The 288,358-nt window shown below is 42.4% G+C and overlaps 1 protein-coding gene across 1 annotated transcript; it reads left to right on the top strand.

The window, feature by feature from the left end:
• The first annotated feature begins 81,916 nt into the window (after positions 1–81,916).
• Positions 81,917–212,148, top strand: PARM1 (prostate androgen-regulated mucin-like protein 1). Its single transcript, XM_012180168.5, has 4 exons — positions 81,917–82,164; positions 165,357–166,052; positions 190,832–190,910; positions 208,261–212,148. Exons 1-4 carry the CDS (start codon positions 82,122–82,124, stop codon positions 208,343–208,345), a joined length of 903 nt encoding a protein of 300 aa, XP_012035558.2. The 5' UTR covers positions 81,917–82,121; the 3' UTR covers positions 208,346–212,148.
• The last annotated feature ends 76,210 nt before the right edge of the window (positions 212,149–288,358 follow it).

The raw sequence follows: 288,358 nt of genomic DNA on the forward strand, positions 1-288,358 counted from the left end.
CAGTCTTGTCATTGAAAAGGGGCTTGCATAATTCAATGAAGCTATGAGCCATGCCATGCAGGGCCACCCAAATTGGACAGGTCATAGTGGAGAGTTCTGACAAAACATAGCAGAAAGTGAAGAGAAACTAAAGAGCCTCTTGATGAAGGTGAAAGAGGAGAGTGAAAAAGCTGGCTTAAAACTCAAGAAACTAAGATCATGGCATCCGGTCCCATCACTTCATGGCAAATTGAAGGGTAAAAAGTGGAAACAGTGACAGATTTTATTTTCTTGGGCTCCAAAATCACTGCAGATGGTGACTGAAGCCATGAAATTAAAAGACACCAGCTTCTTGGAAGAAAAGTTATGACAAACCTAGACAGTATATTAAAAATCAGGGACATTACTTTGCCTATAAAGGTCCATATAATCAAAGCTATGGTTTCTCCAGTAGTCACGTACAGCTGTGAGAGCTGGACTATGAAAAGAAATCTAAGGGCCGAAGAATTGATGCCTTCAAACTATGGTGCTGGAGAAGGTTCTTCAGAGTCCTTTGGACAGCAAGAAGATCAAACCAGTCAATTCTAAAGGAAATCAATCTTGACTATTCATTGGAAGGACTGATGCTGAAGCTGAAGCTCCAATACTTTGGCCACCTGGTGCTAAGAGCCTACTCATTGGAAAAGATCCTGTTGCTGGGAAAGATTGAAGGCAGGAGGAGAAGGGGATGACAAAGGATAAGATGGTTGTATGGCATCCACCGACACAATGGATGTGAGTTTGAGCAAACTCTGGGAGATGGTGAAGGACGGCAAAGCCTGGTGTGCTGCAGTCCATGGGGTGACAAAGAGTCGGACATGAGTGAATGACTGAATGACTGAACAGCAACAACAAATTGTTTCATTCCATCACAGCAAACCCAGGACCTGCACCTTGCCCAAAGCATATATTCAATAAATATAGATTGAATGAATGAATGAGGTTTCTGATTAGCTGACTATCTGTAACTAAGAACTGATTTATTGTCAACCAGAGAAAGAATTTTCTTCATTTGAAGACTTTATAAATTGACATATCCACATTACTAAATATTACTTAGAATATTACCACATTACTAAATCAGACTCTGATTTTTCAAGGTAGGGATTTTAAATGATGAAACCATATAAGGAAACACTAAATATCATAGCTTTGGTCAAAATTACTTTTTCTTCTTCTATTTCATTTTTTGATATATAAGATTCAACCAAAAAGCAAAACTCTGTACACAGAGTATCTAATAATTCTATTAAGCAAGCCAATTAAATTATAATTAAAATCTGGACACTAAAGTTAAGATTGTTGCAAGGACATAACAACAGAGCAAAAAAAGAAAACACTTTGGACTTTCAATAATTAACTGGATACCAAGGAAACTGTTATGACTCTAGGAAATGTAGATGAGATAGAATGCATGGGTTATGTTCTGCCTTGTGAGACATTAATGCAAATATTATAAAAGTTCTATCACATTTTTATAACACACAGATATATGCCTTTGTACGCATACCTGCAAAAGCTCTCCCATTAAAGTTCACATGGTTGTTGCATGTATATACTGGGGACAAGACTTTTAGAGATCTTAATTAGTACAACTTGTATTCAAAAGCCTGTGAATGCCAGGTTACAAGGGCCTGGTGAAAGGAACTGCAGAGTTCCCCTGAGAATCCCTAAATTCCCACACCCTCTGAGTTATGGAGGTCACCATAGCAACATCTGTGTACATCACTGCTTCCATGTGGATGGGCCACAGCTGCTAAGGCCTACTGGGGATCCATCACACCCTGTCTGGCTGCATATTAAGTCACAGCCTCATTCCAAGATTTCTGAGCCTCTCTGAGTCCTTGAGCTCATCCCAGGAGAAATAATTAAAGTCACACTGACTTGAGTAACATATGGGATAACAGTATGTCATTAGCTATTTTACAGTTCTAGGGTGACAGTCGTTTCAGAAGACAGCTGACTGCACCTGAAAGGTGTGGCCCCTCTGAGTGGCTCAGAGAAAAATGCACTCAGAAATGGTGTCCCAGACTGAGTTATCTCAGTCAATGAGGCTGGACAAAGCTCTGTGGTACTGGATCCCCAAACACACTGTCTTGTAAGGGCTATAGGTCTTTTCTGATTGCTGTGACTTCAGTTAAGAATAGACTATTCCTCAGGTGCCTGGGTAAATATCTCTGGGATTGTCAAGTTCTGAAAATGTCTAAACACAGCTAGGAGATCTGCAGTATAAAGATATCCAGGTGGGGGAAAAGAACCTCAGATATGCTTTTCACAGGCTGCCAGATCTAATCCACCAATGATCTGCTGTCACTAAGGAGATAGATGGTATGTAAGTTTTTATTTCTCAAGTATGGCCCTCTAAGCATCAGGCCTAGTGTATGCAAAGGCTTACTTGTTAAGAGCCCTGGCTGAATGTGTTGAAAAACCAGCCACTCCTTCCAGTCTTCATGTTTAGTCTGTGTGCTACACAATTATGACTCATCCAAGGGGCCACGGTTCACATTATGTACACATATTTGAGAGCACATGGGTCAATGTAGAGATCCAGCCTATCAAGACCCCCATCCACATAAACCCACAATGGAACCCATGGTCGTGCATACACTTGGAAAAGCATGGGTTACCCAGTCCAAGATTGCACTACTCACTGAACAACACTGAGAGATGAGTTGTTGGGACAAGGAATATTGACTTCATTCAGAAAGCCAGCAGACCAAGAAGATGGTGGACTTATGTCCCAAAGAACCGTCTTGTCCAGGTTTGTATGCTGGTTTCTTTTATAGAACAAGGCGGAGGGGGAGGAGTGAGGAGGTAAAGTAGAAAAAGATATAAGTTGTTGCAAATGTTTCCTGGTGCTAACCAGACCCCAGAGGGGATGTGTTAATTTCTTCTTTCCTGCAGCTGTTCACAAGTGAACCTGGTCAGATGTTTCCTGTGAGCTAAACAAAGGCAATGGCACCCCACTCCAGTACTCTTGCCTGGAAAATCCCATGGATGGAGGAGCCTGGTAGGCTGCAGTCCATGGGGTTGCAAAGAGTCGAACACGACTGAGTGACTTCTTTCACTTTTCACTTTCCTGCACTGGAGAAGGAAATGGCAACCCACTCCAGTATTCTTGCCTGGAGAATCCCAGGGATGGCGGAGCCTGGTGGGCTGCCGTCTCTGGGGTTACACAGGGTCAGACACGACTGAAGTGACTTAGCAGCAGCAAACAAAGGTATTTTAGCTTAACACTCAGACATGGAAAGCAGGGCTCCCAGAAATGAGCCATTATGTATACTTTAAGCTATAGACAACATACCTTTAGTGATTAACCTGTAGCAAAAGCAAGAGAATACAAAGGTTAAAATAAAACAGATCAAATGTGGAATTATATTTGCTCTGCTCTATTACATTTGCATGTACACACCCATCATCACACATATATGTGCACAGCTGTGCCCTACCATGAGGATATTCCCTAAAGTCACATTTGGATATTCCCTGAGGTCACGTTTCTTGTCCGTCTTGCCCACTGCTCTCAGAGACTTTGTCCCCTACCACACACCATCCCGACCTGACCTAGCCATCTCACCTGTGGTGAAGAAGAAGCAAGCAACCTGCTGCTGCTGCTGAGTCGCTTCAGTCATGTCTGACTTTGGGTGACCCCACAGACGGCAGCCCACCAGGCTCCCTCGTCCCTGGGGTTCTCCAGGCAAGAACACTGGAGTGGGTTGCCATTTCCTTCTCCAATGCATGAAAGTGAAAGGGAAGTCACTCAGTTATGTCTGACTCTTCACAACCCCATGGACTGCAGCCCACCAGGCTCAGCCATCCATAGGATTTTCCAGGCAATAGTACTGGAGTGGGGTGCCATTGCTTTCTCCGAGCAAGCTGCTAGTGCCTACCAATGTCCAGGGAGGGACACATGAGCATTCCAGAGAGTGGGAATATGTGCATGCAGCCAGGACCGTAGGCTTCTGGGATTCTAGAGCGCACATATCAACGAGATCAAAAAAATGAAAGAACAGAGACCAGATATTCTAGAGTGCAGCATCAGAAAGGAAGCTTAACAATGCAGTTCTGAGGATTTGTTACAATAAATAATTACAAAGAATCCTTATGAAGAAAGAAAGGGAAAGCTTCGTAATAAACCCACATAACTGACAGCATGTCAGTGAGTCTTGATTTAAATAAAGGAGAGGTGTGATGGGTGGCCAGGATGGGGGAGAATATGGAACAATAGCAAGAGCTTGTACGAACAGCATCAGGAATGCAGATCAGGGCTGGTAAAGACCAGGAAAGGAAACAAGGAAATGACACTCCATAGAGAAGTATAACGGAGAAGGCGATGGCACCCCACTCCAGTACTCTTGCCTGGAGAATCCCAAGGACAGAGGAGCCTGGTGGGCTGCCTTCTATGGGGTCACACAGAGTCGGACACGACTGAAGTGACTTAGCAGCAGCAGCAGCAGAGAAGTATAAAGGTAAGTTAATTGCCTAAGACTGCATAGACCCAGGTAGTAAGCAGCAGAGCCAGGATTTGAAACCAAGTCCACCACACACTGTCACAGTACTGCTCTTCACATGCAGGGAGTCAGCAAGTTCTCCTCACGGTCTGATCTCTGCTTTTGCTCAGACTCTCATCCAGGTAATTTCTCCCAACCCATCTCTGCTCCTCATTTTGCCCAACTGAAATGTATCATCTAGGATTCACCTAGATTAAAGCCAGTCTCTTAAAATCTGACCGTGTTGTTCTTCTTCCCAAACCCTTCCAGGGGCTTCTTTTCACTCTGGAAATGGCGTCCATGGGGTTGCAGAGAGTGGGACATGACTGAGCAACTGAACTGACTGAATTGATTGGGTCTCCTTGATTTGACCCCCACAGTTTCTGGAGCCACATCTCATGACCAATCTCCATAACAGAAGGGAAACACAAGTACCAAACATGTAAAGAGTCTTCAAATTTTATCATGTTTTCTGCTCTTTGTTCACACTGTTCCCTCTGCCCACCACCTAGGACACTGTCCTTCAGAACAGAGCACAGGCTCCACCTCCCACCTCAGGATCCTTCTCAGACCTCCCAGTAAGCCCTGCTCAGAGTGGCCGGGATGCCTTGTCCTCTCACCACACTTATGTTGTGTTGAACCTTCCTCAGCCATTTATGAGCCTGTCTCCCTGGAGTTTGAGCTTCTTATAAGAGGGAACATGGCTGACCCATTTTTTTCTCCCCAATATCTATATATTGCCTGCTCCAGATATGTCTGCTGAACTCTAAATTGCATCAAGTATAAATTCTTCAGATGGACTATAGGGCTTTCCATTATTTGGTCATCAAATCTATGCAAAGTTTTCCTCTCCCCACACCTTCCTAGGGGATGCAGTCTTCACAGCAAGACTAACTAGTCTCCTCGCTGTCCCAAATGCACACCTTTTCAAATATATAGTCCCCTCTCCCTGAAACACCCTCTATTATTGGTTATGGAGATATTGGCTCTCCTTGGTAATTCAGTTCAAGGATAAACATTTGCATGAAGTCATTCCTCATGGCCCTGGTCCTCTTTGTTCCTGCCTATGCAGTAAAGCCACTAAGTGCACGCCAGGTAGAAACTCACGGTGCAGGCAGGGCTTCATGACCACTCACTTCACTCTAGATTTAGACAGTGGGCCAGCTTGTTTGTCAGAACCCTCCAGCAACACTATTTATAGGTCTCTTTCTTGGACAGTGGAGGTTCTTCCTGGTACTAATCCTTCACGCTTCATGTTGGGGATATACCTCTGACTGCAGCTTTTCAGGAGCAAGGCTGGATAAAGAATATTATGGGATTCACCCTTTACCATGTAGATATTCATTTAATTTCCAGTTTTCATTTCTGCTTTCTGTTGTGTCCAGCGTCTTTAGTCTCTTTCATGTATAGTTTCTCTAAGGAGTAAACCCATGCTTTCTTCTGGGAGTGAAGAAAGGGTGCAGGCATCCACCTGCTCCATATAGTCTTTCAGGCAGCGTCCAGTCTTTTCAACCTTCCTTTCCATAACCTTCTGAAGTAACTGGTCCCTCCAACTTGTGAGCCCCTCTGGGGTTCTGTAGAGTGAGCAGGCTTCCTAGTATTTATCCTCCTCAACCAGATGATACATTTCAAGATCTGTATTAAGTTGCAATATCTTTAAAAGATCACTTTAAAAATTTATTTTCCAGCTTTCATCAAAGTATAAGTTGATGAAAGCAGGAACTCTGCTGTGTTCACTTTAAAGAACAAAGCCTGGCAGCACTGTAGATCTCTACACACACACACACACACACACACACACACACACACACACATATATAGACTGCTGAAATGGTTTCTCTCCTTTTCTCTCTCTTTCTTTATGAATTTAAAATTGTTTTACTTATATACTGCAATTTTAGTTGAATTTTAGGAGAAATATGAGATAAATGCACATATTCAACCCACTGGGTTTAAAGAGAAGTCATATATATATATATATATACATATATATCTACATATATATGTACACACACACACACATATACATGTGTGCGTGCATGCTAAGTCGCTTCAGTCGTGTCCAACTCTTTGTGATCTTTTGGGCTGTAACTCTCCAGGCTCCTCTGTCCATGGGATTCCCCAGGCAAGAATACTGGAGTGGGATGCCATGCCCTCCTCCAGGGAATCTTCCCGACCCAGGGATTGAACCCATGGGTTCAATCATGCTTTCTTCACTCCCAGAAGAAAGCATGAGTTTACTCCTGTCTCCTGCACAGGTAGGTGGGTTCTTCACCACTAGTGCCACCTGGGGTGCAGGTGGCATTAGCAGTAAAGAGAATTTATATATATATATATATATATAAAATCCTTTTACAGTCTATTGTGATCTTGTTGAAATTTAAGACAAATTATATTTTTTTCTGTGCTCATATTCCTCCAGTGACTTCCCCATTCACTGTAAGTAAAATCTAAAATCCTTCTGTGCTTACACAGTCCTACAGCCTGGCTCCCTAGGACCTCCCTCTTTCCTCTCCCACTTCCCACCCCTATTCTCACTCTGTTCCAGCCACCCAGCCTCCTTGCTCTTCCCAGATCACACAAAGCACATTCACATCACAAGGCAAATATTTCCTCTGTTCCGCTCTGTCTGGAATGCCCTTTCCCCAGAAATTGCAATACTAACTTCCTTCACCCCTTAGGCTTTTCACAAATTATGTCCTCAACAAGTCCTGCACTGACAACTCTATTTAAAACAACAATTACCTCAACACCCCCATCTCTTGTTCCATTACCACCTTATTATTCTCCATAGAATTATGACAATCTGACATTCTGTGCATTCAATCTATTATTCCATTTAGTTTCCACTTTTGTTTCAAAACATAAGTCAATGAAGACAGAGACTTTCTTTTTTTCATTGATAAGAACAGCACTAAGCACAAAGTAGGGGCACAATAAATACCTATTGCCTGGATGAAAGAACACATGAGGGAAAGAACCCCGCTACCCGAGAATTCAAGTCAGGAAAAATCTGTCATGTGGCAAAGAGTGACCCTGACCAAGGCCTCCTGGTAGCTGGAGATCCAGCGAGATGTGTGGAGAGCTTGTCAGGATGGAGGGGCGAGTCCGACCTGGTGATCCAGCATCAACAAAAGACCCTAAGGCTTTGTGGCAGGGGCTGCCTCTAGCACGGCATGTGGCTGGTTCAGGATGCCTCTCCAAATCTAGCCTTCCTGGCATGGTGCTGTTAACCTAAAGAACACACTCACCAACTATGTGAGTGTGGGCAGAGCCCTCTAGACCAAGCGTGGGCAAGACCACAGGCTGACCATACTCTGAGTCAACAAGAGCTTGGCCACAGGATGGATGCCTATGCGTGCGCCCACCCAAAGCCTATGGTCAACAAGGTAGGCACCACAGGGTTTGAATGAAAACAAGCCTTGGCAGTTTCCTCTTTCTGCTTGACCTATTGTTACCGAGCCAAACTTGGGTCCACTTGCCCACACACAGTTAAGCCAATATACTGATATGAGGTTGTGATGAAGGAAAGTGCAGCATTTACTGCAGGGCATCAAGCAAGGAGTCCAGGGCAGCTAGTGGTTAAAAGACCCTGAACTCCCCATGGCTTTCAGGGAAAGGTTTTTAAAGACAGGGAAAGGGAGGGGAGTTGTGAGGTGTGTGATCAGCTTGTAGACAGTCTTCTGACTGGTTGTTGATGATCGGGAGTTAACATCCTCAGTCTTCTGGTCCCGAGGATCTTGGTGTCTGCGTGCTAGTGGGCCTCATACAGTTAACTTTTTCCACCTGGTGGAGGTTTCAGTATCTGCAAAATAGCTCAAAACATGTGGCTCAGAATATCATCTATAGCCCTCGAGGAGGAACTAAAGGTCCTTGGCTTTGTTTAGTGGTTAAATTATTACTATTTTCTCTTGCTTGACTGTTTTCCTTTCTTTATGCGTTTTCTCACTTCTTTGATTAAATGTACTCTTTGGAACTCAAGAAAGTCTTAGGAGGTTATAGTTTTCTCTACAGACAAGAGACAGGGGAGGACATGTTGGAGGGGGGTGGTCTCTTCCAGAAAGGCCCCATAGAGTCCTGCTTGGTTTCATTATTATGACTGGACTGGCCTTTTTCACTTAAATCAGCCCTCGGGATTCTGGAACAGTTGTAAGGAGGAGTGGGAATAGAGAACAGCGCCATGGGGACAGAGTATAAAAGGAGCAAAAGTGAGCTTCTTAATGCCTGGGTGCTACAGTGATTAATTTGGGAAATAGGAGACAATTTATTTATTATTTCTATGAAGCTGGTGAAATGACCATACTGGCTAAAGTACCTAGCATTTAATGGGACAGTGATAAGTATTACCTGTCCTTTAGACTTACTCTGATTATTCCTTATAAAGCACCCAGCCGCATCTAGCACAAGAAAGTGCTCAAAAAATGGGTACCAATGCCATTACTGGACAAGTAGGAGAGCACCCCAAAAATTTACTTCCATCTGAATGTCCATACTGCTAAAAAATTAGGTCAGTATAATTTTTTCAGTTACTCCTCATTGGCAAATTTAAAAGTTGGACATCTTCCCTCTAGGCACTGAAGCTGTCACTAGCATTCTACAGGGGAAAGGTTACATCAACTTTAAGGAAATTAATATTCGTCACTTAATTGCCTTGCCTTGCAAAATAATGTAGGCTTTTATTCCAGTGACTTTTTAACTGCATTTCTCCCATTTTGATTTCAATTCCCTCCCCTGTAAAAAGGAAGTAATGCCTACCTCACAAACATTTTATGAGGATCAAATGAGATCATGTTTGTCAGCAACATAGAAGCGTAAGGCTTTGTCATCACTGTCATTGTCACCCATGCCCTTCTGAGCACACACTCACTTTATGCTTTGAAAGGTACCCTTTACACAGTCCCTGAAGCAATGTGCTTGGAAGCTTCTGCGGGCATAGCTTAGGCCAAACGTCTGTGTTGACACCCTGGGCCCTCTGCCACATGCAGAATAGGAATGATTTATGTGAATGTTCCATGTGATGGCATTAGGACACTTTACTTATTTTACTTATTCTTGGAATTAAGGGTTTCCCAGGTGGCACAGTGGCAAAGAACCCTCTTCCAATGCAGGAGATGCAAGAGATGCGGGTTCAATCCCTGGGTCAGGAAGATCCCCTGGAGAAAGAAATGGCAATCAACCCCAGCATTCTTGCCTGGAAGATTTCATGGACAGAGGAACCTGATGGGCCACAGTCCATGGAGTCACAAAGAGCCAGACATGACTGAGTGACTGAGCATGCATTACTAAATCTGATGCCATTCTACAAAGCTGACAGTGCTGACAGTGCAACCACCATATTTCCATAGTATGTTACTCGGAAGTATAGCAACCAAAATTTGCTAGGTATGTAATTCCATTGGGTAAATGTGAAAGCCATGATAGATAATTCAGAAATCAAATAATCTTGGGCCCTCAGGGGTGGGATTTTTATGAGAGATTTGAATGGATTCTTTTGTTATTCTAGTGTGTTTGCTTTTTATTTATTTATTTGCAAATTCTTAAAGGGTTTCCCACTCTGGCCTTCAAGATAGAGCTGCCAGATATTACAAACAAAAAATTACAGGACAAACCCAGTTAAATTTGAATTGTAGACAAATAATAAGTAATCTGTAGCTTTTTTTGAAATGTTACAACTTATTTTTGTTTTAATCCAAAGCAAACAATTTTTTAAAGTCATTTAGGGGAAAAAGGAATGACATATTTTAAAGCAGCAAGAAACTTACATGTTCATCTTAGAATTTTTTCTTAATATAGCCTGCGACTAGAAGAAACTGAATGTTTTTAAACATGGGCATCAGAGAATCAGAACTTCACTTCAGGATGAGAGTTCTAGCATGTAATATATACGACAGATGGAGATCAGTAAAATCAGTCAAGATCTTGCTGTTCAGGGAGGGAGTGAGGTCTAAAGCTTAGAGGCGGAAATACAAATAGAAAATAAGGAAACTGTGTGGGAGATACCAGGGCAATGAGGAATTAACTAAACGAGGAGGAAAAGAGAAAATTAAATGTCAAATGTAATTCTTGAGGTCTAAGTGTAATAGAATAGGTCTCACTCAAGGAAAATAAGGAAATCAACAGCATAGGCTGATTTTGAGGACAAAGATTGTAAAATATCTTTAGAACTTGCATAACTGTAAATGTTCTATTAATTAGGCATGTCTAGAGCTGAGGAGCAGAGAAGGCAATGGCACCCCACTCCAGTACTCTTGCCTGGAAAATCCCATGGACAGAGGAGCCTGGTGGGCTGCAGTTCATGGGGTCGCAAGAGTCAGGCACAATTGAGTGACTTCATTTTCACTTTTCACTTTCATGCATTGGAGAAGGAAATGGCAACCCACTCCAGTATTCTTGCCTGGAGAATCCCAGGGATGGGGGAGCCTGGTGGGCTGCCGTCTATGGGGTCGCACAGAGTCAGACATGACTGAAGCGACTTAGCAGCAGCAGCAGCAGAGCTGAGGAGGGACTTCCTAGGTGGCTCAGTGGTAAAGAATCCACCTGCCAATGCAGGAGGCTCAGGAGACGTGGGTTCAATCCCTGGGTCAGAAGATCTCCTGGAGGAGGAAATGGCAACCCACTCCAGTATTCTTGCCTGGAGAACCCCATGGAGAGCGGAGCCTGGTGAGGTATAAGTCCATGGGGTTGCAAAGAGTCAGATGTGACTGAGCACACACTCATGCACACAGAGATAAAATGTTTAAGTCTATATAAAATGCACTAAAGAAACCTTCCAATAAAAGGAGAAAACAAACACATGCTCACACACACACACACACACACACATAAACATATGCCTTAAACATAACAAAAAATATATATAATCTTCCTGGTGTGACAAGTTCTGATTGTAATTTTATCCATTTGATTAATCTTCCTTCCAAGAAAAGAAAAGCAGTCACTACTATTATTATGTAATTTGCTTAATCTAACCACTAACAAGCGCTGACAGCTCCTGCATTGGTCCACCCATTGGGCAAACAGAGATGGAGCTGGACAAGGCTCCCACCTTCATGGAGAAGGGCAAGTACACAGGAAATGCATAATATAGTTTATCATTTCAAGGAGAGATGAGTGCTAAGAACGAAAGCAAAGCAAGATAAGTGTTAGAGTGTGACTGGATTTTTGGGTCTCTATCGCAGGGGAAAACAAGAAAACTCCCCCTGATGATGTAACCATTGAACAAGGACCTGGACAAAGTGAAGAAATGAAATCTGATGGAAAAGCAGCCTGGACAGAAATAACAACAGCAGTGCAAAGGCCCTGAGGCCAGCAGGTAGAGAGTATTGCATGTTACCTGTCTCTTTCCCACCCAGACCCACCATGGCCCCTGTGCAGTTCCTCCCCTTACCAACCTCAGGCTTAGGTGTGAGTGGTGCTTTGGGTCCAGCGATATGGGGTGAGGGGTGTCATAAAGTCACACCTGCCCTAAAGTTTTGAGTGTTTTCATGTGGTTTTGCTCGGTCACCAGTCTTCCTGACATCTGTCATCCTAAGCACATGCCTCAGTGGCCACAGCCTGCAGGATAAGAGACCAGTGGGGCACACCTCCACCTAACCCCAAGCTGAAGCAGAGGTGTCCCCATAGTGCCCATATAGCCATGAGCAAGAGAAAAGTTTTCATTTTAAGCCACTAAGATTGGGGGTGGATACTAAACAGCAGAATTGCAGCAGAAATATGATTGATGCAACAGAAAGGACCTTGAATATTGATGGAATAAGGAAACGCAAGAATAGCTGGAGTAGAATACAGGGCAGGGAGAATACTTGGACACAAGGTGAGAAAGGAAAGTGTTTTAAAAGGTGTCAAATTATAGAAGGCCATGGGGCCCTTCCAACCCCCAGGACTGCTCATTTATACTAATATTCCCTGTTTTCAAAAAAGAAAAAATTTTAACTTAGAAAACAGGCCACTCGAAAGGGTTCAAGTTTGAAATGTCCTCTAAGTATGATAGTTAGGACTTTAAGGCTTATGTTTTTAACAGATCTTTCTGGAAAGCTGTGAAGAATAGAATGAAAGGTGACAAAAGTGGAGAGTGCTGCTGAGAAGAGATGTTTCAAGTCATCTAGGCAAGAGACAGCGGTGGTTAGACCCTGAGTGAAAGTGAAAGTTGCTCAGTCATGTCCGACTCTTTGCCACCCCATGGACAGTCCATGGAATTCTCCAGGCCAGAATACTGGAATGGGTAGCCTTTCCCTTCTCCAGGGAATCTTCCCAACCCAGGGATCGAACCCAGGTCTCCCTCATCACAGGCAGATTATTTACCAGTTGAGCCACCGGGGAAGCCCTGAGTACAGCATTAAAAAAAAATAAGATCATGGCATCTGGTCTCATCACTTCATGGCAAATAGGTGAGGAAACAGTGAGATTTTATTTTCTTGGGCTTCAAAATCACTACTCACTGTCACTGCAGCCAGGATATCAAGATGCTTGCTCCTAGGAAGAAAAGCTATGACAAACCTAGACATATTCAAAAGCAGAGACATCACTTTGCTGACAAAGGTCCATCTAATCAAATCTATGATTTTTCCAGTAGCCATGTATGCATGTGAGAGTTGGACCATAAAGAAGGCTGAGTGCTGAAGAACTGAGGCTTTCGAATTGTGGTGTTGGAGATGACTCTTCAAAGTCCCTTGGACAGCAGGGAGCTCAAACCAGTCGATTCTAAAGGGAATCAACCCTGAATATTCATTGAAAGGACTGATGCTGAAGCTGAAGCTCTAAGACTTTGGCCATCTGGTGCAAAGAGCTGACTCACTGGAAAAGCCCCGGGGATGCTGGGAAAGATTGAAGGCAGGAGGAGGGGGCAACAGAGGATGAGATGGTTGAATGGCACCACCAACTCAACAGACATGAATCTGAGCAAACTCTGGGATATAGTGAAGGACAGAGAAGCTGTTGTGCTGCAGTTCATGGGGTCTCAAAGAGTCGGACACAACTTAGCAACTGAACATCAGAACGACAGTGCAGAGCAGAGACATTGACACATCTCTGAAGGGTGAGCTGGCAGAACTTGTTGTGTTTTGGAGGTGGGGTTGCTGGTCCAGAGACCTGGAGGGTAATTGATTCCCTAGAGTTTGGACATGAGTAACACCCTAAAATATTCCCAGTACTGCGGTGTGCTCCATAGGAAACAAGAAACATAAGACATACTTCCCATCTATTGAAACCTTATAAAATATTGTGTAATTTTTAACTTTAAGTAGCCTTTGCTTTAGGACAAAAGAAAATTAAAATCTTATAATACATATTGAAGATTTCCAGGAACAAGTTGCATCAGAAATAGCACTGTTTATATATACAGTACACACACAGATTGTATGCCTATATTCACACATCCACGTTCACACACACATGCAGGATTTTAATCATGATTTATAATGACCTTAAGGAGGACAGACACTCTGAGTTCTGTGTGAATTGCCAGTGACATTCTAATTTGAATTAGGTTGCGTAGTAGCAGAAACTAAAAGGAAAGGACCAGTGGGAAAGACTTACAGGGAATTTGCTGATATATTCAGATGAGCCGGAAGTTAAGCATGGCTTTAAAGTTTTAAGTAAGGTGGCTGGGAAAAGCTGCACTCTGAGGAAGAGAGAGAGAGAGGCCAGTTTGCGGAGGGAGGACATGTTGGGTTTTAGAAGTGTCATGTTCAAGGTGACAGCAGAGTGGAAATGAGTAGCAGTGCCTGGAGAGAAAAGACTGGAATAATAATAATCACCCACTAACACTGGGCACTTACTGGTTGCTGGGCACTGTCTAAGCACTTTGCATGTATTATCTTATTTGACCCAACCCTTAAAAACCAGATTCCAGTGAGGAAACTGGCTGAGAGAGTCACTCAGCTTTGTGGGGAGCAGAACCAGGCTGATGGAGCCAGCCAATCTGGTTCCACAGCAGATGCTGTGCTCTGGATGCCAGAAAGAGGGGACAGGTGTAGGGAGCTTAATGAATTAAATATATTCTCAGCATCTCTTTGAGTCATACTTAGACTGGTTCTCATCAGCATTGTGGCAAGATATCTGCTCCGGGTTTGTCTTCCCTCCCCATCCAGGCTTTTAAGCTCCTGGAGAAGCCCCATGGTTTTATTCTTGCCCTTCACTGATTAGCACAGTGTTGGACATCTTCATTCCTTCATTCATTCATTGATACTGCAAATTTTTGTTGGACATCAGTGATGGACCAGGCACTGTGCTGGGAGAGGGGACAGATTATGAGGACCACCAGGATCTCTACCCTTGAGGAGACACCCTCGCGTAGAAATGAGCAAGATGTGGATTTCCCTGGTGGTCCAGTGGTTAAGACGCCATGCTTCCACTGCAGAGGGCGTGGGTTCATCCCTGGTCAGGAAACTAAGATCCTGCGTGCTGCAAAGATCCCACGTGTTATAAAGATCCTGCTTATTGTGCGGCTGTCCCCTTGTCATCTAAGCAGAAGGACTTTCCCCACGGCAGCCCCTGTGCTTCCTACCTGGACAGGTACAGACACAGTCACGAGCCCACCTATGGCATCTACTAAGTGACCGGCTGTGTCATCCACTTCGGAGAGTGAACTGGGCCTTTCAGGCCACACTGGCAGGCTCCACAGGCAGGAACAATAGAAATACAGCACACTGCCGTGCCTGAGGCAGCCCCTCTGCCAATGCCACCCTCCCAGCAGCTCCAGGGCTTAGGAATGAAGAAGGCTGGGGGTGGCGGGAGATATAAAGAAAGATTTTTGCTGTTAAAAAAAAAACTGAAAAGGGATATGTGAGCTTATCACTACAGAGCAGTGTGATGACGGCTATAATCCAGGTGAAGTGCTACAGCCTCCCTCTTGTTAATTTCTTAATTGTGACCAAATCTTTGCGACCCCATGAACTGTATTCCACCACGCTCCGCCATCCATGGGATTTCCTAGGTAAGAATACTATAGTGGGTAGCTATTTCCTTCTCCAGGGGATCTTCCTGGCCCAGGGATTAAACTCAGGTCTCCTGCATTGCAGGCAGCTTCTTCTTTTTTTTTTCTTCAGCTAAGACAGCAAAAGAGATGATTTATTGTACATGTTACATTCAGCCACAAGTGAGAAGAGAACTAGTCCATAGTTATCACAGGTCCAGGGCAATGGACCAAAAGGGACGGCTTTGATATGAGCAAGATAGGTCTCTCAAAGGTGGTCAAGGCGATCAGAATGGCCATAGATGCTATAGATCCATTGAGAAGTTCTAGATAGTAGGCATGCAGTCCACACTTTGTACCTGCGTCCCTGGCCTCTGGTTTCCCTCTTTTCTGCTTCTGTGGCTTCCATAAGTGTACAAGTTTACTTGGACCTCTGCCTCATCTTTCTTCTTTTGCGCTTCAGCCTGTGCATTCGCTTCTTCCTCCACTTCGCTTTCATGGTGCAGAGGTTTCTCAAAAGATGGCGCTAAGGCCGAGAGCTGCAGGCGGCTTCTTTACTGTGAACCACCATGACCTCCCTTAGGTACTCAAAAAGCAAGAGTTGCTTTTGTTGTCTTTGACCAGATACTAGATGAGTCATTAACTTCTGAGGACTCTCATCATAAATTACCACCAACTGGGTGGCTTAAAAAAGCAGGAATTCTTTCCCTCTAGTTCAGGAGGCCAGAAGTCTGAAATCAAGGTGTAAGCAGGGCTGCCAAAGGCCCCACACATCCTTCCTTGCTTCCTCCAGCTTCTGGTAGCTTCTGAATTCCCTGGCTTGTGGCAGCAGGACTGCAGTCTCTGCCTCCATCTTCACACAGCCCTCTATGTGTGTCTGTCTGTGTCCTCCAAGGAGAAGACATCTTATAAATACAGCAGTCATTGGGTTTAGAGCCCACTCAAAATCCTGGATGATTTCTTCTCCAGATTCTTTTTTCTAAATGTAATTTTATTGGTTTATTGCCTGTTCTGGGTCTGGGTTGCCACACAGGCTTCTCCCTAGTTGCAGCAAGGGATGGGGCTACTCTAGTTGTGGTACACGGACTTCTCATTGCAGTGGCTTCTCTTGTGGCAGAGCACTGACTCTAGGGTATGTGGGCTCAGTAGTTGCAGTCCCCAGGCTCTAGGGCACAGACTCGATAGTTGTGGTGAATAGCTGTTCTGTGGCGTATGGGATCTTCCTGGACCAGGGATCAAACCTGCGTCTCCTGCATTCTGCAGATTCTTTACCACTGAGCCACCAGGGAAGCCCCTTCAGATTCTTAATGAATCACATTTGTAAAGGCCCTATTGACAAACAATGTCACATCCCAAAGTTCTATGGTTCATACTCAGAGAAAAATGAATCATCTTCCTAGCCAAAAACCTCTGGCTGCAACCCATTTCAGCTAATCTAAGAAAAGGGGGAAACAGGGCTCATGCAAGCAGAAAGGGCCAGAAGCAGTCTCGACACTACCAACTTGTTTCTCCCTCTTTGTTACACATTTATTCTGGTACCCCTAGGCCAGCTTCATTCTCTACACTTCTTTGTAAACCTGGAGACCTATGGACCAGTGACAGCACCAGCACTCATATCTTTCTATCTTCATGGTCAGAAAAGAAAAGCCAGTTACCCAGCTCCAGAACTGAAAATCCCAGGACACAACCAATTATGCTGGCTTTTCCAAGAAAAAAAGAGCTATGCTGTCTGAATCATGAATAAAAGAAAAAAATATGTTCTCAGGTGGCCAAAAAGGAATAGAAAAGGCTGAGATCATCACCAATCTAAGTAATCAAACAGAAATTGTATGACTTCAAATTTTGATAATCACGCACAAAAATGATTACTGGTCTTCTGATAAAGTAACAATTGAGAGCTTTTTGGAGTGCTAATTAAAAAGCTAAAGGAACAATTAATTTTACTCATGGGAAAATGTAAGATCATAATCCACCTTGAAAAGAAGGATGGAGTAAACCTTTCTTTGGTAATTAAAGATCACCACAAGGATTTCCATTTTAACTTTCTATGTAGGATGCGAATAATACAGGAGTTGGCAAACTTTAACTGTAATGGGCCAGATAGCAGGTATTCTAGGCTTTGCAAACAAGAGGTGAAATTGAGGAGATTATGTAGGCACTTATATAACCATTTAAAATATAATCTGAAGTTCTTAAAAAAAAAAAATCCTTCTCAACTCACATATCACACAAAAACAGGTGGCAATCTGAATTGGATCTTCAGCCATGCTAATCCCAGATATAAGCTGTCAGGCAGCAAAACTTTAAAGTCTACCAGTTCGATTTAATATTGGTTTTTAGTAAATTCATAATCAAATACCCTTAGGATGGTAGCAATTAGCTAGTGTGATTTTTCCATTTGTGCACAAGGAAATGGCCCGGAACTATGAAATAACCTGTTCACGCCTTCAGCTCTAGTCTGTAGCAGCACCGAAGCAAGAATTTGGTTCTTGAAATTCCTAACCTAGGACCTTCCCTCTAAACCAAGGTGCTCTTACAGATTCATTCTTCTTCAATAACCAAGAGCAACAGACTCAAGTTTAAATTTTCAAGCATTACTGCCTAAGCTAGGCCTGATCTCATATTTGGTGGCAATTCAGAGATTGATGGGAATGGCATGGCAAACTTAAACAAAGACAGGTTGGGGTAATTGTTGTCCCATTTGAGGTGTGCTTTGTTGGACTCCCAAGGCATCAAGTGCTACTATAGTCCAGGCCACCAACCTCTCAACACCTGCATAAATGGCAACAACAATACCATGAACAATGAGAGTTATTAACATTTTTGAACACTTATTCTAAACCAAGCACTTTTGTTACATTTTATAAGCATTCACTTATTGTTTTAAGATTCTATAAAAGGGAGATAAAATCACCTGTATAGGTTTCTTTGCACACCATCAGGAGACAGACACAGCCTGAACATGGTAATAAGACACATTACATGACCTGATTCATTTGTCATTATTGAGACTGGTGTTTTAAGCTTATAATTTATGGCTCTGACATGCCACTATAAATTAAAACAGGGTGGGTGTCCAATATAGCTCACAGAAATGACGTTCCACCCATGAAGCACATATTCTCCAAGGTGGAAAGCAGCCAGGGTGAGTGACATGTTACAACCTTATGTATGATAACTTCGTGTGTTCCTTGGCATGCCATAAGCTTATTTCCCAAGACAGACACCTCCCCTACCAGTGGGTAATTCACCGTCGTCTGTTACGAATTTTCACAGCATTTCATCAAGAACCCACACCTGGAGCCAGAGAGGCTGACAGTGAGACCACCATGGAAACAGAAAGAGCTGCAAAGTTCCAACTTTGAAAACTGGAATCTCTTTACTGCCAGAAGGCAGAAGAACAGAAATGTAGAAAAGACCAGTTTAAAGTATGTAAATAAACAAAGGAAAGTATTCTAGTGACCAAAAAAAAAAGCATCCGAAGTCCTAAAACTTCCTCACCAAGCTTACTCTTCAGTCAGTCCAAGCTATTTTCTATTTTCCTTAGGCCCCTTTGAGCCCCAGACTTTGCTTCTTTCTCCAAGCTGAGCACCTAGCACTCCTCTTTCCTATCTGTCCTTGCAATCAGTGCTTCTCAGTTTTTCCTATACAGATACACCTAGGGCCTCCACCCACTCCTGGTGGATGATGACGGCTCCCATTAACTATGTGAAGCAATGGAGACATGTCTCCAAAGAACCACTGGCCATTTGAAAACATTGCTCAGATTAAAGGAAGGGGTATGCCACCTCCCGACTGAGAATTGTTAGCCTATGTCATTGGTTCTCTTTGGCTGCTGCTGCTGCTGCTGCTAAGTCGCTTCAGTCATGTCCGACTCTGTGCAACCCCATAGACGGCAGCCCACCAGGCTCCCCCGTCCCTGGGATTCTCCAGGCAAGAACACTGGAGTGGGTTGCCATTTCCTTCTCCAATGCATGAAAGTGAAAAGTACAAGTGAAGTCGCTCAGTCGTCAGTAGTAAAACATTGCAGGCAGACGCTTTACCCTCTGAGCCACCAGGGAAACTGGTAATAAAACCTAGAAAGTCTTAAAAAAAAAATCTGATGCCCAGGCCTGAACCCAGATCAACTGAATCAGAATCTCTGGAGGCAGCACCCGGGCACTGCTAGGTTTTAAAAACTCTACAGGTGATTCTATCAGTCTTGAGGACCACTGGCCTAAACTCTAAAAGCTATCTAATCCCTCAAAATCTCAGTTTTCTTAAATCTCAAGTGAAACAGCAATAAATACTGCTCTATGATATCTTCCCTGAAACCCTGGGGTCAGAGGTGTTTCCCAATTCAGAGTTATTTTTGGATACCCAGTGGGTGTGTGTGTGTGGGTGTGTGTGTGTGTGTGTGTGTGCGTGCGCACACGCACGGCAATGTAGTAAAATATGAAATGCCCTCAGGAGTCTAGGGCAGCACCCCATAATCAAATACATTAACATTCTGCAGTGGAACAAATAAACATCCATAAATAGACTATAAATATATTTATGTTAGTTGAGGTCAGATTTTGTTCCCAAATGAGTTAAGAAACATTTTTCCATTTGTGGAGCTTTGAGATTTTGAAATCATGGGTAATACATTGTAGACCTGGGTTCATCAAGGAGCTTCATTTCCCAAAGGACACGCATGAATCACAAAGATGAGCCAGACTTGAATTCCTCTTTCAACAAGCTTGCAAGCTTGCCATCTAACTGGGGAATAGGGTAAGAGTCAGGCTAGCTTTTCTCAAAGCACACTTAGCACCATGGCTCTCAAGCCCGCCTATACAGAAGTGTCACCGAGGAACTTGTGATTAAGGTCATCGCCATCCATCAGAAATAATTAAATCAAAATTGGAGCAGATACTCATTTTAAGTGTGAAAAGTAAGTTTAAAAATCATCACAAAGAAGAAAATACGTTAGAAGAAAGTCACTTGGTATTCTGTTGCTGAATGTAAATAAACATGATTTTGAAACATGGTCTTGGGGTTTGGACAGTTGGGAAAAGAAAAAGGGTGTAGGGGGAGGTTGTGGAGGGATGGGGAGGAGTGATAAGGCTTCATTCAGGAAGAGTAATTTGATTTCAGTTTTAAAAAGCCGGGGGGAGGGGAATATTTGATGTGCTCTTCTTTCAAGCAGAGCTTCTTGGTTAGGCTGAGGAAGAGGGTGGGTGGATGAAGAGTTTGGAAGATGCTTCTCAGCTTATTCTCACCCTCTGTCTCCAGCCGCCATCCCAACACCAGGTAAAGATGGTTCTCTGAATCTTCTGCTCTCATGTGGCAATTCACTATATAGTATTCTGTGACAGCTCATCAATTTTTTGAGCTGTAATTTAAGTCTTTTGTTATGAATTAGGTTTTTACATATTTATGCCTATGTTCCTAAACAGATGATAAACTAGAAAATAGAGGTTATTTCTTACAGTTTCTTACATTTTCCCCCACAATACCAATTACTGTGCCATACATAATTCAGATTTTCAATCATTTTATTTTAATTTATTTTGCATCCAAACCACAGAACTCCATGGCGGCTGACAGAACTGGAAACAATATAAATCAAACTGAGAAATATATGAATGTTTTTTTGCTGGTCTAAAATTGTGAATGCTCACCCTTGACCTTAAAAGGTTCTATAAATCACTAAGCAAAAAGAGAATAACAGGTGGATGGATGACTTTTTTCATCCTTATTCTGAGTCTACATGACCTATGTTGCAAAAATAACTCCATCACTCAAGCAATGGAAGGGAAACTTTAAGTTATGAACAGAAACCCTTAATTAGATTAATTGCTAACAAGAAGGAGAATGATCACTGTAAGCTCACAAGTGAAACTGGGAGATAGAAATCTAGCTTGATAGCAATAAAAGGACACTTCAAGAGCAATGGCATAAGTGGTCTGAGCCTCCATTCTTCTTTCTAAATCACATGGAAACTGCTGGCACAGTGAGAAACATGCTGGGTGTGATCAGTGATGTCTCGGTACATATGCAGAAAAACTCTAGGTTATGGCGTTGCATTAGCAACAGTGGGTGTCTCTTCAGGGAAGCCTAGGATGGGTATGAAGGAATCAGTCAGGCCTCAGTAGGAGAAGCAGAGTACTAGAATGCGAAACAAAAGCAGATTGTGGGAAATGCAGTTCAGCCTAGTCAAGTCGATAGGTTAGAAAGTCATCAAAGTTCTTTAATTTATATTGTTTTTTAAAAAAATATTTTGGCAGGGGGAGGGGAGAGAGGGATGCTTCAGTTCAGTTCAGTTCAGTTCAGTTCAGTTCAGTCGCACAGTCGTGTCTTACTCTTTGCGACCCCATGATTTGCAGCACGCCAGGCCTCCCCGTCCATCACCAACTCCCGGAGTTCACTCAGACTCACGTCCATCAAGTCAGTGATGCCATCCAGCCATCTCATCCTCTGCCGTCCCCTTCTCCTCCTGCCCCCAATCCCTCCCAGCATCAAAGTCTTTTCCAATGAGTCAACTCTTCGCATGAGGTGGCCAAAGTACTGGAGTTTCAGCTTCAGCATCATTCCCTCCAAAGAAATCCCAGGGCTGATCTCCTTCAAGAGGGATGCTTAAGTTACTTAATTAAAGATTTTTTTTTATTTTTAGAAGAAATAAATCTAAATCAGTAAACTATGTCACACGAATGAGAAATAAGTCATTCTCTGCTTCTTGATATAATAAGCTAGTTTATATACAGCACTGTACAGGCTTAAGGTGTTCAACCTAATGATTTGACTTCAACTCATCATGAAGTGATTACCTCAAGCTCAGTGAATATCTACAGTTTCATAGTGATGCAAAATAAAGGAAAAAATTTTTTTTCCTTGTGATGAGAACTCTTAGGATTTACAGTCTTCACAGCTTTCATATCCAGCATATAGCCATGTTAATCCTGTCATGTGTATCAAGTTGTACATGGCATACATAGTAATTATTTATACTGTGACTGGAAGTCTATACCTTTTGACTACAGTTTAAGGCTGTCATGACACTGGTAACATTCAAAGCAATGATTTAGGTAAATAGGCAAAAAAAAAAAAAAAAAAAAAAACCAGCAATGATACGAAGGCTGGATATTTGAAAACCTCTGAAGGATCAGCTAAGGGGTTGACACACTCTTTATAACTTTCCACATCTTGCTTACTCAGAGGCGCGGTTCTGTGATCTTCCACCAATGCAGAATTTCTAAAGTTTCCCCTCTGACATGTCTTTTACCTATTCATCACCAAGACTTTTATCTCCATAAACTGCTCATCACATTTTTACATGATTCCTTTCCCACTAATTCTGCCTTTTTAAGTCATGAACTGCCTGAAATAAGTGAAAAGATCCTATATCCAAAACAAAGAGACTCTATGTCTCTACCAACTGTTTTTTAAAATAAAAAATCAGCCTTTTGTAGAACTTAAAATAATGACACTTCTGTAAAGCCTCCCTAAATTCTGCCCTTGATAGAACGTGTTGCTGTCATTATTGTTTTTATGCAGCCCAAGTAAGCCTGAAGACTGACTCAAGGTGGGGCAGTAAAAAATACAAGCCTAATAACGAGAGGCAATTGCATCCTCAGCGATCATAAGTATCTGATACATTTGTATGGCACTGACATATGGGTATAAAGAACTTTGAAAATCAGAGTTTCCAAGCCATGGGTCAACACAGTGTTGGCCTTTAACCAAAGTTGTAAATGTTGATCTAATCCTTTACATTTACTCCAGTCCATTCTATGGCCAATAGCCAATGAAATCAGGCTCCAGGTCCTTTATTTACATATCATTAACCTTATAACAGAAGCTTCCCCAGTGGCTCAGCCATAAAGAATCCACCTGCAATGCAGATGTCATAGGAAACACAGGTTTGATCCCTGGGTCTGGAGGATCCCCTGGAGGAGGGCATGGCAACCTACTCCAGTGTTCTTGCCTGGAGAATCCCTATGAATGGAGGAGCCTGGTAGGCTACAGTCCATAGTGTTGCTAAGAGTGGGACACAGCTGAAGTAATTTAGCACACAAGCATGCAACCAACCTCTTGACAGGAAGCCAAGTGCTAAGCACTTCATATACTGCTGGGGTCCAGCCACGGTGGATCCAGGGAATTTAAAGCAGGGATGGAGTTGGTGAGGAAAAACTTATTTATTTAGAAATATAAAGAGAGATTAGGAAAGAATAGTGTAGTAGGAGAATTAGTGGAGAAAAGAGGCTGAATAACTTGGTTTACGTGGAAAACCAATAAAGTTCCAAGACAAGGAACTTGCACCATCTACGTAGGCCACTGGCTCCTGCTTGAATAGCGGAGGGTGCCCCACCTTGGGCTCCCTCTCTCGTGGGTCTTAGAAGCCAGGGCAAATAAGTAGACATGGTGAGCCTCCATGCTCCAGATGGGAATTCAGCCAGAAAAGGGAGAAAAGAACGACATGGGGGAGCCAAGCATCGGTGCCAGACCCACAACTTTATTTTCAAAAGCAGCTTATATACCCCAAGTTGTACATAAAGAAATAATGGAATATGCAGAATTATGCAGGGGCAGCAGTCCTGAACCTTATTGAGACCAGGCTTTCTTTTTGCATACCTTCCCATATACAAAAGGTCTCAGGTGTTTTACATTATCTTCTGGCCAGGGGGCCTGTTAACATTTTTATGGCTCTTTTCCTAGATAAATGTCTATCAACCAGAAAACTCTTTTTCCCTTGAAGCGTTTTTTCTTTACTCTGCATCAAAGTACTAAATAAAGTTACATTCCTGTAGAACAAAGGTGCAGTGGGTTATAACAAAGAAAGTACTTAACTCAAAGATCTAATGTTGCTAATACCAGGGCTGCTACCTGTTTTTTCTACATGCCAACTATATCTACAAATAAAAGATATGAAAACTTGGCAGCAAGTATTGGCTCAACAAATGAAACCCTTAATCAGTCCTATTCTAATGATTTTGACTCCTTGGAAGCCCCTACATTCCTAGGATGTTTTAAGCTTCCTGTGCCTCTCACTGTCAGGAGGCCACAAACAGTCACATGTGCAGCTGTAACAGTCCAGACAAACCTGTCAGGAAGCCTAGAAAGCCATCAGAGGGGGTTTTGGATTGAAACACTCTTATTATGCCCAGGAGACTTATTATCTAAAAGCTCTAAATTAACTTTTTCCAGAAAAAGGTGATGGGGGGACAGCCCTCTGTTAATGTCAGAGGAGTTGGTGAAAGCATAATGCAGTAAGGTAGGCAGACTCTGGTTTTGGGGGTAGATGCTCGAGAACTTCCAGGGGGACCCCTGAGGCTAGATCCCGCCTTTGCGTATGCCGAGCCTCCTTCCTCATGACCTTTGCCACAGGCGGGGTTCCTCATGCTGGCTCCCGGCAATATACACTATTTAACTTTACCTCACACCAACCAGTGAGGTATTGATAGTTATTATCTCTGTTCCACTAATGAAGAGAGGGCTTGAATAACTTGCCAAAGACCTGTCTGATTCCAAAGCACAAATATAACTACATTCTATAGCATCCTATCCTTATTTAGCTCCATTCATGATCACAACCTAAGGCCTTCTTTGACCCAGTAATAACAGCCCATATTTACAAAGCACTGACCTGTAAGAGACGTGCATCTAAATGATTTAGGACATTATAATCATTTAATCTTTTCAGTCATCACATGAGCTATAAACTAGCAGCGTTATGTGCGGCCATACCATGAGATATAGATGAGCAGCATTATAAACAAAAGGAGAGTGAGGCCAAATGAAGTTCCTTTAGTGAGAAAAAAGAGAAAGGATTTGAGCCCTGTTTTATGACAAGAAGGAAGAATTCAGATTCTGAGGTTGGTTCAAATTCCAGTACTGCCACCTTCTACCTATTGAGTTCAAAGTAAAATAAGACACTCCAAGCCCACCCAGTTACCCAATGAGCTTCAAGAGGCTTTATTTCTTTAAACATTTATTTATTTATTTTGTTGTGTTGGGCCTTGGTTGTAGTAACACTGTATCTTTGTTGGGGCTTGTGCGCTCTCTAGTTGCAGTGAGCAGGCTTAGATGCCCTGCATCAGGTAGGATCTTATTTCTTGATCAGAGATAAAACCCACCCCCTGCATTGCAAATCAGATTTTAACCACTGGACCACCAAGGAAGTCCCAAGCTGCATTATTCCTTGCTCTCATTACATTGAATTACCTCACACTTTTGGTTTTCTCTAATTTGGCGGTCTGCTCTTGCCTTTGTTCTTATCAAATTTTCTTGGTTTTTCTTACTTGACCCATTACACACTCTAAGAACTTTGACTGGCAGTCAGTCTCCAGCTGTAAAGACATTCCTGATGACTATGGACAATATACTCCACTTTAGAACCCAAGGACCCCAAGCCTGGATCTGGTCCCTGCAGCTTCATAAGGGGGTTTAAGACATAAGCCGGGCCAAACTTCTCTTTCTAACTCTTCTCCAAGCACCCTCATGCTGCCCCCTAGGATCCCAGGACCCCACTGGGAAACGTCCCCAAGGCGAATTCCCTCTTATCAGAACTTACAAGTCAATTTCCTCTGACTCTCACTACAAATAGATTCATCCTGGTGTGTAGAGTCATGGTCTCTGAAAAGTTAAAGCTAGCTGAAATACTAATCTGGGTTGCTGAATTTCCAGGAGTTAAAGGACTAAAGTTAGAATCAGACATGGAACAATAGACTGATTCAAAATTGAGAAAGGAGTATGTCAAGGCTGTATATTGTCACTGTGCTTATTCAACTTATATGCAGGGTACATCGTGTGAAATGCCTGGCTGGATGAAGCACAAGCTGGAATCAAGATTGCAGGGAGAAATATCAATAACTTCAGAAATGCAGATGACACCACTCTTATGGCAGAAAGTGAAGAGGAACTAAAGAGCCTCTTGATGAAAGTGGAAGAAGAGAGTGAAAAAGCTGACTTAAAACTCAACATTCACAAAACTAAGATCATGACATTTGGTCCCATTACTTCATGACAGATGGGAAAACAATGGAAACAGTGACAGACTTTATTTTCCTGGACTCCAAAATCACTGCAGATAGTGACTGCGGCTAAGACACTTGCTCCTTGAAAGAAAAGCTATGACCAACCTAAACAGCATATGAAAAAGCAGAGACATTACTTTGCTAACAAAGGTCTTTATAGTCAAAGCTATGGATTTTCCAGTAGTCATGTATGAATGTGAGAGCTGGACCACAAAGAAAGCTAAGCACCGATGAACTGATGCTTTTGAACTGTGGTGTTGGAGAAGACTCTTGAGAGTCCCTTGGACTGCAAGGAGATCAAACCAGTCAATCTTAAAGGAAATCAGTCTTGAATATTCGTTGGCAGGCCTGATGCTGAAGCTGAAACTCCAATATTTCGGCCACCTGGTGCAAAGAGCTGACATTAGAAAAGCCCCTGATGCTGGGAAAGAATGAAGGCAGGAGAAGGGAATGACAGAGGATGAGATGGTTGGATGGCATCACCAACTTGATGAACATGAATTTGAGCAAGCTTCGGGAGTTGGTGATGGACGGGGAAGCCTGGTGTGCTGCAGTCCATGGGGTCACAGAGTCAGACACAACTGAGCAACTGAACAACAACAAAAGGGCTAAAGTAGTTTCTTAAATGTATTGAACTATAAGGCACTTTAAAACTTTTAATATGTAAACACCCAAAGGAGTTTGTAAGACATAATGTAAACTAAATTTTAAACGACTGGCAAACAATGGTCAAAAGAACTCATTATCTCCCTTGGGTAATAAGTAAAATTAGTTCATGTGCATTTCCTTACACTTTGTAACAGAACAAATGACACCCGTGAAATATATATAATAAGTGGTACTGATTCTCTTAGCAAAAAAAGACAGTATGTGAAGGTTGCTCAGTCATCTCCGACTCTTTGCTACTCCATGGGCTATACAGTCCATGGAATTCTCCAGGCCAGAATACTGGAGTGAGTAGCCTTTCCCTTCTCCAGGTGATCTTCTCAACCCAGGGACTGAACCCAGGTCTCCCGAGTTGCAGGCAGATTCTTTACCAGCTGAGCCACAAGGGAAGCCCAATATATATAGTAAGTGGTACTGATTCTCTTAACAAAAAAACACAGTATTGTGAAGTTAAAATATCATGAACTTTACATTTTGTCATATTTGTAACAGAAAATAGTATTTAGTGTCTGGTATTGCTTTGTATTAGGTTTGTTGCTGCCTTGTCAGAGTGTGTATCAGAGGTAGTCTTAAGTTTATTCCTTTGTTTCCATTATAAGATCCTATGAAAATCTTGTTTTGCATAGACATATGGTAGGAAAGCTAAGAACATAAAACTGAGACTTTCTCAGTATTCAAGTGGGCTCACATTTGGCCATTGAAAGTCTTTATTTCATCTTGAAAAATATGCTTCTTGATTGTTCAGGATGAGGAGGCTACGATGGTTCACTTTCTTTGCAAGAGTTGATTTGTGTATTTAAATCAGTTTAAATGCTCTTTAGTTAAAGCTTCTTTCTTCCAGACACAGACATATAAGAATACATAAAAATTTTGTGTAGTATGAGTGTTTAACAAAAAGTAAACAAAATCATACCAAAAATGTGTTGCTGTGAGTTTACCATATCAGACAACACAGACAGTAAGCAGTACATTGACAGCCTTATGGGTTACTCTGAAGATATTTGTAGGAAGTCTTTAGTGTGTATCAGTGTGCAGACCAGCCTCTTGGGTTCCTACATGTGGCTTCTTAAGGACTTTTGACTCATTTTATTCTTAAGCAGATTATCTCAAAACAATAAGTGCAGCTGTGAAAAATGAATTTTATTTCTCTCTTACATATATATTGCAAATACATTTTAGGAAAAAAGCATTTCCAGAACCTCTGCCCCCGTACACACACACAATAGAGTAATTCATAACAACTTAAGGAGTGCTAAGATTCTACTTCTGGCACAGTGCCTTAACCTGAATGCCTGATAGATTCTTAGCCAGAATACCAACAAGCAAAGCAGATGATGAACCACTCACCCAGCTTTTTGTGTTTCAACCAAAACAGTTTCCTTGCTTGGGGCTTGTCTATCATGATTCATCAGTTAGTGAAAGGGAAGGATTCTGAAGTTGAGTCAGAGAGTCCAGAGCTCAAATCCCTGCCTCCTTTCACAAGGTATGTTCCCCCTTTGCTCCTGACCATCTGTAGACTGTGCACAGGAAATAACATCCTTGAACATTTTTAGTAAATAATTTGAGTGCTTACTACATACCACAGTCTATTCTTGGCAATAAAGATACAGCTGAGAAAGAGACAGACCGCATCTCTTAGGGAGCTTACAACCTAGTGAAGAGAAGATAGATGACTAGCAAGGAAATAAAATATAAAAAGATAATTGCTCCCTGCATCATACAGCAAATTTCCACTGCTCTGTGATAACCTAGAGGGGTGGGATGGGCAGGGGAGTTGGGAGGGATGTTCAAGAAGCAGGGGACATACATATATACCTATGGCTGATTCATGCTGATGTATGGCAGAAACCAACACAGCATTGTAAAGCAATTATCCTCCAACTAAAAATAAATTTTTTTTTAAAAAAAGATGTACTATGAGGATGACAAAACTAGTTTTGGACTAGAGCTGTGCTATCAGATATAGTAATCACATGTGGTTATTCAAATTGAAATGGGTTAAAATGAAATAAAACTAAAAATTCTGTTTCTTGATCACAGCAACCACATTTCAAGTCCTCCAAAGTCATATAAAGTTAGCGGCTACCATACTGGACAGCTCAGATATAGAATTCCAACATCATAACAGAAAGTTCTATTTAAAAGCATTGTGAACTAGAGTGATAAGGAGAAGTTAGAGCAAGGGAGCTCTTTAGATGCCATTGTTATTTAGTCGCTCAGTTGTGTCCGATTCTTTGTGACCCCATGAACTGCAGCTCACCAGGCTTCCCTGTCCCTCAAAACCATCAGTTGAAGCTTGCTCAAACTCATGTCCATTGAATCGGTGATGCCATCCAACCATCTCATCCTCAGGGTCTTTTCCAAGGAGTCAGTTCTTCGCATCAGGTGGCCAAAGTATTGGAGTTTCAGCTTCAGCATCAGTCCTTCCAATGAATATTTAGGATTGATTTCCTCTAGGATTGACTGGTTTGATCTCCCTGCAGTCCAAGGAACTCTCAAAGGTCTTTTCCAACACCACAGTTCAAAAGCATCAATTCTTTAGTGCCCAGCCTTCTTTATGGTTCCAACTGTCACATCTATACATGACTACTGAATGCCATAAGTATATGTGAATGACCTTGAGATGAGAAAAACAAACTGTAGCACCGACTCCATAAATTAGAATTAATCTGTTGTTGTTGTTCAGTTGCTCAGTCATGTCCGACTCTTTGTGACCCCATGGACTGCTGCAACCCAGGCTTCTCTGATCTTCATTGTCTCCTGAAGTCTGCTCAAACTCATGTCCATTGAGTCAATGATGCCATCTAACCATATTACCTTATTTCATGGCTTTGTATCTATTTATTCCTCAACTTATAAAGTCTAGGAATCAACTTATTTAACTGTAGTTTGGGGACTTCCTTGGGGGTCCAGTGGTTGGGAATTGCCTGCCGAAGCAGGGGACACAAGTTCAATCCCTACGCCAGGAAGATCCCACATCCCCAGGGCAGCTGAGCCAGGCACACCACAACTGAAGCCTGCATGCCTTACAGCCTGTGCTCTACAACAAGAGAAGCCATCACAGCTGAGAAGCCTGTTCAGCACTAGGGAGTAGCCCCCATTCGTGGCAATGAGAGAAAGCCTAGGTGCAACAACAAAGACCCAGCACAGCCAAATAAATAAATAAAATTTTAAAAATCATAATAATAAATATAGTTTGCTCTTTACTTCTAATCATGGATTTCTAATAACCTGGAATTCTAAGCTAACTGTTCAGGCTCAGCAGCACACTGAAGTAAAGGATCATATTCTTCTTTTCTGCATAGCTTCCTTGATCAAAAAGAGAAAACAGTCAAGTGCATTAAGCAGAAAGAATAGTGGGGACAATTTCTTAAAGGTTGAAATTTTATTTGAAGTTAGAACACATGAGACTTTAGAAAAGTCTAACTTTGAAAAGCAAATTCTCTGTCCTTGGTTTCCTGTAATCTATCACTAAATCCTTCATCCACCACATCTTAAAGATCTTTAGGGCAATAGAACATGACCTTGTTTTATATACAAAAGGCTATGTATAAAGTTAACTATTTGTGCATTGAATCCTATCTCCTAGTGAATGTTGTTTTGAGAATGTTTTACTGAGATTAAAATAGCGCAAATACATAAATACAGCCAATGAGTATTTATTATATTCCATCTTAAAAAATGACCAACAGGAGAGGAAGAAAGCTCTCCTTAAATAGTTAATTTAAAAATTAATATTCACTTAACTATAGTCAGTGGTACATTTTCATATGTAACGGCAGGTAAGGTAATAGATGAATAAATCAATTAGTCGTTGCACATGTGTTTAAGAAGTACACACAGGTTAATATATGCCAGTCATATTTTATTTCTATTTCTTTGAAAATGACTAAGTAGCAACATTGTTTATGCCTCAGAGAGGAATTTAGCAAAATTAATGCAGTAAAAGGGCTTCCCTGATGGCTCAGACTGTAAAGCATCTTCCTTGCAATGTGGGAGACCCAGGTTTGATCCCTGGGTCAGGAATATCCCCTGGAGAAGGAAATGGCAACCCACTCTGGTACTCTTGCCTGTAAAATCCCATGGACAGAGGAGCCTGGTAGGTTACAGTCCATGGGATCACAAAAGAGTCAGACATGACTGAGCAACTTCACATGGTCACATGGTCAATGCAGTAAAAGATACATGTGTGTGTTAATCGTTCAGTCGTGTCAACTCTTTGCCACCCCAGCAACTGTAGCCTGCCAGGCTCCTCTGTCCATGGAATTCTCCAGGCAAGAACACTGGAGTGGATAACCATTTCCTTCTCTAGGGGATCTTCCTGACCCAGGGATTGAACCTGGGTCTCTCACATTGCAGGAAGATTCTTTACCATTTGAGCTACCAGGGAAGCCCAAAAGATCCGTAAGGGAATATATTTCCAACTAGAAGTGGAGGATTAGTTGAATTCCTGTTTGTCAATCTAACAGCCACGGTGTTAATATTTGTATTAGTGAAAATCATAAACTCCTGTAACAGCCATCAAAGTTTTGTTGACCAAACGGTTAAATGAAAGAAGAGGTTAGCTGTCTCCTTAGAACTGAAAAGTGTTGATTGAGCCAGCAAGAGCTCTGGAAATGATTTTCCTCTTCTTAGAGCTGCCACCTGGTGCCCTCAGAGTAGACAAAAGTGGCATGTTAGCCATGTATTTGGAAATTGCGTCCAAATTTATAAAGAAAACAACTATGATATGTAAAGCCTTCCCGGGTGGCACAGTGGTAAAGAATCCACCTGCCAATGCAGGAGACACAGGAGATACGGGTTCTATTCCTGGGTTCAGAAGATCCAGCTGGAGGAGGAAATGGCAACCCGCTTCAGTATTCTTGCCTGGAGAACCCCATTGACAAAGGAGCCTGGGAGGCTACAGTTCATAGGGTCGCATAGAGTCAGATAGGACTGAAGCAACTTAGCAGGCATGCACACAGGAGATCGCTTTAACCTTCTCTTCCTGGGAAAATCAACCAGTGAAACAAGCAAAGCAGTCTATTTATACCTGTTTGGTGTTCAAAGAAAAATCTCAAAACTATGTCTTTAAAAATGCTTTAAGAAATGGACTGTGTCCAATTATAAAATAAAGCCCTGGTTATGGTACATACTTCACAGTGATTTAAATTGCATCTTCTTCCACAGCCCCACTACCAACTCTTAGAAGCAAAATATAAGCCTTGGAACAAATTAATGAGTCTTTAGGGTCACGCAAGAAATAACTTGCTTTTTGTCTCAGCCACAAGACCCATTAGCAGACTTAGAGTGGCAGCTGCATGCTCAAGCTTCCTGATTATTACTGATCCTGAGAACAGTGGAGCAATTGTTCATGACCTTTTGCACCGATATTCTATAGGAATGTGTTTACTGAACAAAGTTTCAGAAGAGATATCTTAAAGGACTTGTTACTTTGAAAAAAGTCAAGTATACCCATATTTGCATATTTATGATGTTGGGATTTTATTTTTGCCTTCTACTTCCAAAAACATTAACACATTCAGGTCTTTGAAAGGAAGAAATATACAGAAAACCAAAAGCAGGATCATAGAGCTTTCCTTGTTATTTTAATTGGTTTTGCTCACTTTGTAATACATCATAAACATTTTCCCATGTCATTAGATATTCCTCTAAAGTATGAGCACACCATGTACTGGAACACTCTAATTTTAACAATCCTTATTTTTGAACATTTGGGTTGATTCCAAATTTGCTATTATAAATTACACTTTGACTTTGGAGAACATGCTTATACATAAATCTGTCTGCATGCCTTTCTTTGAGATATATTTTTTAAAGTGGTGGTCAAAATAAGCCTTTTTAAAGAGTTTGATCAGTGTCGTCAAATTCAGACAGTCCCTCTGATTTATGTACAAGAGAAAATGAGAATAAATAATCCTGTGGAGTTATTTCCTGGCAAGTCAGTTCAGTTGAGTCGCTCAGTTGTGTCCGACTCTTTGCGACCCCATGAATCGCAGCACACCAGCACACCAGGCCTCCCTGTCCCGGAGTTCACTCACACTCACGTCCATCCGGTTGGAGCAGACCACAAAATGGTCATGCCTTTGCTTGGACAGAATTCTTTACTGAAAGGGTGATTGGTTGATCCTTTATGACCACCAGATGTCAGTCTAAAACAGGGCAAACTGAATCTAGACTGACCGGGGAAAGGGGAATCCACTGTTGGCCTGAAGTACTTGACTACCTTGCTAGGGAGACTGGACTTAGTCAAATAAACAAGCAAAAATAATGAATATCATCCATTAGATCAAGCAAAAAGACACTGAAGGAGCAGATACCTTTCAATGGAATTCAGGTTTAGAGGCACTTATTTGGCTTGTTTTGTATTTCCCTAAAACTCTCTTCACACACTGGTCTCAAGCTGAATCTTTTCAGTGTTAGTTTATTATCAGGTGGTTCAGTGGTAAAGAATCAGCCTGCCAATGCAGGAGACACAGGAGACGTGGGTTCAATCCCTTGGTCAGGAAGCTCCTCTGGAGGAGGAAATGACAACCCACTCCAGTATGCTTGGCTGGGAAATCCCAGGGACCCAGGAGCCTGGCGGCTGGCAGTTCATGGGATCACAAAGGAGTGGGGCGCAACTCGGTAACCAAACAGCAGCAGCATCGTTTAGTATTAGTCTCAATATTAGTTTGGTATTAGTTTCCTTGGAAGCTGTCAAACATTTCATGCCAACCCATCAACTCGTTCACTAGTTCTCAATAAGACATGTCTCCTGGGGTAAAATGAAATGCTTTAATGAGATGTTTTTGAGTTTTTCTGTTTTGTCGCTAAACAGGGAGTGTCATCAAGCAAGGTAGAGTGGCCGCTATGAGATACCCCTCCACGTGGACTCTGGACATCCATTTCAAAGGATGCTTCTTTTTCCTGTCTCTGAGAAAAGGATGCACCACAGAGTAATGCATTAGCAGTTTCCAAAGATATGGGAAAGCTCTTCTCAAGATGCTCTGTTAGTGCAAAAAGCTGTGCTGCAGCTGACACACTGATGCCACCACCATCACCCGCCAAATGCAGTGGGAAGTTCTAGTGGCTGGGTGAGTGCAGCTGAGCAAAAGATGCATTAAAAAAGCAAAAACACAAGAGTGCCTCACAGAGTGCTCACACTATAATAATGAACCAAGGGGCTTCGTGGTGGCTCAGTGGTGAAGAATCCACTTGCTAATGCAGGAGACACCGGTACAGTTTGATTCATGGTCTGGGAGAATCCCACATACCATGGGGCAACTAAGCCCATTAACTTCTGAGCCTGTGCTCTAAAGCTTACTGAGCTCATGTGCTGCAAATACTGAAGCCTGTGTGCCTAGAACCTAAGCTCATAACAAAAGAAGCCACCGCAATACAAAGCTCCTGCACTGCAACTAGAGAACAGCCCTGCTCACCGCAACTAGAGAAAAGTTTGCACTGCAGTGAGACCCAGCACAGCCAAAAATATACAAACATTTAAAAAGTATATACAGAGGCTTTACTCTAAATTATGTGAAAAAAGTTAAAAGGATTTATTATCAATATGGTGCTTTAATCATAAAATCATTTAAAATATGCACAAAGAATAGTTGGCCCACTATTTGAAAATAAGAATGCTAATATCTGTTGAATAACAAACACTTCCTACAAGCAAAAGTGGTATTTAAAAAAAAAGCAGGGATAAAGGAAAAGTCCTGAATCTATATTCAAAAAAGTAAATTGTACAAAATGAGCTGTGTATTAAGCCTGAGTATTTTAGATGACAATTGGGTAGTGCAACCCACAGGAAAAAAATAAATGCACCATCTCTTGGCCTACATTCATAGAGATGCAGTGGCTGTGTTGTTAAAGGAAATGTCTGCCTCACTAACTGGAATACACATGGAGTGTTTGCTCAGATCAGAGGGGAGATAACAAACCAGATTCCATTTTCAGGGGAGATAACACAGTCAGTCTCAAACCCATGTCCTTTCAACGAAGAATGAAAGTTTCCTTGAAGAGAAGTCCAAGGTGACAATGTGATGGCTCTCTTCAAATATCGAATGACTGTCAAAAAAAGGACAATGGAATTTAGCTCATCCTCTCAAGTTCACAGAACTAGAATCAATGTGTGAAAGTCACAGGGAGATTGATTTGGAGACAAAACCAGGGCTCATAGCTCTGTATTGTATGTACTCTGTACAGATGTTGATTGAGAGAAAGAGGTGGGTGCCACCGTCTCACTCAGTTCACTTTAATCTTCACACAAAGATGCCAGCCCCGCCCCCACCATATGAACAGCTGAGAAAGGACTTCCTGATAACAGTGCCTCGGGTGGGTACCTCCAGCCTCTGTACTCTCCCCAGCTTCATTGCTTCTAGCCTGGACTATAGCAACAGCATCCTGTCTGTGATGGGGATATAGTGTGTCCATAAATTCTTCACATTTCTTCCTTCAAAAAATGGAACCCAATTCTACTGCTTTCCAGTGTAGACTGGACTCAGTGGCAGTCTCATTTCTGTCGAATAGAAAACAGTGGCAGTGAGTGTGTGACCAGGTCATTAAGTCATCCTTATTCTTTAGTAATGCTATCTCCTGGATGCCTGACTCGAGAGGAGGTGAATCACCATGCCATGGAAACCCTCAAGCTGATCCCATGGTTTATGAGACACGGAACCAAGGCCTCTGGTAAGTAGTTGGCAAGGACCTGAAAGCTCTTGAAAGAGACCCAGTGAGTCTTCTTGAAAATGGATCCTCCAGCTCCAGTCAAGTTTTCAGGACCAAGGTCCTCAGCGTTTTTGGCACCAGGGGCCAGTTTCGTGGGAGACAATTTTTCCAAGGACTGGGGTTGGGGGGTGGTTTCAGGATTGTGTATTTTGTTGCTGTTGTTCAGTCACCAAGTCATGTCTGACTCTTTGAGACCCCGTAGACTGCAGCACACCAGGCCTCTCTGTCCCTTTATGTGTGTACTTCATTTCTATTGTTGTGTATTTTGTTTCTATTATTATTCCATAAGTTCCACCTCAGAGCATCAGGCGTTAGGTCCCAGGGGTAGGGCACCTCTTTTAGGTGACTGTGGCCCCAGTCAACATTTTGACTGCAACCTCATGAGTGACTCTGAACTAGACCCATCTGACCAAGCAGCTCAGGAATTTCTGCCCCACAAAAACTATGAGATAAGAAATGTTTACCACTTTAAGTTACTAAGTTTGGGCGGCAATTGGCTATAAAGCAAAACATGGTCTATCTCCCTCGTACATCTCAAATTTATCCTTTTTTTCTAGGTCAAACCACAGTCTCCACCAAGATAGCAGTAAACCCAGCCCCCAGCTGGTCTCCTCATATATTTACCCAGCTCTATCCAATCCATTAAAGCCTAAATGATCATTTTAAAGCATGAATCTGGTCAAACTAGCTCCCTGTTGACTCTGAGAGTGGCTCCCCATTCCTCATAACTCACAGTTTAAAGTGCTGAACAAGGGCCCATATGCCCGGACTCTTAACTTCTTCTCCAGCTTCCTCAGCTCTCACTCTCCAACCACATGTGAGGCCAGGTGTGTCCTACTTCCTTGCTATATTAGCCTACTGGGGCTGCTATAACAAAGTGCCACAGACAGGATGATTCAAATAACAGAACTTACAGTTGTGGAGGCTAGAAGTCCAAGACCAAGGCGTCGGCAAGGTTGGTTTGTCCTGAGGCCTGTCTCCTAGGCTGACAGACGGCCATCTCCTCTGTGTGCTCACACAGCGTTCTCTGTGCATGTCACTGGTGTTTCTGTTTGTCCCGATTTTCTCCTCCTATAAAGACTCCAGGGACTAGATCAGGACTCACCCTAATGGCCTCACTTTAACTCAGTCCCTCTAAATGCCTTACCTCCAAATACAGTCACATTCTGAGGCACTGGAGGTTGCGGCTTCAACATATGGATTTGGGGGAAACATAGTTGAGCTCATAACAATGACTTTTGCTCTGTCCCCTCTATTGGAAATGGTTTTGTATTGGTTGGGGAGGAGTTTGAATCCAGATAAAGAGCACACACTGAAGGCAGAGGATGAGTGGAGGCAAATCAGAAGAGGAGAAAACATGGACAGTAGGAGAAACGGAGATAAGTAGACTTCAGGTAAATACTGCCTACCTCACTAATTTGCTAAAAAGAATTTATTCAAGCATGAATAGTTTCTACCATCAATTACAGAAAAGGGTTTGAAGAAATCAAAGCACAATCTCATGGGCAAATGAAATCATAGAACAGAAAGCATACAGGGAGCATAAAACATGCAAGGAAGCAACTTCTCCTACCAGGAGGAGATCACAGCACAAGGGTCAGACAGAATGTTAGGCCATTAGCCTGAGAAATGAAACATAAAATACCATACGAAATATATAAATACATCTGTTCATGGTCAGTGTCAAAGTCAAACTGACTTTGATGAAGTACATCTGCAGAAATGAGTTAAGACAGAAAGGAGAATTTTGCACACTTTCAGAGAAAATAAAAATGTAAGTGAACACTAACTATAATAAATAGGCAGACAAATAAATGTAATTTCATGTTTCAGGGATATTTCTCACCTCTTTGAATCAATTGATACTCTGAAAAGAAAACTAATTCAAATATGCCTGCCTGCTCAGGCATAAACAAAAACAAGTTCTTATATTTATTAAACTTGAATTACAAACACTACGCAACTAATGAAAATAAATGCATGCCATTATTCTCACTAGTAGCAAATGCCTATTTCTGTCCAAAAGTTACTCTTCGGTGCTCTTATTTTCATAAATGTTTGCTAGTATCTAAGCATTGATCACAACAATTATACTACCTGATGTTAGAATAAATCTTAATAGCCTACAAGGTGCTTTCACATACATTTTGTCTGTAAAAGCTCAAAATAAGTGGGGAAAACTCTGCAGTTTATGTGTACAGATTAGCACAAGATAAAGGCTCAAAAATATAAAGCTGAGGGTCAGAGGAACTTCCCTGGTGGTCCAGTGGCTAAGACTCTGCACTTCTAATACAGGAGGTACAGGTTCAATACCCAGTTGGGAAATGAAGATTCAGCGTGCTGTGTTATTCACTTTGCTGTATACCCAAAACTAATACAGCATTGTAAATCAACTATACTCCAATAAAAGTTTTTAAATAACGAAACCTTATTTTAAAAATGGAACAAAAATGGAGAGTCAGAAAATTTAAATAACTTGCCTAAAGTCACACAGATGATAATTAGCATAGTCCATACATGAGCCTCAGGTTTTAAATTTTAAACTCGGTGTGGTTTTCTACTCCACTAAACAGTTGTTCATTCATGCATTCCTACAACTGCATGCCAGGCTTCGTAGGTGCTGTGGACACACAGATGCACAAGGGTCATCTCTGCCCTCAATTTCATTAGCATCTAGAAGGGAAAGGTAGATATGTAAACAAGAAAGTGTAACCTAGTGTCAAGAAGTTTTGACATGAAGGACACAGGGAGCACCAAAGACAGTAGGTATTTCTCCCTGAAGAACCTGAAGAATGGTGAAGGGGTGAAGAAAGTTTTCATAAAAAGAAAGAGCTTCAGATGAATAGATAATCATCAAATGATTACATGGGTTATTTCTGGCCAAGGGGCTATATTACCAAAGGTATACATGTGTGAAACAGATTGAATATTCTTTTACTGAAGACTGTAAATAATCTGTAACACCTAGAGCACAGAGGCTGTATATTGTCACCCTGCTTATTTAACTTATATGTGGAGCACATCATGAGAAACGCTGGGCTGGAAGAAGCACCAGCTGGAGTCAAGATTGCTGGGAGAAATATCAATAACCTCAGATATACAGGTGACACCACCCTTATGGCATAAAGTGAAGAAGAACTAAAAAGCCTCTTGATGAAAGTGAAAGAGGAGAGTGAAAAAGTTGGCTTAAAGCTCAACATTCAGAAAATTAAGATCATGGCATCTCGTCCCATCACTTCATGGCAAGCAGATGGGGAAACAGTGGAAACAGTGGCTGACTTTATTTTTGGGGCTCCAAAATCACTCCAGATGGTGATTGTAGCCATGAAACTAAAAGATGCTTACTCCTTGGAAGGAAAGTTATGACCAACCTAGACAGCACATTAAAATGCAGAGACATTACTTTGCCAACAAAGATCCATCTAGTCAAGGCTATGGTTTTTCCAGTAGTCATGTGTGGATGTGAGAGTTGGACTGTAAAGAAAGCTGAGCACCGAAGAATTGATGCTTTTGAACTATGGTGTTGGAGAAGACTCTTGAGAGTCCCTTGGACTGCAAGGAGATCCAACCCGTCCATCCTAAAGGAGAACAGTCCTGGGTGTTCATTGGACAGGATCCCATGGACAGATGTTGAAGCTGAAACTTCAATACTTTGGCCACCTGACGCAAAGAGATGACTCATTGGAAAAGACCTTGATGCTGGGAAAGATTGAAGGCAGGAGAAGAAGGGGACGGCAGAGGATGAGACGGTTGGATGGCATCACCAACTCGATGGACATGAGTTTTGGTAGGCTCTGGGAGTTGGTGATGGACAGGGAGGCCTGGCACGTTGCAGTTCATGGGGTCGCAAAGAGTTGGACACAACTAAGCGACTGAACTGAACTGAACTGAGAGCATAGAGTATGTAGAGATAGGAGGGACAGCAAGAGGTATGACCTAAGAAGGAGCCTAGGACTTGACTACGTAGAGCCTTCACAGCAAAGAAAAAATTGCAGACTGCGTCCTGTTGATAGGCATTATTCCAAGCATCAGCATAGTTTGAATTGATAGGTACTATAACAGTGGGTACTATAACAGGGCTTCCCAGGTGGCTCAGAGGTTAAAGCGTCTGCCTGCAAGGCGGGAGACCTGGGTTTGATCCCTGGTCCGGGAAGATCCCCTGGAGAAGGAAATGGCAACCCACTCCAGTACTCTTGCCTGGAGAATCCCATGGACAGAGGAGCCTGGTGGGAAACAGTCCACGGGGTCACAAAGAGTCGGACACGACTGAGCAAGTGACTTAACTTATAACAGTGGGTAGGCTTCCCAGTTGGAGCTAGTGGTAGAGAACTGCCTGCCAGCGCAGCAGACATGAGAGATACAGGTTCAATCCCTGGGTTGGAAAGGTCCTCTGGAGGAGGGTATGACAACACACTCCAGTATTGTTGCCTATAGAATCCCATGGACAGAGGAGCCTGGTGGCCTATAGTCCATTGGGTCGCCAGAGTCGGCCATGACTGAAGTGACTTAGCATGCACATAAAAGCAGTCACTGGGCTGCGAGACAGGAGGAAACTATGTTAGTTAGGCCTGTTTCTCTAGAGGAGGCAAAAGATAATGACCTGAATAGTGGATAAAAGGAAGGAAATTCAGTTATAAGAACCCCTTAAAATGTGGCAAGCCTTCTGCATTGAGAAGAAAAAGAATAGTAGCTGGGATGACACAGGACCAATTTTCATTAAGGCAGAAACGTAAGGAGGAAAAGCAGGTGATAAATTTAATTTTGAACAAGCTGATATTTAAAATGCCTGTGAAATGCAATAATAGTAATCAACTTCCAGGGGGTGGTTTGACATAAAAACCAGAACTTAAAGGAGGGATGGGAAAAAAAAAAAAAAGGAGGGATGGGTAGAGATTTGAGTCATTTTGAAAATGTGGGAGTAGACAAGATTTCTCAGAGAGGCACTGTGGAACAGTGGTACCTTTTACCATAGCCAAGACATGGAAGCAACCTAAATATCCACTGAAGATGGATGGATAAAGAAGATGTGATACTTATATACAATGGATTATTACTCAGTCATAAAAAAGGATGAAACAGTGCCATTTGCAGCAACATGGATGGACCTAAAGATTATCATACTAAGTGAAGAAAATCAGACAGAGAAAGATAAATGTATTATATCGCTTATATGGGGACTCTAAAAGAAATGACTCAAATGAACTTACTTACAAAAGACAAACAGCTTCACAGACTTAGAGAATGAACTTATGGATACCACATGAAGAGTAGGGGGTGGAGGAATAGATTGAGAGTTTGGGATTGACGTGTACACACTGCTATACTTAAAACAGATAGACAACAAGGGCCTACTGTAAAAATAAATAAATAAATTTCAATGAGGTCAAAGAGAGAGTATGTGTTTGGAGGTTAGAGTAAAAATGGACTTTAGAATTCCAAAAGCGGAACAGTTGTATGAAATAAGATCATAAGTGTGCCCATGGATATATTGATAGATTTATCAGTCTAGATGGTAATTATTCAAGGTAAGGATACTAGGAACTGTGAAGCCAGGTTGGTGGGTTATTAATGACGCCAGGGATGCTAAAGTCATTCATTATGTGACTTGAAGAGATAACACAGAAAGACAGAGACCATGAAGAAAGACCAAGAGTTAAGCAGACTTGAATGAAACCAAGGAAGGTGATAAAATCTGATGCTAGGAAGGTCAAGAAGGGAATAGATTTTTCTGGGAAGATGAAAATTAATGGTTTAGAAAGAGTTATGATAGCCTGATAACTGGTAGAATTCCAGCATCATCTTCAGACTCCACTGCCAATGAAATATGTGAAATAGTATTCACCCAGCACAAGAAAGCTACAAATAAAACATGAGATTGAACTTGGATGATACATATACCTTAAAATGTTATCACCTGAATTACTCAAATAATTACTGCCAAATAAAATATAAGAGCTTAAACGATCTGAGTAATCGAGTTTCAGACTTGGAAGTGATTTTTATAGGTGTTTAGTTCAATCTCATAACAGTGTAAGGGTTCTCATCCTCACCTCAAGCTGGAGGTATATCCCTGGCCTCACAGTCGGCCTTGAGTATGTGCCTGACGGTAAAGAATTCACCTGTGATGCAGGAGACCTGGGTTCGATCCCTAGGTCAGCAGGATCCCCTGGAGGAGGGCATGGAAATCCACTCCAGGATTCTTGCCTGGCTATAGTCCATGGGGTCGCAAAGAGTCGGACACAACTGAGCGACTAAGCACATTCATGTGCCTGAATATGAGAGAATAGAAAGAATATTTGGTAACACATTGTTCTAAATATGTTGATTCAGCAGATTATTTTTAAATACACCCAATTTAAACTCTTTTCTCCTTTAGATTCCAGAACAAAGGGGCTTTTTCCCAAAGAAAAAGCACTTGTAACTATAAATATACACTGACAAATTGCATCCTGAAAGCCTCAGAAAATAGGTTAGAACATCAGAGCACTAGCATCCCACCGTCTGCAAAAGATACTAATAAATATGTTTGAAAGTGAAAGCATTAGTCAGTCGTGTCTGACTCTTTGCGACTCCATGGACTGTATGTAGCCCCCCAGGCTCCTCTGTGCATGGAATTCTCCAGGCAAGAATACTGGAGTGGGTTGCCATTTCTCTCTCCAGGGGATCTTCCCAACCCAGGGATAGAACTCAGGTCTCCTGCATTGCAGGTGGATTTTTTACCATCTGAGTCACAAGTGAAGCCCAATATGCTAAATAGGTTTACTACATAGTTACATAGATATGTTTAATACATGTCACTTCACTTTTTAGATTTTTGAAATACTAAAATTACACCTCCAAAGTGAGGTGTAATTCCTTGATGTGCTTCTTCCCTGACCTTTCGGAAATTTACCAGACCCAGAGCCATGAAGGGAATAATGTTCTCTTAGCATCAGAGAAAGCTATTGACTTATAACTAAATCAGTCTGAGCAAAGTACATTACTATCTTTTCTCCACTTTCCCTCTTCTATTAAAAACAAAGGGGGAAAAAAAGCAAAACGATCTGAAGAGTGCTTACTGCTGGGAGGAGAGGCCTCTCTAGATTTAGCAATTTGTCAGGCTGACATTTACCGCCTGATAAATATCAGCTCTGGAAACTTTGTGGAGAGCCAGACTGTGAGACAGACCTCTCTGGCTATTAGTTAGAGAGCTCATAAACACAGGTATGCGTTTGGATTGGATTTGTGAAGAATGAAGAATAAGTACTGATTAAGCACATGTAAATTATATGATGGAAAAGCATAGCATACCTGAGGCTGTAAATGTCTCAATTTTTAATAAGTGAGAAATGCTCACTGTAAAGGATTCCCAGAAATAACTAAGTTTAGAAGGCCCCCTGACTCCCCTTGAAGTACAGAAAGTTAAGGTGAGAAGGCAAACAGCTCTGTTCACAGACAGGAATTAGTTGCTACAAAAAATTCATTTTATATTCTCTGGGGTCAAAAAATTAAATTATTCCTAGAGACAATATTTTCAAAAACCTGTGGTTCTTAAATGAAATGAAGCTCCTAGGATATATTGATACAAGGCTATACATCTTTCTTTGCTTTTCCATACTTCCACTTGGCTTAACAGCCCCAATTTTTTATTGCAAATAGAAATACCTGATGGTACTATTTCAATTTAATTCTTAGGGCTCACAGCTTAGGCTCTTTGGGTTCATTTCTCTTCAATTCAAAGGGAGGGTTTACTCCCTCCCTTACTCCCAGTTTCATCTGGAGTTAGGGAAATTGATGTAGCATCTATCTACCCATCACTAGTTGGTGGATAGATGAGGTGCACTGAGTCTGTGCACTTACCTCTTTTCTATTAAACAGACACAAAAAATAACAGATTCTGACACTTGTTAAAATGTCAAGGAAGGTTTTATTCAAGACTGTTGAAGTAGAGACTTGCAAAAGAAAAAGAGAAAGGGGAGTGTGCAGAATGAGGGGGGTCAGTGGGTAGAAAATTATTCAGAGAAGATACCAAGGGGAGGCAAATGCTTCTCAAACTGACCTAATCAGAGTCTTGCTAAGGATGGGCCAAGGATTTACCCATAAAAGTGCAGGATGAGGAACTTGATCAGATGTCATAGATGGGACATGATTTAGTAGAACTCTTTGCTAAGACTGGGTTGGGCAGGTACAGGACAGAATCAAGGTTGAGGCCAACTTGAAAAGCAGAGGGGGGTTCAGGATGAGGAACACATGTACACTCATGGCGGATTCAAGTCAATGTAAGGCAAAACCAATACAATATTGTAAAGTAAAATAAATTAATTAATTAAAAAAAAATTAAGTACCAGTCAAACATGTGATCCTTCAAAAAAAAAAAAAACACACAGAAAAGTGGGCTCAAAGAAGCCAGAGTAATGTTTGGGTCATGGAGGGAGCTTTTGTAGTCCTTGTCAAAGTCCTGGGAAGCCCAAATCACTCTAGTTCTGGACTTCCATCCCTGTCCTCTTAGCATTTGCTGCGGAGGCCCTCATTCTCTGTCCACTCATCCATTATCTTTCCAATTTCACTGCCAATGTCTTTCCTGATCAGCCGGCTCTGTACCTTCTTAGTGGCTCAGGGACTCCACTCTGCATTCCCACATTATATTAGAGTGTCCAAGAAGAACCCTGTGGGAATGCCTTCAGTATCCTCCACCCAGACATCTGACAGAGTCATTGTTATTCTAGCATTGTCTTTGGCTATTTTTTGAAAGCTGTAGCTGTCCCTTGTATTCAGAAAAACTCCATAATTCACCAAGGGTTTCCGCTCATGGGGACTAATAATGAAGGAAATAATCATTCCGAATCTGCCAACCTTTAACTTCAGATCTGGAGAGAACCATGGAGAAAGCCCATATGAACAAGAACATGAGAAAACAACAAAAAGGAGGAAAACAGAGCAAATATTTTCTTCTCTTATGCGATTTTTTCCAACTGGCTATATTACCATCTAGGACTGGCAGACATTCCATATATATAGGATTCTGAATTCAATTCTGTGGATGTAGGTATGAGGTATATAACGTTACTCACAGTTTTCTGAACATATCATCTTTTCCATGTAATTTCAGTGTATCACCACCTGCTAAGGACATCTGAAGTGGAAAGAGTACTTGTCACGATGTCAGGAGGTCTGAAATAGTCTTCATTTTGTCACTAACAAACTGGATGATCTCAGCCCAATTGCTTTTCCTCTCTCAGCCTTGGCTGCTACATATGCCAAATGAGATGTGAATATGTAAACTTTTGTTTTTTGTTATGATACTTGAAGGCTGCATTACTGGAAGCTGGGCATCCCAGCTTGAGGCCAAAGAATGTGTGGACATGTCTGGGCATGTTCAGCAGACTTCTGTAGACACCAGCTTGCTAGCCATTGCAGGACTCAGATCCGGCTGTGAGAACTCATCCCTACAGAAGAAAATGCCAGTCTCCAGGAGCCTGACAGGAAACAAAGCTTTAGTTGGCAGAAAACTGGTTATTTTCAATGTGTAGCCATGTTTATTATTACTTGTCTCCTAGCTTCATGTCTAAATTCAGTGGAAAGTAAAGTAAAAAGTGAAAGTATTAGTTACTCAGTCAGGTCTGACTCTTTGTGATCCCATGGACTGTAGCCCTCCAGTCTCCTCTGTCCATGGGATTCTCCAGGTTCCTCTGCCCCTGGGATTCTCCAGGATCCTCTGTCCATGGGATTCTCCAGGCAAGAATACTGGAGTGGGTTGCCATTTCCTTCTCCAGGGGATCTTCCAGACCCCGGGATCGAACATGGGTCTCCTGCATAGCAGGCTGATACTTTACCATCTGAGCCACCAGGGAAGCCCAAGTGGAGAGCTAAATAATTAATTAATAATAAATTGGTAAAAACTGAAAGACTGGGTTCCCTTAAAAGTATGGCTTTGAAACACAGTGTTTTGTGACCCATCTAACAAACTGTCACAAAGGAAATGAGCATTTCTTCACAAAGTCAAAGCCAAGGTAGAATTCTGGCACCTAGAAGCCTCCACTGATGTTGCATTGTGGAGACCCAGCTGCACACAGAGAGGCTGGGATGCCCACAGGGCAATGGTATAACCTCCCAGCATTACCCAGAACTTGGCAGTTCCTGGCATGAATAGCCAGTGGTTCATAAGTTGTTATGAGTTATCTCCAAGGATTTCCATTAACTTCTGAGAGACTTGGACAAAAGCTGGGGGACCTGAGTGAGCACAAATATAACACACAAATACTGCTTTTGATAGACTGTGTTGTTGTTGTTCAGTTGCCCAGTCATGTCCAACTCTTCGAGACCCCATGGACTGCAGCATGGCAGGCCTACCTATCCCTCACCATCTCCCGGAATTTGCCCAAGTTCATGTCCATTGATGGGTTTCCCCCATAGCTCAGTTGGTAAAGAATCCACCTGCAATGCAGGAGACCCCAGTTCGATTCCTGGGTTGGGAAGATCTGCTGCAGAAGGGATAGGCTACCCACTCCAGTACTCTTGGGCTTTACTTGTGGCTCAGCTGGTAAAGAATCCACCTGCAATGTGGGAGACCTGGGTTCGATCTCTGGGTTGGGAAGATCCCCTGGAGAAGGGAAAGGCTACCCACTCCAGTATTCTGGCCTGGAGAATTCCATGGACTAGACTTAAATTGAAGAAAGTAGGGAAAACCACTAGACCATTCAGGTATGACCTAAATCAAATCCCTTATGATTATACAGTGGAAGTGAGAAATAGATTTAAGGGCCTAGATCTGATAGATAGAGTGCCTGATGAACTATGGAATAAGGTTCGTGACATTGTACAGGAGACAGGGATCAAGACCATCCCCATGGAAAAGAAATGCAAAAAAGCAAAATGGCTATCTGGGGAGGCCTTACAAATAGCTGTGAAAAGAAGAGAGGCGAAAAGCAAAGGAGAAAAGGAAAGATATAAGCAACTGAATGCAGAGTTCCAAAGAATAGCAAGAAGACATAAGAAGGCCTTCTTCAGCGATCAATGCAAAGAAATAGAGGAAAACAACAGAATGGGAAAGACTAGAGATCTCTTCAAGAAAATTAGAGATACCAAGGGAACACTTTATGCAAAGATGGGCTTGATAAAAGACAGAAATGGTATGGACCTAACAGAAGCAGAAGATATTAAGAAGAGGTGGCAAGAATACATGGAAGAATTGTACAAAAAAGATCTTAACGACCCAGATAATCATGATGATGTGATCACTAATCTAGAGCCAGACATCTTGGAATGTGAAGGAAGTCAAGTGGGCCTTAGAAAGCATCACTATGAACTATTCCATCACTATGATGGAATTCCAGTTGAGCTGTTTCAAATCCTGAAAGAGGATGCTGTGAAAGTGCTGCACTCAATATGCCAGCAAGTTTGGAAAACTCAGCAGTGGCCACAGGACTGGAAAAGGTCAGTTTTCATTCCAATTCCAAAGAAAGGCAATGCCAAAGAATGCTCAAACTACCGCACAATTGCGCTCATCTCACACGCTAGTAAAGTAATGCTCAAAATTCTCCAAGCCAGGCTTCAGCGATACGTGAACCGTGAAGTTCCAGATGTTCAAGCTGGTTTTAGAAAAGGCAGAGGAACCAGAGATCAAATTGCCAACACCCGCTGGATCATGGAAAAAGCAAGAGAGTTCCAGAAAAACATCTATTTCTGCTTTATTGACTATGCCAAAGCCTTTGACTGTGTAGATCACAATAAACTGTGGAGAATTCTGAAAGAGATGGGAATACCAGACCACCTGGCCTGCCTCTTGAGTAATCTGTATGCAGGTCATGAAGCAACAGTTAGAACTGGACATGGAACAACAGACTGGTTCCAAATAGGAAAAGGAGTATGTCAAGGCTGTATATTGTCATCCTGCTTATTTAACTTATATGCAGAGTACATCATGAGAAACGCTGGACTGGAAGAAACACAAGCTGGAATCAAGATTGCCAGGAGAAATATCAAGAACCTCAGATATGCAGATGACACCACCCTTATGGCAGAAAGTGAAGAGGAACTGAAAAGCCTCTTGATGACAGTGAAAGAGGAGAGTGAAAAAGTTGGCTTAAAGGTCAACATTCAGAAAACTAAGATCATGGCATCCGGTCCCATCACTCCATGGGAAATAGATGGAGAAACAGTGGAAACAGTGTCAGACTTTATGTTTTTGGGCTCCAAAATCACTGCAGATGGTGACCGCAGCCATGAAATTAAAAGACGCTTACTTCATGGAAGAAAAGTTATGACCAACCTAGATAGCATATTCAAAAGCAGAGACATTACTTTGCCGACTAAGGTCCATCTAGTCAAGGCTATGGTTTTTCCTGTGGTCATGTATGGATGTGAGAGTTGGACTGTGAAGAAAGCTGAGCGCTGAAGAATTGATGCTTTTGAACTGTAGTGTTGGAGAAGACCCTTGAGGGTCCCTTGGACTACAAGGAGATCCAACCAGTCCATTGTGAAGGAGATCAACCCTGGGATTTCTTTGGAAGGAATGATGCTAAAGCTGCTTAAAGCTGAATCTCCAGTACTTTGGCCACCTCATGCGAAGAATTGACTCATTGGAAAAGACTCTGATGCTGGGAGGGATTGGGGGCAGGAGGAGAAGGGGACGACAGAGGATGAGATGGCTGGATGGCATCAAGGACTCGATGGACGTGAGTCTGAGTGAACTCCGGGAGATGGTGATGGACAGGGAGGCCTGGCGTGCTGCGATTCATGGGGTCGCAAAGAGTCGGACACGACTGAGCAACTGAACTGAACTGAACTGTATAGTCCATTGGGGTGGCAAAGAGTTGGAGATGGCTGAGCTACTTTCACTTTCACTTTCAAGTCCAGTGATAGACTATAGAACACACATTTGTCCTTCTTCAAGTAAGAGAACCCTAATTTTGGAACCCAGCAGGACCCTGTGTGTTTCCTAAGCACAAAAGCCTTTCTGTGTTCCCCATCTTTTGAGTACTGAGTTCCAAAGGACAGGTTGGAACAGTTGCTAATTAAAGAATGGAGGGGCTATGGAGACAAGGGAGGGGCAGTCAAGAAAAATAGTTCAGGCGTGGGGCAGGGTCCTGGCTACCCTCAAGGGATATATATAACAATACCTTTTAGCTGTTTTGAAAGCACTAAAACCCCCATCAGGTGAAAGAAATTAATGGTAGCTGCCACTATCACTAGACCTCAAAAACTAGTAAGAACGGAAAGGTTGATAAGGGCTACTCCCACTTACCTCACCACCAACCAATCAGAAAAATATCCACTAACTAAATGTCAGGCCCTCTTCTTTGGACCCTATGATAAGTCTCCTCACTACCCCTGCAGGTTGAAACACACAATTTTGAGGGCCCCACTGTGGTCCCCTTTGTCTGTCAAAGCAATAAAGCTATTCTTTTCTACTTCACCCCAAACTCTATCTTCAAGAGTTAATTCAGGTCAGGGTAAAAAAGCCAGATTTAGTGTCTATTTTGCTTCAGGAAGCCACCCTTACCTCACTCTTAGTTTTTGTAGTTTAAATGCAACTGACCTATTTCCCAGCTCCATGGGTAAGCCTGAGCCACAGGAAAGGTCAATTGATATATTCCGTCTTTTTGGCCATTGTGATTGTATCATGGGCTGGAACACAACCAAAGTCAGGCCATGAAATGAAAGTTCAGGGCTTTTATGGAATTTTTGGAAAAGAAATTTTTTTTCCCACTGATATTGTGCACAATAAGGAAAATTGATGTCTAGAACTGAAGATTCTAGAAGATTGACACATGGCTAAAGCTTACCTGAGAAAGAAACAAATACAGGAGGAAGCAGACCCAAGTGATATGAAAAACTACACAAAATTTTGGGATAAGGCAAAAAAATAAGGCAACACATCCTTTCAGAGATAAAGGATTCCCAGGGATTAATTAAGGGAAATGAACTTGTTTGAGTCACTTTTCACTATTGATTAAAGATCCAGAGATAGTGAAATCCTACATTAACTGGTAAATATTTGTCTCGTAGAGATGCAAATAATGTCTGTCCAATGGAACACATCATCCTAAAGGCTACAGTCTATTGCCCTTTTGGCTACTAATGCATTTATATCTCCATCTAGCAATCTTATGTTAGCATGCCTTTTTATGTTGCCTATAAATGCTTATGGAGAAGGCAATGGCACCCCACTCCAGTAATCTTGCCTGGAAACTCCCATGGACGGAGGAGCCTGGTAGGCTGCAGTCCATGAGGTCGATGAGAGTTGGACATGACTCAGTGACTTCACTTTCACTTTTCACTTTCATGCATTGGAGAAGGAAATGGCAACCCACTCCAGTGCTCTTACCTGGAGAATCCCAGGGATGGTGGAGCCTGGTGGGCTGCCGTCTATGGGTTCGCACAGAGTCTGACATGACTGAAGCGACTTAGCAGCAGCAGCAGCAGCATAAATGCCTATAGTCTGTTGGAGAGCAAAGAGATCAAACCAGTCAATCTTAAAGGAAATCGACCCTGAATACTCTTTGGAAGGACTGATGCTGAAGCTCCAATACTTTGGCCACCTGATGTGAACAGCTGACTCATTGGAAAAGACCCTGATGCTGGGAAAGATTGAAGGCAGAAGGAGAAGAGGGTGACAGAGGATTAGATGGTTGGATGGCATGACTGATTCAATGGACATGAACTTGGGCAAACTCCAGGTGGCATGATGCCGTCCATGGGGGTCTGCCATCCATGGGGTCTCAGAGTCAGAGACAACTTGGCAATGAAACAACAATAACACAAATGCTTAACTCCTCTAGTGTTTTTGGACCCATTTTATATCTTTGGTTCTTTTGTTAATGAATTCGATAAAATCTTTGGCATGGGTTAATTTTGTATTTTCCAAAGAGTCATAATTTTACTTTTTCAAAAATTTGAATTTAACACTAATGATGAAGAGGAAAAAAGGTTACAGAAAACAAGTCCTGACTACTTCAAACAGGACCTGGATCCTCCTACTCCTGTTTGTGAACTGTACCATCCTTTGAGCTAATATATTCCATAATTTGGCAAGCCAATGTGAGGTAGGTTTCTATTCACAGTGGTGAAAAATAATGACAAGTGCTATAGCCAGGAAAATACAGCTTGATACCAGTTTGAATAAGCAGTTTGATGAGACCTGGGAAATGAAGAATTACATGTTAAAATAGAACTGTTTAGTCTTAATTTCAGCCAAGGTCCCCAAAATGATGAATGCTATGTACCACAGTCACAGTGTAACATTTTTACAATTAAAAAAAAAAAAAAGGCTATTTGAAAAACCATTCTGTGACCCTCAGCTGACCATTAACTCTAATCTATAAAAAAGAGATTTGAGGGACTTCCTGGTGGCCCAGCGGCTAAGATTCTATGCTTCCAACAGAGGGGGCCTAGGTTCGATCCCTGGTCAAGGATCTAGATCCCACATGCTGCAACTGAGAATTCGAATGTCCCAACTAAAGATCTTACATGCTGCAACAATGGAGAAACAGACATAGAGAACTGACCTATGGACACAGTGGGAGAAGAGGAGGGGGAAGGGGAGATGAATGAAGTAACATAGTAAAACAGATGGCCAATGGGAATTTGCTGTATGACTCAGGGAACTCAAACAGGGGCTCTGCGAAAGGCTGAAGGGTTGGATGGGGAGGGAGGCAGGAGGGAGGTCCAGTAGGGAAGGGACACGGGTGTACCTGTGGCTGATTCTTGCTGATGTATGACAGAAAACCACAAAATTCTGTAAAGCAATTATCCTCCAATTTAAAATGTCGTTTTAAAAAATCAATAGGAAAATAAAAATGAATAATGGAAATTTTCTATTGATAAGGACCAATCAATAATTTCATTCAGAAGTTAAAACCTTTGAACAAATGACACAGAAAACCATCTAATATTCTAACCATCTAATAAACTATGAGAGATAAAGAATATGAGATTTTACACTTTAAAAAATCTAAAAACATTATAAGGACTTCCTGGTGGTCCAGTGGTTAAGAATCAACTTTGCAAGGTGAGACATGGGTTGGATCCCTGATGAGTCCCACATGCCACAGCGAAGATCCTTAGAGCCTCAGCTAAGAATTAACACAGACAAATAAATAAAGAAACAAATATTAAACAGAAAAAAAAAAAAAGATTCTACATGCTGCAACTAAGACCCAGACAGCCAAATAAATATATATTTAAAAAAATTAAAAAAAAAATAAACTGTATGTTTAAAAAAGAAGAAAGAAGAGGACTATCTGAAGGTTCAAGGTAACTTAAGGAGAAAGAATTTAGAAGGGTCCTACTAAGTCTGTAGGGGTGAGGGAGGGAGTCAGAGCAATCAGATGGACCAGTCACTTTCTCTTGTGCCAAACAGAGGTCAGGTGACAGATCGTAGTTAATGGAAATTCACAGTTCTTCTCTCTCCTCGCTTGGTTTGGACCTATTCAGTCCTGAACTGAGATTGCAGGTGGGGACAAAAGTGTGGATGGGAAAGAGCTACCCCTAAAAACTTCAAAATGGGCTTGGATGAGCTGTATGGATAATAAATGAATTAGTTTTCTCAGTCACACTCCATGAGTTCAGCTTGGCTAATGCAATCATTACATATCTATGAAATCTCTATACTGCCTTGATTATTAAATAAAGGTGTTCCCTGTCAGTTTAATGCTTCTGAAATCAGGATACACTTTGAAATTAATGTGTTGGAAGGCATCACTGACTCAATGAACATGCATTTGAACCAACTCCAGGAGATGGTGAAGGACAGGGAAGCGTGGTGTGCTGCAGTCCACGAGGTCACAAAGATGGGGTGGCAGAGTCAGACATGACTGAGTTACTGAACAACAACATTATGGAAACAGTGTAACCTTTTTTTTTTTCCTTTCTAAAAATATGTTATTAAGTTGATAGTGAGATTTAGACTAAGATACATCTGGTAATAACCGAAAACAGTGCATTCCATTAGCACTCCATTCCCATCACCACATCACAAGGTACATAGACCATATTTTTATAATGAAATCTGGCAGCCTGCCAGCAGGGCCTTTTGACTCCTATTTGGGAGACAACCACATTTCTAAAATCCCAAAACTGTGTTGCCAGGTACCCAATGATAGATGACGTGACAAACATGTAATTGGCCATACTGTCCAGCAGAAAAGGCTTCAGAGCCTGGCAGATTCCCTAAATTCCACTGATGATTTTGGCAGCATCACTTTCGAGGAACCCAAATGTCAGTGCCAGCTCATACCTCCAGTCTCAGGGAACAGGACAGGACAGGAGAGCTGAGATTGCTTTCCAGCCAAAAATTGGAGGGTCTGTTAGAGATGTCCAGAAAACTACCTGAACAGAACAAAGTGGGTTTATTAGATGCAGAGGGCAACAAATGATTAAATTTTATTCCACTACTTAGACTCCTGAAGAAATGCAATATTCTAGGGAGGTAAACAGTGACAGCAGAGCACAAGCTGTTTTGTACCTTTCTTTACACCCTGGGTCAATGTCAATAACCTCAGATATGCAGATGACACCACCCTTATGGCAGAAAGTGAAGAGGAACTAAAAGCCTCTTGATGACAGTGAAAGAGGAGAGTGAAAAAGTTGGCTTAAAGCTCAACATTCAGAAAACTAAGATCATGGTATCTTGTCCCATTACTTCATGGGAAATAGATGGAGAAACAGTGGAAACAGTGGCTGACTTTATTTTTTGGGGCTCCAAAATCACTGCAGATGGTGATTGTGGCCATGAAATTGAAAGACACTTACTCCTTGGAAGAAAAGTTATGACCAACCTAGATAGCATATTCAAAAGGAGAGACATTACTTTTTCAACAAAGGTCCATCTAGTCAAAGCTATGGTTTTCCAGTGGTCATGTATGGATGCGAAAGTTGGACTGTGAAGAAAGCTGAGTGCCAAAGAATTGATGCTTTTGAACTGTGGTGTTGGAGAAGGCTCTTAAGAGTTCCTTGGACTGCAAGGAGATCCAACCAGTCCATTCTAAAGGAGATCAGTCCTGAGTGTTCTTTGGAAGGAATGATGCTAAAGCTGAAACTCCAGTATTTTGGCCACCTCATGAGAAGAGTTGACTCATTGGAAAAGACTCTGATGCTGGGAGGGATTGGGGGCAGGAGGAGAAGGGGACGACAGAGGAAGAGATGGCAGGATGGCATCACGGACTCGATGGACGTGAGTCTGAGTGAACTCCGGGAGATGGTGATGGACAGGGAGGCCTGGTGTGCTGCGATTCATGGGGTCGCAACGAGCTGGACACAACTGAGCGACTGAACTGAACTGAACTGTGTCCAGAGTGACTGCGAGAAACTGGTGTTGTTGTTTAGTCACTAAATCATGTCTGACTCTTTGAGACCCAAGCCCATAAACTGCAGCACTCTAGACTTCCCTGTCTTTCACTATCTTCCAGAGTTTGCTCAAACTCATGTCCGTTAAGTCGATGATACCAACTAACCATCTCATCCTTTGTTGCCCCCTTCTCCCAGCATTAGAGTCTTTTCCAAAGTGTTGGCTCTTCACAGCAGGTGGCCAAAATATTGGCGCTTCAGCTTCAGCAACAGTCATTCCAATGAATATACAGGGTTGATTTCCTTCAGGATTGACTGCTTTGATCTCCCTGTAATCCAAGGGACTCTCAAGAATCTTTTCCAGCCATAGTTCGAAAGAATGAACCCTGGGCTGAACATGTGCAGTTAGTTCTCTGAAAACCAGAAGAAAGAGGCCAGTGGAGAAAGAGCTGAGAAGCTGGGATAAGGATGCTTCTAGTCAACAATCTCTGCCTCTTCCTGCTCCATCTGTTGAAATGCACAAATGTTCTCACTCGGCTCGAGGGCCCACCTAGTGCCCTGATACTCTCCTAGTCAGAGAATGGCCATCAGGATGATCATGAAGATGGTCACAAACCGAAATAGGAAATGCAAGAAGAAAGAGCAGATGTGGAACAAGAGGAAGAGTTGTGTTGAAACTGAGGTTTGCTCTCCTCACAGCTTTATGCTTGAAGTTCAGAGAAGAGGTTAGAGATAAGAAAGCTGATTAGTAACACTATCTGCATTAAGATCACTGTGAAGCTACGAAACTAAATGAGATTGGTCGCAAAGAAGACTTTGTGGGACACTTTCATTTAAGAGGTAAATGGCAAAGGATGAGTTAGAAAGAGAATAAAGAGCAGCTAGAGAAACCAGTGGAGAAGACAGTTTGGAGAGAGAAAACCACATTGCAACTGTCCTTAGAGTGCATTTCCTGTCTTCTTAGGGACAAAGAAGATGAAATCAGGTCATGTGCTGAAACTGAGAGACAGTGTTGCTGTGAACATCTAGGGTGGAAAAAGTTTTTAAAAAGGTAATAGAGGAATGAAAGAATTGCTGGACAGTGGGTAGGATGGAGCAGCAGTTATAGCATGAAGCTGTTGTTTTTGTTAAGTTGCTAAGTTGTGTCTGACTCTTTGAGACCTCATAGACTAGAGCCCACCAGGCTCCTCTGTCCGTGGAATTCTCCAGGCTAGAATACTGGAGTGGGTTGCCGTTTCCTTCTCCAGGGGATCTTCCCGACCTAGGAATCAAACCCACATCTCCTGCATTGCAGGCAGATTCTTTACCACTGAGCCACCAGGGAAGCCCACTATAGGACATCAAATGAGAATGCTTCTTACTGACTCTCCTAAAAGTCACCAGGAAAATGTCTTTATCAAGCAAAGCTATGTTTATTAGATTTCGGTAAGAAAGAAAAGCACCTTGATAAAGCCTTAGTAGCGTGTTGGGAGAGGGAAGTCAAGTCAGAGGAGTGTATTTGAAGGATTTAGAACTTGCCTGGATGATTTTTAGGTAGGTCTTGGAAAGCAGGGAACTGGTTGAGATTATGTGGGGTTATGACACCATAACTTTAGGATGGCATCACTGACTCGATGGACGTGGGTTGAGTGAACTCCGGGAGTTGGTGATGGACAGGGAGGCCTAGCGTGCTGCGATTCACGGGGTCGCAAAGAGTCGGACACGACTGAGCGACTGAACTGAACTGAACTTTAGAATGACGTGCACGGGGAGGCAAGGGTTTTGAAGGGAATCTTGATGATCACCCTGTTGGTCTTATTTCTCAGGAGCAAATAGTTCCTGGAGCAGGAGACTAAGTTATTTTGTGCTTGTTCTCAGTATTATTCAACATAGGGACAGGAAAGTCTACCCAGATATTATTTAGCTCAGAGACAAGAAATTGTTTTGGTTTCAGCTCTCATTTCCTAATTTTCTCTGGAAATAGCAAGAAGAGAACAGGAGTAAATGTGAAGTACGGTATTATCCAGAGCTGAGAACTGACAAGCTGTATAAGATCCTAATGAGGGAGGTCATGTAGTCAAGCCTGTTAAAGGGAATATAGCTGAAATAATTAATCATGAGGGGGCGGGAAATGCAGGTCAGGATGGAAAACAATCCAAAGACCAGTAGAAGGGAAGGAGCAGAGGTTGAAATAAATAGTGGACTCAGTGAGAGTGAGGAATTCAAAAAGGTTAAATAATAAGAGGGTGAACTGACAAAGAATACCAACATAATTTAAATAAGTGGGGTGAAAAAGTGATAGCACACTTAAACGAATTACAAGTAATACACTCCCCTAGTTGTGCTACCATTTATACAGTAACCTGGAATAAGTGCTTCTCTTGTCCTTTCCCCCATTTTCTGACTGGTACATTCATTCTTACTTTCAAAACCAGTTCAAATCTCTAGGAAGCTTCCCTGCCTTTCCCAAGCCCCTCTTCTGGACCATCATACCACATTCTGCCTCTATCTCCACATCTATTCTGCTCACAGGATGTTTTTAAGCAAGACAAGGAAGGGACAACTGCATTGATTTTGTGTTTTGTTTTTTTGTTTTTTATTTTAATTGGAGGCTAATTACTTTACAATATTGTGGTGGTTTTTGCCATACATTGACATGAATCAGCCATGGGTGTACATGTGTTCCTCATCCTGACCCTCCCTCCCACCCCCCTCTCCATTCCATCCCTCAGGGTCATCCCAGTGCACCAGCCCTGAGCACCCTATCTCATGCATCGAACCTGGACTGGTGATCTGTTTCACATATGATAATATACATGTTTCAATGCTATTCTCTCAAATCATCCCACCCTTGCCTTCTCCCACAGAGTCCAAAAGTCTGTTCTTTACATCTGTGACTCTTTTGCTGTCTCGCAGATAGGGTCATCATTACCATCTTTCTAAATTACGTTGCTTTTTAAAACCAAAACTGCCGACAGCCATTTGTGCCCCTAAGGGAGTGGCAGATTTTCTCTTTAGAGGGTCCTCTATTTAAGCAAAATAAGTTCACAATTCATTATGGCTGTGATCTCCAAAGTATGATTTGGAAGGATCCAATGAAACTAAGAGAAAATGAAACGGCTTTGCATTTTAAATAAGCAGAAATTTGAGGACATTGGAGGCAAACAAGAGGAAAATGCAAGAAGATTACAGAGAGAGCAAAGGAACAAGCTGCCTCCATAAATAGGGGATGGTGGAATGAAATTGTCCTATTCTCAGTAGTGAAGGACAGGGAAGCCTGGCATGCTACAGTCTCAGTTCAGTTCAGTTCAGTCACTCAGTCATGTCCAACTCTTTGCAACCCCATGGACTGCAGCACACCAGGCTTCCCTGTCCATCATCAGCTCCCAGAGCTTGTTCAAACTCATATCCATCAAGTCAGTGACACCATCCAGCTGTCTCATCCTCTGTCATCCCCTTTTCCTCCTGCCTTCAATTTTTCCCAGCTTCAGGGTCTTTTCCAATGAGTCAGTTCTTCTAATCAGGTGGCCAAAGTATTGGAGCTTCAGCTTCAGCATCAGAACTTTCAATGAATATTCAAGACTGATTTCCTTTAGGATGGACTGGCTGGATCTCCTTGCAGTCCAAGGGACTCTCAAGAGTCTTCTCCAACACCATAGTTCAAAAGCATCAATTCTTTGGCACTCAGCTTTCTTTATGGTCCAACTCTCACAGCCATACATGACTACTGGAAAAACCATAGCTTTGACTAGACGGACTTTGTTGGAAAAATAATGTCTCTGCCTTTTAAAATGCTGTCTAGGTTGGTCATGGCTTTTCTGCATGCTATAGTCTATGGGGTCTCAAAGAGTCAGACACGACTGAGTGACTGAACAAGAACAGCAGCTATGAAGGTGGCCTAAGAGATTCTAAAAAGAGAGTAGGGTAATACTCACCACTCAGTTATTTACTATTTGGTCCTCAGTCACTACATCACTCCAAACATTTAATAAAGTCTACTGCATGCAAGAATGCCTTGTTTTTCAGGAAATTAAGAAAAAAAGTGCTGAACTGCATATCTGGGCCTGTTCATGGATGAAAAATAGAATAGCCGTGGAAGAAAGGATACCAAAAAATCAAATTACTGGAGTCATCAGAAAATTAGAGTGAGGTGAGCATGACAATATAAGCCCATGGAATCTAAAACAACAACAACAAAACTTTACAAGGGTGACAGGCTTCCTCTGGGATGTTCAGTAAGTGTTTGAGCATTTTTTCCTAAATATCTGAGGAAAGAGGATCCCAGTTTCCATCTGGGACACTTTCATGATTATATGTACATTCTACTTTTGACATAGAGTAACTGGTCAAGAAGTATTTGTTTTATATATATATCAGTTCAGTTCAGTCACTCAGTCATGTCCGACTCTTTGTGACCCCATGAACTGCAGCACACCAGACCTCCCTGTCCATCACCAATTCTCAGAGTTTACCCAAACCCATGTCCATTGAGTCGGTGATGCCACCTAACGATCTCATCCTCTGTCGTCCCCTTCTCCTCCTGCTTTCAATCTTTCCCAATATCAGGGTCTTTTCAAATGAGTCAGCTCTTTGCATCAGGTGGCCAAAATATTGGAATTTCAGCTTCAACATCAGTCCTTCCAATGAACACCCAGGACTCATTTCCTTTAGGATGGACTGGTTGGATCTCCTTGCAGTCCCAGGGACTCTCAAAAGTCTTCTCCAACACCACAGTTCAAAAGCATCAATTCTTCGGCACTCAGCTTTCCTTATAGTCCAACTCTCACATCCATACATGACGACTGGAAAAACCATAGCCTTGACTAGATGGACCTTTGTTGGTAAAGTAATGTCTCTGCATTTTAATATGCTGTCTAGGTTGGTCATAACTTTTCTTCCAAGAAGTAAGCGTCTTTTAATTTCCTGGTTGCAGTCACCATCTGAAGTGATTTGGGAGCCCCAAAAAATGAAGTCTGACACTGTTTCCACTGTTTCCCCATCTATTTCCCATGAAGTGATGGGACCGGATGCCATGATCTTAGTTTTCTGAATGTTGAGCTTTAAGCCAGCTTTTTCACTCTCCTCTTTCACTTTCATCAAGAGGCTCTTTAGTTTCTCTTCACTTTCTGCCATAAGTGTGGTGTCATCTGCATATCTGAAGTTATTGATATTTCTCCTGGCAATCTTGATTATGGACGAAAATATAACATATGGATGAAAAAAACAACTCTATTTTATTAGGGCAAGAAGATCAGATCATTTCTTGATGGTGTGAGAAAGCATCAAAAGGCAGGAAAACACAAATTACATGTTCAAAAACTGATAACAGGAAAGTGACTCATATATTTACATGTCATATACTACCCTTAAAAATATGAATGATAAAGCTGCAGATAACAAGCAGTTATTGAGAGAAGGTAAAACATAAGGAGAAATGAAATCCTTATGAAAGAATAGAAGGATGAGCAAAGACTATCAGAAAGAAATAATAACCAGGTTGAGAACCTTAGCCTTGACAGTACAGTGTGTTGTGTATTTTCCTATCATCTCAGTAGGGCAGACAGCAGCAACACCTGTACAACAACAGACCAGAGGTATACACACAAAATTGTGCTGGTCTAGAACATTCCACACAAGTCAGTGATAAGGTCCAAGCCCAGTTTCCTACTCTGACACTGACTGTGGGAAAAAACAAAAAACAAAAAAACAAGAGCACAAAGGAAAGACCACTGTGAAGATCCTCCACCAACCTTCCCAGAATTCTAGAGCCTTGATGGCATTCCATTTCACTACCCATCTCACTGCAGAAAGACACACATCTGGCACATACTTACTGTTGTTTTTAACAGTTGCTTTTTGGAAAATTTCAGATAACATTCTAGGAAATTAAGAATCACTATATTAGAAGTAAATTATGATTTTAAAATATTGTATAGAAGCTTAGAATTTCAGACACCTAAATCATTTTTTTCATAACATTGTGATTTGAGTCTAAAGCAATAAGCCTTGCTTCAAAGAATTAGATTTACAGCCATATTTATCTTATTAAAGTACTTTACAAGCTAAATCAGAAAAATGAAGATTAAGGCAAGAGTTTTTTCTTTATTTATTTATAGAATCAAGGCAAGGAGAGTAAATTCAAGATGATAGAAAGTATTGTGAATGGAGCAGAATTGAGGTGTGAGGATTACCTGAAGCCATAAAATCACTCCACATAAATATGTAACACTAGTGCAGGCTTTCTTTACATGCTAGAGAGAAACAGACTAGATTTAAAAGCCAAAAGCTGTTGTCTTGTTGTATTATTAGGAGTTAACCTAGCATACATAATGTATAAAAATATAAAAGCCTGCCCTACAGGCTAGTTTATGGAATAATATGGTCCTGAAATAATTATTAGACTATTTAGTGGGAAAGTACAAAATCTTTATTCTCCTCTCCTGGAAAAGTCCACAGCACTCTCATTTCTTCTTTTTGAAAGACGATTTCTAACACTTGACACCAGATGATTTTTGCAAAGTGCTTTTAGAATTTGGATAAGACTGTTCTGAGTCACAAAGCACTGAACATTTTTTTCCCTTTCTTTTCTTGTTGTAAAAAAATAAGAACTTCATTCAGCCCATCAAGTCATTTTACAAAGCCAGCCAAATCACTTATTTTCTTCCCCTTCATATTTCCCAGAAGATTTCTAGGCAATTTTTCAGAAACTTCTTTTCCTTCATTTTAAGGAAAGAACCTTCCCTCACTATCCCCTCACGGTTCCGTTTCCTGTCTGTGACTGACTATAACTTTCCAGCCCTTAGGCCCATTGTTACTGAGATCCTGAAACAAAGCTGAGTCATTGGCCAGAAAGTACAGAAATAAATGAAGACTGCTGAAATCAGGACAGACGAGGCTACTTATTCACAGTGTATAATGGCAAGGAAGTCAGCCACTATCACTTTCAATTAGCACAAACTCAAAGATGGACGACTGAGCGACTTCACTTCACTTCAATTCACTTTCACTTTCACTTTTCACCTTCATGCATTGGAGAAGGAAATGGCCACCCACTCCAGCTTTCCTGCCTGGAGAATCCCAGGGACGGGGGAGCCTGGTGAACTGCTGTCTATGGGGTTGCACAGAGTCAGACACGACTGAAGCGACTTAGCAGCAGCAAAGATGGACAGTTGGAGGGAAGTGAGAAAGCTTGATAGTGGAGGCTCCAGGTGGGGTGCAGTGGGAAGGGATCAAAGCTTCAGGTATGATCTTGTTGGAGATTGCTGGCATTGGGAAGCTGAAGAAGGGAAAACTGAAAGCAGAGTGTCACAAGAGGACGAGAAGCACAGTCCCAACCTCATGGAGCCCCATAGAGAATTTCAGCCATCATGCATTTCAGTCATAAAGGGATAATATTATAAAAGTCTTCTCTGTATTTTATACCACAGGGGAAAATCTATGGCTGTTGTCATTGCTCAGATTTTCCAGTGATAACAACAAGTGTATGCCCATCATTAAAATAAAATAAAATAAAACAAAAGCAGGGTGTCAAATGTCTTTAGATTGGGGAGCATATTTGACTTTTTCTGGTTGGTCTTGAACTGGAGGCAGAGGCAGAAAATATAGGAGTTGACAGCGACTAACCATGCCCTTCCCACTCTTGTACAGTTGTTTGGAGAGGTTGGAGAGGTTGTAGTTTGACTTTCTGCAATGGTTGTTGCAGAGATTCTACTGTCATATATGAATATGGTTTGGCCAATGTTGTATATGCAGTCTCTCTTCTCCCTATGTGGAAAATATCTTGCGAAAGGGCAACTGATTTATGGAAGGTTAAAGATCCAACTTCCATTTCTCAGGAATTGTTTGGTCACTTTCATAATTAGCTGCATAGCAAGACTGTCTTAACCTTTCTATTACATAATCATGGTGATCGTATGATGAGAAAGTGGCTATTCAAGGCAGAAAGCAATGGACCAACTTAATGACAGCCATGAGAGAAACAAGAAAAATTAATAGTTCCCATGAAATTCTTGAACCAAGAATTCCAATGACTCAACCCAGGCCGCGAACAAATTTCATAAACCGTGAGAACTGACCTTAGAGAAAAAAGTATCTTTTTCATTATGGTGATGTATAACCTGTTCACCCACATTCTGTCACTGATACAAGTAGAGCAAGAATTAGCAACAGCAAAAAATAAAATAAAATAAAACCACCATGACCAGCCAACAAGAAATCAGAGCAATATGACTGTGCACCTCTATTCATGTGAATGTGTTGAGACTCATCTGTATTCCATCTAAAGCAGAGATGGTATCATTAATACCTCTGTCAAAGCTGGTGATAAGTTTCTAACAGCCTTTTCAATTTGTATGATTCCCACTGGTAGGAACACTGCTCTGATTGTTTGCATAAACAATGAGTCAGTAATTCCCTGAGGTAGAATACCTGAATAATCAAGGGTTGCATTGTTTTGGAGTTTGTGTCTGAATCAGAATTTTCAGCCTTGAGGATTTATAGAATTGTACAGACAAGTCTCAGAGTGAAGTGAGTGAGTGAAGTCATGCAGTCGTGTCAGACTCTTTGCGACCCCGTGGACTGTAGCCTACCAGGCTCCTCTGTCCATGGGTTTTTCCAGGCAGTAGTACTGGAGTGGATTTCCATTTCCTTCTCCAGGGGATCTTCCCAATCCCAGGACTGAACCTGGGTCTCCCACATTGTAGACAGATGCTTTACCATCTGAGCCACCAACCCAGGGTACTACTCCTAATGTTTATGAGGTTTTGGTCTGAGGCAAACAGGCCCAGGCATTCTGGATGCCAAGGAAGTGCCATCTGGTAGGGGCATACAGCCAGCCAGGAAAAGAGTAGTTCACTGCAGAAGGTCAGAACCAAGACCTTACATTGGTTATGTCAGTAGCTGTAATCTGTTCATCTCGTGCAGGTAGCAAGTGTTTGGTCCACCACCCTTCATAGGTTGTCGTTCAGTTGCTAAGTCATGTCCAACTCTATGATTCCATGGACTGCAACACTCCAGGCTTTCCTGTCTGTCCTTCACTGTCTCCTGGAGTTTGCTCAGATTTATGTCCATTGAGTTAGTGATGCCATTCATTATAGGTTATTGAGATCAAATTTAGAATAATTTTGGTTATCATCAGTAGATTGTGACTTTGCTGTGTCCCTCTCTTCAAGAAAAAAAAAATCAATTACTATAGGCTGATTTGTTTAAGTTCATTTATCCACCCTTTGCCTCTCCTTCTTCTTCCCTGGTGGCTCAGAGGTTAAAGTGTCTGTCTGCAATGTGGGAGACCTGGGTTCGATCCCTGGGTCAGGAAGATCCCCTGGAGAAGGAAATGGCAACCCACTCCAGTATTCTTGCCTGGAGAATCCCATGGATGGAGGAGCCTGGTGGGCTACAGTCCACAGGGTTGCAAACAGAAGCTCAAAGAGAGCAGGATGGGATGAAAAAGGATGGCTGTTTTCTACCAAGGATGACAAGTGGATGACAAGAACAAATCTGCATCTTAAACTGCAAATGGATAGCTGAGGAATGCAAAGAGTGCAAGCAGAGGAGTCAAATCAGGTGCTGACTTACCATGTTGGCATGAACCTGACAGGCCATGAGCAATGCGCATAAGGGCCTCTATGGATATACCACACCGAGCTGAAGGCTGGAGTCCACAGCACTGAGCAGTGCACGCTGTATCTTGGTGGGACCTCAAAGAAAACATGAGTAAACAAAAACCACCCAAATAAGAACAATCACAGATTATTCAAATTTGCTATAGCAAGGGAGTCAACACTACCACTTGTGTTTGGGAGAGACGGAAAGATGCGCAAAAGGATACAAAAATTTTATGGGGGAGTGGGGATGGAGAGCTTCAGGTATGATATGCTTGGAAGTTACTAGATGGGAAAACTGGAAAGAGGCTACCTAAAAGCAAGGCATCTAGTATGATTGATTTGGGGAGCTTGCTGGCCTTCTTTGGTTGGTCCTGAGTTGGAAACAAAGATAAAAATAGGGAAACTGGCAGTAATTGACAAAGTCTTGACCATTCTGGATGGATTGCTGCAGAGGCTGTGGGTCAGAGTTCTCTTGTCACATATGTTCTGGCCATTGTTCATCTGGTCTCTTGGAGCCAAAGTATCTATTTTTCTTTCATTAAAAAAGGTATCGTTATACAGTATCTTCATCTGTTCAGTCTGTTACAACAGAATGCCATAGACAGGGGGCTTATACACAGCAGGAATTTCTTTCTCAGAGTTCCAGAGGCTGGGAAGTTCAAATTAAAGCACCAGTAGACTTGGTATCTGGGTGTAGTTAGATTTAAATTAAAGAATATTTCTCAGTATAGTAACACAGAGTTGAACCTGGTGGCTTCAAAGGTCTCTTTTACCCCCATGCTGCTGCTAAGTTGCTTCCATAGCTTGATGAAATAGCTCACCTTCATGTGAAGTTTACTATGTGCCAGACACAGTTCTAAGCATTTTATAAAGGAAATTTCTGTAATGTGATTCTATTAGTAATGCTTACTGAGGGTCTACTGTGTGCTGGATCCAGTTACTACCTTTTCAATCCTTAAAATAATCTGGTAGAGGGGCTCTATTACTCTCTTTTTAAAAGTAACAAGTAAGATTCTGGAAAAATAAAAGGCAGTGTCATGGCTTCTCTGGTGGTTCAGATGGTAAAGAATTCACCTACTGTGCAGGAGACTCAGGTTTGATCCCTGGGCCAGGAAGATACCCTGGAGAAGAGAATGGCTACCCACTTTAGTATTCTTGCCTGGAGAATTCCATGGACAGAGGAGCCTGGCGGGCTACAGTCCATGGGGTCACAAAGAGACAGACATGACTGAGCGACTAATACTTAGGAAATAGTGCTGCCGAAGAAAAGACTAGGGCTTAGGAACAGTCTGGGCTCTGTCACTTGGTTGATGTGTGACATTGGGGAAAGCCTTTTAGCTTGTCTGAGCTTTAGTTTCTTCATCTCACAAAATGGAAATAGTAAAACCAAATGGGCTATTTTTCATCTGATATAAAATAATCACCTTGTCAGAAAGTAGAAGTTAGATCAACAAATCTCATCCAGTCACTGACCTTCAACCTATCCCTGACTAGGACTGGAGCAAAACGTTACAACCAAAACAATCTGCTTTGTCCAAGAAAACAAATTTACAAACCCTGGAACATAATAGGAATGTAATCACTAGTAGCAATTATAACCATTGCTTTTGTTATACACAATGGACCAGGGGAAATAAAGAAGACCTCTCTAGTGAGTAATTCTGTCTTGGGCTGATAGGTGTTCAGCTGGTTTCTCCTAATTAACTATACCTAATCCAGTCTGCAGTTGGTGATCGCAGCCATGAAATTAAAAGACGCTTACTCCTTGGAAGAAAAGTTATGACCAACCTAGACAGCATATTCAAAAGCAGAGACATTACTTTGCCAACAAAGGTCCGTCTAGTCAAGGCTATGGTTTTTCCAGTGGTCATATATGGATGTGAGAGTTGGACTGTGAAGAAAGCTGAGCGCTGAAGAATTGATGCTTTTGAACTGTGGTGTTGGAGAAGACTCTTGAGAGTCCCTTGGACTGCAAGGAGATCCAACCAGTCCATTCTGAAGGAGGTCAGTCCTGGGATTTCTTTGGAGGGAATGATGCTGAAGCTGAAACTCCAGTATTTTGGCCACCTCATGTGAAGAGTTGATTCATTGGAAAAGACTCTGATGCCGGGAGGGATTGGAGGTAGGAGGAGAAGGGAATGACAGAGGATGAGATGGCTGGATGGCATCACTGACTCGATGGATGTGAGTCTGAGTGAATTCCGGGAGATAGTGATGGACAGGGAGGCCTGGATGCTGCGATTTACGGGGTCGCAAAGAGTCGGACACGACTAAGCAACCGAACTGAACTGAACTAAATCCAGTTCTAATGCAGAGAAGGCAATAGCACCCCACTTCAGTCCTCTTGCCTGGGAAATCCCATGGACAGAGGAGCCTGGTAGGCTGCAGTCTATGGGGTCACTAAGAGTCGGACATGACTGAGCAACTTCACTTTCACGTTTCACTTTCATGCACTGGAGAAAAAATGGCAACCCATTCCAGTATTCTTGCCTGGAGAATCCCAGGGACAGAGGAGCGTGATGGGCTGCCGTCTATGGGGTCGCACAGAGTCAGACATGACTGAGGCGACTTAGCAGCAGCAGCAGCAATCCAGTTCTAATGAAACTTTTCTCAACTCTTTTTTTAGAGAAGTATTATAGCTGCTTTGTGCTTTCAGAGGCTGCAAAAGTATAGTGTGATTCAGCACAAAATTGTTTTGCTTTTCCTTGAGTTCTGTGTCTGTGTTATACATGAGGAACTCAACGGCCAGAAGAGAGTGGGGGAAGGGAGACCTCAAGGAATATTTTTGATATGATAAATATTTCAAAGTACCCAAGTATCCAAGGCTCCTAGATGCCAGGTGACATAGGGGCTCCCATGATTCATTGTTAACTGGTGTTCATTCTTCATGAACTCCTAGAGATGTACAATATGGAGCGCCCACACTCAGTCTATCAGTCATGTCCAACTCTTTGTGACCCCATGGACTTCACCCTGCCAGACTCCTCTGTCCATGGGACAGACAAGCAAGAATACTGGAGTGGGTTGCCATTTCCTACTCCTGGAGATCTTCCTGATGCAGGGATCCAACACACATCTCTTGCGTCTCCTACATTGGCAGGCAGATTCTTTACCACTGTGCCACCTGGGAAGTCCATCAGTCAATCAGTTCAGTCACTCAGTCGTGTCCAACTCTTTGCAACCCAATGGACTGCAGCACGCCAGGCCTCCCTGTCCGTCACCAACTCCAGGGCATAGTCAAACTCATGTCCTTCGAGTCAATGGTGCCATCCAACCATCTCATCCTTTGTCATTTCCCTTCTCCTCCTGCCCTCAATCTTTCCCAGCATCAGGGTCTTTTCCAATGAGTTACTTCTTCGCATCAGGTGGCCAAAGCATTGGAGTTTCAGCTTCAGCATCAGTCTTTCTAATGAATATTCAGGACTGATCTCCTTTAGGATTGACAGGTGGGATCTTCTTGGGAAGCCTGTTCAGTTCAGTTCAGTTCAGTCACTCACTTGAGTCCGACTCTTTGCGACCCCATGAATCGCAGCACGCCAGGCCTCCCTGTCCATCACCAATTCCCGGGGCCCACCCAAACCCATGTCCGTTAAGTCAGTAATGCCATCCAACCATCTCATCCTCTGTCATCCCCTTCTCCTCCTGCCCTCAATCTTTCCCAGCATCAGGGTCTTTTCAAATGAGTCAGCTCTTTGCATCAAGTGGCCAAAATATTGGAGTTTCAGCTTCAACATCAGTCCTTCCAATGATCTTCCAGGACTGACCTCCTTTAGGATGGACTCATTGGATCTCCTTGCAGTCCAAGGGACTTCTCCAACACCACAGTTCAAAAGATCAATTCTTCGGCACTCAGCTTTCATTATAGTCCAACTCTCACATCCATACATGACTACTTGAAAAACCATAGCCTTGACTAGACGGACCTTTGTTGGCAAAGTAATGTCTCTGCTTTTTAATATGCTGTCTAGGTTGGTCATGATCTTAGTTTTCTGAATGTTGAGCTTTAGGCCAACTTTTTCACTCTCCTCCTTCACTTTCATCAAGAGGCCCTTTAGTTCTTCTTCACTTTTTGCCATAAGGGTTGTGTCATCTGCATATCTGAGGTTATTGGTATTTCTTCCAGTGATCTTGATTCCAGCTTGTGCTTCCTCCAGCCCAGTGTTTCTCATGATGTACTCTGCATATAAGTCAAATAAGCAGAGTGACAATATACAGCCTTGATGTACTCCTTTTCCTATTTGGAACCAGTCTGTTGTTCCGTGTCCAGTTCTAACTCTTGCTTCCTGACCTGCATACAGGTTTCTCAAGGGCAGGTCAGGTGGTCTGGTATTCCCATCTCTTTGAGAATTTTCCACAGTTTATTGTGATCCACACAGTCAAAGGCTTTGGCATAGTTAATAAAGCAGAAATAGATGTTTACCTGGAACTCTCTTGCTTTTTAAGTGATCCAGCACATGTTGGCAATTTGATCTCTGGTTCCTCTGCCTTTTCTAAAACCAGCTTGAACATCTGGAAGTTCACGGTTCACATACTGCTGAAGTCTGGCTTGGAGAATTTTAAGCATTACTTTACTAGTGTGTGAGATGAGTGCAATTGTGCGGTAGTTTGAGCATTCTTTGGCATTGCCTTTCTTTGGGATTGGAATGAAAACTGATCTTTTCCAGTCCTGTGGCCACTGCTGAGTTTTCCAAATTTACTGGCATACTGAGTACAGCACTTTCATAGCATCATCTTTTAGGATTCGAAATAGCTCAGCTGGAATTCCATCACCTCCACTAGCTTTGTTTGTAATGATGCTTCCTGAGGCCCACTGACTTCGCATTCCAGGATGTCTGGCTCTAGGTGAGTGATCACACCATTGTGATTATCTGGGTCATGAAGATCTTTTTTGTACAGTTCTTCTGTGTATTCTTGCCACCTCTTCTTACAATACAGTAATTAAAAATATTCTTTGCCTATAGTAATTTTTACCCTAATAAATCTAAAAACTGTCTTCCAGAAGGGGAATGAAGAGAAGGAAAAGGAAACGGGGGAAAAGAATAAAGCGGGATCAAAATGACCCTACTAGTTTTGGTTCTGATTTAGAGGTGCATCTATGTGAAAAAATAATAGGACAAAATATTTAAACCAGAATCTGCCATAGAATCTGAGATGCATCATTGCCCATACCAGTAAAGGACAGCCGCTGAAAGTCTGTTCATAATTAGGCTTGTTCTTAGTCTGACACAACAACAGGACAGCTTGCAAAAGAAAGACAGAGCTAATCAGGTCATGGGAACTATCCTCATTAGCTTCACATTCCAGGTAGTGCTGAAACCAGTGTTTGACTTGAAAGAACCATCATTTCAAACAACTCTGAAAATATTAGTACTTTAATTTGTTTCCCTACTAAAGAATGCGTGCGTGCTCAGTTGCTGAGTCGTGTCTGACTCTTTGTGACCCCATGGACTGTAGCCCACCAGGCTTCTCTGTCCATGGAATTTTCCAGGCAAGAATATTGGAGTGGCTGGTTATTTTCTACTCCAGGGGATCTTTCCGACCCTAGGGATCTAACTAGAGTCTCCTGCATCTCCTACACTGCCAGGCAGATTCTCTCCCACTGAGCCACCTGGGAAGCCCCTCTACCAAAGAACAACATAAATAAAGTGATATATTAGCCATCATCTTCTTTTGGTTACCAAATGTGCTTTACTTTTCTAAGTCAAGGGATTTCACATATGATGTGGTCTTTGTTTTTTTCTTATTTCTTTAATTGTGTATCTGTATAAGATGATGAATGTTCACTGCGCTTACAACGATAATCATTTCATGATGTTTGTAAATCAAATTGTTAGCCTGTGCACTTTAAACTTATACAGCACTATATGTCGATTCTAGCTCAATAAAACTGGAAGGAAAAGAAAATAAAGCAAAACAAAATAAAGTCCCAGACTGGAAGGGGCACAGACACTCCTGGCCACATTCCATTCAAGAGGACTAATCATTTGCACTTCTGAAAGCCAACACCACACATGAAAAAGAGCTCAGTTTTTTAGTAAGCAACCAATCCCTGGGTCAGGAAGATCCCCTGGAGGAGGAAATGGCAACCCACTCCATTGTTCTTGCCTGGAAAATTCCATGGACAGAGGAGCCTGGTGGACTACAGTCCGTGGCATCAAAAAGCGTCAGACACAACTGAGCATGTATGCACTTATTAATAACATATAAGCCACCACAAACATATAATTAGCCAGTATGAATAATTCAAGCTAAAACAACCCTCCCTGCCAAAATCTAGAAGCCCAAATTCTTTGGTCTGAACTGCTCTAATTATACAACCTACTTCATTTCCAGTGTGAAATCATGGTTCTATTAAGACTTTCCTTATACTGATATTTTAAATTATTGAGTAAACTCCACAAATTTCTCTTTAGTTTTTGCAAAGCTTTTGTGGCTTTATTGTGTTACTGTTGTAGCTTTAATATGTTGACATATAGTACAAATGACTAGCATGTTTCAACGTTGCCTTCACTGTCTCTTCTAATGGTGTATTTGTGTCCAACTCTTTGCAACCCTGTGGACTGCAGCCTGCCCGGCTCCTCTGTCCATGAGATTCTCTAGGCAAGAATCCTGGAGTGGTTTAAACTACACCTGGGGGTGTGTGTTTTATTAGCATCAAGGAGAAGAAATAATACAAGGATCTCTCATTTTCAGCGAACTCTTGTCGTATCTAAAGATGAAAATTACTAGCTAATCACTTTGGATGTTTTATAAGCACAAAACATTAAAATATTAGCAAATATATGCCCAATGTCAAGAGGAATAAACAGAAAAAAATATTGCAAGTTATAGTCAAAACAAATTTATTGAGGACCATAGTTTTATTTGGATATCATATTGGAAAACAGATCCTTGTCAATACAATCATATTTTTATAGAATAATATTCCTGTGAAGTCCCATTGAGTTAAGAAGAGGGTGCAGTGCTTACCATCAAAAGTAGGTGATGCTGATTGTATGATGGTCGCTACTATAGTGACTAATTCAGCTCTCCTGAGTAATCGATATGCTCTCATATTGCAGCATAGAGGTAGTTGTTCATGTCACCCCTGTTGATCACACGGTAAATGCCTCACAGAGTAGATTTATCAGTGCTTTTCAACGAAAGGAAATTGGGTTGACCTTATAATTTGTGTGGTCTTATTTTCCTTCCAGACAAGTGATTTGTTACTAATGTAAGGATCCAGTAACATGAGAGTCAATTTCAGTAGAGAAGTTACAGTGCCGTAAGTTTTCTAGCATGAGCTATTTAGGATGGCAATGATATAAAAACTGGTTAAATGATGACAGCAGGTTTTCAACACTACTGACATTCCAGTGATTACCCAAAGGGTCTATTTTCATTGGCTTGAAAGGATTCAGAACCATCCAAATAATTTCTATCCCCAAACACTGTAGAGTCATCTTCATTAGCCTTCTTAGTTTTAGTTTTTTCACTTCTCAGGCAGTAGCATCTGTTTTCCTGGGGGACTTCCTAAGCCAAGCGGTAGAATTTGACTCATTCACCTAAGGGTCTTGTATAAGGTCTTTAACAACTAAAAATGGTTAGAAATCATTCTTGTTGAACCTCTTGGGGTGGGGGTGCTGGCTAGAGAAACAGAGTTCTTTAGTCCCTGCAACTTGAGGGGATCGCTGATTCTGAAAGCCTGATGTTGAAATTTTCCTTTTATTTTGAACTACCTATACCCTTCAAATAAACTCACTTTTTTGCCTAAATTATCTAGAATCAATTGAACCTGACAATACAAAGACTAAAATTTGTGATCAAATAGACATCCAAAGACAAGATTTTTCTAGGATTTGACTAGAATTTTGGGTATCATTTTTACATCTTTAAGAGTTGAAGGGTTCTACCAAGTAGACACAGATGAAAGAAGGTCTGTCAAGTTCAAAGGATTTATAACTATGTTAACAGCCTAAGAAATGCCAAAGCCACACAGATGGAAATGAAGATTTCCATAAGCAGGGTAGGGAAATGACTACATAGATTAGCAGACAAAACTCTTTACATTATGAAGTCCTTCCAATAATTGATATTGCAAACCAGACTCCAGTCATCGCCTCTACTAATAACCTTGGCTGCTACTATACGAGAGAAAATATCCCTAAGGTGCCTTAGGATTTGGCAAATGTTTATGTAGCATGTGGGCTTTCCTGGTGGCTCAGTTGGTAAAGAATCCACCTGCAATGTGGGAGACTTGGGTTCGATTCCTGAGTTAGGAAGATCCCCTGTAGAAGGGAATGGCTACCCACTCCAGTATTCTGGCTTGGAGAATTCCATGGACTATATAGTCCATGGGGTCACAAAGAGTCAAACATGACTGAGCAACTTTCACACAAACACACACTTATGTAGTAGGTAAACATAAACCTAGAAAGATTTAAAATTGAGTTTTAAATATTTCAGAGAATGATATATAAAACAAACCCATTATAATAATAATCGTGGCTTAGGAATCTCTACATAGTTTGTATTTTGTGTGCTACTATTGTTTCAGAGAATTTGGCCTATTAGTATCATTCATTTCATAATTCTATTTTAAAATACATCAATATGTAATTTAGACTGGTGATTTTAAATAGAAAATGTTTTAGTTTTTGTATTATCAGAATATTTAAAAGAACTTAAGAATCACTGTATTCGCAAATTTAATTTATTAGATTTAAAAGAATGTTCAAGAACTCACAGAGGTTTTGTTCATTAAGCCTGACAACAGAAACAACTAAAAGAAAAAGAAAAATATCACATTTATAATTGCAGTTTAAAATATATTAAGATTTTAACTCGCTTTGTATAGAAGGCTATTACTCAAACTTTAAAAATAACATATAAAATTTGACTAATTAATGATAGAATAAAATTTGTAAGCTGAGTACAAAAATTTCAGCATTTGTAACTTTGATAAATATAGTCGTATTTTCATACTCAAAACAACTCCTCCTAAATTACATTGACAGAATCCATAAGGATGGATGGTAAAGGGAGAGACATTAGGACGTTAGTTTCCAAACCAATTGTGTTAGCCATGTTAATTTAACAGTGTTACATACAATGAAAATGTATTATTTGCATCCTACATAATACAAATAATTATTGGATCAAGTCTTTTTTCTCAGCCTCAAATTTCTCCTTTGCTTTCCAAATCCATGATTTTTTCCTGTCATCATATAAAACAGTTAGAGCTTATATTTATTCTCCTGAAACAACTGGTCTATGACTTTCTCAGGAATTGCCTGTATGCACAAAGGCAGGAGAAATTATATTCAATTAAAGGGCGGAATGAAGAGAGTACCAAATTCGAAGCTGTTTGAACTAAGTTTAAGTTTCTCTCTGAACCCAATTAACTGCAGTTTGGGACATAGCACTTAACTTCTATAGATTCCTCACCTGTGACATGCAGAGAGTAGACAATATCTCCAAGGTTTTTCCCGACTCCACTATAACTATTAACTGTGTTAATTATATAAATCACTATCATAACTATTTTATTACTCAAGAAGAATTTAGACTGAAGATATGAAACATCATGCATTATGATTAATCTGTTAAAATAATTTTAGAAACATCATTACATAAAATGTATATCAAAGATTTTATTTATCTCTTTTTTTAATCTCTTTATTAAATGAGAAAACCAGTAAGATGCTACAACTAATTCAAAGAATTTGAAATATCATACATTTAAAACAGATAAGAAACAACGAGATGAATTTATAAACGGATGCAAACTTGGTAAAACTGGTCAATATCCACAAAGTGATAGTCAATTTCATACCACTGGACATAATTCGCATTTCTGTAGACTAAAATTTTTTTCTATTATTTGAGTTTGCTACATATTTTTACAGTTCTACAAAGTTGCAAAATAGTCAAGATGAAAGTGTACATTCTGGGGCACCTCCAACTAAAGTTTATTCAGTAATCTCTTTCATCCATTTCAAAATGTTCCTCAGTTCAAGCGTAAACAGAGCTGTCAAGACAACTTTGTGGAGGACTAGAAATGGTAGAAGATAGAAGCAAGGGTTAGTTCTCTACATCTGTATTCATTGTCTCAGTCAACTGAGGTATGATTCTATACTCAAGTAGAAAAATGGATATGAGAAAGTTCTCAGGAACTTCCCTGGTGGTCCATTGGCTAAGACTCCACTCTCTCAATTTTGATCCCTGATCAGGGAATTAAATCCCACATGCCGCAACTAAGAGTTCACATGTCACAAGTAAAGATCCCTCATGCCTCAACAAAGATCAAATATCCCTCATGCCACAGTGAAAACCCAGTCAAATAAGTAAATATTATTTATAAATAATAAAGGTCAAAAAGCGTTTCATTTAAGAACTCCCTTCAAGAAGGGTAAAAATTATTAATTTTGTTCAGTCTTGATTTGAATATGTATATTTTTCATATTTATGTAAATAAATGGCAAGTGTGCATAAGGCCTATTTGCTGCATGGCAGAGGGGAGTGACTGTCTCCAGGAAATTCGATTGTGTGATTATTTGAGTCACAAGCTGAGCTAACCACTTTTCTGTGGAAGATAATTTTTACTTGAAAGAACAATTGACAAACTATGGTTATTCAGACTTGGATATTTGCACCGCATTATTTCCATGATGTTTAAATGTCACTTCAAGGAAAACTATAGTATTTGGTGCAAATGGTAAGGTTCAAGCTTTCCAGTGAAAATTAGAATTCTGCCAAACTTGTATCTTTCACCACTAATGACAGCTTCCCAATATTTAAAGACTTTTTTTTTCATGATGGAAGTGGAGCTATTAACAAATACAATTTTTGATGTTGCATAAAGAAGCGTGTCAATTTGAAAGTGAAAGTGAAAGTTGCTCAGTCATGTCGGACTCTGCAATCCCATGGACTGTATAGTCCATGGAATTCTCCAGGCCAGAATACTGGACTGGATAGCCTTTCCCTTCTCTAGGGGATCTTTCCAAACCAGGGATTGAACCCAGGTCTCCCACATTGCAAGCGGATTCTTTACCAGCTGAGCCACAACAGAAGCCCAAGAATACTGGAGTGGGTGTCTGCATAGTTCAGTGAACCAATATTTTCTATATGAACAGTGCATGATATTACAAAATCACCCATGGGTAAAAGATACATTCAAAGTACAAGATAAACCGATGGATTTTAATGTAACAGAATATGAAAATTTTATTGAGATGCTTTCAGATTCCACCTTGCTGCTAACTTTTAGGAAATTACTAATTTTTGAGTTTGGGTGCAGTACAAAAGAATAAAACCATAATTTCTGAAAAGACCTTTAAACAGTTTTCAGAGTTCTTAATTTCAGGAGTGCAAAGGGATCCTGAGACCAAAATCTTTGATAAATGATGCTCTGTGTACAAGTAGAATTTTAGGGACAAGCTATATTGTCAATGCCTCCAAGTGGTAAGGAATCACCAGTATTACACTGACAATTGGGGAACGTCCATTATGGTTCAGTGGCTAAGCCCCTGTTCTCCCAATGCAAGAGACCCAGGTTTGATCCCTGGTCAAGAAACTATATCCCACATGCTGCAGCTAAGAGCTCGAATGCTGCAATTAAAGATCCTGCATGTTGCAACAAAGACCTGGCACAGCCAAATAACAAATAAATGAATATTTTAAAATACGTGGACAATTGGGAAGATTTTACTGTGAATATTCTTTTTTTTATCATCATCATAACCATTCATACCAAATATAACAAGAATTATTACTAAGGCTCTGCCCTGACTAGGGTCTGTTCTAAATGTTTTTGATGCATTCCTTAATAATATAAGGATTATAAGTCTTCACAATGATCCTTATAAGAAAGGTGTCATTATTATCATGTTCACTTCATAGAAGGGAAAACTGAGATCTAGAGAGGCTAATGAGGGTTAGAGGTCATGCAATCAGCAAGTGTGCGGCTCCCAACTACTCCACTATCATTAAGAAAGTCCCACCAATAATGCTCTGCACTTCTGCAGAACATATGCATGAGGCAAGGCAAGAGACCGGGCCCAGTGTTCTACACACACACTGCCCATTATGACAGCTGCTCGAGGAACTAAAGAGCCTCTTGATGAGAATGTAAGAGGAGAGTGAAAAAGCTGGGTGGAGATTCAACATTCAAAAAACTAAGACTATGGCAAATAGATAGGGGAAAAGTGGAAGCAGTGACAAATTTTATTTTCTTGGGCTCCAAAATCACTGCAGATGGCGACTACAGTCATGAAATTAAAAGACGTTTGCTCCTTGAAAGGAAAGCTATGAGAAAACTAGACAGCATATTAAAAGCAGAGACATCACTTTGCCAACAAAGGTCTGCATAGTCAAAGCTATGGTTTTCTCAGTAGCCATGCGCAGATGTGAGAATTGGACCATAAAGAAGGTTGAGAGCCAAAGAATTGATGCTTTCTAATTGTGGTGCTGGAGAAAATGTTTGAGAGTCCCTTGGACTGCAAGAAGATCAAACCAGTCAATCCTAAAGGAAATCAACCCTGTCTAGTAATTGTAAGGTCTGTTGCTGAAGCTGAAGCTTCACTATTTTGGCTAACTGATGCCAAAAGCTGACTCATTGGAAAAGAATTTGATGCTGGGAAAGATTGAAGGCCAAAGGAGAAGGGGTGGCAGAGGATGAAATGGTTAGACAGAGGCACCAACTCAGTAGACATGAATTTGAGCAAACTCTGGGAAATAGTGGAGGACAGAGGAACCTGGCATGCTGCAGTGACGGGGTTGCAAAGTGTCGGACACAACTTAGCTACTAAACAACAACAACAACAACAGTCATGTTTGGTTATTTAAAATTCAACATATGCCTAGTCTGGGGACTTCCTTGGTGGTCCAGTGGCTAGGATTCCACACTCCCAATGCAGGAGGCCAAGTTGGATCCCTGGTCAGGGAACTAGATCCCACATACCCCAACTAACAGTTTTCATGCCACAACTAAAAAAAAAATCCTGCTTATAACAACTAAGATTCAGTGCAGCCAAATAAATAAATAAAACGGACAGTTTTAAAATGTGTCTAGTCTGAATTGAGATATTATAGAAGTATAGAATAAACATTGTATTGAGAAGCTTTAGAATGAGAAAAATAATATAAAATATCCTATTAATATTTTGCTTTCATTACATGTTGAATAATATTTTATTTGGACGCATCAGGTTAAATAAAGAATAGTGTTAAAATTAAATTCATTTGCTTCTTTCTCCTTTTTCAAAATATGACTTCAAGAAATTTAAAAATTACATTTGTGATTTGTATTGGACGATGCAGTATAAACCCAATCAGGTTTTAGACTTGTTTAAATAAGAGGTTTCATTGTGTGTATCACCTCCAAAAGGCCAGTTTCTTCCTTCCTGGGATATTTTAAGGGTTTCTTTCTTAATTAAAATAAAAAATTAGTGACAAGTGGTTTGGTATCCTTAAAGAGCTCACACAGCTTCAAACAAGTTTATTTAAATCAGGGAAATAATCATGTTTCATCAAGCCCTTTTTCTGTTTTGTTCTGGTTTTGTTTGTTTTTTCATTTTTTTAATTTATTTTTTAATGGAAGGATAATTGCTTTACAGAATTTTGTTGGTTTCAGCCAAACATCAACATGAATCAGCCATAGGTATACATATGTCCCCTCCCCCTTGAACCTCCATCAGGCTCTTTTAAAACTGCCTTTGTTCAAACAAGTATTTTTTTGGCAAAGTTCCAAGGTCTGTTTCCCATATTGCATCATTGCCTTTAATCTTTTTATCATTAATATTTTAAAAAGGAAATTGGAATTAAAAAGAGAGAAGCAAAGTTATGTAATGAAATACATAGCAGAACCCACAGAGGTATTTTTGCAATGCAACTTGGGAAGAGAAATGAAATCAAGACAAAAAAAGAAAGAAAGAAAATGAGTTGGCCAAAAGCTTCGTTCAGGAACAGTACATCTTATGTTGAAACCGAACGAACTTTTTGGCCAACCCTAAATATCGGGGTCTTAAGGCTGCTGCATTCCTGCCTTTGGGAGAGAGGGGATTGGGGGAGGAGCTGTCAGAGACCATTTAGGACTTCCCCCTGCAGCTCAGATGTAGCAGGAGTAGAACTGCCCAAGGCACAGTTCAAGTTTCATAACTGTGCATATGAAAAAATAGTCACAGCAATATTAATATTTTCTCGCTGTACTTTAGATCCCAAAATGATTTTTAAATGTACCTCAATACTTTGGCCAACTGATATGAAGAACTGACTCATTGGAAAGGATCCTGATGCTGGGAAAGACTGAGGGCAAGAGAAGGGGGCAGCAAAGGATGAGATGGTTAGATAGCATCACTGACTCAATGGATATGAGTTTGAGCAAACTCCTGGAGATAGTGAAGGACAGGGAAGTCTGATATGCTGCAGTTCCTAGGGTCACAAAAAGTTGGACATGATTTAGCGACTGAACAACAACAAAGTTTCTTCTTTAATAATAACTTACATTTATTGGTGCCTATAACATGCCAAGCATTTCACATATGTAATCCATTTAATCTTCGCCATGTCAGAAAGAAACCAAGGAAACAGGCATATCAAGTAATGTCAGTTAGTACATGGAATGGCAGGGATTAGAACTCAGCCTTCAGGGATCATGGGCTAGACATCAGAATTCAGCCTGTAACTACCACACCACCTCTCTCAACCGAGTTATTCTGTCTCGACTTGGCTATGATGAATCAAGAGTCAAGAGCTTACACTTCCGTACTACCTAATATGCATTATCTGACTTTATCTATACATTATGATAAATTCAGGATGTTGAAGACTAAGTCAGCCAAGGGCAAATTTTTTTTTATATCGAAAGTCTACAATCCCAGAAATTCATTTTAACAGTGATCAAAAAAGAGTGGAAGTCAGTCAAAGGCAGGCTTATCTTAGATTTTATCCCAGAGGAACATTATGAAAGAACCAGGAAATCTATGAAGAAACTGGCTTTTGCTATAAAGATGTGACCAAGAGGTTACATGCAAATTCCATCCCTGATCCCGCTGTGAGGACTGCAAGTCTCCCTGCTTTAATATCTTAGCATCTTTTGGTTTCCTTCATACTTAAACTTTCATAAAGTATATCTCAGTCTCTTTATTTGTAAAATCTGGGTAACGTTATACAGTGTAAAGTTTAGACAGATTACTCAAAATGCTTGAAACAATTCCTAACATAACATAGAGGAGAGACTCAATAAATGTTAGTGGGCATTTATTATTTATAGTATTTCACATAATAAAGTATTGCATATATTTTGAGTTCTTTTTTATTCAGTTCAATAAACAACAACTATAAAACAATTCACTCATTTCTCCCATCCCCTTTCACTTTAACATAACAAATTACCACATATACTTTGGAGATCATTCAATGCTTGGCTCCTCACTTCTAGAATATAAGCTTCCTGGTGGCAGGGACAATTAACCACTGTGGCACAATCACAATCATGAAGAATGTGCTTCCTGGTGGTGAAGAACCACCTGCAATGCAGGAGATGCAGGAGATGTGGGTTCAACTCCTGGAGAATAAAATGGCAACCCAGTCCATTATTCTTGCCAGGAAAATTCCATGGACAGAGGAGCCTGGCAGGCTACAGTCCGTGGGGTCACAAAGAGTCAGACATGCCTGAGCGACTGAGCACATCATCAATAAATTATGAGCAGAACAATCACTTCTGGGTGGAAAACATAAATGCTGCACTCAGTTCTCCTCCACAGTCTTTCCTGAGTGTAGAAGACAGGGAGTACAACACTGAATCCTGATGTAGAAGACATCTGCTCTGGGGAGTAGCTGGATCCACAGCCGATGATGATCAGAGAGAAGTAAACCTCTATTGTTTAAGCCTCTGAGCAATAAGTAATAATGGGGTGGTATATTACAGCAGCATAACCTACCTACATCGACTATCACAACACATTTCATTCCCACAACCTACTATAAGGTCTACCACCCAGTAAGTAATCAAATATATTTTTACTAAGTTAATAAATCCAAAGCTTTAATGGTTGATAAAGACTTATTTTAGTTAAATTATTTTCAACTCTATTCTGTATACAATGAAAAGCTTTGGAAATTTTAACTAATTCACACGTGAGGATCATAATCTGCTGTTGCTAAGTGACTTCAGTCATGTCTGACTCTTTGCAGCCCTATGGACTGTAACCCACCAGGCTCCTCTGTTCATGGGATTCTCCAGCCAAGAATACTGGAGTGGATTACCATGCTGGGTATCAAACCAGCATCTTAGATATCAAAGCCTGTCACACATGCTTTGCACTACTAAGGGACTCCATTAAAGTTTTATTGAATTTCAATTGAATATTTTTTTCTATGAAGTGTTTTTGAAAAATATTTCTGTCACAGAGCCTCTTACTTAAATGACCCTATCTAAAGGCACCAGTGCCTTTAGAACATGCTTGCAGAACTCTGTGTGTGGTCCCTGCCTCCCCACCAGTCACCACACAGATGCAGAAATTCTTCATAATCACATAGATTACACTAGAAACCAGAAGGACCTGAAGGTCAAAAACATTAAGACAACTTGTTTAATAAATTGAGTTTGCAGTTTCTCTGGTCACGGAGGAGGAAAGGGGGATGGGCATTTGGTTATTTATTTCAGCAAGAATCAATACATTTACCAAGACAAAAGAAAAACCATGACCTCAGTTTAATCTGGTTGGGGAAGCATGACAAGCTGTATCCGTGGTAATGGTAGGGTCAGGCAGAGGAACTGATGTCATCATAGAAAAAGTCATGAGGTCCAAGAGAATGAGAAAATGAAACCTAAGGCTCTGTCTGGTAAATGAGAAAGAAGTCACAGAAAAAAAAAAAAAAAAGTTGCCCTCCAGCACTACTCATGGTTCTGAGCAAATCAGTTCTTTAGAACACTCAATTTCTGCAGCATCCCAGCTCTAGTGTCCAGGGGACCACGCTCAGTCACTTCGGTCATTCCAACTCTTTGAGACTTCATGGGATTTTCCTGGCAAGAATACTGGAATGGGTAGCCATGCCCTCCTCGGGGATCTTCCTGACCCAGGGATCAAACCTGCGTCTCCTGCATTGCAGGCAGATTCTTTACCACTGAGCCTTTGAAGAAGCCAGCCTAGGGGACCACCAGGCTCATAATAACATAGATATTGGGAGGTGATCTGGCATCTGGTCTTATAGAAATGTAGAAATAAGCAGGTCTAAGGTGGTGGGAGGATAAGTGAAAGGTCAGCGTTGACCGGTGTGAACATAACAGAAACTCTGGGCTTTGGAGAGAGTACCAGGGTGACCTGGGGTCCCTAGGCAGGCATCTTATCTCTACCATTATCTAGTTATATGAACACAAGCAAGTACTTAAACCTTTCAGTACTTTCCTTTTCTCCCCTGAAAATGAAGATATAACAGTGTCACCTAAAAGGATTGTTCTGAAAACTTGATTTGGTTAATACATGTACAGCACAGTTGTCTAACACACAGCATTTCTCAGGAAATGACAACCTTTGCTATTATGCCCTGGGACACAAGCTCGTGACTGTGGAATGCAGTCCTTACCAGTTCTGTGTCCCTGGGCACATTACTTACCTTCTCTGTGCCTTAGCTTTCTCATCTGTAAAATGGAGTAATAATTCTTATGTCATAGGGCTGTTAGAAGGCACCATGATACACCTAGTAGGGTTCCTCGCTCATAGTTATCCCACGATCACTGACATTATCTGACATTAGTACTATTTCTTCTGTTAACAGTAAGAAGCTGAATAGGATAGCAGACGTTTTGGCTCAGGCACCAGGAAATGCAGTGGGGCTGAATGGGCGTGAGGGTTTAAATGTACACGCAGAATATTTAGGGAAATGAAAAAACGAAAAAGGCTCTCATATTTGGAAAAAAGTGTCTACGTGCTTAGAACGGTGGGGTCTTGGCCCTTCGAGGTGACACCTAAGATGGCACATGGTCACCAAGGTTGTAACTCATGTAAGAAACCTGAGATAAATTCCTGAGAACAGAGATCTGCTCTCACTCCTTTGCATTCCCTTAGTTCCCAGCACAGTGCTAACGGCCCCAAACATTTGCTGAACCGGGTCAGTACTCGGGTCTCGCGCCCTGACTGTCCAGCAGAGGCCGCCCTGGGCCGGGACTCTCGGGACTCGAGCGCCGGGAGAGGAAAGGCCAGGGGTGGCCTTGTCATCGCCGCGGGGCCCGGGTGGGAGGGGTTTGGCGGCGGCTGTCGCGGCGGCGGAGGCGGCCCCGGGCTCCGGCGGCTGGGATGGAGCAGAAGCGCGCCGGGCGCGGGAGGACGAGCAGCTGACGGAGCCGCGCGGCGCTCGCCTCGCTTCCCCTGCCGCCGCCCGGGCCGCCCGGCTCCCGCCGCAGCCAGCGGGCCGAGGAGAAGCTGCCCGCGCTCGGGGGCGCTCGGTCAGTCCCGGCAAACTCTCCCGCCGTCCGCGCCGGGCTCGGCACGAGTACCAAGGTACCATGGTCTGCAAGACCCTCTTCGCTCTCTGCATCTTCACGGCAGGTATTTTGGGGCGCTGTCCCTGGCGGAGGGGTCGGGAGCGGTATGGGACCCGAGGCCAGCGCTGGGTTGGGAGCTGAAGCCGGGGGATCGGGAAGTAAGTCGCCGCGCGCGGTTGGCGGGAGTGGTGCGAGCCTCTCGGGTTGCGCAAAGGTACGAGCGCACTTGGTTTTGGGGTGATGCGCGTTTTTGGAGATTCTGTGCCGAGGCGGACAGCGGGATTGACAGGGTTCTTCCCGCCGCAGCTCGCCCCCGCAACAAACTCCGGGCTTTGTGAAACAGGTGGCTGCCCGACGCGGCTGAAGCCAGGCTTGGCGACGCTGGGGTTTCTCGGGTCTCCGAGCACACCATGCCAGAGCTGGGCATCAGACTTCCTGACGCGATTGCACCCAGAGAGGGATGAGAAAGAGAAGCAGGGGGGGAATAGCATCTGGGAAAGCGTGAAGTCTTGGCTGCGCACCCGGCCGGGCTGGTTTGCGTTCCCCGAGTTTTGGTGGGCTCTGTCTCCGCGTGCTTTCCTATTTACGCTTGAGGACGGTGCGGCACCGACAGCCCCGCTCCCACCCGGCTCGAGCTTCCGATCACCGCTGGGGAGTTACCACTTCTACCTTGTGGCCCCTGGGCTCCCCAGAATCCGTGCCCCTGGCTGAAACTGTTAACTTGGCAAACACTAGCATTCTCCTGGTTCCATCCCTGCCCCTCCGGCCGGCTCGGCTTCCCCACGCGCGTATTTCTCTGGACCACGGACGGCAGCGGCCTCTAAGCAGAGGACTGGGGAGAGAGGAGCCGGAGGATTGAGCTTGGCTTGGTGGGGAGATACAGAAAGGCGCTTTGAGTCAGAGGTTGGGGTACCCAGTTTTTCTAGAAAATGCAGGCCGACAAGGGACAGGCATAGGCGGAAAAAGCCGTCGTGTGCGTGGACGCCGGCGTGTTTAAAGATAAGAATGTCCCAAAGCCACGTCCATACACAAATCATTTGACTCACGCTTGTAGAACGTGTATATATATTTTTCGTCCTGAATTGCTTGGGTTCCTGTAATCGTGGACACAGGTCATCACAATCCCATAAAAAGAGACTAAGGATTTCCTGGCAGCTCAACAAAGGATAATGCAGTTTTGAGGAAAAGTTTCCCAACTTGAGGCTAGAGAGAGTCTTCTTCCTCTACTTGCTGAGCGCCTCGGAAAGCTGTCTTTTCTCTGGTGTCTGCACGGTTCGGAGCGTCCTCAGCCTTGGCCAGGCTGGGAGCGCACGGATCCAGGCAAGTGTGACAGCGAGGGTCCCGGCATTGCCAAGAAACGTTTATGAAATGACAGGGAAGGTGCCTTCCATTCTCCAGGATAGAAACCTTTTCATGAGGCTCGGGGCTCAGAAAACCGTCAGTTAGCCAGTAGAGCTGGTAGGTAGGTTTGTTGGCTAATTTTATTTAGTGGCTTCTTTTTAATTTCTTCCTGTTTTTTTTTTTTTTTTTTTTTCTTAAACAACTCTAGCAGTTGGCAACGCTGGGATTAGGCAGTGTATTGTGGCCCAACCCCCACCCCCACCCCTCGCCCCGGCCCCCGCGCAAGGAACTCACGATTTTTTCTCCCTCCTTGGCCAGTTTTAGAGGTTAGCTCTGCTGTTTTTTTCCAGCTGAAATCTTGCCCTTGTTCCTGCACAGAGTGAGGCGGCTGGTAGCTCAGGGACTAACTGAGTAGCCTCATTCTCATCCTAAAGCACCTGTGTTGAGGTCAACGTCCAGAAGATCACAGCCTCCGACCTCCAGGGCTCCCCTGACCCCCCGGAAGACATAGTTCTGTTGCTGGGTCCATCTCCCAAACAGAGCCTGCGGAAGCTTCATCCTTTCCTCTGAGTTTGTGCCCAGGAAGAAGTCTCTTTAGGGATCAGTGTGTTAGATCTACCTACAGTAAGTTATCAGGAAAATCATATAAAAATATGTATAAATACCTTATGAGCTTCTCTACATCCCCAAGTAGGGTGCTTTCAGAAACTAAAATACAACTTTTCTAGAAAAAGTTGGTAAAGGAGAGAGGGACTAGGGTTCTTAAGATGAAAGTGGCATGCGTGTTTCAGTGGATCGTTCTGGCTCCCTTGGCAAAGCTCTAGCTAGTTTCACCAGGCAGTTGCTTTTTCTTTTCTTTTGTTTCTTTTTTAATCCCTCCAACTTTAGTGGCTTCAGGAAATTTTCTGTAAAACTCTCAATGATACTTCTTGAGTCAGGAATGGGGCATAGCAGGGAACTTTTTTTTTTTAGCCTAATAAATCTACTCATTATAAATACTTAGCATTTCTTCCAACCTGTATAATGGGCAGTTGTAAATATCTGCATTGTCAACAACACAGCAAAAGTAGACCTCTACACTTAGTTGTATTTTAAAAAGAAGGAAGAGAGAGAAATCTTGGGCTGTCTTCAGTTCTTCCAGAGGCGATTGTGGTAGAAAACGAGCGTGGCTATTTTACAAACCATTCCCAAACACCTCTAAGGCCAGTACTCAGGCATACAGAAACACTATCTCTAAATTACAAGCCAGAACCTCCGAGGTTTGGCATCAGAACCAAGCGGGAAGGGAGAATGAAGGGCCACAGGAAGTCTCCATCTTCATCCCTCTCTGTTTCTCCACTGGATTCAATTCTGTCATTCCCACCACCATTGTTGCCACCCTCCAGTGCTCTATGGCGCAATATGTTTAAAAATTCCCTCACTGAGACATCTGAGATTTACTGGAACTTTCCAAAGTCCTTTTCCAAACATTCAAGTAGTTCAAAGGAGAAACAAGCATAGAGAAGAAAGACACAAAAACCCTTGACTCCATGTTTTCTGATGTGGGTTCTGCCCTGTATGCCCCTGGTCTCCCCACCCAACCCCGGGGAGAATGCAGCATTCTGCCCCATTATCCAAGCTTGGTGATCAAGACCAGCAGGGCTAGATTCCAGTCTGCCACCCATCTCGAGAGCCTATTTGTGTTTTGCGCCTGTAACATCATTCTTCAGGTAACTAACATCTCAAATGTCCTTCCTGGAAGACCCCACCCTCCACATTTATGGCTGTGTTCTCACTATAGATCCCAATATATGGAAGGGCCTTATCATAAGCATATTAAAGGAGTATCATAAATCTTACCATAAACGTGTTAAAAATAAACCCAAAAAATGCACGCACATTTAAGGCAACAGCTGGGTTGCCTATGGTTGGTTGAGAGTGGAGGTGAAGGGTGGCATGCATCTCTTTAGCCTGGTTACCTCCTATTCCCCTGAAGTCTGCGTCACAAAGGCACACATCCTTCACTGGGAAACCTACCTGAGGAGGTAGAAGTTTTCTATTACTATGGGATACATTTGTTGACACAGTGTTGCAAAGTGGTGAGCACTCGAATTCTGCAGTTAGATTGCCTTGTACAAAGCAAAATTATTGCCACTAAATTGGATAATCTAGGAACTTAATCTAACCATTCTTGACTTTTCTTATCTACAAAATGGAGGGACTAAAACCTTATTAGGTTGTTGAAAGTGGTAAATGACTGTTCATACCTATAATGCCTGGGACATAGTAAGCACTCAGTAAGTATTAGCAGTAGTTATTGCTATTATTCTGATTTATAAAGGTGACTGTGTTCAGCACCAGTTAGGTCATCCTCTATGAAGTGTATGTGTTTCTGCTTGGCCTGTGTAAATTGAAGATATCAACTAATATTCCAGCACAGTGCCAGCTGTTCTGGCAAATCTTCATGTGCAAATTAAGAAAAGATTCAGCTGAGCCTACTAAATGCCTAATTTGAAAAGGTTAATAATGTGCCAGCTCAAATTTAGCACAACAGTCCAAAAAACACTCAGTAACAAACAGAAGTGTCACCGAAGACTTTATTTCTTCCACAAAGTCTTTTGCAAACTGATCTGTTTCAAGAGTCCAACTCGGCTAAACCTTAAGGTCAAATAAGGCTTCCCTGGTGTCTCAGGGGTAAAGAATTTGCCTGCCAATGCAGGAGACATGGGTTTGATTCCTGGGCCTTAAACATCCCACGTGTCACACCACGACTATTGAGTCTGTGTTCTAAGAACCTGGGAACCGCTCTAAGGTCATGCACAGCTACTGAAGCCCACACCATAGAGTCCATGCCCCACAACAAGAGAAGCCACTACAATGAGAAGCTCCAATGAGACTCACTACACTGCAATGAAGAGTGGACTCCACTCACCACACCTAGAGAAAAGCCTGTGCAACAACAAAGACTCAGCATAGCCAAAAATAAATAAATGAACAAATAAAATTAAAAAAAAATGTCAGGTGCCCAGATCCACAAATTTTGGATAATTGAGATCAAACAACTTAGGAAAAGGCATTTCGTGGTGTATGAATGACCCAGCATGGCTCTCTCCAGAATCCAAAATCATCAGTAATGGCCAGATCTCTAATTTAACCTGATCATTTGGGCCTAATTTAGTAGTGCTTATGTTTTCCTAAGAAAAATATTGGGCAAATGTTTACACTGCTTGAGCAGATTTTCTTAAACAATAATTTTGCAGGGGGCAGGGGTAGGGGGTACAGCATTCACTGGAAACAAGGAAGAGGGATGTTAAACATAGTTTCAAAAGGGATTGGCTGTTTTTTAACACCCAAATGAAAGGAATCTTGCTATAGCATTTACAATAGTTTTCTCCCTTTTTGAAATATCTGTTTACTGAGATTGTATATGTTAGTTTAGGAAACAAATAGAGTCATCCCTCAGTATCCACAGCCTGCCCTCACCATAAAAAATCCTCAGATGCTCAAGTTTCTTATATAAAATGTATATAGTATTTGCATATAACCTACACATGTCCTTTTGAATACTTTAAATCAACTGTGGTGTTGGAGAAGACTCTTGAGAATCCCTTGGACTGTAAGGAGATCAAATCAGTCAATCCTAAAGGAAATCAACTCTGAATATTCATTGGAAAGACTGAAGCTGAAGCGCCAATACTTTGGCCACCTGATGTGAAGAGCTGACTCATTGGAAAAGACACTGGAGCTGGGAAGGATTGAGGGCAGGAGGAAAAGGGGTTGACAGAGAATGAGATGGTTGGATGGCATCATCAACTCAATGGACATGAGTTTGAGCAAACTCCGGGAGATGGTGAAGAACAGGGAAGTCTGGCGTGCTGCAGTCCATGGGGTTGCAAAAAGTCAGACACGACTTAGCAACTGAACAACAACAATGGCAAGGTTGCTTAAAATACCCAATGAAATGGAAATGCTATGTCAGTTGTTTCAGGCATGCAGCAAGTTCAAGTTTTGTCTTTTGGAACTTTCTGGAATTTTTTTCCCAATATTTTCAGTCTGAGGTTGGTTGACTCCATAAATGCGGACCCCATGGATATGGAAATCTGACTGTATTTGCTTTGCTAGCAATATATTGAATAAAACAGTTGCCTAGAAAAAATTAATTCTTCATTTAGGATATATCAGTGGTCATGAAAAAAGGTAGGCCAACAATGGGTACCTGCATAATGCAATGATTGCTTTTTACTTGGAGTGTTAGTTGCTCAGTTGTGTCTGACTCTTTGTGACCCCTTGAACTGTAGCCCGCCAAGCTCCTCTGTCCATGGGATTCTCCCAGGCAAGAATATTGGAGTGCGTTGCCATTTCCTTTTCCAGGGGATCTTCCCAGCCCACGGATTGAACCTGGGTCTCCTGTATTGCAGGCAGATTCTTTACCGTCTGAGCCACCAGGGAAGCTCTAACCTATTAACCACTTTTACTTGGAAGTACAAGGTTAATAGGTTATCATCCAGTTAATGTACAAATAGGGTGAATCCCATGGACAGAGGAGCCTGACAGGCTACAGTCTTTAGGGTTGCACAGAGTCAGACATGACTGAAGGGACTTAGCACACACAAAGGGTTACTATAAAATAAGACTCATTTGTGTACGTAGCTCATGGCATTACATTTCGTAGTCACAGCTTAAATTATTTCAGTGATGGGGATTGATGTGACATCAGATTTTCTGATGTGTGGATCTTTAAATAGTCTTCATGATCCTTTACAGCAGCTTAGCTCATTTCTTTTACCTGTTCTAATATTGTTGAGATTTTTGCCATTTATAAGGTAATAGAAACCATTAAAGCAAAATAAATGATTATATAATTGTTTCCATCTGTGTTTTTCATTGGTGCAAGATAGTATAATATTGATTGAAAATAAACTATTTTAATTTTCCTTGGGTAAGTATTGCCAGGTTTAGCAATGAAAAGTACAGGTTGTCCAGTCCAATTTGAATTTAAGTAAATATGAATTCTGAGTCTATCCCACTTAGTGCTTGGGACACACTTAAGCTAACTAATTCTTCCTTGTTTGTCTTGAATTCCGATGTAATGAGGCACCCTGTATTTTGTGTAGCGGCGCTACCTTTGGCCTTCCATATGTGGTTCATCAGAGCAATGTGTTTGACATAGAACTGGCTTTATTTTGAACTGTGCCTCACCCAGCTTTAGCTGCCCTACACCACTTCATTCATTCATCACAATCTGTTCATGGGAAGAAGACACCGAGATTTCAAAGCAGCTCTGTCTCTGGAAACAACTTACAAGGTTAGGATTCAAAGGGAGATCTGCAGTGGAGCATTTTGAATTGGATTGCATATCCATTCACTGTGCGCTGTGGTGGGTTTCTGAACAAGTGGTGGGATTTCTTTAGCCTCCCCGAGGCTACATTACTTTACCCCTCCTTGTGACCTTTCCTTCAACAACAGAAAAAAAAAAAAAGTATATTGTTTAAAATGGTAGCAGTGTTCTTGCATAGGAACTGGAACTAGTAGCTTTGCAGAATCCAGCTGGCAGCTGATTAAAAAAGAAAGTTATAGAACAGCTTTGGATTTCAAAGTTCTCTTCTGTGCCAGGATTTTAACACATCTCACAAATATTACATAAGGTTTGCATAATTCCTACAGGAAAGGTCTATACGTATCACTTGAAAGCTGTGGCTTTATGAAGCCTAAAGCAGCACATTAGACAGAATTTCAAGGCAGATTGGGGAGGAAAAAAATCCTTGAAGCAACTAGGCTGTGCCGGAAATTTGTACCTTTATACCTAAGGCCAAAAAATTGTGGAAAGTTACCAGGTGTGATATTTAGAAAATACGTCTATTCAATACAAAAGAAGATGGATGATAGAATACAACTTTGATAATATCTTACACTTGCAGTCCAAATTCTGACACTTGATTTTCTTTTCTATCAAGGAGGAAATAAGGACAGAGATTTTAGGGCAGGTGTTGCACATGAAAAGAATTGGGAGAGAGGGGATTTTATTTGATTTTTCATTTTTTTGGTCATGGTTGTGAACTTAAAGCTACCATTCAGGCTTCCTGCTGATTAGAACACATTAAAATATACATTACCTTTAAAATTAGGATATTCTTGCCAGATTTGTGTAGTACAGAAGCATAACCTCATTACTGAGAGGGTTTATTCACCACTCTTGTATCCAGGAAGAGTTGTTACCGGCGCTGTCTGCCCTTTATGAAACCTTTTCATTTTCCATTGGAAAAGCTTTTGTGATCCTACAGATAGACAGCAGACAGATACCATTATACTGGCACTGAACAGTTATTTCACCATTAAACCCTCTATATTGCATGATTCTTGCTTTGTAATTTGGACTGTAATTTGGAGTCTTTAGAAAGAACAATAAAAATTATTGTGAGGATAAAAAGATGCCCTCTTTATTCACCATGCAAAAAGCTGCATGTGTTTTGTTGTTTCTCGCTCAGCGGCTCAGTCATATCCGACTCTGCAACCCCATGGGCTGCGGCACGCCAGGCTTCCCTGTCCTTCACTGTCTCCCTGAGTTTGCTCAAACTTCTGTCCACTGAGTCAGTGATACCATCAATCATCTCATCCTGCCCTCGATTTTTTTAGGGAAATGTTTAAGATCCCAGTCATTCTCTTGAGTTAAAGTAATGTGCCACATTAGGAGAGGACTCAGTCCATCTCAGAATTACAACATGAGGGTGTCTCGAAGCCCATTTGTCCATCAGAAGGTGCTAAGGAATCTGGTGGTCTGAACACCTCTTTCTTGGTTTGGGAAAAGTAGGTTATTGGTGGATCACATACTACTGGTCATGGAAATTCTCTCTGTTGTTGGACCAGCTGGATGAGGGATAACATCAAGCTGAATATGGCCATCACCCAACTGATGGGAACTCAGCATGTTTTATCTTAAAAACTGCAGTGTTGTCAGAGATGGCAATCCAGAAGAGAAATCTCTAGAACTGAATTTTCTGAAGAACTGCACAGACAGTTCTGAGTAGGAGAAAGAATTACAAATTTTTGAGGATAAATAATCATTTAAAGTTTGTTGTTGTTTAGACATTAAGTCATGTCTGACTCTTTTGTGAACCCATAAACTATAGTCCACCAGGCTCCTCTGTCCATCAGATTTCCCAGGCAAAAATATGGAATGGGTTGCCATTTCTTTCTCCAGGGGATCTGCCCAACCCAGGGATTGTACCCACATCTCCTGCATTGGCAGGTAGATTCTTTACCACTGAGCCACCAGGGAAGCAATAAGGTTTATCTTCCAGGAGATGTAGATGGTAAAGGAAGTGTGATATCAGATTATTGTATATATGGAAAGTGGATAAGAAATGGACAGAGGGCAGAGGCCATGGCTGTTTCAGAATTTCTGTGGAGAATACGTGGAAGAGGCTGGGGGTGGTCTGCTGCATGACATGGTGAGACTGTCAGATGGCTGAGAATGTCAGATGGCTAAGTGAGGCTGAGAAGTGAGCACTGAAATTATTGGGGCTGCTAAAGTCCAAAGCATCTCCTTGATGATGCTGCTGGGAATGGAAAATTAATCCAGTTTCACTTTTAGGCAAGGGGGATAAACAATTTTCCCTCAAAATTTATATGCATATCAAGTGCCTTTTAATCCACCTTTCTAGTTTTGTGAAAGGTTGCAAATTGAGCCTTTCAGAGGAATCATTGTGCCTTAAATGCCCTGAGATTTCAAGAGAAATTCAGCTGCATGGTTTTGTTCCATGAAGGAGGACTGAGTGGAGCTGAGTGACTGGGACTTGCCCACTTCCAGGCAGTCCTCCTGGACTGCACTTCCCAAAGAGTCCTATTTTTGAGCAGATTTTTCTTTCAATGCTTATATGAAGAGAAACACAGCCCTGGTATTTACCTGGTAAGGATAGGATTTGTGTTACTTCCTCTGAGAGGCAGCATGATATGGTGAAAGGAGCTTTGGAGGAAGACAGGCTGGTGGGATGCCAGCTCCAGGGTCTTGATTTCCTCCTGGTAGAGTCATGACAATATGTTTATTATCACAAACACTGAGCGTCATGTAGGTAAACATCCAGCGAAGGTTTATTAAACAGGTATACCAACAGATAGAAGATTTCTTTTATTTCATTTGTTTATCTGCCTCTCACTCCTAGAATGTCAGGTGCATGGGAATTTTAGCTGTTTTGTCTCTGCTGTCCTCCCAAGCTTGGAGAACAGAGCAAGACATGGAATGAGTGCCTACCAAATATTTGTTTAATTAATTTTTAATAGAGAACCTACATGTCTGTCTAAGGCTTTGGAGATACGGCAATGAACAGAAGAGATGGAAGATTACCCTCAGAGAACTTACATTCTTTGAAGATGATGAATTCTGACTTGGTCAATAGTTGACTGTTTCACAGTCATCTCAAATCCATCACGTCAAAATCTTGAAATCTGAATGCAGCCATAAGGGTTAATTTTGAATCCATACTGGATCTGCTTCTGTGACTTTAATTCTTACTTTGCCATTTTTGTTATTATAGGCATACATAATGGCCTGCCTCGGGAGTGCTACCCACCCACCTCTGCTTGACCCTTGGGCTAGGGTGCCATTGTTTGGCTCATAGGGAGATAGCCTGATCCTGTCCACCTGTTAAGGGCTGTAAGGAAGTGAAACTAACATATGCCCCTGCTGAGGCTTGTCATTCTAGAAGATATTTGCATGAATTAAATGGTCTTCTTACTTTGTTTCCTCACCTCCCCTAATCTCTGATCCATAAAAGAACCTGGCATCCAGGCCCCAACAAGATGGTTACTTTGAGGCCCTGATCTGCCATCTTCTCTGCCAACCAGCTTTCCAAATAAAGTTATCTTCCTTGCCTCAACACCCCATCTCAGATTTATTGGCCTATCCTGCAGTGAGCTGAGCAAGCTTGGACTCTGTTACGTGTACTCATGGACTTTTCTCCTTACACAGGCCCCAGGGGAGGCCTTCCTCACCCCTGTTAGTGGCAACCCCACCTTTTGAATTGCTCATGTTGAAAATCTTGAGTCATCTTTTTTTTTTTCCTTTTAAACTTTTTATTTTGTATTGGAGTATAGCCAATTAACAATGTTGTGATGGTTTCAGGTGAACAGCTAAGGGACTCAGCCATACATATACCTATATCCGTTCTCCCCCAAACTCCCCTCCCATCCAGGCTGCCACATAAAATTGAGCAGAGGTCCATGTCCTATATAGTAGGTCCTTGTTAGTTATCCATTTTAAATCTGGCAATGTGTACATGTCCATCCCAAACTATCCCTTCCCCCATCCATCTCCCTCAGCAACCATAAGTTCATCTTCTAAGTCTGTGAGTTTCTTTCTATTTTGTAGGTAAGTTGATTTGTATCATTTCTTTTTAGATTCCACCTATAAGGGATGTACAAGTATTTCTCCTTCTCTTTCTGATTTACTTCATTCAGTATGACAATCTCTACATCCATCTATGTTGCTGCAAATATCATTATTTTATCATTTTTAATGGCTGAGTAATACTCCATTCTATATATGTACTACATCTTCTTATAATGAGTCATCTTTGAGTCTCTTTTTCTCTCAACACCCCTCATCCCATGCTTCAAAGGCTTCTGTTCACCCTACCTTTAATGTTCATACAGAAGTCCGACTCTTTCTGACACCTTCATTAGTGTCTGTGGTGTGATTCCCCCATACTCTTTCTCTTGGAATTCTGCAGGGGCCTCCTCTCAGGCCTTGCAACTTTAACCCTTTACCCCACAAGGTCTGGTTTCTGCAGAGCAGTGGTCAATCCAGAGGAAATGTATCAAATGATACCATTGCTCTGTTCACAGCTCTGCCACAGCTTCCTGTTGCAACAGAGTAAAATTCCAGCCCACGTCCTTAGAGCTGCCATCCAGATCTTCCTGAGCTGCTCTTTGTTCATCCTTGGACTCAGATTTCTACCTCTCCTCTGGTCCCCTGGCACCTGTCACACTGGTTTCCTTATCACATACCATGGCTGGTTCCTGTCTCTGGAATATCCATGTGGATATTCTCCAGATATCCACACGGTTAATTTCTTCACCTCCCTAAAACCTTTGCTCAAATGTCACCTTCTCAGTGAGACTTGATCCTGATCAACAATTTTTTAATTGGAGTATAATTGCTTTACAATGTTGTGATAGTTTCTGCTGTCCAGTGAAATGAATCAGCTAGATGTATACACATATTCCCTCCCTCTTGGACATCCCTCCATCCCAAATTCTCTAGGTCATCACAGAACAATGAGCTGAGCAGTCTGTTCCACCTTGCCGACATCATATTCCCCACACCTCTGCTTTTTCCTTAAAGTCTCTCTCCTTTCATCCCTAGTCCCTTACCCCCCTGGGATTTTTGTCTTTTACTGTGATATCCCCAGTGCTGTGGTATCCCCAGTGCTGTGGGTATCCCCAGTGCTGTGGTATCCCCAGTGCTGTGTGGCACTAAGGGGATACTCAGAATATATTTGTAGAACTGAATGATTCAAATATATTTTTGAGGGCGGGCAAAATGAAGACTTAAATTTTACCTTCTATCCCCTCAAAAGGAGACATGGGCAGACTGAATTACTATCAAGTGCTCGTGTCTATTTTTTCCAAATAGCTTAAAAAAAAAAATGAGTCAGTCTATTCATTTTCATTGAGGGTTACAGAAGCTGAACTTGAAAATCAGCTTTTTTAAAGCTATGCATATACAAAACACTTTTTTTTTTAAGGCAAGACTTTTTTTTTTTTTGCCATGGATATCATTTGAAGATAGTTGAAATTTCTTAGTCTCTGGCCAATTAAGGAAATGTCACCTTTGAGCTAAGCTAGAGAAGATAAAGATACTTCCACTATTTGAACATCTTTGAAAATTTTCTGAATAGCTAAAAAGAGCCTGATGATGAAAATGATTTGAGCCTAAGGGAAGCATGACTGGCAATTTCCCAGTGGTGTCCAAGAGACTTAAGTCAATTCAAATGTTGAATGCTGAGGGTGTAATTAGTCACAAATAAGCTGAAGTGTAACAGAATGGGAGTTTTCCTTACCGACTCTGCATTCTCGCTTCATCCGTGATTCTGAACTATGAATTGTGTTTGAAGCATAAGCAATAGGTATAAGTGATGTGAAACCCTGACTAAAATCAGAGTGGCATCTCACGAGCACTTGGTCTTCACCCTGCAGGACTGACACCCCTTGACGTGGCTAGCGCCACCCAGGCTGGCACGTCCCCCAGCTGCATCCACCGGCAAAGACTCATAGTACTTTCTGGCTGAAATAAAAACACCTACTCATTTAGCAGCTGCCAAAAAGAGCATGATCTTGGAAAAGAACAAGATACTGATCTTGAAGCCTAAGGGATAATAGCAAAATTTAAGGTTATATCCTGGATAACTAGTGGGATCTTGGTGTATAGCACAGGGAACTCTGCTCAGTGTTCTTGGTGGGGTCAGATGGTGGGGGGAGGGGATGAAAAGGAGGTCCTATATAGATATACATACATATATATATATAATATATACAGTTATATAATTAGTTATATAACTGATTTAATTCATCGTGCAGCAGAAATTAACACAATGTTGTGAAACAACTATACTCTAATAAAAAATGGAGGTTGTTTAGTCATTCAATCATGTCCGACTCTTGCAACACCATGGACTGTAGCCTCCTGGGCTCCTCTGTCCATGGGATTTTCCAGGCAAGAATACTGGAATGGGTTGACATTTCCTTCTCCAGGGGATCTTCCTGACCCAGGAATTGAACCCCAGGTCTCCTGCATTGCAGGCAGATTCTTTACTGACTGAGCTATGAGGGAAGCCCATACTCCAATAAAAAATAATATAAAGTAAAAAACTTCAGGGTAAAAAAAATAATAAACATAAAAATATCTGTTTTAAAAGAAAAAAGATTGTATCAAGTTGAAGGGTGCCTTATAAACAAACCAAAGAAGGGAAAAGATGATCCTCTATATGAAAAACATGCTCCTTGCTTGTTCAGTGAGGTCTCTGGTTCATTTCTTAGGTGGGAAGATGCTCCACCATCTTGAGAGCAGCGTGGACTGTGAACAGAGGAAGGACAAGGAGGGGAGCCCAGGCCCTGTGCTGCAGAACCCACTGGGTACTGTGTCTAGGGTTGTGGGTATGACCCGGGAGGACAGGGGACCATGATGCCCCACCTTCCCTCCATGGGAGGTACCATATTCCCTGACTGAAATAAAAAATAAGGCCTAAGTTTTCACTGGAAGAAAAAGGAACAGGCATATGACACTCAGAAATCTCAAAGCCAAAGGTGGCTGCTGAAACACTGAAAATTACTGCGTCACTGAGAATAGGGTTTCAGGTTGGAATATTATCAGAACTAGGGGAGATGTGGTTGTTGAGATTCAGGAATTTACAGTCAAGTTTTTCTTTTAAAAAATGCAATATTGGTAAGTTGTCGCTTGTTCTGTAACAGTTTTTCAAAACTGCACTCAAGCACTGATTTGTTTTTTATTTTTTATTATGGAAACTGTAAACATACACAGAAATTGACAAGAATGTATTTAACCTCTGTCCAGACCTGATTCAGCCTTATTTGTTTGTTTTGGTTAAGAGCTTTAAAAAATATTAATCAATTCAGAGCGATGAAGATAAGTCACTATGAAGTATCAGTCAGATCACAATAAAGAGTTCCATGTTTATTCAACTGGGCACTATTCAGCAGCTGTTTAAAACAGTGAAGTGACTCATTTATGTCCTGACAGGTAGAAATGGTGGCAATATATTGAATTACTATTAGCAACTTTATATTTTACAATATATTGAAAGAGCAGGCTAAGGAATAAAATGAATTTTGTGATAAAATATTTAAAATGTCATGCGTATGCCTGTGGAGGAAAGAGTTTAGAAGGATACAGTGGTTATTTCTGGCAAATGAATTTTGGGTCAGTTGCACTTTTTATTTTTTATACACTCTTTTGTTTTGCCTGAAATTTATTTTAATGGGTTGTTTTGTCTTCGCAATTTGAAAAGTAAAGATATTATCAATATTTTATTCTCTTCTTATCAGTACTTACTGTGACTACAATAACTACTAGATGGTTACTTCTATCCTCAAAATGTTGATTCAAATATCACTCCAGTGGAGTCCTCAAAAATAACATCTTAGGAAAGCAATAACTTCAAAAAGGTTTACAAGATATCACTGACTTAATGGGCAGGGGAGGTTCTGGGAAGGAACTGACTTAAAGTAATGCTGTATTTTCTAACGCCAGAGCGCTGCATAAATCATTGATCAGGACAACCATCTTGGAAAGTATTTTAAAAGGCTCTGAGCTAACTGTGTTTAAGCTACTTTCTTAGTTTTTAATATCTTCAGCATTGGTCACTTATGGAGGCAATTTTAAATTAAAACATCACTCTAAATTTTTCTAAAATGAAATTTGTCAACTTTGATGTCAAATAAGAAAAAACAGCCCTCAGAAGAATATGTGATCTATTGTTCTTTTGGCAACGTTAAACTTATTATATCATCTTTTCAATAAAATAATAAAATGTGGTTTAGGTAAATGCTGGGGGATCCATTATTAATACTCCATGGAGTTAAGTGAGACCAATGCAAGTGTTAATTGGGAAAGGGGACTGGGAGGAGACTGGGCTTTCGTGTGATCTGGGCCAACCCCATGTGAATTTCCCCTCTTCCCAACAGGTCTAGATTTTTCACATGTTTAACTATGTTCATTTCATCCACAACTTCATCTAATCCTCTCAATCACCCCAAGAGACAGGAAGTCTGTTCTCATTTTGCAATTCAGTTTCCTGAGTCTTAAAAGTTGAGTAATGAGATGCAGATCCCTCAGTCTGTAAGTGACAGAATTAGACTTAGAACCCACCACTGCTGTCTTTTACCCTTCTTGGCCCCTCCTGCCTTGAACTTGATAAATCCTCTTGTGTAAATTTAGTCTCTAGAATCTCTCCCAACTCTGATCCTCTTCACCATCCCCACAGCAACAGCCTTGGCTAAAAATCTATCATCTCACCCTAGACTATTACAGTAACTCCTCAGTAATCACTGGTCACCCTTTCTCTTCTCACAATCTCTTGCCTCTCTCATGAAACTCTTTCAGCCCAGGCCCAACTGGCTACTCCCCTCTGAAAAAGGAGAAGCAGGCCCAGATATGCCTCAGTCATCCAGGTTCCAGACTATCATTCCTACATCCCATTTCCAATACGAGGAATGAAGGCTTCTGGAGAAATGGCTAATTCCAGGTCTGGGTTCAGTTCAGTCACTCAGTCATGTCTGACTCTTTGCAACACCATGGACTGCAGCATAGCAAGTCTCCTTCTCCATCACCAACTCCCGGAGCTTGCTGAAACTCATGTCCATAGAGTCAGTGATGCCATCCAACCATGTCATCCTTTGTCATCCCCTTCTCCTCCTGACTTCAATCTTTCCCAGCATCAGGGTCCTTTCCAGTGAGTCAGTTCTCATCAGGTGGCCAAAGTATTAGAGTTTCAGCTTCAGCATCAGTCCTTCCAATGAATATTCAAGACTGATTTCCTTTAGGATGGACTGGTTGGATCTCCTTGCAATCCAAGGGACTCGCAAGAGTCTTCTCCAACACCACAGTTCAAAAGCATCAATTCTTTGGCACTCAGCTTTCTTTATGGTCCTTCTCTCACATCCATACATGACTACTGGAAAAACCATAGCTTTGACTAGACAGATCTTGACGTGATACGGGTTAGGAAATATATAAGATGAGCCTGGATGATCTTGTTATACCACATAGCAAGGATGCTCTCAAAGACTACCAGCCTCCTGTCCAAAGGACTCAGAACCATGTAATGAGGCTCTACTGGCCAGAGATAGAACAATCTGAGCATCAGTAAGGATAATTGATCACCTTCTTTAAGCTTATGAGTTCATTGTTGTTATGGTTTAGTTGCTAAATTGCGTCCAACTCTTTGTGACCCCGTGGACTGTAGCCATCTGGGCTCCTCTGTTCATGGAATTCTCCAGGCAAGAATACCGGAGTAGGTTGCCATTTCCTTCTCCAGGGGATCTCCTGCATTAACAGGCAGATTCTTTACCCACCAGAGAAGTTCTATGAGTTCATAATCGGAAAAGGCAATGGCACCCCACTCCAGTACTCTTGCCTTGAAAATCCCATGGATGGAGAAGCCTGGTAGGCTGCAGTCCAGGGGGTTGTGAAGAGTCAGACAAAGCTGAGCAACTTCACTTTCACTTTTCAATTTCATGCATTGGAGAAGGCAATGGCAACCCACTCCAGTGTTCTTGCCTGGAGAATCCCAGGGACGGGGGAGCCCGGTGGCTGCCGTCTCTGGGGTCGCACAGAGTCAGACACGACTAAAGTAACTTAGCAGCAATGGTACCTAAAACGAAACAATGACTGCGGAAGACTTCACTGGTCTCCATTGGAAGATGCTTATGATTATACAGTGGACGTGAGAAATAGATTTAAGGGCCTAGATCTGATAGATAGAGTGCCTGATGAACTATGGAATGAGGTTCGTGACATTGTACAAGAGACAGGGATCAAGACCATCCCCATGGAAAAGAAATGCAAAAAAGCAAAATGGCTGTCTGGGGAGGACTTACAAATAGCTGTGAAAAGAGAGGTGAAAAGCAAAAGAGAAAAGGAAAGATGTAAGCATCTGAATGCAGAGTTCCAAAGAATAGCAAGAAGAGATAAGAAAGCCTTCTTCAGTGATCAATGCAAAGAAATAGAGGAAAAGAACAGAATGGGAAAGACCAGAGATCTCTTCAAGAAAATTAGAGATACCAAGGGAACATTTCATGCAAAATGGGCTCAATAAAGGACAGAAATGGTCTGGACCTAACAGAAGCAGAAGATATTAAGAAGAGGTGGCAAGAATACACAGAAGAACTGTACAAAAAAGATCTTCATGACCCAGATAATCATGATGATGTGATCACTAATCTAGAGCCATCCTAGAATGTGAAGTCAAGTGGGCCTTAGAAAGCATCACTATGAACAAAGCCAGTGGAGGTGATGGAATTCCAGTTGAGCTGTTTCAAATCCTGAAAGATGATGCTGTGAAAGTGCTGCACTCAATATGCCAGCAAATTTGGAACACTCAGCAGTGGCCACAGGACTGGAAAAGGTCAGTTTTCATTCCAATCCCAAAGAAAGGCAATACAAAAGAATGCTCAAACTACCGCACAATTGCACTCATCTCACATGCTAGTAAAGTAATGCTCAAAATTCTCCAGGCCAGGCTTCAGCAATACATGAACCATGAAATTCCTGATGTTCAAGCTGGTTTTAGAAAAGGCAGAGGAACCATAGATCAAATTGCCAACATCCGCTGGATCACTGAAAAACAAGAGAGTTCCAGAAAAACATCTATTTCTGCTTTATTGACTATGCCAAAGCCTTTGACTGTGTAGATCACAATAAACTGTGGAAAATTCTGAAAGAGATGGGAATATCAGACCACCTGACTTGCCTCTTGAGAAATTTGTATGCAGGTCAGGAAGCAACAGTTAGAACTGGATATGGAACAACAGACTGGTTCCAAATAGGAAAAGGAGTACATCAAGACTGTATGTTGTCACCCTGCTTATTTAACTTATATGCAGAGTACATCATGAGAAACGCTGGACTGGAAGAAACACAAGCTGGAATCAAGATTGCCGGGAGAAATATCAATAACCTCAGATATGCAGATGACACCACCCTTATGGCAGAAAGTGAAGAGGAACTAAAAAGCCTCTTGAGGAAAGTGAAAGAGGAGAGTGAAAAAGTTGGCTTAAAACTCAACATTCAGAAAATGAAGATCATGGCATCCGGTCCCATCACTCCATGGGAAATAGATGAAGAAACAGTGGAAACAGTGTCAAACTATATTTTGGGGGCTCCAAAATCACTGCAGATGGTGACTGCAGCCATGAAATTAAAAGATGCTTACTCCTTGGAAGAAAAGTTATGACCAACCTAGATAGTATATTCAAAAGCAGAGACATTACTTTGCTGACTAAGGTCCATCTAGTCAAGGCTATGGTTTTTCCAGTGGTCATATATGGATGTGAGAGTTGGACTGTGAAGAAGGCTGAGCGCCGAAGAATTGATGCTTTTGAACTGTGGTGTTGGAGAAGACTCTTGAGAGTCCCTTGGACTGCAAGGAGATCCAACCAGTCCATCCTAAAGGAGATCAACCCTGGGATTTCTTTGAAAGGAATGATGCTAAAGCTGAAACTCCAGTACTTTGGCCACCTCATGCGAAGAGTTGACTCATTGGAAAAGACTCTGATGCTGGGAGGGATTGGGGGCAGGAGGAGAAGGGGACGACCGAGGATGAGATGGCTGGATGGCATCGCTGACTCGATGGACGTGAGTCTGAGTGAATTCCGGGAGTTGGTGATGGACAGGGAGGCCTGGCGTGCTGGGATTCATGGGGTCGCAAAGAATCGAACATGATTGAGTGACTGAACTGAACTGTAATAAACAAACACATCATTTTGAAAAATAATAGATTAAATAATTTTCTTGATTGATTGATCACTCGATCTTACTCATTTCAATTAGGTGTTCACTGGGTGACCAAACATTAGATGATACAATAACTGTCTTCTTACAAGTATTCCAGCTAATAACTTGAGACAGCATGATAGAAGTAGAAGATCACCATATTGCCACACCCTAGTGTATAGATGAGAACTGAGCTTGAGGAAGTGCCCTGAGGACAGCTACCTGTGATAGTGGAGAAAATCTGGGCCACCACCCAGATAAGGAGTTGTATAGTTCAAGTCATTGTGAATGCGCTGAACACCAAAAGGCCCCAGAGGAAGCACAGACAGGAGAGGGGATCCAGTTAGCCTACTTCATGTCATTACATGTCAGCACAGGAACTCTGGAAGGAATTAGAACCGACTTCCAGCCAGGCTTGCTATCTTTGTGCAACCACGCTGCACATCTTTATGAAGTAAGTTTTCATTCTGGCTGAGTGAATGCAGTGAAGTTTGTCTTTAAATAGTCCACAAGGTAGAGGAATTTAAACAGAAGTGTGCTCTCCTGGATAGAAAGGAAAACCTTTTCCTGACTCTCCGTTACCCGGTGGAGGTTGCTAGTTAAGTGAATGTCTGTCCCCAAACCTTATTCCCCCTCAGTTCAGTTCAGACACTCAGTCATGTCTGACTCTTTGAGACCCAACGGACTGCAGCATGCCAGGCTTCCCTGTCCATCATCAACCCGCAGAGCTTACTCAGGCTCATGTCCATCAAGTAGGTAATGCCATCCAACCATCTCATCATCTGTTGTCCCTTCTCCTCCCATCTTCAATCTTTCCCAGCATCAGGGTCTTTTCAAATGAGTCAGTTCTTCACATCAGGTGGCCATAGTATTGGAGTTTTAGCTTCAGCATTAGTCCTTCCAATGAATATTCAGGACTGGTTTCCCTTAGGATGGACTGCTTGGATCTCCTTGCAGTCCAAGGGACTCTCAAGAGTCTTCTCCAACACCACAGTTCAAAAGCATCAATTCTTTGGCGCTCAGCTTTCTTTATGGTCCAACTCTCATATCCATACATGACTACTGGAAAAACCATAGCTTTGACTAGACAGACCTTTGTTAACAAAGTCTCTGCTTTTTAATATGTTGTTGATGTTGGTCATAGCTTTTCTTCCAAGGAGCAAGTGTATTTTAATTTCATGGCTGCAGTCACCATCTGCAGTGACTTTGGAGCCCCCCAAAAATAAAGTCTGCCACTGTTTCCCCATCTATTTGCCATGAAATAATGGGACCAGATGCCACGATCTTAGTTTTCTGAATGTTGAACTTTAAGACAACATTTTCACTCTCCCCTTTCACTTTCAACAAGAGACTCGTTAGTTCTTCTCCACTTTCTGCCGTAAGGGTGGTATCATCTGCATATCTGAGGTTATTGATATCTCTCCCGGACATCTTGATTCCAGCCTGTGCTTCATCTATCCCAAGTGGCTCCATGTGGGGCCACCCAAGACGGGCGGGTCATGGTGGAAAGTTCTGACACAATGTGGTCCACTGGAGAAGGCAATGGCAAACCACTACAGTATTCTTGCCTTGAGAACCCCATGAACAGTATGAAAAGGCAAAAACATAGGACACTGAAAGATGAACTTCCCAGGTCAGTACGTGCCCAATATGCTACTGGAGATTGGTGAAGAAATAACTCCAGAAAGAATGAAGAGACAGAGCCAAAGCAAAAACAGCACCTAGCTGTGGACGTGACTGGTGATAGAAGCAAGTTCCGATGCTGTAAAGAGCAATATTGCATAGGAACCTGGAATGTTAGCTCCACGAATCAAGGCATTAGAAGTGGTCAAACTGGAGATGGCAAGAGTGAATGTCAACATTTTAGGAATCAGTGAACTAAAATGGACTGGAATGGGTGAATTTAATTCAGATGACCATTAATATACTACTGTGGGCAAGAATCTCTTAGAAGAAATGGAGTAGCCATCATAGTCAACAAAAGAGTCCGAAATGCAGTACTTGGATGCAATCTCAAAAACGACAGAATGATCTCTGTTCGTTTCCAAGGCAAACCATTCAATATCACAGTAATCTAAGTCTATGCCCCAACCAGTGATGCTGAAGAAGCTGAAGGTGAATGGTCATATGAAGACCTACAAGACCTTTTAGAACTAACACCCAAAAAAGTAGGAAGTCAAGAAACACCTGAAGTAACAGGCAAATTTGGCCTTGGAATACAGAAAGAAACAGGGCAAAGGCTAATAGAGTTTTGCCAAGAGAATGCACTGGTCATAACAAACACCCTCTTCCAACAACACAAGAGAAGACTCTACACATGGACATCACTGGACATCCAACACCAAAATCAGATTGATTATATTCTTTGCAGCCAAAGATGGGGAGACACTCTATACAGTCAGCAAAAACAAGACTGGGAGCTGACTATGGCTCAGATCATGAACTCCTTATTGCCAAATTCAGACTTAAATTGAAGAAAGTAGGGAAAACTGCTAGACCATTCAGGCATGACCTAAATCAAATCCCTTACAATTATACAGTGGAAGTGAGAAGTAGATTTAACGGACTAGATCTGATAGACAGAGTACCTGATGAACTATAGACAGAGGTTCGTGACATTGTACGAGAGACAGGTATCAAGATCATCCCCAAGAAAAAGAAATACAAAACAGCAAAATGGCTGTCTGAGGAGGCTTTACAAATAGCCATGAAAAGAAGAGAAAGTGAAAGTGAAGTCACTCAGTCATGTCCAACTCTTCGCAACCCTGTGGGCTATAGCCCACCAGGCTCCTCTGTCCATGGGATTCTCCAGGCAAGAATACTGGAGTAGGTTGCCATTTCCTTCTCCAGGGGAATCTTCCCAACCCAGGGATCAAACCCAGGCCTCCCACATTGCAGGCAGACGCTTTAACCTCTGAGCTACCAGGGAAGCCTGAAAAGAAGTGAAAAGCAAAGGAGAAAAGGAAAGATACACCCATTTGAATGCAGAGTTCCAAAGAATAGCAAGGAGAGATAAGAAAGCCTTCCTCAGTGATCAGTGCAAAGAAATAGGGGAAAACAACAGAATGGGAAAGACTAGAGATCTCTTCAAAAAAAATTAGAGATACCAAGGTAACATTTCATGAAAAGATGGGCACGATAAAGGACAGAAATGGTATGAACCTAACAGAAGTAGAAGATATTTTAAAAAGGTGGCAAGAATACACAGAAGAACTGTACAAAGAAGATCTTCATGATCCAGATAACCACAATGGTGTGATCACTCACCTAGAGCCAGACATCCTGGAATGTGAAGTCAAGTAGGAAGCATCACTACAAATAAAGCTAGTGGAGGTGATGGAATTCCAGTTATTTCAAATCCTAAAAGATGATGCTGTGAAAATGCTGCACTCAATATGCCAGCAAATTTGGAAAACTCAGCAGTGGCCACAGGACTGGAAAAGGTCAGTTTTCATTCCAGTCCCAAAGAAAGGCAATGCCAAAGAATGTTCGAACTACCACACAGTTTCCCTCATCTCACATGCTAGCAAAGTAATGCTCAAAATTCTCCAAGTCAGGTTTCAGCAATACGTGAACTGTGAACTTCCAGATGTTCAAGCTGGTTTTAGAAAAGTTAGAGGAACCAGAGATCAAATTGCCAACACCTCCTGGATCATTGAAAAAGCAAGAGAGTTCCAGGAAAACATCTATTTATTCTTTATTGACTATGGCAAAGCCTTTCACTGTGTGGATCAAAATAAACTGTGGAAAATTCTGAAAGAGATGGGAATACCAGACCAGTTGACCTGACTCTTCCGAAATCTGTTTGCAGGTCAGGAAGCAACAGTTAGAACTGGACATGGAAAACAGACTGGTTCCGAATAGGAAAAGGAGTACGTCAAGGCTGTGTATTGTCATTCCCCCTAATCTACTGCAAATGCCTTGCTTCCTTGAACTTTGCCAGCCTACCACATGTGCATGCATGCTTCATCACTCAGTCATGTCCAACTGTTTGTGGCCTCCTAGACTGTATTCCACCAGGCTCTTTTGCCCATGGGATTTGCCAGGTGGGAATACTGGAGTGGGTTGCCATTCCCTTCTCCAGGGGATCTTCCCAACCCAGGGATCAAACCAGTGTCTTCTGCATTGGCAGGCAGATTCTTTTACCATTGAGCTACTTGGGAGGCCTGCCAACCTACCACGCTTGGGACAAATATAGATTAGCTATTGTCTTAGGGTTGCCATAACAAATTACCACAAACTTGGACGGCTTAAAACAACAGAAATTGCTTCTCTCACTGTTTTGGAAACTAGAAGTTTGCCATCAAGGTTTCAGCAGGTCATGCTTCCTTCAAAGCCTCGAGGGGAGGATCCTTACTTGCTTCTGCCAGTTTCTGGTAACCCCTTGAAATGGCTTTCTGCCCATTTCAGGTTTTCATTGGCTTCTGAAAGTATTAACTCTGATCTGTGACCTTTTTCCCTCTAAGTGAATCTGGGTTCAGATTCCCTTCTCTTAAAGACGTTAGTCATCCAGTCTTGATTGGATTAGGGCCCACCCTAATTCATTATGCCCCATCTTAACTCAAGTACATCTGCCAAGACCAGATTTCCAACTAATGTCACATTCATAGTTACTAGATAACCCTTAGTTAGGGATTTAACATATCTTTTTGCAGGGACACAATTTAATCCATTCCAACTGAAGTATTTTCACATCTAAGCCATGTTCATGAAAGACCCTCCTCCACTGATAAAAGAAGCAGTTAAAACTTTATCAATTATTAATACAAGTCTGACTTCCCCGACGGCTCAGCAGGTAGAGTAATCCATGTGCAATTCAGGAGACACGGGAAATGCAGTTTCAATCCCTGGGTCAGGAAGATCCCCTGGAGGAAGGCATGGCAACCCACTCCAGTATTCTTGCAGGGAGAGTCCCAGGGATAGAGGAGCCTGATGGGCTACAGTTCAAAGAGTTGCAAACGGTCGGACACAACTGAGCAACTAGGCACACACTTTTATTCAAGATAGCAACTGCTATCACCTTGTATTTTTCAGTTACTTGTTTACCTACTTATTTATTTATTACCCTAGATGGTAGAAGGTAGGTTGAGACTATTTGAATCAGCCATTTTCAACCAGATTGCTCTGTGCATTTGAAGGGGGATATACTATGGGGACAGCCTCCCTCAGCCCTGACTACTAAATAACAATAGTACCCCACAGGCAGTGACAAGCAGAATAAAAGAAAAATATTTTTTTTAATGAAGGGAAGAAAGGAAGGAGGGAGGAAATGCCTTCACATATTTCTAAACTTAACAGGCTCATTGAAAACCAAAGGTCTACTTTAATGAGATTTTTAACAACTCTCCTTAGAGCCTACACAAAATGGGTTGTTCTTAGCAATCAGACTTCTGCTTACTCAGAACTTACTCAGCCAGTCTGCTGGCTGTGAGAGGACTCTAGATGCTTCAGGAACATTCTGATTTGGCTCATAGGGCATGTGTAATATTTGCTTCCCTGATAAGTCAGGCAATAAAGACTCTACCTGCCAATGCAGGAGATTCAGGGGACACGGACAGGTTCAATCCCTGTGTCAGGAAGATCCCCTGGAGAAGGAAATGGCAACCCACTCCAGTATTCTTGCCTGGGCAGTCGCATGGCTAGAGGAGCCTAGCAGGCTACAGTCCATGGCGTTGCAAAGAGTCAGACGTGTCTTAGCGACTATACATGCACGCATGCATGCCTGTGTACTATTTGAGAGGTATGCGGTGGATCTTGAGGGCACTGTTTCCCTTCTTTTCTGCCATGTTTTATACGGTATTATTTGCAGCACTGTGACTGGGGTAGAGTCAGGAAGAGAAGAGAAAGAGCAAAAGGTTGCAGGAGATGAGAATAGATTCTGCTTTTTTGTGGTGAAGCTCACTGCTCAGAGATATGACACCTTTCCTCTGTGCAGAGAGGGTAAGATCCACTCCCTAAAAATCCCCAAGAATACTGAAATGGGTAGCTATTCTCTTCTCCAGGGGATCTTCCCGAAGCAGGGATCAAATCCCAGTCACCATATTCCAGGCAGATTCCTTACAATCTGAGCCACCAGGGAAGCCCAATAAATGTCCAAGTTCTTCCAATGAATATCCTAGTTACTAATCAGAAGACATGGATGTACATAATTAGGGCTGTTGTGGTGGTGGCGGTTTAGTCATTAAGTTGTGTCTGACTCTTGCGACCCCATGAACTGTAGTCGGCCAGGCTCCTCTGTCCCTAAAAAGGCTCTTTTCCTCAGTTCTAAGTAATGTATTATTTCAGGGATTCCCCAGCCCCCAGGATCTAATGTCTGATCATCTGAGGTGGAGTTGATGGAATAATAACAGAAATAAAGTGCACAATAAATGTAATGCTCCTGAATCATCCCCAAACCAACACTCCCAACATGGTCCATGGAAAAAAAATGTCTTCCATAAAACCAGTCTTTGGTGCCAAAAGGGTTGGCGACCACCATATTATTGGATGTAGGACATAGGAGGTCACTGGACTCTTTCATGGGAAAATGTGGAAATTGTGACACTGTAGAACAGTGGATTTCTGTCTCTCAGCATGAAGAGTGTGTACGTGTCTGTGTATGTGTGTATAATGTGTGTATTTGTGGGTAGGATGTGTGCTTCCCTCCTTTCTTGCTTGCTTCCTTCCTGTCTAAAATAGTTAGAAGAATTTTAAAAGGAAGAGACCAATTAGCATAGAAAGAATGTCTTTTTCAGGGAAAATTAATGTTCAGCGGGTTCATTTTTTTTCTGTAGTATCTAAAATTCAACACTTTGTCTCCATAAAATAGCAAATTATCCTATACATTCAACAGTCACAGGCATCCCTGATGGCTCAGCAATAAAGAATCTGCCTTTAATTCAGGAGACACAGGTTCAGTTCCTGGATCAGGAAGATTCCTTGGAGAAGGCATGGCAACCCATTCCAGTATTCTTGTGGAAATTCCCATGGGCAGAGGAGCCTGGCCAGCTATATAGTTCATGGGGTTGCAAGAGTGAGATACAACTTAGCAACTAAACAACCACCACCCCAAGACCCTAATTATGTACATCCATGTCTTCTGATTAGTAACTAGGATATTAGTTGGTAAAACACGGACATTTATTGGCTTCCCTGGTGGCTCAGACTGTAAGGAATCTGCCTGGAATGTGGTGACCGGGGTGTGATCCCTTCATTGGGAAGATCCCCTGGAGAAGAGAATGGCTACCCACTCCAGTATTCTTGCCTGGAGAATTCCATGGACATTTATTTGGTTCTGTGGCTGCCTATTCAATGTTTTTTTAAATCATAGCTTTCCTTGTAAATCAAAGTGAAAATCCACATTGGGAACTTTTTCCTCTGGGAAGAAACATAATATTACTTATAGGAGATTTAATTACTTAGATAGTTTTGCTTATATAGGCAAGAGAAGTAGTCTAAGAAAATTAAGAGTCTACTGTTTAAAGCCTTTATTGATTTGGTTTATTCTTAAAGGGATAAAAAATAACTTTTTAAAGTTCTGACACTATAAACAGAGCTCCTTGATGAGAGCTGAGTTCATGCTGAGATAAAAAGTTACAAAGCAAAAGAACAGTCTCATTATATTTTTAAAATCCCAGGGAGAGCCATTGTTGTGCCAAAGCAGTGTGGTCAGACAGCCTGGGACCCAGTGTCAGTGCCCAAGAGACTAGGAGTAAAGAGCTTTACAAGTTTTGAATTTTTTCTAAAACAATTAAGATTAAAGGAGTTAATCAGGAAATCTGAGGTTATATAAGGGGTGAGCCAGTCAACCAGCTCATGTATCTGGTTTGGGGTGCATGTTTGGAGTGACCACACTTTTCCGTGGAAGATTGGACTTCAGGATAATTCTTCCAGAGTGAAAGAAATGGCAAGAAACATGAAAGTTTGAAAAGTGATCCCCACTGCACTGACATCTGAAAGCATCCTGGTCCCTCCAGAGACAGCTGACTGAAAGAAGCAGATGAGCCATCTGGGACTCAAACCCTGATAGAACTCAAACCTCTGGCCCTGATAGGAGAAGGAAGGAAAGTGGGTCACGTCTAATGAAACAGCTTGCCTCCCTTAGCAAGTCAGGCTGGCTGATTTGGAGGCCAACAATGGCGGATAGGGAAGATTCCCCTGGAGAAGGAAATGGCAACACACTACAGTATTCTTCCTGGAGAATCCCATGGACAGAGGAGCCTGGTGGGCTACAGTCCATAGGGTTTCAAAGAGTCATATTTGACTGAAGCGACTTAGCATGCACACAAGCAACTATATAGTAACTGGCCACCTCGAAACCTCCTCCCTGAAGGTGGTATGGCTGCTGCATGAGAATACATGACCGAAACTGGGAGGGGCTCTGGAATATATCTTCTGAAGTGCTAAGGCTCAATATCCACCATAAATTCTTCTTGAATTAGTAGAAAGAGATCATTCACTGTGTAAGTAAGAACTACCCAGGAATACTACTCAGCCATAAAAAAGAATAAAATAATGCCATTTGCAGCCACATGGATGCAGCTAGAGATTATCATACTAAGTAAAACAAGTCAGAAAGACAAATACCATATGGCATTTGGTGTGTGCGTGCGTGTGTGTGCATGCTCATTGATGTCCGACTCTGTGACCTCATGAACTTCAACCCACCAGGCTCCTCTGTCCATGGGATTTCCCAAGCAAGGATACTGAGTGGGTTGCCATTTCCTCCTCCAGGGGATTTTCCCCACCCAGGGATCAAACCTACATCTCCTGCGTCTTCGTGCATTGGCAGGCAGATTCCTTACCACTGAGCCACCTGGGAAGCCCGTGATATCACCTATATGTGGAATCTAAAATATAACACAAGTGAATATATCTATGAAACAAAATTACCCACACAGAGAATAGACTGCCAAGGGGGAGGGGTTGAGGGAGAGATGGAGTGGGAGGTTCAGGTTAGCAGATGTAAGCTTTTATACATGGAATGGATAAGCCACAAGGTCCTAGTAGAGCACAGAGAACTATATTCAGTCCTCTATGATAAACCTTAATGAAAAAGAATATTTTAAAAATATAGTATATATATGTATGTATGTGTGTACCTGAATCACTTTTTTGTACAGCAGTAACTAACATAACATTGTAAATCAACTATGCTTCAACTAAAAAAATAAAACAAAACGAGAACTACCCAGGAAAACCCCAAAGCCTTCTACGATGATGTATGAAGGGACAGAAATTCTAGGAAAACATCCAATTCTCTTGGACTTAGTTAGAGCTGGGTTTCTAGGAAGGCACATAAAACTTGAATTAGGGACACAGGTTCCTTGGTATGTGCCAGTTGTACTTCGTCAAGTCTAGCCAAAATGACATCATTTATCTTCTATAGAGCTGTGCCAAACTATTCTGATCAAACTTTATTGACAGTAACAGCTTGGATATGGAAGGGCACCTATGTTCTTTGCTGAGCACTTAGTGCCAGGTTTCTAACAACCCAAATTTGACCTTGTTTGACTCATAACGTCCAACAACAACAACAAAAAACTGCTATGTAGAAATCACACAGCAAGCAATGTGTCGATCAGGACTTGCTGTAAATGCAGCCGTTCTACCTGCCCATTTTCTTTTCATTTGTGACGCTGATAGCCTGTTCTAGCATCGTGTTCAGAAAACATAACCAATCCACTGCACCTGCAAAAGAACCATTTCTGCTGGCTGCGCAGAATAAAAAATAGGCACCAACTCCCCATCTGCAATTGGAACGTTGGTCTCATTACCCGGACTCCGAAACATGCAGATTATATTGTTCACACGTTTTCTTGATTTTATTTTTATAAAAATGCACTTTTCTTAGCATCAGACCTCAGCAACACTTGATTTTTATTTTTGATGAGGAATCTGGCAGAACATAGGCAATTAGCTAGGAGCTGTGTCAATTTGGGAAACCTGATTAGCAGTTAGATCAAAATTCATCTCAGAATTTAGGTATAAGTCCAAGTGGATAAAATATCCTTCTGAAAGCATTAGCAGTTTGGCTTTCAATGGGACATTGGATTAATTCAATCTGTGCTTCCTTACTACACAACATCATTTCAAGGTATAAATTCAATTTATGGTATGGAAAATGGATAAGATATGCATAAGCTGGCCTTGATTTAACAGGGATGACAAATGAAATATTCTGTTAAATAAAACAGTCCAAATAACTGAGCTTTCTCTATACCCTAATGTTGATTTTTAAAATCAGAAAAAAGCAACATAACATATTTTAAACCATGTCTAATATTTATGATAAGGCCACTGATAAATAAGAGGATTAAATGAGATGAGTTTTAGTATCTTTTCTTTATGATCTAAAACAGATTTTAAACCTGAGATCTATCAAACTTAGATGATCCATAAATGAGTTCCAGGAAAGTCACAAAACATCATATCCAACACTGCATGGATGAACTTACATGCCTTTTTTTTGTTGGGAGACAATCCAGAGATTGTATCCCGTACTTGAACTCTGGCTCTCCAATAGATTTAAGAGGGTCTAATTTTCAGTCTGTGATTCAATTAGCCCTTAAAGCTTTATTCTTTCTTTGACAGTTCATAAGGTTCCTAGGGGTGGTCTGGTGTTTAAGGGTATCCTTACATGACTGTTGGTAGCATTGGCTCATGTTTATTTGGACTGTGACTTCCTCAGTACAGATTATTATTGCATGCATTCACCTCACCTTGGGTCACCCACAAAGGTGGAGACTGTCCTTTCAAATTAAGGCTAAAGATGTCAGGTGGAGAAAACAGTATGGCTTAGAGATGTGTCATTGAGATGCTCAGTGAGAGCCTGGGGAGTGAACCTTGGGTGTTTTGACTTCCTAGGCTGGTGTTCTTTCCGTTACAGTGTGTTATGTAGACTGTCATAAAAGCTACATTTTAATGCATGCGGCTCAGTATTTCAGAAGCCATTTAGGTTACTTACGGTCTCCAAACTCTAGCTGCCCACCTCTCCCTCAAAAATGGATCCAGAATGAATTAGACTAGTGGCTAATATGAATTTCAGTCTAAAAATGGAAAATCCTGCCCTTAGCATACAGCTCTTTAGGCTCCTGCTCCTTAATTCAAACAAAAACATCCATCTTGTGGATTCCACAGAGCTTTCAGGTACAAAATGCTGCCCAGTCTTCACAAGTTCGTGGAAGTCAGCCAGTACCCCCATTATATAGACGAGCAAAATCAAAACTCATAGAAGTGAGACGACACGTCCAAAGCCACGGAGAAAGGGGCAGAGCCAGAAAGCAGTGCTGATCTCAGAACTCCAACTCTGCACCTGTTCGTGGTAGCACAGCTGTTTCTACAATATTCTCATGGCATTGGATGGAAGCGATGGGTACACTTGCTGGGACATATGTCATCAGGTCAGACCATTTTCATAGACTTAAGCACTGGAGAAGCTGTCTGCAAAATAAATTCTATGGTAAAATAAGCAGAGTGTTCCCTGGAGTGTAGATTTGAAGAATGTTTCTAGAAGTTCAGAATCTTTCTGCATACCAAGCAAAGGACAAATATATCTCTAACCAGCAAGAAAATAGCAAGATTAAACTCCTCCCCAGTTCTAAACGCAGCCAACACCTTTTTGCAAGAACTTTTTTTGTGGACTTACATTTTTTTTTTCTAAAAGCAAACAGAGCCTACTTCAAAACAGGGAGACTATGAGAGAGATTTAGGACAAGAAAGGCTGTTATTTCTCCTTATGTGTTACTTACCTTTTGCAAATTCAATAGGCACTGAAACCCAATAATTGTTCTATTATCTTCTGCCAATTTTAAACCTTTTTCCTAAATAGTTATATGATGTTAAGTGGCTGGAAGAGGTATTTTTGTGATCAGGCTGTACTGAAGGCACATTATAATACACTGGAGAAATGCATGATTTATTTGTTTCGATTTTGACTTTTGAAAGATTTACATCTGGACATAGATATATAAAACAATAGAGTGTTTTGCCAGTACAAAGGTAAGAATGGCTCAACTTCAACTAGTTTGATTTTGTCACTGCAGAGGTAGATCAGCAACTCCAAAATGTTCTCATTATAGACATGCAAAGAGCTTGGTTTGGGTCCTGTGATCCCGCTTTTGAACTCCAGCCCTGCTGTTTTGGCGACAAGCCAAGAGGACGGGAAACTAACATGAAACTCAGTAAGATGCTTGCCATCATATTTAGGCACCTTATACACATTTTCTTATCCAACTCGACAACAGCCTTGGAAGGTTGGTGCTATTGGTTTCTACTTCTGAATGAGAAAACAGAGGCTTGAGGAGGTCCAATCATTCCTCCAGAGCCACAGAGATAATGGATTCCAAATTTGAACCCAGATCTCTTGGCTATTAAACCCATACTCTTTTGGATTATTCAGCAGCTTCTTTCCTGGGTTTCCATGTTTCCAGCTGTAAAACATGATCACTAAACATATCTTTTAGGGCTTCCCTGGTAGCTCAGTTTGTAAAGAATCTGCCTGCAATGCGAAGACCTGGGTTTGATCCCTGGATTGGGAAGATCCCCTGGGGAAGGAAACCACAACCCACTCCAGTATTCTGGCCTGGAGAATTCCATGGGACTATTCATGGGGTCACAAAGAGTCAGACAAAACTGAGTGACTTTCACTTAACAAAACCTATCTTTTAGAATTGTTGACTTATAAGATTAATTTACCCAGAACAATACAGATATACAGGAGGTCTTCATTAAATAATTTTTCTCTTCCTACACTTTGTTCTGATAACAATTCTTAGTTTAGTAAATCAATTAGGGGGTTTTATTTCTTCTTCTTCTTTTTTTTTTTTAGATTTAGATTTTTTAACTTTAGATTTTGACCTAACTCAGGTCTTTTTAAAATGTAGAAGCAAAAAGATGACTGTCAATATAGGTGCCAGTATGATTTTAGAGGACAAGGAAGACAGGAGTAACTTTCTTCCATTTTCTGTCTGGTGTGAGTAGCTTCAGGGCAGGGAGTAGGGTGGTGCTGTTCCGGTCCCAGGGAGAAGGTGTGGGGTGGCCAGGTGTCTTTTTATCTGTGCATCAAGACCCTGATGTTGGGAAAGATTGAGGAGAGGGGAGAAAGGGGACGACTGAAGACAAGATGGTTGGATGGCATCACCGACTCAACGGACATGAGTTTGAACAAATTCCAGGAGATAGAGGAGGACAGGGAAGCCTGGCGTGCTGCAGTCCATGGGAGTCAAAAAGAGTCGGACAAGACTTAGTAACTGAACAAGACCCTTGTAAATACTTTTAATTTCACTTTATAATGCTGCTGACGTCCTGTTGCTTTGGGGAAGGGTTGAAACAAGACAACAGTCAAGCTGCACCACGTTGGCCTGCAGTATTTCTGAATGGCCTCTGTTGCCATAAGCAGGTTGCCCAGGGCACTGCCCAGGCCTGGTGTGTGGTGGAACATGTGGACAAAATTTCGCCAGAACTGGTGGGAAGTGTCAGTATTTCCTTGCTGGTAGGTGACAATCTGTTTACAGAGAGACTTGGGAAGAATTACTTGTCTGCAAGATGACTATATATGTGTGTATATTCGTATTTATCTTTGCTCCCTGGCTGAAGGCCCTGGAGCCCTCTGCATACAGATAGGGAATGCATCTAAACCGCAAGTGCCAGGGAAAGTGGAATGAATCAGGGTAAGCGGAAGCAGTTGAGAGAAGTGGTGATTCAATCTTAGAGATTTTGACATTTTCATTTAGCAAGCATTGACTCAACACCTTTTTTTAAACTGAAAGTACTGGGCACGCACTTCATCTTGAATGCACTAACCATCTGGTGGAAGACCAGACTTTCAAACAGATACTATAATACAGTATGGTGGGTTCCATGTTTGAGGTATGAATGGAGTGTAATGTAAACAAAGCAGACAGGGTAACTTTTGCCAGATAAAAAAGTAGCAATAATATCTAGATATTTTTAAAAGATAAATAGGAAATTTATAAACAAAGGAAAGGAGGAGATGGAGAGCATGCTAGACAAAGCATGTGCAAAGGCCCTGTATCCACAACAGGGGAGTTGTGAGGAATCCATGAGGCCTGGCCATAAAACAGCAAGACCAGAGATCAAAACTGGGGCCAGGGTGAAACGTCAGGGGTCTGGATGACAACAGACAAAAGACTCAGGCCTAGGTCTGCCACTTCTCAGATGTGGCTCCGAACAACGCACATTACCACTCTGAATCTTGTTTTCCTCATTTATAAAATGAAGAAACTAACAGTACCTATCTCAGAGAGTTGTGGGGTTGAAATAAAAATAGCCTAATTGCTACAATTCCAGCAGTAGTAGGGCTCAGTAAATGTCTACTTTTAGTAGCTGTAGCCATCATAGCAATCATTAATTTTACAATAAAATCAATAACTGAAAATGTGAATAGTGTTCGTATTAGACTTCTCAAGTGTCTTTCAAAAAAAGAGTTTTATTGGGCTGTCCAGTAAAACTCTCTGTGAAAATGGAAAAAGTCTCCTTCTGCACCAGCCAGTTCATTAGCCATTAGCTGCATCTGGCTCTTGAGCATTCGAATGTGACCAGTGTAGCTGAGAAACTGAGCTTTTTGTTTGATTTTATTAACTTCAAATACTACTGTGTAAGACAGCAAAGGTGCAGAGTCATGAAATCATAGAATGTTTAATGTGCAAGGAACTCTAGAGATTGATATAAACTTTCCTCGTTCTTCCCCCACCCCCCACCCCCACCCCCACCACTACCATTTTTCAAATATGGAAATGGAGGCTCAGAGAGGAAAACTGACTTTCCCAGGGTCACACAGCTAAAAAGACTTAGCAGTAGAACCCAGCAGGTCTTCTGGCCTCCTCGGGCCAGGCTCTTATCATCCTGAAGTTTGGTCAGATTGTTCTCTCCACTTAAGAAAGTATAATGTCTGTTGCCTAAGCTTCCTGGTTTCTGGTGTCATCATCAGCCACCCCTCTTTTCCCCACCATGTACATTTCTGCTCCTTTTTTCCTCATACACATGCTGTACCCATTAGATCCCCAATAATCCATAACTCACTGACAGATGTCTTAGTCCCTGATTTTGACACATGCTAATGGGAAACTCTATGTATTGGCAACAGCTCATTTAGAACAAAATGCCCAGACCACTGTTTTCATAACTAGTACCTTTTTGTTGTAGTTGTACTGGAGTATCATTGATGTCGTTGTTGTCACTTTGCCTGGTGGTTAAAACAAAGTGTCAACAAAGACCGTCTTTTAGTATTTATAAAATATGAGCCTAAATTCTTTATCCTTGGAACACTAAGGTGATTGAACAACTCACTTAGCAAGTCATTGGTTGAAGAGAGATGATCAGGTACAGACAGAAGTCCTTGCAACAACCGGTATAGTCATCCTTAAACTCAGAGGCAGATCTGCTGGGGGCCTCTTGTGGTACGTGGTCTACAAATATAGCTCTTTCTTTCCTCTGTGGACAGAAGCTTCAGCCCTTCTCTGTTGCAGACCCTGGTGAGGAGTGGCATGTGGTGTCCGGGAGCTGACCTGAAGGTTTGCAGCCTGGTTCTCTTCCTTCCTGAGCCTTGGGCAGGTCAAGGAGGGGCAGGGTGCATAGCTGAGGGAGGCATGGGCAGGTCAGCTGCTGCTGCTGCTGCTGCTGCTGCGTCACTAGCACTGACTTATTCTTAGGTCTCACAGTGCTCTACTGTGAAGTGGAAGAGGTCCTTAACTCTTGGCATCCTGAGTACTTGCCATCACGCCCTGCATGCAGAAGGGCGTTCACAATCTTGAACTCAGTCTTCTCTTGGCCTGCAGGATTGCTGAACTCTGTGCTCCAAACACACTGTTGTCTGCGGTTCTAGAATTCCTTCAGGCTCCCCTTTCAGCCTGAACTGTGATTTTCAGTCAGTTTAGCTCATTCTTACTCACTCCTTGAAAATGAAAGTGTTAGTCGTTCAGTCGTGCCTGACTCTTTGTGACCCTATGGACTGTGGCCCGCCAGGCTCCTCTGTGCTTGGAGTTCTCCAGGCAAGAATACTAGCAGGGGTTGCCATTCCCTTCTCCAGGGGGGTCTTCCCGACCCAGGGATCGAACCTGGGTCTTCCACACTGCAGGCAGATTCTTTACCATCTGAGCCACTAGGATCTCCTGCAAAAGCTACTCCTCAGATAAACATTCCCTGACCTCCACCCTCAAAAAGCAAACTAGCATCTCCCCACTCCCTGAAAATCTCTCTCACAAACTCTCTCTCTCACACACACACACACTCTCTCTCTCACACACACTGTTTCACACACACACACACTGTTTCCCATACACACACTCTCTCTCTCACACACACACTCTTTCTCACACTCTCACACACATAACTTCTTTCTCACACACACACACACACACACTCTCTCTCTCTCACACACACACATATTCTTTCTCACACACTTTCTCTCTCTCACACATACACACACCCTCTCTCTCTCTTCTCTCACACACACACACAAAGTAGATCTCATTGCATCTTTATTTGATATTTTCTTTATGATTCTTGTCATCTGCTCATAGTTTGAAATGACACATCATTTCATGATTATTTGTTTAATATCGATCTCCTCAGACTGTAGATTCTATGAGGGTAGGGATTGTTTCTGTTTTATTGTGAAGCTTTAGTCCAGTCCCAGGCACTGTGTTGGAGCTTAGAAAATATCTATTGAATTACAACATAAATGAAATAAAAGCAGCATACCAGTTAGCTACCAACTGGTTTAGCAACTAAAAACAAGGAATAATTGTTGAGTGAGTCCTACTGAGATTTCTATGTAGCTTCTCCTTCAGTGGATGGTTTAGGGGTGATATTGCCTGAGGACTAGCTGGGACATAGCTGAGAGTGACTGACAAACAACAAAAGCAAAGTAATGAGTGAATTTGTGGTTGCCTTGTAAACGTGACTGTGAAAAAAGCCAATATTGAATATTTAGGAAAACGAAAGCTCCTACTCACTCATCCCACCCCCTCCCACCTCTACACCGCACCCCCACCCACCCCCGCCTACCCCGAAACCAGGGCCAAGACAGTTTGCTCAACTCTCCATTTCATTGTGAATGAGTGGATATTGTGTGGAAGTCATTTCTTGTCTGACAGATTGTAGGTACAAAAAAACTTGTTTTTAACTTTCTTTTGTGGAAAAGAACAACAGCTATTTGTGATTGAAAAAATAATTATTTCTTGTCTACTGTCTCCAGGTTCCTTCTGTGCAGATGGGTCTTCAGAAGGGCCTTTGCTGAACAGGATGATGGGTGTACACGTGCATGAGATGGGAGCTGACAAGGTTTGGGCTGTAGATGGGCTGGAGCTAGGGGATTCCAGGCAAGCAGAGGCCACGTGGGTTGAATTTCCTGGGCAAAAAGGGGAAACACTGCTATTAGTGGTGATTTTCATTAACTTTTGCTCTGTTATATGCCATGTCACTTTCTCCTTACCGTCCTCCACCTTCCACCGTGAAAAATCTTCAGCAAAATTCCTCACTGATGCCTTGGGTGGTAGGTTTCCCTTTGGATAGGTGTGGAATTTGAAGAGTCTTACTTAAAGGTTAACTAGCAAAAGCTGCCACGGTTGCAATACTCAGAACAATCACGAAAAACATGATCGTGTAATGAAAAGGACACTTCTGTGATATTCTTTCCAAAAACCCATAGCCTCTGTCTAATGAGAAAAACATCACACCAACAGAATTGGGAGATATTCTCCTGGATGTGCATGTGTGCTAAGTCCCTTCAGCCGTGTCCAACTCTTTGCGACCCCATGGACTGTAGCCCGCCAGGCTCCTCTGTCCATGGGATTCTCCAGGCAAAAATACTGGAGTGGGTCACCATGCCCTCCTATCAGAGAGCTTCCCAGCCCAGGGATCAAACCAACATCTCTTCTGCCTCCTGTATTGGCAGGCAGGTTCTTTACCACTAGCACCACCTGGAAATCCCTTTCTCCTGGACACCTGACCAGTGTTCCTGAGGACTGTCAAGGTAATGAAAAAGGAAAGAACTAGAAAACCATCACAGACAAGACGAGACTAGGGAGACAGCAAAACTGACTGTAATGTGGTACCTGGAACAGAAAGAGGACATGAATGGAAAAAGGATGAAATCCAAATAAAGTCCAGTTAATATTGGTTTTAATTAAAAGTTTAATAGGCATATATCAATGATAATTTCTTTGTTTTGACAAAAGTAGGATGTTAACAGTGACGAAACTGGATGAGGGGTAAGGGGCAGTTGTCTGCAACACTCCTGCAACTTTTCTGTAAATCTGAAATTCCTCCAGAACAAACAGTTTATTTAAAGGTAAAGCCTCATGACTAAAATAGTGACTGCTTTCTGTAAATCTAAAATTATTCCAAAATAAGCAGTTTATTTAAAGATAAAACCTCAAAACTAAAATAGTCAATGTTGGCTCTTGGTTAAACTAGTAGGGGAAGGAAGTAAAATAAATTACTAAAGTTTTTTGTTTTTGTTTATTTTTAGTTTATTTAAACAAAGTAATCACGAAAAGGAAAACTCCTTGCTAAGCAGACAGTGACATTTGTTGTCAGTGTCCCTGTTGCCAAAGGTCAAGGTTTTGGCTCCCTCATGCAGCACGGTCATCACTGCTAAAGGGAAAAAAAAATTATTCTGACACTTGTCGAAATGATGAGGAAGACTTTATTCAAAACCATTGAAATAGGAGTCAAGTCTATAGAAACAGGGGAGAGAGATGGGGCTTATCTCTGAATATAACAATTTCAAATGGGGATTTATAGCCAAGGAGCAGGGTGAGAGGGTCAATGGACGGAAAATCACTAAGAAGAGATATCAAGGAGAGGGGGCTTCTCACTAAACCAACTTAGCAGGAATCTTGCTGAAAGCAGGCCAAGTACACCAAAGGTGAGGGATGAGGAACTTGGTCAGATATCCAAGGTGATGAAAAATCAAGGGGGCAGGGGTAGTTCATCAAACTGACTTAGCAGGATTCTGGCTCAGACTAGGCTAGTTGTTGTTGTTCAGTCACCAAGTCATGTCCGACTCTGTGACTCCATGGACTGCAGCACGCCAGGCTCCTCTCTCCTCAGCTACCTCCTAGATTTTGCTCAGATTCATGTTCACTGAATCAATGGTACTAACTAACCATCTCATCCTCTGCCACCCGCTTCTCCTTTTACCAGACTGGGCTAGGCAGGCCACAGACAGGATGAGGAAGGGCACAGAGGGGCCCCAAGGTTGAGGTCAAGACAAGAAGAGGGTTCAGAGGAACCTGCCTTAGGCTGCTGCTGCTGCTAAGTCGCTTTAGTCGTGTCCGACTCTGTGCGACCCCACAGACGGCAGCCCACCAGGCTCCCCCGTCCCTGGGATTCTCCAGGCAAGAACACTGGAGTGGGTTGCCATTTCCTTCTCCAAAGCATGAAAGTGAAAAGTGAAAATGAAGTCGCTTAGTCGTGTCTGCCTCTTCGTGACCCCATGGACTGCAGCCCACCAGGCTCCTCCATCCATGGGATTCTCCAGGCAAGAGTACCGGAGTGGGGTGCCACTGCCTTCTCCGGACTTAGGTTGAGAGGGGCTTTGTCATCATCAGTCATGCCAGCACCATGTGATTCCCATTTGAGTGATGCTATATTATGAGCGTTTACCCTGCTTGATTGCTATCCAGGTGATTTGGTTGCATCCACAGTCACGTCCATAGTCTTGGGGGGCTTCCCTGATAGCTCAGCTGGTAAAGAATCCACCTGCATTGCCGGAGACCTGGGTTTGATCCCTGTGCTGGGAAGATCCCCTGGAGAAGGGAAAGGCTACCCACTCCAGTATTCTGGCCTGGAGAATTCCAGGGACTATAAAGCCCATGGGGTCAAAAAGAGTCAGACACAACTGAATGCCTTTCACTTTCACTTTCTGTCATAGTCTTGGCATAGTGTGGCCTGGGAGCAGATTTCACCTGTGATTTCACATTCACCATCTGGATCTTGGCCATTGGCTTTTCTGGGTTGGTGTTATATGAGCCAGTTTCCTCCCAAATTGATTGGATTGTGGGTCTAGAGACAACAGGCTTTGAGAATCTGGCCTGTAATTTTACAGATGGTTTGGTACCTAGAATCCATCAGGCAGTTCTCTCCCAGAGCAGAAGTCATTGTTCCAGTCAAAAGATCCTTACGCAGATGTAAGGACTTTACTTACGGAGCAAACACGAATCCCATCATCTGATGGTTGAGGTCAAGGGCCAGGAGGGCTTTATTTCCCTCTGGGCTGGCCCAGCACATTCATTTGCACTAACATGTCCAGGTCTGCAGGGCTTTGCAAAAATCAATAAGCTCAGTCCCCATTTGCATTACTCTCGGTGTAAAATGTCATGGCTACTTGTCATTTGGGCAAGTTTTGGATCAGTGTGCTTCCGCATAAAGCCAAGTGACGAAATGAGGACAGCCAGGCAATATCAAGCAGAACCAGTTTCGGTTTTTGGCCTGTATTCTGGCCTAAAATTATCTTCACAATAGCCCCATTTCTCCACCTGGCTTTGGCTGTGGGGCAGCTTAGAGCTCCATCTGCAGAGAGATAGACTGTGTCATGGGGAGAGCTTGGGGGAAGGGTTGATGGAGGTTGGCATTGGCACATGGACCGAGCTGTTGAAAACTTAAGTTCAAAGTTGTTGTTTTTTTGTGTTTTTTTGGTTTCAGTTCCAAAAAAAACTTCATAAACTAACACATTCTGACTCTCCCAACTCTTAAATAAATTCTGAAAGGACATAAAAGAAGGTCATAAAATCCAAGAAAATCTATGTCTACCTGTAAGGTCCTCTTGTTCTGCTGTTACTGAAATTGTGTTTTTTCCCTTAGGGGATATTTTAATATATGGAGAAGGTGAAACGGTGGCTAGCATATTGGGCAAAATGTAACCATTATTAAGCAACACGGTGACAAGTTGTCAGCTTTTACCCTAACATTGGTGGTTTTTTAAGTATCCCACCAGTGAATAAAGCAGCAAACACAGGAGCCTTATGTCTTGGAAGAGGCAGGCAAAAAATGTATAAACGTTTCATTATTTCTGAAGTCTTCACAGGGTTTTTTTCACCCTCTTTTCATTTTCCTTCTTGCAAAGTTCTTTAATTTTAATGCCACCTCTTAGCCAGCTTTCAAAATAAAATTAATATATGTCTATGACTTCATTTCTTTTCAGCAGTTTATAATATTTAAGGACAAGCCAGTCATAATTTATTTATAAAATTTGATCCCATTTCTGTTTCTCTATTTTGTCTCCTAGAAAGCAGAGGAAAATAGCCCTAAATAGATCTGAAAAAAATTAGACATTGAACTTTACTTTCCCCCAAATACTACAAATAAAATTAGAGCATTGGTCTCAAGAAAAATTAAGGGAAAGAACATTGCATCATTTGGAAATCAGATTACTAAAATATCAGGTCTGGATAATTAAGTTTGTACAGGTCAGGAATGAGAAAGTCGATTTATTCTGGTTTTATGCCTCATCTTCTGTGTGGGTACTGTTTTCTGTAATAAGACTTCTGTGCTTCCTGAATTCTATACCACCTCAACGTCAAATGAGTTTTGAAAGTTTCACTTGTCATACCCTGATTGTTTGTCAGTGTACATGGAAGAAGAAAAGGACGGGAAAATGATACTGACACTTAAATTAACTGAAACAATATTTAATTGTGGAGCCAGCCTCCACCCCCTGCCATGGTCCCTCTGACTACAGAGAGAAAAGGCTCTTTAGGATCAATTGTCTCTTATGTTACCTGTTGCCAGTTTTCTTTTTTTTTTCTCTAGTACAAAAGAAGGAACTTTTCCTTTTGATCATGTACTTCTGTCTCCTCAGTACTCAAAGGTAGCAAAGTACATGGTGTAATTTCATTGGGCAGAGTCAAACCCAGCTTGAGTTTGGGAAGGTGTCAAAATTGTCTTCTAGAAATACAGGCAAATCTGTAGGACTGTTGGTTTCCACTCATACCGAGAGTCATGGTGCTTTCCCATGTTTAAGAAAGGCTGTGAGGAACTGAGAATGCCTCCAACTGCACAATCAGTGTGTTGAGCTTTGACACTGTCATTTCAGTGTTATCACCCCATCTCAGAGCACTTAACCCGAAACTGGGGATGAGCTTGAATGTTGGTAATATTATAACATCACTGCATGATTTTAATGTACAGCTCAGGAGTGAAAGCCACGCTTGTAAAAATATTTCTTTGTAAAGGGAAAGAAAGAGAGAACAAAAGAAAAAAAAGAGGAAAGGAGGGAGAGAGGAAAGAAAGAAAGAAAACAGAAAAAGAAATGCTGTGTAAGCCAATTATAGACTAGGATGAGCTTGTTTGCAAAGCCGTTCATGTTCAAAAATAGAAATAACATTCTAGACAGAGACCCAGACTCAACTGCGTACAGACACGCATTAAGCTGTGTTTTGACTGCAGGTCTCTCCTTGCAGGTGGCTGTTGTCAAGGTCACCACCGTATGTGAACACAGGGCTTCTCCTGGCAAGGAAGAGGGTAGGGCGATGGGGGGCATCTGACGTCCTTCTGCCACTCCATCTCACTTCCAGCAGTGCCCAGAGAAGCCAAGCCCACGGACCCTGGGGCTCACGTTGGGGGGTCCGGGGCACCTTCCCAGCTGTGTCAGGTCGCTTAAAGAGGGTTTGCAGGCATTTGGGGGAAAGCACAAACCATAACTCTTGCTCAACATACAGACCAGCAGGGACCCCTGAGGAGGGCAGGGAATACAGTCCAGCACAGAGAAGGCTGTATTATTTAGGTTGCTGGATAATAGGCAGATAAAGCTGGATAAAGCAGACACCACATCTGCAGGCAGCGGCCACTCCATCTTATCCAGCGCCAGCACCCGGGTCTTGCCTTCCAGACCCACACAGGGCTCCTTCAGAGCCAGATGAGGGCGAGAGGGCAGGCAGCCTCCCGTGTCATCACAAGAGCTAAAGTGCCCATATTGGTGGTCAGAACAGCATCTCAAGGGCAGTGATATGTTCTCTCCAGCAACTTGTTTGAAGGCACAGCTCTGAGAGTGTTGCCTTTCTTCATAAGGTCAGAGAAGGCAAAGACAATTAAGGCCAGAAGATCAGGCAGTGGAGTGATGGAACCGAATACCTGCCGAGAAGGCCAGGCCTTTATTCCTGCCCTTGGCTCCATCTCTTCGGGCACTCCCCAACCCCTTGCCAACAGGCTGCCGGCAGCAAAGTGGCCAGGGAGCCACAGGTTGGGTTTCCCACTGTTTTTGAGATCACAGTGCACTGCACCCTCCTCATGAGATGATCTGTGGGCTGAGTTCCCAGGGCACCTTACAGGGGCCAGCCAAGTGAGGCTGCATACACCAGCCACTGGGCTAGGTTCACCTGTAACCCAGATGTTGGAACACTTTGAGTTAAAGGAAGCTTGTCCCCATGTGAGGAATTAGAGGCTCTGCTTCCCTAAGTTAAACTTCAAAGTGACAGTGTGTGAACGGGAAGTACACAGTGTCTGGGATTCCTGGAGCACCAGCCAGATGAGACATTCCAGATCTTTCTCTTCCAAGTCTAATTTATGCCTGGATGCCAGCCTGGGCAGAAAAGGCCCTGTAAGGAGTGCTGTCCTCTTGTGTGGCCTTGTCCCTCTTCTCAAGTCTGAGGGGGTTGAGGGCCACCTGGGGCTGAAGAGTTCCCACGTCAGTCCCTGGAGCTTGTAGTGACAAGCAGGCTAAGCTTTCACCATTTATTCATTGGCACAGGAGTTATGGAGGAATCTTAGCACGCTAACTTTGGGGTGGAGGAAAAGATCAGGCTCATGAAAAACAGAATTGTTCTCAGCCCTCTCCCATATTCCAGTATGACCTAATAAAACATCAGATCTAGCTGCAAGAAGTAGCTCTTTAATCCCCAGGCCTGTGGATTACCTACTTGGTAGATTTTCCTGAGCATACTGTAAATCCAGAGGCAATGTCCTCCCCACTGGCAAATGCCCACCCCAGTTACTGCCAACCTCTCTGCAAGTATTCAAGGCAGCAGTTTATTAATTTTCATATTATCATAAGTAAAACCTAGTCAAGAGGCACATCTTCTGCAGAGGAATTCAGTTTAGTTTTCCAGAGCCAGAGATCAATAGCTTGGAGCAAGAGTCCAAGAGAGTCATGGGCACCATCTTGAAGGGGTCCTGGGTCTAGCTGGAGTCCTGCCTCTCTCCTTATTAGCTCAGTGATTTTGAGTAAGTCACCTAGGCTCTCAGCTTTGGATTTTCTGTCCATGAATGGCGCTACAGAGTGTAGTGGAGGGGGAAAAAAATCCTAAGAACTGAGCTCTGAGCATTTGAGGGTAAGTGACTTGGTGTGTCTCACCCATTCTAAGGCACCCACTTTTTTTCCTTTATGTTTACCATCTCTGAAACTTGGATGCATCTCACAATCAATGACTGAATTTTAATGGTGCATGAGATAGTGGTGCATCTGAGAACTACTTCCTTTGTGCGTGTGCTTCTGAGCTGGGTGTGCTCATCTGAAAATGAAGCAGCTGGAGCTCTGAATGGTCCACTCTGGGGCCTTCCCCCACTGGTGGGGTTAATGAGGACCTGACTTAACCTTTTAGTGACCTTATCCCACCTTTTCCTTGCCTGGTCTAGTTTATTCTCTCTTGGAGAAAGTTCTGAAGTTTCCTGAGATGTCTAAGAAGTAGGGACACATTCTTTATGCAGTGACGATTAATGAGATGGTGCCAGTCCCCCCCAGGGTCAGAGACTGGTCATGAGCATAAGAATTTGATGTCCAAAATGCTTCTTTATTCACATACAGCTCCTTGATGTGACTGGCAGTGGGGACATGGCTGGGACTGTGCACAGGTGAGTCAGGGCAATGATTACATGCATCTCCCTGGTTCTGAGCAGGACACAGGGTAGAAACCCTGAAGATCCTGAATCACACCCAAGGAGCTCCCTGAGCATCTTCAGAGATGGAGAGAGAAGGAGCTGGAGGCAGGACCACATGGCCCTAGAACCTCCCCATCGTCTGTAAGACCTACCTCATTCCACCATTAGGATCCCTGCTTTCCTGCCCTAAACATTGGGTTTGTTTTGCTTCTTCTTTCACAGTATATATATAAAAAATTACTTTTAAAGCCTACAACAGCACTTACCTTTCAACCACATTTGCTTACTTGATTTTGAAGCCTCTCTGTTTCTTTCAGAATGCTCCATTTAGTCAGTTTACTATCAAGTTGCATGTGGGTGTTTCATAACAACAAGATAACTTCAGAAAGAAGCACAAATCTAAGAGAAAACCTTTCTGAACTCTCTGCCTTTGTAAACATCCCTAGCGGAACTTGAATGTTTTCTCAACATGTTTTTGACGCAGTTTTCCAGTCAAATCATGTGAGCTCTGACATTCTGCTGGAAATAGCTTCTCGATTCAAGAGCTCTATTTGGGGGACTCGTCGTCTTCTACTTTCACACCCTTGTGAAACCTCTTCTGGTAAATACACAAAGTAGTACTCCATGGTTTCTTATTCTGATTGGCAGAGACCCTAAGAAAACAATAGATTGGTCTGAGCTTGCTAACAGCTGATTCTTTCTGGTCTCTGAATTTTATTTCCAGTGGGAAGTCCCTGACAATGCCATCTTGATGATGCCCCTTGTTTCCAGGCAGTGAGAAGAAATGAAAATGTACAATTTTGGTACAGGAGGGTTGAAGACATCTGGAAACTGGTGTAGCACCGAGGAGAAGGCATGAGCTTGGATTTCAAGCAGGTGGCAGTTGAAAACGTTGGCCCTGTCCCTTGTCTAGCAGACCTTATTTTCTGTGACCTTTCTTTCTCTGAGCTTCATTCTCCTCACTTGTAAATGAGGAGACCATAGTACCTCACAGTGTTATTCTGAAGATTAAACAATCTTATATACGAATGTGCCTACTACAGTCCCCATCAAGCAGTAGTATTTGAACTTACCCCTTCCTCTCACTTCCCCGTTGCTTTTAGAAGCCTTGTTTATGACTTTGTTGGTTTGAATTTTGATTTTATTTTTGTTTTTCAGTCAGCAAAGTGTAAAACCTGGGTGTTTTTACGGCAGTTTTCATGGTACACATTGTATGCAGTGTAAACTTGAGAGAGAAAAATGAGCAAAATCTGTGACTTAGACAAGGCTGGAAAAAATGTTATGTGGAAGAGAGTAACATTTTTTCCCAGTAACTATGAACAGACTTTAAAGAGTCTAAAAGAATAAATGGCTTCAGCATATAAAATGCTTCTCGTGTGTGCGTGCTCAGTTGCCTCAGTGGTATCCAACTCTTTGTGACCCCATGGAATGTAGTCCGCCAGACTCCTCTGTCCATGGAATTCTCCGGGCAAGAATACTGGAGTGGGTTGCCATTCCCTGCTCCATTTCTTTCTCTAGGGGAGCTTCATGACCCAGGGATTGAACCTGGGTCTCCTGAATTGGCAGGTGGATTCGTTACTGAGCCACCTGGGAAGTCCATATAATGCTTCTATGGCATCTCCCAGGACTAAATCATCCTCCCAGGGTAGAGCTGGGGACGTAGTCTCTTCCAGACCGCTGGAAAGTCAGGTCTCCTCGACTGCATCAGAATTCTGGAAGGGAGTGGAAGGTGAAAGCCAAATCCTGCCCTGAAGGTCTGGGTCACCTCAGATTCTCCGCCCAGACCCTCTTTCACTGGCACAAGGCTCTAGCTGGCCATTAATTTAAATATACATTTTTCAGGGACTTTCCTGGTCCAGTGGCTAAGACTCCATGCTCCCAATGCAGGGGAGTAGGTTCGATCCCTGGTCAGGGAACTAGATCCCACATGCCTTGACTAAAACCTAGGTTGGCTGCACTGGGTTCTAGTCGAGGCGTGTAAGATATGCATTTTATATATGCATTTTTCCAATGTAAAAAGCCTGTGCTGTCCATACACTAAAGATTCTGGCTGTCTCTTCCTTCCCAACACAAGTTCCTAAGGTGTTGGCCAAGAGAACCCAGGCTGCCTCCCTCAGATTTCAGGACAGTGAGACCCACAGCTCTGTCCTGACCTCACAAAGACATGCTGGGAGGTTGGCTGTTGTGAAGTGTTGAATCCTACCAAGAAGATTTGTTCAGATTTTTTAGACTTCCATATTTATTTAAGAAGTTTTTTTTTTTAAGTTTACTTGTCTGAATTTTCTAATTTTCTATAATACATATATATTGCAATCATAATAGGGAGGCTTCCCTTGTGGCTCAGATGGTAAAGTGTCTGCCTGCAATGTGGAGGACTGGGATTCGATCCCTGGGTGGGAAAGATCCCTTGTAGAAGGAAATGGCAACCCACTCCAGTATTCTTGCCTGGAAAATTCCATGGGGTCGCAACCATAATAATACAAAGTTCATTTTTTTAAAAAAGAAAACTATACCCAAGCCATTGTGGGAGAGTTCATTAACATGGAGGATAGTATCCAAGTGGCTTGCCTCTCCTAACCAGATTAATCTGGTTAAGACAATGGATGGAGTCAAAGGTGACTTAATATCAGTATGTTACCAACTTCCCTGGTTCTTTTTTTCTTTTTTGCAGTTTTGAATCTCACTTATTTTAGCAATGACAGTATTCTTACAAAAGGATAATTTTAATAAAGATCCTTTAATGAGCAGCTCTCACTTATACATATTTATGAATCATCTTTGGTTCTGTAAGAGCCCATAGAAGTAATAACATCATACAGAGAAATGTAGTTACATTGAAGAATTTAAAAGATCACAGGAAAGGCATCTGGCTCCTGCTTTAACTTTTCCTAAGTTGACCATAAATAAGCTGTCTGCAGTAGCTGCCCCTGAGACAGGGGACAACAGAACATAGTCACACATGATGAGCTGGTTTCCAGAGGCAGTCTCTTCCAATCTAGATCTCCTCATTCAAGGTCAGGACACATGGAGACGTGGAAGTCTTTTATTGGCCATGCTAGCCTGCCAGAATATTTCCATTCCGCATTCTGGTTTATTAACAAAGAATGTGGAAGTGGTTGCAACCGCAGTAGAGGAAGGTGAATGCAGAGACAAACATTATTGTGTCCATTTACAATTTGAGGAAGTGACTCTCAAGGGCAGCACTGGACAATGCAGCCACCCTCCTGTCCATTCTACTGTGACAATCAGACTGTGCCCAGCCCCACCCCGCTCCGCTCTGAAAGCTGAAGCTACCATCACATATCCCTCAAGAGATAATTTGCACATTTCTCTTCCCCATTCCCAGCCCCAGCCTTTAAATGTCAGTGCAGTCTCTAAAAACTAAGACAGATAGATCATGGCATCCAACTTTTGAAACATTTCAGCCTCTATTCAGTCAGTCAGTTCAGTCACTCAGTCTTGTCCGACTCTTTGCGACCCCATGGACTGCAGCACACCAGGCTTCCCTGTCTATCACCAACTCCCGGAGCTTACTCAAACTCATGCCATCGAGTCAGTGATGCCATCCAGCCATCTCATCCTCTGTCGTCCCCTTCTCCTTCCACCATCAATCTTTCCAATGAGTCAGCTCTTCTCATCAGGTGGCCAAAGTATTGGAGTTTCAGCTTCAGCATCAGTCCTTCCAATGAATATTCAGAACTGATTTCCTTTAAGATGGACTGGTTGGATCTCCTTGCAGTCCAAGGGACTCAAGAATCTTCTCCAACACCACAGTTCAAAAGCATCAATTTTCAGCGCTCAGCTTCTTTGTTGTTCAGTTTTCACACCCAAACATGACTACTGGAAAAACCATAGCTTTGACTAGATGGACCTTTATTGACAAAGTGATGTCTCTGCTTTTTAATATGCTGTCTAGTTGGTCAGAACTATTCTTCCAAGGAGGAAGCATCTTTTAATTTCATGGCTGCAGTCACCATCTGCAGTGATTTTTGAGCCCCCTCAAAATAAAGTATCTCACTGTTTCCATTGTTTCCCCATCTATTTACCACGAAGTGATGGGACTGGATACCGTATTATTTTTCTGAATGTTGAGTTTTAAGCCAACTTTTTCACTCTCCTCTTTTACTTTCATCAAGAGGCTCCTTAGTTCTTCTTTGCTGTCCGCTGTATGGGTGGTGTCTCTTGATTCCAGCTTGTGCTTCATCCAGCCCAACATTTCACACGATGTACTCTGCATATAAGTTAAATAAGCAGGCTGACAGTATTCAGCCTTGACGTGCTCCTTTCCTAATTTGGAACCAGTCTGATGTATAACTGTTTTAAAACACATCCTTAAGGGACTTCCCTGGTTAAGACTCAGGCTTCCAAAACAGGGGGTGCAGATTCGATCCCTAGTTGGGGAATTAAGATCCCACATGCCATGCAGTGCAACCAAAAGAAAATATATTAACTAAATAAATTAATATCCTTTACATTTTTCAAAAATGAAAAGGATCTTTAGCTTCTGTTGTTGTTTAGTCATTATGTCCAACTCTTTGCAACTCCATGGACTGTAGCCCACCAGGCTCCTCTGTCCATGGAATTTTTCAGGCAAGAATACTGGAGTGGGTTGCCAGTTTTCTTCTCCAGGAAAGCTTCCCAACTCAGGAATCGAACCCACATCTCTTGTGTCACCTGCATTGCAGGCAGATTCTTTATCACTAAGCCACCTGGGAAGCCTGATCTTTAGCCTAGTTTTAACATTAAATGAGCTCTAAGTAGACATAGGGATCATTCCAACCCAGGGATCAAACCGAGGTCTCCCACACTAGAGGCAGAGTGTTTACCAGCTGAGCCACCAAGAAAGCTTAATTAGACATAACCAGACAATATAGTTAATGAGAGTCTGGGATTTCTCAGTCATGCTAGTTTGTGATTTTGGTTTTGTTTCTGGAAAGCAAAACAAAATAAAACAATACCATAGGACTAAACCAGCCAGCAATGGTTTAGTGATCTCTGGTTCCTGGATCCACTTTATAAACTTTGAAACAGATGAAAGACAGAAATGTGTCTGTGAATTCAAGAGAATGGATATCCCTTACTAGAGTTGGACATTTCCCAGACATTTTAGAGGCATCAACATACCAGAGAAGCTTGTGAAAACCTGGTATTACATCACCTTTGATTCAACTCATTGTATTAATTAGGAGAAGCAAGCAAATTGTAAGCAAGCAAGCACCTTCCAAAACAGCATCTACTTTGATGTCATTGACTATGCTAAAGTCTTTGACGTGTAGATCACAGCAAACTGTGGAATATTCTTAAAGAGATGGGAATATCAGACCACCTTACCTGCCCCCTGAGAAACCAATATGTAGGACAAGAAGCAACAGTTAGAACCAGACACGGAACAACAGACTGGTTCAAAACTGAGAAAGGACTACGTCAAGGCTGTATATTGTCACCTTGCTTACTTAACTTATATGCAGAGGATATCAGGCGAAATACTGGGCTTGATGAAGCACAAACTGGAATCAAGATCTCTGGGAGAGATATCAATAACCACAGGTATGCAGATGACACCACTTAAATGGCAGAAAGTGAAGAGGAACTAAGCCTCTTGATGAAGATGAAAGTGAAAAAGTTGGCTTAAAACTCAGCATTCAAAAATCTGAGATCATGACATCCAGTGCCATCACTTCATGGCAAATAGATGGGGAAAATGTGGAAACAGTATCAGATTTCATTTTCCTGGGCTCTAAAATAAATGTAGACAGTGACTGCAGCCATGAAATTAAAAGACTCTTGCTCCTTGGAAGAATAGCTATGTCAAATCTAGACAGTGTTTTTAAAAGCAGAGACATCACTTTGCTGACAAAGCTCCATATAGTCAAGGCTATGGTTTTTCTAGTAGTCATGTGTGGATGTGAGTTGGACCATAAAGAAGGCTGAGCACTGAAGAATTGATGCTTTCAACTTGTGGTGCTAGAGAAGACTCTTGACAGCCCCCTGGACATCAAGGAGATCAAACCAGTCAGTCCTAAAAGATCTGATGCTGAAGTTGAAGCTCCAATACTTTGGCCACCTGATGTGAAGAGCTGACTCATTGGGAAAGACCCTGATGCTGGGAAAAACTGAGGGCAAGAGGAGAAGTAGGCAACAGAGAATGAGATGGTTGGATGGCATCACTAACTGGATGGATGTGAGTTTAAGCAAGCTCCAGGAGTTGATGATGAACAGAGAAGCCTGGCATGCTGCAGTCCATTGGGTTACAAAGAGTTGGACACGACTTAGTGACTGAACAACAACAAGCAAATTGTACACCAACCTCTGTGTGATGAACTGTATCCCAATGGCTTGGACATAGTTCTTTTTATAATGAGCTTTGCATTATTACAGTTTTGATATATATGTACTGTAGGAAACTTGAAAATTCCAGAAGCAAACTTAAATATATAACAGCTTTCTTTTCTAACTGCTCAAAAATCACCACTGTTCAGCCTTAGCACATGAGTGTATTTTTTCAAAGAAAGTTATTGATGCCTGGGAACAAGGCCTGAAGCACTGCCACCACTGGTAAACGTGGACCTACTCCAGAGGCAATGGCCCTCCATTTCTGGGACAACTTTCAGGCACACTTCCTTCAGGAACATTTCCTGAGAAGTGCAGTCAAGCTTTAAAAGAGAAAATTTGTGAAGCAAGATCCCAGAGATGTGTCTGAATTAAATTGCCTTTATTCTAAGACATGTATAGTTTTTTCATTCTAATTCTTTTATATGGGAAGTCATTATCACCCCTTGAGACAATCAGCTCAGTATTCAGAGGATTCTGGTGTCTGACCTCATAAAACCTGCTTGTTAGCCTCATGCATCTTTCCCTACTTTTCCATTAACACTTGAACAGACCCCCCCCCCCAAAAAATCAGATTTTCACTGCCCTACCTCACCCCCCAACATCATAAAAATAATTGTTCCAGGGATCAGATACTGTCATGTATGTGCAAGGATAATTCAGAATCTTATACTCAGTCAGAGGGAAATCTAGAGGAACCAACTACAGTTCAGGACTATGAAAAGGCTCAGTAAAAGCACTGACCTGCACTACCCCTTATACATCATGAGGTTCATAGTAGAGTATGGCTTTCCTTACTGAATATGGTCTGGAAATGAGTGTTTATTGTTTTGTTTTGTTTCAGAAAGCTAACATCTCTTTCCTTTAAGGAGGGAGTTTTTGAAATCTTATCTTATGACTCTTTTTTGACACATATCTTCCTGAAATGTTATACTTTCCTGACTCAGAAAAGAAAGCAGGTTGTGCATGAGCCTTGCAGCTCTGGGTGACTCAAGGTCATTGTTACAGAACCTCAGTGATGCACTGATGCCTTGGGATGCTGGCGTGGTTCAGCCATTATTCACCCTCCCGTCCTGAAGCCTGGCTCTCCTGGGAGCCATGACTGGCCCTGACCTGTGCCACCCTGGCAGGGTCTCTACCCCCTGTGCAGCCCGTGGCCCCTTACCTTTAGCTTCCTGCCCTCCTCCCTTCCTGTTACTTCTTTCTTCCACTGCTTTGCTTCTCTTCCTTTGTTTTAGGTTTGGCATCTGGAGAGTTTGGCTTTGTAATCAGAACCAGTGCCTGCAAGTTAGCTCAACTGTTGCTTTCCTTTGGCTGTGGTTTCCCCTGGAGCCTTTACCTTCCAGTCCCACAAGCCTTCAAGACCTATCTTGTTACCTTTACTCTTCCTGGCTGTTTTTTGTTCATCTTTCTCCTAGGTGGCTCTCTGGACTATCAACAGTTAGTCAGTTCGTGTGACTTATTTTTACCACTTGTCCAGTTGAAAGACCATTCTGCAATCACCTGGGATCCATAAAGTAGTCCATGAGCCCCTCCGAATGCCGTGCCTCTCACACTCTGGTTGAAAGTAGTGCTCAGAAAATGTAAAACCTCCTTCTGTTATGCACCAAAGCTGTACTTTGTGGAACAATAACTTAGTGACTAGTTCAGTTCAGTTCAGTTCAGTCACTCAGCCATGTCCGACTTTTTGCAGCCCCATGAACTGCAGCACACCAGGCCTCCCTGTCCATCACCAACTCCCAGAGTTCACTCAAACTCATGTCCATCGAGTAGGTGATGCCATCCAGCCATCTCATCCTCTGTCGTCCCCTTCTCCTCCTGCCTTCACTCCCTCCCTGCATGAGAGTCTTTTCCAATGAGTCAACTCTTCACATGAGGTGGCCAAAGTACTGGAGTTTCAGCTTTAGCATCAGTCCTTCCAAAGAACACCCAGGACTGATCTCCTTTAGGATGGACTGGTTGGATCTCCTTGCAGTCCAAGGGACTCTCAAGAGTCTTCTCCAACACCACAGTTCAAAAGCACCAATTCTTCAGTGCTCAGCTTTCTTCACAGTTCAACTCTCACATCCATACATGACCACTGGAAAAACCACAGCCTTGACCAGACGGACCTTTGTTGGAAAAGTAATGCCTCTGCTTTTGAAAATGCTATCTAAGTTGGTTATAACGTTCCTTCCAAGGAGTAAGTGTCTTTTAATTTCATGGCTGCAGTCACCATCTGTAGTGATTTTGGAGCCCCCCAAAATAAAGTCTGACACTGTTTCCACTGTTTCCCCTTCTATTTGCCATGAAGGGATGGGACCAGATGCCATGACCTTCGTTTTCTGAATGTTGAGCTTTAAGCCAACTTTTTCACTCTCCTCTTTCACTTTCCTCAAGAGGCTTTTTAGTTCCTCTTCACTTTCTGCCATAAGGGTGGTGTCATCTGAATATCTGAAGTTATTGATATTTCTCCCAGCAATCTTGATTCCAGCCTGTGACTAGTAGCAGGACTTAATAACTTTCGGCAGGCCTTGGGTGCACATAGAGAATGATAACGTTTGCACAACACATTAGGATAAACCAGAGGAAGAGTGGAGTGTCCAGGGCCAGTCGCCCTGCTGCCCTGAAGGTTGAGGGATTCAGTGTCTACATAAACACCTGTAACCTACTCTTAGTACCCCTTTGGGAAGCCTGATATAAAGAGCCGTCCTGTTACCAAAGAAGCAGAACTCACTTGTAGGAATGGGAAAAACTAGCAATTGTGCTTTATGTGTGTGCATATGTGCTTAGTCATGTCTGACTCTTAGTGACCCCCTGGACTGTAGCCCCCAGGCTCCTCTGTCCTTGGCAGTTTTCAGGCAAGAATACTGGAGTGGGTTGCTGTTTCCTACTCCAGGAGATCTCCCTGACCTGGGATCGAAGCTGCATGCCCTGTGTCTCCTCCATTGGCAGGTGGATTCTTTACCACTGCACCAGCTGTGAAGCCCGTAAAGCTGTTGTTTAGTCACTCAGACGTGGACTATAGCTCACCAGGCTCCGCTGTCCCTGGGATTTCCCGGGCAAGATTCATGGAGTAGGTCACCATTTCCTTCTCCAAGTTTAGAAATGAACAAACAGTAAGTATTAATTCAAAGATAGCTGACATTTATTGACTTTTCACTAGTCTAGAACACGCTGTTTTAAATGCTTTGTATGGCTATCAGGGAAGAAGCTAGGCTTCATGAGAGTGGGGTTATAACCTGCTCTCAGCCTATTTTTGTTCAATCTATGAATTACAATGGTTTTTAAAAGATTATTAAAGAAGTACACAAAGAAAAATACACAGTAGACATGACTGTAGCTCCAAAGCCTAAAAATTTATTGTCTAGTCCCTATAGAAAGTTTTCCGACTTCTCTCAGAGAGGTTGGCAAAGGGTAACAGGTCTCCAAAAGAGATGCCAAGGACATGGGTGAGCAGAAAGAAGACTGGCTCACCACTGCACAGTGGCTGAAAGTCGACAATGAGACTCAGCAGATAAGAACAAGACAGTTTTTATTTACAATGCAACAAACAGCAGGAACATCACATGGTGTGTTTCTCTGCCACTAAAGCCCACAGGACACGATGGGCCCAGATGGTGCCAGGGCAGGCAGTTTTGGTGCAGCTGAGCAGTCCAGAATCCATGGCTCACCTCTTACAGGGAGCAGTGAACAAGCCAAGGGAGCCAGTAGTTAGATGGTAGTCGTTGTTTAGTCACTAAGTCGTGTCTGACCCTTTTGCAACCCCATGAACTGTAGCCCACCAGGCTCCTCTGTCCATGGGATTTCCCAGGCAAGAACACTGGAGTGGGTTACCATTTCCTTCCCCAGGAGATCTTCCTGACCCAGGGATAGAACCCACATCTCCTACACTGCCGTGCGTGCTAAGTCGCTCCCGCTGTGTCTAACTCTTGGCAACCCCATGGCCTGTAGCCCGCCAGACTCCTCTGTCAATGGGATTTTCCAGGCAAGGATACAAGAGTGGGTTGCCGTTTGCTTCCCCACTCCTACACTGGCAGGCAGATTCTTTACCACTGAGCCACCAGGGAAGCCCCACTCAGATGGTAGTCACCCTGTGTCACTTTGACTGACTTAATTGGCTATGAGAGTAGCTGCAGAAATGGCTCAGGGTCAAAGGGCCATGAGAGCTTGTAGTTTGGCACACACGGGAAAGAAGTATACAGGTGTCTACACCTTTGGCAAGCTGCTTTTCTAACAATGGACTGTCCCTTTCATCCTCACTGCAATCCTGTGAAGAAGACAGAACTCATCCCATTTTGCAGATGAAGAAATTGAGGCTCAGAGAAAAGAAAGTAACAAATGAGTTTGCCCAAGGTCAAAAGTGACTGGCGCAAGGTTGCACAGCTCATAGGTGGTGAGAAGTGATTTAACCCTGACTTAACTCTGATCTGTCCAGAGGCAGAGCCTCAACAACATACAGCTGCCTCATTTCATTGGGCAGGAAGCCAAGAACCACAAGGCCTAGACTGAAATCACAGACCTGATAAAGTAATTCATTGTTTTGCTTTCTTCCTTTGAAACCAATACTGCTGAAATTTGGTATTTTTACAGTGTATGGGGCCAGCAATGCACAACCCATTTGAAGATTTACATATGTTTAGATGCCAGCAAAAGTTTGCCAGAAACTTTCCTGGTAAAAAATGGATTTGGCTAGGTTTTACCTTTCCCAGTTGTTTTGAAAGGTTTCCTTTGAGATGGGAAAGACAAACACAGATTTAATTATCCTTCTCTTGCTAATGTTCAAACTGCCTAATTAGACTAAAAGCATTAATTGCAAATATTACAAACAGCAGCTCACTATAAAATATTCCCTCATAATTTCTCGAGGTCCATCAATTAAACGAAGTCTCCGACATCTTCCTGATCCTTTGCATCATTCTCCCTGCAACTCCACAGGCAAATAATCATTTTACATAGAGCAGAGAAGCAGGTGCAAAGACGTGCTGTGTGTGCGTGCCTGTGTGTGGAAAAGGAACTCAAACAGCAGAGAAGGTTGCTGGAAATGGGAATGTGAGCATTTGCACATGAACTTCGGTGACAGTGCTGGCTCTCATGTGGAGCTCGTGTAAAGAACATGCCTGCCAAAGCAGGAAACAAGAGAAGTGGGTTCGATCCCTGGGTCAGGGAGATCTCTGGAGGAGAGCATGGCAACCTATGCCAGTATTCTTGCCCGGAGAATCCCATGGACAGAGGAGCCTCATGGGCTACAGTCCTTGGGGTCGCACAGAGTCGGACACAAGGAAGTGACTTAGCATGGCACACAGTGTAAAGCGAGGGGGCAGGGCTGTCGTAAGTGCCTTTGGGATTACAGGTAACTGAAACCTCTCAAATCTTTCAAGCAAAGAGAGAGAGCTTAATGAAAGAAATTGGTCCTCCCAGTACCCAAAGGTAGGCAATTTAGACAAGTCTCAGGCAAGACCAGTAAATCTAGATAAGGAAGCCAGCTGGCTCTGCTCTTTGGAGTCCCGGGGTCCCTCATCCTCTCTGGAGTCCCGGGGTCCCTCATCCTCTCTGGAGTCCTGGGGTCCCTCATCCTCTCTGGAGTCCTGGGGTCCCTCGTCCTCTCTGGAATCCCGGGGTCCCTCGTCCTCTCTGGAGTCCCGGGGTCCCTCATTCTCTCAGCTGCTCCAGGATAGGAGAATATCATGTTCACCAGCTGGGCCTTGAAGTCAGATTCCTGGGTTCACCTCCCGGCTATGTCACTTCCTGTTATCTCTCTTTGCCTCAGTTTCCTTGACTGTAAACGCTTGAGTTTCGTTCAGTTCTGTGAGAATTAGATAAGATAGTACCTTGTTGTTGTTCAGTCCCTAGGTCATGTCCAGCTCTTTGTGGCCCTGTGGGCTGCAGCACGCCACGCCTCCCTGTCCTTCACTAGCTCCCAGAGTGCCTGACACATACTAAAGGCTCAGTGTCATTTGTGTTTCTCTTTCATGTTTGCCTCATTACTTTTCATTTGCAAATTGGCTTCTCCTTCTTATTCATGTACATGGGAAGATGCCCTCCCAATTTAAACAGTAATTCTGGTAGACCACCTAATGGCTCAGTCCCAAATATTGGGTTGGCTAAAAAGTTCATTATGGAAAAACCCAAACTTTTTGGCCACCCCAGTACAATTTCTTGAAGGGTGGAATCTCATTGGTCTGGCTTGAGTCAAGTGTCTGCCCTCCATCAGGTCAGCCATGATTGGAGAACAGGACCAAGGTGTTTGTGTACAACCACAAGGGCCATTCCTTTGGTTGCAGGGGGTGGATTTGTTCTCAGAAGAAACATAGCATTTTCATAATATTTGCACATCCACTATAAATATGGATAGTTATCAGTGAGAGACAGTGAATGTTATACTTTCAGTTCAGTTCAGTTCCGTCGCTCAGTCTTGTTTGACTCTTTGAGACCCTATGAATCGCAGCACGGCAGGCCTCCCTGTCCATCACCAACTCCCGGAGTTCACTCAGACTCACGTCCATCGAGTCAGTGATGCCATCCAGCCCTCTCATCCTCTGTCGTCCCCTTCTCCTCCTGCCCCCAATCCCTCCCAGCATCAAAGTCTTTTCCAATGAGTCAACTCTTCTCATGAGGTGGCCAAAGTATTGGAGTTTCAGCTTTAGCATCAGTCCTTCCAAAGAAATCCCAGGGCTGATCTCCTTCAGAATGGATTGGTTGGATCTCCTTGCAGTCCAAGGGACTCTCAAGAATCTTCTCCAACACCCAGGTCAAAAGCATCAATTCTTTGGTGCTCAGCCTTCTTCATAGTCCAACTCTCACATAGTCCTATCTACAACCAGGAATTATATTAAAGACAAGTATGTAAATCAAACCTTATCTTAAATAGTATGAACAAAGTTCATGCACTAAAATTATTTGTAAAGACTTTCTAGAATTTTGAAATAATAGCTACACTGAATATTCATTTTGTATATTAAAAATTAAAATACTTGAGGTGTTATCTAACCAGGCTGTCAAGATCAGGAGATGAAATGGTGAAGTTTTAAAGCTGCTACTCATTTAGCTTGATCACCTTTTGAAGAAACTGAACTTGACAGAATTTGTGTTGTTTGTGGTTTTCTCTTTAAGACTGATCACTAAAGACAGACTGTTCTGTTTTGAAAGGAATTAAAGTCCAATACAAAGAAGCAAGTCAGCACCTACTTCCCCCTAGGAAATTAAATGATCTTTGTCCTCCTTTCAGTTGTTTGGGACATAAACAGATTGTCAGTATCCTGACTCTTGTTTGAGCTGTGTTTATTTTGTTAATTCAGAAGATAATTTGTTTCTGTTCCATTAAGCCTTTATTTTGTGTTATACGCGGTCCAGTGCTAGGGTCTGTGTGTGAAGCTATGAGGAGTAGGATGTGGTCTTCCCTTGGGGACCTCACTGTGGGAGAGGAGGCCATCCACACAGTGGACACACTCACATCGCCTTGAGAGTGATGCCTATGCATACAGCTCACACTGCTGTGAGACCACCATTCTTCAGTTAGTTCTGTAGTGTGGAACCTTGCACACTCAGTCATTTCTGTTTGAATGAAAGAACTAGTCGGTGCATCAAGGCAGGGTGATGAAAGTGCTACTAGGCAAGTATGAAATGTTATGAAAGTATAAAAGAGAAAAGGTGGTTCACTCTTCAAATAAATACTTGCGTGCCCACTGTGCACCAGACACTGTTCTGAGCATCAACACATTGCTATTCCTTCTGGCTAGAAAACTTTGAGAAAAGGACATGAAGGAGTTGGCATGTGTGCTGAACCTTGACGTTTACATTCATGGATTTAAACAGGCATCGGTGGGCCTGAGAGGATTTCAAGAGAAGTTACAAGTCCAATTGGACTGGAGTTGACAGCAGTGGGAAGGCGTACAATGGCCAAGCTTACAAAGGTAATATAAGCCAAAATCACTGAGGAAAGGGCCTTTAGTGTTGGAGGATTCATTTGGGCCTGGCTTTGTAGACGGTGAAGAGCTGTTGAAACTTGAAAGGGAAATTCACGTGATCACTAGTCAGTTCCTAGTGATCCCCACTTTCTGGTATAATCTCTCTTTCCTGTGCATGAGATGGACCTGGAGACTTGCTTCTAATGAATGCATTGCAACAAGAGTGCTGAGACACCACTTCCAAGGTATGGAATGTAAACGACTGTGATTTCCACCTTCCTCACACCCTTCCTCTATTTCTTCTGGCTCACCAGATGATACAGTCTCTTATGGTGTCTGCTACACTATAGAGAAACCCATGTGGTGAACAACTGAAGACAGCCTCTGGCCAACAGCCATGAAGAAATTGAGGTCTTCAGTCCAAAAGTTCACCAGAATCATGCCAACCACCACATGCCTGAATGGAGGAGACCCTCCCCAATTGAGCCTTTTTTTGACTGATGACCTGGACATCCTGCTTGTAGCTTTGTGAGAGACCCCAGCCCAGAGCACCTAGCTAAGCTGCACCCTAATTTCTGACCCACAGAAAATAATGCATGTTTTTTTTAAGCTGCTTGGTTTGGAAGTGGTTTGTTAAGCAGTGATCTGTAGCTGATATACCAGGAGAGAGGAAATGGACTATATATGGGGATAAATATAAAGTACTTTTCCCCTTATTGTTTTTTACATATCTTTACAAGATAATTGAGTGTTTAAGGCAAGAATAGCAATAATGGAATGTGATTTTATTACAAATTTTTTAAAAATTAAATGTATGGCAATTTTATATTTTTGGTGGACTGGGGTCAGGGCTGGGTATGAAGAAGGGTGTGCTTACAGGAGGGTATGAGGCAACCTTGTGGGGTGATGGGTGTGTTCCTTATCTTGATTTGTAGTGATGGTTTCATAGACATACATACGTCAGATCTCATCAGTTTTGTATACTCTAAATATAAGCTATTTATGGTACATTCATTATACATTATTTCTATACTAGAGGAATATATAAATAAAAGTATACAAACAGACAATAGAAGCTTAGGGAAGAGAAACCTCAGTGAGAACTGTCTTTATTCCAAGAGAATTCACAGAGAACAGAGGACCTAGTGCGTCGGGCTTTGGTAAAATGGTAAAACAAAGATAAGGAGGAGCTGAGGCAGAGGACAGAGAACCAGCAGGGCCAGGAAGCAGCAACTGGTAACTTGTGTGGAGGGGAAGAAGTCAATGCCCGACATTAAGCAGAGTATGCCTTTTGAAGAAAACAGTCTTCTTCCATCTTTCCAGGGTAATTTCTTCTGGAAAATGTTCATACGGCATATTCCTATAAAATCTAAAAAATAATTACTGCTAATTTCAAGCGCTATTGATACTTCCTGAGCCCTGAAATGCAGCCACTTATATTAAAACAACACCAAATCCCCTTAAAATGAACATTCTCACTTCAGTAGATGACATTACTTGTCATGGCATGGCCTCCCAAGGCAAGTTCCCTTTACTAAGTCTGAATAAAGACGGAATGCCTTTATTCAGTTAAGTTCAGTTCAGTCACTCAATTGTGTCCAACTCTTCGCGACCCCATGAATCGCAGCACACCAAGCCTCCCTGTCCATCACCATCTCTCAGAGTTCACGCAAACTCATGTCCATCGAGTTGGTGATGCCATCCAGCCATCTCATCCTCTGTCATCCCCTTTTCTTCCTGCCCCTAATCCCTCCCAACATCAGAGTCTTTTCCAATGAGTCAGCTCTTCGCATGAGGTGGCCAAAGTACTGGAGTTTCAGCTTTAGCATCAGTCCTTCCAGAGAAATCCCAGGGCTGATCTCCTTCAGAATGGACTGGTTGGATCTCCTTGCAGTCCAAGGGACTCTCAAGAATCTTCTCCAACACCATAGTTTAAAAGCACCAATTCTTCGGTGCTCAGCTTTCTTCACAGTCCAACTCTCACATCCATATATGACCACTGGAAAAACCATAGCCTTGACTAGATGGACCTTTGTTGGAAAAGTAATGTCTCTGCTTTTGAAAATGCTATCTAAGTTGGTCATAACTTTCCTTCCAAGGAGTAAGTGTCTTTTAATTTCATGGCTGCAATCACCATCTGCAGTGATTTTGGAGCCCCCAAAAATAAAGTCTGACACTGTTTCCACTGTTTTCCCATCTATTTCCCATGAATGGATGGGACCAGATGTCATGATCTTCATTTGCTGAATGTTGAGCTTTAAACCAACTTTTTCACTCTCCTCTTTCACTTTTCTCAAGAGGCTTTTTAGTTCTTCTTCACTTTCTGCCATAAGGGTGGTGTCATCTGCATATCTGAGGTTATTGATATTTCTCCCAGAAATCTTGATCCCAGCTTGTGCTTCTTCCAGCCCAGCATTTTGCATGATGTACTCTGCATATAAGTTAAATAAGCAGGGTGACAATATATAGCCTTGACGTACTCCTTTTCCTATTTGGAGCCAGTCTGTTGTTCCATGTCCAGTTCTAACTGTTGCTTCCTGACCTGCATACAGATTTCTCAAGAGGCAGGTCAAGTGGTCTGGTATTCCCATCTCTTTCAGAATTTTCCACAGTTTATTGTGATCCACACTATTCCATACCATACACTTAAACCTTTACTATCCTTTTTTGGCCCACAAAAGACAAAATAAATCAGCAAAAACGATGCAAATGGTGTATAAGATTGTCACTACTATAGATTGCAAACCAAAAATACTGGGAATACTTCACCATTGTGGAGATGACTTCATAGGGTCTCTTGTTTCCTGGTGTTCAGCTACTTGGGCATACTATCCAAAGTAGTTCTCTTAAATGTGAATAAATACATCATCACAAGCCAAAGCAGAGTTTACATGAAATCTCTTGCAAATTTAGATCCCTGTAAACCAAAAGGGCACACACAGGAGTATTACTAAACTGGGAAATAAGGTTAGAAAAGAATAAGTAAAATCAAGTTAAGAAACAGGTTTAATCGTGAGATTAAGGATTTGGCAGTACTCTTGCCTGGAAAATCCCATGGACGGAGAAGCCTGGTAGGCTGCAGTCCATGGGGTCGCTAAGAGTCAGGCACAACTGAGCAACTTCACTTTCACTTTTCACTTTCATGCAATGGAGAAAGAAATGGCAACCCAGTCCAGTATTCTTGAGTGGAGAATCCCAGGGACAGAGGAGCCTGGTGGGCTGCCATCTGTGGGGTCACGCAGAGTCAGACACGACTGAAGCGACTTAGCAGCAGCAGCAGGGAGGTTTATAAAATCTGGAAATGGGGGGTGACATGGTGAAAAATGTCTTAAAGATTAACCTAAAAGTCATGTACAGAGTAGAATTAGGTAAGGAAGAACAGGATGGGAAGGCTATTTTAGAGCCGTTTTGGAGTAGACTTGGTAAAGTCTGATGACACTGCAAACAAAGGAAATGACAATACAGTACCAAACACGTTAACAATAATAATAATAATAATTAACGTTGTTGAGTGCTTCATATGTTCCCAGCACCATTCTAAATCCTTACGTGTATTAACGTGTATGCATTTAATGTTTATTTGCTGTGGAATATATAAGAATATTATCCCTATTTTACATTTCAGGCCCCAAGAGGTCAAATAACTTACCCATTGTCACAAAGCTAATGAGGAGCAGAGTTAGGGCCTGAACAGAGTGGTCTCCAGATTTCTGTGTATGCTCTGCTGTTTCTCAAGCACTGACTCTGCACAGGTCCTATGATGGTACCGAGAGTGACAGTCAAGCCCAGTCCAACACAGAACCGGAGTCCCTGCCTTCTCTCTATCTCCATGAAACAGCTTCTGCTGCTTTTCCTGGCTCCACACTTGCCAGCCTCCAGTCAATTCTCTACCTTCACCAGGGCAATCTACCAAAAGCCTAAAGTTGATTGTGTCACTCTTCTGTTCAAAATCATTGGGATGAAGTCTGGAAGTCTTATGTGTCTTATAAGGCCTACAGGATTCGGCCCCAGGTCATTTTGCCTTCTAGGTTCCAGACATAAGACCGTGCTCTCTCATTCTGGGATACTGTGGATGATGTTCTTGCCCTTTAAAATGTTCCCTATCCTTTCCCTACTCACCCCTCACATCCAATCTGAGAGGTCACTTGCCCCAGAAGTGCTCCTGACCCAAGTGTGCCTCCGGCCTCCTCTGATGTGTCTGGACAGTGCCCTGCACCATCACTCATTAGACAGCACTTTAACATCATGCTTAGTTACTGGCTCACTCTACTGAATGTTAAGTTCTGTGAGGTCAGTGACCTTGTTCATCCTTTTCTCCCCAACACTTAGCATGGTATCAAATACATGTGTGGGGGGAGTTAGTCACTCAGTTGTATTAGTCACTCAGTTGTGTCCGACTGTTTGCGACCCCATGAACTGTAGCCCATCAGCCTCTCTGTCCATGGAATTCTCTAGTCACAAACACTGGAGCCAGGCTTCTTTGTCCATGGCATTCTCCAGGCAAGAATAATGGAGTGGATTGCCATTCCCTTCTCTAGAGGATCTTCCCAACCAAGGGATTGAACCCTGGTCTCCTGCATCGCAGGCAAATTCTTTACCACTTGAGCTACAGGGAAGTCCTATCAAATATATAACAGACTCTAGATAACTTTTTAAATTGAAGGATAAATAAGGACTGAGTTTGATAGGATATGAAAAATAAAAATAAGAAAGCAAACTTTTTTAATTTATTTTTTGAGGTAACATTGATTTATAGCATTACACAAGTTTCACGTGTACAACATCACACTTCTACTTCCATATACCCTACAACATGCTCACTGCCAGAAATTTAGTTTCCATCTCTCACTACACAGTTGATCCCCTTTACCCATTCCATCCAGCCACCCATCCCCACTCCTTTACCTCTGGTAACCACCATTCTGTTCCCTGTACCTACTACATCAAACTGCCTTCTAAACCATCATACCTAACTGGCGCCATTGGCAGCATCAAGCAGGCATTTAAGAGAATTATTTTGGAATTGCTCAGTTTAGATAGGGACTTGTTGAATTTGGTGAGAAGATGTTATCCAAAAAGAAATGACCTGTGTGCAGCTGAAATGATAGAATCAGGGCTCATCTGTGAGGCTGAAGATTCAGACTTGCTAATTCTATTCTTTTTAAAAGATAATTTTACTTTCCTTTCTTTGCTCAGTAGTATTTACCTAGACTGACTATGGCTTTCTTACAGTGAAACATAAATCAAAATTAATGCCTGGTATATTCCTCTTTAGGTTGTGTATACAATCGTCCATAGGAAGGAAAATTAATCTTCTCTATATGATTCAGAAAGCTTGCTTGTATCTTTTTCTATTCTGCTGTTGTTTGCTTAGGTTGTGAATGAAAGGGAGGATTTCAGAGAGGAGAAGCCAAAGCTGAAATGCTCTGGATTCAATTACACAGTGAATGAAAATGCTATTCCTGAGCCTGTGAAGGATAATTTTGGCTTTTCCATATATTATTATTTGATAAGAACTTAGTAAAAAGTAGATTTTTTTCTAGATGAAGACTTGTGAATGCAATTATAGCCCCGTAGCCTTACCAAGGAGAAGTGCTTGTGCTCTAGCCCTCAGAGATCAAACAGTTGATAAATGCTCTTAGGATGAGATGTGAATCTGTCTGCTAAAAGCAGCCTCAGATAGAGAGACAGACCTCATAGTCTGGCTGGCAGATAGCCCCTGCCAAAGGACGTGAAGACATCTGTCCTACAGACTAAGAAATGACCCACTCATTTTCTTCTGGCTAGAGACAGGAGGAATTTGTATGTTTGGCTAGGCAGAAAAAATTCTTCCTTTCCAATGGATCATTTAGAAGGGTGTGTGTGTCTCTCTCTCTATGTGTGTTATTGTGTAGCTTAATGTTTCACCACAATGCAAACAAAGTGCTTCCTTTAGTAGCCTCCGTATTTACAGGGATAAGATCCTTCTTACAAAAAGACCCAAAGGATTCCTAGAAAGACATGCTGCTGCTGCTGCTGCTGCTGCTAAGTTGCTTTAGTCATGTCCGTCTCTGTGCGACCCCAGAGATGACAGCCCACCAGGCTCCCCAGTCCCTGGGATTCTCCCAGGCAAGAACACTGGAGTGGGTTGCCATTTCCTTCTCCAAAGACATATCTGGACCAAAACACTAAGTTTGCTTCATGTGAGCTGTGACTTTGGATGAATGGATTAAAAAGATGCCATTTGCCCCAACGTGGATGAACCTAAAGGACATATGCTAAGTTAAATAAGCCAGACATTAAAAAAAAAAAAAAAAAAAAACGGCATTAGGTCAGGAAGCAACAGTTAGAACTGGACATGGAACAAAAAACTTGTTCCAAATAGGAAAAGGAGTACATCAAGGCTGTATATTGTCACCCTGCTTATTTAACTTATATGCAGAGTATATCATGCAAAATGCTGGGCTGGAAGAAGCACAAGGTGGGATCAAGATTGCCAGGAGAAATATCAATAACCTCAGATATCCAGATGACACCACCCTTATGGCAGAAAGTGAAGAGGAACTAAAAAGCCTCTTGAGAAAACTGAAAGAGGAGAGTGAAAAAGTTGGTTTAAAGCTCAACATTCAGAAAACGAAGATCATGGCATCTGGTCCCATCCCTTCATGGGAAATAGATGGAGAAACAGTGGAAACAGTGTCAGATTTTATTTTGGGGGGCTCCAAAATCACTGCAGATGGTGACTGCAGCCATGAAATTAAAAGACACTTACTCTTTGGAAGGAAAATTATGACCAACCTAGATAGTATATTCAAAAGCAGAGACATTACTTTTCCAACAAAGGTCCGTCTAGTCAAGGCTATGGTTTTTCCTGTGGTCATGTATGGATGTGAGAGTTGGACTGTGAAGAAAGCTGAGCGCCGAAGAATTGGTGCTTTTAAACTATGGTGTTAGAGAAGACTCTTGAGAGTCCCTTGGACTGCAAGGAGATCCAACCAGTCCATCCTAAAGGAGATTAGCCCTGGGATTTCTCTGGAAGGACTGGTGCTAAAGCTGAAACTCCAGTACTTTGGCCACTTCATGCGAAGAGCTGACTCATTGGAAAAGACTCTGATGCTGGGAGGGATTGGGGGCAGGAGGAAAAGGGGACGACAGAGGATGAGATGGCTGGATGGCATCACCGACTCGATGGATGTGAGTCTGAGTGAACTCCGGGAGATGGTGATGGACAGGGAGGCCTGGCGTGCTGCGATTCATAGGGTCGCAAAGAGTCGGACACGACTGAGCAACTGAACTGAACTGAACTGAAGCTCAATTATATGTGGAATCTAAAAAAGCAATAGTAGAGAACAGCGTGATTACCACCACTCTGGTGGTTACCAGAGGTGGGGAAGTAGGGGCAACGGAAAGACACTGATCAACAGGTACAAAGTTCTGGAGGATCCAGTTCTATAGGATGAATAAGTCTAAACAGCTCATGTTCAGCATGACAACTATAGTTAATAACACTGTATTGAATTCTGGAAATTTGCTAAGAGTGTAGACTTCAGGTGTTCTCATCCCACACCAAATATGGTAACTATATGAGAAGATGATATGTTAGTTTGCCTGACCATAGTAATCATGTCATTGTGTATGTCTATCTAATCATCATGTTCCATACCTTAAATATATGCAATTCTAATTTATTTTATAGGAATATAATTGCTTTACAATTTTGTGTTAATTTTTGCTGTACAATAATGTGAATCAGCTATATGTATACCTATATCCCTTCCCTCTTAGACCTCCCTCCCACCCCTCTAGGTCATCACAGAACATCGAGCTGAGCTCCCAGTGCTATACAGCAGCTTCCCACTAGTTATCCATTTTACGCACACTAATGTATATCTGTCAGGGCTGCTCTCTCATTTTGTCCTATCTCTCCTTACCCTCCTCAAAAGTCCACTTGCCTGTTCTCTATGTTTGTGTCTCTGTTCCCGCCCTGCAAATAGGTTCATCAGTACAGCCTTCCTAGATTCCATACATATGGTTTATATATGATATTTGTTTTTCTCTTTCTGACTTACTTCACTCTGTATGGCAGACTCTAGGTTCATCCACATCACTACAAATGACCCAGTTTCATTCCTTCTTTGTGGCTGGGTAATAGTCCATTGTGTATATGCATCACATCTTCTTTATCTATTCAATATCCTGTTGAAGAATATTTAGGCTGCTTTCATGTCCTGGCTATCGTAAATAGTGTTGTAAAGAAAGAAATAAAAATAACTTGGATAAGGGGAAAGTGAAACTGAAAGTCGCTCAGTCGTGTCCAACTCTTTGCAAGCCCGTGCCTCTACAGTCCGTGGAATTCTCCAGGCCAGAATACTGGAGTGGGTAGCCTTTCCCTTCTCCAGGGAATCTTCCCAACTCAGGGATCGAACCCAGGTCCCCCGCATTGCAGACAGATTCTTTACCAGCTGAGCCACAAGGGAAGCTCAGATAAGGGGAAGGATGATGACAAAAATAAACCCAGAGGAGCTGGTTGGATGGGGAAGGAAACACAGTTGATACACTTACTGACTTTGAGGGCAAAACTCAAAAGGCTGGAATTAGAGGACTGGAACACAGGGAAGAATGCCAGCCTGGTTATTTATACCTGGGAATTACTGTTGAAATAAAGCCATGAGGTAGAACTGCCTCTGCCTCCAGTTCAGCCTGTGTGCATATAGAGGGACCCTTTCTAACCCCAGCATCGCCAGAGGGAACCCAGGAATAGATGAAAGAAGTGTTTCATGAGGTACAGGATAGGCAGTGTTAGTTTTTGAATAATTCTCTTCCAAGCAGCAACACTTATAAATGTATTCTAAATAAGTATACCCAAAGCAAGATCATTCTTCACGTTGAGCTATCAGCAGAGCAAATTTTTATCCATCTTGCTCAGTTCACCCAAGTTAGCTTATGAAGCCAGAGTCTGTCCTTCCAGACTAACATGTTTAATTGCATCTATCAGCAGTGGCTGTCGAGTAGCCTTTTAATGGATCCCGAAGACTTTCATCAGAAGATGCTGTACTTCAGTAATGGTGCCAGTGGTGCCTCTCCAGTTGGCATTGCTGATGCTTTTCCTAGCAGAGAATGTGATCCTGCAGGCGTTTAAGAGATACTGAGGGTAACAGCAATTGGACATTGGTTAACAAATGAAACCAACTCTGAAAATGATGTTTATGTGGCTGTGTGTACTCGAGTAGTGATTTATGTTATTTTCAGCTGAGGTTCGAATTCTGTAAGGAGAGTAACCTGCTGCCTTCTGGAGTCATGAATATCTTAGGGAACAAGAGCATGAGAAGATCTGGACTTTTAGGCAAATTAAAGTCAGCATGCTTTACACAGGTGACAAATTAGGTGGTAATTAATTGCATTAAATAAGGATTCACCACGGAATTCCTTCAAACAGCCTGTTCCCCTCATTGCTTAATGTACTTGATTAAAATTCATTACCCACAACATCTCTTACATAAAGCATGGTTCCTCATATCAATTTCAGTGGATTTTGTTCATTAGGAGGCATATTTCTGCAGAGAAGATTCACCCCTGCAGAGTGAATAGATTACCCTCGTCACACACAACCAGAAACAAGGTTGTGTCCACCCTTAGCTTGTGCTTTTCATATCATCGTGTGAGCTCTTAGCTTGCACACGTACCTGGAACTTCCTAATGACAGATTCCTGTTCTTCCGGCCCCTTCTCTTTATTTGGGAGCAAAGGGGCACCCAGTTCCCAATCCCCGGAGATGGTCCATCTATCTTTGAGTGCATATCAGAGTTTGGGCCACATTCCAGGAGACAGTAAAACACCAGATCCACTCCTGGAGTCTCTGGTGATGAGTAGGGCCTTGCTGCACATGGTTCCATCCACAATTGTCATATTCCATCCAGGCCTAGTTCTGAAAATGAGCTCTCTCAGCAGAGAGGCTAAGCACAGCATTGAGGGTCCCTTATGGGGAAATGGGTTAATAATGCCACAATAGGAAAGTGGTTCTCAAAGAGGAGAACTGTGCATCCAAGGAATGATGGCCTCGACTCCCATGAAACCAGGTCGACTTCAGGGCTGCAGATTCTACCTCTGCACATCCAGCCTAGAACTTGACTTGAGTGAGGAGCAGCTTCATTCTCATTTCCATGTCTATAGAGGACAGAGATCCTTAGACTCTAGGAAATCTGCTCTGATGCCATAAGTTTTTAAGCTTGCAGTTTTAGTGTAGTTTTTGCCATTTAGGAGATAGCTTGAAAGGCAGAAACAGGATTAAAGGCTAGAAATGATAATTAATGAATAGGAGTGGCTCAGACAGCAAAGAATCTGCCTGCAGTGCAGGAGACTGGAGTTTGATTCCTGGGTCAGGAAAATCTCTTGGAGAAGAATAGCAACCAACTCCAGTATTCTTGCCTGCAAAATCCCATGGACAGAAGAGGCTGGTGGGTACAGTCCGTGGGGTTGCAAAGAGTCAGACAGGACTGAGCATACACGCACACACACACACCACACAAAACACACACACACACACCACACATACACACACACCACACACACCACACACACACACACACCCCACACACACACACACCCCACACACATACACACCACACACACACACCACACATACACACCACACACACACACACCACACACACACACACCACACACACCACAGACACACAAACATAAAGGCAGGCCCACAAGCATTAACATGCATGAGGGGCAAATAGAGTCAAATTGCAGCTGTCAAAAGAAAGCCTATATAAAATATAAAATAAATTTCTCTCTCTTCCTGTTTGCTTCATCCATATAGCCTAGATACCTGGGTGCCTTGGTCAGAGCAGGCACTCAATACTTATTTGTTGAATTGGACCTAGACACACAAAAGTCTAACTGAATTTTTAAAAGATAAATTGCTAAGTGATGCTGAAAATTTAAAATCAAGAGTAGGCTGCCATTCTGCTGAGCGTGTCTAACTTACAGCTCATGGCCCTGACCAACGTGGGCCAGCGCGTGTAACAGTAACAAGTCCGAGGTCCCTGATTGTTGTTGAGGGGTCTTTGTTCTACTTCCTCAGCCTGCTGCAGTCTCCTAGTCACAAGCGTATTCTTATCAAGACTGTGTTCTTGCACTGTTGGTGGGAATGTAAATTGATACAGCCACTATGGAGAATAGTATGGAGATTCCTTCAGAAACCAGGAATAAAACTACCATATGATCCAGCAATCCCGCTACTGGGCATATACTTGAGAAAACCATAATTCGAAAAGACACATGTACCCAATGTTCATTGAAGCACTGTTTACAATTGCCAGGTCATGGAAGCGACCGAGATGTCCATCAACCAATTAATGGATAAAGAAGTGGTGGTACATACACACCACGGAATATTACTTGGCCGTAAAAAAGAATGAACTGGGGTCACCTGCAGGGAGGCGGATGAACCTAGAGTCAGTCATACAGAGTGAAGTAAGTCAGAAAAAGAAAAACAAAAATCACATATTAACCACATATATGGAATCTAGAAAAATGTACTGATGAACCTGTTTGCAGGGCAGGAACAGAGACCCAGACATAGAGAACAGACGTACGGACACAGCGGGGGAAGGAGAGGGTGGGACCATTTGAGAAAGTGGCCATGTGTAAAACAGACAGCTAGTGGGAAGCTGCTATATAGCACAGGGTGCTCAGCCCAGGGCTCTGTGATGACCTAGAGGGGAAGGATGAGGAGACTGGGAGGGAGGCTCAAGAATATAGCTGATAACATGTTGTTGTACAACAGAAACTAACACAACATTATAAACTAATTATCCTCCCATTTGAAAAAAAAAAAGGGATGCTGACAATTGTCCCACAAACTTTCTGAACTGTTTCTTTAGCTAAATCATAGCTAAATCACTATTAGCTTTTTTTTTTTTTTTTCTGATGCGTTCTGTGAGTTTTTGAGGCAGCTCAGCTTTCATAGGCATTAGCCTAGAGAATACCTCTGGGAACGCTGACAGGTCCAGTTGCTCATTGCTCTGTTGAAGAATGTCAGGGGTGCTCCATTCCTGCAGCTTATAGCTGATGCCAGGAGGAGGAATAGTGTCTCTTTAAGGATGCCTATTGAAAATCATTAGCAGATTAAAGAAGGCAAAGGCATTTGGACCCAGGTTCCAATTAAACAGACCCACATAATAGCCTAGTATTTATTGAGCTCTTACTTTGTGCCTGGCATTGTGATAAGCATTTTACAGGGTCTGTCATCTATACTGCTAATAATGGAAAATCTACACAATACCTTAATCCCCAAAGGCACGTGTTGTTTATTTAATAGGAAGTCTGAAGTTTGACATTCTAGTCTTGTCATGGCAAGATCAATAGTATCATCAAGGAAAAAGATTCTTTCTCTCTTTCACTTCCATCTTCCCCAGTGGGTTGACTTTCATCCTTGGCTTCACAGGATAGTTGCCACTGTGCCAGACATCACATCTACATTAAAGGGAAGAAGTGGGAGGGACAAGTAGACACCAAGAGAATTTCTCTTTCTTACATATTCTTTTTATGAGGAAGTGAAATTTCTCCAGAAGCCCCTTAGCCTATATCTTATCAACCTCATTCTGTGGAACTGGGGCACATAGACATTTCTGGGTACAAGGAAGGCTAGGAAGGGAGCATTTCGCTTTTATAGTTTCAGTAGGGAGGCTAGCAGAAGGGGATTGGGAATGACTATTGGGTTAGTTAATCAACAGTGGCTGCCTTATATAGATTATTTATTTAACCCTCACAATAACTCTGTGAATGGAAGTACTGGTATTATCCTAAGTTGGCAAACGAGGTGATCCCCCTTCTCCAGGGAATCTTCCCGACCCAGGGATTGAACCCTGGTCTCCTGCATTGCAGTCAATTTCTTTACCATCTGAGCCACCAGGGAAGCCCTTATATTACAATAACTCTGTGAATGGAGGTACTGTTATTATCCCAAGTTGGCAAATGAGGAGATAATAATTAACAGGCTTGCCCAAGGTCATGCAGAAAGTATAAGTGGTCTAGCTAATATTGGAGAAGGAAATGGCAACCCACTCCAGTGTTCTTGCCTGGAGAATCCCAGGGACAGGGGACCCTGGTGGGCTGCCATCTGTGGGGTCACACAGAGTCAGACATGACTGAAGCGACTTAGCAGCAGCAGCAGCAGCAGTTAATATTAGCTAGATGGTTAAGAAGACAGGTTATTGAGTTAGACTACCTTCTAGGGTTTGAATCCCAGTTCTACTTTCCAGTTCTATATACTGGGAAGTTATTTAACCTCCTTCTGCCTCAGTTTTCTCACTTGTCAAAGGTGGGTAATAATAATTATCCTAGGTTTATTGCAAGGATTAAGTGACTTAATACTTGAAAAGTATTATAGGTATTAAAAGTATTACAATATTAATGCCTTTTAATACGCATTAGAGAAATGTTAACTAAGAAGCTGTGAAGCAAGCATCTTCATTTATAATAACCCTAAACTGGAAATAGCCCACCTGTGCACCATTGGTAAAATGGATTAATAAATCGTGGTGCTGCTGTGCTGTGTTGGACTGTGCTGAGTTGCTCAGTCACTGTAGACTGCCAGGCTTCTCTGTCCATGGAATTTTCCAGGCAAGAATCCTGGAGTGTATAGCCATTCCCTTCTGCAGGGGATCTTCCTGATCCAGGGATCAAACCTGAATCTCCTGCATTGGCAGGCAGGTTCATTACCACTGAGTCACTATAAATTTGGTAATAAATTGTGGTATATTCATGAGATTGAATGCTATTAGCAATGAGAAATGATTAGTTGTTAAAACACAGCAACATCAGAGAGTCTCATGGTGAGTGAAAGAATCCAGACAGGAAAGAGGACACACCGCATGCCTCCATTGATGTGAAGTTCAAAAACAGGGAAAGCTAATCTCTAGTGATGAAAGTCAGAACAAGTTTTCTTCAGAGGATTATGTCTGTGAGAAAGTATGAGGGAACTTTCCAGGTGCTGGAAAGTTTCTGTATCTTGATCTCAGTGGTGCTTATGCAGGTATATATATGTGTGTGTGTAAAAATTCACTGATTATGCACTTAAGATGTATGCATTTTATTATACATACGTTATATTTCTATTCAATATTTTTAAAGGACATGAATTTTTTTTTTTTAAAGAAACTAGGAATCATAACCGTTTGTGCTGACTGGCATCTTTGCTGAAAACCCTTAGAAGAAAAATGTTGGCAGGAAGAGAAAGGAGGCCCACCAATATCATGGGTCATTCGTCTTCTCTGAGAAGGCTCCCACCACCCTCTCCCACAGCCCAGGAAACTTGCTCTGAGTCATATGGCTCTGAGTCTGGGAGATGCATCTGCAACTAGAGCCATCCCTGCCCTCTTGCCTGACTCCTAGGTGATCAGTGGTCAGCTTTGGTGGTGAGACAAATGGGAATGCATTTCACGGGTATTTCCCTGTGAGTAGTCAGGTTGCCTACAGATTCGCCAGTCAGAATGCCTGTATGGGTCAACTTGGAATCCCTCCCACCAACCAGGACTGTCCTGTCAAGGGCAGATTTCCAAGAAGGCATGGATGGGGCACCTACTGAGCTGGAGACAAAGTGGTGGGGAGAAGTGGTCAAGGACATTTAGGCTGTGAAAGTGCCAGGGTGGCCCCAGCTCTTTTGAGTAATTCCTAGCTTCCCAACGGTCCTCTGAAGGAAACGGTTCAGAATCAAAGCAGACCGATACTACAGACTTTCTTAAGTTCTGATACTTCCTAGTGGCTGCAGAGTATGAGAAATGTCTTGATTGTGATTTGGACCTGGGGGCAGAGGTGGGTAGGGGAAGGCAAATGAAAGGGTGTGACTTTGACCAGACAAGAAACCACCGCATTTTGTGACACCTGAACACAAAGACTTTTTTTTTTCCTTTTCAATTTCACAGGAGAAATTTTTTTGGAAATTTCAGGAACCTGCTGAGCAAACAGGAGAGTGATGGGGAGCTGGATTGGGCCCCTGGATCACAGGGTGTGGCTCGCAGTGGGCGTGGGGAGGAGAGACTCACAGCCTCCGCTATGGGTCACCAGAGGAGGGGCTGTCTTTGTTTAAAGCCAATCACCACGGATCACTCAAGATGCTCCCTGCACACTCCCTTCCTCCCCCCTGCCTTAAGAATGCCTGAAAATCCCTTCAGAAAACCAAGGCCTGGAGGAACAAAGCCTGCCCACCAAGGCTGCCTGAGAAACGAGTCCGGGTCAGTCTCCATCCTTGGTTCAGTTGAACCCAGGTCCAGCTTCGGCCGGCGCTGCCCCAGCACATCTTGGTCCCCCTAGTGTCCGGTCACCAGAGGGATACCCCGCAGAAGGCTGCAGGGTCCGGGTGAAGCTCAGTCTGTAACAGGGACACATTCTCTGTGTGGGCCTCTGTGTGCACTCTTACCCTGGGCTCCACACGTGTTGGAAATAGGCCCACTGCAGAAGGCAACGCTGTTGTTCAGAAGATCCCCCGTGACCTGAAGGAGGCATCAAGTCACTTTCCTCTCCCATCCCGCTACCCACCCCATACCCACCTTAACCACAAAGCAGCTGAAGACAAGGCACTTGCCCTCCCTACATCATCTCTCTCTCTCCAGCTCACCACCCTGAGACACCCCAATATGGCTAGTCCAGAATTTTGGGTGTCTCTTGGCATCTGTGCTCAGCACCGCCTCCTCCTGAGGCCGACCACCACAGTCTACCCCCAACTTAAAGGTAATGACTTTGGGGGAGCATTTGACTGACAAAGATAGCTGCTGCTTCCGGTGAGAAGAAAATTTTTTAAAAATGATGTACTATATTTTTTTTCTTCCCCAGAAAGCACAACTTTCTTCACAAATGTTATTCTGTCAATTAGCATGCACAGCCCCCACATGGAGCTTGGTGATAACAAGAGTCCAGACAGAGAAGCTGAGTCATACTCCATGTCTGCGGGTTCCGATTCAGTGGCTGGAAAACAGAAGGGCTCTTCCTCTTTTGGGACTAGAACTGGATCTCATTTCCACCACTGAAACTCTCAGGAGGATGTGGCGCTTCTCCTTCAAACAAGCGTCTTCTTTAACACAGTTTGATGGCTTTGGGGCATATACATTTTATCTAGACATATGAGAGCTCTCAGATACCATATGGTTGGACCAGACGGATTAGTAATGGTTTTGCAGATGTTAGATTAACCTTCTGGAGTGTTGGGTACCCTTACCAACCCAACCAAACACACCATGGGGAATTTTTGTCAGTGTGAGGAATCCAAACAATAGCTTTGCTCAACCTAAGCACCATTAAGGCCTAGCTTATATATTAAACTATACATATTGTTTTAAGATTCTTTTGTACTCTTTCTCACTCAAAACACTTGCTAAACTTTAGTCCATTCAGTGCCAGGATGGTGAGGCCCACGTGTGTTTGGGCCAGTTGATTGACAGGCCAGCATTTCAAAAGCTGGTAACTCTGGTCTATATCATGCACAAAATGAAGACATCCCTGCTATTTCCAAAGTGAAAACAAGGAAGCAAAAAGTATGTTTAGAGAGCCATCCAAAATTTCCTGAGAGCTGGTAGTTTTTATGGAGCTTAAAGGCAAATCAAAAGGAAGATGCATTTCTGCTATCAAGGCCCAACAGATAAGCCAGAGAACATTTTCATTTTTCAAAGGGTAGAAAATCCAGGGTTTTACTGAATATTTATAGAGCACTTTCTCTGCCGGGAACACGAACAGCATGCTGTGGTCCCTGTTATTAGGGTTCCTAGTCTGATGGGAGACAAGCATTGGGAGAAACGACTCAGTATAATGTGTGCTATGATTAGCCACACAGAGGAGAAGGGCTCATTCAGGTTGGGGAATCTTCATAGAGGAGGTAAAGCTCCAGAGTTTTCAAGACTGGGGTAGGGCGGGGGAAGCCACGGTGGGAAGAAGTGCAAACTCAAAGGCTGGGAAGAGGAAGACAGCCAATGTTTCAGAAATGCACACTGATTCAGATTACTGCAATCACAAGGCTCACCAAGAGTGGGGTTGGGAGATCATCAAAGGTGTTATGTGCTGTGCCAAGGAGTTCACAATTTATCCTGAGGCCATTAGAGAGCCTACGCAGGATAAAAGGGGGAAAAAAGGGTCACATGGTCATGTAATTTTTTTTTAAAGCCCTCTCTAGTGACCCACACTAGAGAATGTATTAGGGGAGATAGAGGAAAACTGGTGTTTGTTTGCCTTTACAAACATGGGGCCCAGGCTTCAAAGACATCTTTGCATGTCCCAGTACAGTACAGTGGATGGTTATAAGATCAGCCTGGAGCCAGACAGTTTCAGGTTCAAGCTCCAGCCATGCCATGTTCTAGCTGCGTGACCTTAGGGTAGATACATAACTTTTCTGATCTTCTGTTTTGTCATCTGTGAAACCGAGATAACAATGGATATTATGATTGAATGGGGTGATGCATGTGAAATGGTCAGCACAGTACCCTTCATAGTGTCCTCAGCTCATTCTGTCATTCATTTAAATGTTTATAGTTGAACTCCTATTATGAATCAGATAATAAGGATATGTGAGGAGCAAATCCACTACAGCCCCTGTTCCATGTGAATCTTAGATTCTAAAGGGGAGTCACAAAGCTTCCCGTAAGCAAGTATGTAGTTACATGACAATTTCAGTGCTGTGACATTACAATACAAGATACTCTGAGCACGTAAGGGCTTGAGGCCGGAGATGGGGGCATGGGGATTGGATTTAGCAGGAGAATCAGCAAAGGCTCTTAAGCTAGCACTGGCAGGGTGAACAGGAGATTCTCAGGCAGGCATGAGAGGGAGAGCTGTTTGGGCCGAAGGAATAGAGTACAGTGAAAAGTCTGATGTGTTCAGGCCTGATGGGGAGCAATGCTGAAGAGGCAGACTGTGCTTGGATCCCAAAGAGCCTTCTAGATCTCAGTGGGGTCTTGGAGTTTTATCTCCTATGCAGGCTTCCTTTCCTCCCCTCAGCCCTGCGAGGGGAGTGACCTAGTCCAGTTGGCCTTGACTGTTAGCAGTTCCTTAGCAAGCAGACCTTCAGCAGGGCTGGGACCTCTGCCAGGCAGGCCTGGCACGATCCCCCGAGACCGCGGGCAAAGGCACCCCTCAGGCTGACTTGGCAGCCCAGGAGAGGGCTTGACTGTATTTTGATCAAATTTCACCGAATTTGCCAAAGCTTCGTCACATGTTTTCTCAGCTACTTAACAAGCCAAGGGCAGGAGAGGACAGGATATAGGAGGGTGGGGGGTAGAGAACAGGTGAGCAACACAGGCAGTCGGGCCACCTGGGACTTTAGCACTGGCCGAGTTTGCTGCTCACAAGACCCAGGAAGAGGTGACAGTTAAGGGCACTCCTTGTCCACCGGCTGCCAATGTTGCCGCCCTATGTTCTTGACACCCAGGCGGGCAGGAGGCAAGAGCGCATGCGCGGAATGCAGACTCTACCCTGGAGCATCTTGTAATTCCCTTCAGTACCGGGAGACTTGCCTACGTGTCCCAGCCATCAGCCGCCAATCTCTCCTCCTAGCAACGCAGGAAATCCCAGCTCAAGTCAGACGTGGTTTTTTTGTTTGTTTGTTTTCACACATTAAAGGACAATATACAGTGGAAACAACAAGTGTCTGCTTTTCTTCTGAGCAACAATCTGTCAGCTAATTTTTTTTTTTTTTTTTTGCTTTTTAAAATTTTTAAATTTTTTTTAATTGGAGTATAATTGCTTTACAATGTTGTATTAGTTTCTGTTGTACAACAAACTGAATTTGCTATATGTATACATATATCCCCTCCTTTTGAGCCTCCCTCCCACCCCATCCCCTATCCCACCCCTCCAGGTCATTACAGAGCACCAAGCGGAGTTCCCTGTGTTATACAATGGTCTGTCAGTAAGTCAGAAAGAGAACAACGAATATCGTATATTAACACATATGTATGGAGTCTAGAAAAATGATGTTGACGAACCTATTTGCAGGACAAGAATAGAGACTCAGACATAGAGAACTGATCTGTGGACACGGAAGGGGAAGAAGAGAGTGGGACAAATCGAGAGACGAGCACTACTGGCTATTCTTGCAACAAAAAACTTTTAACCCGACCAAACTTTAGGAAGGACTTCCATTTGTACGTTTACAAGGAAGAATTTCAGATTAAGTCATACGTCTAGCCATCGTGCCCCTGGATCTCTCACTTGAGCCAAGTATAAGAGATTTCCTTCCTTGTGTCTCTCCCTTTCAGACATGTGAGCAGCCTGTCACTGCCTGGGCAGGGCCATGGTGTGTGGCAAAGTCACCTCTAATTTAGAGAATAATAGAGGCAGTGTCTTCATCCTATTTTCTCTGCCATTTTCCCAAGAAAATATTGGAACTAATTCTTTTCTTCAGAGGAAAGTGGCTCTACTTTGGGTGGGAAAATTTATGGGGCACTACATTATTTTGAGGGGATGTTTGCTTTTGTTTTTTTTTTGCTTTTTTCCATTTTAATGACTTCTTCTGAAGTATAGTTGATGTATAATGTCGTGGTAGTTTCAAATATACAGTTAAGTGATTCAGTTATACATATATCTATTCTTTTTCAGATTCTTTTCCTTATCTAAAGGAAAAGATAGATTCCTAATCTAAAATATAGATTATTACAAAATATTGAGTATAGATCCCTGTGCTAATAGGCCCTTGTTGGCACATTATTTTAACTTATTGGCTTATTTTAACAGGGGCTCCTGCTTGCTTGCTCTGTAATGATAGTTGCTAAAGTAAGTTCTACAGGCCTTTTTCGGGTCTTTCTGAGACTAGGCACAGAGTGGCAGTGGGGAACTCTCATTCTGAGCCTGTCTCTACATGATTTTCTTCAGGCAGCCCTGCCCAGCATCTCCTCTTAGATGTGTAAGGTCAATTACATCACCTCCTCTCCCTGGCTGTTCCCTCATTTATCCAAGGAGGGGTCATCATCATGTGTCACCTAGACCTTTTCTTTAGCACTAAAAATAGTTTTGAAATCCTGGGATACATCCTTAGCTGTTTGACTTAATTAATTTGATCTTCCTGTGAAAACAAAAGTCCTACATATGAGAAAGCAGAAGTGTTGTTTTCTTAGACTGTCTCAGTGATTCTCAGTGTTAAAGCCAGTGTGATAGCAGTTGAAGATGGAGCTTTGGGGAAGTAATTAGGATTAGACGAAGATGGAGCCCTCATCATGGGATTAGTGTCCTTATAAGAAAAGACACCAGAGAGCTTTCTCCACACTTCCCAGCAGAGAGTGAGGAAGGGCCATGTGAAGACACAGCTAGAACGTTGCCACTCACAAGCTCAGATGCAGCGCTCTTGCTGGAACCTGAACTGGCCCACACCTTAATCGGGCTTCTCAGCCTCCAAACTGTGAGAAGTAAATTGCTATTGTTAAAGCCACTTAGTCTATGATATTTTTGTTCTGGCAGCCTGAGCCAACTAGGACAGCAAACATTCTCCAGGGTAGTCATGGCACCTGAGCTTTGGATATCTTCAACCTGAAAGAAGACCCACCCTCATGTACTCAGAGTATTATGGAAGGTGAAGGTGAAGGTGAAGGTGAAGTCACTCAGTCGTGTCCGACTCTTTGCGACCCCATGGACTGTAACCTACTAGGCTTCCCTGTCCATGGGATTCTCCAGGCAAGAATACTGGAGTGGATTGCCATTTCCTTCTCCAAGGGATCTTCCCAACCCAGGGATCGAACCCAGTCTCCCGCATTGGAGGCAGACGCTTTAACCTCTGAGCCACCAGGGAAGCTCCTAGTAATATGGAATGTACCACCAAATTAGGCAAATCAGAGGCTTTAACGCCTTGTTCACATGAAGATGACCAGTGTTGGCCCACAACTTCTATGCATTGTTGTTTGTTAGGGGTAAGAATCATCTGAACTAGACCATAAAATACTTTAAGTGCTAAGTAGGTAGTCTTGGGAAATGAACAGCCACCACATTCCTCTCTGGAAGCAGAAAGGGCAGGAGTTATGAAAGTATACTAGTCAGGGTTAAACAAGAAAATGGGTGTCTCCAGCCACCCCACTTATTCCTGGAACATGTCCTTTTCAGCACTATGATGAGTGCCATAGCACAGCTTTTAGCTCCCCTGGAAATGACAATGCAGCTGTCAGCCTGAACATCATATACTTTAACAGCATCTTGTGTGTTCTCATCCTTTCTGAACCAACTCAAAAGTCATCTCTTCGGTGACTTTTCTAAATGTCATTTGAAAATGACTTTATATTTTTGCATTCCACGGTCCCCATACGGAATCTATTCATCTTTCCTTCTGTCTTCCATTGCAACTTGCTTTTACTTCTATGATGTGCTGATCATATCATATTACACAGAGCTGGGTGTCCTTTCTGTCCTGATAAATAGTGAATTCTCTGAGGGCGAGGTCAGGGACATAGAAACTACTCAATAAAAGCTTGAATGATTGAATGAAGCTGTGCTCCTTTGTATATAATAGATGCCATTGCTCATTCATCGCAGATTTTCAAGACTGACTTAGCTGCCAGACAAAGTCTCTGTCTACCTCCATCTGCACATCTATTATATGATACTAAATAGTAGTTAAATGTTGTCCATTTATTTTGGCCTCAGAATCGTTAATGAGTCACAGGAGCTACGAAGATGCAGAGCCAGTAAGTTCTAAGGTCACATAGGAAGATTCAATGTTTTCATAATGTTTGTCCCAAGTATTGTTTTGTCCCTGTTTCAAAGACCTCATGACCTGCATTCATTCTGAAATTGTTGAGACTTCACAGCTGCCAAAAGTCCATCACTGTAACATGGACTAATTTGGGAGGTCTATATCCCTGTTTACTAAAAGAGTAACTCTCCTATAGTTTATGGTCTTCACCAACTCCTTTTAAATAAAATAAAACAAATTATTTTGACAACAATCAAAGTGTTCAATTCACTTAAATATTGAGAAAATTGTGTTTTTGGGTTAGATTCTGTAGCACAACTTTCCATCAGCTACTGAGCTCGTCACGCAGCTGAATGCCTACGTCCCTCGGCATCCCTCTTTTCTCCCTTCTTCTGTGCTAAAATCTAGCCCATGTTTTTTTCCTTATGCATCTTGATCATGTTTGGCTGTTGCCTAATGCTACCCCCAAGGAAGTCACCTCAGAGTTTAGAGAATTAAATAGTTGCAGGCCTAACAAGACATTAGGCTTCCCAGGGGGTGTAGTGGTGAAGAACCCGCCTGCCAATGCAGGAGATGTAAGAGATGAGGGTTCAATCCCCGGGTGAGGAAGATCCCCTGGAGGGGTCATGGTAACCCACTCCAGTATTCTTGCCTGGAAAATTCCACGGATGGAAAAGCCTGGCAGGCTATAGGCCATGGAGTCACAAAGGAGTCACTCAGACACAACTGAGTGACTGAGCCTGCACGCACTAACAAGACACTAGGCATCCATGTATGCATGGCAGAGGACAGAGGCTGACATTTTCAGCAAGGTTCCTACCTTCAAATAACAGCAGGTAGGCAGCTAGACCCACACAGCCGTGGTGGATGTGGCCATACCCAGTGATGCGTAGAAAGCAGTAGAGAAATGTTGGGTATTTTAAAAAATAAAGTTCTTAAGTTAGCTCCTTTCTACACTCTCTTTCTTTCCCTCCCTCCTTTTTTCCCTCCTTCCCTCCCTTCCTTATTTCTTTCCTTTCTCCTTCCCGCAAGTACTTACTGAGCAATTACACTGACCTAGGCACTCTTCTAGTCCTAGAGGAAACAACAGTGAGTAAGACCAGGTCCCCACACCATCGTGGAGCTTACCTTCTGGTGGAAGAGAGATATAATAGGCAGATAAATAATATGCAGTTTCAGGAAGAAACGATTTTATTTTATTAACTTTATGAAAAACAAAAAAAGGGCAAAAGATGTGGTGGTTCCTCAAAACATTAAACATAGAATTACTATGTGTGGGGATTTAGTCACTAAGTCATGTCTAACTCTTGCAACTCCATGGACTGTAACACACCAGACTCCTCTGTCCTTAGGATTTGCCAGGCAAGAATATTAGAGTGAGTTGCCCTTTCCTTCTCCAGAGGATCTTCCCAACCCCGGTATCGAACCTGTGTCTCCTGTTTGACAGGTGAATTCTTTACTGCTGACCTAATAGATAAAATTCCATTTGGGGGCACAGAACCCAAACAATTGAAAGCATGGTCCCAAACAGATATTTGTACACATATGAGTGTACACTGTTCACAATAACCAAAAGGTGGAGGCAGCCCGAGTGGCCATCACTGGATGAATGAATAAACAAAAGGTGGTGTATACAATGGGATATTATTTAGCCTTCAGAAGGAAGGACATTCTGGCACATGCTGTAACACGGATGAACTTTGACGATATTTTGCTAGTAAGTGAAATAAGTCAGAAACAAAAGGACAAGTATTATATGATTCTATTTATATGAAGTACTTAAAGCAGTCAAATTCAAGAGATATAAAGTAAAATAGTGGTTTCCAGGGACTGCAGGAAGGGGAAAATAGAGAGTTATTTTTTCATGGGTACAGTTTGGGAAGATGAAAAAGTTCTGGAGATGGATGATTGTGATTGTTGAACAATAATGAAAATATACTTGGGGCCAATGAACTATACACTTCAAAAATGGTTAAAACATTAAATGTATATTTTAACACTAAAATAATTTTTTTAAACCTTGGGAAAAATCAGCAAGGGGCTGAAATAGGAATGACTCTGGCTAGGACTGTCTGGGAAGATTCGTCTAAGGAGGAGATTAACATTTGAATAGAGATTAACCAGAATGATGAGAACATGGAATGATGAAAAGGAATAGTTTTGGATTTTCTTCTAAGCATAACCTTTGAAGGGTTTTGATCAGTTTAAATCAGTTTGATTTATCACTTTAAAATATTACACTGGCTGCTATGTGAAAACTAGGCTGAAAGGAGGAAATCTGGAAGCTAGCAGACCAATTAAGAGATGGTGGCAGTTGTCTAGACAAGTGACTGGTGCCTCCGGTGATGTTGAGATGATAAGGGAGGTGGCAAGGAGTGACTGGATTCAGATCTGTTTTCTAGGTGCAGTCATCATGATTTGCTGATGGTTGGATGGAGGAGGGGCAGTGAGGGAAAGAGACACATTAAGGATGATATTTGGATTTTTAACTGAGTAACTGATCGAAAGGCCTTGCCATCCACTGAGATGGAAATGACCAGGGGAAAAGCCTGTTGGGAAATGGTAAAGGGTGTGGAGGGGCAATCAAGAGATTGTGCTACATAAAAAGTGAAATCATAAATTCAGTGTCTAGCGTCGTACAAGTACATAGAAGCCATTTATTAAATACTTGAGTAAATGAATGAAACTGAATGGGGTAAATGGAGGGAGGGAGGACAGAAGAAAGGAAACTAATTCCAAAATTTTACAGAATATGAAAAAAAATGGCAAAACAACATGAAGGTAAAGGCCCCAGGCTCAAATTTGGGAGAACCAGGTCCTAGACTCAGAAAATATTTCCAAACTTCAGATTCCTTCCTCTTCTCAGCTTTTAATCGGGGACCTCCCCATTTCTTCTTTCACAGGAAATGTGCTCACACCTTTATTTGCCCAAGTGGGCAAGCCCATAACCCTTGCATCCCTGTGCCAGGTTGCACGGAGAAGGCAATGGCACCCCACTCCAGTACTCTTGCCTGGAAAATCCCATGTATGGAGAAGCCTGGTAGGCTGCAGTCCATGGGGTGGCTGAGGGTCGGACACGACTGAGCGACTTCACTTTAACTTTTCACTTTCGTGCATTGGAGAAGGAAATGGCAACCCACTCCAGTGTTCTTGCCTGGAGAACCCCAGGGACGGGGGAGCCGGGTGGGCTTCCGTCTATGGGATCGCACAGAGTTGGACACGACTGAAGTGACTTAGCAAGCAGCAGCAGCAGCCAGGTTGCAGAGCTCAGAACCCTGAAGCAGTGAGCAACCAATCAGTGAGCTCCCATGGCAAGGAAGAGCCAATCAGTGAGCTCCACCAGCTTTGCACTTCCCCAAACCCATCACATAGGCTAGGCATCCCCGCAGGCCTTGTAGAACAACACCTTTAACAGTCCAGACAAATTCTCATAGTCACTTCGGCAGAGTGTCTCAGTATTTAAGGGCATGGCTTTAAGCAAGCAGAGACAAGGCTAGTTCACGCCATGTATTGGCTGAAATTGTGCATACTGACCCACTAATTGCTCCTGCTGAGCTTACAGGCTGGTTCCTACTGATAGTCACCAAGGGAGGAGAGAGCAATTAGTGGGATGAAAATATTTTTAAAGTCACCTTCACAATTACAGAGGCACAGTGTAAAATGAGAAAGCCCTGTGAAAATACTGTAACACAGCCTTGCCATGCACTTTTTCACAGATTAACCACTTTTGTCCTGGCTCTTCCACAGGGCTGAGGCTACAGAGTGTGTCTGCATCCATCCCCTCTACTGATTCTCTTCTGGCAGAGACCTCCCCACCGACAGCCACCTGGACCAGCTCTCCACAAAGTCCTCCTGCCTCCCCTACCGGTGGTCCGCCCAACAGCTCAGTCCTCCTAGATCCAACACTGGTCGCCACATCTCCACCCACAAAGAACATGTCCACAGAGCCCAGAGAAGAGCAGTCCACCAGCTCTGCCTCCAACTGGGAGGGCACAGACCCTTCACCAACAAGTGGTGGGGCCCACTTAACACCCACGCCTGAGGAACACAGCTCAGACACTCCGGAGGCCGGCGTGCCCACTACAGGATCGCAGCCCCCTGCTGAGTCTCCCACACTCACCTCCCCTCAAGCGCCAGCCTCATCGCCCTCACCCCCATCAACCTCACCACCTGAGGTCCCATCTGCCTCCATCAGCACCAGCCACAGCTCTGCTGAGACCAGCACCGAGCCCACAGGAGCCCCAACCATACCGGAGTCCCACACGGGGGAGCACAGCTCTACTCTCACACCCACTTCACATGCCTCGGCTGAGTCAGTGCCCACGGAGGCCACGCCTCAAGCAACTGTGCCCCCCAAAGTGACCTGTGTACTGATAGACATGGAGACCACCACCACCTCCCCTGGGGTGATCATGCAAGAGGTGGAGCATGCGCTAAGTTCAGGTGAGTCTCTGGCTAGAACACGTGTCCTTGACAACACTGAGATACTAAGAATGCTGTTCAGTTAACCAGACACAATGGATTGAATTTGAATTTTGGAGTGCAACGCCTGAGCTGAAGTATAATCGCAAGAATTTCCACAAGCGCAAACTTTACTCTCAGTCCCTTAATAATTTCCCCATGATAGTTCATTAACGCTGGCCAGTCTATAGGATTTGTCTTCACAAATGTCACAGGGAACGTAAATGAGTGAGACTGGGTAAGCTAAGGGTTAACAGCATACTGCCTTTGGATGGAGCTTCCTAGCTTTCAATTCCAGCTCCTGACCTTGAGCAAGTCACTTCATCTCTTTGTGCCTTGTTTTTCCTCATCTGTAAAATTGAGATAAAGAAGACACTATCATACATGGTTCTTGTGGAGATTAAATGAAATGACATATATAAGTGCTTAGAATAGTTCCTGGCAGGGAGTAAGTGCTCAGGAAATGTCAGCTGTTATTATGATTGTGCTCTATGTTTTAATGCCGTATTTACCTCATGAAAACAGTCAAAGAAAGTAGAGCGGGGGTGGAGAGAATGCTTGTTATTTCAAGTCACTGATATATTTCATGAGAAAGACAGTAAATTCTATGAAACATCACATTTGTTTTTATTCTTCCAGCCACTCATAAAGTTGGTATTAGTTTTATCTTGATTTTGCAATCTTGGAAATTATGACAGAGATTTAGGGTCTTTTCTGAGGTCACATGCATCTGACATTGAAGTGAAATCTGTACCCTTTGGGGTATCGGGCAGGAAAAGGCTTTAGTGGGAACATTTAGCTTCTTGATTAAGAAACAGTGAATTAAGAACAGCCAGAAGGTGAAAGAGAAAATGAAGCTTTAGCTCCTTGCCTTGGTCATCTTGCCAGGGACATAAACTCAGAGGGGAATATTTGTGACTGAGCCAAACAGGACCAGCTAGGGTCAAAGAAATGGTTGTGACCGAGGAGAAATTAACATCTTCTAACAAACAATGAGCAACCACTGTGAATGGAAATCCTGGTAAACAGTGCAGGTGGGGAGAAACAGAACTAAGCTTGACAAGACATAACTTCTCATAGAAGAGCTCATAGTTTACTAAGGGAAAAAGTCCAAAAGAATTGCAAATTCTTATTTCAAAGGTCCAGCATATATCAGTGAGAGTCCCAACAAGAGCAAGAGATATTAATATAATCAAACTGTGATAAAGGAATAAATTACAGAGTTACAGCTGGGGCATAAGAAAATCACAGGGGATCGTAATTGCAGAGCTGTCATAAGTCAGGCCTTGGAGGAGAGAAGGGTAAACCAGAACCCAGAAGGTGAATCCTGTAGAACAGACCACCTTGGGAGGGGCAGTGACTCAGACGAGGGACAAAGCTAACTCAAGGTTAACTTCTGGAAGTGAAGGGGATCAATGCTCTGCCCTCTCTCTCCCCTTGCCCTTTGATGTACAGCCAGATGCCAAGGACGAGAAGCCCACTGTGGTCCATATAGTTCAGCCTCCTGGAGGGCAGGTCAGAGAGCAAAGTGGAGAAAGGTGGAGAGTGGATCTGGAAAGGTGAAAGGAGGAACTCACAGTTCAAACATTGCTTCCTCTGTCCCCATTATCATCCTATGTGTACCGCAGCTAGCACTTGGCACATTGCACTTAGATGTGTCCTTTCAAGAATTCATCTGCCAGTGCAGGAGACATAAGAGATGTGGGTTCAATCCCTGGGTCGGGAAGATCCCCTGGAGAAGGAAATGGCAACCCACTCCAGTATTCTTGCCTGGAGAATCCCATAGATGGAGGAGCCTGGCAGGCTACAGTCCATGGAGTCACAAAGAGCGAACTGAAGTGACTGAGCATGCACGCACATTTCTGTCTTTGCTTTCTGCGGCATCCCCACTTTCTGTCATGCTTTCCATGCTCTCAGCTGCCATGAACGTTTCGAGCCTGGACTTGGCATCTGGATCAGAGTGGATGTTGACTCAGTCCCTAACAAAGGTGCCATCCAAGGGCAGGCTTGCCACCTGTGGTCCTGTCTCTTCTCTTTCTTAATCCAGACCTCATCACCTCCAGCACGGCATTGCGTCTTCAGCTTTCTAACTAGTCTCCCGTTCTCCACCCTCCACTCTCTCCTGTTCTGCCCTCTTCAGGGTACCATGGATGTGCTGGACCAATATTCTGAGTACCTACTCTGAGCTTGGCATGCAAGAATCTCCCTAATCTGACACAACCTACTACTTTATTCAAGTCCCTTGTTTTTATAGGGAAGATTATCTAAGACAGACCTGTTCCACTGTTCTGGCTTGTATTTTAGACCATGTATCTTGATTTCCTCAACTCACAGCCAACAAAGCTAAGAGACAAAAATCAGTGACAGAGCTGGGTCATGCACCAGAAAGTTATAGTTTTAGGGAATAGGGCCCCCAGTAGGGACTGCAGAGTGAATGAATGAAGGAATGATTGAATGCCTGGAGGAGAAGGTGTGACAGGTAAGAGGAAAATCCCTGAGCACGGCCAGTATACATTTCCTAAACCCAGCGTGGTTTATCCCTTATGACCTATTAAATCAAAGAATATTCATTTTGCATCCACCAGGACCCTATGCTTGATGCAAAGAAGTACTAATAAGCAGAAGACTTGTCCTCTGAGATTTTATAGCTCTTCGATCACCAAGTCGTGTCTGACTCTTTGTAACTCCATGGACTGCTGCACAGCCGGCTTCCCTGTCCTTCACTATTTCCCAGAGTTTACTCAGACTCATGTCCACTGAGTCAATAATGCCATCCAACCATCTCATCTTCTGATGCCCCCTTCTCTTCCTGCTCTCATTCTTTCCCAGCACCGGGGTCTTTTCCATTGAATCAGCTCTTCGCATCAGGTGGCCAAAATATTGGAGCTTCAGCTTCAGCATCAGTCCTTCCAATGAATATTCAGGGTTGATTTCCTTTAGGATTGACTGGTTTTATAGTTTAAGTTAAAAGAAAGAACACAAGTAACGCTTAACACCATTCCTTTGTTTCTTTTTTTTTTTTAATATAATGCCATTTATTTAGAGCACCTTTCATTTGAAGCGTGGTTAATTATCCTTATTTTATTTACTCCAGTGCAGGAAGCGCAATGAGGCTAAGTGACTGCATTTCTGACTCATTTGTTGTCTATGATGGCTACTTCATTTCTTCTACGGGATCCTTGCCCACAGTAATAGATACAAATGGTCATCCGACTTAAATTCTCCCATCCTCATTCATTTTAGTTCACTGATTCCTAAAATGTCGATGTTCACTCTTGCCATCTCCTGTTTAACCACTTCCAGTTTACCGTGATTCATGGACCTGACATTCCAGGTTCCTATGCAATATTGTTCTTTACAGCATCAGACTTTACTTTCACCACCAGACACATCCACAGCTGGGCATCATTTCCTCTTTGGTTTAGCCTCTTCTTTCCTTCTGGAGCTGTTTCTCCATTCTTCTCCTTATTGGACACCTACTGACCTGGTGGTCTCAGTGTCATATCTTTTTGCTTTTTCTTACTGTTGCATACTGTTCATGAGCTGTGGGAGAGGAAGGGAATTGGGACCCAAGGAGAAGACAGGGCAGGGTAGACTGAGGTGCTTGTGTGCTGCACACACCTGGGTTCCACAGATGCAAGCACAGAACTTGCTCTCGTCGAGGTCTCCAGTCCCCTCCACACTGCCACCTCTGGGGGTTAATTCTCAGTCCTGGTATAACCCAACCTAGCACTGGACATGGATGGCCACTGGCCTTTCTGAAGCACTGTTTCCACTTGACCTCTGAGACGCCTCTCTCTTGGTTCGTCACCTGCCTGGCCGGCTGCTCCTTTCCAGTGCCTATGTCCTTACTTTGCCCCCTCACCTTTCTACACTGGATCACCCCCAGGCCAACCCTGTCTTCCTATCCCCCCAGCCTCTCCACACTCCTTTTCTCCCCACATTCCCCACACTGTGACCTCATCCTGCCTCCTGACTGAAATGCCATCCACATGCTGATAACCCAGAGATGTGAAACTCTATCCCTGTTTTGTTTCGTTGAACTAAAGACCTGTCAACACCCAGCTGTCGATGAACTCATGGTCTCCACTTGGGTGGCTCTTGGGTGGTTCAGATGTCATATGGATCAGGTGAGCTGCTGATTTTCTCACCCCTCCGTCTGCTCCTCTCTCAGAAACCACGGGCTAATCCTAGACTCTTTCCTCATAGACGCTGCGTCCGGTCTCTCAGAATTTCCCCGCACACCGCTGTCCTCTCTCACATGTGGGGCTTGAGCACCCTGTAACTGATCTCTGCTCACCACATCTTCACCAGAGAGATGCCTTTCAAGACCCAGGACAGATCCTGTCCTCCTTGGCTTTAACGCTCTGTTTGCTTGTGCTTTACTTTTCACCTTTTAATTTTATATTGGCGTATGCAACCCACTCCAGTACTCTTGCTTGGAAACTCCCATGGACGGAGGAGCCTGGTAGGCTAGCTTCTGTGGGGTCGCACAGAGTCAGACACGACTGAAGCGACTTAGCGGCGGCATGGTTGATTAACAGTGTTGTGGTCATTTCAGGTGCACGGCAGAGTGACTCAGCCACACAGATACATGTATCCATTCTCCCCAAACTCCCTCCCATCCAGGCTGTCACGTGACATCAAGCAGAGTTCCCTATGCTATACAATAGGGAACTGTTTATAGCAATGTGTACCTGCCCATCCCGAACTCCCTAACTATCCCTTCCCCCTACCCTTCCCAGTTGGTAACCATAAATCCATCCTCTAAGTCTGTGAATCTGTTTCTGTTTTGTAAGTAAATTCATCTTTGTCATATATTTTTAGATTCTGCATATAAGGGAAGTCATACAATATTTTTCCTTCTCTGACTTACTTCACTCAGTTTAACCATTTCTAGGTCCATCCATATTCAAATGGCATTATTTCATTCTTTGGGCTTCTGCGGTGGCTTAGATGGTAAAGAATCTACCTGGAGTGCAGGAGACCTGGGTTCGATCCCTGGGTCGGGAAGATCCCCTGGAGAAGGGAATGGCAACCCACTCCAGTATTCTTGCCTGAAGAATTCCATGGACAGAGGAGCCTGGCAGTCTACAGTCCATGGGGTCACAAAGAGTTGGATACGACTGAGCAACTAACACACACACACACACACGCACAAAATTCCATAGTACAGATGTAACATATCTTCTTTATCCATTCCTCCATCAACGGACATTTAGGTTGTGTCATGCCTTGGCTATCGTAAACAGTGCTGCAATGAACATGGAGCTGCATGTATCCTTTCAGACCATGTTTTCCGCAGATATGTGATCAAGAGTGGGACTGCAGGGTCATATGGTAGCTCTATATTTAGCTTTTTAAGGAACCTTCATACTGTTCTCCATAGTGGCTGTACCAGTTTACATTCCATGTTGCTGGGGATGCTTGCACTTTTAAATCAGAGTAAAGCCCGAGGTCTGTATCATGCCTGTAGTGCTCAAAATGCCCTGAGCCTGCCCTTGTCTCTCTGCCCTCACCTGCTTCTACTTTCATCAGCAAGTACACTGGCAATCTTACCGCTTCTTGAACAAACTGCAGACACTATTGCCCCCAGGCCTTTGCACTTACATTCTCCTGTCAAGTCTTTAAAGGCTCCCTCCTTTTCATCAGGAAGAACTTTGTTTAGCTGTCATCTGCTCAAGAGGCAGATACCTCTTGATACTTCATACCCTGTCTGGAGTAGTAATCGCATCAACATGGATCCCTTTACCCTACTTGCCTTTTGATCACTTACCACTTTCTGACGTTATCTCATTTATTTGGCGGGTAGGGGTCTGTTTTCTGAAAACAAGGATGTTGTTCACAAAGAGGAACATCCCCAACCATTGTAAGTTACACTCCCCAAACCAGTTTCACTCCTCAATCCCTGAAACAGAGCCTGACGGGTGATAGACCCACAATAACATTTGCTGAATAAATGAATGAGTCAATCAGCCCGTACCAGAGAAGCAATTTAATCTCTCTGAGCCTTGGTTTCTCATCAATAAATGGAATAAACATAGTCTCCAAGTGATGAGGTTATTTAAAACTTTAGTTGAGACAGGAAATATACAGCATAGTGGCTGTTGAGCAATGGCTCAGTTGATGCCTGTGCTTGTTATTTTACTATTATTTACCACTATCAACAGCATGATTATTGTTATTATTCTGCTGTTGTGATTACTATTTTCATTGCTACTGTCTTTATCATAATGAAGAATGATATTATCTTCAACAAAGTCTTATTGAACTTTCACTGGGAATCAGGCCTCTGGCTAGGCAGTGGGAATTTGGTGGTGAATAAAACAGTCACCCGTCTTGTGGAGTTTACAGTGTTGTATGTACACGGCATGGCAAGTAGCCTAAGTCTGGTCGATCCTAGGATGTGTGGAGGAAGACACTGCAGAAGAAGAGGAAGGAAGATTTTAGGACCACTGTAGCAGGATGAGACAACTGACTTTACTTAATGAGCCACTGATGGTCACCAAAGGCTTTGGATCAGGGGAAGAAAATGTTGAGCATTATACTTTAACAGTCCTCTCACACTGTTGGTGGGAATGCAAACTAGTACAGCCATCGTGGAGAACAGTGTGGAGATTCCTTAAAAAACTGGAAATAGAACTGCCATATGACCCAACAAGCCCACTGCTGAGCATACACACCAAGGAAACCAGAATCAAAAGAGACACGTGTACCCCAGTGTTCACTGAAGCACTGTTTATAATAGCCAGGACATGGAAGCAACCTAGATGTCCATCAGCAGACAAATGGATAAGAAAGCTGTGGTACATATACACAATGGAGTATTACCCAGTCATTAAAAAGAATACATTTGAATCAGTTCTGATGAGGTGGATGAAACTGGAGCCTATTAATCAGAGTGAAGTAAGCCAGAAAGAAAAACACCAATACAGTATACTAACGCATATATATGGAATTTAGAAAGATGGTAATGACAACCCTGTATGTGGGACAGTAAAAGAGGCACAGATGTATAGAAGTCTTTTGGACTCTGTGGGAGAGGGAGAGGGTGGGATGATTTGGGAGAATGGCATTGAAACATGTATATCATATGTGAAATGGATCACCAGTCCAGGTTCAATGCACGATACAGGATGCTTGGGGCTGGTGCACTTGGATGACTCAGAGGGATGGTATGGGGAGGGAGGTGGGAGGGGGGTTCAGGATGGGGAACACGTGTGCACCCATGGCGGATTCATGTCGATGTATGGCAAAACCAATACAATATTATAAAATAATTAGCCTCCAATTAAAATAAATTTTTTTTTAAAAAAGAGTATCCAACTGGTAGGAGTACATATATGTAGATTGCAGGGAGTTCAGGACTGGAAACTTGTAGACCAGTTTATACCTGGTTTCTGGTTTGCCATTAACACTGACAGACCATATTACTCACTACTCTGACTTTAAGGGCTCTTCACTATAAAGTGAATACAAGAGAGACAGTCTTTCAGGGGTTGTGTGTGTGTATGTGTGTGGGGTGTTTTTTTTTTCTTCTTCTTCTTTTTTCTTTTTGGCTTACCGTACCATAAAAATTGTTTATTAGGATCATCCAAGAAGAGGAAATGAGATTCACATTCATATGAAGTTTATTGAGAATTTACATATTCCAAAAATGGGCTAGTGATTCACACAGATTATCTTCAGAACATTCAGAATCTTCATCTTATCCTCAGAACATTCCAGTGAAGTGAGCTGGATGGTATCTGTTCTTTTTTTTCAAGATTTATTTGTTTATTTGTTGGCTGTGGTTGGTCTTTGTTGTTGCACACAGCAGGCAGGGGCTACTCTCTAGTTGCATTGCGAGGGCTTCTCATTGCAGTGGCTTCTCTTGTTGGAAAGCACAGGCTCTAGAGCACTGATTCAGTAGCTGTGGCACACAGGCCTTGTTGCTCCACCACATGTGGGATCTTCCCAGACCAGGGATCAAACTGGTGTCACTTGCATTGCAAAGAGGATTCTTAATCACTGGACCACCAGGGAAGCCTGGTATCTGTTCTATATGTGATTAAATTGGCTCAGAGAGGTTAAATGACTTAAGTTTTGACTTGAGTGACTTGGCCAGGATTCAAATGAATTCTTCTGAGGGACCCTAAGTCTTCCTTCCACCATACCCATCCTACTTGAATTCATAGAAATGAAAAGATTGTAAGGATCCATGGCCTCCAGACCTGCTGTGAAAATGAGCCACATGAGATGTCAAATGCCCGGTGCTGCCAGCTGGGCCTGAGGGGCAGGGCCGCCAGATGGGAGGAGAAGCCCATGGCAGCTTGCAGCCATCCCAAAGCAGCTGTGCAGACAGAACGAGTTTTCAGTTTTGTCTTTCAGTTTTTATTTGGCTTTTGAAGGAAAAGAGAAATGTGGTGTGTTACGTATGGGTCATCCTGTGTTATTAAATCAGAGTTCTTCAAGGGTGAAGACTGGGCCTGTGATAAGTTTGTGATGTCCTGAACTAGATTGAGTGGTGCCATGCAACAGCTTGAGAGGCAAACGGATATCGCACACAAAATTACACTCAAATTGTCCCTAATTCCTGCAAATGCAAAATTTCAAATTATACTCACTGTGCTTGCTGCAGACTGGATATTCTCTTTTGTCTGTATAATCCAGGTGTCCACTGGTCTTAGTCCGTCCTAAGCTTTCCATTACAAAGAGAAGGACTCCTAAGTGTGAAAATTGGTGAAGGCCTTTGAACTTTAAATTGCTGGTCTGACCCTGTATCTATTCATTACGAACTGTGCTAATAAATACCCTGAAAGAAAGGGCACCAGGCAGGCACAGACATCTAATCCTCTCTGCATCTATACCTATGTAGGACTTTCAGCTGTCAAAACACCTCCTTATTCCAGGCTAACTCTTAGGATGAAAACAGATTTGAAAAACGAATTAACTCCTAGAAAAGGGGGAAGAATCATTTTTAAAGTATACATGGAAAGATTCTAGGGGTAAAAAATATATCTTATAGTAAATTAATGACCAGTGTATTTAGATGATATATTCAAAATATATAAGGGAGGAATGATGATTTAACAAACAAACGTAAAATAACATTAAACATTTATTGATCAGATTCTTTCAGATTGCTCAGAATGCATCAGGGAGCAATGATCCTAAAAAAGTATTGTAGCTAACTTAGGCTCAGTTTTACACATATTAAATCATGGTAAATGCCCAGGCCTGGTGAATGGCACCAACATCTTTTACTTCAATCCTCCATCACCAAATCCTGTTGGTTTGAACTCTTAATAGGTCCCAAATTCATCCACTTCTCTCACTCTCATTTTCATGTCAAAGCTCCCATAATCCCCCTGTGATAGCCCCTGACTGGTCCGTTCATGTCCTCTCCTGAACCAATCTACCATCTTTCTGGTTCTCCACACAGAAGCCAGAATGATAATTAAACACAAATCTGATCAAAACATGTATAAGCTCACTAGGAGCTCTGCCCCCCAAGCCTGCCTCATCGCAATGCCTACCCCTCCATCTCTCCGTCTCCCATGCCACCTCTCTCCTGGTTCCATGTACCTGTGACTCTCCCTCTTGTCACAGGGCCTTTCTTAGCCTGGATGCTTCTACCTGGAACCTTCCCACAACATGTCATCACTTCACCCAGTGAATTCAAGGCTCAAACATCACCTGTTCAGGAAGTCTCTGCTGGGGCCCCCAGTCCAGCTCTGGACTGTTACAAATTCAGTTGTTACAAACTCACAATTCAGTTCTTTGCAGTGTGCTTATATATTTATTTGTGTGGCTCTTTGTTCACAGCTTACACTGCTTTTTCAGGTACATGATGGGATGGGTGTTGTCTGTTTGGGCTCACAGATATATCCCCAGCACCTAATAGTGCCTGGCTCAGTGCAGATGCACAATAAATGTTTGATGAATGACTAAATTAATGGCTTTTAATGACTAAATACCAAGCTTTAGACAATAAAGATGTGTATTCACTTCACCTCATAAATTCTAAACTTTGAATTGAAAATGAAGAGAAATTAAACATTTTTACATTATCTTAATCTGTTTTGTCTACTATGACAAAAATGCCATAAACTGGGTGATTTAACCACAAATATTTATTTCTCACATTATAGAGGCTAGGAAGTTCAAGACCAAAGCACCAGCATTCCTAGTTCAGAGCTGGTGACTTACTGCTATGTTATCCCACCACAAAAGGGGTGAGGGCACTCTCTGAGGTCTGTTTCATAAGGACACTAATCCTTTTCACAAGGGCTCCACCCTCATGACATAAGAACCTCCCAAAGGCCTCGCCTCTTAATACCATCACATTGCAGGTTAGCACTGTCACATATAAATTTGGGGGGTACATATAAATTTTGGGATCCTGAAGACCTGTGCACAGCCCTCTAATACACCATCATCATTGTTGTTGTTCAGTCACTAAGTCACGTTCGACTCTGGCCCCATGAACTGTACCCCACCAAGCTCCTCTGTCCTCCACTATATCCTGCAGTTTGCTCAAATTCGTGTCCATTGAGTCAGTGATGGTATCTAACCATTTCATCTTATGTTGTCCCCTTCTCCTTTTTCCTTCAATCTTTCCCAGCATCAGGGTCTTTTCCAATGAGTTGGCTCTTCGCATCAGGTGGCCAAAGTATTGAAGCTTCAGCTTCAACATCAATCCTTCCAATGAATATTCAGAGTCAATTTCATTTAGGATTAACTGGTTTGATCTTCCTGCAGTCCAAGGGACTCTCAAGAGTCTTCTCTACACACAGTTCAAAAGCATCAGTTCTTCAGTGCTCAGCCTTCTTTTTGCTCCAACTCTCACATCTGTACATAACTACTAGAAAAACCACAGCTTTGACTATATGAACTTTTGTTGGCAAAGTGATATCTCTTGCCTTTTAATACATTGTCAAGGTTTGTCATATATTTTTTTGGTCTCCAAAATCACTGTGGAAGGTGACTGCAGCCATGAAATTAAAAGACACTTGCTCCTTGGAAAGAAAGCTATAACTATCATTTTAGACGTCTGAAGGGCTGTCTGCCTCCATATGGGGTTCTACCCACCCCATTCCTACCATGCTTCTCTTTCCCATGATGCTGGCTCCTATCTTTGGTCCCCATGGACTGCAAGGCTAACAACAGTATGAATTAGTATAAGCCCTCACTCACATTTTTTTCTTTTGTACCCGATTCTTCACACTTAAGGTAAACCCCTAAGCTTGCTAATGCTCATACACTCCCATAAGGAGCTCCAACTCAGATAATATTTTAGATTTAAAAATATTCTGAATTCTACTACTTTTATTTCTCCTTTGGTTTACTTTTTAATTTTTATTTTTTAACCCCCAAAACATTTTGTATGGGGTACAATCAATTAACAATGTTGTGGGAATTTTAGGTGAACAGCAAAGGGACTCAGTTATACATATACATGTATCCATTCTCCTCCCAACCCCCTCTCCCATCCAGGCTACAACATAACACTGAGCAGAGTTCCATGGTCTATACAGTAGGTCTTTGTTGGTTATCCATTTTAAATATAGCACTGTGTACATGACCTTCCCAAAGTCCCTAACTATCCCTTCCCTAACCCCCCAGCATCCTTTGTTTACTTTTACTACCTAAATCTTAATTTGGCTTTAAAATATTTATAAAACATCCTTTGAAAAATCTATGGCAAGGTAATAAAATCAGCTAGTTACCACCAATGTCGTTATCTAGTAGCAATGTAACCCCATCATATATTTTAATTGTCTCAGTATCACCTTTCATTACATTTGGAAGTTAGTCTCCATTGGAATACTTTCTTTCTTTCTGCTTCAAATATGTTCATCAGTCACATATGACTAAATGACTAAGTGATTTTGGAAATGCTTCACTGAGGACCTGGGATTTAACTTATAAGCACAGCTGATATCAGAAATGAATCTATGGCTTGTTGGCTCCTTGGGAAAACCTGTTGGAATATACCTGATTCCATATCCAGACTGAACTCTTACTGTAATCTTCTGAATCAAAGGAGCGTATTTTTTGGTTGCAGAATGCGAACAGGAACATGAGACTAGATCAGCATTAACCCGCCATCTTCATCAGAAAACATTCCACAATTCCCACCTCGGTGTGTTGAGTCAGGAATATTGCATTCGGAGGACACATGATGGATGCTAAGTTGACGTTGTCCTCAGCATGCCTTGCTTCTCAGGTCCTGGGAAAGAAAAACACTGGCCAGCAAGAGACAACATTTTATTTTACAGTATCTTGCTTTTGTCATCAGACCCACAGCCTTCAGGGATAGAATGCAGGCTCCAAAACTTAAGGTGAACTTAGGTTAAAGTCATAAATCTCAGTAAGTCCATGGAAGTGGGCCATCAAAAACATTTTGCCATACTTCTGTTTAGTGAAATTATGGGGTCATTTCCAAGCCAAGCTCTAGAAGCGTAAAAATGTTACTCATAGTACAAACTTTGGCATCAGACTGCCTTGTTCAGATCTCACCAATGCCATTGGCTAGATGGAAGACCTGAAGTGTATTCATCACTGAGTATCATGTTTTCCTCATCTATAAATGGAAGGTAATAATAGCACTTACTTTATAGGATTCTTTTTAGGATTAAATGAGACAAGTATACAAAAAGTCTCTTACATAGTGAACACTAAATCAATGTTAGCTATTATTATTATTACAGTTGGGGGTCTAATTTTCAGTGTGGATACCAACAAGAGTTTGACTCTTCTAGACTTTGACTTTTTTTAACTTGAAAAAATAAATGTTTGTAAAAACACCTTGAGATTTCCCAAGAGGATTATTACTATAGATATTAGGTAGTCAAGATCCATTTAAGCACCTGTTTATAACACAGTTCAGAAAAGGATAATCCACAAAGTGTGAAAGAGAAAAGTAACTATGTTCACACTGGAAATTAGCAGTTCTTTCATGAAACTTGGAAAATCCAAAGTAAAGAGGTAAAGAGTGCAAACAACTAGAGATTTCTAGCTGGGAGAAAGTAAATCATGGAGAAGAAAGGACACAGAAGCTGAGCTTGAAGGATTTTGCCCAGGCTCCACTTGTACCTGATGGTAGAAGATTAAGACTAGAGCATGCCTTCTTTCTTAACTGGCATCCAAGTTTGGAAATTACTTTCTTGGCAGTCTGAGTTTGGGAGAAATTAAAACTTGGTAAAATACAATCTCCAAAAGCAGGTTCCTACCTGACCTTAGTGATTAATTACATGGAGGCAAAGCTAAATTAACTAATGGTTCCAGAGAGATCCTTAAGTTCTTGGGCTGCAGTAACTATACTGATGTCACTGCCCTTGGTCAAGGTGTTGAGACAGGTGACCTGAAACTGACTCTCTGCTTCCCAGCCAAGAGTCATTTTTCCATGATAGACTGGCTTACTATTTGGCAAACAGAGTTAGAGCTCTGTCTTGGGCCCTGAGAAGCTCCTTCCTTCCTTCTTGATGCATCCTTGGAACCAAGAAAATGTCAGTGTGGAAAATCTTATTTGCCAAGGCTAGGGAGTCTCAAAGGGATCTGAGCCTTCACCTACAGACTAGATGACTCTCAAAAAGGGCATATACAAATTTTCTGGCTTATTTTTCTCTTCAGTATTGTTTTATCTAGAGAAGGAAATGGCAACCCACTCCAGTATTCTTCCATGGAGAATCTTATGGACAGGGGAGCCTTTACTCCATGGGTCGCAAGAGTCAGACAGGACTTAGCAACTACACCACTACCACCATTGTTTTATCTGTGGTCATGTCTCATGTTCATCACTGGAATGCTAAAGAGATAGAACAACCAAAGCAACATTTTTCAGTCTTCATGGAGATAAATGGCACCTGCAGCACATGATTTGCCCCTCTATGTGGGGCATCTGTAAAAGGGTGACTTCAGAGTGGAGAATCTCAACTTGGCCCCCTAAATTGGAAGTCAGAGGCCACAGCTAACTTCTCAGCCTGCCGCTGCCTTGCAGCTAGTGGTCCCCAGATGGAAAACTCCCAAGTTTTCAGGGTTCCCAGTTTCTCTTTGATACTCTCAAGGCTGATTGCATAAAAGATAGCAGATAGCAGAGAGATATCAGGATCTATTTACCTCTTTCTAACATGACTCCTCAGTAGAAATATCTTGTTCCTTCCGTCAAGAAACTTGATGACCCAACATGACACAGCTCGCTTGCTTACACTACAGATCAGAATTTTCACAAGAAGGAAAGGAAACTTCTCCTCATCCATGACAAACAATAAAGGGGACTCTCTGATCTTTTTTTAAAAAATTAATCTCCAGAAATCTCTCCCATCCCAGTCCCTCAAAGATGACTCAGAGCCAAGATCCCCAATCATGTCAAGGTATGGTTCTCTCAGCCCAGTAGAAGCTATAATTCAGCTCAAGCTGAATTATCTTTAGTATATCAAGTAATTTTAAAAGAGTAATGATAGGCTTATAAAAGGCTTCCCAGGCGGTGCTAGTGGTAAAGAATCTGCACACCAATGTAAGAGATGCGGGTTCAATCCCTGGGTCAGGAAGATCTCCTGGAGGAGGGCATGACAACCCACTCCAGTATTCTTGCCTGGAGAATCCGCATGGACAGAGGAGCCTTTCAGGCTATAGTCTATAGGGTCGCAAAGAGTCGGACACGACTCAGGAACTTAGGCAGTCACTGAGAATCTGTCCTGCAGGAGAGAACGAGAAGCAGGGACTGACACGTTTAAGGATAGACGTCAGGGTTCCTGGCTTCAGGGTTGTTAATGGGTAAGAGACGCCCAGAGATTGAGACCTTTGTACTGTACTTCATGATGGACAAAGCATTTTAAATACACTAATTTGTAAAAGTGCTCTGAGAGCAAAGCGAGTGATTCATCAAAGCTGGGCACACAGTAAACATCAGCTGTGTGAATGATTGAATGAATTGCCACTTTACAGGGAGAGACAAGGCCACATGCATGCTCTGGAGGCAGGGAGCCATGAACCAACTTGCTCCTGACTCTTCAGCTAGCGGGTGTATAAAGCCAGTCTTCCAACCCAGGTCTTCTGGTCACAGAAATAAGTTTGGGAAATCCAGCCTCAAGGGTAGAATTCCATTTCTGCACCAGATGAATAGGTTTTTATTAACTGCTTTTGCTAAACTCCTAAGTGGAAATGTCTACACGTCTCTGTCCAGCTCAGTGCCCGGCACAGGGTAGCAGGAGAGGAAGCGGTGCCTGCCATGACTTCTGTGACTGCAATTGGTTTTCTTAATGCTTTTGTTTACTGCTTTGGGCACAATGCTAGAGATGTCCCCTGAGAACCGTTGTGAAGTCAAGACTGAATTCAGCCTTTAAGGAGAGACTGTTAGTAACATTCAGATGGAGGGGTCGCCCCTGTTTCGGGAAGAAGGCTCCCTCCTTGTGGGCTCCTTTTGGTCTGGGAAGCACCAAGTGAGAGGAATGCTCCCTGACATAATACTCAGGCAAGCTGCTGTGTGGTGATCAGCTTTCCCTGATGCTGTGGGGAAAGAGGACTAGGACCACTGTTTGCTCTTCTTAGAAACCCAGCCTAGTTCGTATGACAGGTGTCAAAGGCGAGCTGGGGTCAGGCGACCTAATCAGGTAGTTATAACAGAGACGCTTCATTTGTGTTGAGAAAAATTGTAATTGCAAGTGAAATGAGGAAACTTTAAAACTATGGTAACCAGGACCTGTGCTGACTTGTGTGCCCCTGCTGGTATTAATTACAAACCTGCACTCCCTGCATCCTTCAAGCACAGCTGCCATGCCTGCAGGAGAGAGAAATGAAGGAAAAAGGAACACACACTTGCTTGGGCAAATGCAAATCTTATATTATCTCAACAGAGAGCCGTGTTTCTTGTATACATTTTTGTAACTATATGCTATCCAAGGAGGTAAGATACTGTTTAAAACTGGGATATAGTTGTTTTCCAAGGTTGTGTTAGTTTCTGCTGTAAACTACGTGAATCCGCCTTATGTATACATATCCACCCTCCCTCTTGGGCCTCCCTCTCACCCCTGCATTCCACCCCTCTGGGTCACCACGGAGCCCCAAGCTGAGCTCCCCGTGCTATATAGCAGCTTCCCACTAGCTATTTATTTTACACACGGTAGTGTATATTTTAGACAAAAATAAAGCCAGTCCCTAAACCAGGGCTTCTGATTACAGGAAGTAGAAAAATACAGGGATTAGGGATCCTGCCCCAAAGTTTGAATCCCAAGTCTGTCCACTGACCATTTCTGCAAACGAACTAGCTTTTAGGAGAGTGTGTAAACGTGAAGTAAATGATTCCAATTGTGGTAATATTTGACCGATTCTGATAAAGTTCACTTCTGCCACTGTGTGACGAATTGACTGAGCAGTTATTTAATGATTTAAAGCTGCAAGAGGAACGGTGCAGCGGAGAGCACTGAGACAAACTTAGATTGTGCTAATTAAAAACAATTCTGTGGCATATTTGCATGCAAGCTCTATGCCTTATAAGGGAGTTTTAATTTTGTATCATAACTACTTACAAAGTTCAGTTTAACAAATAACTACACTTTAGAAGAATCAGTTCTTTTATGAGTTACTTAATTTGGGTCTAAACAAATAAAGAAGTACACTTGGTATCCTTAGCTTTTAAGGGACTTTCAGTGCAGAGAGTTTGCAGAACATGTTCACGGAAAGCTATGAGTCTAACAGTGTATTTCACACGTCTTTATCTCAGATATATAAGCATACCTACCCACAGCTACACCGGTCACCATTAGTTACAGACTAAAATAAGTTCGTGGACTTGTGCCATACAAAGGGAAAGATCATACGTCTAGAAAAGGAGGGTTCAAGATGAGCAGACATCACTGGGGGTGATTTGCAAGACAAAGTTGGAAAGATTCTTGAGAATCCTGCCTCTGGCCAGAGCACTCCCATGCTTCCCACCCTCTCCGCTGTCAAGTCTAAACAGCACATCTGGCTTTCAGAAATCTCCGCCGTCTGGCCCTGAGTACCTAGCCATTCCATGGTCCCTTTTCATGTCCATCACATCCGCTTATGCTGACTGCAGCCTTAGTTTTATCACCTCTTTAAGTTGTGTGACCTTGGGTAAGATACCTCTCTCCTCCATTCCCTCAATATATCAGTCTCCTAACCCATAATGTGAAGGGACCAGGCTCACAACAGTCCCCTTCATTCAAGCTCCTGTGCAAAGCACATCCTCCCATGTGACCCTACCAACAGCCCCATGAAGTGGAAAGGACAGGGATTATCCCAGTTTTCAGGTGAGGACACCAGTTGAGGTGCTTCTATCTTCAAACTAAAAGTGTAGTCACTCAGTTGTGTCCAACTCTTTGCAACCTCATGGACTGTAGCCCACCAGGTACCTGTGTCCATGGAATTCTCCAGGCAAGAATCCTGGAGTGAGTTGCCATTCCTTCTCCAGGGGATCTTCCCAACCCAGCTCTCCCTCATTGCAGGCAGATTCTTTACCATCTGAGCCACCAGGGAAGCCCTCTGTCTCCAAACTCAGTGCTAATCCTTCAGACCTGAAATATTAGGTGTCTGTCTCCATCCAGCTGGTTCTTGCCTCAAACCTTCAATACTGTCTGTCCCAGTCCCGCCCTCTCTTTAGAGAACAGTTTCACTCCCACCTCTGCCCTACGCCTGCTGTTAGAGACACACATCCTCCCCCAAGTCAGAGGCAGAAATACAGAGTTTGCTGCCACCCACTTCCCACTTTAAGTACCCACCTGTTTGTCCATCCCATGCTGCACTCCCCGATGAGGTCCCCGGACTCTTGTCTCCACCACTGGGCGGTGAAACCTCAGATCCCTGCCTGTTGCATCTTTCCATTGGCACCATCATAGCCCAAGAGAAGCCCGGGGAGCTCCGTCAGGAGATTGGTTTGTAGCTTGTGGGATTGATTTGAGGTCAGAGGGAGATAAGCTTCATTTCCTCTAGTATGGGATAGAGTGGGGAGAAACACAGGGGTAAAATCCTAGCAGAATTCAAGGCTAGAAGTCAAAGCAACCTTCAATAATGTAAAATTAGGATCCAGCTAGATGACAGTGTCCAAAAGTAGAGATTTTCTTTTCCACATTTTCTCCCCCATATCACAACCTACACGCACACGCACGCATGCACACACCCAGAGGCACACTACCAAAGCAAATCGCAGCCCCCACCTACCCTGTGGTGTTGCCTATTCTGCAGTGTAAGCTTTAGATGACACTCCCAGTAGAGTTCTGGACCACAGCACACACTAGAAACTAATGACCTGGCCCTTCTTGGGCTGCTGTTCTAACTGGTGTCTGCTCCTGACTGGTCCTTCTCCCCATTAACCAGAATCATTGAGCTTCAGTTCATCTCCACCAGGACCCATATGAGGACCCAAACTCCCACATGGCCCAGAGTTGGGCCCTGATTCCTAGAGAGCCAACAGAAGGTAGACAGAGAATGGGCCAGAGCAGCAGATTTTATTTGCAAGTGGACTTGGATCTAATGTGCTTCTCCTGCAATGCAAGAGACTTGAGTTGGATCGCTGGGTTGGGAATATCCTCTGGACGAGGAAATGGCAATCCACTCCAGTATTCTTTCTTGGGAAATCTCATAGGCAGAGGAGGCTGGGGGGCTACGGTCCATGGGGTCACAAACATTCAGACTTGACTGAGTAACTAACACTTTCTATTTCACTTTGGGATCTGATACTAGGGTCCAGATGGCAGGAGAACCCAGCAGGTAATAGTGTGGACTCGGGAACCAGACCCTGTATCCCAGTCCCTCTAATTACCAACCCTGGGCTCTGGGCCCTTAACTTCTCTGTGCCTCAGTTTCCTGGAGATAACAAGAGGATCCACCTCACAGAGTTCTCGTGAGGATTGCTTGAATCGAAATATGTGATGCTTATAGAGCAATCCTAGCACGGAGTAAGTGTTGGTTGTCGTAATTTGTATTCTTGTTGTTTATTACTCTTACCCTTGTTGTTTGGAGGAAGGAGTTGTGACGTGAGACTTTACTGTAAAGAGGGGAGAGCCCTTCCCTAGTGCAATAAATAAAGGAAGATTTGGGCACACCCAGAGGTCAGCCCTCCAGTTCCTTTCCTTAACCAGCGGCCAGCTTTCATCCTCCAGCTAGTGGGCAGACATGTTCATTTCAAGAAGAATTCATCTGAGACAGAATGTTCCTTTCCTCTTGGTGGCTTTAACTGAAGGAGCCACCACACACTCTGAAGTGGCCACCCGCTCCTCTTGTTCATTTCTTACCTATTCTCTAGACCAGGAAAAGGAAAGAAAAGATCAAGAACACTGAAAAACAGTCAAGAGGTTTGTTAAAGACTTCTCAGAATAGATCAGACACACACACTCATACCCAAGATCCTGAGCAAAGCACTTACACGTACATGCATTCTAAACAAGTTAACTGATGAATTTCCAAGGAGAACGTAGTTCTGGAGTCATCCACCAATAGCAGCAAGACACACCTTTTGTCACACTAGAAGCATCCCACTGTCATCTCCTTTGCCCCCCTGGCACTCTCAGAGCAATTGCAACTTTTTGGAGGAACCTAGGAAAGCTCTTTCTTTCAGAGGTCATTTGAGTTCATGCCATCACATCCTAATATTCTCATTTCTGGATATGATTTGCAGGTACCCTGCCAAGAGGTCAGATGAACTGTTTCTTTCATGTTTAAAATGGGGGAAATAAAGAAACCCCTTCAATGAGAAGAGCCCCCTCAGATGAGGACATCTGAGGTTTGGGAATATTCCCAAGCCCAGGAAGACAGGAGAGCACCTTTAGCACAAGTGACAAGGAAGTAGGCTGGACAGAGCTCCTTCTGAGTGTGCAGGACTCCCTGTGTCTGTGAAGGACTGCTGCTAAGTCGCTTCAGTCGTGTTGGACTCTGTGTGACCCCATAGATGGCAGCCCACCAGGCTCCCCGTCCCTGGGATTCTCCAGGCAAGAACACTGGAGTGGGTTGCCATTTCCTTCTCCAATGCATGAAAGTGAAAAGTCAAAGTGAAGTCACCCAGTCGTGTCCGAGTCTTCGCGACCCCATGGCTGCAGCCCACGAGGCTCCTCCGTCCATGGGATTCTCCAGGCAAGAGTACTGGAGTTGGGTGCCATTGCCTTCTCCCTAGCTGGATTATAATAAAAAAAGAGGCAGGTGTTGGGAGAGAGAGCCCTTAAAATGATGCCATAGTTTATTCCAGGACTTCAGAGGCACAGGACAGAGTCAAATAAGGCAAGTGATGCCCTTCAGGAAAGCCCTGTCCTTCGGTAGTCTGCTCTAAGTCTGACCAGGAGTGTGGCTTTCTGGGATTTTGCTTTGGCTATTTCAAGGATATAATCAGATTCTATTCAGGCAGATATTTCTAAAATAACTCCTCCTGCTCAGTCATCATGGGGACTCACAAATACATGCTGGGGTGGTTGGACCACAGCTGTAGAGTCATAGGAGTAAGCTCTCAGGAGAGACCTGGAGCACAAGGTTCCAAGATGGATGGGCGGGGAGACTGCTGCTCAGGAACTTTCTCAGCACAGTGACTGGGCTCAAAAACTGCCAGTTATCTTTTTTTCTTTGTCAATATTACGCTTAATTATTCAACATTTTAAAAAAATTAATTAAACACCCACAGCGGGCTAGAAACTGCCTGGTGCTGAGAATTCAGGGAGGGGGCAGAGGAGATGCAGGATGAATGTGCAGAATCTGTCTGGGTAAAGTCGTAAACACAACACAGAGTGTTTAGGAGAAGCAGATACAAAGAACTGAGGACATACAACAGCACTTCAACTTGCTCGGGGGTGTCAGGAAAGCTTCCCAGAAGCGCTGACGTTTAGCTGTCATAAGGAAAGCGTAGGAGTTGGCCAAGCTGAAAAAAAAGGGTGGACATGTAACCAGTATATTAATGATTAAACAGGCAAACCCCAGGAAATCGTCCTGGGTTCAAACGTTAGCTTAATGATTTGCCAGCTTGTAAAATCTGACTCAAGTTCTTAAATCTCTCAGAGCCTTGACTGCTCATCTATCAAATGGGGCTCCTTCTCCTCACCTCATAAAGAGAATTAAATGAGATGTGAGCTGTAAGGTTCTCGGCCCAGACCGAAGTAACCACTGCAAGTATAGAATAGATTATTCTTTAGCCTGTTCTGGTTTTTTATCCTGTGTTGTTACCAAAGTGGGGGAAATACGAAACCCCTCTGAAAAGCCTCAGCCTTCAGAGATGCCTCCAGAGCTGCTTCTGCTCCATCACACCCTCCTCGTTTTTTTCTCGCCCTGCCCCTCCACCTCAAAAGAAGAAACAGCAGCAAGTGAAGGGAAATTCCAGCTTACTTTAACCAGAACTCAGGGGGAAATGGCATTTGTTTTCGCAAGGAGGAAATCCAGCCTTTTCAGTTACTATATATGGTTGGGCTCATTTTGGCTCAGCAACCCCCTCAGATGCTCAGACCGCAATGTCCTGAGGTGTGGAACTTCCCAGGAGGGGCTTCTCAGCAGCTTCTGGTGGCGGCAGCTGCCGTGGAGGTGAGAGCAAGCTCAGGACATGAGACGTCCCAGGACAGGGGCCTGATGAAAGCCTTCCAGTTCCAGAAGACCCTTGCCCCCACAGTGACGCCCTCTGAGACGAGCTGGGTGGCAGAATAGTCAATAAAGTGGCCCAAATATTTAAGTGTAGTCTATTTTACCTCACATGTTTCCTTCTCCTTTGGGGCAGGAAGAACCCTCAGAAATGCCCTTTTGTTCAGCTGCCCTCAAGGGCTCATAAGAGGACATCACCTGTTGATTCCAGCTTTGGTCACATGAGCTGTCCTTTATGACCAAGAAGGGTGGCCCTGAAGAGCCTTATTCGAAGACTTGTCTAAAGGGCCAGATAGCCACCAGTCAGAGAAGTGAGTCATTGTACCACTCGCTGTATTAAAAAAAAAACAATAGCGACATGAGTTGGGGAACTGCTGGTTTTGTTTTTTTTTTTAAGGTTTAGTATTTTAAATGAAAAATTCAGTTTGAACTTCTATTATGACAAATACAATAAATATAATTCACATAAACCAAAGCTTTGTGAAATCTCCATTAAGTTGTTTTAAATTACTTTTTATTGGAGTGTGGTTGCTTTACAATGTAGAGAACAAATATATGGATACCAAGGAAGAAAGGGGCAAGGGGTGGCATGAATTGGGAGACTGGGACTGATGTATATGCGCTATTGATACTATGTATACAATAGACAGCTAATGAGAACGCACTGTATAACACAGGGAGCTCTGCTTAATGTACTGTGGTGACCGGAACGGGAAGTCCAAAAGGGAGGGCATATACATTTATGTGTGGCTGATTCATTTTGCTGTACAGTGGGAACTGCCTGTTTTATCTTCAATAAGAGGTGGTATATATATAAAAAAAAAATCTAGTAAATCACAGAGCTGGAGAAGATCCAACAGCCTAGAGTTAGGAAAGAAACTTTGGGAAAGGTCAAACCTATGGTTTCCTATATTAAACGTATCCTGGGGCAAGAAAGAAGGGTCTGACAGAGAAATCAACTATATTCTTTCTCTTCTCCCATTTTTTGAAAGGAGGAGATGAAATTCAAAGGTCAGTTTTCAAAACTGCTCCTAATTGCAATCAGTGTATCTTTTTAAATTCTGAAATACGCCCATTATTTTATTGTGCAGTAATAATCCTCATTTCTCAAGCTCTTAAAACAGCTGTTAAGAGGCTTCAGTGAACTTTTGAATTGTTCTAATTTCAGCACAGTTTGAAGACCGGGAACCTAAGTGCCACCTTTCAAAATAGGAGTAGAGGTTTTCCATAAAGGGATCTGATCTTGAATTTTCTCTGCTTGATCCAGTCTGCATATTTGAATGTTTGGTGCCATAATCATATTTTGATAGTAGTAAATGGGGAGTGAGAAATATATTGATAATTATGCCAGTCTGGCTCTAAATGACTCTAGTAGCAAAGAGATGGGTGTGTGAGTGTTCAGGGTGTGGGAGCTCTGAAATGGTGCACAATGTCAGTCTGTGTAGACAAGTCAAGGTCTGGTCTTGGTCTCGATGTTAACAATTCCTCCTTGGCCTTTTAGAAGTTATAACCAGTGGGGGCATGGATGTCTGCTGCAGCCTTCTTTCATCCAAACCTTGGGGGAGTTACTAAAGAGTTCACGGGTAGACTGATTTGCTTCTTAGCTCTGTTCTAATTCCTTTGGTGGAATGACTAATGAGAAGCACAATACACAAAAGCCATTCATAGAGGGAAAAATAGAAGGAGAAGCGGCAAAATAATCTACAAATAGTATATCTCCAAAAATGTGGGGCAGATCCATCACCTTGATGGATCCATAAAAAATGGGCACTGGTCCAGGAAGTCATGTCTGGATAGGGCTTTAGCTTGGTGCATATAGATACATGCAGTTGTGTCCAGCTCTTTGCTACCCCATGGACTGTAGCCCACCAGGCTTCTCTGTCCATGGAATTCCCCAGGCAAGAATACTGGAATGGGTTGCCATGCCCTCCTCCAGGGGATCTTCCTGACCCAAGGATCGAACCCACGTCTCTTGAATCTCTTGCATTGGCAGGTGGGCTCTTTACCACTAGCACCAGCTTGGTACATAGGGCATCTCATTTAATTTTCTTAAAATTATGCAGACGAGTAGAACAGCTCTTCTTTCTGTGTATGAAGTTGTATATAGCAGGTGAGCAGTGTATGAGTGAGCAGGGTTAATAGCCCGCATTCAGACAGCTAATAATGACAGAACCACACTTGAATCTACATCTTCTAGGTCTGAAGCTCTTCCCAATGTGTGTAAGAGTCCCATTCATTTGTTCAAGTAGAAAATAATTTCTCAGTGGCCTGAAATAGTAAATGGGGCCCCTAATAACAATTTTAGTCACTTTTAACAAAAAGTCACTTTAACTAAGAGACAAGAGCCCAATTGATTCTTGCATTTCTGGGGTGAAATAAATCTGAAATATATGCATTATTAGTCACCAGCTTACACAAAAAGCATGCTGTGCTCCAAAGTAGTCATCTGTGGAAGCAATGTGGTTATTCTCATAAGGTTACATGCTCAAAGGGTTTTGTTTTGTTTTGTTTTGTTTTAATTGCCCTAATAGTTGCCTTTGGAGCCAGATTCTAAACTACAAAATAAAACATTCATGTTACTTTATAATTGTACCTGGTTATTTCTACAAACAAAAAATATTTGTTACCTAACAGACTTGACCTTATTTTATATATCAAACTTGACTTTAACCTCTACAAAATCAGATTTACCAAGAATGAAAGCTGTGGAGTTTGTTTTTTTTTTTTTAATGCTTTGATTTGATGGCATCATTAAAATTAGCACATTTCCTACCAAGATGACCCTTTTGAACTGGACACTGACGTAGCTGTGCGGCTCTGGTTTATTAAAACATCAATTACATCATCTTGTCATGATCTTTGATTAAGCATCCTAGCTCTTCCAATATCTTACGAGTGCTAGAAAGACAAGCTAAAATGTACTAAAGGAGAAAATGGGACTTCAGGAGGTTTTAAATCCACTTTGCCCACAAATAGCAGCAGCAGTGGCAACAGATTGGTGGTATTCTTAAAAAGATAATCAAATATTACTGTGGCCTGTTTTCTGAACTCCAGGTCACCCAGAAGGTCTTAATAAATAGTGGCCATTTACACAACTTAGCCTAACCTGAGAAGTGTTTTGATAACAGAATGAATCCCCTGGGGTCTGTTGCAGAACGATCTGAAATGCACACCCTTCCTTCACCTTCTTGCTGTGCTTTGCTCTTTCCCAGGCAGCATCGCCGCCATCACGGTGACGGTCATTTCTGTGGTGTTACTGGTGTTTGGAGTTGCCGCGTATCTGAAGATCAGGTAAGACACACCTTCTTCTTCTTCTTCATAAAGAATGGAATTCCATTTTGTCAGGCTCCAGGCTGAGCGCTGTTTTGCTGAGTACTTGTTTCTTGGTAAGTGTCTTAGCTCTCAGAAATCTTGGCAGGGAAGTGAAAATGGCCAGCGGCTTGCACCCTGGACAGGAATAGGTGGGACGGTATCTGAAAGCTGGCAAAGCAGAAGAAACCAGCAAGAATATACAGCATGATGATGTCATGGAAGGAGAATGAACCCAGAGTCAGGAGACTGGGGCCTTGGTCCTCTGCCCTTAAATCACATCATCATCCTGAGAAAGTCACATGCCTCCTGAACCCACCTTGTCTTACCTGTGAAATGGGGGAGAAGGTGGGGGGGGGGGGCTTGATGGTTCCTAAAAATTGATGCTCTGAACACTGCTGTGAAGGTGTGTACCCAGCCTGAAAGGAGGTTCTCACTGCTTCTAAATCAAAATGTTGAAAATACAAGGATGGTATAGTGTTTCCTACAAAATTAGTTTTTTTTCCCCCTTAGATTTTATTCTTATATTTTGGGTTTTAAAATAGCCTGTCTCTTATGAAAAGAGTCACTCAGTGGTAAAGAATCTGCCTGCCAAAGCAGGAGACATGGCTTTGATCCCCAGTCCGAGAAGATCCCCTGGAGAAGGAAATGGAAACACACTCCAGTATTCTTGCCTAGGAAATCCCATGGACTGAGGAGCCTGGTGGGCTACAGTCCATAGGGTCACAAAGAGTAGGACAGACTTAGCAACTAAACAACGACAAAAACCGAAGAGAAAGTTGTAGTACTCCGTGGATCTCCCACTTTTGTTGTCTGTAGAAGTGTTAAGGCACTTCAGTCGTGTCCGACTCTTTGCGACCCCATGGACTGTAGCCTGCCAGGCAGCCCTGTCCATCACCAACTCCCGGAGTTTACTCAAACTCATGTCCATTGAGTCAGTGATGCCATCCAACAATCTCATCCTCTCATCTTCTACAGGCAAGAATACTGGAGAGAATTGCCATTTTCTCTTCGAGGGGATCTTCCCGACCCAGGGATTAAACCCACATCTCTTATGCCTCCTACATTGGCAGGCAAGTTCTTTACCACTAGCACCACCTCGGAAGCCCCTTTGGTTGTCTGTAAAATCCCAAACTCTCGAAGACCACATTCTTCACACTGAGTGTCCTGCCAGCTGTTAAATGCCAAAAGGCAAGCAGCGCTCTGGTTCCCCAGACTGTGCAGTGCCTATAACCGGGACAGGAGGATGCATGCCACTGTGATAAGCACAGCTGGTCCCTGACCCCCAACACATTATCCTCCCAACAGCCGGGGCCTGGTTAGAATCAGGTCAGAATCAGGTCAGAATCTCCTCCGACCTGCCACTCCCTCCCTCAGACACCCCCAGCGGCCTCCCCCCACCCTTAGAATTCAGTTGGCTCTTCAGCTTGTCCTGGACCCACCCTGCCCATGCCTTCTTGCTCATCACACATTTCTCTCCCTGCTAACTGGTGAGCTGCAGTCACACTGGCCTTCTATCCAATATTTAGGACATGCTAGGTTCCTTGTCTCTCCAGGTCCTTGGTTCTTGTGTGTGTGTGTGTGAGTGTGTGTGTGTGTGTGTGTGAGAGAGAGAGAGAGAGAGAGAGAGAGAGAGAGAGAGAGAGAGAGAGAGATTGACTGGCTGTTTTATTGGAGTATAATCGCTTTACACTTTTGAGTCAGCTTCTGCTCTGTGGCAACATGAATTAGCTATTATTCTTCAGTCTCTAAGTCATATCCAACTCTTTGCGACCCCATGGCCTGCAGCACGCCAGGCAGCCCTGTTCATCACCAACTCCTGGAGCTTACTCAAACTCATGTCCATTGAGTCAGTGATGCCATCCAACCATCTCATCCTCTGTCATCCCCTTCTCCTCCAGCCTTCAATCTTTCCCAGCATCAGGGTCTTTTCCAGTGAGTCGGCGCTTCGCATCAGGTGGCCAAAGTATTGGAGCTTAGGCTTCAGCCATCAGTCCTTCCAGTGAATATTCAGGGTTAATTTCCTTTAGGATTGACTGGTTTGATCTCCTTTCAGTCCAAGGGACTCTGGAGAGTCTCCTCCAGCTCCACTCCGAAAGCATCAATTCTTAGGTGCTCAGCCTATGTATACATATAGTCCCTCCCTCTGGAGCCTCTCCCACCCCACTGCCATCCCACCCCTCTAGGGCATCACAGAGCTCTGGGCTGAGCTCCTTGTGTTATATAGCAGCTTCCCAGCGGTTATCTCTTTTTACACACGCTAGTGTATATACACGTCAGTGCTACTTTCTCAGTTCGTCCCATCCTCTCCTTCCCTGCCTGTGCCCACATGTCCACTCTTCTCATCTCCGTCTATTCCTGCCCGGCAAATAGGTTCATCAGGAGCGTTTGTCTTGTTGGACCCTCTCCCTGAAATGCTTTTCTTCTAGTTCTTCCACATATATGGCTTTCAAGCGACATCCTCTAGGAGAGGTTCCTCCTCTTGGTTTGGTGCCCTTATTATTTCTTCTCCTAGCGTCTCAATTAATTTCATCCGGGCGATAATCACTATCTGTGATTTCATTTTTTTTATATATATTTGTTCACGTGTCTATTGTCTCTTTTCCCCACAAAACTGTAAGCTGCATGAGGATCCTGACTTTATCTGTGAGCATTTTGCTGGCCCAAAGAAGATGCTTCATACACTGAATAAATGAACAACCCAATGTAAGAACACACAAGTGCACAGGCAGGGTAGTGCACACAGGCGTGCTCTGGTTTGTTGTTGTTGTTGTTGTTGTTTTTCATCACTGCTGTGCTTCTTTCTCAAGGAGCATGTCTGGCTCTCCACACGGAGCTCATATATTTAGTGTCTCATCTCTAACCACACCTCCCCTCTGCTACCTCTCATCTCTTCCAGTCACCCCAGCCCAGCCCAGGGCCCACAGGGAAGCCCTCCCCAACACTCCCCTGTTATCTCCCTCTATCTTTTGTTCTGCACATGAACCAAATCAATCTAATGATGGTGGCAAGTATCAGAGTGCCTTGTAATATCACCTTATCTCAGGTACAAAGAACAGGAAAGAAATGTTTCAAAGAGAAACTGGAATTAAAATGTCAGCATTATCTGTGTCTAAAGGTCTTATGAAGGGTTTCAGGGGTCTTCAGATTTTTTAAAAAATTACCTTTCTCTTCATTAAGACTGTATTTCCTTGAGCATCAAACAGTTTTATGAATGATATCTTACTCAATGCTACCCTTTTCCATCTGGCTTAATTACTAGTTTGCTGCTGCTGCTGCTGCTGCTGCTGCTAAGTCGCTTCAGTCGTGTCCGATTCTATGAGACCCCTTAGACGGCAGCCCACGAGGCTCCTCTGTCTCTAGGATTCTCCTGGCAAGAATACTGGAGTGGGTTGCCATGTCCTTCTCCAATCCATGAAAGTGAAAAGTGAAAGTGAAGTCGCTCAGTCGTGCCCGACTCTTAGCGACCCCATGGACTGCAGCCTACCAGGCTCCTCCGTCCATGGGATTTTCCAGGCAAGAGTACTGGAGTGGGGTGCCATTGCCTTCTCCGAATTACTAGTTTATCACTGTAGAAACACTGCATTTTAATTACGAGTTACGTTGGCTTTTATGAACCTTTCTGGGTACCTCATTCCTACTTTGTAACAGAGCTTCTCTTTGCGTTTGGGAGATTCCGGGTGGGATTCAAAAAAAGGAACTTACAGAGAAATTTTGGAGTCATTTTGGAATCACCAATGGTGAGTTCCAAAGGGCTGTGTCACCAAAAGGAACACCCACACGGACTGTGGTATAAAATAGAAACACTTCCCTCTCTCCACACAAGAATAATGTTGAAATAACTTCAGGACTGTTGCTCTTGACCCCAGGCAAGAATTCAAGTTCACCACCTGAAGCCTCCCCGTGACCACAGACAGGCAGACTAAAACAGTGACTAAGAATTGAGATCCACTGGGGATCAGGAGGCTGTCAGTTTCTGTCCCAGCCCTCACATTTTCTAGCAGGTTCTATTAATACCATCACCGTGGCATGTAACAGAGATTCACTAACCTTGACGTCCCTCCCCTTTAAGAGGATGTGCTGGTTTAGTCACTAAGTCATATCTGACTCTTGCAACCCCATGGACTGTAGCCTGCCAGGCTCCTCTGTTTGTGGGATTCTCTAGGCAAGAATACTGGAGTGGGTAGCCGTTCCCTTCCCCAGGGGATCTTCCCAACCCAGGGATCATACCTGGGTCTCCTGCACTGCAGGCAGATTCTTTACCAACTGAGCCACCAGGGAAGCCCCTTGAAGATGAGGACAGTAGCTTTAACTCTTTGATGGCATCATTTGGAGGAAGTTGGACACTGCCTCCCAAGTGCATAGTTCTCATACCACCACCGCCATCATTGTCATCATCATCAAAGTGGTCAGCTGGAAGGAACCCCAGTAAGATGGCTGCTCCATAGATAGTTACTGAGCATTAGCCATGTGCCAGACACTCTTTTAAACCCTGGGGTCATATCAGTGATAAGACACAGTTCTGCCGTCTCAGAACTTAGTGGGCTTGGAAAAGTTAGTTAGCGGGCCATTAAAATTGGTTCTAATGAGTGCTGATTAAAATTGTATAACTTTTCTCCAGGCTTTCTCCACATAATAAATTCAGTGAATGACTGAAATGAACTAGTCGTTGTTTCTCTTCCCCATAATGTAGATCTTCCTCTTACTGTAGAAAGGCCCCCAGTGGTATGAGTATAAGACTGTTCATTATTTTTGGCACTACAAACTTAAGGATGGATAAAGTGATCAGACCCCTGTTTGGAAACCCCCTAAGGAAAACCCCTTTGTGCTGCTATGTTAATTATTTTGGAAAAAGGATAACATAAGGAGGTTAATAGCACTCATAAATCTTAAGGTTGTGCTAAAACCCCTTCAAGTGTTACTCTGCCAGATTCTTGGAAAGCCCCACTAATCATTAAGAGGCTTAGGTGGCACTAGTGGTAAAGAACCTGCCTGTCAATGCGGGAGACACAGGTTCGATCACTAGGCCAGGAAGAACCCCTGGAGCAGGAAATGGCAACCCACTCCAGTATTCTTGTCTGGAGAATCCCACAGATAGAGGAGCCCTGTGGGCCACTGTCCATAGGGTCACAAAGGGTTGGACACAACTGAAGCAACTTAGCACACGCTAATCATTGATCAAAATACATTTGGCTCAGTTGTCAAATGTGCATACATACATGTGTGTGTTTATGTGTATGCGTAGCTAAGATTATTTTGGCCTTGGCTGGAAATTTCTTCCATTCCTATTGTCCCAGATTTCTGAGAACAGTAAAATGACAAGAGGTATGTTGTCTGTGGTTTTTCAGCTCACTTGGCCAGAGCAGCAAGTGACTGAAATCACAGCCCTTGAGGGAGCCATTAGCATCTGGCCTGGGCTATAGCCTGGCCCAGCCAATGTCCAGGCCAATGCGGAAGAAGAGTCTGTTTGAAAGGGCAGCCTCATCACCAGAAAAAGGGCTTCCTCCTCCTGGAGAGCTCTGCGAAACGGTGGCTTGAGAGTTTCACCTCTTTGCCAAATTCTAACTCCTTCTGAAGATGTTGGGTAAACTGATCAGCCATCCGTTTTCACACTCCGCTCTTTAGGGATCCATGACCCCTAATTTTGTCACCTTATCTCCTGTCTGGAGGACCTCATCTCTCTGTAACCTAACCCAGGTTTAGATGCAGCTAATAAAAATGAACAGCCCAGAACCTTCCAACAGTCTTTACTAGTATCCGCCCATGCATTGTAGCTGGCAGGAGTATGGCATGGAGGGAGGAACATGAGCTTTGCAATCAGGTTCAATCCTGACCCTTCTACTTACTATTTAGGTGGCCTTGGGCAAATTATAATCTCCCTGACCCTTCATTTCTTCACCTGAAAAAATAGAGCTGATAACACCTATCTTTCAAGGTTGTCTTGCAGAGGAAATGAAGGAATGAATGTAGGCAACCTGGAAAGACTGTATTACATGGTGGTTAAGAACACGGACTCTAAGGCAAATTTACTAATCACTCTGTGCTCAGTTTCTTCCCTTATGAAATGGGACTAGAACATGAATACCTAACTCAGGCTTGTTATGAGGATTAAATTATGATACAGATAAACATTCAGGTCCCAGGGTTGAAGTGAGGGCCATGGTAGGGTCGATACTGTCATCGTTGTAATTATCATCACGTGCTTCCTGCTTAGTCGCTAAGTGAAATGGTAGCCACCAACAGCCCCATTCTCTAGGCATTAGGGATTCAAAGCAGAGCAGAGAGGAGAGGAGGAGGAAGATGACACAGCAGCTCAGTTTTCTAATTACATGTTGATGTGCAGACGTCCATGTTCCATCCTGGCAATTTCAGTTGTGCTTTGTCTAAACGCCTGTGAAGTGACACCCTTGTGCTGCATTCATTAGTAGAAACTATCTCTGCAAAGTCTTTATTCCAGGGCTTGTTTGCAACCTTAAAAGAAAGCAAAAGCCCTGCCTGCCTCTAGCAGAAGGGTGTCTTTAATTAGTGATGATTGAAGAATGAGGTAAGTCGGTTTTGTTTTTGTTTAAATTGGCTCAAAACTGTTTAGCCACGGGATAATCTCCCAGGCAGGAGACTGTATCTGTTATAGTACTGCGGATGCTGCTGTAATTAGGTGTGCTGGTAACCCAGACAGACAACATGGGCTGTTCCTGTCACAAAAATAACTGTGATCTTGATTTGTAGACGCAACAGGACCTGGCTTCTAAGACATCTGGTTAGAAGTAACCTGTTTTACTTTAAGTCTTCTGGTGATGACATTTTCTACAACTGGATTCCTCCTGGCTGTTATTAGGTTTAAAAAGCAGGCCCACAAGGAGCCAGTCATGATGTCTAAGATCTTCTGGGGTTTGTTTGCCACACACTGGTCTTTTCAGACCAGCTTTTGGCGTTCTGTAGGTCTAGTTGACTTGATTCTCAAATTTCAACTTGCATGAGAGCCAATGGGCAAGCTTATTGAAAACAGTTTCCTGGGTCTCAGCCCCTTAGGTTCTGACTCTGTGTGTCAGAGTGGGGCCCGTACACTGGCAGCTCTCAACAGTTCACGGACGATGCCAAAGCTGCTGGTCCAAGGATGAGACTTTAAGTAACCATATTCTACTTTCACCTCCCAACACTCTAAAAACACTGGGCTCTAAAGTTTCCCGGGTATAATCTTCTATTGTTTCATGCCTTTGTGTTTTTGAACATGCTGATCCATGACTAGAGGCGTTTGGTTCACTTTTGTTTTTAATTCGAGCATAATTGCCTTACAATGCTGTGTTAGTTTCTGCTATACAACTAAGTGAACCAGCTATATGTATACATATCTCCCCTCTCTCTTGGACACCCACCCCCACCCCTCTGGGTCATCACAGACCATGGAGCAGAGATCCCTGTTCTTTACAGTAGCTCCCCACTAGCTATCATTTAGCACATGGTAGTGTATATATGGTTGTCTGAGGAGGCCTTACAAATAGTTGTGAAAAGAAGAGAAGTGAAAGACAAAGGAGAAAAGGAAAGATATACACATTTGAATGCAGAGTTCCAAAGAATAGCAATGAGAGATAAGAAAGCCTTCCTCAGTGACCAATGCAAACAAACAGAGGAAAACAATAGAATGGGGAAGACTAGAGATCTCTTTAAGAAAATTAGAGACACCAAGGGAGCATTTCATGCTAAGATGGGCACAATAAAGGACAGAAATGGTATTGACCTAACAGAAGCAGAAGATATTCAGAAGACGTGGCAAGAATACACAGAAGAACTATACAAAAAAGATCTTCATGGCTCAGATAATCATGATGGTGTGATCACTCACCTAGAGCCAGACATCCTGGAAGGCAAAGTCAAACGGGCCCTAGGAAACATCACTATGAACAAAAAGCTAGTGGAGGTGATAGAATTCCAGTTGAGCTATTTCAAATGATGATGCTGTGAAAGTGCAGCACTCAATATACCAGCAAATTTGGAAAACTCAGCAGTGGCCACAGGACTGGAAAAGGTCAGTTTTCATTCTAATCCCAAAGAAAGGCAATGCCAAAGAATGCTCAAACTATTGCATAATTGCACTCATCTCACACACTAGCAAAGTAATGCTCAAAATTCTCCAAGCTAGTCTTCAACAGTACGTGAACCATGAACTTCCAGATGTTCAAGCTGGGTTAAGAAAAGTAGAGAAACCAGAGATCAAATTGCCAACATCCGTTGGATCATCAAAAAAGCAAGAGAATTCCAGAAAAACATCTACTTTTGCTTTATTGACTATGTCAAAGTGTTTGACTGTGTGGATCACAACAAATACTGAAAATATTGAAAGAGATGAGAATACCGGACCACCTGACATCCCTCCTGAGAAATTTGTATGCAGGTCAGGAAGCAACAGTTAGAACTGGACATGGAACAACAGACTGGTTCCAAATCAGGAAAGGAGTACATTAAGGCTGTATATTGCCACCCTGCTTATTTAACTTCTATGCAGAGTACATCATGAGAAATGCTGGGAGAAAGTGAAGAACTAAAGAACCTCTTGATGAAAATGAAAGAAGAGAGTGAAAAAGTTGGCTTGAAACTCAACATTCAGAAAATTAAGATCATGACATCCGGTCCCATCACTTCATGGCAGATAGATGGGGAAACAATGCAAACAGTGACAGACTATTTTGGGGGGACTCCAAACTCACTGCAGATGGTGACTGAAGCCATGAAATTAAAAGATGCTTGTTCCTTGGAAGGAAAGCTATGGCAAACCTAGATAGCATATTTAAAAGCAGAGACATTACTTTGCCAACAAAGGTCCATCTAGTCAAGGCTATGGTCTTTCCAGTAGTCATGTATGGATGTGAGAGTTGGACTATAAAGAAAGCTGAGTGCCAAAGAATTGATGCTTTTGAACTGTGTTATTGGAGAAGACTCTTGAGAGTCCCTTGGCCTGCAAGGAGATCCAACCAGTCCATCCTAAAGGAAATCAGTCCTGAATGTTCATTGGAAAGAATGATATTGAAGCTGAAACTCCAATACTTTGGCCACCTAATGTGAAGAGCTGACTCATTTGAAAAGGCCCTGATGCTGAGAAAGATTGAAGGCAGGAGGAGAAGGGGATAACAGGATGAGATGGTTGGATGGCATCACCGACTCAGTGGACATGAGTTTGAGTAAACTCCAGGAGTTGGTAATGGACAGAGACACCTGGTGTGCTGCAGTCCATGGGGTCACAATGAGTCGGACATGACGGAGTGATTGAACTGAGTATATGGACCTTTGTTGGCAAAGTAATGTCTCTGTGTTTTAAAATGCTGTCTAGGTTTGTCATAGCTTTCCTTCCAAGGAGCAAATATCATTTAATTTCATGGCTGCAGACTCCTCCACAGTGATTTTGGAGCCCAATAAAGTAAAATCTGCCACTGTTTCCATTTTTTCTCCATCTATTTGCCATGAAGTGATGGGACAGGATGCCATGATTGTAGTTTTTATAATGTTGAGTTTCAAGCCAACTTTTTCACTCTCCTCTTTCACTTTCATCAAGAGGCTGTTTAGTTCCTCTTTACTTTCTACCATTAGAGTGGTATCATCTGCTTATCTGAGGTTGTTGATATTTATCCCAGCAGTCTTTATTCTAGCTTGTGAGTCATCCAGCCTGGCATTTTGCATTATGTATTCTACATAGAAGCTAAATAAAAAGGGTGACAATCTACAGCCTTGTCATACTCCTTCCCCAATTTTGAATCAGTCAGTTGTTCTATGTCCAGTTCTAACTGTTGCTTCTTGACCAACATACAGGTTTCCAGGAGACAGTAAGGTGATCTGGTATTTCCATCTCTTTAAGAATTTTCTACAGTTTGCTTCAATCCACACAGTCAAAAGCTTTAGCATAGTCAATAAAGAAGTGGATGTTTTTCTGGAATTCCCTTGCTTTCTCAATGACCTGGTGAATGTTGGCAATTTGATCTCTGGTTACTCTGCCTTTTCTAAACCCAGCTTGTATATCTGGAATTTCTCAGTTCACACACTACTGAAGCCTACCTAGAAGGATTTTTAGCAAAACCTGGCTAGCATGTGGAATGAGCACAACTGCACAGTAGTTTGAACATTCTTTGGCATTGCCCTTCTATGGGATTAGAATGAAAACTGACCTTTTCCAGTCCTGTGGCAACTACTGAGTTTTCCAAATGTGCTAACATATTGAGTGGAGCAGTTTAACTGCATCATCTTTTAGGATTTTAAATAGCTCAGTTGGAATTCCATCACCTCCACTAGCTTTGTTCCTAGTAGTGCTTCCTAAGGCCCACTTCCTAAGGTCCAGAATGTCTGGCTTTAGGTGAGTGATCACATTATCATGATTTTGCAGGTCATTAAGATCTTTTTTGTGCAGTTATTCTGTGTATACTTGCCACCTGTTCTTAATTTCTTCTGCTTCTGTTAGGTCCATACTATTTCTATCCAATAAAGGATCTTTGCATGAAACATTCCCTTGATCTCTCCAATTTTCTCGAAAAGATCTCTAGTCTTTCCCATTCTGTTGTTTTCCTCTATTTCTTTGTATTGTTCATTTCAGAAGACTTTCTTATCTCTCCTTGCTATATTCTGGAACTGAACTCTGCAATTCAGTTTTGTATATTCTTCCCTTTCTTCCTTGCTCTTTACTTCTCTTCTTTCCTCAGCTATTTGCAAGCCTCCTCAGACAACGACTTTGCTTTCTTGCATTCCTTTTTCTTTGGGATGCTCCTGGTCACTGCCTCCTGTGCAATGTTATGACCATCTGTCCATGGTTCTTCAGGCTCTCAGTCTATCAGATGTAATCCCTTAAATCTGTTCATCACCTCCATTGTATAATCATAAGGATTTGATTTAAGTCATACTTGAATGGCCTAGTGGTTTTTCCTCCTTTCTTCAATTTAAGTCTGACTTTCACAACAAGGAGTTCATGATCTGAGCCAGTTTTGTGTAGCAAAACAATGTGGCACTCAGCTCCCAGTCCTATTTTTGCTGACTGTATAGAATTTCTCTATCTTCAGCTACAAATATAATTAATTTGATTTCTGTATTGACCATTTGGCGATGTCTGTGTGTAGAGTCATCACTTATGTTTTTGGAAGAGAGTGTTTTCTATGCCCAGCATGTTATCTTGATGAATCTCTGTTAGCCTTTGCCCTGCTTCATTTTGTACTGCAAGGCCAAACTTTCCTGTTTTTCCAGCTGTCTCTTGACTTCCTACTTTTGCATTCCAATCCCTTATGATGAAAAGGACATCATTTTTGGTGTTAGTTCTAGAAGGTTTTGTAGGTCTTCATAGAACTAGTCAACTTCAGCTTCTTCAGAATCAGTGGCTGGGACAAAGACTTGGATTATTGTGATGTTGAATGGTTTGCCTTGGAAAGGAACCAAGATCATTCTATAATTTTTGAGATTGCACTCAAGTACTGCATTTTGGACTCTTTTGTTAACGATGAGAGTTACTTCATTTCTTCTAAGGGATGCTCCCACTGGAATGTAAGCTCCCTTAGGACAGGAATTTCTGTCTCTTAGTTCACTAGAATAGCCCGGAATAAGGCCCCAGAATAAGGCCTGATCAATGGTAACTTTTCAATGAATAAGTGAAAGAAGCCAGGCAGGGAAATGAGAATCAGGAGAAAAAAAAAAAAAAAAAAGCCACAGACATAAACAAAGGAGACAGTGACAGCTACACAAAACTGGCTTTGCTAATGGATGATGCGAGTCTAAGGCTTAATGGCTAATGACTAATGAGCTGCAAGTTCAGTTTTGTTTTCCCAGCACTAAGCCATATCTTATTCATATTTATAACTCTCCTTTTTAGCATGTAATAAGCCCCAATGATTGAATGACAAGATACACTTAACTAGGGACAAGAGGACCTTAGGAGGAATAGTAATAAGCAAAGTTGTAGGCTTGTTGGAGAGCTGGAGCTGACCCTTATAAAGGAGAAGGTGTTTTCTAAAATATGTTTGTCTCGACAAAGAATAAAGGTAAACACTTCATTCATTTTCAAAGACTGTTGAGTTCCATTAAGTATTGATGCTATAGCTATCTTAAAATAGGTATGTTTTCACAGTTGCGGGAAAGGCTTCAAACCACAAGCATCACCACTACATTTACCAGTTGTCACCAAGAAGGCATCACTGACCAGTTGGGGTGAGGGGAGAGGGAGTGGGGACTGCTGCTTTGTTAGAGCAAACCCACTTGAGAAGAAAGCGATGAGGCAAGAGCTTCACATAAATCATATCCCATTTTGTCCCCTTGGGTTCTGTTTTTAGCTAACGAAACCATCTGAGACAGTAGAACAACAGTGAGAAGAAGCATAGTGTCATTGATTTACAGGGGCTGTGAGCTCATGCTGAATGCTTTAAAGCCATGTCATTGCATAAGAGAAATTCTAATTTTCTTTCCTCTTCTAATCTTTAAGGTCAAAACTGTAGCTTTGGCCCTCTGTGTTCCTTTTTTTTTTTTTTTTTTGTCGTATAATTGCTTTACAATGTTGTATTGATTTCTGCTGCACAACAAAGGGAATCAGCTATATGCATACATACACCCCCTTCCTCTTGAGCCTCCCTCTCACCCTGCCCCCCATCCCATCCCTCTAAGTCATCACAGAGCACCGAGCTGAGCTCCCTATGCTATACAGGAGCTTCCCACTAGCTTTCTGCTTTACACACAATAGTGTGTAAAGAGGAAAGAAAATTAGAATTTCTCCTATGCAATGACATGGCCTTAAAGCATTCAGCATGAGCTCACAGCCCCTGTAAATCAATGACACTATCCTTCTTGTCACTGTTGTTCTACTGTATCAGATGGTTTCGTTAGCTAAAAACAGAACCCAAGGGGACAAAATGGGATATGATATATGTCAATTCTACTGTCTCAGTTCGATACCCCTCTCCTCCCCATGCCCTCCCCCCCACCTCTGTGTCCACAAGTCTCTATGTCTGCACCTGCTAAAGTCTCTATTCCTGCCCTGCTAAAATAGGTTCATCAGTACCATTTTTCTAGATTCCGTATATGTGCGAATTGCCACAGGCCATACTAATCCCAGTAGTAAAGAATCACCCTCAATGCAGGAGACACGGGAAATGAGGGTTCAATCTCTGGGTCAGGAAGATCCCCTGGAGGAGGAAATGGCAACCCACTCTAGTATTCTTGCCAGGAAAATTCCATGGACAGAAGAGCCTGGCAGGCTACAGTTGCAGAGTTGGATGCGACTAAGTGACTGGGCACATACTAATCCCTGCTGGTATTGACCAAGGAAACTGTATTTTCTCTGTGTCCTGTTTATATGCTACACTGGATCTAAGCAGTGATCATTAAGTATTTATAAAAGTATCATTGTGTTAAGAGCAACATATCAGACATTCAGAAAATTAGAAGCAAAGTAGGTCATAATCTGCCCCCCGGGAGGTCTACATCTAAGGCAGCCAATGCACGGCAAAGGGAAGCCTTAGCTGTGCTGGCCGCCTGCCGGTCTTTATGAAGCAATGGAGTAAACAAAACTGCCTTGACCTGACGATGATGTCATTCATACAGAGGGCTCTTCAGATTGAAATTAGATCAGCCACCTTGCAGTACAGAGCCAACTGACCTTAGTTTTAGTAGCAGCCCTCCCATGACATCATAAAAACAGCCTTTCAGATCCCTGAAGCTAAGCCCCATCTTCCTAATCTTGAGAGTGGGAGCTTTTTCACCACTTCAGACTCCACAAATGCCAGTCTGGAAAAGTCCCCCATTTCCATCTAAAACATGTCATGATTTAAGAGGCTCTCACCTGGAGAGCTAGTTGAAAGTGATCATTAATGATTCTCTACTTATCTCACAGCCATGTACACACACACAAACACACACACACAACGATGTGTGTGCCTTCCTCTTGCTGCAGCAGTACAGAATTTACCCAAACCTGGCTTGAATTCCAGCTCACCCAATTCCTCTTGTTTAGGCTCATAATAAAACATGCCCTTTGGGTTTGGTGGGGCTTCTCTGGTGGCTCAGATGGTAGAGTATCTGTCTGCAATGCAGGAGACCTGGGTTTGATCCATGGGTCAGGAAGATCCCCTAGAGAAGGACATAGATACCCACGCCAGCATTCTTGCCTGGAGAGTCCTATGGACAGAGGAACCTGACAGGCTACAGTCCACAGGGTCTCAAGAGTCAGATACAACTGAGCAGCTACACTGCTATAGGTTCAGTACATTCCCAAATCCATTTTATCTCTATCTCCCACGTTGCTTTCCTCATTTATCAGTAATTTGTTCAAGTCACAGTTCATTCAAACGAGAAGACAAAGAAAAATGAAAGCTCCGTCTTTTCCCTTTATTTTACTAGTGTGTGTGTGTGTGTGTGTGTGTGTGTGTGTGTAGTAGTAGTAGTAGTAGTAGTAGACATCTCTTACAACACAAGAGATTCAGGTATAGCTCTGATCAAATAGTCTTGCCTGAAATAACCACAAGCAGTAAGACCTGATGCCCAGAAGATTTTTTTAATCCTCTAACCCAACTCCAGCATGGTAATAATTTCATTTAATTATAATATAAGAAGCTGGTTTTATAACCATGCCTGGGGCATAGTTTCAGGAGTTCCTGGTGAAAGTGAAGGAGGTTCAATTTTCACTCAGTAAACTTTTTTATTCTTTGCACACCTACCATGAGTTCCTATATGTTTCATTATAATAAAAATTGAAAAGCAACATTGGCCAACATTTATTGTGCCTTTACTATGTGCCAGGTCTTTTATATGCATTACCTCATTTAATCCACCCAAAAATTCTAATGCATTTTTTTTTGTTTCTCCATTTTATAGATGAAGAAATATGGGGTTAAAAATATAGTCTAGGATGTACATCTATAGGTCCAACTGATATTTTATGAGAATAAAATTATATGATCGATCTAAAAATGCTGTGAGAAGTTACATTACCATGCAAAGGTGAGGCAGGAGAATTCTATCAATAAGAGAATGTGTTTATTGGGTACTTGTTGGCCAGGCTTGCCACAGTAAATCATGCTGAAATTTAGGCCCAGCGCCAATCTTATAAGGGCTCCCTGGTGACTCAGTGGTAAAGAATCCACCTGCCAGTGTAGGAGATGCAGGCTGAATCCCTGGGTCAGGAAGATCCCCTGGAGGAGGAAATGGCAACCCACTCCAGTGTTCTTGCCGGAGACATCTCATTGACAGAGGAGTCAGGTGGGCAGGCTACTGTCCTTGAAAGCACAAAGAATCAGGATGCACCAGTCTTGTAATCCCTAGGTTTCTACTTATTCATTCTATAGCTTCCATTTCTCAACCATCCAGTTAAAGGCTTTGATTGGAATTGAAGGTGTTAAGTGTGGATGGAGTGTTCAACACTAACCTCCCCTATTCCTGCCAATCAATAGATCAGTGGTGTGTTATTTGTGATCTCTTTCCTTCTCACACCCCAGAGATGAGCACGCACCTTTAGGGAAAAACAAAGTACACTGTGGACGTTTTCAGGTATATAGGCTGGGTGAGCATGCACCTTTAGGGAAAACGAAGTACACTGTGGAAGTTTTCAGGTATATAGACTGGGTCCACTGAGCCAGCCTTCAGGACAGAAATCAGAATCTTGAAAGCTAAGAGACTGAAGCCAACACATCAACAATCTGGTTCTTTTCAAGATCATCTCTTCTCAAATACCTGACAGATATAAGTAAGTTTAGAAGAGTGACAGCAATTATTTTAGCAACAGAAAGAAGTATATAACAGATGCTTTTTGTGCCTCTCGTGTTGTATTTTCATTTTGTTTAATTTTCATATTTAGGTGAGAAAGAAATTAGGGGGGTATGTTTGTCTGTACTATATATATAGCATTCCTGATTTCCAGTGGCAAGGTGTAAAAATTCACAAGCTAGCCTGAATCTCAGAGGCACCAGAGTCTCATTTTGTAATATTCTCTGAGTCCTTTCATTAGTTTTAGTCTTAAAATGCCATAATCCTTCCCAGGAAGCTCCCATCTTGTGAACAGATTCAATTTTCAGGATTTTTTTTTTTCCAATCACTGTTTCTTCCATAAACATTTATTGAGGACTTACTATTTGTTGAGGATTTACTCTTCTAGGTGCTGGAATGAGAGTTAAGAACAAATAAATCAGGCAAATAATCCATACATGAAGTTTAATTACAGGAGAGAGGCAATAACAGTATAAATAAGTAAATTATAGGGTATGTTAGAAGGTGATGAGTTCTATGAGTAAAATTAAGCAGGGAGTCCTGTGGGATGGGAGTTGCAAGCTTAAATAGATTTTCTAAGGAAGGCTGCCTTGAGAAGGTAACATTTGTGCAGACTTGAAGGAAATGAAAAGAACTGTGTGGAAATCTGGAGGAAAAATGTTCCAAGATGAGGGAACAGTAAGTGCAAAGGCCCTGAAGCAGGATGTGTCAGGCATGAGCAGAAAGAGAAAGAGGCACTGGCAAGTACCTGACGTGCTCGGAGAGGTAATAACTGGAGCCAGACCCTGTAGGGCTTTGCAAACTATCATGGTGACTTTGGCTTTTACTCTGTGTGGAATGAGGGGCTGCTCAATGGTTTCAAATGGAAGAATGATAACAATCTGATTTCAGGGTCTTTTAGAAATAATAATTGTGGAACAGTTTCCTGGGATGACCCAGCAAAGCCTGATCAGTGCATATTGCCATTGAACTCAGGTGCTAATCAAACTCTAAGAAACTGAGCTCAGAGCACTGGGCTCAGATCCCAGAGGTAGGGGCTCAACTCATAGCTCAGTTGGGTGACTTTAGGTGTGTCCGTTAACATCTCTAAGCCCTATTTTCCTCATCGAAGAAGTAAGGATAAGCAATACTGGACCATGGCTTTATTTTGAGGCTCACGTGACCATGGAACATAGAAAAACTATAGATGATGATAAAACATTATATGAAGTTCAGGGGGGTGGTGAGAGTATCAGTGGGTCTGGTTCTGTCATTATCATTTCAGGGAAAATGAAGTCCAGAACCTAAGCCCAAATGCCAGGAAAGCAACATTTGCTTTCCCCTTACTTCTTATTAAGTAGCCTTGGAAACGGAGCCTCTTCCTTCTCCAGCACCAGAGGTCAATGAGAGAGACGAGAGCCCAGCAGATCTCAACAGAAGGTGCCAGTAGGGTTCCCAGTGGATCAGTCATAACTTACAGGGAGTTTGCAGACTGGGGCCTCCCTGCTGGATGGATCTGCTGCCAAGAGTTTGTCCTGTGAAGAATCACATCTTCCCTTCCCCTTCGGGCCCCAGGGCACGGGGCTGTCCGCAACGTGGGCAACTTCTCCAAATAACCACAGCCTCTTCTCCTTCCCACCAGGCATTCCTCCTACGGAAGACTCTTGGACGACCACGACTACGGGTCCTGGGGAAACTACAACAACCCTCTGTATGATGACTCCTAACAAAAGAACGTGGCCGGGATGAGGAGTAACTGTCTTTATTTATCAGTGCTTATCCAGTAGAATTAATAACACGTACCTGAGGCGCCTTGAGCGACAATCCTGTTTTGTTGGTCTGGTTGTTTTGTTTTCTTCCTCCCTCTCCTCTGGCTACAACTTCTCCTTTCTGGTACCAAAAACCAAAAAAACAAAATTATTTAAAAGTGAGTGGAGTCTGATATGCAGCGGACATGGGCCAACCCTGAGCCATCCAGGCTGGACGCCACGGTGGTGACGTCTGTACCTAGCGGGGGTCCCACCGAGAGAAGAACCAGGAAGAGAGATGGATCAAGTTGTGTCGTCAGGGGTTACTTTTAGGGGAACTTTCTGTGTGTGGTATTTCTTAAACTTTTCTTTATGAAATTACATTAAATCTTGATGAGGGGAAAGGCCATGAGTGCTAGGAGGAGTTTGCCCTACAGGTAAGGAAGCAGGGGTTTCTCAGATTCCTTTTTAATCTTTGTTTATCTGGTTGTGTCTGATCGGATACCTGCTTGGCTCTGCAAGCTGGAGGCCAGCTTCTTAGCTGCCTAATTAGGGAGAGAGGAAGCAAGAAGGTGCCCTGGAGGGGACCAGCCAGCCGAGTACTACTCCAGAGCAGCAAACTGCTGTCGGATCTCAGCGTGCCAGCCCCCCGGCCACCCCTCCAGGCCATCTGTGTCTGCTAAGGATGCCCGGTTATCTAGCCAGCCGCAGATGGGACCCCAGCCCACAAGCTTTCAGTGGAGTTGTGGTTCCGCAGGAGAAGGCTGTGCAGAGTTTAAAGGGAGAGGCGTGTGGAGTGAGTGTAGAGTTGAGGAGGGGGAAGGTGCGTGGAGGAGGGGAGGAGGGAAGTGGGGGCAAGACGCATTCAATACCTCACTAAGGAAGGTAGGATCAGCCCCCAGTGACTGTCAGAGGCATCCGCTGCATGGAGGAACCTGTAGAATCCTTGCTTTCTACCCACAAAGCAACTGGTTCACTGCCTTACTGTCTGTTGGATAATGGCTGTAAACTTTTTGTTTTGTTTCAATTTTTTAAAGTCTCTTGTTTTTCTGCAATTACTCAGTGAGCCTTTTCCATCGGAAATAGACACCATGATTAATCCATTTATTTTTCTCAAATGCTTACCTTGCTAATTCTGCCGTTTAATAAATGAACACCCCTGGGTACACAGTTTTAAAATCCTATATCACAAAGTTTGAGAAAGAACTGATTGTCTTTGCGGTCATCCATTTCCAGCCGTGTTCTCAACAGCAGGTAATTTCACCCCACTGCCCCATTGGGAACATTTGAAAATACCTGGTATAATTTTTGAGTGTCATCCCCTAAGGGGTGCTACCAGTGGGTAAGAGGCCATGGATGTGGTCACCATCCCACAATGCAGAAGATAGCCCACCCCAACTGAGAGTTATCCGCTGCAAATGTCAATAGTGCCAAGTGTGAGAAACCCTAATTTATTGCAATGCTCATTGTGACAAAACAAGACGTTCCAGGTTAGTGATAGTTTTTACTTTTACCTAAATGAAATGATTCGTTAAATTTTTATCTGAAAAAGTATTTAGTTCGTTGGCATTGTATTTAAAGTATTTAGTTTGATGAGTCGCTTTTGAGCATGATTGCCTTTTTATTTCTCTGTGTTTTCTAGATAGCTTTATTTCATGGCTCTAACCCTGTCCTCCTGAAACACCTGGTAATAGCAACTGGCATCTTATGTTTGATTTCATGGAGTACAAAATATACATTAAGTTCTGTTTCAAAATGTGTTCTCTTGTCCGACGCTATCATACAGAACGTAAAACTGCATTTTTTATTTCTAAACATGGACCTGCTGCCACAACTCTGTTTAGTTTCCAGAAACTTGACCTTGGACTCATCCTGTCACTTGCTATGACCCAACGAAGTACTGGCATGAAAACGACCAGTTCTAAACCTCTCTGGTGTCAGAAACATTAGAGCTGTGCTACTTTCCACAGCCTGCCAACCCCCAGCTCTGAAAGAAATTAATCCTAAACTCCCTAGGTACCAAAGGAGAGTGAGCAACCCCCAGAAGTATTTTATAACAGAAGGAGGGAATGAGAAGTAGGCTTCCAGGAATTCTCATATCTCTGATTATGAAAATTTTTAAAAAGTGGACTTTCTCAGGAAAGTGGCCAGGAATGACCAAATGTGCCCCCTTTTAGCAATGGTTGGCCTGAATAACTGTCCCTCTTTCCCACCCACAGCCTTCCCACCATAGGCTTTCGGTTTGGCAAAGGACACTTCAACAAAAACAAAGGACATTCCATATGTTTTCTTTTCACTCGGACGCAGATATGTTGACAAAATGTCTATGAAGCCCCTTTGGAGAGGTGGTCTTTTGGATGTTGCCTCGGTCAAAAACCCTGGGTGAGAGGGACCAGCCTCTTCCCAGGGAATCCTGACCAGTTACAAATCACTGGGTCAGCAAGCAGCTTTCCTCACCAAGACTGCTGTTGTACAAGAGCCTTTGATAGGTTGGTTGCTCTTATGAACTTCTGGATCTTTGTGATAAAGAGAGGGCTCTGGACCTGCAGCACATGCATTCTGCAAGGTGACAGCTTCCCCTAAACACTCGAGAACTCCTTGTTATGCTAGTAGAAAACACCTATGACCCTTATTTTGCCAAGTGCATTTTTCTGTTTTTGAGTTGGCCAAAAATGTTAACAACTGCATTCAATACACACACACATACAAAACATATACCAATAAGTGACGTCCTTTATCTCAGGGAGCAAGTCTGTTCAAGGTCTACACAAGGGAAATGACTCCAGTGGGTCTACAACAACCACATACCATCCAGGCACTGGACTAGTCAGAAAGTGTTAGAGAGAATGTCACTCACACTAGAAGAAGCCCCTTCTAGAATATAGGTTACAAATGCTGACAGAATGGGCTTCAACCTTGTTTTCTTGTGGCCCCGATGAAGGCTCCGGCCCTCCCTGGACGTCTGTGTCTTCATTTCTTAGGCAGGCGTGATGGTGTCCTATGGATCTCACCCCATGCTACCTCACAAATCTGTTGTGAGGATTAATGAAGTCATGTCTACAGTGTTTTTAGTTTCTGGAGAAAAATATTTATAGACATTTTAAGTATTACATAGATGTATAAGTGATCTTGGTTTCTTGTTTGGTGCGTTGTTTTACTTAAATGTATAAAATGACACCTGTATAGTAGCTGCATACAGACAGCTGTTGGAAATCTGAGCTGTGCCCCAATGCCACTGCCTGACTTCCTGGGACCACAAAGGATGGTTTCCATCCCGGAATGAAAGAATGGCCCAGGATGCAGGTCTCACAGACTGTTGAGTTAGGGTAACACGTGTGGATATCTGAGTGCTAACAGCCGTGGACCTGGCCTTTACCATCCCAAAGTCTGAGTTCTTTGTGGAGTTGATTTGGGTTTACCATCATCTGTTTGCCCTTTGTCTTGCTTGCAGAGGTGCATGGTTCAATCCTTCGCATCTGGGAAATGAATTTTGCAACTGGGCCAGATGCTAATTTGCACGTTGATTCACCTTCTTTGCCTTTTACCTCTTTTGGCAAATGAATGTACCATTTCAACTTTGATTTGAAAGTGCTAATTGATATTGGTAATAGTGCTAACCAAGAGACCAATGCCAGATTGCTTTCTTGGGGTAAGCTCACACCATTTAAAGATGGAAAGACGTGCGACTTCTTTGCTATTTGATGTCATTGTATCTACATTTGTTGTAAGACATATTGCATACTAATGATAATTATATCAATTAAAGTTCTTAAAAGCCTGCATCTGACAGTGGTGATTCACATTTTGATTTTTTTTTGTTATTCAAGCCATTTGGTTGCTGTGCTTGGTACTGCTTACATTAAGCAGCCATGGCTCCATCTTAGAAAAAATTTATCCCATATCAATAAATAATACTTTCTGCAGAGTGGGAAGTTCTCTCTGATCTTGAAACAGAATTGAAGGATGTCAGAAATGAAGAAACTTTCCAAGCAGTGATTTTACTCTTAACTATATACCATGCCTTATAAAATAGTTGTAAAAAGAAACACTTTGATTTGATAGTTACATATAATAAGTTATATTAAGGTGGTAGCAATACATTTGATACCTGCTTTGTTCTCCTTCAGAAACACTCAGCATACGCATCCTATCTGACAGTGAAATAGTAGGCAGTTTTAATCATCCAGAATATTATTTCCACCCCCAGAAGCCAACCGAAGACTATTCTAATTCTGAATAAAATGGCAATAGCAAAGCCCAGGCATCTCACAACATAGGAAAGAAAGGGATACTGTTGCAAACTAGAGCAGGTTGATTTGATGATGGATTTAAACTTAAGGTCAGACTTAATACGTTTAGATACCTGCCTTCCAGTGCCACAACGTGGAGGACTGATGGGGAGGAGTCAAGATGGACCAAGAGGACAAGACATGAAACAAGCCCTTCCCCACTGATCATTCAGAGGACCTGCCATGGCCCTAACAACAAGTAATAACTCCATTATTCCAAGCTTGCCCACACAGGTTTGGTCAGAAGGCACATTAAGTGTGCATAGAAAGGAAAAGCCTAATAATAATTTGTAGTGTTTACATCTTTTGAATTACTGGGTCAGATCAATTTTTTCCCCTGTAGCATAGCTTTTCCAAGTCAAGTCATAATCTGTTTCAATGGTTGAGTAACCTATCTCCAATCTTTTACTCTCCTAAAATTCAACAGTGTGCCCCAATAGCTAGTAGCTATATTTTGATTTTTGTCAGAAAGGAGTGAGTCGTAAGTGACAATTAAAAACACTGATCAAGGGACTTTCCTGGTGGTCCAGTCGCTAGGACTCTGCACTCCCAAAGCAGAAGGCCCAGGTTAAATCTCTGGTCAGGGAACTAGACTTCATATGCTGCAACTAAACATCCCACATGCCACAACTAAGAGCAGACACAGCCAAATAAATAAATAATCAAAAAAAGACAGCTCTGATCAAACTGGGAAAAACACCTATAGGATCTCTTAAAGGATGTAGTCTCTGGTGTGTGTAGAATGTACCTTGTTTTCTGGACCAAAACAGTATTCATCAGCTCTAGTCAACAAATATATGGTGTTTCTATTTAAGCAAGACACTGAATATTTACTATTAAAAAAAGAAGTAATGCATATTCATGAGGAACTTCAGGGGCCTGTGGACAACTGTCTAATGTATTCCTTGCATCACCTCTAGTGGTTTTCACACTCTTGTCTTACAGATAGGGAAGCTGAGGTTCCAGGATATCAAATTCATTCATGCATGGACTGAATCCTTCTGTCTGCTCCATAATGAAAAAGATGGCCTCTGCTCTCCATGTATTTACAGTTTAGTAAGTAGCAGAGGTGGGATTCAAACCAGGTCTATCTGTCACCAGGCCTCTTTCCACCCAAGGGACTGGTATCTGATGTAAATATAATCCAGGTCTTAAGACTGTCACATCCCTTGCAAAGTCCCCCATCAGCTATTTCAGGCGATCTCAAGAGTGCCTGGCATGCAGCCCAGAGCAAGCCCAGTCAGCTCCCAAGCACATGTCCCCCTGCCAGGCGCTGTCACCTTTCTGCCAACTCCTGCTGGCCCGCCAGGTTATGTTCTCTGCTAAGGAGAAGACTGCCTCACCTCATGCCCGATCTGCTAGGGCACTGCCATTGCCCAGGGTTTTAGTGAAAACCTCACTCTTATTGTCCTCTTGCAGCCTCGTCGCTCTCCCAGGAGTCTAGCATAAGTCCACAGCAGCCTGGGCTTGGGGGTGCTGCCCTCGGCATCACTGACCCCACTTGTCTGAAGCCTCCATCACCACGCTAACCTGTCTTTCCTCAGTGTCGTTGTAACAATGCTTATTTTCACATAGCACTTAGTATGAGAAAAATACTGTTCTAAGCATTTTACATGGATTAACATCCCATGGGGTAGATACTGCTAATAGCCCCATTATACAGATACTTATACTACAGACCTTAGTTTCTTCATCTGTATAATGGGGCTATTAACAGATTGCCCTAGGTCATGCAGTTGGTAAGTGGTGTGGCAGGATTCTACTGTCACCAGTGGACCTCCAGATCCCATGCGCTTGGCCACTTCCACAGAACCCTGACTCGGTGCCAGAGATTCCTGCCACAGATGCTGGGCCAGCCATCTCAGTGAACCCAATGGGACTGCTGCTGCTGCTGCTAAGTCGCTTCAGTCGTGTCCGACGCTGTGAGGTCAAAGCTGGGCAAGATTCCTGCCTCTAGGAAGGTTTCTAGAATAGCCAGAGGGACCCACTGTTAGGGCATCCGGCTGACCAGATTCTGAGCTGCCTCTATGTAGATTCTGGCCTCTATGTAGATTCAACCAAGGTCACCTACCAAAGTCGCCCAACCATTGTAATCAACAGCAAGGACTCCAGGGTGACCCTTCTCTGTCACCAGACCACACAGCCGCTACGGTGAGACAGTCCAGACCACCATCTTGTTCTCCCACTGACCACATCTCCCTTGGCACTCAGACAGACGTCCCTGCAACAAACACTGCTGGGCAGAGTGTTGAAAAGTTCCAGTCAGTCCGAGGCCAGGAGTTGCCAGGTGGTATGAGAGTCACATGACCACACTCAGCCCTTGTGCCAGGACATTCAGCATTGTCACGGGTTCATCAGAGAGAGAGAGAAAAAAAAAAAAAAAAAACACTTTTCCTTGAATTTCTGGGATGTTTATTTAAATCTTAATCTGAAGTTAAGGATTTCAGATAGAAATGGAGTCTTTTTAAAATTTTTATTGAAGTATAGTTGCTTTACAAAAACTCAAAACAGACCTCTGATATGACCCAGCAATCCCACTCCTGGGCATATAGCCAGAGAAAACCATAATTTAAAAAGATATGTGCACCCCAAAGTTCATTGCAGCACTGTTTACAATAGCCAGAACATAGAAGCAACCTAAATATCCATCAACAGAGGAACAGATAAGGAAGATGTAGAACATATATACAATGAAATGTTAGCCACAGAAAGGAAAGAAATGAGAATCTTACACAAGCTTTGCAAGAGCAGGAAGAAAAAAGGTTAGGCAAGCCGTGCCGGGTAACTGCTGACGTTCTTGGGTCTCTGAGAGGCTGTGACATCTCAGGCTGCGGCTATGAGGCAGATGGTTCTTGGGAGCTCATGGAGAAGCGAAGCTGCCTACACATCTTGACAGCAACAGTTTCTGGAGAATGGCTTGCCTTGTCCATATCGTACCTGAGAACTACTCGTGGACAAGCTCTAGCCAGACGCCCGCAGGAAAGGAGATTGCAAAACACATGGTTCCTGCCTTCTCTGTATTTCAGAGGACAGCATGGTAATGATTCTGAGCTGAATATAGAGAGCAGGGCCCATCCCTTTACCCCAGGTTAGAATTTCCCCAAAAGACATAACATCATGTTATTCCTAACGTGATGCCACTGTCCCTTACACAACTAAGGATACACTCACTAGCCCCTGAAAAAGAAAGACACCACCTCCCATATGTCACTTAACCTCCCAAAATATTTCCTCCTAGTTCAGGTACAATGATTGCTCTTCTGTGAGTTAAATGCCAAATTACAGGGTTAACTGCTTTATAGTAGATAGAGGGGGGTGAGGAAGGAGAGAAAAGGGACTGAATAATGTATATACACCTATCAAGTCTAGGAGGAGAATATGCATAGTTATGAAACACTTCCTCTCCACATCTAGTCACGTGGCACATTGCTATCTGTAGCTTTCTTCTCCCACTTACCACCATAGGCTCTTTTTGTCCTCAATCAACACCTCCTCTGGTTGTGGTTCTTTCCGTGGCAGGATGATGCAAATGTTCTGTCAAAACGTGAGTACAACTTGGGACTGGAAAAAATAAAGGAGCTCCTGGACTGGACACTGTTTTTATAATGCTACTGCTTTGTCTTGCTCATAGTCATTAAATTTATATATATATGTGTATATATATATATATATATATATATATATATATAGCTGTTACTTCTATTTTCTTTATAAAGATAATAAGTGAGGTTTTATGAAACCACAAAATACGTATATTTTTAGTTTGACCTAATTTTTTGACCTGCACATTATGTGATATCTTAGTTCCCCAACTGGGGATCAAACCCATGGCTCCTGCTTTGGAAGAACTGGACCACCAGGGACGTCCCAAATTTGACCTAACTTTTAAATGAATGGGGGGAGGGGAGACAGTTCACACTGCATATAATGTGCCAAATACTCTCCTCTCCCTACTTTCATTGCCTTTCCCTCTCTCTTCTGCCCAGCCCTCCAACCCACCTCATCCATCCCAATAAATAGGAAAAAAAAAAAAAAAGTGGGGGGAGAAAATAGAGAAAAATCCCTTTCAGTACTTTGCCTGCTGCAGGCAGAGCCGTGGTCATCCCTACCCCCATCCACCTTCCCACCAGTGACTCCCAGCTCCCCACCTCTGTCTGGAGTCTTCTGAAAAGGATGAAGGTTTCAGAAAGCTGGAGCATGATAAAAGCCCTGCTGGGATGAGCAGGGGAGAGGAAACACAGGGTTTCCTTTCATTGATTCACTTTCAGCATGGAAGTTCCAACAGCCATACCGCCCTCCCTCTCCCACCAGTCGCCCTCCCTCTGCGAAAGAAACTCCAGGCTGTAGATGGGTTTGGGTGCTCAGTCAATCATGGACAATTCTTTGATACCCCATAGACTATAGCCCACCGGACTCCTCTGTCCATGGAATTCTCCAGTCAAAAATTCTGGAGTGGGTCGCCATTTCCTTCTCCAGGGGATCTTCTGGACCCAGGGATTGAACCTGCATCTCCTGCATTGACAGGCAAATTCTTTACCACTGTGTCACCTGGGAAGCCCAGTAGATGGGTTTCAGTTCAGTTCAGTTCAGTTCAGTCGCTCAGTCGTGTCCGACTCTGCGACCCCATGAATCGCAGCACGCCAGGCCTCCCTGCCCATCACCAATTCCTGGAGTCCACTCAAACCCATGTCCATTGAGTCAGTGATACCACCCAACCATCTCATCCTCTGTTATCCCCTTCTCCTTCTGCCCTCAATCTTTCCCAGCATCAGGGTCTTTTCAGATGAGATATCTCTTCGCATCAGGTGGCCAAAGTATTGGAGTTTCCGCTTCAACATCAGTCCTTCCAATGAACACTCAGGACTGATCTCCTTTAGGATGGACTGATTGGGTCTCCTTGCAGTCCAAGGGACTCTCAAGAGTCTTCTCCAACACCACAGTTCAACAGCATCAATTCTTCAGTGCTCAGCTTTCTTTACAGTCCAAGTTTGCTGAGCCACAAAAACAAGCTCTGGAGTGATATGCTATGGAATGAAATATAGGTTGAGTAGCCCCCAGTGGCAATTAGTCTCAGGTTCTGAGGCCCAGGGGCTGTTGGAATGATTGAGCTCTCTGCTCCTGACATCCATTTCAGGGAAGTAGCCGAGCTCACCAAGCAGCCTTCCTCATGGGCCACAGCCTTGAGACTTTTGTCACCTTCCAAGGGTTCTCAGCATCACCTGGCTGTTGGCCTTCTTCTCCCCAAGAATGGAGAGGCTGTCCATTTTCTGTCCATCTCTCACAGGCCAGTTTCAATGTCCCCATCACAGTTCAGGTACATCCCTGAGCTGGTGTCTCAGGGACTGGCCTTTTGAGTCAGGGAGCTGACAGATGGCTCTTCAGTAAAGAAAGGCATCATCATTCTTTCTAAGTCTCTCTGAGCTTGGCACCATCATTCTAAGTCTCTCTGAGCTTGGTAGCTGGTTCCCTGGAAAGTAACAGACTGTCAATCTAACCATAGTCAAAACCACAAGGAAACAAAAACCAGAAAACTAGAGATTCTGCCCACTCACCATCCTTTCCCCATTGGTCCTTCTCCACACTTCAGACATCAGCTGTAAAAAGAAAGGCGCCTTGGGGAATCCAGGCTGCTACCTGACGGAGTCATACAGGATTGGAGACCAACAGAGAGCCTCCCGAGTGCCTTGTTAAAGGCACCATGATTGCCCTAAGGATTAGACTGTGACGGAGTTGTAGTGTTGGAAGCAAAAATTTCATTCATTCATTTACCATTGAACAGAGTATTTGCTTATACATTCTGGATATAGAAACCAGTGAAATAAAGCACGATCCCTAGGATAGTATTCATCCCCAGAATGCTTTTAGTCTAATCAAAGAGTCAATCCTGTGATTCCATTCAAAGCAGTGGGTACCTTGGTAGTATAATGTGCAGGGGACAGTGGGAGCACAGAAGAGAATGAAGCAAAAGGACTGAAAGTGTCCTGACAAGTTTATTTTCAACTTCTTTATTCCCAGATATTTTCCTGTTCCCCATTCCCCTTTCCCTCCACCCTCACTCCCACACCCATGTCTGCCTAACCAATTCCCTGAACCTGAACTTGCCCCCGGGGGCTCTTTCTCTACAGATCCATTCTTTGCTGTCATTCCCAAATTTTATTTGGAAAATTACTTTGTCCTCTTACCTGACCCCTGACCATTTGTACCAGAAGTCCTGGCCTCTCCCAATCCAGATCACAGCCAGACAGGCCCTCTGTTCCAGGGGGTTTGTCACCTCCCAGCAATGCCCCAGCTGGAACCTGGTTAGAACTATGTCTATAACTGTGGAAGAATGCAGGAGAGAGAAGAGAAATGAAAGATGAGACAAGTGGGTGGGGGGGAAGGGGAAAAAATCCTCATTTCTTCATCTTGCCACACTTTTCTGATGATCGCCAAAGAACCAAACTGCTTCTCCTGACTGTGTGCTCGGAAGGAAAGGAGACGGGAGAAGGGGAATGTGCCTGCACCATGAGGGAGGTATTAAGATCTGTTTAGAGACCAGGAAGGCAATGGCAGCCCACTTCAGTACTCTTGCCTGGAAAATCCCATGGATTGAGGAGCCTGGTAGGCTGCAGTCCATGGGGTCGCAAAGAGTCGGACACGACTGAGCCACTTCACTTTCACTTCCTTGCACTGGAGAAGGAAATGGCAACCCAGTCCAGTGTTCTTGCCTGGAGAATCCCAGGGACGGTGGAGCCTAGTGGGCTGCCATCTATGGGGTCGCACAGAGTCGGACACGACAAGCAACTTATCAGCTAGCAGCAGAGACCAGGAAACTGGGGCTCAGAAAGATTAAGTGACCCTCCTATGGTAACAGAGCTAGTAAGAGACAGTCTTGATTTCCACCCGGAACTTATTTCAAAGTCCATTGTCTCTTCGGTATGATAAGGCTTGCTCTAACTTTAATGTGCATTCAGATCACAGGGGATCTTGTTAAAATGCAGATTTGGAGTTTAGGGGCAGGGCCTAAATTCTGTATTTGAATTAAGCTCCCAGGCAGGGCTGATGCTAAGAGCTCCAGCAAGGCTGGAGCTGCAAGGCCCTGGGAAATGAAGCCTTCTCATCATCCCTGGTAAACCCCATGGGTTTTATCAGAAGCAGTTCCCCACAGAGGTGATACACCACCTCTTGACCCCAGGGCAGCAATGTGTGGCAGCATAGGTTACTTTGATTTTTAGTCATTGCTATGACAATGGAATTACCGGCATTTCGTATCCCACAGTCAAGGATGCTATTAATAAAAATCCGACCACATGTGAAACAATCCAGGCTGATTTTCTAAGGGCAGTCCTCCCCAGCACAGAATCGTCCCACCTGAAATTCTCATAGCTTCCTCACCAGAGAACTCCCAACAGCAGCGTCGGGTGGTGTGCACTGCTGTCAGGCACCGTCTCCTTGCCTGTCTTATCTCCATTTACTAGTTCTCGGTCATTAGAAGCATCAGCTGTGCCCTCCAGCTGTTCTGCTCAGAACTGTCATTAGTGACAGCTGCTCTCTGGGATATCAGGGCACACGCACGAGTGCAAGAGAGTTGATGCCGCTTCTAGAACTCCAACACGTCAACAGGAAAGATGATCCAAGGTGGGCCTAATCAGAGAGGGGTATATTCACCTCTTCCGGGCGCCCTCAAAGAGCACAGGGATGTGGCTGTCACACAAACTTGGATATTTTAGGAAAGCAAGCAGGCCAGCTGATGAATTCACATCATTCTGCATTCCACCAGAATTTTAAAAGGTATTTTATTCAGAAGATGGGAAAGGAGCTGATATCTACTAAGCTGCTGCAATGTGTCAGAAACTGGACAGATGCTTTACAAATATTATTTCATTGCATCTGTAGCACGGAGTAATCATTAGAAACTCAAGTCATTACAAACTCTGAGCTGGAGTGTCTGGGTTTGAATCTCAGTTCAGCTAATTACCAGCAGTATTACCCTGAAAAAAATTTACAGTCTGAGTTCCTCAATTTCTTCATCCATAAAATGGGTAGCAGAAGGGTACCTGCCTCATCAGGCTGCTATGAAAGTTAAATCAAGTAATACCTGCAGAACCCAGACAAAGTCTCTGCTTGTTAAATAAAATAGCCATGCAAGATGAATTATTTTTCCATATTTTAAAGATGAGAAAACTAAGGTTTACTCAAGTTCAGGCACCTACAATCTGGAAGAACCTATCTGATCAACCATAATGAAAACTAATATTCACTGAGAACTTACTATGTACCAGACACTATTTTAAGTGATTTGGTGGCATCAGCAGAATCCGTCCTTACAATCACTCTAAAAGACAGGTATTATTAGCCCCACTTTGCCATACGAATAAACTGACTTACCCTTAGATACGTATCTGGTTGGGCTTCATCGGTCGCTCAGTGATAAAGAACTCACCTGACAATGAAGGAGACTCAGGTTTGATCCCTGGGTTGAGAAGGTCCCTGGAGTAGGAAATGGCAACCCACTCCAGTATTCTTGCCTGGAAAATCCCATGGACAGAGGAGCCTGGTGGGCTACAGTCCATAGGGTCAAAAAAGAGCCGGACACAACTTAGCGACTAAACAATAACAACAGATTATTGGTAAAAAACCAGCACAAAAAATAAACCCACAGTTAGGTCTCAGTCCTGCCAATTACTAACTGACGACCTTGGACATACTACTTAGTCTCCCTCAGCCTCAGATTCCTCACCCAAAAAATGTAGACGATAATACTTACCTGGCAAGGTGCTTATAAAGACTAAATGAGATCCTTTATCCATAGTCTGTCTGCATATTAAGCGCTGCTCGATGATTGTTAATCCTCATCTCTTTTCCTTTCTCTGTGCCTCAGAAGGATGACAAATAGAGATGCAGATATTTTATATGGCTGAGTCCCTTTACTCTTCACCTAAAGAATCCATGTGCAATGCAGGAGACCCTTAGGTTTGATCCCTGGGATGGGAAGATCCCCTGGAGAAGGGAATGGTGAACCACTTCAGTATTCTTGGCTGGAGAATTTCATGGACAGAGCCTGGTGAGCTACAGTCCATGGGGTTGCAAAGAGTCAGACATTAGTGAACAACTATCACTTTCACTTTTACCCCACTACAAAATTAAAAGTTTTAAAAAATAAAACATGAGAAAAGAGAAAGAAATGAAGATATTATTCACACATTGCTTACAATCAAGTTTCTGGGTGACAGCTAAGTCCCAGAGTCAACTCTTGAATTGGAGTTTCATTCCATAACATCCATTCCATATAATTAAAATATCAAATAATCATGGGGGGAAAACTCTCGCTTTGGATACATACTTTAACAAGCATATGTTTAATATGTGAAAACAAGAGCATAATATAAATCTGTATTTTAAAATATTTCAGAAGTGGGAGTGGGCATAGGCTGTTTGGTTCCTGAAAACTGGACTGAAGACACTATCTTTTCCTGGTAGATTTCTTAGTAATCAGAACTAGCAGTTTTCATTGCTCTGGGGACATTGGAAATGGTCAGTATTTGGTTCACATGGGGAAATTGTTTCCATTGCTGAGTGAATGAGTGTGAATGGTCAGTTCTAAGGGAGGAGTTTCAAGTGTGATTTCTCTTACAGTGAACACCTGCTCCCTTTTCAAAAGCATGAAGCACTCATTTTAACAGTAGCCTTCATCTTCTCCAGAGAAGCCTTCCCTGTCTTTATATCATTCCGCTCCCCCTGAAATCTGAAATTTGCCAGCCATATCTTTCTAAATGACTAACCCATGCTTTACTCCACTTAGCACTTTTTCTTGATGGTCATTAGCTCTGTTCATTGGAGTTTTAAAAAGTGACAATCAGGATTTCTCTGGTAGTCCAATGGCTAAGAATCCGCCTGCCAATGCAGAGGACATGGGTTTGATCCCTGGTGTGGGAAGATCCGGCATGCTGCAGGACAACTAAGCCATGTGAAGTGAAATGAAAGTCGCTCAGTAGTGTCCAACTCTTTGTGACTCCATGGACTGTAGCCTGCCAGGCTCCTCTGTCCATGGCATTCTCCAGGCCAGAATACTGGAGTGGGTGGCCGTTCCCTTCTCCAGGACATCTTCCCAACCCAGAGACTGAACCCCGGTCTTCCACATCGCAGATGCATTCTTTACCATCTGAGCCACCAGGGAAGCCTCAACTAAGCCATGGGTCACAATTACTGAGCTGGCATACCGAGAGCCTGTGCTCTGAAATAAGAGAAGCCACTGTAATGAGAAGCCCGTGCACAATGAAGACCCAGCCATAAATAAATAATTAAGTCTTTTTTAAAAGTGACAATCAATGCCTTACTGATAAGCTAAGGATTTATAGCTTAATTCAGAGTGTGACTGCTGTTTCACCAATCATGAATTCATATAATCAAGTTTTTTTCACCTTTCAAATCAACACACCACATTGTCTTGTCACTAATTATTTGCATTGCCTTAAGTCTATGAGAAAAGCACATCAGCTTCAGCTATTAGGAATTCATAAATACAAGGTTTTTCATTACAGTTCAAGTGCTATTTATGATAAGCCTATAAAGATTTGAACTTCTCAAGTTAAGCCATCCTAAGTCAGGTGGCGTCTGTTTCCAAATATTTCATTAATCACATGTGATGTCTTTGCTCAAAATGGGGATTCAGGTCTGTTAACTAATCCTACTAGCAGGGCTTCTCTGGGAGCTAGGGAAAAGATCCCAGGTCTCAACTGAGTTATTTTTGGCAGTGGGTAATTCCACGTCCCAGAGACGCAGTTCTTTGCATAATCAAGTTTTTCAAATGTCAGTAGCAGTTTTGAGAGTTATAAAAGTATTTCTGACTTTTGTAAAGGCTTCTAAATAGCCTAAATTGTTTAATCTTTCCTAATGAAGTTAGATAAAAGTTGAAGATTTTATCCATCTGAAGGGGGTTCTAGTACAGAACCATGGCTGCTGAGTGATATGTCTGCACATTTAGTCCTAAAATATGTGGCCCTGCATCCAGAGAAAATAACCTGGCCTTGGAAAAGCTGAAGTCACAAGCTTGAAAAGCTTAAACAAACAGAGAAGCTATGAGGTATGTTTACAATCCTCTAACAAAAATTGTATTTATATTGAGCATATTCCCAACCAATTTCATGAATTGGCCCTTCTAGGAATTTGGGAAACTGGAGGACAGAGTAGTGTCTTATATGATGGTAAACAAGACCAGCATACTTCAAATCTTCTACTGTGGACCATGTGAAGTATGAAAAATGACAAAGAAATAGCTGTCAACTCGGATGATATATGAAGGCCAGATCCAGCCACAGTCATGCCTACAGATATTCCATAAATGAACTTGTATGGTCTTTTCAACCTTGTTAGTAATTTTTAAAATTCCAAGTAAAACTAGGGCACCATTTTGCACCATAAATATAGATAGCAACAAGGGGGGAAAATCCCTAACTATAAAAAAGCAAGCTATTCAATATCAGAAATTCTGTGATGAAACTGTCATTTCATGTATTTCTACTGGGATATAATTTGGCACAAACCTTCTGTCACAGGTCAGAAATCCAAGAATCATACCTCAACATAGAGATCGCAGGAGGTTTATTGGGGAATGATTTGGGAATGGGGAAAGGGTGAATTGGAAATGTAATGCCATCTCCACAAAGCTCTTAGTCAATCCCACAGGAAACTGGCGCTGAAGTCATCCTTCAAATTTGCCTCAAACTGAGGTGTTAATTGCAGGCTCCTCTCTGGAAGGCAGCTCTCTCCATCCTCAAGAAAGTTCCAGAAAGGGAATTCAGTCGAGAGTTATCTGCCACCAACACTCTCACCAGCTGGGGGAATGATGCAACAAGTTGGAGGGGGATCTGCCACGGTGTGGCACCCTCTGTTGGCAGCTCATCACTTCTTTGGGACCCACTTGCTTTATATAACTAATATTGGGAGAAGCTCCTCCAGTATTCTGTTTGATTACTTTTCCTGGAAGAATCTTACAAAAGGAAGGTTAGTGAGGAAAACTACCATCCCTGCCATTGAACAGAAAGTAACAGACACTTATCCTGACTGATGACCAGCATCTATTCTAGAGTCTCTTTGCCATTAGTGAACACCTCTGCTGATCTAGGTGGCTAGATGTGGAGCTGACCCAGACACATCTTTGAATAAGAGTGGCCGTGGGCCTCTGATCACCATGATGTTCCCAGACTGTGTTTTCGGCTACATTTATTATCTACACTGGGATCACCTGAGCGTCAGATATATTCTTCCTGCTCATTATGTGTTAAGAGCTGCCCTTCCTCTGCCTGGTGGTTGGGTCAATTACTCCTGCCAGTATGGTGACTACTCGCTATACCTGCTGGACTCTTGGGACAAGATCTTTGACATAATCAAGCATGAGCTTAATCCTACTAATAACCTAAATAGGATTTTGCTGTGTTCCTTGGTGGGCCCATTCAACCCACCAAGGGTGGGTGGGTTTTCAAAACCAACACTATGAAATGTTAGCATTCAAAGTTGCAGAGAAGGAAAACACAGATCCCCTAAAGGGGGCACGAGGGCTGATGATAAGTGGGGTCACTATTACTTTCACCTTTTGCTTCCAGGATCCATGCCTTCCACATGTTGCAAACCCAGCACCATATCATGTGATGATTTGAGGTGTCCGCTCCATCTTTGAGGATAGCGTTTCATCTGCACAGAGTGTTCTCTCCAAAAGGGCATGGCACCCACGTTCTGTCAATCCAGCAGCCTGTGGGGCTTGGGTATATGACAGGACTATAGACTCCATGGTCACGAGCACACTGCTCACCTGCTTTGTTACATGATGTAGGTCTCTTGATCCAATGTAACTTTATGTGGGATCCAATGTTTATGGATCGAGCACTGTCTAACCCCTTGGTTAGCAATGCTGGCTGAGGCTACGCAAGCAGAAAAGGCAAACTCATATTTGAAATAGGTTCCAAACCCAGTGTGGAAGTGTCCATCAGCTGGACCTACCACAGATCCCTTTTCTACTCTGAGACCCACACAGAACTGGCGATCTTCCACGTTACCCTGTAAATGGGTTGATTTAATATTCCTAGGGTGCTGCCCCCTGAAATCAGAGGCACATATCAGTCACTGTGTTCTTTCCTGGTGGTGGGAAGTTCAAGATGCAATCAACTGCCCATAACTGGAAAGAATGTTCCAGAGTGCTCTAATTACATCGGTGCTGTGGACCCCTGACTCTTGTTAGGGTTTATTTCTTATTCTCTGGAACAAATCATATTCATTTGCATTTGCTTTCCATTGTTGCAAAAAATCACCACAAACTTAACAGCTTAAAGCAACACCCAGTTCTATAGGTCAGAAGACTAGGCAGATACAACTCAGTTCTCTGCTTGAGGTCTCACAAGGCCAAGGCATGGTGTCAGCTACACGATGTCCCACTTCACCACTGTGAACAAGTTGAACAGCTATACCACTGCCACCATGGGCACAGGCTCTGTATTCTGCACACTATCAGCAGATTTTACTAGATACCCAATTTTTCTTGCATAAGTTGAATACATTTAACTTAATACACTGCTACTGCTGCTGCTGCTAAGTTGCTTCAGCCATGTCCGACTCTGTGTAACGGCAGCCACCAGGCTTCCCCGTCCTTGGGATTCTCCAGGCAAGAACACTGGAGTGGGTTGCCATTTCCTGCTCCAATGCATGAAAGTGAAAAGTGAAAGGGAAGACGCTCAGTCGTGTCTGACTCTTAGTGACCCCATGGACTGCAGCCCACCAGGCTCATCCACCCGTCAGATTTTCCAGGCAAGAGTACTGGAGTGGGGTGCCATTGCCTTCTCCACTTAATGCACTAAGTAGCCACTATTTGTATTTATAAATTTCACTCCATAATGAAAACCTGTGGCCTCCTTCACGGCCACCTATTCCATGTGAATAAAACAGTAAGCAATTTCACGTTTCAGTGAAATCTTTTTTACTCACTGTAAACATGGCTGGTCCTCCTTCAGCACTTATCTCAATGACTTACAAAGTTATTATTAACTAATGAAACCAAATCCTTCTACATCATGGGTTTTTAGGAATGAAAAGAAAAAAAAATTGTCAAACAATTTTTCCTCACTTGTCCCTTAATATTACACTTGTCAGGGGCTTTTTAAAACTCTGAAATCAATGATTTTATAGAACTGCAAGCAAAATATTTACTATTATTATACACTTGTGGTAGTAATTACCCCTTCACATTACATTTCACTGATACTGAGCAATACACAACAGAACCATGTCATAAGGGAGTTTTACCAATAATCCTCCAACATGATATTTATTAACTTTGTGACTAGTTTTACAAATTCTTGTGATTTGTACAATAAATGCTCATTTTTGTAATAAGTAGTACTACTTTAAAGATTCTTCTTTCTTTTTGGTCTTTTCTTTGCCTTTAGCAATAAAATTTATTGGTATTCTACTAGAAAGCATCATTGCAGCTTATCCTTGGAAAATGCATCAGTTTGCTTTAGAAGTCATTTGTGGAAAAAATTGCTATATTATGCCCATTCTCCCCTTCCTCTTTAGTATCAGAACCTTACATTTCAGGTGGCTGCTAAGTTGCTCAGATGGAGGAATATCTGACTACTTTCCTTACAGTTAGGATGGTCGTGTGCCTAAGTTCCAGTCAGTGAAATATAAATAGAGGTGTTTTTGTAGGACTTTGGGAAATCTTGAAAAGGAATGGGTGTACCTATCTCTACTTCTTTTTACTGACTGGAGTAGGATTGTAATGTCTGGAGCTCCAGCAGCCATCTTTGACCATGAGGTAACTCTAAGAACAGAAGCTAGGTATTAAGATGGTAGCATAAAGGGAAAAGAGCCTGGGGCTCTGGTGACCCCTGTATTTGCTCTATCAACCCTAGACTGCCTGCTCCCAGACTTCTTCAAGAAAGAGAAATCAATCTCTCTCCATTCAAGTCACTGTTACTTAGGGGTTAATTTCTTAAATGCAATTGAAATGATTCCTAGGGAATATATTTTTATACTTGTTTTTAAAAGATGCAAAAGCTACCATGTCTTCATGCCTCTGTTTGATGTTTTTCAATGTATAATACACTAAATACTAGGGTAAACTAAGTTATCAGTCCAGTAACACTCGAATTTCAGATAATTAGTGTTATGCTTTCTAACAATACCTTTCTCTATGTGTGAAAAATCATCTTTTCCATGGATTTTCTTGACCTGGTTGATGAAAATTCACAATGTATGTTCATCATATGCACATTCTCTATTAAGAAGTCTGTTCATACATCCTGAGTTACAGTATCGATGTGACTATTGTCATCATTGTTGTTGTTCAGTTGCTAAGTCGTGTCTGCCTTTGTGCAACCCCATGGACTGTAGCCCGCCAGGCTCCTTTGTTCATTTTCCAGGCAAGAATACTGGAGTGGGTAGCCATTCCCTCCTCCAGGATTGTTACCATTATACTTTGATAAATCCTCTTAAGCCTTTGAATAATTTTGATAAAATCAAGATATCATGCAGCAGCCGAAATCAAAAATAACAAACCTGAACAAAAACGCCAAATAAAATGCAATTGTAAAGAACAGCTGGGGAAAAGCATTCCATTTGCCAAATTTTCTATGCCCAGTACATCGTAATGGACTCTCATCCAGTTTGTTATTGTTTAGTCACCAAGTCATGTCTGGCACTTCTGTGATCCCATGGTCTGTAGTCCACCAGACTCCTCTGGAATTTCCTAGGCAAGAATCCTAGAGTGGGTTGCCAGTTCCTTCTCCAGGGGATTTCCCAACCCAAGGATCAGACATGTGTCTCCTGCTTGGCAGGTGGGTTCTTTACAACTGAGCCACCTGGGCCCAGTTTAGGTGTGAGGTAGGTAGAGGGCTTGTGAATGTTAGAGCAATGTTTAAAGAAAACAGTCGTAAACAGTTACAAAAAGAAGGAATCTCTGTTCTAATCAAGGCTATGGCAGCTGAGACTACAGATCAGGCTTCTATAGCCCCCCAAGCCCTTCTCCTTTCAAACTTTCAAAAACAGCCTCATATCAAGCTGCTCTATGGACCTTCCTCTCAAGTATTTGTGAGGAGCATCTGCTGGATTCATTTGGCTTATAACAAATGAATGCTATAATACGATACAGCCCCTCCTGGCTGTATCATGTTCTCTCTGTGGGTTTCTGTGCTCCCAGCCAAGAATATGAAAAGGTCTCATGCCTCTGCATCCCTGACCTGGGCAAAGAGAGAGGATTCTAAAGAACTCTTGCCTCTGTCATATATTTTTGGCCCCTATGTAGTCCGGGACAAAATCTCTCTGCAGGTGGAGAAGTAATTGCAAACTTTTTGAAATTCACACACAAGCACAGTAATGAAGATGAATGAAATGTAAGCAGAGACAGCTGACTCACATGGCCTTCTGACACAACCAAGGCTTTCAGAATATTTTGGTTTGCTAGGAATATAACTGGAGAAGGCAATGGCAACCCACTCCAGTACTCTTGCCTGGAAACTCCCATGGACGGAAGAGCCTGGTAGGCTGCCATCTAAGGGGTCGCACAGAGTCGGACACGACTGAAGCAACTTAGCAGCAGCAGCAGCAGCAGGAACATAACAGGATTTCTCTGAAGCCTGTAATTAATCTTACATTGCAAACACATGAAATAGATGTGGACAAAATGTTTTTTCCTGAAAGTTATCACACTTTCTGCGGACTTCTTAATAAACTGCTGGGACAGCCAGGGGTCTGGGGAGCCCATTCAGACCTCCCAGCCTTCTGAAGCAGGAATGTCACCATGAGTGACTTGATAGCAGAAGCACCACAAAGCCCTGAAAATACTACTTAGGGGTAAAAGATTGATAAGAAGGGTCTCTGACAGCCAGAGCATAGCACTCAAGCTAGTTCTAAAACTAGGAAACCTTCTGAATTCATCAGGAAAACTGAAAATCACAGCAGCCTGTGTGCAGGTCCTTGGCAACATGAGCATAGTAACTGAGCTGTAGATGACAGCTGCCTAGAAAGAATGGTACATTAAAAGAAAAAGAAAAAAATCCTACTGTGCTTCATATGGATTTATATCTCTGACGTCTGCTCTAATCGTAACTTCAAGAATATTTACTATAAGCACTGAGAGAAAAATGTCTCTGCCAAGTGTCATTTTATGACTGCCCCTGGGCTTGGGGAAGAAGGGTTACTGTGGGGGCTTTAGTTATTCCATCCTGGGAAGTATAGGGTTAAGAGTCCCTTCATCCAGCCCCTTCCCAGTCATTCCCGGTTAGTAGGTGTAGGCCATTTTCTTGGGCATGCACACCAGGGGAATCAAAGGCCACAATCAGAGCTACTGTGTCTGGCTACTCACAGGTAGTGTCCTGCACAGTGACAAGGGTGTCATTTCCAAGGTCAACAGTGTCAATGGCATCCTCTGGAGTTGTGCAAAGTGGTGGCTCTGGCCCCAAATGACCTTCTGTCTTAAGATACCTTCCCTTCCAATATCCCCAATACCCACTTCCTACTACTCTAGAGTCTTTTCAAGGATAGATAAACACTTTACAAAGCATAAAAAGCTATGCAAAGCTAGGTATAAAAAAAAAAAGCTAGCTATAAAAAGCTAGGGGACATAAGGGAGTCTGGTACTCTTTCTAGTAGCCTCATTACCTAGAGAGACTAATATGTTACCTAGAGAGACTAATTTATTAATATATTCATCCATTTAAATAAGTTGATTAAGTATATGAGGTACTTAAAAATACTTAGCAAACTTTGAGGAACTCTACGTATGTCAGGTATTTGAATGCTGATAGTGAGTACCTGGTAAAGAGGTATTTTAATAAACAGGAGTTCAAAAGAATATGACAAAAACAGGTAAGGATTAATGGAGGAAAGAGTCCTGATGAGTCACAAATGTCATCAAAGCCAGGGGAGTGACCAGAGATAGCAAAAGGTCACCGAGACCCCAGGTCAAGGGGATTAGGGGGCCCCAGAGAATAAACAGTGATGCTAGAAATAAACTTCATCCCCTTAACTATTTACCTTTGCGGTCACAAACTCATTCTATTTTGCTTGCTCTCTCTCCCCTAGTATATCCATTCTTGTCAGACTTTAATTTGTGAAATTAAGAATGAAACTTCTCAGTTCACTCAACCAGGGCTGTTAAAAGATTAATTAAGTGTGCAGCTCTCCTTGAGTTTCCTCTGCTGGGAATAAACACTCTGCCTGCTTTCTGTAACGTGCTTCTTGCTTGGTGAAATCTTAGAGGGGTGACAACTGGTTTGCTGCTCCTGATCTCTGCCCTCTCCTCTTTAAGTACTGGCCATGTTTTCCCACAGAGCACCTCTCTCCTAAAGTTACCTTATCATTTCTGCTCCCCCTCCACCCAAACACACTAGATTTTAACTCCCCTGAGACAGCATCTTATTCATCTTTCCATTCTCCATGGCTTAACAAGGAGGATGATTAATGCTTTAACCTACATGGAACTCCTGAAGTAAGCAACCTCACAGGTGTGCTAGTAACCTCAAGTAAGGGAGGAAATTTACATTAAGAAAAATTTAAGGACCTAACCTTAAGCGCTTAAGATCCTTAACAATTATTTCTCCTCTGAAAATTGGAGATGGCACTTACTATTTTAGTTTTTACATATAAGTGTTCTGGGCCCACTGGCAATATAAAAGAACAGGTTTGAAAGGGCCCAGGTTTCTCATGTCACAGCCGCAAGAGGCTCAGAGAAGAGATGGCAAGATAGACAATGAAACTTAAAATCTAGTAGGGAATTTTCTGGTGGTCCAGTGGTTAGGACTCCATGCTTTCACTGTAGGAGCCCTGGGTTCTATCCCTGGTCAGGGAACTGAGATTTCATAAGGTATGCATTAAGGCCAAAAAAAAATCTAGCAGTGGAGATAAATAACAAGCAAATGAATAAACTATTCAGAACCTAGATATGTTCATTGCTTGTGTATGTTTGAAATCTAAACCCAAATTATACTCAATAAAAACCTCCCTTTCCCATTTGTAAGGAAGCTAACATACGTTGCACTAAAAACCCTTCTCTTATGTGACATTGCATTTCAAGTGCAAAGCAGAGAGCCTGACCCAGTTAGAAAATTATTTTATGTAGCTCAATAAACTTAAGATCATGCTTAAGGAGCATTTTTAGCATTCACTGAAAAAAAATTTTAAATCAAAGCCAAAAGTAGTTAGCTGTAAAATGAAAAAGATTGGTGTGGTGGTTTTTCCAAGTCAACATGATAAAGCTGAAACTACCTTTCCCAGAATTCTGGGGATTATACAGAGTTAGAGTTGGCATGAGAATTGGAATTTGCATGAGATTTGGAAGAGGGAAATGGAGTATCAGCCATTAGTTCTAAGGTCCTCAAGTTTAGACATGAGTGACAGACAGATGGAGGTGCCAGTGAGCTCCATGTAATCGTCACTCTCCTCTTGTCAAAGTTAAGCTCTTGGACATGACTGCTCATCCTACTGTTTAACAGAGATCCCAGGTGCCTCAGCAGACATGTGGTTTTGGATCCAGACAGGCAAATAGTTCCCCACATCCTTCCCATCAGCTCCCCTTTCAGTCTCACTTTGGCAGCTGGCTATGCCTGGCTTTCAGGTTGACTGGTTGATGTCTTCTGCAATCTTCCAACTCAGCCTTCATACCTGTACTTTCCCAGCTTCCTACAATTTTATAAGGTCCACCTTTTGTAATTATTCCTTATCCATAGCTCAGAAAGCTCAGCTTCCTGGCTGAACCCTGATGTTACAGTTGGTTAGGAAAAGATTGTTTCCAATTCCATTCACCTTTGTTGAGCATCTATCTGGACCAGTTGTCTTCAAATATTATTCTCATTCCATCCTCACGACACCTATGTGAGAACTCTCTCTCACAGGTAGGAAAACAAAACCTGAAAGGGGTTAACTGACTTGTCTAAGAGAACTCAGCTTGGAAGGAAAGAAGAGTGTAGCAAAGCAATTCTCCTTGACTGCCAGCCCCCGCCCACACATCTCACACACACACACACAAACATAACCAGCAAAGAAGATTCTACAATTTCATATTTTCAAGACCATTTGGAGAAAGAAATGAATGACATCATGGCTGAGGAAATTAAGGTAAGCTAATAATAAATGAAATAGGGACTAGGGCTAAATTAGAGGCAGGTTGGAGGGGGGGCATGGAGAATTAAGCATGCTGGCAATACTCCAGTTCTCACAACAGCCCCCTGACCAAGGCATCACTACTATTCTCCTTTTACGATCAGGAAACAAAGAAGATACAAAGCCTCAAAGCAACTAAATCAAGCAGAAGCAAGTCTTCAAACACTCTAGTTCTTCAATGGCAGAATATTTAATCAGAATTCTGTCACATAACTTTCCCATACAAAATGAGAAAAGGAGAGGGAAATGATAGAACAGAAACACAAATGAGGAAAAAAGAAAGAGAGAGGAGAGAAGAAGAAGAAAGAAAAGGAGAGAGATTTTTAAAAAGGGGGACGGAAGGTGGGAGGGAGAGGAAGGAAGGAAGGAAGGGAAGAAAGAAAATGATAGAAGCAAATGGGAAGTAAGGAAGCATAATTGGGAAGGAAGGGGGAGAGGTTGGCAGATGACCCCATTTAGTCCAACCGCCATTTCTTGGTCACCTGCTATGGGTCTGAAACTGCAAAGACTCTGGGTATATGTATGAATAAGTCACCCCAGTAGCTATCTATAGATGTGAGAGTTGGACCATAAAGAAAGCTGAGTGCCAAAGAATTGATGGCTTTTGAACTGTGATGTTGGAGAAGACTCTTGAGAGTCCCTTGGATTGCAAAAAGAGCAAACCAATCAATCCTAAAGGAAATCAACCCTGAATATTTATTGGAAGAACTGATGCTGAAGCTGAAGCTCCAGTACTTTGGCCACCTGATGCAAAAAACTGATTCATTAGAAAAGACTCTGATGCTGGGCAAGATGGAAAGCAGAAGAAGGGGACAACAGAGGATGAGATTGTTGGATGGCATCACTGAATCAATGAACATGTTTGAGCAAATTCTATGAGTTGGTGATGGACAGAGAAGCCTGGCAAGCTACAGTCCATGGATTCACAAACAGTTGAACATGACTGAGGAACTGAACTGAACTGAGCTGAGCTGCTCTGTGGAGTTTATATTCCAATAAGCAAACCAGATGTGAACCTGCAAATTTAACAACTGCTCTATTGTCTGCAATTTACTTTCAATTGCTTATACTGTGTGATATATAGATGGACATTTTATTTTTTTTCTTTTTAAATATAAATTTATTTATTTTAATTGAAGGTTAATTACTTTACAATATTGTATTGGTTTTGCCATACATCAACATGAATCTGTCACAGGTATACACGTGTTCGCCATCCTGAAACCCCCCTCCCTCCTCCCTCCCCATACCATCCCTCTGGGTCATCTCAGTGCACCAGCCCCAAGCATCCAGTATCATGCATCAAACCTGGACTGGCGATTCATTTCATATATGATATTATACATGTTTCAATGCCATTCTCCCAAATCATCCCACCCTCGCCCTCTCCCACAGAGTCCAAAAGTTCATTCTATACACCTGTGTCTCTTTTGCTGTCTCGCATACAGGGTTATCATTACCATCTTTCTAAATTCCATATATATGCATTCAGTTCAGTTCAGTTCAGTTCATTTCAGTCGCTCAGTCATGTCCGACTCTTTGCGACCCCATGAATTGCAACACACCAGGCCTCCCTGTCCATCACCAACTCCTGGAGTTCACTCAGACTCGCGTCCATTGAGTCTGTGATGCCATCCAGCCATCTCATCCTCGGTCGTCCCCTTCTCCTTCTGCCCCCAATCCCTCCCAGCATCAAAGTCTCTTCCAATGAGTCAACTCTTCCCATGAGGTGGCCAAAGTACTGGAGTTTCAGCTTTAGCATCAGTCCTTCCAAAGAAATCCCAGGGTTGATCTCCTTCACAATGGACTGGTTGGATCTCCTTGCAGTCCAAGGGACTCTCAAGAGTCTTCTCCAACACCACACTTCAAAAGCATCAATTCTTCAGTGCTCAGCCTTCTTCACAGTCCAACTCTCACATCCATACATGACCACTGGAAAAACCATAGCCTTGACTAGATGGACCTTAGTCGGCAAAGTAATGTCTCTGCTTTTCAATATACTGTCTAGGTTCGTCATAACTTTTCTTCCAGGGAGTAAGCGTCTTTTAATTTCATGGCTGCAATCACCATCTGCAGTGATTTTGGAGCCCCCCAAAATAAAGTCTGGCACTGTTTCCACTGTTTCCCCATCTATTTCCCATGGAGTGATGGGACCAGATGCCATGATCTTAGTTTTCTGAATGTTGAGCTTGAAGCCAACTTTTTCACTCTCCTCTTTCACTTTCATCAAGAGGCTTTTTAGCTCCTCTTCACTTTCTGCCATAAGGGTGGTGTCATCTGCATATCTGAGGTGATTGATATTTCTCCTGGCAATCTTGATTCCAGCTTGTGTTTCTTCCAGTCCAGCATTTTTCATGATGTACTCTGCATATAAGTTAAATAAGCAGGGTGACAATATACAGCCTTGACAGAATCCTTTTCCTATTTGGAACCAATCTGTTGTTCCATGTCCAGTTCTAACTGTTGCTTCCTGGCTTGCATACAGATTTCTCAAGAGGCAGGTTAGGTGGTCTGGTATTCCCATCTCTTTCAGAATTTTCCACAGTTTATTGTGATCCACACAGTCAAAGGCTTTGGCATAGTCAATAAAGCAGAAATCGATGTTTTTCTGGATCTCTCTTGCTTTTCCATGATCCAGAGGATGTTGGCAATTTGATCTCTGGTTCGTGTGCCTTTTCTAAAACCAGCTTGAACATCTGGAAGTTCACGGTTCACATATTGCTGAAGTATACTGTATTGGTGTTTTTCTTTCTGGGTTACTTCACTCTGAATAATAGGCTCCAGTTTCATCTGCCTCATTAGAACTGATTCAAATGTATTCTTTTTAATGGCTGAGTAATACTCCATTGTGCATATGTACCACAGCTTTCTTATCCATTCATCTGCTGATGGACATCTAGGTTGCTTCCATGTCCTGGCTATTATAAACAGTGCTCTGATGTACATTGGGGTACGTGTGTCTGTTTCAATTCTGGTTTCCTCAGTGTGTATGCCCAGCAGTGGGATTGCTGGGTCATAAGGCAGTTTGAGTTCCAGTTTTTTAATGAATGTCCACACTGTTCTCCATAGTGGCTGTACTAGTTTGCATTCCCTCCAATACTGTAACATTTTAATTTATATCCTGGGAGTGGCTGGTTAATATCCAAACAACTCTAATCAGAAACACACACTCCAGGCATGGTACTTGAAAAACTCTAATCAAAATCCACCCTCCAGGGATAGCTATCATAAAGTATCAGTTACATTAATACTTGATCAACAGCAGAAAATGTGTTACTTGGTATAATCAATATTGGAGATAATTTTTCTTTTGTCAAATAAATGATCTTCCAGTTTTAGGAAATGACTAAGAATGTTGTAGAAACTCTACCACCATCACATTAAAAAGTGTAGGAATCTAGCAAATCTGGTAGCTTTCTATCATTTGAAATGACGCCTTAGGGCTTGGTATCTCTTCTGGTTGCATATTCTACCATTTAGGCAGTGTTTGATACTGATTCAAATTTAGCTGAACCCTGCTGCTAGAATATTTTCACATTTGCCTCAAATGAACCCTTTAATTAAGAGCTGGTCTGGGTTCATGAAAAGACCGAGTGTTAGGATTTTGTTGAGCTTACAGAACAGGCTGTGTGATGAGTTTTGTGCCTGCCTGATCATATTTGTTGTGCAGAAACCATTAGATCTGCCTTCAATGTAATATCCCTGCTTTTTGTGAGTTCTGGAGAAGATATAATAATTATAAATGGCCAAATGAGCCTAGGTTGTTTTACAACACTAATTAATTTCAAATGTTATAAATGCCCTAAGGGAGAAATACAGGGTAACATGGAAGCATATATCTATTCCTGATTAAATCTAATAAATCAGAATTAGGGGTTACATGGGAGGTGGGGGGAATTAATCAACTGTAGGTAAAAGGCCAAAAATCAAAGAAGGTTGGAATATTTAAGGCTGAAAGAAGGCCACCTGTGACATATGAGCTATGTCAACAGGAGGTGACACTGGTTGAGACACGAAGGAGCCAAATTCCACGAGTCAGTTAACTATCAATAGATGGAATTAAAAGAGGCAAATGATTGAATGAATGAGTGAGTGAGTGAATGAGACTTTCCAAAGCAGAGATCAAAGAACACTAGGTCCAAACACACAAATCTTTCCTGTTTGACAGAAATCGAAGACTAAGCCAAAAGGAGATGCTGCTTGAAGAAGCGTGATCCTGGGCAGTGTGGTCAGGCTTCAGCTTTAGCAAGGAAGAGTAGCTGTTCTGATCAAAGCTCTATCCTAGTGTTACCCCAAAACTGGGTTTGCCTCTTGATGGGTGTCAAGCCAATAGACAACGAAGCCAAAGATCGGGAAACGAAAGAATTTACTACTTGCAGCAATTAAGATACCAGAGAGCTTTCCCAAAGTAGTGTTTCTTGAAACACTAATTGGGGAAGTTTAAGCTAAGGGAACATGCATATTGAGCAGAGGAGAATTCAGCACAGAATTGAGACAAAGGTTCACAGAGTCCAAACTTTAGTTGACTGAAGTCAGGAGGATCAACGTCATCATCTTTTGAAGAAGAACTAGGCCTCTGCTTTATCACGGCATTGCTGTTTGACTGCCTTTTCTCTGTTCCTGTAACTCCTTTGTTCCCTGAGACCATTAATTACTGAGACCTGTTCAAGGACAGGCATTAGGATTAAAGAATTTGCTTATTCCTCTTAGCTTTTTTAGCAATATTTCCTTCTTTAAAATAGCAGTAGTATTGGACTTGGGTTTGAGTGAACTCCGGGAGTTGGTGATGGACAGGGAGGCCTGCTGCGATTCATGGGGTCTCAAAGAGTCAGACATGACTGAGCAACTGAATTGAACTGAACTGAGTATTGGATCACAAAGTGGCTAGAGCATGGCAGAGACTGGTAAGTCCTTTTTCTCCCAGCTACATGTGCATCTCCTTGCCGTGTGATCTCTAAGCAGTTTCTTTCTTCTGGTTTCAGCGGACTATTCCCTCTTACACACAGAATACTCAGTTTCCAATCCCTCAGGTTGAATGTCCCAATTCCTAGAAGGCGCTGTCAGTCATTCCTTGATGTGCCAAATTCCCAGATATTTGAAATATCAGGCTTAGGTCCAAAAATGGCCTAGGCCAAAACGACTTCTCTTGTGTCGGGAAAACCGTGCCTGGTTCTCTTTTCCTGGGGACCTGCTAACCTATCTGTCTACACTAGGTGAGTTTTTCTGGCATTTTATCTTTGTTCTTAGACATTAAGTTTAGCTTGTAGGTACTGATGTGCTGAAAGAGATCTCAGAGGTAGAGATTAGAGGGATTCTTTCTGGCACTGTGTTTGGCAGTGGTGTTTTTCGTACCAGTGTCCAATTAGCCCACAACTCCACAGTGAACAACAAACCTCATTCATTTGCATAATTATTTCCTTTATAAAAAATAATGAGCCATTATGCACATAATTAAACCACGCTTAACAAATGAGGGCCAGGCTGACAAGAATCACATGAGAAGGCCAAGAGAAATTAGCATCAAGGCCTGTATGCTAAGCATAAGGCCAATCTAATCTGCACTGTCTCCTGGGAGCAGAAGGACTCCTTGGGAGTCTCTGCTTTTGGATTTTCACTGAGGTCAACTTCCAAGAGAAAACATGATTTGATTTCATCCAGCCCTTCTCCTTCCTTCTCTCCTTCTCCTCCTGTCTTTCACAGTGAGAAGTATCTGGCTTACTTGTTATTAGGGCCCTTTGCAACAAATCCTTTGATTTCTTTTCCCCTCTCCCTGAATGCAACATTTTCCCAATGAACCTTACAAAAAGCTAATAGAAATAAGTGAAGTTCTTTAATCCTAGAAGCCCAGTGATAAGCTTTATGGAGACCAATATTTCCTTCTTTAAAATAGCAATAGTATTGGATCACAGAGTGGCTAGAGCAAGGCAGAGACTGGTGAGTCCCTTTCCTCCCAGCTACATGCAGGTCTCCTTGCTATGTGACTTCTAAGTAGTATCTTTCTTCTGGTTCCAGTGAATTGTTTCATCTTACACAGATCCTAGTCAGTTTCCAATCCCTTGGACTGAATGTCCCAATTAATAGAAGGCACTATCAGTTGTCCCTTGACGTGCCAGATTCCCAGATACTCGGAAGGTCATTGATGAGCGATGCAGCGAACATTCCAGGTCTCCCTGGTCTGGATTCTATTTTCCTTGGGGCTTCGTTATTCACTGGATGACCTGAGGAGCGGCGGCATCACCTTGGAGCTTTTTACAAAGGCAAAATCTCGGGCTCCACTCAAGACCTTCTCCAGACCTACTAAATCAGAACAGACATTTTAAGATCTCCAGGTCATTGTTTTCATATTAAAGACTGAGAAGCAATGATCTGGGGTAATCAGTGGGACTCATTCAGTTCAGTTTCTTCTAGGGTTTTGGACTACCTCGTATTCCCTGTGTTTGTGGAAGAGGAATTCCAGTCTTCAGGCTATGGGGATGGCTAACTCCCAACACAGGACAAATGAATCATAGCAGTTTATTAATCACAGATACTCAGAGCTCAGATGGAGGGAGAACATCACATGCCTCACAGGCCATATGGGGACTATATTCAGTGACAGACTGAACAAACAAGTACTGCTGGAATTAACCTTTGTAGTGTCCAGAGGGTAACACACCCGTTGTTTCCCATTGAAAGATTGGCTGGTTTGAATAACTGTGTGAGCTGGCCAGGAAATGCAGCCTGCTACTTGGGGATAAATGGGAAGTGTAGTGGGTCCTGTAGCTAATAAGAAGGGTTACTTGGCTTAGGAAGCTTACCTGAGGAGTAGAGTGGGAGGGGAACTTGTTGTTAGGATATTCAAGGTGCCCCCCTTGCCTTCATTTCACCAGATGTCAAAGCAGCACATATTTGGACCGTGATTTTGTACTGCATGGGAAAATCACCTTATAAAGTCACCTTGGACTCTTGAGAGTCCCTTGGACTGCAACGAGATCAAACCAGTAAATCCTAAAGGAAATCAATCCTGAATATTCATTAGAAGGACTAATACTGAAACTGAAGCTCCATTATAAAAGACCCTGATGCTGGGAAAGATTGAAGGCAAGAGGACAGGGACAACAGAGGACAAGACGGTTGGACGACATAACTGATTCAATGGACATGAGTTTAAGCAAGTTCTGGGAGATGGTGAAGAACAGAAAAGACTGGTGTGCTGCAGTTCATGGGGTTGCAAGAGTCAGACACTACTGAGTGACTGAACAACAAATCCGACTATATCAAACTATATGCATATAAATCACCAAGCACAGTGCCTGAACTATGGAAAATGCTCAATAAATATATATAGCTCCATGTCTCCTCCCTCTTTTTAGTCTGAGCTCTATAATAACCATAGCCTATAATGATTCAGACTCTACCAACACGGCTTGAATACCTACCATATGCCAGGCACTACTCATTCCATTCACAAGCATGATCTAATATTCACCCCAACACTGTGAGTCAGTGTTCTAATCCTTGTATTATGGACCAGGAAAATGGAAGAGAACTTTACCCCATCAAATGGATGATGTTTATTATGTCTCTCATCACGGCATTTATCAATGCAATCTGTGACCTACTATAATCATACAATGAAAATCTAGTAACATAATAGAACCTTCATAAATATACAGATGCCAGTCACAATTTGTGAGAAAACTGTAGCAGAAAAAAAAACTGAATTTATTTGGCTAACTCAGTGATATGAGCAGCAGGGAAGATGGGCAGGTAGAAAATGTTTGAGACTTGATTTGCTGGTCTGATGCAGATGAAGTCCGACAGTAACTAGAAGGTTACTTGAGAAACAGATAATTGAAAGAGACAGTCTTAGGAGAATCATAAATCTCAGTTTTTCTAGGTTGCTAAGTTCTATCTGATTAATTTCAGTCATCAGGAGCAGTGCACCTGGACTTTATCTTTGTAGTCCCCCAAAGAGATGCTCTCATTCATGGTTAGAGGTAGTATCACATAGTGGTTAGGAGTGCAAACTCAGAATCCAGACCTCCTAGGCTCAGATCTCAGCTCCTCTGCTTTCAGTCTGCAGGATCTGGCCTGGAACATAGATAATAACAGCTTCTATTTATAGGGGTTTTGTGACGATGAAATGAGTTAACGTACCTCAAGCACGTAGAACAGTGTCTGTACCACCCTCGAAGTGGAGACTGTTATGATTATGAATCAGTGCTCTGTCCTTGGCTTACATAGAGGGTCAATAAAATAAGGGGATTGTGTGAGACTTACTTAAATAAGTGGAACAAAATAAACAGCCCAGGAACCTACCTTAGTATACAAAAGAATTTAGTTTATGGTAAAGAAGATGTTTTTAATCAGTAAAGAAAGATATTCAATAAATTGTGTTGGAAGAATTGGATACCTTTTCCTCCCAGGACCTTGCCCTCAATTTGTGCTCCATTATATGCTGCTACGTCACCAATGTCCCATTCCCCCCAGCAAGAAAAACATTTATTCCTATATTCATCGAATAAGTCAGACTCTCAATCCAAGAAACTCATTTTAAAAGCTCATTACAGGCGCCCCTCCTGATACCAATTATGTAATCCATTACGGTGCTGGCAGGATACAGATGGCACAGTCAAACAGGATAATGAAGAAGAGTTTAGATAAGGCACTATTGACAAAAGCATGGTGGTAACCTACAAGAATGGTAAAGAGCCACAGAGTTAGCAAGACAGGCTGAATATCAGACCTAGGTCTTAAGAAATGAAGTGGTTAACAAAATGCAGTAAGACCTGTAGTTATTGGACAATCACCTGATATGACCTGTGGTCTGGGAAGGGGAACCCAGCCACTACCAACCTGAAGCCTGGCAGGGGGGAAGATACAGGAGAAAAAAAAAAAAAAAACACTTTGCCTGTGTCTCCTCTGGCACTGTCTGTACTTCAGGAAGGAAAGGAGCCTGGTTGGTCCAGCTGATACACGTCAACCTCCTAGCACACAAAGGAAAGTTGCTAAGAGAAGAATGAATCTTAGGAGTAAACAGAGAATAAGAGAATAATCCAGCATTTCCAGTAAGGAAGCAAATGTCTCCTTCCAAACAACTGGAGGGAAAGGGCATTTATTGTTCCTTAGTTTGCTGAAGTTTCTTAGCAATCAGAGAACATCAGCCTTGGATAAGACTAAATCTTTGTCTTCTTATACTGATAGGAAGGGCCCCACTTATAATCAAAGTTTTGACAGTGCCAAAATTTAAAGAAGAAGGCCACATAACCTACACCTCATAAATTTGCTCATATTATTATTAATATTCAAGTTACCTTAGAGTCTATAACCCCCATTCATATAACTTCAATCTTTGACTGGATTTTGACATGTGTAAATTATAGCAAATTAACAGAAAGAGAAATTAAGAAAACGATTCCATTTATAATTGCATCAAAAAGAATAAACTACTTAGCAATAAATTAACCAAGGAGGTAAAAGATCTGTACACTGAAAACTACAAGTCACTAATGAAAGAAATTGAAAAACACATAAATAAATAAAGTCTGCGCTGATGGGTTGAAAGAACATACATTGTTAAAATGTCCATAGTACCCAAAGCAATCTACAGATTTAATGCAATCTCTATCAAAATTCCAACTGTCTTTTTCATGGAACTAGAACAAACAATCCTAAAATTTATATGGAACCACAAAAGACCCACAATAGCCAAAACAATCTTTTAAAAGAAGAACAAAGCTAGAGATATCACATTTCCTAATTTCAAAATATAACAAAGTTATAGTAACTAATACAGTATGGTACTGGAATAAAACCAGACACATAGATCAGTGGAACAGAATAAAGAGCCCAGAAATAAACCCATGAATATATAGTCAATTAATTCATGACAAAGAATCCATTCTATATAGTGAGAAAACGATAGTCTTTTCAATAAATGATATTGAAGAAACTAGATAGTCACATGAAAAGAATGAAACTGTGCTACTATCTTACACCACACACAAAAAAATCAACTCAAAATGGACTTAAATTTAATATCCAAAAGCATAAAACTCCTTGAAGAAAACATAGGAGGTCAGCTCCTTGACATTGGTCTTCTCAATGATTTTTTGGACACCAAAAAGCAAAAGCAAAAATAAACAATTCTGCTTTATTGACTATGCCAAAGCCTTTGACTGTGTGGAACACAATAAACTGTGTAAAATTCTGAGAGAGATGGGAATACCAGACCACCTAACCTGCCTCTAGAGAAATCTGTATGCAGGTCAGGGAGCAACAGTTAGAACTGGACATGGAACAACAGACTGGTTCCAAATAGGAAAAGGAGTACATCAAGGCTGTATATTGTCACCCTGCTTATTTAACTTCTATGCAGAATACATCATGAGAAACGCTGGACTGGAAGAAACACAAGCTGGAATCAGGATTGCCAGGAGAAATAACAATAACCTCAGATATTCAGATGACACCACCCTTATGGCAGAAAGTGAAGAGGAGCTAAAAAGCCTCTTGATGAAAATGAAAGAGGAGAGTGAAAAAAAGTTGGCTTAAAGCTCAACATTCAGAAAACGAAGATCATGGCATCTGGTCCCATCCCTTCATGGGCAATAGATGGGGAAACAGTGGAAACAGTGTCAGACTTTATTTTTTGGGGCTCCAAAATCACTGCAGATGGTGACTGCAGCCATGAAATTAAAAGACGCTTACTTCTTGGAAGAAAAGTTATGAGCAACCTAGACAGTATATTCAAAAGCAGAGACATTACTTTGCCAACTAAGGTCCGTCTTTCAAGGCTATGGTTTTTCCTGTGGTCATGTATGAATGTGAGAGTTGGACTGTGAAGAAGGCTGAGCGCCGAAGAATTGGTGCTTTTGAAGTGTGGTGTTGGAGAAGACTCTTGAGAGTCCCTTGGACTGCAAGGAGATCCAACTAGTCCATTGTGAAGGAGATCAACCCTGGGATTTCTTTGGAAGGACTGATGCTAAAGCTGAAACTCCAGTACTTTGGCCACCTCATGCGAAGAGTTGACTCATTGGAAAAGACTCTGATGCTGGGAGGGATTGGGGGCAGAAGGAGAAGGGGATGACCGAAGATGAGATGGCTGGATGACATCAATGACTCGATGGACGTGAGTCTGAGTGAACTCCGGGAGATGGTGATGGACAGGGAGGCCTGGCGTGCTGCGATTCATAGGATCGCAAAGAGTCGGACACAACTGAGTGATTGAACTGAACTGAACCACATCAAGCTATAACATTTCTGCATAGGAAAAGAAAAAAAATCAACCAAATAAAAAGCAACCTATGGAATAGGAGAAAATATTGCAAATCATACATCTGATAAGAGGTTAAAATCCAAAATACATAAATAATTCTTACAACTCAATAGAAATACCAAAACAATCTGGTTAAAAAATGGATAATGGCACTGAGTAGACACTTTCCCAAAGAAGACATACATGTACACAATAAGGGACCCAGCATCAATAATTATCAGAGAAATGTAAATAAAAACCACAATGAGATATTACCTCACACTGTTAGAATGACTATCATCAAAATGACAGGAGATAACAACTAGCAAGCACTTGCCAGCTCCCATGATAGCACAAGCCAATTCCTTAAAATAACTTTCTCTCTCTCTCTCTGTTTTCCTCTTCTCTCCCTCCCCTTCTCCCCGCCTCTCTCTCTCTCTCTCTCCCCCTCTCCATATATATGTTTTCATTGCCAACCTCACAGGACATGCATCCAAGAATTCTCAAAAAGGGAAGAGAGAGGGTTGGAGAAAGGAGAGCTGGGAAAGAAGAGACAAGGGTGAAACCTCCCCTTCCCCTCTGAAGAAAATTACCAGCCAGGGAAGTGAAAACATTTTATCTTTAAATCAAGTTCAGGATTGGATCATAACTTGGAACTGGATATCTTAATTTCTGAATTGAAACAAATTGTGATTGTACAATTATGGTTTATTGTTAGTATGTAAAAGTAAACCAGGGCAGGGAAACACTTGCTCCACTGAATATATTTGAAACAGACAAAAAATACACTTTTTGAATATATCCCAAGAGCCTTGTTCTTCAAGGTACTAATTACACAAGTATTTCTTTCTGTGATCAAAACACAGCCAAAAGAGACTTTCCTGGTGGTCCAGTCATTATGAATCTGCTTTGCAATGCAGGAGACACAGGTTCCATCCTTGGTTGGGAAACTATGAATAAGATCCTCCCTGCTGCAGGAGCAGCCAAGCCCTCAAACTACAATTACTGAGCCCATGTGCTCTGGAGCCACAACAAAAGATTCTGAATGACACAATTAAGGCCTGATGCAGGCCTTAAAAAATAAATAAATATTTTTTTTAATAAATATTTTTTTAAAGAGCCAACATTCAATTTTAACCTCAATTTAATGAATATTTCCACATTTCTTATAAATCTAACTGCATATATTATTGGTTGCACTACCTAAAAATTTCTTTTATATGAAAACTTACAGGATAAATTCTTTAAAGATTCCCCCTAAAAGTTAGATTTTTCAGTACAAAAAAATGTATATTTCAATTTATAATAAAAATTATACTACCTTTAGTTCAACTAACGTGTATTGCCAATGTACCACATGCTACACATGTGCTAATGATAGCCAAGTGGATCCTGCTTCTGCCCTCTAGAGTCACTGGCTGGTAGGGGAGACAATTACTGCATAAGTAAGTATGAAGTTATAAGTTTTGCTAAGCATTATCAAGAAAAGTATTGTGTGAGACTACAACAGAGGGTGATAATTTAGATCGATAAATTTAGGAACTGTCCCTCTGAGGAAGTGACATTTAAGCTTAGCCCCAAGGAGTGGGAGTTAATTAGTTCTACAGAGAACAGGAGAAGTGCATCCTGACAAAGAGCAGCACGCCCCTCACTGGAGGTGAGAAGCCTTGGGTGTATCGAAGAAAACATAGCTTGAGTGTAAAGAGGAAAAGGGAGGGCTCTTGGTAAGGGATTCTGGGAATCAGTGAGATGATAAAGGGCCTTGGAGGACACAGTAAGAATTTTGGATTCTATCATAAGTTCAGTGGGGAACCATGAAATGATTTGAAGAAGGAAGCAAACAGTTTGATTTATGTTTTTTAAATGCCCACTTTGGCTACCATTTAAGGAACGGATCAAGGTGGACAAGAATGAAAGAGGGAAGAACTCCCCTTCCCCCACCAGATAGCTGCTGAAGTACTACAGTGGTCCAGGGAAATCATGGTGGCTGGTGGGCTAGGGAAGACTGGTGGATTGGGCCTTGATTTTGCCAGGTCAAGTGATGGGCTGGATGTGAAGAGTGGGTGGGGCTGGGGTGGGAAGTGTCGGAGATGACTCCCACTATAGGAAGGTCTCCACGTTCCCTTCTTTGCCCTCAGCCCTGAGCCGACTCTCAACCCATTCCCCCACCAACCTACCATCCATTTAGCACTTGAGTTAAGCAAAGCTGGCTTGAGGCATAAGCACATCTATCCACCACTCTGGAGTTGAAACATCCATATGAAGGGAGTGGGAAACTAGAGAAAAACACAGACCATGGCACTAAAACCATTAATAAGGAATAGCCATTTGACCTATGACTGATTTCCAAGCCACAGTTATGGGCCCTAATGACAGCCCTTATCAATGCATGTTCTTTCTGACAGTTGCACTTACAGCAAGAATCTGTCATCTGAATATTAACATAATATTAAACTTTAAATAATATTTAAAATTTTAAGTGGTAATGATCCTAATTTATCACCCAAATCTGAAGTAATAATGAGAGCATTTGTCTTAGAAACACAGTGGTCTCTTGCTTTAACTATTTTTAAAGTTATGCCACTCATTTTATCACCACTGTCTGGTCCAAACTCAGATGATGCCCTGGTGCCAGAAATTGCACAGATGCATAAATCAGACAGAAAAGTACAACAGAATGTCTTGATAATGGGCTCTGAAGCATGCCAGAGAAACCTGTATTATAGCTGGAATAAACTTCAAATTGCTGTTTTAAAAGAGAAAATAAGGGGAAGAATGACTCCTGGATTTCTGACATGAGCAACCAGGTAGATAGAGTTAGCATTTATTAAGACATCACAGGCCAAAACGGGCAGATGAAAGAGGATAAGCAAGTTCCAAACATGCAGCATTTAACATGCCTGTGAGGTACCTGGGTGGGGTGATCAGTTTGGCAGTTGTATATGGGGAGCTGATGTTTAGAAGAAAGATCCAAGGTAGAAACAGAAAAAGACGTTACGTTGTTGGATCATAAATTATATGCAAAACTTTGTTAGGAGATAAGATTTCTAAACAAAATAAGTGTAAAGTGAACTGAAAAGAAGGTACAGGACTGAAAGGGAGACAAAGAGTAGAACCATAACTGTAATGCCATAAAATCCAAGAAGAAAACAATTTGTTCAGTATTTGCTTTTAGAACTAGATCTGGTTCTCAGCAGTCGGAGCTCATTCACCCCACATTTGGCGTACACTCACCCCACATCAGAGAAGGCAATGGCACCCCACTCCAGTACTCTTGCCTGGGAAATCCCATGGACGGAGGAGCCTCGTAAGCTACAGTCCATGGGGTCGCTAAGAGTCGGGCACGACTGAGCAACTTCACCTTCCCTTTCCACTTTCATGCATTGGAGAAGGAAATGGCAACCCACTCCAGGGTTCTTGCCTGGAGAATCCCAGGGACGGGGAAGCCTGGTGGGCTGCCATCTATGGGGTAGCACAGAGTTGGACACAACTGACACGACTTAGCAGTAGCAGCAGCACCCCACATCTGGATACAAACACTTCTCCACCCTCTGCTCTCCTATAAATCTTCACATTTCACTAACTTTTTTTTCTTGCTCCTTCCCCCACTGGGTTCAAACCACACAAGTTGTGTTGGACATTTGCTCAAGAAAGCAAAGATAAGACACCAGGAGGTCTACCAGTTGGCCCAAGACAAAGCACATTACTTCAAATCACTTCCGTACTCAGACTCCCAATTTTAACTTTGTAATTTCCTTGAATGAGGAGTTGGTGCAAGAAACAAACTAAAAGAGAGATGTTGGAAAGCAAAGATTAAAAGACAAAGAAAAAGAGAAAGAGAGAGAAACAGAGAAATACTTTAGAGAGATGCCTCTTCTACCAGATTATCATCTTAAAAATCTTTAGCCATGCTTTCAAATCTTTCCTTGCTAAATGGCCATTTTGGAAAAGAATTATCTCAATTTGGCATATAGCCTAAGATACCAAATAATTTAGAGGGCTTCTACTGCCTCAGGGAAATTCACAAAGAAAAGAGGAAAGTATAAGTTCAGGATTCCCTCTGATTTAAAAAGTGAACTGGATCATTCAAATCATTTCCAAATGGGCCTTAAAATTGTTTTACAGACAAGCAAAATTACTGTGGCTTGAATGTTTGTGACACTCATTGTATTTAGCGTTTGGTGATAGCTTGTATTTTTCCTTTTTGACATTAAAGATAATATCTGTGATTTGAAAAGTGAAAGCGCTAGTCACTCAGTCATGTCCAACTCTGCGACCCCATCAATTGTGGCCCACCAGGCTCCTCTGTCCATGGGATTCCACAGGCAAGAATACTGGAGTGGGTTGCCATTTCCCCCTCTAGGAGATCTTTCCCACCCTGGATCAAACTTGAGTCTCCTGCATTGTAGGCAGATTCTTTACTGCCAGAGCTACCAGAGAATTCAACTCCAAATTTTTGTTCTTAAGCACTTAATAACAGACTTTAGAATTGGATCTGTATGTGAGGCTAGCTCACATCTGAAACATCTACTGCTTTATTGACTATACCAAAGCCTTTGACTGTGTGGATCACAACAAACTGTGGAAAATTGTTAAATAGATGGGAATACCAGACCACCTGACCTACCTCCTGAGAAATCTGTATGCAGGTCAAGAAACAACAGTTAGAACTGGACATGGCAAAACAGATTGATTCAAAATTCGGAAAGAAGTACATCAAGGTTGTATATTGTCACCCTGCTTGTTTAACATATGCAGTGTACATCATGCGAAATGCTGGGCTGGATGAAGCACAAGCTGGAATCAAGATTGCCGGGAGAAATATCAATAACCTCAGATATGCAGATGACACCACCCTTATGGCAGAAAGAGAAGAACTGAAGAGCCTCTTGATGAAAGTCAAAGAGGAGAGTAAAAAAATTGGCTTAAAACTCAACATTCAGAAAACTAAGATCAAGGCATCTGGTCCTATCACTTCATGGCAAATAGATGGGGAAACAATGGAAACGGTGACAGACTGAGGGTCTCCAAAACCACTGCAGATGGTGACTGCAGCCATGAAATTAAAAGATGCTTGCTACTTGGAAGAAAAGCTATGACCAACTTAGCCAGCATATTAAAAAGCAGAGACATTACTTTACCAACAAAGATCCATCTAGTCAAAGCTATGGGTTTTCCACTAATCATGTATGGATATGAGAGTTGGACTTTGAAGAAGGTTAAGCGCCAAAGAATTGATGCTTTTGAACTGTGGTGTTGGAGAAGACTCTTAAGAGTCCCTTGGACTTCAGAGAGATCCAAAAAGTCAATCCTAAAGCAATCAGTCCTGAATATTCATTGGAAGGACTGTTACTGAAGCTGAAACTCCAATACTTTGGCCACCTCGTGCAAAGAGCTGACTCATTGGAAAATACTCTGATTCTGGGAAAGATTGAAGGCAGGAGGAAAAGGGGATGACAGAGGATGAGATGGTTGGATGGCATCACCGACTCAATGGACATGAGTTTGAGTAAGCTCCGGGAGTTGGTAATGGACAAGGAAGCCTGGTGGGCTGCAGTCCATGGGAGTTGGTAATGGACAAGGAAGCCTGGTGGGCTGCAGTCCATGGAGCCGCAAAGAGCGGGACATGAGCGACTGAACTGAACTGAACTGTGAGACTAGCTACTACAAATAACTAATTATATGACCTTGAGCTAGTTACCCAGCCTCTCTAAGCCTAAAAGTCTGCATTTGTAAAATAAGTATGTACCTTCCAGAGCTGTTTTGAGGATTGGTGGTGGTGGTGGTTTTGTTGCTATGTCATGCCTGACTCTTGCAACTCCATGGACTAAAGCCCCCCAGGCTCTTCTGTCTGTGGGATTTTCCAAGCAAGAATACTGGAGTGTGTTGCCACTTCCTTCTCCAGGGGATCTTCTAGACCCAGGAATCAAACCTGGGTCTCCTGCATTGCAGGAGATTCTTTACCAACTGAGCTACAAGAAAACAAGATAAAACATAGGACACAGTTAGCTACTTAACTTAATGAGAGTTTCTAATAATTGAATTTTACTGTCTTCCTAGGAGACCTTCACAAAATCATCCAGAAGTTATACATTCCATAGAAGACCTCACATTGAAGTGGGCAAGGAAGTAGGGCTTACATTATTGTCATTGCTGATATCAAATAGTGTTCTGATATTAATCATTGGAACACATATTGGAAACATACTAATTATTCAAGAAAGCAAATCCTTCAGGTTTCCAGGTAGGAGCATGACCTGTTATATGATGTTGACAGTCACCTGAAGCCCAAAAGAGAATATCCTCACCTCCCCAGGTTAGGATCATTAGATATTACATTCCTGGAGAACTATTCCACCTTCTCCTTTTTTCCTTGTTTTTTTGTTTTTTGTTTTTTGGTTTTTTTTTGTCAGTAACATATCTTTGAAAGCTGATAGAGGCAGTCCTGAGCAGCATAAAAGAATGGATATGAGCATCATTACAAGAATCTGATGATAGCAGACATATGGCCATTATACACAAAATAGGAAAAAGAAGAAAAGATCATTTACTTTAAGTTCCAGAAGTTTTATAAACAAAATCTGAACATTTTATTATTTCGTTTTAAAGATGAGTAAACAAAAACTCAGAAAGATTAAGCAACCTCTCTGAGGCATTTAGTGATAGACAATAGAGCTGAGATTTGTGTCCAAGTCTTTCCATCTTGACATAAAAATATCCTCTGATTCTTCACCACCCTATATTCACTTCCCTATATACACACCCTTTGCGTATAACTTCATACTTCCTCCCGTTATGTAGATAAAGTGTATCTTTTCACTCCTTCACTTTGAGTTTAGCCGTTCGATTTGTTGTTGTTGTCGTTCAGTCACTAAGCCATATCTGACTCTTTGTGACTCATAGACTGCAGCGTGCCAGGCTCCCCTGTCCTTCACTATCTCCCAGAGTTTGCTCATATTCATGCCCATTGACTTGGTGATGCTATTTAACCATCTCATCCTCTGCCACCCCTCCTCCTTTTGCCTTCAGTCTTTCCCAGCGTCAGAGAGAGTCTTTTCCAATGAGTTACCTCCCTGCATCAGGTGGCCAAAGTATTGGAGCTTAAGCTTCAGTCCTTCCAATGAATATTCAGGGTTGATTTCCTTTAGGATTGACTGGTTTGATCTCCTTGAAGTCCAAAGGCCATATGACTTACTGTGGCCAATAGAATGAGGGGGAGGTAATTATGTTCCTAAGTCCTCAGAGACCTTGAGCACTTTCTGCTTGTGTTGTGGGACCTCTGCCATCACCATGAAAAGTACATATCTAGATATTTCCCAAGGGGAGGAGAATCACATGCAGTAGAGCCACTCCAGCCAAATCTAACCTCCTGCCAAACCCAGAGCTAGTCTGTAGATATAAAAGCTATAATATTAAGTGATTATCATTGCTGACCACTTAGTTTTGGAGTATTTGTTTTGCAGCAATAGCTGACAGATGCAGATACTATCAACATCCTGAGCTTGACATTATTCATATCAATGTCATTATGAAGACTTCCTTCTGCAGTCATGAGGATGGTAACACAGAAGGTCAGCTGCAAACATCTTTGAGAAAGATATTAAAGGTATTGCTAAGAAGTCGAAAAAGCTCATTGCGATATTTGATCTCTTGTATTTGAAGAGGAGAAAATCTATTTGAGATTTTTCCCAGCCTGAATTTTTGCCTACATTTCCCCACCTTCAATCTTAGCTTTTGGTTACCGTGGCCTCCTTCATCATCATTTCCTAAGTCCAGTCAGCCCAGCCACGAATGGCTTTACTGAAAGTCCTGTCTTTTATCTTCTCTCACTCTGAGCCACTTAAGACTTTCAGTTGCAATTTTCTAAAGCAGACTAGGTTTTCATTATTTATGGGAGCCTGTTATTTATGAAGCAGTCTCTTGAACATAGATGTCACCTCCAACGTATTAAATAATAATTTCGTGGCTTTCCATCAGTAACAATCTGAGGAAGATGCAAAGCTATTTATTCAAACTGAAGGCTCTGTCATTAATCAGTAAGTCCCCAAGTGACTGTCTCCTTCTATGTGCACTCTTCTCTATCATCCCTTATACAGTCTGTTTTTGCTTTAGTTTTTTTCAGTTTTTCAATAAAACTGCAATGAAAAATTAGGATAATGATCTCTGGGGAGGATAAAAGCACCGGTGCTCCTCCTGAGAAAAGCTATCACAAGACGATATATGATAAGTCATCAGATGTATGACTCTTTATTTCTTAATTTAACTTGCTATGTAATGTGTCCATGTGTGTATGTAGATAAATGCATTCGTTTGTTTTGCTACTCCTAATATATTGAAAGCTTCTTAAAGATACAGACTGTGACTTCTCTTTCTCTGCAGCTCTAGTGCCCATCAGAGCCATGAGCATAATAGATGCTCCATAAAATATTTGGTAAATGAATGAAAAAAAATCCTCATTCTGCACTGCTCAATGTTTCAACACAAATAATTTTTTTCAGCTGTGCCTTCCAAGTACAAGAAGCTGCAGAAACACCCAGCATGGCAGGGGACTCATGGGACTACTTTGTTAAATGTTGCACCTTCAGGGCACTACAGCACTCTCAAAGGGTAGGTGTTAACAGCTGCTTTAAAATTATTGACCCTAAAGCAAAAGCAACAGAAAACTTCCCTCCCCATGTGCCCCTATTACTTGCGAAATAAGCAGCTTTCCCATAATGCAGAAGCTCCTCCTTTTCCCATCTTTCCCTCTCCCTTCTTTGCCCTACCCTTCACCCCTAATCACACACACAAAACATCAAGTGTTGTTTGGATGATATTTACACTACGTGACTTTCTCACTCAGTTTGTTTCCTTGGGTGATCCTCAGAATAAGAGGCAGAACACAAAGGTAAGTCCTCTCTGGTTCACTGAGAGGACTGGTACATCTGTGCTCCTGAGTCCACCTAAAGGGATGACTCACAACGTCCTTGGCTGGAATGGCTTCAGTTGTCTCCTGTCGTCTCTCTTTCAGGCTACCCTCACCCCATTCTATTTCTCAATTTGTACCAGAGTGATCTTTCTAAAACACGCATACTCCCCTATTTGACAACCAAAATAGCTTCCGATGCAGAGAGAAGTAGTTGTTAACTTTTTATGGAGGACTCTTCCTGTACCATTCAAATACGCATGTGTATAAACCCGCTAAACTTCACATACGATCTTAGACGTTCCTTGGATCCCAGGGTTAAGATGTCTTAAACCAAAGAGAAGTTTCTACTCCTACACCTAGCATCCAAGTTCCTCCACAATTTTCCCAAACTATGTTTCTCAGCTATCTAATCTCCCCAAATTCTCCTAATTCCAAATAGATTTGCCACCCAGAGTGCTTTTCCCATTTACTTTTCCCCACCTGACGAAACCGAAGTCAGAAGCTCTGGATTCTAATTAGCTAAAGGATTTATTAAGTCGCTTATAGTTTCTGAAGCTCAGTTTCCACATGTACAGATTGATGGAGCTGGCTTAGATCAGTGGTTCCCAAAATATGATAAGTGAGACACTAATTTTAGGTGGAACACAATCCATTAATGTTTATTTTAAGAATAGGTTGACTTTTGGACTCTGTCCAAAAGAGAGGGAGAAGGTGAGATGATTTGGGAGAATGGCATTGAAACATGTATACTATCATGTAAGAAATGAATCGCCAGTCTAGGTTTGGTACAGGATACAGGATGCTTGGGGCTGGTGCACTGGGATGACCCAGAGAGATGATATGGGGAGGGTAGTGGGATGGGGTTTCAGGATTGGGAACTCATGTACACCCATGGCGGATTCATGTCAATGTATGGCAAAACCAATACAGTATTGTAAAGTAAAAATAAATAAATAAATAAAGAGCACACACAAAAAAGAATAGATTGGATGGCATCACTGACTCAACGGATGCGAGTTTGAGCAAACTCCAGGAGATAGTGAAGGACAGGGAAGCCTGATGTGCTGCAGTTCAAAGAGCTACCTCTTTATTCTCCACAAGAGAAAAAGGTGAAAAAAAAAGCTCTCCATTCTTAGGTGGAGACAACTAGAAAGAATTTGATATGAATTGCCCAACGTCTACCAGGAAAGTTTTGTCAACTTACAGAATTCAGAGCTTGCTCGCTTGAGACTGGCATTGATAGTTTTGTTGGAGTCAACTGATGGCACAGCTATGGCTCAAAACATAAATGAGCATAAATTTTTTTCTTAATGACTAACACACACACATTCAAATCCAGATAGAAACTGCAGCTGCTCCCTCCAACTACTCTAAGTTTGATGAACAGATGGCAGGCTTCCTCTGGGAATGCAAGGATGTAGGGCTGTCTCATAGATAGAAATCACATAAAGTTAGAACACCAGGAGGAGTGGGTGTTGTGACTGCAAATATGTTTAGAATTCCTGCAAAAATGGTCTGGGTCCCGTGTGCTGCACATCGTTCATGGCTATCGTGGTCTTTTATTTAAAATATTGATGATTCAGAGGCCGTGTATCATTCAATCAGTAGAGATACAGAGGATATAGACTTAGATACAAACATAGACATAGATATAGATAGAGGCTTCCCAAGGTGGCTCAGTGGTAAAGAATCCACCTGCCAATGCAGGAAGTGCAGGAGGTGCGGGTTCTATCCCTGAGTCAGAAAGAACCCCTGGAGAAGGAAATGGCACACCATTTCAGTATTCTTGCCTAAAAAAAAATTTATATAGACAGAGAAGCCTGACAGGTTACTGTCCATGGGTCTCAAAAAATCTGACAAAACGGAGTGACTGAACACACACACACAGATATAGATTTTGAATTCAATATGTGATGACTGTTACATCCAAAGAGATTAGAATTTCTAACAGATGAGCTTTTTCTCTGTAATTTACCACATGATATAACTTATATGTGGAATCTAAAATATGACACAGATGAACATATCCACAAAAATATAACATATTTACAGATATAGAGAGCATATTTGTAGTTGGCAAGGGAGTAGGGGGTAGAAAAAGGAAGGATTGGGAGTTTAGGATTAGCAGATGCAAACCATTATATAGAAATAGATAAACAACACAGTCCTACTGCATAGCACAGAGAACTATATTCAACATCCTATGAGAAAGAATAGATATATATTATATATATATTCAACATTCCTATGAGAAAGAATAGATATATATTATATATATATATATAACTGAGTCAGTTTGCTGTACAGTACAAATTAATACAACATTGTAAATCAACTATACTTCAATAAAATGTCCTCAAAAAAAGAAAATATCCTGGTTTCTCTTCAGATCAAATAAATCTTTTGCCTTTTCTCCATAATTTAAAAATAACCATCCTAACATCTCCACCTCATGCGAAGAGTTGACTCATTGGAAAAGACTCTGATGCTGGGAGGGATTGGGGGCAGGAGGAGAAGGGGACGACAGAGGATGAGATGGCTGGATGGCATCACTGACTCGATGGACATGAGTTTGGGTGAACTCCGGGAGGTGGTGATGGACAGGGAGGCCTGGTGTGCTGCGATTCATGGGGTCGCAGAGTCAGACACGACTGAGCGACTGAACTGAACTGAACATCTCCATCTTTACATAAAACAAAGTCTAGGAATTGGGAGCTGTTTCCTTCCTTGAGATTTGTTTTGTTACATGTTGCTATTCCTTAATGTAAAATTAAACCTAAAAAGGAAAGAGGAAGTTGTTATTTAATGTGTATAGAGTTTCAGTTTCACAAGATGAAAGATTTCTGGAGATCAGTTGTGCAACATGAATGAACTTAACACCACTGATCTGTACACTTAGAGACTGTCAAGATGGTTTAAAAAATCAAGCCCAAACTGGGAAGTGTTGGAAGTTAAATCTGAAGAGCCTCCAATAATCTTGGATTGAAATAAACCCAGAAAAAGCAAATAAGAAAAGGACATAAAGAAAGCATGTCACATACATTCAAAGATGTATCTAGCTAATACCCTTTGGAGAGAAGCCCATTAAGAGGAATACAAGGCAATTCAGACTGAATGATGAAGCGATAGAAATTTTCAGGAGAAACGAAGGGACCCTACAAGAGATGTAAAAACATCACATGCCAACAAAGTCGTTTATATGAGGGAATGGCTCTGATAGTAAAATATGGACCAGACGATAGTGGGTTTAGTGGAGGGGTAATGAACCAAGTAAACATGAGACAACTTAGCCACTGGCTTTCCTGGTGGCTCAGAGGTTAAAGCGTCTACCTGCAATGTGAGAGACCTGGGTTCGATCCCTGGGTTGGGAAGATCTCCTGGAGAAGGAAATGGCAGCCCACTCCAGTATTCTTGCCTGGAGAATCCCATGGATGGAGGAGCCTGGTGGGCTACAGTCCATGGGGTCACAAGAGTCGGACACGACTGAACGACTTCACTTTCACTTTAGATCATAGCATACAGACTATCATCAGGAGATCCCTTCTAGCTTTTTCTAACTCCTTCATCTTCAATGTTTCATCTTTTCAGTTCTTACTTCTCAGAAAAAAAAAAGGATCAATTTTAAAATCATTTTATTTCTTTCTTTATTTTTGGCTGTGCTGGGTCTTTGTTGCCGCGTGGGCTATTTTCTCTAGTTGTGGAGAGTGGGGACTACTTTCTAGTTGCAGTGCATGGACTTCTCATTGCAGGGGGTCCTCTTGCTGTCCAGCAGGGACTCTAGGGCACACCAGCTTCAGCAGTTGCAGCATGTGGGCAAAGTAGTTGTGGCTCCCAGGCTCTAGAGCACAGGCTCAATAGTTGTGGTGCACAGGCTTAGAAGCTCTGCGATATGTGGGATCTTCCAAGATCAGGGATCAAATCCATGTCCTCAGTTCAGTTCAGTACAGTGGCTCAGTCGTGTCCGACTCTTTGCGACCCCGTGAATCACAGCACACCAAGCCTCCCTGTCCATCACCAACTCCCTGAGTTCACTCAGATTCACGAATCCATGTCCTATAAATATTTAAAAACAAGCTCCTCAAAGAACAATGTGTATAAACCTGACTACATGTTGTAAAATTTAATGATAGGATGAGTAGTATACTCATTATAAATGATTCAATTCAGTTCAGTTCAGTCACTCAGTCATGTCCAGCTATTTGTGACCCCATGGACTGCAGCATGCCAGGCCTCCCTGTCCATCACCAACTCCCGGACCTTGCTCAACTCATGTTCAGTGAGACACTGATGCCATCCAGCCATCTCATCCTCGGTCGTCCCCTTCTCCTCCTGCCCCCAATCCCTCCCAGCATCAGAGTCTTTTCCAATGAGTCAAGCTTCAGCTTTAGCATCATTCCTTCCAAAGAACACCCAGGACTGATCTCCTTTAGAATGGACTGGTTGGATCTCCTTGCAGTCCAAGGGACTCTCAAGAGTCTTCTCCAACACCACAGTTCAAAAGCATCAATTCTTCAGCGCTCAGCTTTCTTCACCGTCCAACTCTCACATCCATACATGACTACTGGAAAAACCAAAGCTTTGACTAGATGGACCTTTATTGGCAAAGTAATGCCTTTGCTTTTTAATATACTGTCTAGGTTGATGATAAATTTTCTTCCAAGGAGCAAGTGTCTTTTAATTTCATGGCTGCAATCACCATCTGCAGTGATTTTGGAGCCCCCCAAAAATAAAGTCTGCCGCTGTAGCCATCGTTTCCCCATCTATTTGCCATGAAATGATAGGACCAGATGCCTTGATCTTAGTTTTCTGAATGTTGAGCTTTAAGCCAACTTTTTCACTTTCCCCTTTGACTTTCATCAAGAGGCTTTTTAGTTCTTCTTCACTTTCTGCCATAAGGGTGGTGTCATCTGCATATCTGAGGTTATTGATATTTCTCCCGGCAATCTTGATTCCAGCTTGTGCTTCATCCAGTCCAGCATTTTTCATGATGTACTCTGCCTATAAGTTAAATAAGCAGGGTGATAATATACCGCCTTGACATACCCCTTTCCCAATTTGGAACCAGACTGTTGTTCTATGCTTGGAACAACTGTTGCCTCTTGACCTGCATACAGATTTCTCAGGAGGCAGGTCAGGTGATCTGGTATTCCCATCTCTTTCAGAATTTTCCACAGTTTATTATGATCCACACAGTCAAAGGTTTTGGCATAGGCAATAAAGCAGAAGTAGATGTTTTTCTGGCACTCTCTCGCTTTTTTGAAGGTCCAGTGGATGTTGGCAATTTAATCTCTGGTTCCTCTGCCTTTTCAAAAACCAGCTTGAACATCTGAAAGTTCACAGTTCACATATTGTTGAAGCCTGGCTTGGAGAATATTGAGCATTACTTTACTAGCGTGTGAGATGAGTACAATTGTGCAGTAGTTAGAGCATTCTTTGGCATTGCCTTTCTTTGGGACTGGAATGAAAACTGACCTTTTCCAGTCCTGTGGCCACTGCTGAGTTTTCCAAATTGGCTGGCATATTGAGTATAACACTTCCACAGCATCATCTTTCAGGGTTTGAAATAGCTCAACTGGAATTCCATCACCTCCACTAGCTTTGTTCATAGTGATGCTTCCTAAGGCCCACTTGACTTCACATTCCAGGATGTCTGGCTCTTGATGAGTGATCACACCATCATGATTATCTGCGTCATGAAGATCTTTTTTTTTTTTTTTATCTTTTTTGTACAGTTCTTCTGTGTATCCTTGCCATCTCTTCTTAATATCTTCTGCTTCTGTTAGGTCCATACCATTTCTGTCCTTTATTGTGCCCATCTTTGCATGAAATGTTCCCTTGGTATATCCAATTTTCTTGAGGAGATCTCTAGTCTTTCCCATTCTAATGTTTTGTTTTTGTTTTCTATTTCTTTGTATTGATCACTAAGGAAGGCTTTCTTATCTCTCCCTTCTATTCTTCAGAACTCTGCATTCAAATGGGTATATCCTTCCTTTTCTCTTTTGCCTTTTGCTTCTCTTATTTTCACAGCTATTTGTAAGGCCTCCTCAGACAACCATTTTGCCTTTTTGCATTTATTTTTCTTGGGGATTATAAGTAATAAATGTTAATAAAGTTTATAAGGCCATATAACTAATTGGTTCTTACTGAATGACTTTTTTAACACTTACTGAACACTTGTTATATAGATCTCCTATGACTGCAATCAAGAAATAGTGTAGTTCCAACATGGATGCAACACAGCCCCAGTATTCTTGCCTGGGAAATCCCATGGACAGAGAAGCCTGGCTTATAGTCCATGGTGTCACAAAGAGTCAGACACAACTTAGTGACTAAACTGCCATCAACATGAATTTTGGTTGATAGTTTCTTTTATGTTAATAAGTAAGAAGAAAGTGAAACCATAAAAACTTATGTCAAACTTGAACTAATTCTTTTCTCATTCATTATATAATTTTTGAATACTGGAAGAATGTTTCTTCAATTTCTTTTGTGCTGTTTTACAATATAATGACTAGAGACACAGCACATTTTTAAGTTTAATCTCCATTATTAATGCCTTCTCCATCTACTTTCTGCAGTCTAGACAATAAACAAAAGAAGGCAAGTTCTTGAAAGAAGAACCTCTTTTCTATTTCTTTTTCACTGTAACATAACTAGATGAAGGGACCGTCTTTCAAACTTAAGTGAAAATGGACATTGTTTCCAACTTAAGTGAAATAAATAAACAACATTAAGAACTCTTTCATCTAGCACAGAACACTAGTTATTTGTAGCATTTATTGATTTTGCTGGTATTAATGACCATAACTGATTTCGAATTACCACTGTGACATCACTGAGCCCAGAGTAAGGAAGAAATGAGTGACAGCGTATTATTACATAGTATTTCCTCTATAGCGTTACAATAAACATAATCTCTAGAGCTTGGATAATAGTAACATGTAGTAAAATACTTATGGAGTCATGTTTTGAGTATTTACTACCTTTGTTTTATTTTTTAATGGCTGTTTTATTTTTCTTTCAAATTATAGTTGATTTGCAGTATCATGTTAGGTGTACGTGCTGTGGTGCTGGAGAAGACTCTTGAGAGTCCCTTGGACAGCAAAATCAAGCCAGTCAATCCTAAAGGATATCAACCCTGAATATTCACTGGAGAGACTGAGGCTGAAGCTAAAGCTCCAATACTTTGGTCTCCTGATGCAAAGGAGCTGACTCACTGGAAAATATTGAAGGCAGAAGAAGAAGGGGGTGGCAGAGGCAGAGAAGGTTAGATAGCATCCCAACTCAATGGACATGAATCTGAGCAAACTCTGGGAAAGAGGGAAGGACAGAGACTCTGAGACAGGGTCACAGAGTAGGACATGAATCAGCAGCTGTGCAACAAAAACAGCCATCATGTTAGATGTACAGCATCCTTCCCCTTCAGTAATCTGAGTTTGTTTTCTATGTCTGTGAGACTCTCTCATTTTGCAACTGTTTATTTGTATCTTCGTTTTGCAACTAAGTTTATTTGTACCTTTTTTTTTAGATTCCAAATATAATAATATACTTGTCTTTGTCAGACTTGCTTCACTTAGTATGATAATCTCTAGATTCATCCATGTTGCTGCAAATGGCATTATTTCATTTTTTTATGGTTGAGTAACATTCCATCCATATGTATATATGTATATTCCATCCATATATATATGATAGAATTATATATATATATATATATATATATATATATACCACACCCCAATGTTCACAGCAGCACTGTTACAACACCCAAGACATGGAACCAGCCAAAATGTCTATCTTTGTTTTGGGGGTTTTTTTTATTATTATCCTATTTTTGGAGTACAATTGCTTTACAATGTTAAGTTCAAGTCTGTTGTACAACAAAGTGAATCAGCTGTATGTATACACATATCCTCTCCCTCAAGCCTCCGTTCCACACTCCTCACCCCATCCCACCCTGCTAGGTCATCACAGAGCATCCCTGTGCTACACAGCAGTTGCACACTAGCAATCTTACACAAGGTAAGGCTTTCCGGGTGGTTCAGTGGTTAAAGAATCTGCCCGCCAAGCAAGAAACACAGGAGACAGGGCTCGATCCCTGGATCGGGAAGACTCCTGGAGGTGGAAATGGCAACCTACTTCAGTTTTCTTGCCTGGGAAACCCCTTGGACAGAGAGTCTCAAAGAGTCAGACACAACTTAGCAACTAAACCAATGTATATATGTCAGTTCAGTTCAGTTCCGTTCAGTCACTCAGTCGTGTCCGACTCTTTGCGACCCCATGAATCGCAGTACGTCAGGCCTCCCTGTCCATCACCATCTCCCAGAGTTCACTCAGACCCACGTCCATCGAGTCCATGATGCCATCCAGCCATCTCATCCTGGGTCATCCCCTTCTCCTCCTGCCCCCAATCCCTCCCAGCATCAGAGTCTTTTCCAATGAGTCAACTCTTCCCATGAGGTGGCCAAAATACTGGAGCTTCTGCTTTAGCGTCATTCCTTCCAAAGAAATCCCAGGGCTGATCTCCTTTACGATGGACTGGTTGGATCTCCTTGCAGTCCAAGGGACTCTCAAGAGTCTTCTCCAACACCACAGTTCAAAAGCATCAATTCTTTGGCGCTCAGCCTTCTTCACAGTCCAACTCTCACATCCATACATGACCACTGGAAAACCATAGCCTTGACTAGACGGACCTTAGTCAGCAAAGTAATGTCTCTGCTTTTGAATATACTGTCTAGGTTGGTCATAACTTTTCTTCCAAGAAGTAAGCGTCTTTTAATTTCATAGCTGCAGTCACCATCTGCAGTGATTTTGGAGCCCCCAAAAAATAAAGTCTGACACTGTTTCCCATCTATTTCTCATGAAGTGACGGGACCAGATGCCATGATTTTCGTTTTCTGAATGTTGAGCTTTAAGCCAACTTTTTCACTCTCCTCTTCCACTTTCATCAAGAGGCTTTTTAGCTCCTCCTCTTCACTTTCTGCCATAAGGGTGGAGTCATCTGCATATCTGAGGTTATTGATATTTCTCCCGGCAATCTTGATTCCAGCTTGTGTTTCTTCCAGTCCAGTGTTTCTCATGATGTACTCTGCATGGAAGTTAAATAAGCAAGGTGACAATATACAGCCTTGACGTACACCTTTTCCTATTTGGAACCAGTCTGTTGTTCCATGTCCAGTTCTAACTGTTGCTTCCTGACCTGCATACAGATTTCTCAAGAAGCAGGTTAGGTGGTCTGGTATTCCCATCTCTTTTGGTTAGGCATTTATGGAAACACTTTTATTTTTAAACCATTTTAGAGAAGAGACAAGAGTGCTCTACTGTCCCAAATTCCACAAATTGCACTGTATATCTATATAGAGGGAAAAAATAGAAAGAAGCAGGACAAGAGAAAGGAGAAAAATTCAGTAAGTTCAATGTAATTTTCTTACATATGAAATGAATTACACAGTCATCATGAAGTAACTGTTACTATCTCTCATACTAGCCAATTTCCACATCTTTTTTCAATTTTATAAAATTTGTACCACCAACTATAATATTCATAAAAACAATAATGTTTAAATTTCATACTGATAAATACAAACTCTAACAAAATAATTTGACAAGGGCATTCATTTCTATTTTCTTTGAATGACAGGAAAATACAATAGAAGACTTTGTCATTTATGATAAAGAAAACATACTAATCAAATTCAAGTAAAAGAGAACATTTCCTCTAGCTAATTAGTCAACTAACAAGCTTTTTTATAGTTTACTAATTCATAAACTCTGTGCCCTTATTAAACAGGGCAGACAGCTTGCAGCACAGTACCTAAATTAGCATAGTGTTTTTAGGTTCAAATGTTTTGCCTTTTAGTATTCCTTAAAGTAAACTCGTCATGCAAAGATGGGCTCGATAAAGGACAGAAATGGTCTGAACCTAACAGAAGCAGAAGATATTAAGAACAGGTGGCAAGAATACACAGAAGAACTGTACAAAAAAGATCTTCACAACCCAATCACGATGATGTGATCTCTAATCTAGAGCCAGACATCCTAGAATGTGAAGTCAAATGGGCCTTAGAAAGCATCACTACGAACAAAGCTAGTGGAGGTGACGGAATTCCAGTTGAGCTGTTTCAAATCCTGAAAGATGATGCTGTGAAAGTGCTGCACTCAATATGCCAGCAAATTTGGAAAACTCAGCAGTGGCCACAGGACTGGAAAAGGTCAGTTTTCATTCCAATCCCAAAGAAAGGCAATGCCAAAGAATGCTCAAACTACCGCACATTTGCACTCATCTCACATGCTAGTAAAGTAATGCTCAAAATTCTCCAAGCCAGGCTTCAGCAATACGTGGACCATGAACTCCCTGATGTTCAAGCTGGTTTTAGAAAAGTTAGAGGAACCAGAGATCAAAGTGCCAACATTCGCTGGATCATGGAAAAAGCAAGACAGTTCCAGAAAAACATCTATTTCTGCTTTATTGACTATGCCAAAGCCTTTGACTGTGTGGATCACAATAAACTGTGGAAAATTCGGAAAGAGATGGGAATACCAGACCACCTAACCTGCTTCTTGAGAAATCTGTATGCAGGTCAGGAAGCAACAGTTAGAACTGGACATGGAACAACAGACTGGTTCCAAATAGGAAAAGGTGTACGTCAAGGCTGTATATTGTCACCTTGCTTATTTAACTTCTATGCAGAGTACATCATGAGAAACACTGGACTGGAAGAAACACAAGCTGGAATCAAGATTGCCGGGAGAAATATCAATAACCTCAGATATGCAGATGACTCCACCCTTATGGCAGAAAGTGAAGAGGAACTAAAAAGCCTCTTGATGAAAGTGGAAGAGGAGAGCAAAAAAAGTTGACTTAAAGCTCAACATTCAGAAAACGAAAATCATGGCATCCAGTCCCATCACTTCATGGGAAATAGATGGGGAAACAGTGGAAACAGTGTCAGACTTTATTTTTTGGGGGCTCCAAAATCACTGCAGATGGTGACTGCAGCTATGAAATTAAAAGACGCTTACTTCTTGGAAGAAAAATTATGAGCAACCTAGACAGTATATTCAGAAGCAGAGACATTACTTTGCTGACTAAGGTCCGTCTAGTCAAGGCTATGGTTTTTCCAGTGGTCATGTATGGATGTGAGAGTTGGACTGTGAAGAAGGCTGAGCGTCGAAGAATTGATGCTTTTGAACTGTGGTGTTGGAGAAGACTCTTGAGAGTCCCTTGGACTGCAAGGAGATCTAACCAATCCATTCTGAAGGAGATCAGCCCTGGGATTTCTTTGGAAGGATTGATGCAAAAGCTGAAACTCCCGTACTTTGGCCACCTCATAAGAAGAGTTGACTCATTGGAAAAGACTCTGATGCTGGGAGGGATTGGGGGCAGGAGGAGAAGGGGATGACCAAGGATGAGATGGCTGGATGGCATCACGGACTCTATGAAGGTGAATCTGAGTGAACTCCAGGAGTTGGTGATGGACAGGGAGGCCTGGCGTGCTGCGATTCATGGGGTCGCAAAGAGTCGGACACGACTGAGCGACTGAACTGAACTGAAAGTAAACTCTCTCTTAAAAAGAAGATATGTATTTCTGATTTCATATTTTCCCTTTGTAAAAAGGAGTTTACATTGTTTTTCTATACATGCATTTTCTTCCTATCTTGATCTTTCCTCTCTTTGTGATTTTTTTATTTCTACTCCCTATAGTCTGAGTCTTCTTGAATGATATTGAGAATCTCCAATATTTTTAAAACTTCTTCTGGTTTCTTACACATAAATATCCTTACATATCCTTAGGTATATGCTGTTTCCATTCTTTTGTTTTAATTTACTTATTTTTAATTAAAGGATAATTGCTTTATAATATTGTGTTGGTTTCTGTCATATACCAACATGAATCAGCCATAGATATATGTATGTCCCCTCCTTCTTGGACCTCCCATCTCCATTCTTGAAATTATATACCTTCTTTGAAAATTCAGGAGATTTCCTTTTCCTCACCTTTCCATAGATTCTATATTGTTGTTTTTGTTTTTTCTCTTGTCATAGTCATTATCCAGTGAGGAAAGAGTCCTCTGTGTTTGCCAGAATACCTATCTTCCTGATGCTGGTTTTTAGATCAACATTTGGAAAGCCAAATTTTTGATAAGAAAATCCCTCTTTCTCATCTCTTGTGTTGCACAGGTCTTCATCATATGCAGCTTTATTCAGTTCAGTTCAGTTCAGTTCAGTCGCTCGGTCGTGTCCAACTCTTTGCGACCCCATGAATCACAGCATGCCAGGCCTCCCTCTCCATCACCATCTCCTGGAGTTCACTCAGACTCATGTTCATAGAGTCCGTGATGCCATCCCACCATCTCATCCTCTGTCATCCCCTTCTCCTCCTGCCCCCAATCCCTCCCAGCATCAGAGTCTTTTCCAATGAGTCAGCTCTTTGCATGAGGTGGCCAAAGTACTGGAGCTTCAGCGTTAGCATCATTCCTTCCAAAGAAATCCCAGGGCTGATCTCCTTCAGAATGGATTGGTTGGATCTCCTTGCAGTCCAAGGGATTCTCAAGAGTCTTCTCCAACACCACAGTTCAAAAGCATCAAGTCTTCAGCACTCAGCTTTTAAAATGATCCTCTAATCCTATTGCCAGAGTCTTTGATACTTCAAATTACTTGATTACACTGAAAATGACTGGTCTCTCTGACTAATTCCCTAGTCTTATTCAAGGGGACCAAATCTCTCAAGACTCAATACTCTCAGTCCCTTAATGCATCATGCTTTGTTCTTTCCTAGAAGTTTCAGGTTTTGGATGGATCCAGAAGTGTGTTTTGGAAAGTATAATACATTGGCTCTTTCAAAAGTAAAATCCATGGAGCAGGGGAATAAATGGCTGCTTATCCTTTTGAATGAACTCTGGAGATTTTGTCTGGAGACCAGATGGTATTAGTAGAGGGGTAAAACATCTTCTCCCCTTCTTTCAGACAGATGAGATAATACTGTTTCATATGATAAAGTGTGAAAAGGTCACCTGTGCTTTTTTGAATAGTTAGTTCCATTGATGTTTATTCGTTCATCAATGTAGATATATTCAATCAAAGTTTAACTGGGCATGGTTTTTATATTATCACTAGAGTCTAGTCAATTAATATACAAGTCTAAAGTATATAGATGGATGCATCAATGGAAAGAAAGAAAGAAAACAAAAGAGGAAGGAAGAAAGAAAGGTGTAAATTGAATATTCTCAGGGACAAACCTTAACCAACAGGTACTGGAATCAAAGATTAAATGTCCCAGACTCCTGTCTCTATGTGGGGCTGTTCTGAGATGTGCTATACATGGTTCCCTAAAGGGTTCCCAGGAGGGCTGAGACTTAAATGCCCACAGCTCATTAACACACTTTTATTGATTTTCCCTGACTTCCTCACATGTGCTTACTGCCTCTCAGATAAACTACTTGCACCCAAGTCCTTCTCTCAATGTTGCTTTTGGGTGAAATCAAGCCAAGACGCAGATTCTGTAAAAATAGTACATATAAATTTTCATCTTGGTGTGGAATAAGAATTTCAGTCTGAAATTTTAGCATAGAACAATAATCAGATATTATCAGTCTTTAGATGGCAATGCCATCACATACAATAAGCTCTCTTATTATTTTTTAATTCCTATTCCTTACATCCCCTTCATCCTTGATTGGCCTCTGCTCTATGACCATGAGTTAATAAGAATCATTCAGCAGCCCATGCCCTTCTCTGACACTTTCATTTCTCCTTCAGCTGGTCCACAGAAAGGCAGTTCTTCACAGGATGACTTTTGAGGTGACCAGTAGATGGAACAAGCCAATGGAAGACTCTCCTTTGGAGGTCTGGGCTGTTTACTTTTACTCTCTCCCCCATATTAATATTGAGCCAATACAATCCATCCATAAGGACTTAACAATGAACTACTGAGTTACTAGCAAATTTACCAGGTACTTACTCTAGTCCCAAAATCTCCATGAGGGTCTTTAGAAGAGTTATACATAAGTGACAAAAACCTTAGGTAAATTTACACACAGCTGAATGCTATTTACAGAGACAATGCTGATTTTCACATTTGAATATTTTTAGGGCACCTCTAAAGTTTTTGCTCCTCAGATGGTGCAGTTGGTTAAGAATCCACCTGCCAATGCAGGAGATGCAGGAGACACATTTTCAAATCCTGGGTCAGCAAGATCCCCTAGAGAAGGAAATGGCAACCCACTCCAGTATTCTTGACTGGAACATGCCATGGACAGAGGAGACTTGTGGGCTACAGTCCATGGGGTCTCAAAGAGTCGGACATGACTAAGTAGGCACACAAGGACATAAGGATGAAAGTCTCTACTTGTCTTGCTTTTCTGGTTCAACCATATAGATTCCTTACTCTGCAAAGAGGAACAAGGCTACTGTTTAATTTTTTGTTTTAAGTTGGCAAGTATTATATTAGGAAAAGGAAAAGAAGTTGTGGAGGCTCTACACACATGTGGGGAAAGCTGCTTCCATCTGCCAACATTTTCTGGGGAGGCAAGGCTTATTGTTGGCGCTACTTGTTCCTTAAAGAAGCAGATGGCCCGTAAGAAGCTGTTTCCTCAGTTTCATTTGCTTGCAACAGAAGCACTAAAGCTCTGGCTTTGGACTGGGGCTCCCATGACTAAGTGATCTAATCGATTCACCTCTGAGATTAAGGTTCAGATGAGGGTCATCCCAAAGACAAACAAACGATTCCTAGGACATCCACAAGGGATTGGCTTCGGGGGCCATTCACACTCAGAGGGATACTGCACAATGCCAAAGAAAATTTTACTCAACTGTATCCTAAGCTTATAAGCCTCAGTGGACATGAGTGAGGCACTGTGGTCAGCTCCTTCTGGAAATTAATTATGATGGGTCTCTTGGAGAGTGATGGGTGACCTGTGCTGTAGTGAAATGGACATCACCATCCATAGCATCACCATCATCATGCTATGACCAAATGACCCAGGCACATTTTCTGGGGTGACTTGAACTTATTCCTTCTCCTTCACCTCTAGGTTCACTGCCAAAGGATGCAGTAGCCTCAGGCCCAAGAGTTCCCTCTCACAGAACCACAGACACGGGTATGTCTCAGCATTATTAAAACCATGGGGTTAAGAGTAACTGTGACTTCCCTGATGGCTCAGTTCGGTTAAGCTCAGTCACTCAGTCGTGTCTGACTCTTTGCGACCCCATGAATCGCAGCACAGCAGGCCTCCCTGTCCATCACCAACTCCCGGAGTTCACTCAGACTCATGTCCATCGAGTCGGTTATGCCATCCAGCCATCTCATCCTCTGTCGTCCCCTTCTCCTCCTGCCCCCAATCCCTCCCAGCATCAGAGTCTTTTCCAATGAGTCAACTCTTCGCATCAGGTGGCCAAAGTACTGGAGTTTCAGCTTTTGCATCATTCCTTCCAAAGAAATCCCAGGGCTGATCTCCTTCTGAATGGACTGGTTGAATCTTCTTACAGTCCAAGGGACTCTCAAGAGTCTTCTCCAACACCACAGTTTGAAAGCATCAATTCTTCGGTGCTCAGCTTTCTTTGTGGTGGTTAAAAAAAAAAAATCCACCTGCCAATGAAGGAGACACAGATTTGATCCCTGAGTTGAGAATATCCCCTGGAGAAGGAAATGGCAACCCATTCCAGTATTCTTGCCTGGGAAATCCCAAGGACAGAGGAGCCTGGTGGGCTACAGTCCATGGGGTCACAAAAGAGTCAGACATGACTTAGTGACAGAAACAACAACAGCAACAAAAGTAACTGTCCCCTAGACCTTCCTCAGATATGAGGTTGAGATAAGATATGGTAGGTATTCAATTTGAGGATCAGCAGGCTTGAAATCCAATACATATGTAACTAATACTTACCGAGCATTCATCTGAGCCAGATACTGTTCTATGTGGTCTACATTCTATGGCATATTGGTTGTTCAAGAGGTGGATACCACAATCTACCCCAACTCGTATACTCTCCTTACAGAGTGATATTGACACTCATCCCATTCAATGGTAAGATCTGTGACCTTTCCCATTGAACCAGAATGGAACTTTATGGCTACTTCATTCAAAGGTATATGGGAGAAGAGACACCATGTGAGTTCTGAGGCTAGTTCATTGAGGATGATATACCTTCCATGTATGTCTATTGGAACATAAGCTCTTGGAACCCAGCCTCCATGCTGTAAGGGAGCCCAAGCCACATGGGGAATCCAGATGGAAGTGTTCCAACCAACAGCCCTAGCTGAGGTCAAAGTGACTCCAGCCCTAGACACCATCTGATTGCAACTGCAAAACAGACCCTCAGCAGGAAAGATGAAGCTGAACCCAATCAAATGTTAGAACCATGAGCAACAAAGTAAAACAACTGTTCTTGCTTTAACACAATAAATCTGGAGTTATTATATAATAATAGATCAATGGCATATATGTATAAACTTATTTAATCTTTATAAAAATTCATGAATTGGGTATTATTATTCCTACTTTATAGATGTGGGAAAACTAGGGCATTGAGTGGTCAGGTCATGTGCACAATGTAAATAGTAAAGCTTGGTTTCAAACCCAAAGAGTCTGCTTTATTACATTTTATGCTCTTAATTTCTATACTGCTTCTTTTATGCCCCTTTTCCCTTTGAAAAGACACTGAGAGCAAGGAAAAGTGAAAAACCAGTGCCAGAAGACGTGGGAGAGGGACTGGTTTTTCAGGTACATATAGCATCTATCAATTCAAAATTCCTTTAGCCATGAGTTCCCATCCTACCTACTGGGCAAATACAAATTCCCTCTTTGGGAAACTAACACCAATTCCTTTCTAGATCTAAAATGCCAGGAGCTGGTGCTAAACACAGCCCCAAAGAAGCCATTCATTTCCTTCCATTCTCTTCTGCATCATCTCCATTATCCGGAGAATTTACCTACCCTCTCTGACCCTAGGAATCACCTCTGGAGAACACCAATTTCTCTAGGATGCTTTACAAAACCCACAAGCTTCACCATTAAATCTGAAGCCTGGAGACAGGAACTGTGTAAATAGAGAGATAATAGTGCTTAGTCTTATCAGACTCTGTGATCCCATGGACTGTAACCCACCAGTCTCCTCTGTCCACGGGATTGTTCAGACAAGAATGCTGGAGTGGGTTGCCATTTCCTACCTCAAGGAGTCTTCCTGATCTAGGGACTGAACTATACCTTCTGTGTCTCCTGCATTGCAGGAGGATTCTTTACCTTCTGAGCCATCAGGGAAGCCCCGCTGTGTAAATAATCAGCAGCAATTCCACAGTAGCCAGCTAACGGACCCAGAAGTGGCCCACTTGGACTTGTGGGACGTTGAGAATAGAGTGATTTCAGCCAGATTCCCAGAGGGCACTTGAATGAACTCTTCATACTTAGCATTCAATGTGGAAAGTGCCAGGGAATTTGTAATAATGTCACATGAAACATCGTACCCAGCTACCTCAACCAACCAGCAGCCCAGATGTTTTGATGACTTCTTAGGTTGTGACTGTGTACTCCAGGAAGACTGGCATTAACTTCGATGAGCACAGCCTTCTGGGAGTGAGAGATCCTAGAGAGAGGAACAAGTTATATAAAAATCATATTTAAGTGTTTATGAGTAAAATTCAAAGCCAGCCCACACCAGTGACAGCCAGCTGAAATCAGAACAAGTGGGGATACCAGCAACATGGCTTTCTGAAGCATGATAAACTGTTTCTGACCTCAGAAGTTACAGAGATGATTCTCCAAACTGCTCATTTTTTAATATCAGCCTGATTACCCCTTCAGCTTCACAACGAATTCCACGGCACTGGCAGGAAAATCTACTGGCATTAAAAAGACATTAAATTACCGAGTCTCAGACAGGCAACCTCAAATTAAAACTGCTGATGTGAAAATAAAAGTCCAAATGAATCAGTATTTTCCTTCTAGTTCTTTCTAGTCCCTTCTAGTGCCTCAGATCTATTCTGCTTGGCCATGGGAGTCTCTCATGACCTACACGTGGCCCTCTCCCATCCTCCCTCCACCCCACCCTTTAGCCCCAGTCTTTCTAGAGTCCACAACACATGCATACTTCACTTTACACTAATAAACATTTTCTTAAAAGTTATCTATCAAACTTTAAAATTTTATTTATTTTTAATTGGAGGATAACTGCTTTACAGTGTTGTTTTGGTTCCTGCCATACATCAGTATGAATGATTCGTAGGTGTCTATCAGATTTTTGCAAGCTGTATCATAGCCCCACCTTACTTGTTTTATGTTCCCAAAGTCTTTGTTTTTTGTCTAGTAGTCCTTCAAAAAACTGTGTTTCCCCAACCCCATACTTTAATCTTAGTATTCTGTAAACCACTCTTCCTCCTCCATGACTCTCTTCAAGTCACCTACAGATGGTTAGAACACATAAAAACACTGAGGAGAGAAGGGTTGTGGTATGGCTTTGTGATTTCCCATCTCCTGATGGACAGTTCTGAAATTCTAGAAGTTTTTCTGACCACTGAGTATGCCTCCAAATGTCCATGAAACAAATGTCACGCAGCTCACTGTGAGTTGAACTAAAATTTAATTCAAGAATTAAAACATGGGACTTACCTAGTGGTTCAGTGGTTGAGACTTTGCTTTCCAGCGCAGGGGGTATGTGGGTTTGATCCCGGGATGAGGAGCTAAGATCCCATATGCCTTGTGGCCAAAAAACCAAAATACAAAAAGCCAAAGCGGTATTGTAACAGATTCATTAAAGACTTTAAAAATCGACCACATCAAAAAAATCTAAAGAGAAATAAAACACATTCTTCACCTATGAGCATCTTGCCTTTCTAGTGAACCTATCTTTAGAGTTTAAGACAGGAGCCAAATCTCAAATTTCAGGTCATTAAAATGCACAGCACATTGGAAAGTGGACAGGTGCTAAATCATGTCTTCTGGCCACACTCCACTTGCAGTAATGATGACTGGCGCCCGAAAATCCCCTCTGACATGCGAATGAGATCTGCAATTGTTTTGCCCTGTTTAATAGCTGAGATGTTGCCCCCTGAGGACCCGTCTCACATGGACATGGTCTCTTCTCATCATACTTGTAGGAAGCACTTTCTGAAGTTTGGAGGCCCTCCTCAAAGTCCCCCCCACAACTCACCACAAAACAAGGAAGCTGGGCCACCACCAAAACATTCTTTATACTAACTTATGGATCTCTGCTGTCTTCACAATTACTTTTCCTTAGTCTCCCCAACCCAAAAGGAAGATTATCAAAACTGAACTATTTCTGTACAACGTGTTTCTTAACCTCCAAAGTGCAAATGGCTGAGATTTCCCAAGATTGGAAGAGAAATCATCCAGGAGAAAAAGCCTTGGTGTGGTACATCGCTACTCCTCAGCAATAAAACAAACTGATACACACGGCAATTCAGATAAATACCCAGAGCATTATGCTGAGTGGAAAAAGGTGAGTCTCAAAATGTTATATACCTTGTGGTTCCAATCATATAAAATTATTAAAATAACAAAATTAGAGAAATGGAGAAGAATGGATGCCAACAGTAAGAGAGTGAGTTGGGAGAGGGGTGGAAAGAAAGTAGGTATAGCTGTAAAATAGCAACATGGGGGGATCCTTGTGGGGACAGAACAATTCTGTTTCTTGACTTCATCAAGGTCTACAGTTGTAGACAGTGCTATTGTAGTACTATTATAGCATTATTATTGTACCAATACTGTAGCTTTGCAAGATTTTACCACTGGGGGGAACTGGGTGAAGGATATGAGGGATTGCTACTGTTTCTTACAACTGCATGCAAATATACAACAATATCAAAATAAAAGCTTAATTTAAGAGAGGGAAAAAAAGAAATCATTGGATTGAAACTGACAGAACCAGGCTCTAGCTCAAGGTTTGCCAATAACAAGCACAAGCCAAGTCATCCAACCTCTTTCATTCTGTTTCACCATCTGTGCAATGGGGTTGGACAAGACCATCTCTGAGGTCCCTGTGACTTCAACAGCCAAGTGATTTCAGACTGGCTCCTGGTGTATAACAGCCTTTGAAACAGCAGGGGCCATCTGAAGAATCAGGCTACCACAGCAGAGTCAAGGGGTTTACAAATATAGTCTCCGTTAAAAAAAAAAAAAACAAAACACAAACCTAGCATCTATTAAATATGACATGCTATGAGATGAACAGAGAAACAATTTGGAAGATGAAAACTTTAAAGATAATAGTATCTCAGCATTAAAGTCATGATGGGTTAAAGAAATATTCTACAGGACAGTGTGATTGAACAGTATATCTTGTTAGCTGTAAATAAAGAAAGTGAGCCAGCATTTCTGCCATCTTGATATAGTACACCTACATCACCCCCTCATTTGCCAGCCTCTTTTCATTGTTAAACTATTCTTGTTCATAATGTTCTGCTTTCTGGGGAAACCGCAACAGATAAAACAGGAAGTTCTTTAATACAACTTACAGTTTTAGAAGGGGAAAAACCCAAGCAACTGATTAAGAAATGAAAATTTTAGTAAAATTTTTGCTTGCTTTCATATCACCAAATAACCAGCCTGCTTTTAATCATCCAATAAACTAAATTGAGTAGTTTATTTGGCATCAAACATATAATCAGTGTCAAAACATCAACAATCTGGGTAATCTATTACATCAAATCAGCAGCCTTTATTCTTCCCTGAAAAAAAAAAAAAAAACCTATATCTTTTTCTATGTACATTTCTTCAAAGAGCAGTAAGTGTTGTTAAAGAAAACCAGAAGGAAGAAAGTAACAAAACAGTGTGTAGTCACTAACATCTGTAGGTAAGATTTGAGAAGTCCAGGGAGTGTTCAGATTCATCGATTATCATGAAACTAGATTCCATGCTGTATTTTGTTATTCAAATAACTCAAATATTCTATCATTACACCTATTAAAACTATGTGCAATATAATTTATCCTCATTTGATGGCTGAGTAGCCATAATAAAATTTTGCACAATCTCTGATAAACATGATCTCATTTGCTACTGAACAATGCTGAGATGCAAATGGGCTTGATGAATTTGATGGAACCTATTTGAGCTTGTGAAAATAAAGGGCATCAGTTTAAATTTTGAAACCACCCCCAACACTGCTGGCTTAATGATTCCCTTTTTCTCTTCAATACAAATTCTCAGGCAGAAAATGGCCTCCTTGGATTTCAGCTACTGGCATTTTTCCATTGAAGGTTGAAGGGGTGTCTTCCCTAATGATTTTGTCTTCTACACTGAAATCACTTTGTCTTCTACTTCTCTCCTCCTAGTTATTAATCTCTCAAGATTCAGAAGCCTCTGTATTCTTTAATATTCAGAGGCTTCACACACTAGTTTTGTAATATCATTGCTATGTGCTGGCTCAACTTTTGCCACCTTTAATATTTCCTTCACTTCCTCTATATGAAAAAATTTGCCCACAAACATTAATACAGTTCCCGTTACTTGTAAGGCATATTATTTTCATTGCATTTATTGTCTGGGTATGCAGGAATAGGCTTAAATATTTCAAGAATTGATGTTATCTGTTCCTATAAGACTTATTCCAAAAAGCATTCCAATGCTTTTTCATCATGAGAAATTTGCAAAAAAAAAAATGATAGGCCATGTTTTTTTTTCCCCTAGGCTAGTCTTAAAATGTCATACTTAACATAATTTCAAGCACAAACAATAATAATAGCATCATAAGCACAGCATTTTAATGAAACATTATTTTCCACCAGATATATCTAGCTTCCTGACATCATTTAAAGACAGAAAAGCCATTTTTCAAAAGAAAAAAAAGCCTATGACTCACTTAATTGTGTCTACTTGTGAAATTACAGGGACTCTGTAAAGTTCATTGGATCATAGAGGGGGGCCTCTTTGCAGTGGTTCTGTCTGAAGCACTTAGAAAACTTTATCTGGTTACGGGGCTTTAAGGAGACGAGGATGACAAAACTTTTTTTTTTTTACCAACCAAAGCAAATACTTTTTATTAAATCTCTTTTTCAGTTGATTAAATCTCAAGATTATAAAGGACATTTTTAAAAAAGAAAGAACTCTGACCCTTATCCAACGTTTGAAACACTCACATCCCACTACCATATGGCCATTGGTCCTCCATTTAAAAAGGGAAAGAAATATAATTCAGCACTTCTCAAATCAGAATCACCTAACTTGCTTCTAATATGACCAATTTCTGATTAAGACAATTGTGGTTATGCACAGTTTTCACAGGGTCTTTGGTAAACACCAACAGTTAGTTCTGGGTGAAAGTTATGGATTCCTCCTGAAAGCAAGTCTCAAACTGAATCCTGGCACACACACAGCAGCATTCCCCAGCAAACAAGCAACAATCACACCACCAGTTTGGCAAAAGCCAATGGAGTTCCATGTTTCAATTCCTCTGAGAACTCAATAGAAATTTCTGTGGACAGTTCATTGGAGATAAAGAAAGCAGGATTCACCCAACTACCTAGTCAGAGTCAGGAGAACAAGAAGTCTCCAAATTAGTTCTTGAAACAGGCTGAGAGATTGCCCTCCAGATCTCAATGTCTTTATCAGGACTTTGGTGCCTGGCTCAAACAGTGGCTTATTTGACTCAGAGTCTAGGTCAGGAGTCACCTCCCAGAGTTTCCATAATGTCTGTCGAAAGGCTGAAGCTGAGTCACATAGTTAATTCTAAGGCTTCAGGGTCTTAAACAATGTCTGTGTGTAAGAAGGGTCTTCCATAGATACATTCAGAGGGAGACTGTCCTTCCTTTTTCAGGCTTTCCTGGTGGCTCAGCTGGTAAAGAATCTACCTGCAATGTGGGAGACCTGAGTTCAATCCCTGGGTTGGGGAGATCCCCTGGAGAAGGGAAAGGCTACTGACTCCAGTATTCTGGCCTGTGAGAACCCCATGAACAGTATGAAAAGGCAAAATGATAGGACACTGAAAGAAGAACTCCCCAGGTCAGTAGGTGCCCAATATGCCACAGGAGATCAATGGAGAAATAACTCCAGAAAGAATGAAGGGATGGAGCCAAAGCAAAACCAATACCCAGCTGTGGATGTGACTGGTGATAGAAGCAAGGTCCGATGCTGTAAAGAGCAATATTGCAAAGGAACCTGGAATGTTAGGTCCATGAATCAAGACAAATTGGAAGTGGTCAAACAGGAGATGGCAAGAGTGAACGTCGACATTCTAGGAATCAGCGAACTAAAATGGACTGGAATGGGTGAATTGAACTCAGATGACCATTATATCTATGACTGTGGGCAGGAATCCCTTAGAAGAAATGGAGTAGCCATCATGGTCAACAAAAGAGTCCAAAATGCAGTACTTGGATGCAATCTCAAAAACGACAGAATGATCTCAGGTCATTTCCAAGGCAAACCATTCAATATCACGGTGATCCAACCTATGCCCCACCAGTAATGCTGCGGAAGCTGACATTGAACAGTTTTATGAAGACCTACAAGACCTTTTACAGCTAACACCCAAAAAAGATGTCCTTTTCATTATAGGGGACTGGAATGCTAAAGTAGGAAATCAAGAAACCCCTGGAGTAACAGGCAAATTTGGCCTTGGAATACAGAAAGAAGCAGGACAAAGGCTAATAGAGTTTTGCCAAGAAAATGCATACATAGGGAGTATAGAATACACCTATGTGTATTGTTTGTCATAGCAAACACCCTCTTCCAACAACACAAGAGAAGACTCTACACATGGACATCACCAGATGGTCAACACCGAAATCAGATTGATTATATTCTTTGCAGCCAAAGATGGAGAAGCTCTATACAGTCAGCAAAAACAAGACTGGGAACTGATTGTGGCTCAGATCACGAACTCCTTATTGCCAAATTCAGACTTAAATTGAAGAAAGTAGGGAAAACCACTAGACCATTCAGGTATGACATAAATCAAATCCTTTATGATTATACAGTGGAAGTGAGAAATAGATTTAAGGGACTAGATCAATAGACAGAGTGCCTGATGAACGGTGGACGGAGGTTCATGACATTGTACAGGAGACAGGGATCAAGACCAACCCCATGGAAAAGAAATGCAAAAAAGCAAAATGGCTGTCTGGGGAGGCCTTACAAATAGCTGTGAAGAGAAGAGAGGCGAAAAGCAAAGGAGAAAAGGAAAGTTATAGGCATCTAAATGCAGAGTTCCAAAGAATAGCAAGAAGAGATAAGAAAGCCCTCTTCAGCGATCAATGCAAAGAAATAGAGGAAAACAACAGAATGGGAAAGACTAGAGATCTCTTTAAGAAAATTAGAGACACCAAGGGAACATTTCATGCAAAGATGGGCTCGATAAAGGATAAAGATTGTATGGACCTAACAGAAGCAGAAGATCTTAAGAAGAGGTGGCACAAATACACAGAAGAACTGTAAAAAAAAAAAAAAGATCTTCACAATCCAGATAATCACGATGGTGTGATCACTCACCTAGAGCCAGACATCCTGGAATGTGAAGTCAAGTCGGCCTTAGAAAGAATCACTATGAACAAAGCTAGTGGAGGTGATGGGATTCCAGTTGAGCTATTTCAAATCTGGAAAGATGATGCTATGAAAGTGCTGCGCTCAATATGCCAGCAAATTTGGAAAACTCAGCAGTGGCCACAGGACTGGAAAAGGTCAGTTTTCATTCCAATCCCAAAGAAAGGCAATGCCAAAGAATGCTCAAACTACCGCACAATTTCACTCATCTCATACGCTAGTAAAGTAATGCTCAAAATTCTCCAAGCCAGGCTTCAGCAATATGTGAACCATGAACTTCCAGATGTTCAAGCTGGTTTTCGAAAAGGCAGAGGAACCAGAGATCAAATTGCCAACATCCGCTGGATCATGGAAAAAGCAAGAGAGATCCAGAAAAACATCTATTTCTGCTTTATTGACTATGCCAAAGCCTTTGACTGTGTGGATCACAGGAAACTGTGGAAAATTCTAAAAGAGTTGGGAATGCCAGAACACTTGACCTGCTTCATGAGAAACCTACAAGGAGGTCAGGAAGCAACAGTTAGAACTGGACATGGAACAACAAACTGGTTCCAAATTGGAAAAGGAATACATCAAGGCTGTATATTGTCACCCTACTTATTAAACTTATATGCAGAGTACATCATGAGAAACGCTGGGCTGGATGAAGCACAAGCTGGAGTCAAGATTGCCGGGAAAAATATCAATAACCTCATATATGCAGATGACACCACCCTTATGGCAGAAAGTGAAGAGGAACTAAAAAGCCTCTTGATGAAAGTGAAAGAGGAGAGTGAAAAAGTTGGCTTAAAGCTCAACATTCAGAAAACAAAGATCATGGCATCTGGTCCCATCAGTTCATGGCAAATAGATGGGGAAACAGTGGAAACAGTGTCAGACTTTATTTCTGGGGCTCCAAAATCACTGCAGATAGTAATTGCAGCCATGAAATTAAAAGATGGTTACTCCTTGGAAGAAAAGTTATGACCAACCTAGATAGCATATTCAAAAGCAGAAACACTACTTTGCCAACTAAGGTCCATCTAGTCAAGGCTATGGTTTTTCCTGTGGTCATGTATGGATGTGAGACTTGGACTGTGAAGAAAGCTGAGCGCTGAAGAATTGATGCTTTTGAACTGTGGTGTTGGAGAAGACCCTTGAGAGTCCCTTGGACTGCAAGGAGAGCCAACCAGTCCATTCTGAAGGAGATCAGTCCTGGGTGTCCATTGGAAGGATTGATGCTGAAGCTGAAACTCCAATACTTTGGCCATCTCATGCAAAGAGTTGACTCATTGGAAAAGACCCTGATGCTGGGAGGGATTGGGGGCAGAAGGAGAAGGGGACGACAGAGGATGAGATGGCTAGATGGCATCACCGACTCAATGCACATGGGTTTGGGTGAACTTCGGGAGTTGGTGATGGACAGGGAGGCCTGGCGTGCTGTGGTTCATGGGGTCGCAAAGAGTCGGACATGACTGAGTGACTGAACTGAACTCTCCTTCCTTTTCAGGGGCAGTCCAAGCCCTCATGAAAGCTATGGATAGAACTTTAAACCGATTGTCCTGAGTCTCTTGAGTTAATTTATGCAGATGTCTCTTAATAATGTCATTAGCTTTTTCTACCTTCCCTGAAGATTGGGGTCCCCAGGAACAGTGTAAGTGATATTCTATTCCTAGAGGTTTCAACACCCCTTGAATTACAGCAGCTTTAAAGGTGGAGCACTGTTTAGAGTTTGAGATCCCACTCACACCATGAGAAGTCAGCACAGTAAGATTTTGCCCATTAGTAGTATTATTAGCTTAGGCAACAGCAAAATAACAATAGCAATTACTCTTAAACAATGTAGCCATAGTCTTTTTTTATTTTTTCCCCAGTAATAAACAAACTAAACTCTGATCCTGTGGGCAAGCTCAAAGTTGTTTGAAGAGTTTTAAAGCCTTTTGAGTCTCTGGATGCCAAACCAGCTTGCTGGTTGGGCCTGCTGAGTCTCAGTTATAAGTTTATATAAAGGCCAGGTAAGTTCCCCATAACCCAGAATCCGAATGTGGCAACAACCTGTAATGCCCAAGAATCCTCTTAATTTTCTTAAAGTCATAGGTAGAGGATGATTTAGTATAGGTTTAATGCTAGAAAGCATCCTTCAAATCAATGACTGAAAAATATTTGGCTTGTTCAGGATTTTCAGACAATACAGTATAAGAATTAGGCACTTATTCATATATCTAAAACAAATCTCCATTTATCATTTGACTTTTTTACACCCAAAATAGGAGTGTTGCATGGACTATTACAGGCAATTAATCGCCCCTGTTCCTTTAATTTTCAATGATGGGTTTTAACCCTTTCTTAACCTTAGGCTTTAGTGGATACTGCTTTTGATGTGGAAATAGGTGAGGATCTTTGAGCTTGATAACAACAAGAACAGCACTTTGTGCTCGACCCACAGTTTTTCCATGAGCCCACACTTTAGGATTTAGGATTTTGTTCAATTAATGGGAGAGAAAGAGTAGCCTCCATATTCATGAAAACAGAGGCCTGGACCTTGCTCAGTTTATCCCTCCCCAGAAGGGGTGGAGACTCCAGCATGACAAGAAACTCATGAGAAAACAGCACAGAGTCCCAGTTGCAGCTTAAAGGATGACAAATAATAGTGTTTGGTTCATCCTGCTGCTGCTGCTAAGTCACTTTAGTCGTGTCCAACTCTGTGCGACCCCATAGACGGCCTCCTACCAGGCTCCTCTGTCCCTGGGATTCTCCAGGCAAGAACACTGGAGTGGGTTGCCATTTCCTTCTCCAGTGCATGAAAGTGAAAAGTGAAAGTGAAGTCACTCAGTCGTGTCCAACTCTTAGTGACCTTATGGACTGCAGCCCACCAGGCTCCTCCGCCCATGGGATTTTCCAGGCAAGAGTACTGGAGTGGGGTGCCATTGCCTTCTCCGACAGTTGCATTACAGTAGTGGATTGGAAAAAAAGTGGACCAGGGGCTTCAGTGAGCACAGAGAAATTTACCCCAGTGTCTAAAAGAAAATTGACTAATTGGCTTCCACAGTTATTAATACCTGGGGTTCCTCAAGTGTAATTAGGATGGGAGCTTCTGTGGGGACCCCCAGGCACCCTCAGTCCCAGTTGCCTTGAGAGTCCAACCCCTGGGGCCTGCACCTCAGAGGGCAGTCTCTTCTCTAGTGTGGTCCTCTGCAGACTGAACATGGAGCCAGGGGCAGCTTAGATCCAGCTTGAGACACCCCTCCTTTCCACGGTGATAACAAGTCCTTCCCTTTTCACCTGGGTCCCTCTGGGCATTTTTCCCCAGGCTGTTTCAGAGTGGCTCTAACAGCCGTGCTGGGGCTTCAGTCTTTTGCCTGGCTCTTGTTTTCCTCCCCATATTCTCTACCATAATATGCCATCTGAGCCAGCTGTAGCAGTTTTTTAAAGATTGATTTGGTCCAAATGCCTGTTTTTGTATCTTATGGCAGATATCTGGAAGTGACTGAATGAGAAATCTATCTTTTAAGGTCATTTCTCTCTCTGAACTTTTGGAATCAATGTCAGTAAACTTGAGGAGAGCCTCCCATAGTCTATCTAGAAATTTACCAGGAGTTTCCTTCTCTCCTTGTACTATGTCAGTCAACTAAGCATAGTTTAAAGTCTTAGTGTGCACTCACTTGAGCCTTTTAAGAATACATCTGACAAAGTGACTCTGATAACACCTTCTTTTAGCCATGTTATAGTCCCAGTCTGCCTCTGTTATGGGAACTGCTTGGCTCCCAGTAGGGAGGAGGGCATTTCATGTTCCCTCTTTCCCCTTGTCTCATGTTCAAGCTATTCATCTCCAAAAGTAGGAGCTTCTCTAAAACTCCAGTTTCTGAGTTAGAGGTCAGCGTCTATCCCAAGATATACATTATATCTCACCAAATAAGCTCATAAAATAAAATTAGTCCTATAAAGGCTTCTATGTACTTTTTGGATCTAAACAGTCTCGACCATAATTGGGATTGTTTGAAATTCTACCTAAACTAAGGCAGCCCCTCCTGGAAGGGTGTCCTGATTCTCAGCCTGTTGAGTTGAGAGCCCCAGATACAGGGGCAAAGTAAGAGGACAGGAAGGAGCTGAAGGTTTCTCACCCAAATCTGTACCCTTAGGACCTAAGTCTGGCATGTCTTGCAGAGAGATAAAGTGCAACACATATGGCACTTTTACCCATTTCTCTTGTTTTCTATAGAACTGGTCTAGTTATAAAAGAGCATTATAATTGAGACCCTTCAACTGGCCAGCATTCCCCATCTTCCAAAGAATACTGTGGCCATTCAGTATCACAGAAGAAGATCAGGCGTGTCTTTTTTAAATTCTGGGGATAAAACTTGCCCCAGTTTTCTTTAAAATATATTGTAAAGGAGTGGTTCTGGAACTGCTAGCTCCCATCTGTAAGAGAGAAAAAAGCGGCATCCATTAGCCGTGGCTTCTTTCCACCAGAGACGTCCCTCCCTGCTCTAAATGGGGTTGTAGACAGACTTTCCCCCCAAAACTTCCTTCTCTGGTCAGACTTAGTCTTTTTCTTACCAATGCAGGCACCTTATTTGTCCCTCCCTACCACCACGGCAGGGTGGAGATGCACCAGGGGTAGACCTGATGGCATCCCAAATTGATTTCCAGTTACTCACCGTTAAGACTTTGATTTTCGCTCCTCCTCTGATGCTGCCCAGGGTGCAACAGAGTAGCCTTCCAGAATGCCTCCCAAACTAGGACTACTAGGGGAAGCATCCATCTCACATGTGGCTGTGCACATTTCTAAGTATGGTCCTGACCACAGTAGAAGCAGTGAGTCATAAAGGGATCCACAACAACCAAGATGTCCCTTCTGAGTGTCACCACACCAGTATAGCCAAAGAGGTGGTGGAGGGTTGGCCAGCAAGGAAAGAGTGGTTCAAGCTACTAAGGCCAATCCTTCCAGTTCATTCCCACAGATTCCACAAAAGGAATATTTAAGGAGTTGAGACAAAAGCCACCAGGGAGCCTCCTCTGATTCCCTAACAGTTAGCACTATCGAAGGAAGAAGCCCACTGTACTTCCAATCTGGGATTCTCCACCTACGTTCTTAGAAACCTCGTGCTCCCTAGCAGCACTTCCATCCATACAGTTCAGAAGTACAGTTTGGCAAGGACTTGCATTTGGGACTCTGACCCCACTTTTAGGACTCTGGCCTAAAAGCAGCCAAAAGAGAGACACTGCTGAAGCTAGAGTTCCACTTGCTCCAAACGTGTTCCTAGTAAGTCTGGGTTCCCCATGACTACCAAGCCTGGGGTCTAAGTAAAAGTACACGGTAATGGCATGGATCACAAGTCCCTTGAAAGTCTATAATCCGAGAGATTAAGTTAGAAGCTCTAATTCCCTACACAATTATGAAATGGTCAAAAAGATCAGGAAAAGATGACCGAGAAAGGAAAATTCAGTCCACACGCTTTGCCCATTTCTGGCCGCTTCCCTCACAGGAATGTTGGGTGTCTCTGGCATTGGCAGGTAGGTATAAACGTCCAACAAGGCTCCCCTCTTGGGGGCTGCCTTCAGTCATTATGAGGCACCGCAAAACCACAGAGCAGGCTCATCACTTGCTTCCCACAGGGCATGTCATTCATTCACACAAGAACACTGTACAGTTAGTAAAGAAGAAAACATGTGTACTGAGAAAGCAGAGAGACTAGAGCTCTGAGTGTTCTTACCCTGTCCTGAAGACCCCGGACGAGCCCCCATGATGATAGCTTATGGTGAATGATGTCGGATTCATGATCTCCAAAGAAGATATAGCTTCAGGACCAGGGACCAGGCTTGATCGCTCAAGAGCTTTTATGTAGCAGAGTTTTATTAAAGGGAAAAAGGGACAGAGAAAGCTTCTGACATAGGCATCAGGATGGGGACAGAGACTGGCCCCCCTTGCTAGTCTTAGCAAGGGAGCTATATACTTTTTCAATTGGTTATTAAATCAAAAGAATGTCTCAAAGTTGTAAAGATCTTACCAGACCCACTCCCACAATTTACATTTTAAGATAACAGGATTAGTAAGGTTTTCAAGAAGGAGAGACTGTCCTCAAGCAGGATACATTGTTGTTTCATAATCCTTAGTACAGAGTTTAAACTGAGTTGTTTTGTTGTGTTATCATCAGTTCTGCTTAAAGAAAGTTTTGTGTGACTAAGACTAAGGAATGCAGAGAAAGAAAGAAAAAAAAAAAAAAAAGACGTTTGTCCTTTTTTCCTCCTTAAGAATTCCAGACCCCTATCTCCTCTTCCAAAGCCCCAGACCCCTTTTCCCTCCTCATCTTTTCAACCTGCCTGGGAATCAACTCTCTCAAGGCCATCAAGGAATCAACCTCTGGGTGCCATTTCTGAGGATGCAGACTGCTGGACCAGCTATATTTTTATTTCCCATTATGCAAGGCAGTGAGTGTCTCTACAATACTGCCAGAAAATCCACATATAATGACAACTAAAAATTCCATCAAGAAATACCCAGTTCTGATATTCATTTGTCAAATAATAGAATTTCTAGTATTCATTGGAGATGAATATAATTGCCATATATAAATGCCAGCTAATCACTTTGGAGTATATAGTTCTGATTAAGACAATTAACCACAACAAGGGTCTAGATTAAAACTAAATAAGACATACATGTTCATATCTCAGAGTCTATGCTGAAGTATTTTCAAAAAGATTATCCAAGGCTTTCTGACTCATACTATCTGGGCCTGAAAATTTGCATTTTTCATAAGATCCTCATACAAATCATAGGTGTGATAGAATTTTGTGAACCACAGTCTCAGACATTCTGAAGGTTCTAGGGGACACAGACTTTGTCCAAATCCTGGCTCTTCCACTTTATAGCTGTGTACATGCCATGTCACATTGGTCTTGCCCAATTCTTTGCACCTAGAGTATAGCCCTCCAGGCTCCTCTGTCCATGGGATTCTCCAGGGGAGAATACTGGAGTGGGTTACCATGCCTTCCTCCAGGGGATCTTTCCCACCCAGGTATCTAACCCAAGTCTCTTACATTTCCTGCATTGGCAGGTGAGATTTTTATGACTACTGCCACCTGGAAAGCCCTTACAACTATGTACCTTATTTAAATATTGTGATTGCATTTTCTCATCTGTACAATGGCCAAAATAATACCTACCTCACAGGATTAGTGTAAGGGTTAATGAAAGTTTTAAAAGTAAAGTTTTAACGCAACTATTTGCCTATAGCAAAAGTGAAGTCACTCAGTCGTGTCTGACTCTTTGCCACCCCATGGACTGTAACCTACCAGGTTCCTCTGCCCATGGGATTTTCCAGGCAAGAGCACTGGAGTGGGTTGCCATTTATTTCTCCAGGGGATCTTCCCAACCCAGGGATATAACCTGGGTCTCCCACATAGCAGGCAGACGCTTTACTGTTGTGACTTAAATTTAGATGAAATATCTTGAGCTTGATTTTGATTCCAGCTTGTGCTTCATCCAGCCCAGCATTTCTCATGATGTACTCTGTATATAAGTTAAATAAACAGGGTGACAATATACAGCCTTGACGTACTCCTTTTCCTATTTGGAACCAGTCTGTTGTTCCATGTCCAGTTCTAACTGTTGCTTCCTGACCTGCATACAGGTTTCTCAAGAACCAGGTCAGGTGGTCTAGTATTCCCATCTCTTTCAGAATTTTCCACAGTTTATTGTGATCCACACAGTCAAAGACTTTGGCATAGTCAATAAAGCAGAAATAGATGTCTTTCTGGAACTCTCTTGCTTTTTCAATGCTCCAGTGGAATATTGGCAATTTGATCTCTGGTTCCTTTGCCTTTTCTAAAACCAGCTTGAACATCTGGAAGTTCAGAGTTCACGTATTGCTGAAGCCTGGCTTGGAGAATTTTGAGCATTACTTTACTAGCATGTGAGATGAGTGCAATTGTACCACCCTTATGGCAGAAAGTGAAGAACTAAAAACCCTCTTGATGAAAGTGAAAGAGGAGAGTGAAAAAGTTGGTTTAAAGCTCAACATTCTGAAAACTAAGATCATGGCATCCAGTCCCATCACTTCATGGCAAATAGATGGGGAAACAGTGGAAACAGTGGCTAACTTTAGTTTTTTGGGCTCCAAAATCACTGCAGATGGTGATTGCAACCATGAAATTAAAAGACGCTTACTCCTTGGAAGGAAAGTTATGACCAACCTAGATAGCATATTCAAGAGCAGAGACATTACTTTGTCATCAAAGGTCCATCTAGTCAAGGCTATGGGTTTTCCAATGGTCATGTATGGATGTGAAAGTTGGACTGTGAAGAAAGCTGAGTGCTGAAGCATTGATGGTTATGAACTGTGATGTTGAAGAAGACTCTTGAGAGTCCCTTGGACTGCAAGGAGATTCAACCAGTCCGTCCTAAGGGAAATCGGTCCTGGGTGTTATTTGGAAGGACTGATGTTAAAGCTGAAACTCCAGTACCTTAGCCACCTGATGCAAACAGCTGACTCATTTGAAAAGACCCTGATGTTGGGAAAGATTGAAGGCAGGAGGAGAAGGGGATGACAGAGAATGAGATGGTTGGATGGCATCACAGACTCGATGGACATGGGTTTGGGTGAACTCCGGGAGTTGGTGATAGACAGGGAGGCCTGGCGTGCTGTGGTTCATGGGGTCGCAGAGTCGGACATGACTGATCAACTGAACTGAACTGAATCTTGAGCTTTCTCTTCTCCGTGGGACACAAATCCTGAATAATACTGATTTTTCTTACCACTTTAAATTGGTGTTCACTACTCAATGAACTCTTCGGCTGTGGTCTAGAGCAGAACTGTTATCATCTTTGTTCTAGAAAGAACTTCAACAAAGTCTAAAATTACAGAAGAGAGTTTTGGCGATCACTTCACATGGTTGAGTTGAAATATTCCTTATACATGCTGCTGAAAGTCAAGTCTATATGTTCTATACTTTTGTGGGGAAAAACAGTTGCAAGACTAAATATCCTGCTGAATTTCATCTTCTTGGCTATACTATATCAAGATATTTTCGAATTCTTATTCTGTCATCCAAACTACTTGCTCTCCTTCAACCTCATATCCTCTCTAAATGCTGTTCAGTTCAGTTCAGTCACTCAGTCATGTCCGACTCTGCGACCCCATGAATCACAGCACACCAGGCCTCCCTGTCCATCACCAACTCCCGGAGTTCACTCAGACTCATGTCCATCGAGTCAGTGATGCCATCCAGCCATCTCATCCTAGGTCATCCCCTTCTCCTCCTGCCCCCAATCCCTCCCAGCATCAGCGTCTTTTCCAGTGAGTCAACTCTTCTCATGAGGTGGCCAAAGTACTGGAGTTTCAGCTTTAGCGTCATTCCCTCCAAAGAAATCCCAGGGCTGATCTCCTTTAGAATGGACTGGTTGGATCTCCTTGCAGTCCAAGAGGCTCTCAAGAGTCTTCTCCAACACCACAGTTCAAAAGCATCAATTCTTCGGCACTCAGCTTTCTTCACAGTCCAACTCTCACATCCATACATGACCACTGGAAAAACCATAGCCTTGATTAGACAGACCTTTGTTGGCAAAGTAATGTCTCTGCTTTTGAATATGCTATCTAGGTTGGTCATAACTTTTCTTCCAAGGAGTGAGCATCTTTTAATTTCATGGCTGCAGTCACCATCTGGATACCCTTAAATTTTGTTCAAGTCTTTGATCTTACAAAATGTTGAATACAGCAGAATGTTCCAAGTTTAAGTCATCACCTTTAGTGAAGGTTTGTCCTACCAATAACTGGTTTCTCTCATTGTCATTACATTCAACTAGTGTTTTTCCATTTTTTTCTGTAAGAACATGATGAGCAAGAACGTGTCAGAATCCTTGCTACAAGCCAAAGAACACCATGTCTATCACAGTAATTTACTCTGACAACTTTAACAAAGAAAAAATAAATGAAATTAGTATGACATGACTTACTTTTATTGAAATGATATCAGGACTAGGAACTCCACTTTTTGCTTCTAAATAAAAATCAGATTTTAATTCATGTATCAATAACAATTAATTGGCAGTGGTTGCCTAGAGCATAATTTTGACAATGTTTCTAGGCTCATTGCAAACATAGCAGTCAGCAAGGCCATGATCAGATTATTTAGCAACATCTTCCATGGATGAGTCTTCCCTGGTGGCTCAGATGGTAAAGCATCTGCCTGCAATGAGGGAGACCCGGGTTCGATCCCTGGGTTGGGAAGATCTCCTGGAGAAGGAAATGGCAACCCACTCCAGTACTCTTGCCTGGAGAATCCCACGGACAGAGGAGCCTGGTAGGTTACAGTCCATGGGGTCACAAAGAGTCAGACACGACTGAGCGACTTCACTTCACTTTCACTTTCCATGGATATACCAGGTAAGAAAGTGGTAGCGCCTTTGTAACATATTTATACGTCATCCCTGGCCTGGATTTTTAAAATCTAGCTCTTAATTTACTAGATTATAGAATCTTATTTGGCCTCCCATATATTGCTTCCACCTTTCCTCCTGTGGACAGAATGATATATACCAGCTTCCTGGTGTGCCAATGCTTCTTATCTTTCATATTTCTTCAAGATTGGTGAAATGTCTCAGTGATATGATTTGTGAGTTTTCTCAGTACCATGGGATGTCATTTGTCTGGGCGAAGAGATTTTTAACTCATTCACAGCAAGAAAAATGTTCCGTTATAAGTTTTTCAACTATACTAGGCTTCTATTTGCCTTTACTAACTTTTCAATGAAACGTGTTAGTCGCTCAGTCATGTCTGACTCTTTGCAACCCCATGGACTATAGACCACCAGGATCCTCTCTCCATGGAGTTCTCCAGGCAAGAATACTGGAATGGGTAGCCATTCCCTTCTCCAGGGGATCTTCCCAACCCAGGGATCAAACCTGGGTCTCCTGCATTGCAGGCAGATTCTTTACTGTCTGAGCCACCAGGGAAGAC

This window comes from Ovis aries, chromosome 6 (genome assembly GCF_016772045.2).
Source record: "Ovis aries strain OAR_USU_Benz2616 breed Rambouillet chromosome 6, ARS-UI_Ramb_v3.0, whole genome shotgun sequence".
Classification (NCBI taxonomy): Eukaryota; Metazoa; Chordata; class Mammalia; order Artiodactyla; family Bovidae; genus Ovis; species Ovis aries.

Bases quoted from the DNA above. Each gene is read 5' to 3' on its own strand.
- PARM1 (XM_012180168.5), top strand. From the start codon at position 82,122: ATGGTCTGCAAGACCCTCTTCGCTCTCTGCATCTTCACGGCAG. The intron at 82,165-165,356 runs GTATTTTGGGGC...GCTCTTCCACAG, and splicing joins TCTCTGCATCTTCACGGCAG to GGCTGAGGCTACAGAGTGTG. The intron at 190,911-208,260 runs GTAAGACACACC...CCTTCCCACCAG, and splicing joins GCCGCGTATCTGAAGATCAG to GCATTCCTCCTACGGAAGAC.